This window comes from Sphaerodactylus townsendi, linkage group LG06 (genome assembly GCF_021028975.2).
Source record: "Sphaerodactylus townsendi isolate TG3544 linkage group LG06, MPM_Stown_v2.3, whole genome shotgun sequence".
Lineage (NCBI taxonomy): Eukaryota > Metazoa > Chordata > Lepidosauria > Squamata > Sphaerodactylidae > Sphaerodactylus > Sphaerodactylus townsendi.
This window is the reverse complement of record NC_059430.1, coordinates 104,468,133-104,756,490: the sequence shown is the minus strand read 5'-3', so window position 1 is coordinate 104,756,490 and position 288,358 is coordinate 104,468,133. Positions and strand designations below refer to the sequence as shown.

The 288,358-nt window shown below is 48.0% G+C and overlaps 1 protein-coding gene across 1 annotated transcript; it reads left to right on the top strand.

The window, feature by feature from the left end:
• Window positions 1-49,435: 49,435 nt before the first annotated feature.
• Window positions 49,436-268,170, top strand: AHDC1 (AT-hook DNA binding motif containing 1). Its single transcript, XM_048501279.1, has 6 exons — window positions 49,436-50,094; window positions 217,560-217,728; window positions 239,800-239,837; window positions 248,196-253,241; window positions 257,858-258,556; window positions 266,770-268,170. Exons 1-4 carry the CDS (start codon window positions 49,938-49,940, stop codon window positions 253,196-253,198), a joined length of 5,367 nt encoding a protein of 1,788 aa, XP_048357236.1. The 5' UTR covers window positions 49,436-49,937; the 3' UTR covers window positions 253,199-253,241; window positions 257,858-258,556; window positions 266,770-268,170.
• The last annotated feature ends 20,188 nt before the right edge of the window (window positions 268,171-288,358 follow it).

The window sequence follows — 288,358 nt, the reverse complement described above, 5'->3', positions numbered from 1 at the left end:
CGGTGCAGCAGCTGTGTCCTTGCCACAGCCCCTCCCAGGAATGCCCCGCCCAGGAATGCCCAGCCACGCCCCCGTCGTGCCACACCCAGCCCCATTGGCCACAGTTTGAATCCCATCACCATGAGAACCTGTTACTAAAATTTTTGGATCCCACCACTGGCCCTCAGGCTGCAGTTTCCTTGCCCTAAATTATAATTGCTAAATCACTGTGGGGGGCGTTTTATCTCCACAGTTTCAGCCCTGAAATGAAGCCACACTGGAACAGGGCCAGCAACACAAGCCACTGACCATTTGTGTGCCATTTTGTTGTTGTTGCAGGGAAAGCAGGAAGCCCACGCTCTTAAGGGGAAGAGCCACATGATGTTTGTGCTCCTTCCAAGCACCTTTTGTCGTGGTCTGAGAACTTTTGCCTTTAACCCAGAGGGAGAAATAAATGTGTTCTAATCAGGGGGATCTCAAAGGGACTGTGTGGCTTCTGCTGCCCACTGAGGGCCTGGGCAGAGCTCAGTTCTGCTTCCAACGTGGTGCTGGGCAGCTCATGTGATTCGCTTCTTGAGCCCTTTCTCTTCCTTGCCGACCCACGCTGTACCCTGACAGCGTTGAAACGGTATTTCAGGGGTCCCCGTGTGCGATCACTATTATTCGTGTGTTTTTGCACAACCATGGCAAGGAGGTTGGGGGCAGCAGCAGACCAGGAATGGGGGGGACGGACAGTGTTCCCACGGCATTTGCTGCAGCTGCCTTGTTTTCGTACCCCCAGGTGGCGGCAGACTCAGTTGGGCAAAGTCACGTGCTTCCAGCTGCAGGGTTTCCTGTGAAGGCCTGTAGCCCCTGCCATCTGCCCGCCTGGGAATTGCCCCCCCACCGCCCCGCCGGTCATGCTCTGCCCCACCAACAAGCATCCTCCTTCTGCGCAAATGCTTTGGTTGCACCCCAAACTCTGTCCAGCTGCCGTCATCTTCCGGCTCCAGCCTCTGGAGAAACACAAAGGCGGCTTTGGCCTCCCCCTCAGCCTTGGGGGAGTGGATGGGCACGGATCCAGTGGCAGCTCAGGGCTGCTGTTTGAAGTATCTCACACGCTTAATTGCAGCTGGTGGTTTCCTGCTGTACTGAGGAATGAACAGGCTGGGAGGCCTGGCCCTTCCAGAGGCTGAGGGGGAGGGGGGAGAGGAGGGGAGGCAGTCAAACAGCTGCCCTGTTTTTTCCACGGCTGCGATGGAGTTTGCTTCAGAGAGAGAACCGGCCCTGCAAAGAGTTATAAACCAGAAGCCGGGGGAGATGCAGGCTGTGGCTGGCTGGGAGGGCAGGGAGAAGGGAGTTTATGGCTTTGCAGACCTCCTCGGAGAGGGCAGGGCCGCGAAATGCCGTATGCTGCATTTGTCAAGGGGAAAATATTTAGCCTCCTTTGCAAAGGGATTGCCCCCTTCCTCTTTACGAAGCTGTTCGCTGGCTTGTAGGTCTGAAAAGTGGGGCGTGTTTATTGCCTATGCTCCAGTGCTTTCACAGCCCGACACAGAAGAGATTCAGCAAATGAAGCTTCCTCTGCCATCTGCAAGCTAAGAAAAAGTGTCACCCGCTAAAAATCTGGGGCTGTTGTGGGTTTTTCGGGGGGGTGGGGGTGGGGAGCTGGCTCTGCCCCAACCAAAGAATCATTTCAAACCACTGGCACTTTTAAAAAAACCAGTTTTTAAAATATGTGAGTCAACTCAACTTCGATTAAACCAGGAACATTTGTTTTTAGAGCGGGAACATGTTTCATTATTTAAAAAATCCTTCACAGAGGTGTCCTAAGGATATCAGCCTCCAGGTGGGACCTGCTAGGGATCTCTTGGAATTACAGCTCATCCCCAGACTACAGAAGTCATTTTCCCTGGAGAAAATGGCTGGTTTGGAGGATGGACTCTATGGCCCTGTACCCCGCGGAGGTCCCTGTCCTCCCCGGGCTCCATCATCAAATCTCCAGGATTTGAGCTGGCAGCTCCTTGAACTGGCAACCCTCTCACCTCCACCCACTGGTGGCGAGGGCGGACCTGGGAACCCTGGAAAGAAGGCAGCTGGTGAACTGACATTTGCTGTTCATGGCCATTGATGGGGCCAAGCCAAGTGGCCTGTAAGCTGTTGGTGGACCTACTGGAGCAGCAGTGGCGTACTGGTTAAGAGCAAGTGTACTCTAATCTGGAGGAACAGAGTTTGATTCCCCACTCCGCCGCCTGAGCTGTGGAGGCTTATCTGGGGAATTCAGATTAGCCTGTGCACTCCCAGCACACACCAGCTGGGTGACCTTGGGCTAGTCACAGTTCTTCTGAGCTCTCTCAGCCCCACCTACTTCACAGGGTGTTTGTTGTGAGGGGGGGAAGGGAAAGGAGTTTGTAAGCCCCTTTGAGTCTTCTACAGGAGAGATATAAATCCAAACTCCTCCTCCTCCTCCTCCTCCTCCCTCTCCTTCTCCTCCTCCTTCTCCTTAGGAAATGGCACCGAGGGCAAGCACAACTAACTCCCCCCTCTCCCATCACCAACTCCACATGGTTGTCAGAGGCTGGAATGCCTGTTCAAAGATGAGTTAAGCTCAGTTGTTGGACTGACCCGTCTCTCTACCCAGTTCCAGCTTTATGCTGCTGCTGCTCAGCCCTCCTAGCTCCACCTTCAAAGATAAAGTAGAGCTTGGGAGTGGAGCCAGCAGTATAAAGCTGGAGCCGGGCAGAGTGATTGCTCAGTTCACTGAGCTCAGCCTATCCAGGTCGAGCTTTAAACTGCAGGCTCAAAGCTCAAGCTGGACTAAGCACTGAACAGGGGCACAGGCCCCAAACTCCATGTGGAGTTCAGGGGTGGGCAATCCCAGTTGAGCATTGAACTTGGTCTGGCCAGGTTCAGTGTTCAACTGTGTGCCCTGTCCCCGAACAACACCATGTGGAGTTTGGGGTAGGATACGGTGCAACAGTGGCTGCTCGGAGGGTGCAGGCCTGAGCTGGTGCCCCCTTCAAGAGATGGCACCCAGGGTCCGTGTCCTGTCTTGTCCCACCCTAGCTACGCCTCTGCCCCTCTGGATGCACTAGACAGCTTGTCCACGGACATAAGACGCCTGCTTGCTTGTGGCCACTTCACATCCTTCTGTTCGATCCTTTCTCTGCCTTCATACGCCCTGGCTTGTTTTTCTCCCCCAGTTCCTGTTTCTGCTCCTGGTATCTGGGCGGTGGGAGGGGGGGAGCTCTTCTCTTTGCCTGACAACTGAAGCAGCAATTCTCTGACCTGCTGCTGACACCCCCTGGCACATGACCTGCTTTTAGCCCACTAGAAAGCCCTGACGGTGGCAGGAGGTGATTAAAGGGGATGCTTCCTTTAATCATGAGACACAGGCTCATTGCTTCCTATCCCTCAGTCAGAGGCTGTTTCGGAAGGGTGGGGTGGGGGGGATTGATTTTATGTTAATAAGCAGCCCGGTGACTAGGGCGGTGTGACTGTGAAATCAAAAGGCACTTATCTGCTTTCCAGAAGGGCACTGCAGGGAATATGGCTGCTGCTTTGTTTCTCTCCCAGCATCCCCTGCTCCCCTGGGGCAGCCCTTGCTCTTTTTCTGAAGTATGTGTGTCTCTCTGTTTATGCTTTGGGAGGCATCTCTGGGGGTAGAGGCAGGAAAGATGCTGTGCTCCAATTCTCAGGAATGTATCTGAGCTCTCCACCTGAAAAAGGTCTCTGCTGTTTCTTACCCTAAACTCTGCTGTGGTTCAAATGCTAGGAGCCGCCGCTTGGTCGCTGTTGCAGGCGCCTTTGTGGACAATTGGGAGGGGGGGGAGTTGAGGCCCCACCCTCCACTTTAAGGTTGAATCGGGTGCAGAAGTGAGCACACAGACAAGGCCTGATTTTGTAAGGAATTTCTCCTTCAGTGCTGTGTGGTTTCCAGGCTGTATGGCCGTGTTCTAGTAGCATTCTCTCCTGACGTTTTGCCTGCATCTGTGGCTGGCATCTGTGGCTGTGGCAGATCTCTGAAGACGCCAGCCACAGATGCAGGCGAAACGTCAGGAGAGAATGCTGCTAGAACACGGCCATACAGCCCGGAAACCACACAGCACCCCAGTGATTCTGGCCGTGAAAGCCTTCGACAATACAATTTCTCCTTCCTTTGGCTGTAGTGTTTTGGTACCCGCTGTGTACCCAGGAGATGTCTTGGCAAAGGAGTGGGGGGTGCGGGGTTTCTCAGCCAGTCTCCGAGCCCTGTGTGGTGCAACTAGGACACTGTATTCTTCATTCGGTATTTGACCCACCCTTTTTCCAAGGTGGTCAGGGTAGAGTATGTGGCCTCTTACCTATTTAACTGGGGATGTGAACGTCACAGCGAACACATTCAGTGGGCAAAGATCACTTGTGGACTGAACCTCAGAGCTCCTTGCTGCCATCTAACTGGAGCAGCTGTGGTGTGGTGGCTGTGGTGGCGGTTTCATTTCCTTCTGCCTTGCAAACTGCTTTTGTGCCCACCAGAATTGACACTCCTCTGGGGTGACTAATGGCAAGGTTTGGTTAAGGACCCCCAAAGGCTGTGTGAAAATTCACATGCACACACCCATCAAAAACAATAGCAACAACAACAACTTGTAATGCAGACTTAAAGGAACAGTAAGATTCTTTAAGTCCTGGCTGACTCATTTGTTCACTTCTCATTTCACTGATTAGCTGCTGAACAGCTTGCAACAATATCATGTCGTGGGGAGAGGGAGACTAGGATTTCTGCGCGGGGGGGGGGTGTGCAGATGTGCATGTGTGAAATGTTGTCATTGGCACTGCAGCATTTGAATATGTGGAAAGTAACCAGCTGAAGATGCTTTTTGTTGCTCACAGTCAGCCAAACTGCTCTTGGAAAAGTCATCTCTGCTGATAAGCCATGAGCAGGATGTGGACTGAATTGGAGGGTGTTTGAACATCCCTAAAATTAAGTGCACACAACATTCTATGAAGTGTGTTAGGCTGACAGGCACACACAAAGCTTCCGGGCTGAGGTTTGAATCTCCCTGACCCACATCTAATTACTGCACCACAATATGACATCCTGCTTGATTCTCTCCTGAAGACAGCTGTCCTTTTACTTTGTCAGCGGGGATTCTTTAAATTCTAATTCCAGTGTTATGCCTCATCTATTGCAGCACTTTTATGCCTAGCTTCACCTGTGAGCCAGGTTCAAATCCCCATTCTGCTATGGAAGCTTGCTGGGTGACCTTGAGTCAGACACTCTCTCAGCCTACCCTGTCTCACAAGGCTGTCATTAGAATAGAACGGAACACAGCTGTGTACACCATGACAAGCTTGTTCAAGAACCGGCAGAATGAAAATGGAACAGGTATGCAGAAATAACATGGGAACGTGAGAACCTGGGTTTTGACTTCCTAATGTTTGATCAAAACTCAAAAAACTGTTGTGGGGAGATAGTCTAATTGGCTGCAGCCAGGTGTGTGTGTGTGTGAGAGAGAGTCTTTTCTTTATACTCCTCCTTAAGAGAGATGTAAATTGAAGTGTTGTAGCTACTGTAAGGTAGTGGTTGGAGTATGAACTAGGAGTATGCTTTTTCCAAGTGTCGTTTCCTCTTGTGGCGGTAAAATGAGATGAGAAAGTCATATATAACCACTTTGAGTTCCCCTAAAGGCAGTCAAAAATATACTAGGTTGACTTTTTTTAGCTTAAATTGTGGGACCTTAGCTCAGATCTATAATCAAAGCTTTTCATAGCAGGAATCAACTGGTTGTTGTGGGTTTTCAGGCTGTGTGGCTGTGGTCCGGGAGTTTTTGCTCCTGACATTTCACCTGCATCTATGGCTGACATCTTCAGAGCATGTCACAGTAATATGTCTTTCTCTCCATGACATGGTGTGAAGGGCTTGCATGGTGTGGCATATATTTTGTCCGCATGGAGGTGAGACACATTTACATGTGTCTGGGTACAGTTAATTTACAGTTGCATTGCTGTTGTATTTGCAATTGCATTGCAATCATGTTAACATTTGCAAATGTGCCTTGCAACCACATGAAGTGGATAAAATAGATACCCTGCCATACAATCTCTCCAGACTGAGTCATGGAGAGAAACACACCTTACTGTGACATGCCTCTGAAGATGCCAGCCATAGATGCAGGCAAAATGTTAGGAGCAAAAACTACCAGACCATGGCCAAACTGCTCGAAAACCCACCACAGCCCATAATCTCAGATCGTCAGCATTTCTTGACCCCTACATATGCCTGTCTAAGAATCAGAGGTGAGTGGGCACCCATCCAATCCTGCAAGGTCGTTTGTTTTTAAAGGGACAAGTCCTCTGAGAGCAAGCATTGTGACTCTCATAGAGGCATGAATGAACTGAATGAGTTCTGATCAGGGAAGGGAAGCATACATTGATACCCATTCTGAGCTGAGATTCTCCCTAGCCTTCTCCCAGTGAGATTCTCCCTAGCCTTCTCACAGTGTATTGTAGTGGTTAAGAGAGCCAGAGTGGTGTAGTGGTTAAGAGCAGGTGGTTTCTAATGTGGAACATAAGAACAAGCCAGCTGGATCAGACCAAAGTCCATCTAGTCCAGCTCTCTGCTACTCGCAGTGGCCCACCAGGTGCCTTGGGGAGCTCACATGTAGGATGTGAATGCAATGGCCTTCTGCGGCTGTTGCTCCTGATTACCTGGTCTGTTGAGGCATTTGCAATCTCAGATCAAGGAGGATCAAGATTGGTAGCCATAAATTGACTTCTCCTCCATAAATCTGTCCAAGCCCCTTTTAAAGCTATCCATCCCCCCCCCCCACCCCCCCCCCCCCCCACCCCCCCCCCCCCCCACCCCCCCCCCCCCCCCCCCCCCCCATCACCCACCCCCCCCCCCCCCCCCCCCCCGAAAGCAATGGCCTTCTGCGGCTGTTGCTCCCGAGCACCTGGACTGTTAAGGCATTTGCAATCTCAGATCAAAGAGGATCAAGATTGGTAGCCATAAATTGACTTCTCCTCCATAAATCTGTCCAAGCCCCTTTTAAAGCTATCCAGGTTAGTGGCCATCACCACCTCACTGTGGCAACATATTCAACACACCAATCACACGTTGCGTGAAGAAGTGTTTCCTTTTATTAGTCCTAATTCTTCCCCCCAGCATTTTCAATGTATGCCCCCTGGTTCTAGTATTGTGAGAAAGAGAGAAAAATTTCTCTCTGTCAACATTTTCTACCCCATGCGTAATTTTGTTTGCCGCCTCCTCTCCAAACTAAAGAGTCCCAAATGCTGCAGCCTCTCCTCAAAGGGAAGGTGCTCCAGTCCCTCAATCATCCTTGTTGCCCTTCTCTGCACTTTTTCTATCTCCTCAATATCCTTTTTGAGATGCGGCGACCAGAACTGCAGGCAAACTGGAGAACTGGGTTTGATTCCCCACTGCTCCACCTGAGTGGAGTTTGATTCCCCACTGAGTGGAGTTTGATTCCCCACTGGGTTTGATTCCCCACTCCTCCACCTGAGTGGCAGAGGTTATATGGTGAACCAAATGAGTTTCCGTACTCCAACATTCCTGCTGGGTGACCTTGGGCTAGTCACAATTCTTCGGAACACTCTCAGCCCCACCTGCCTCGCAAGGTGTCTGATGTGGGGAAAGGAAGGGAAAGGAGCGTGTAAGCCACCTTGAGTCTCCTTCCAGGAGAGAAAGGTGGGGTATAAATCCAAGCTCTTCTTCTCCTTGATGTGACATCCATCTTGCTTTGCTTTTCGGTCCTGTGTGCTCGAGCTGTCTGCCCTGTAAATACACCCCATAGTATGTCATCCCTGTCACGTTTCCCCCACCTTGGCTCTTTCTGCCTGCCCTCCTTTGAACTTTCCTCTCCTTTAAAAGCCTGCTGCCGAGGATGCTGTGCACAGAATCCCAGCCATGCTCTGGGCAATGCAGAGGAAAAAGGCACTTGGAAAAAGCAGCCTCCCGTCTGCGGGCGTCTTGCTTGGCATATCCCCAATTAGAATGCCTCCAGCTCCCTTTGCCGCGTAGGCATCACACTGGGAACTCATTTCACCCTTTGCCTTTCACCATCCCCCGGAAATCACTCTCCTCATGACCGCCTCCTAATTAATACTCCCCGTCTCTAGATCTGCCTGCCATTGATGTATCCTTCTCCGGCATCTCTGGTTTGCACAGAGCCACTTTTAAGTTCCAGTCGAGCAACGGCAAGGTGGTGTGGCAACTGCCGAGCACACACCTACACACAACCAGCACGCGGCACACAGCCGCACACTCGCTGCTGCAGGTGTCTGTTGGCTTTTAGATTAGGTATTTTTTCCAGCAAGCTATCACTTGCTGCATTGGACGTAAAGGATCAATGTTCATTTGCGAATATGCCCTCCTGCGAGGCATCAGATCTTGATTTGCCAAACCGGTTTGCGTAGCTGTGGTGACCTGTGGGAAAACGACCCAAAAAATGACCTAATGCAGCGGCCAAAGGGCATGTTACAAATGAGGAAGGTTTTAATTTCTCACCCTGCCCCAGAAATCCTTATTGGGGATGCTTGGACACCTTTCCGTTTCAGCTCACGTCTTGTTCGCCGGCCACAAAGAAAAGCTGGATTTTTGATAACTGTTAGGTCATGAACCCATTTGTGGCTGCTCAGTAGGTTGCTTCAAGGATTCCTTACTAACAGTACAGTGCAATCAGCTTGCACACATGAGCATTCTCACATAGCTCAGTGGAGCTCTATTGCCGCCGCCACCCCACACACAAATGCTATTGCTCCACACAGCAGGCAATTGTTAAAGGCAAATTTACATAAATCAAGCATTGGTATTGCTGTGCTTAAATAAAAATCCTACTATGGTATTTGTCAACATTGCCCTTGGTGATAGTAATGGCTGCCAGTCTGTTCTGGTTGGCGAAGTTTTTGAGCACGCACTGTTTTGCAAAATCCTGGTGCAAACCTGCCAGTCACCCAGGGGGGCTAAATGTCTGACATAGACAGCTGCATATGTATTTTTACTGAAATTCCTGCAACCATAATTGCAGGTGTTGTGCAGAGCTTCTGTTATCTGAGACATTTTTTAAACAAAAGATGGTAGGCATTGAAGCTGGCACTGCCTGCATGCCAAGATCTTTTGGAACATGTCAGGCCCCAGTTGAATCACACATGGGTTTCTTGCCATTAAAGTACACCCTGTGGCAAAACAATGCCTTCCACCTGAACCAACTTAAAAAATCAATTCTTAAGCGTGCGCTCCTTTCACAGGCATCTGCAAAGAACCTAAATCAGCATGCAGGAAAAGACCGATCAATGGCCCATCTAGACCAACTTTTCGGGTAATGGGAATGGCTCTGCAGATAACCACAGGGAAGATCAACCAGCCAGGTAGGAGACACCTGCTGATAAATAATTAGCTGACTTCTGGGCACAATGCAAATTCCTGAGCAAATGGCATTGCTACTGCAAAGTCTGGAGCTGGGACCCCATACGGTGTAGCCCACCACTTAACACAGGGGTCCGCAACCTGTTTGAGCCTGTGGGCTCGTTTGGGAATTCTGACATGGGATGGTGAGTGCAGTAACAAAACAGCGGCCACAAAATGGAGGGATGTAGGGATGAGCCCCGCGAACCCAACAGAGCCTCAGAAAGAGCGCAGGAATGCCTGTGCCATCTGTGCCCTTCTGGGTGCACACGCTCACCTGTCCCCCAAGGCTCCGTGAGTCATGGGTCATGAACTACCTGACTCATGGTCACCAGATGTCCCAGACAAAGGGACAAAGGGGTGCCTGCCCCCAGGTATGGATTAGACCCAGACAGGAACGTTTCCTCCCGCACGTAGGCAACCCCATGAGTCATGTACTGTACAGTATTCTCCCGCTCTCCCGCCTCCCGATACGCCCCCATTGAAACCCTAATAAAAGGTGCCAGGGACCAGACCATGGTAGAGTTGCCAGATCCACGGATCACGCTTCCTGCCGCTGGCTCTCTCCACCGGATGATATCGCTGCGTCTCGCCTCTTCCTTGCGACCCTTGCGGGCCGACTTCAGAGGGCTACATGAGGTGGAGCCAGCCACAGAATCATTGGTCACAGCTTAGCTTCAGTAACACAGTGTAGATTCTTGTGATTTGCTGGCAGCTGCTACCAAAACAACATTTTTATTTATTTATTTATTAAACTTTTATACCGCCCCATCCTCTAGGGGCTCTGGGCGGTGTACAGCATAAAACATGGTAAAACAAGTCACTAAAATCTTTAAAACAGCGGTAACAAACATTAATAGTAATCCATAAAATAGCTTAAAACTCATAAAACAGCAAAAAACCATAATACATAATAAAAGGCGTCCGACCCCAATTTAAAACCTACCCCCATGGGGGGGGGGATGGCAGGACCCCTCAATATGAGGGGACCCTGATGTAACTGCCCTAGGGGCAGGGCAGTAAGGGGGCACCATATCAGCAGCCAGACTCCAAAGGCCGATTGGAACAACACAGTCTTACAGGCCCTGCGGAGCTCACCCAGGTCCCGCAGGGTGACACCTTTGGAAGGGTGTTCCACCAGGCCGGAGCCAGTGCCGTGGAGGTCCTGGCCAGCGTGGAGGCCAGCAGCATCATAGAGGGGCCGGGGGCCACCAGTAGGATTAGCCTCTGCAGAGCGCAGAGAGGCGAGTTGAGACATATGGGGTGTCACGGTCCCGAAGATACGAGGGTCCCAGGCAGCATAAAGCCTTAAAGGTCAAAACCCACACCTTGAAGATGATTCGGAGATTCAACCCGGGAGCCAATGCAGCTGTCGCCAACACAGGCTGGATAATAGCTGTTCTCTGAAGGCGCCTCCTGTGAGCAGGCGTGCTGCCGCATGTTGGAATGGTTGCAACTTCCGAATCAAAGCGCAAAGGAAGGCCGGCGTACTGTGAGAGTTACAATAGTCCAGCCTGGAGGTGACCGTTGCATGGATCACAGTGGCCAGATCATACAGGAGAGGAAAGGAGCCAACACACCTTGGGCCTGGCGAAGATGGAAAAAATGTCACAGTCCGGGTTGTATGGGCCACCTGGGTCTCCATTGAGAGAGGCGAATCCAGGTGGACCCCCCAGACCTCTTGAACAGAGGAGGTCAGCCAATGAGACCCCCCTCCCACACCGGCGGCTGGAAATCCCTAACCTCACCCCCTGCGGTCTAGCCAGAGGATCTCCGTCTTCGATGGATTCAGTTGCAACCTGCTCTGCTGCAACCAGCCAGCTACCGCCTCCAAGCAATGTAGCAGAGCACTTGAGGCTGCAACAGCTCCCCCCTCCATCAACAGAATGAGCTGAGTGTCATCAGCATATTGATGACAGATCAGCCCAAAATACTGCACCAGCTGAGCAGAGGTAATTGCATATAGATGTTAAATAATGGCCCGGGGATAGCAGCGCTCCCTGCGGTACTCCGCACTGAAGCCCGGGCACCTCCGGGAGGCTTCATCGCCGCACCACACTTGCTGACTCCGGTCCCGGAGAAGCGAGGCAATGGACTGAAGGACAGTGCCCGATACCCTGGAAGCGGCCAGAGGCGATTGAGTCAAAAGGTGCGTGATCGACCATATCAAGCGCTAGCGGTAAGATCTAACAAAACCAACGGCGCCGATCCGCCCCAGTCGAGGATTGCATCACGGAGCGATGTCTGTGATGGCGACAAGAGCGGTCTCCGTCCCATGCCCAACACGGAAGCTTGGACTGGAAGGGGTCCAGCCGATGCATCATCCAGGAAACCCTGGAAGCTGCTCCAACACCACTCTCTCAGTGCCCAGAAACGAAAGATTCGAGAGAGGCAGGCGGTGGTGGCCAGATCCACCTGGATCTAACGATGGTCTTTTTTCAAGAGTGGGGCGGACCACTGCCTCCTTCAACCCATCCGGAAAGACCCCTTGCTCAAGGGAGCCATTGATGATGTTCAACAGATGGGGTCGAAGTAACTCCGCCCGACTTAAGCTTTTATAACTCGTGAGGAATACGGATCCAGAAGGACAGGTAGTGGAGTCTAACAGCAGCCCAAGGCCCTGTCAGCAAAAGCTGACAGGAGAGCAGGGAGAACTGGGCCAAACTTGGGCCCGAAGACGGCAAGGGAGCCTCCAGTTCACTAATTGTAGATAACGTGGCGGGAAGGTCCCGGCGAAGCAACGTGACTTTATCTGCAAAAAAGCTCATGAATGCCTTCCACAACCAATCAAATCTCCAATAGTCAATCAGAAGCCTTGCTAGGCAAAAAAACCTGACTGGTCCCACCAACTTCCAAAAAACGATTGACTGATGCAGGAAAAGGTGTCAGTGGGCCAGCGTGGTGTAGTGGTTAAGAGCAGGTGGATTCTAATCTGGAAAACCAGGTTTGATTCCCCGCTTCTCCACCTGAGTGGCAGAGGCTTATCTGGTGAACCAGATACTATATTTCTGCTGGGTGACCTTGGGCTAGTCACAGTTCTTTTGGAACTCTCTCGGTCCCACCTACCTCACAAGGTGTCTGTTGTGCAGAGAGGAAGGGAAGCCATCTTGAGTCTCCTTACAGGAGAGAAAGGTGGGGTATAAATCCAAAGTCGTCTTCTTCTCCTACACGGGGGACCCCTGAGTTAAGACCTTCATCCCAGCCATGTTCTACAGTCACCCACCTGCCCAGGTGAGGCCAGGGGTGGCTTTCTCTGTGATGGTGCCTTGCCTTTGGAATGTGCGTACCTTACTGTTTTTTAGGTGTCAGGATAAAGCATTTCCCTTTACCTGAGCTTTTTGAGCTGGCCAGCTTAGTCTGATGATGTTCTGGTTTTATTGTACTGTTTTAATAACAGCTGTCTCAAACAGATCTATGGTGACATGTACATTTTTTAAACAAATCCATATGCCAGAAGCATCCAGTTGTGAAATTTCATGGTGCTCTTTGGGTTGTTACATATTTTATTAAATTGTTGTCAAGTCACAACCATCTTATGGCAAACCTGAAGGGCTTCAGGGCAGGAGACAAACAGAGGTAGTCACCCATTGCCTGCCTCTGTATAGCAACCCTGGACTCAGAGACTGAGCGAGGGGAAACTGCGCCCCTGCCATGTCCACGCCCGGAATGCCCTTGTCACGCCCCCGTACCGGCACGTGCCCAGGGCGTCCCCCCCCCCATTGTGCTATGCCACTGCCTGGACTTCCTTGGTGGTCTCCCATCCAAGTACTAACCAGGCCTGACCCTGCTTATTCTGAGTTCCAGTGAGATTGGGCTACTCTGGGCCATCCAGGTCAGCGTGGTGTAGTGGTTAAGAGAAGGTGCACTCTAATCTGGGGAACTGTGTTTGATTCCCTGCTTTGCCTCTTGAGCTATGGAGGCTGAACTGGTGAACTAGATTAGCTTGTGCACTCCAACACACACCAGCTGGGTAACCTTGGGCTAGTCACAGTTCTCTAGAGCTCTCTCAGCCCCACCTACCTCACAAGGTGTTTGTTGTGAGGGGGGAAGGGAAAGGAGTAAGCCCCTTTGTGTCTCCTTGCAGGAGAGAAAGGAGGGATATAAATCCAACTCCTCTTCTTCTTCTTCCAATAGGCTGCAAATGATGCCATTTTCAAGCTACTTCAAGCTATGTAAGTGCATAGGGGGGCTGGATGCTACAACTCTTTCCATTTAGAATGGAAACTTGGTCCAGAGCAGGGGTCTGCAACCTGCAGCTCTCCAGATGTTCATGGACTACAAATCCCATGCTGGCAGGGGCTGATGGGAATTGTAGTCCACGAATATCTGGAGAGCTGCAGGTTGCAGACCCCTGGTCCAGAGGAAGCAGTGATACACCTGAGGAAAAAGACTCCTCTTTTGCCAGAAGAGGGTCACAGGAGCTAACTCTTACCCTCACATGCAAACCAGACCCTTGGCCAACCCAACTGGCATTGGCCCTCCAAGGTCTCAGGTTGAGGCTACCTGATGCTTTCTAATCGGAGATACTGGAGACTGAACCTGGAACCTTGTGCATGCAAAGCATTCCTTACCACCGAGCCCTTTACGCACCAACATTCCATAGATGAAAACAGGAACTCCTCGTAAGCTCTGTTCTTCCTCTGCCTAAGTGGATGAATGGAAAATGGTCTGGATGTCCTTTCCCGAGCTTGGCATCACAACCAGCCTTTGTCCCCTGAGATGATGCCCCCTTCCTGCATGCTGCTGTCACGTGACACTTCTGTCAACTCCAGTGCTGCCCTTCCAGGAGCCCATGGGGTGAGCATGCCTAGAGGATACTAGGTGCTGTTAGCCCCTCCCATATAGACTAACTGGAAGTGTGGAGGGGGCAGAACTGGCAGCATTCCAGCTCTGCAGAAAGCTGTCTCCCACCAGACAGCAGAATGCAATCAGCAGCAGCGATACATCCCATCTCCTTTTCCTTCAGCTCAAGGATCAGCTGCAGGGGAGAAGACGCACGCAGGAGAAAAACAATACCCAGAGAGGCTTGCGGCATCAAATCTCTAAGCCAAGAGAGGTCTGAGAGGATGATTTCGACCTTTCCTTCCATGGGGGATTGCCGGGAAAGTAGAGGGCGAAGTGAGAAAAGGCCACATAATTTTGGATGTAGGTTTGCCAACCTCCAGCGGGGGCCTGGGTTTTTTTCTGGCTTTATAACTGATCACCAGTCTACAAAGATCAATTCCCTGCAGGAGACAACAGCTTCAAAGGGGAAATTCAATGTGGCATCAAAGCTAGGATATCCAGCCTTTAGATGGGATCTGGGAACCCCCCAGAATTTCAGCTCATTTCCAGACTTCAGAGATCAGTTTCCCTGGGGGAAAGGATACTTTGGAGGGTGGAATCTAGGGCATTGTACCCCACTGGGGTCTCTGGCCTCCCTAGACTCCTCCCCAAATCTCCAGGAGTTTCCTAAGAAGAAGAAGAGTTTGGATTTATATCCGCCCCACTTATCTCCTGTAAGGAAACTCATACAATCTCCTTTCCCTTCCCCCACCCCACAATAGATGCCCTGTGAGGTGGGTGGGGCTGAGAGAGCTCTGAAGAACTGTGACTAGCCCAAGGTCACCCAGCTGGCATGTGTTGGAGTGCACAAGCTGACAGATAAGTCTGTGTGCCTCAGTTTGATACTTGCCTTTTGTGTATTGCGTTTTTTTGCCTTGGCTGGGCTGTGCGTAATTCGTCAGATAAGTCTCCGCAGCTCAAGTGGCAGAGAGGGGAATCAAACCCGGTTCTCCCGAGTGCACCTGCTCTTAACCACTACGCCACACTGATTGTGGCAACCCTGCCTCTGTAGCCCGCTATGATGACCAAGAGATGTTTGACAACCCTAAATTCACAGCCCAGTCGAATGCTCTCCCCCTGTCCAGGCTTTACATCCATAAGCACAGTCCCCAAATCGAATATCCAGGAATTGCCCAGGCTGGATTTGGTAAAAACTCTGTTTTGGAATGCAAAATCCATTTGCATTTTGTATCCCAGCAAAAGGTGCTTAACACACAACCCTCCCGGGGTATATGACAGTGAAGGAAAACAATATCAGCCTCCATCTGATCGGTGCTTTCACAGACCTTGGCGACTCAACTTGAAGGGTGTTGCAGAACCGGTCTTTTGGAACTATACAATATGGGGGGGGGGGGGCTGTCTCTTGATGAAAGGCTCCGGTTAACCCAGGAGTGACCTCAAGGCTCCTCGGCTTCGCAGCCTTATATACCATGGAAACTGTGAATTATGCCCATGGGCAAGGACAGAGTTGCGCATTGATTTCCTCACACAGGTGCCTGGGAGGCTGCAAACGGATGCATACTCACAGGGCCATCCTTTAGGAAGGCCTCATTATGTCTTGAGGGCTAATACTCGGACTGATATATGCAGTGCAGGTCTATCTGTCTCCCTACATCCAGGATTTATGGGCTGCCTTCCCTGACGTCTCTCTAAAGGCGTTCCAAGCCCTCTATCTTGTACTAAGCAGAGAGTAATTCTAGCTGGATCTGAAGAAGTGATCTGTGACTCACAAAAGCTCACACCTTGCCAGAAAATGTTGTTGGTCTTCAAAATCCTACTGGACTCTTGCTCTTTTCTGCTGCTGCAGACCGATTAACACACCTACCCGTCATGAGCAGAGACTTGACATTTTCTGTGCTGGAGAAGCTGATTGCTGCTTCTCTCATTTTCTCCCACACCTTCCTTTCTCTAAAGATTCTTAGGCTGGAAGGGAATATATATATATATTCCTCAGAGAGCTACAGCTCATTCGAAAGAGATTTTCCAATATCTCACATAGTTGGCGTGTTGGGTGCTACTGAAAGGACTATGTGGAAGCAGTGTGATGTTTGTGGCAAGCAAAGGGTTACACTTATGGCAGCAGGCGTTGAATTTCTGTCTGTGGTGAGCAGGTGAGGCAGGTTTTTTGTATTATTTTCAGAACCTTCAAAACCTACTGCACCAGAGGTGAATTTATTTATGCTTTTCATTTCTCACCAACAGGGTCTCAAAGCAGCTTATGGTGTTCTTCTGTCCTCCATTTTGTCCTCACATATATCCTGTGAGGCCAGTTATGCTGAGAGAGTGTCATTAGCTCAAGGTCACCTAGCAAGCTTCCACTGCAGGGTGGGATTCGAACCTGGGTCTCCCAGATTCTAGTCCAACACTCCAACCAACAACTGCATCACAGTGACCATCAAATATGGAATACAGAAAAATGCCTTTAAATCCAAAGGACCTCACAAAACCCCTGACAAACCATTTTCAAATCCCTTTTTACAAAACAGCTATTATTGAAGAAGAGTTTGGATTTATGCCCTGCTTTTCTCAACTGTAAGGAGTCTCAAGGCATTGTCGAAGGCTTTCACAGCTGGAATCACTGGAGAGTTGTGGGGTTTCTGGGCTATATGGCCGTGTTCCAGTTGCATTTTCTCATGACATTTCGCCTGCATCTGTGTCTGGTATCTTCAGAGGATCTGATGGTAGTAAAGCAAGTGGAGTATATGTACCTGTGGAATGTCCAGGGTGGGAGAAAGACCCATTTACATTGGGTCTCAACCTTTACACTTGTTAACCAATGCAAATGGTTCTTTCTCCCACCCTGGACATTCCACAGGTACATATACTCCACTTGCTTTACTACCATCAGATCCTCCGAAGATGCCAGCCACAGATGCAGGCGAAATGTCATGAGAAAATGCTACTGGAACACGGCCATACAGCCCGGAAACCCCACAACACTCCAGTCTCAAGGCAGCTTACAAATTCCTTTTACCTTTCTCTCCTCACAACAGACATCTTGTGAGGTAGGTGGGACTGAGAGTGTTCTGGGAGAACTGCGGCTAGCCCAAGCCCTAGGCTGCATGTGGAGGAGTGGGGAATTAAATCCACTTATCCAGATTAGAGCCCATCTGCTCTTAACCACTACACCAGACTGGTTCTGAAATCTTTTGGTGACTCAGCCCTTCCATGCATGGGAATGGGCGTTTCTTTAGTGAATCAAAATTGATGTCCTTATAAATGTGAAAAATCAGCCCAAATAGGACAGTTTCTTGTCGTCCTTCCTCTAGGTGGAGAGACTGGTTTGCACCTGTGTAATATTGTTAGGATTTTTAGTACCTTAGGTGGAGAATGACTTTACTGGGCGCTGCTTGCCCTCTTCTCTCCAGTACCATTTCAAGGCAGGAAGCTGCACCCCACCCTTCTCCCCCACATACTGCAGGGGAGGGGAGGGGGAAGGTTCTCCTGCCCCTGATAGGGGGAAGGAAGAAGCAAGTTGCCCATAGGCTGCCCACTGGGAAACCTGCCAGGGCTGGTTGGCGCCCTCCCTCTCTGGTGCCATGAGGGATTACCAAGGGACACCTAGTGGATGGGTTGGCCCTGCAGGGATTCTAGACCCTGACAGTCTCTAGATCAGTGGTTCTCAACCTGGGGGTCGCGACCCCTTTGGGGGTCGAACGACCCTTTCACAGGGGTCGCCTAAGACCATCAGAAAACGGCCTTTTTATATATACCAATTTTATGGTTGGGGGTCACCACAACATGAGGAACTGTATTAAAGGGTCACAGCATTAGGAAGGTTGAGAACCACTGCTCTAGACTTTGGAGGACCAGTTCGGACATAGAACAATTCCATGTGGAATGGCTGCATGGATACAATACTGTGGATTAAAATCAGTACTGGAGCCTGCACACCCCCGGTTAAGAGACACTGCTTCCTTCTGTTAGTTCCTTGGGGGTGTTTCACATTGGGCTAAACAGCACTGAGAGAAGCTTAAGCCCCATACCTGGGAATTAAGATTTCTGGCATCTAGTTCACATGAAGATCACAAAGAGCCTTAATTTGCCTCGGGCAGAGGGGGAGAATAGATTTAACTCTTAAATCTCCACTCAATTTTGCTATTCAAATTTGGCTCTGCTATTAGTACCTTCAATGAGATAAGGTAAGCTTTTAAATGACCCATTTGATATAGTGTCAGTCTGGGCTGTTCAATGGGTGGAAATGGGGGTTAATATGACTGCTTCTCTACAAAGTAAAAACAATTGAAAATCTCTGTCATGACATCATCTGTCTAATCCAGTGAACCTCACCCAAAGTTCTCAGGAGAAGAGCCTGAGGAAGAAGAAGAGAAGAGTTTGGATTTATATCCCCCCTTTCGCTCCTGCAGGAGACTCAAAGGGGCTTACAATCTCCTTGCCCTTCCCCCCTCACAACAAACACCCTGTGAGGTGTGTGGGGCTGAGAGAGCTCCGAAGAACTGTGACTAGCCCAAGGTCACCCAGCTGGCATGTGTGGGAGTGCACAGGCTAATCTGAATTCCCCAGATAAGCCTCCACAGCTCAAGAGGCAGAGCAGGGAATCAAACCCGGTTCCTCCAGATTAGATACACGAGCTCTTAACCTCCTACGCTGACATCGATGACTGAGGAGGACCAAAGGACCAGGGTGGGCCCAGTTTTATAGAAGTACCTGACAGGAACATACCAGCACCTGTTGAGGACATACCAGAAGCTGCACTGCCAGACAATGCAAGGGAAATGTCGCCACCAGCCCTTGAATCAACTGCTAGCCTCCACCAGGCAGGACTCAGACCCAAACTTGGACCTTGAGGATCTTCTCCTGCTCTGCAATAATTGTAGAGCAGAAGGCTCAGGCATGAAGGAGAGGAAGGGTTTGACTTGTTCCACATAACCTCCCTGTAGACCTAGAACAGAATGATCAGGGTAGTATTTCCTCACAGGATCTTGTCCAAAGCTCAACACCTGACATCAGAGGAGCTAATCCTGATTTCCTCCTAACCTATTTAGGCTGAGGCTTGGCACAGCTGCCTTGCTGGATCAACTGTATTCCAGTCGCAGCACTTTTCCTCTAGCTCCTGTCAGTGCTCCTGACCCCAGCCTGAGGGTGCGCCACGACTTGTGGAGATCTAACTGGCCCTGCCTGCCTGCAGATTACATGACAATTCCAGTACACAGAAGTCAGACACATAAGGAAAAGCCTAGTCTTGAATCCTTCTTTTTCATATGCTAGATTTGGGGGGGGGGGGGTGAGGTAGAGAGTTTAGTTCTGTGACTCCTCAACCATGGTCTCAAGAACATAACTAATTTAGTTACCTCAATGCCAAATGGGCCAAAGTGTTGAACTTGTAAAAAATGGACATTTTTCATCCACGCTCATTGGGTAAGAGAATGAGGAGAGCCCTGGTCAATCAGAACAGTGGTCCTTGTAGAGTAGCATCCTGCTTCCTAAAGATGCCCCCCATAAATGACACAAGCATGTCATGGAAGTCAAAGCCTCCACTGTTTGTTGATCTGATGTAGCGGGTATTAAGAGGTATACCAGGGGCATACCTCCCAAGTGGACTTATGGGGTCAAACGTCCCCAGGCTGCGGCCATTTAGTCATGTGAGGGGTGGAAAATTGTCTCCACCCCACATCCCTTACCGCTAGAAAAAAAAGTTGTTTGGTCGTGGTTAGGGAGGGTGGTCGCCCATACAGGGTGGGATGTGTGTGTGCTGAGAACTCAGATTTTGCACTGGGCTACATTTTCCCTGGATACATTTTCCCTACTCTGAGGTACACTGCCTGTGAATGTGGAAGCTTGTAGGTAAGTTGTTGTTAGAAGTTGTCTTTTTCATTTTGCCTAACTCTCTTTTAAAGCCAGCGAAGGTAGATCATCTCTACAGTCTGTTTGACCATGCCTTGGGTTAAACATGCCTTCTGTCAACAGTCCTGAATTCACAACCCACCAGTTTCACTGGATGCCCATGACTTCTAGGATTTGGAAAGACCAAAACTGGATAAAGTATTCCCCACTCTGCTGTGGAAGTTTTGCTGGATGGCCTTGGGCCAGTCACATCTTAACCTACCACACAGGATCAGGGACGGAGTGAGGGGAAAAAGCGCCTGGTGTGTTGGTGCTTCCTCTGCCCCTGCCATGCCCCACAGGGGCGCCCGCCCGGTGCATTGCCCCCCTGTCCCCTTGGAGCTACGCCTCTGCACAAGATTGTTGTGAGGAAAGAGAGAATATGAGCAAGTGCTTTGGATCTGCTTTGGGGAATACGGCCAGGTGTCAATGAAGTAAATGAAATAAATACAGCTTCATTAGAGAGCTACCCAAAAGCATCAAGCTATCTAGTCCCTTTCCTATCCGTCCCTAGTATGGAATTTGTCTTTCACTGCAGCTGCTCACGGAGTTGAATTTTTTATTAAGCTATTTATTCCTAGGAGACCTGCAAACTTTGACACACGCATGATTGCTAGGCAAACATAACTTGATTAATTCAGTTGATTACATTCCATTGATCAAGTTGCCTCAGTGGTAGTTGCTGAAATTCATCTTGAGCAGCTTTGCCCCGGTGCAGTAGTTGTTTGTTGCACAGGACCAGTTTGTTGTGGTCGTTTTGCCCAGTTCGAGAACTACATTTACTCTTTTGATAGCTGAAGCCCATATCACCCCTGAGTCATTAAAGGGACCAACTTGTGTCACAAAGAAGGGTATTGCTTGCAGTTGACTCCCTCTTTGCACCTAAACACTTGAATGACTGCATCAGTAACATGACCAATATCAGCTGGATTGCATTGCCTTCATTTTGCATCCTTACAGTAAAAAGCATCCATTTCAGAAGTGATGATCACAAGGTTAGTAGCATCCATGGGTAGATACGGAAGACATACAGAGATACTAGTAATAAGTCTCAGTTCAAAAGTCTCAGACCCCTGGAATGATGTGCTTTTTAAATTGAGGTGGTGAAATATGAGCTGAGGAGCTGCGAAAAACCATGTAACTGGGTAAGAAAATATAATTGTGCAAGCTCAAACTCACTTGGAGACATTCAAACAGCTCACCAAACAGTCAGCTTCCTGCTCATGACTGGTGAGCAATACAAGGCCGCCACCTGAACTGGCAAGTGTTTGAGCACGCTCACAAACTCAGGATCTCTTTCTTGGTTGGTCACTGGCAGTTCAGATAATCACCCTCAGGTTGAACTGGTCCTCTGGAAATAAAAGACAAAATTGAAAGCGGGTCAGAATTGTGAAAGGTAGGCAGAAGGCCTTTACCTCCACCAGTGAATCTGGAGAACAGTTCAGGAGACCCCAGTCTGAGGCAGGCTTGGTTTAAGCTGTGCAACCTCTTGAATCCAACCTCACTGCAGATTGTGAAACATTAGCAGAAGCATGGTCCTGCTCCATCAAGGTACCAGGTGTGTCTCATGCAAGCAGAGGCCCTATATAGCCTGGTTTTAAGACCTAGTTCATACAGGCCTATGAAATGTTCAACTTGTCACGGCAGGATTACATAGCACTTGTTTCTTGACAACTGAGTGCAAACTGGTCCACGTTGCTTCCACATGGATGCTTTTCTCTGCCTTTAGTTTCAAACTGGAGCACTGTTTTTGACAGCACCAACACGATGTCTTCCTCTTATGTGCACATTTTGAAAGTCCTCTTCACACCAGTGTCATTTTCCTTGCATCAGCCTTTTGCCGGCGTCATTTTCCCTGCTGCACCAGTGGACAGCTTAAAAAAAAAATTAATTGCTATAGCACTATAATATAATGCAGTAACACTATAGCAGTATACCAATTACCTTTTTTTTAAAAAAGGAAAAAGCCCTGTGGAAGGAGGTGGGAAGAATACAGGGCCAATGTTGGCTGAGGGAAGAAAGCACACAGAAAATTTCTATGTGGAATCCCACCTACAAATGCATGAATCTGAATTCACAGCAGCAGCGAACGCAGAACAGAGAATGTTTGCCATGTGGAACTCCATTGACACTGGGTAGACTGAAGGGTCTAGTTGAGATGGTTAACCTGTGGTGACTCAGGTGTGCACGGAAATCACTATTAATGATAAACATGCATATATGAATCAACTCTCAGGTTTGGTGTTGTCCTAGGATCGGTACTGCCCTGGAGCACAAATGCAATGTGAAGGAAGACACAAGTTTCATGGAGGACTGTCAAGACACTGCAAAAAAGTCACCACCTTGTGGAAGTATATTGTGAGGAATCCAGCTTGGAAACAGGATTCCTCTACAAATGATAAACTTTGTGAACCCTGGGAGAAAGGTTCTGTTGCCTCCCAGTAGCAAAACAACCCCCATTTAATCATTTATCTATATATATAAAAAGCTAACAGTGTTTTTGTTACTGCCCTAACGCTGAAATGGCTGGACGGATCGCCCCCAAATTTTCACATGATGTTCCTCCCTGTTGCGGGCAGGTAATCAGACCTTCAAATCGCCAAAAGTCCATACCTGAGCCAGGTAAAACGTCTTTTTCCTGGCGCACCAGGCCATGAAGCTGGCTGTGTTTAACTGTCACCCTTAGAATGTTCGTGCAGCCTGTATGTGGCCTGAGGGCTTGGTATGCCCTTAGAATGTTCACGCAGATGGCCAGAGATGAGCAGTGAAAACAGTAAACAGGTAATATTGGTAGGTAATACGAGTTGAAGGGAAACACATACACATTTTGCTGTGTGAGACATCAGATGGGGTTCCCCCCCTCACACGCAGGTAACTTTCACTCTCTGTGCCTCACCCACTGCTACCACACAACACTCATACTCTCATACACATCCAGCTCATCCTCACACACCTCACTCTCCCCTTCCTAACATCCAACCACCATTTACCCACTTCCTCACCCATATTCGCCTCAGCTCTCTTTGACTAAAAGCGAGCTGAAGTTTGCCTTTTTCTTCTAAGAAAATCCACGGGGTGGGGGAGAACCACCATTACTGGCTCCGCTTCTTTTGCACATGACCCTTTAAGAACCCAGGGAGCTGGCCTCGATCTGAACACCTCACCACCCTGCCTCTGCTGCCTGACTGGGATAACCTCCTTGCCCCAGTTCTGCCTCACCCAAGCCAGGACTGTGCGTGTCAACCAGCCTATGGACAGCGGGATTCGCACTCTGGACAGTTCCAAGGGTACTGGCGGGCCGCAAGCGCGGGTGCGGTTAGCCTGTGCATAGCGGCGGGCCGGCGTACCGGTGAAGCAATGGGCATCATGAAGGCGGCGGCAGGTCACGCCCAGCGCGCCGCGCTGTGGAATGGAAAGGGTTACCTTATACTAAAAAAACAAGACAGCACCATATAACAATGTGAACTGAAAAGGGAAAGAGGGATTCCATTTGACCACCCCAAAAGGCTATGCTGCTGATCATTGAACCTGCATTGACACCTGTGTGGGTTGCGGACTGTGGTGAGAAGGACAATTGCCACAGCAACGCTTGGCCGGGCCCTGTTAGTAATTAAATAAAATAATAAATACAAATTAATAGTAAAAATTAATAATGCAATGATTTGTTTATAAAGGAATGACAAAGGATCGTAAAGGAAGCCATGGCCCTCAGTTTGAAAGACCAGAGCAAGGCTGTTAACAGCCAGTTTATGTATACAGCAACAGAAAACAGGCTGGGGACAGCATCACATGATCAGGCCATGAATTGCAAATAATTGAAATCGTGAATCACAAACCATGAATGAGTGTCCACCGTACACTATTTCCCCCAAAGATACTTTCAAATGTTTTGAAGACAATATTTCAAAAGGTGTTGGGAATAAGTTAAAGTAGTTGAATTGGCTCTGGGTTTTTGGTGTGGCCCTTCCATGGGCTCAGAATGAGCCAGCCAGGAGTCCTCTGATGAGAAACACTGGCAGGACGACACCCACTGTGCTGGAACCCCAGCCAATTGAACCTCAAGCACACCCAGAAGCTTCACAGGATGCAGACAGAGCTGGCCCAAGCAGTGCCGTAGGGTTGGGAACAGGCACCTGGGGCAAAATGGCGCTCCCAACACCCCCCGCCCCCCCAACATGCCTCACTTACCTTTAAAAGTTAAAAGAGCAGCCTGCTCAGGTCTGTGGGGGCTGCTCTGGGCTGGAGGGGGTGGCTGGAGGGGAGGGGTGGGGGAACAATTCTCCACCCGCCAAGCCTGCGCCCAGGGCGTCCCCCCCAGCCCCATGGTAGCTCCACCTATGGGCCTAAGTCAAGAGTTGGAAGTCAGAGTGGTTGCAGAAGCACCTCCAGCCACTGAGGGCCAGCCTAGCAGTCCACCCAGCTCACCTGAGCCTGTGAGGCAGCTGAGGATTCACACCCGGCAGGAACTGCACTTTAAAAGGCCTGTGCTGTGGCTCAGACTTGATCCTGAGCTGACTCACAGCATTCTCTGCACTGCCTTAGGGCTTCCAATGGGAGACTCCTGGCACCAGAGATTCCGCACTTTACTGGAATCGAGCTGAGTTTGAGCGTGGTTCCCTGAAAAGTAGTAGTTCCCAACTGGAGTCGGAAATTTGACCGTTACACAGGGTGAAGCTGGTACAAAACCACGTCAATCCCTGTGGTTGTGTGGAGCACTTAGGTCGAACGCAGCTCGAACTTAGGTCGATAACCCAAGTGCAGAATCGACCTGTGAGTAATGTACGTGCTCAGAACATTATTGGAGCCATAAGCCAGGCAGTGGGTGATGAAACTGTAATTTCAGGAAGCAGATCTGATGGCCTACAAAACAGTTGTGGTGGATCACAGATGTACAAAATCCTTTTGCCAAAGGGGCTTGGACAGATTCATGGAAGGCAAAGTTCTGGCTGTTGGCCATGATGGCAAAATGGAACCTCCGTTTTGGAGGCAGTGTACCTTGGGATACCAGATCCTGAGGATCAACGTCAGAGGATTGCTTTGGACCCCAATGCCCCTTTTTGTGGACTTTATCTGGAATCTGGTTAGCTCCCATGGAAAACTGGACGTTGGACTAAATTATTTTTAATTTCAATATTTATACTCCACTTTTCTCCTGACTAAAATTAGCTGCTAACTAGAGCTGCCAGGCCTTGAGAACAATGCCCTGCCGCTTCAGAAGAGGCTTAATGGAATGTTAATTACCAGGTGGGGTTATTTATTTACTTCCACACTTCATAGCTTCACCATCCATTTTCATCTACTAAGCTTCTGTTACAGGTGCTTAGACAGATTCAAGTCTCTGGCCTTGTTGGAAACCCTACTTACAACAATATTCCCCCCTCTTGCATTTGAGCCTTACAACAACCATGTGAGGTGGATGAGGCTGAGAGAAAATGATCCAAGATCACCCTGCATGCTTCTGTGCCACACTGGGATTCAAAACTTGGGTCTCCTAGATCCTGGTCAAGTGCCACAACCACTGCACTACACTGACCATTGGTCCAGTCCAGCAGAACCCTTCTTATATTCTTTAATTGTGTGGGCTTTTTTAGATGATCTGAGCCAGGAGGAGGAGGAGGAGGGGGAAGAGGAGGGGGAGGAGGAGGGGGAGGAGGAGAAGAAGAAGAGGAGGAGGAGGAGGAGTTTGGATTTATATCCCCCTTTTCTCTCCTGTAAGGAGACTCAAGGGGGCTTACAAACTCCTTTCCCTTCCCCCCTAACAACGAACACCCGAGAGGTGGGTGGAGCTGAGAGAGCTCCAAAGAACTGCGACTAGCCCAAGGTCACCCAGCTGGCATGTGTTGGAGTGCACAAGCTAATCTGGTTCACCAGATAAGCCTCCACAGTTCAAGTGGCAGAGCCAAACCCGGTTCTCCAGATTAGAGTGCACCTGCTTTTAACCACTACACCACGCTGGATACAGATCATCATCTGTCATTTAAAACTACTGTAAGTAAGAGGCACCTGGATACCTAGGATAACCAGTGGTCCACCGAACACAAATGATACTGAAAAAAAGTATGTGGATTGAATTAGTGATGGAAGCAAAGGGCATGAACCTTGTATGAACTTCCTCCAGTCCAGTGATGGGGAATTGCTGCCCCTTGTGACACAAACCCTCCTCAACAAGAGCTCCGCTTCCACCTCAGGTGCTTCCTAACGTGTGATTGCTTGGCTTTGCTAATTAGCTTTCCGATGGGACTCGCTCACAAGAAATATTTTTTCCCAGGATGCTCTTCTGGAAATGTCCTTTAAATCTGGGTGAGAGCCTGCCCTCCAGGCCTAATGAGGGCATTCTGCATGCGGCTTCGGCATGGGATGAATTTTCTTCCTGACTGAGTGAGAGAGGGGGCTCTTATTGAATAAACCCTTTTCTCTATTTCCAAAGCGCTGCAGAGTCCTTTGCAGTTGTGCGCTAGAGGAACAGCCACATGGAATGACTTTTGTGTGCAGGGCTTCTGAAAGACGGCCATGTCAAAAGAGAAGGCGCTGGAGTTCTGTTTGAACTCCCAGTGTGTTTTATTCCCTTTAAATAGCAGATGAGGATATGGGTTGGGGGCTATGGTATTGGGAAAGGTGAAGTTAACTTTTCCTATTTGCACCATTTCCCAGTTGAAAATGCCTTTGTTGGGCTTTGTTAACCATATTTATTTATTTATTAATTTATATCCTGCCCTATTCCAGTAGGGCTCATAGTGATGTTGGTTGGTGAATCGAGCACCATATACCTCTCTGTTATTTTTCTCCTTTCTCCACAAGAGCCAGCTTGGTGTAGTGGTTAAGAGCAGGTGCACTCTAATCTGGAGAACCAGGTTTGATTCCCCGCTCTGCCACTTGAGCTGTGGAAGCTTATCTGGTGAACTAGATTAGCTTGTGCACTTCAACATATGCCAGCTGGGTGACCTTGGGCGAGTCACAGTTCTTCAGTGCTCTCTCAGCCCCACCTACCTTACAGGGTGTTTGTTGTTAGGGGGAAAGGGAAAGGAGTTTGCAAGCCTCTTTGAGTTTCCTTACAGGAGAGAAAGGGGGGATATAAATCCAACTCCTCCTACTCCTCTTCTTCTTCTTCCTCTTTTTCCTCCTCCTTTCCTGATGGAGCAAAACCAGGCAGAGAGCATATTTTATTAGGGGAAAGGTTCAGACGGGAAGAGTTAACCCCCTTAGATGATCAATCTAAACTGGATCATACCTAAAGTGTACCATGGACCACAGTAAGAATCATTCCCATGGCATAAAGGATCTATGGGTCTAACTACAGGCCATCCGTATACTGTATGTTTCCTCAACAGGGCAAATAGCACCCCTTGAGGCTGCTTCAAGTGGGGAAAATAGCACAAAGGGAATTAGAGACTCCCATTCCTCAAATATGAGTTCTAGGCATAGAACTTCCCAAACTTATCTGCCTACCAGGTATGAGGGCAAATCTGGAAGATGTATAACATGCAAGTCGTTTCCCAGACTGAACTTTGGGCAAAGGAGAACTATCACAGGAAAGATGGCAGCAGAGTCCCTTTTTATTCAGGCCAGTGAGCAGTCTTGACTTGGGAGCTGTTGTGGATGGTGGGGTTGCAAGGCCTGTGGGTAGCATTGCTGGGACTTTTGGCCCTCGGGAGGGGAAGCAACGCTATAGGAATTGGCTTTTGTGGGTTTTCCAGGCTGTATGGCTGTGGTCTGGTAGTTTTCTCTCCTAATGTTTTGCCCAGCTGTGAATCCAGTTGAATCCAGTCGTGAAAGCCTGCGACAATGTAATGCAGGAATTCCCTCAGTCTCTATGGTGAAGGAAACACAGCATCCAGGACATTGTCCTCCCTACCCCCTTCCTCCACTGTTGCTCCATTGCTGGATGACAGAGGGTGAAGACAGGATCTTGCCTGACATGGGGATTGTAGGGGTGTCCTGTAACACTACTCATATCATTTGTGGTCCAAAGCCTCCCTTCTTGGGATGGCTAGTTTCTTAACAGTTTCCCATTCATTTATTTTTAGCATTTGTTTATACCTTGGTTACTATTTCGATCCTTTGTTTTTTGCTATTGGTTTGTAGATTCATTGGTGCCAAAGACACTTCACATACAATTTATATGGCAGGTGTGAGCCCCAGCTATGCCAGCAATGATGAGGCACCCTAATGACATTGACAATGGTGAGATGAGCCTTGGAGTAGCAAAGTCCCAGTAATCGAGGAATGAGCTGAGAAGAGGCGTACCAGGGCGAAATGGTGCCCAGGGCAACACTTGCTCCCACCACGCTCCCCCGTACCCCACTTACTTTAGCCACCACCATCAGCGGTCCTGGGCAGCCTGGTGTGGCTGGGCATGCTGGGTCTAGACTGAGGGGTGCCCGATGGGCCGGAGCAGCCGGGCCAGGAGCCTGCCGCAGGCTGCCCTCAACCCGGCTCTGCCAGGCTACTCCTTCAGCTGGTGGACCCTCCACCGGCTGAAGGAGCAGTCTGGCGGGGCGGGGCCAAGGGGTGCCTGGCAGACCCGAGCAGCTAGGCCAGGAGCCTGCTGTGGCCAGGAGCACACAGGGTATCCCCACATGATCCAATGGGGCGCCTGGGGTCAATTGATCCCCCACGTTCCTCTGTCAGATACGCCACTGGCAGCTGAGGTTTGTCAGTACGCACAGTGGTCAACTGAGCCCTGGTAATGGGAATGAGTAAGTGATGATTGCTAATTTCCAGGTGGTTGCTGGAGTCTCCTTCTTTTGCAACTGATCTTCGACAACAGAGATCACCAGGAGAAAATAGCCACTTTGGAAGGTGGACTATATGGTATTATACCCTGATGAAGTCCTTCCTCTCCCCAAACCCCACCCTCCTAATGCTCCACCTCCCAAAGTCTTCAAGTATTTCTCAGCCCTGTGCTTGCAATCCTAAACACCAGTGATGCTGGTAATGATGCAAAGGTGGTGGTGGAAGGGAGGCTCTGTCCAGCCAACAGGCATTGTCCGTGCTGAGCAGCCGCTGCCTCACTACGGCTCAGCTCGCCCTGCCTACCAGGAACTTTTCTGCTAAGTGGAAGTGTTAACCTGGGATACAGGATGCTGGATCACATGTGACTTTTGTCCAATCTGATGTAGGAAGGAAAGGGGCATGAAAGAAAGAGAAGAAGGGGCAGACCAAAGGCGGGTGCTGATTTTTTGTTGTTGATGCCAACAGACCAGCAGAGTCGTAAAGAACACCGTGGACAACTCTGGGGGGCTTCCTTGTGCAAGGTAGCAGTCCTAATGTGGCAGAATGGCAGCTTTGTCTCCGAAGCCAGGAAGTGGCAGAGGTGGGGGGTGGGGAATGAGCTATTTTTGGTCTCCTCTTCTGCTTCCTGGGATTTGTAGCCTGGAGCAGGTCTGAGCCAGAGGGAATGACGTGCTGGGTGTTAGCAAATTGCCCACATTGCTAATGCAGCCTGCGTGTCTGACCTAGACTTCCCAGCTCCCAAGGAGCAGGTGGATGCTCTGGAACAAGGGCCCTGAACCTGATGCAGCACTTTAGCGTGACTTGTTTATTAAGCTTCTGAGAGGGTCACTGTGGGCAAGGCTGGGTAGATTTCTGCCTTCCTGAGCCAGCCAGCGAGGCAGCGTGACAGCAGCTGTATTCAGACAGACTAATGATTTATCTGGCACAGACTGGGAAATGGTTCGAACAGTGTTGATACATTGGGTGTGTGTGTGTGTGCGTGTGCGTGCGTGCACACGTTTTAATGCTTCGCCTCTGAATGAGGACCAGCCAGTTCCTAAGAAGCTCTGCTGTCGTTTCTAAAAGCCCAGAGAGCCAGTTCCTAGTCCTCAGGGTTGCAAGACACATCTCAGGGGACTGAAAGGCAGCCAGCTGTCACTGCAAATTTCACAGAAACCTGTCGTGACTTCCAGCCAAGAAACTCTGGGGACTGTGAAGTTCTGTGAATACCAGGGCCATGAGGAGGAGGCAGACAATGGACAGAGGCATAGCAAGGGGGGAAAGCGCCTGGTGCGCTGGTGCTTCCTCTACCCCTGTCACGGAACGCTTCTGCCCCTGCCTCAGAACGCCCCTGCCTTGCCCCCGGAAAGCCCTTGCCACGCCCGGTGCGTCGCCCCCTGCCCCCGCCCCCTTGGAGCTACACCTCTGACAATGGCAAACCACCTCTGAACATCTCTTGACTTGAAAAACCTACCATGGGTCATTGTAAGTCAGATGTGACTTGATGGCAAAAAAGCAGCCTTTGTATGTGAAGTGGCATTGAGTTCCAGCCCATTTAAGACAACGCGGTGGGGCTTTCAAGGTGAGAGATTAACAGGAATGGTTTGCCACTGTCTTTCTCCACAAGGTGACTCTGGTATTCCTTACTGGTCTCTTAGCAAAGTACTAGCCAGGACCAACCCTGCTTAGCCTCTGAGATATGATGAGATCAGGCTAGCCTGGGCCATCCAGGCCAGGGCTAAGAAGCCCTTTGGTCCCCTTTGGAGCAGCAGTGGCGTAGGAGGTTAAGAGCTCGTGTATCTAATCTGGAGGAACCGGGTTTGATTCCCAGCTCTGCCACCTGAGCTGTGGAGGCTTATCTGGGGAATTCAGATTAGCCTGTACACTCCCACACACGCCAGCTGGGTGACCTTGGGCTAGTCACAGCTTCTCGGAGCTCTCTCAGCCCCACCCACCTCACAGGGTGTTTGTTGTGAGGGGGGGAAGGGCAAGGAGATTGTAAGCCCCTTTGAGTCTCCTGCAGGAGAGAAAGGGGGAATATAAATCCAAACTCCTCCTCCTCCTGCTGCTGCTGCTGCTTTGAGATTTGCACAAGTCTCTTCCACACACAGAGCGGGGCTATGTTTGAGATCTCAGCCCCTCTGGCTTGGCTACCTGCATTTTGCTGAACTGATGTTGACAGGAGGAGACCTGAGACACTTGAGCAGAACTAATGGGCTTTGGGGGTGGCATGATCTTTTCTGACACCTGCTCTCTACTCCCTCTTACAGCAGCACAGGTAAAGCATCCCAAGAGGGCTTCAGCATCTGGGCCTACATACTATGTTCTATATCATTAATGCGAACATGCAATAATGTGCTGTTTGCTTTAGTAGTTGGGGGTGGGGGGAGGGTCCAAGTGAGATTTTCTTCCAGTCTGTCAGAACAGAATCTTTTTTTTTTACTAACAAATGCTTAGTTTGTCTTAGTTCCTGCTTTTCTCCCTGTGGTTGCCAGCTGGCCTGGAGAAAAATGATATGTACCTTTAGTAGAAGCTTAACAAGTGGAAATGGGCAGGGAAAACTTTGAATGGCATGGTTTTTTTCCTTTTAATTTTGCACTTTTTCCCCCATCTATTTGGTTCTGGAAACATTTTCCCATAATTTTTCCTCTTTTGTTTTCCCAAGTACTTTTACTGTGTTTTCCCCCTCCTATTTGTTTCTGAGCCAGCTTCCCTTGAGTGTGCAATCATGTTGAAATGGTTTTTTATTTCTCTACCCCACCAAACATCTGGGCTTTATCTACATCTCCATGTTGTCGACCAACCTCCCCTTCATCCATTTTCTCCTCCTCCCTCCTCTATTTTCGAAAGGATTTCAAAAGCATTTCTCTTTGTTGTATTGAACTAGCGATGTAACATTCAGGCAGAGACACACACAAGCAGGGTGGATTGGATCAACTTTATCACTTTCATTTAGAATTTGCAATGGAATGTTCAGACAGAGATACAGACATGCAGTGCTGATTTTTGTGGGATGTTAGGACATAGACACAAGTCGGGTTGATTGTAATAGTTTTGGCAATTTCATCCTGAATGAGGAATGTCAGAATAAGTCTGCAGTGAGGAGCAGATGAAATTGACACTGGAAGTTGCTTTTTGCAGGAGGAAATTAACAAGGGGCTGTTGACATAATGATGGTGTGTTTCTACAGCCTCTAATTTGGCCTCAAAATGTGGTTTTTTTGTGGGGTGGGGGGGAGTGGACAGGCTGTAGTTCCTTCAGGTAATGTTGCCTGCCCTAGGAGTTGTTTTGGTTTCCATTTCATGTTTGTAGTTCTCAACAGTAGAAGTGGCCTGCCTCACTGGTCTCCCCTTCTGACATCACACTCTTCTCTCACGGCGGATTGTAGCAGCCTGCCCTTTAATTCAAGATCAGCCCCACAGCTACAGCCAATCAGAACATGGGGAAAATGGAAATGTTCGCACATGCATGGAAACGTTTGCATGGAAAATGCAAATAAACCGGGCTCGTGCATAATTAACTGTAGTTCTTCCTCCCTGTCTTAACGGGCAGCCATGCTAAGGGAGAAACCAAGGCCCTTTCCCCACTTACCTTTGACCACCCTACTCTCACCGCGCGTCATCTCTGGCGCGCTCCCGAGCTTCCCCACAACCCCGCGCTCTGCACGCTACTCTCCTCAAGTAGCGCGAGGTCCTGCGGCACTCCCCACTACAGGGGCGGCGACAGCGCAGCCGCCCTGACGCTGCCGCTCTCGCACCCCCTCAGCGCACAGCATCCCTGCCCCTTGTCAAAAGGCGCCGTTTTGAGGAGTGCCAGGGATGCCACACGCTGAGGGGGTGCGAGAGCGGCAGCATCGGAGCGGCTGCGTTGTCGCCGCCCCTGTAGTGGGGACTGCCGTGGGACCTCGCACTACTTGAGGAGAGTAGCGCGCAGCATAAGGTAAGTGGGGAAAGGGCCCAAGATAAGAGTAACCTGGTATGTATGATCCCAGTTGTACCCCAGGGTAATCATGGCATGTGGAAAACGCCCAAAACACAGAATTTGATCACTGGGAAAATCTGTGGTAAGTTTGTGCATGCAGAAAAGGCCTTAGATTTGAAAGCAAAGCAACAATTGTGGGGCTTATGCTTCCTAATCTTTGGGAGACAACCATTAGAACTATTTTTTAAAATGTGATCTGCCATTAATACAAGCCTGCTTTTGCTGAGAAGAAAAGAAGCACATTCCAAATAGGTAGAATTTTGTGTGGGGTGTGTGTAAAGAGCTTGGAAGACTTACATTGCAATCTAAACAGGGTTGCATCTTCTAAGTCCTAGACTTCAGGAGATTTAGAAAGATCTAACAGCACACGATTGAATGCATCTGCTCATAAGTGACACCCAAAGTTGCAGGGAAGTTGAAAATGTGATTCTAAATCTGCCTTCCATGCACAGCCATCGAAATTTGGCAACCAGATAGGGGCGTCTCTAAAACCATGGGGACGTTTTTTGTGCCTTTCACACATTTATGGCAACAGCTCACAAGTGCATTGAGTGGTACATTTGAATTCATTCTTGGACTTCAACACCATGTATAGGGGTTCTGCTCTTGACTAGCAAACTAGGAAATTGAAAACATATTTTTGATTAAGTTTTATCCTCCCCGCCTTTCCCCAAGGCATTCAGGGTACCATATCCAATGTCCATTCCCATTTTATTCTTACAACTTCAGCAGCATGTATAGATTAGCAGAGTAAACTAGGAAATTGAAAACATTTTATTCATTATATTGATTAAGCTTTGTCCTATCGAAGGAATTCACAAGGAATTAACTAAGATCACCCAATGGGGATTTGATTCTGGACCTTCTTGGTCCTTGTCCAACTATTATGACACCCTTGTTCTATGTAAATATGCCTATTTTTCAAAGGTTTACTTTGCAGATTTCAGCATTTCTTGGTACAAAGTTCTGATCTTTGTTTCAAAAGGTACCCTACACACAACCCGCCCTGGAGATACAACCTTAGGTTTAGAAATCCAGATGCCCGGCCACCCTACTGGCAACTTGAATCTGGTGACTGGCATCTGATATTAAGAGTCGAGGTGGCTAAAGGCAGGCTACAGGGCTGAGGTGGAGGAAACTTAGGCATGGGATGTTTGCCCTGGCTTGGATGCTATTTGGAAGCAGGGGTTGAAAGCACCATGGTGCTTTCATGTATGTCCTGGGTTTCCCTGACCTTTCTAGTGATCTTTCTCAAAACCTGCTTTGCTGTGATATTTTGGGAGAGATCATGGGAAAGTTGAGGTGGCATCCATGTGGATGGGAAAGTCTAAACTCACTGTTTTCCTTCCCCCTGGTGCCCTGCAGTGACCACCACCCCCTGCCACCAGAGGGCTTTTTGGTCTTTAAAATCTTTACTTTGCATATAGTTTAATGTTATAACGATCTGTGTACTAGCTCTTTAGAATTCTCAGCATTCGTTAAAATAAAAATGTATCTAGCCTTTTTATTTGCCAAGATACACCTTGCAGCTCTGCAAGGAAAAAAGACTATAGACTTACTGTCGACGAGACACTAGACCAGGGGTGGCCAAGCTATGGCACTCCAGATGTTCATGGACTACAATTCCCATCAGCCCCTACAATTCCCTTCAGCCAATTTGCCATGCTGGCAGGGGCTGATGGGAATTGCAGTCCATGAACTTCTGGAGTGCCATAGGTTGGCCACCCCTGCACTAGACGCTAAGAAGACAAGTTGCCCAGACTGAGGGAAGACAGCAGGTCTTTGAGAACTGATCTCCCTCAGTATCACTTTAGCAGCATTGTCTGGTGAACCAGGTTTGTTTCCCCACTCCTACACATGAAGCCTGCCGGGTGACCTTAGGATAATCACAGTTCTCTCAGAACTCTCCCAGCCCCACCTACCTCACAAGGTGCCTGCTGTGCGGAGAGGGAGAAAAGGAGTTTGTAAGTTGCTTTGAGACTCCTTATGGTTGAGAAAAGTGGGATATAAATCCAAACTCTTCTTCTTTATTTGTCCTCCAACACCATTGGACTTCGCAGACCAAGAGAGTCATGGGCAGTTGTGACACTACCCTCTGGAAGTGTCTGAAGGTCTTTGACTAAATGCCTCAGGAAAATCAGGAGGCTGGTCTTGTGCCCGTAAGCCCTCCATTCAGTGATGGTTTCCTACCACTAGAGGTGCTGTGGACCCTGCCCTGGCTGCCTCTGGGCTGAAATTCTGAGCAGCCATAGCTAGGTGTTGTGGGCTGATCTAGGCAGCTTCTTGATACCACAAGTCTGTGGGTCATCCAATACTCCTGATTAAAAGTTAACCTGTGGTACAGGAGGGCATAACAGTGGTGGGATTCAGTACCACTTTGGCAGAACCGGTTGTTAAAATGGTAAGAACATAAGAACATAAGAACTAGCCTGCTGGATCAGACCAGAGTCCATCTAGTCCAGCATTCTGCTACTCGCAGTGGCCCACCAGGTGCCTTGGGGAGCTCACATGCAGGATGTGAAAGCAATTGCCTTCTGCTTCTGCTGCTGCTCCTGAGCACCTGGTCTGCTAAGGCATTTGCAATCTGAGATCAAGGAGGATCAAGATTGGTAGCCATAGATTGACTTCTCCTCCATAAATCTGTCCAAGCCCTTTTTAAAGCTATCCAGGTTAGTGGCCATCACCACCTCCTGTGGCAGCATATTCCAAACACCAATCACACGTTGCGTGAAGAAGTGTTTCCTTTTATTAGTCCTAATTCTTCCCCCCAGCATTTTCAGTGAATGCCCCCTGGTTCTAGTATTGTGAGAAAGAGAGAAAAATTTCTCTCTGTCAACATTTTCTACCCCATGCATAATTTTATAGACTTCAATCATATCCCCCCTCAGACGTCTCCTCTCCAAACTAAAGAGTCCCAAACGCTGCAGCCTCTCCTCATAAGGAAGCCTCTCCTCATAAGGAAGGTGGTCCTTGTAAACAACCAGTTGTTAAATTATTTGAATCCCATCACTGTACCCACCTACTCAAAAGGGATGCTTTATAGTTCTACTCTATGTCTGGTGGTCAATGTATTATGGAAGTATTTGCTTATGCTATGCTAAATATTGCTTGTGTGCCATTGGCTCTTCATTCCATGTAATTTGCTAGTAAGTAATTTGCTGGTAAACTATGTGGCAAATAAGTTTCTAGAACTTTCAGTTCTTTCAGTTTACGCAATTTCTGGTTCTGCCCCACCGTAAAGTGAAAGACAAACAAATTAAAAAATTAAACTAGTGGAAAGGGAAGAAAAGACTGCATATACAGTGAAACACAGAGGCAGCTTCAAATGCATGTCTTTGCTTTAGCTGTGCCACTGAGTTGCCGCTTAACCAATACCAAAAGGCAAATGTGATGATTATGTTAAAAGCATAAGTAGAATCCAGATGGAAAAAGATCTTGAAAAAGGCCATTTACTGCAGCGAGAAGGGCACAAGCCAGGTGTGGCAGTGACAATCCAAAGTATTTTGCCCCCTCAGAAGACTTGCATTCAGAAGTATACTGCTTCTGAATATGGAAGTTCCATTTAGCCATTATGACTAATCAAACACACCCTCCATGAATTTGTCATCACAGCTTGTGGCAGTGAGTTCCATAAGTTAATAATTCTGTATTGGGGAGGTGGGGTAGAAAGAAAAGGAGCCAACTCCCAATCAATTTCATTGGCATTTATTCTAGGAGCCATCATATTTCTGCTGTTGTGAGAGAGGGAGAAAAGAATATCTTATTCTACAACACTCAAAGTTTTCGTAAGACTTTCTTCTGTGTCTCTATTAGTTCCTCCTGCCCAGTAGTCATTTTTTTCTTACTAAAAAAACCCTCAAATGTTTCAGGCTTTTCTGCAAAGGAAGTTGCTGCAAACCATTGATCATGCTAGTTGCATTTCTCTTTGCCTTTTTGCAGCCATATGATTTCCTTTTTGTGATGGGGAAACCAGAACAATGCACATCTATGGCCATACCACACATTTAAATAATGGAATACAACTTGCTGATTCAGTATTGTGGTGAAGAGAGACTGTCATGGGTGAAGAGAGATTGAGGAGATCCAGCTTTTATGCTGTACAAGTCACTGGCTGACGTTGGGCCAATTAGTCTTTCTCCCTAGCCTACCTCTCAGGGTTATTGTGAGGATAAAACAGGAGAGAAGAAGAGTTTGGATTTATATTCCCCCTTTCTCTCCTGTAAGGAGACTCAAAGGGGCTTACAATCTCCTTTCCCTCCCCCCCCCCCTCCACAACAAACACCCTGTGAGGGGGGTGGGGCTGAGAGAGCTCCAAAGAACTGTGACTAGCCCAAGGTCACCCAGCTGGCATGTGCTGGAGTGCACAAGCTAATCTGGTTCCCCAGATAAGCCTCCACAGCTCAAGTGGCAGAGTGGGGACTCAAACCCGGTTCTCCAGATTAGAGTGCACCTGCTCTCACCACACTGGCCATGTCTGCCGTCCTAATCTCCTTCTAGGAATAAAAATACAGCCAAACATTTTAGAAAATCCCAAGGATGATCTTCCCTTCAAAGGTAGTTTATGTTAGATTGTAAAATGGGAGCCCATGGCACTTATAAATGAAACAATACGTACCAGCACTTTAGTGACTAACGCAATTTATTCCAGCGTAAGCTTTCGCGAGCCAGAGTTCACTTTATCAGTTGCATTAGAGTGTAAATCCATCAGGCCAATTTATATGCACGACGGAAACATGGGATGCGGGAAGAACGTTACAGAGACAGGCCAGTCCAAATCAAGATTCAATCCAAAGAGCAATCAGTTCACTCACAGCAGATGTGAGACACTCCCAAGTATTGTAAAACTGAGGGTAGGATGAAATGAGATCAGTGCAAAGAAGTTGGGGTGGTCTGGCTGAAGAAATTAACATCAATAACAGGGCCTCACTTTAAGTGAGTAGGAAATGAGAGGTCCCTGTTAAAACCTAGCTGAGAGGCTGTGCTAAATATCTTCATTACAAATTAAACAGTAAATTGCATTTCAATACTTTCCTAGATGACAGGGTGGGAGATCCATGAACAGTTGTCCCATTTTTTAATGTCCAAATCAACTGCTGGGGAGGGTGGTATCCATGCTGCAGTTATGGGGTTGGGTGGGGCTGTGAATCTACCTTGCATTATTTCCACAAGTGCCAGCAACTTCCGTCTGCTCGTGGAATGAAGGAAAGCAAACAGATATAATGGGTTGTGGTAGGTCTTCTGAGCTGTGTGGCTGTGGTCTGGAACATATCGTTCCTAACGTTTCGCCTGCATCTGTGACTGGCATCTTCAGAGGTGTATCACAGAGGGAAGTCTGTTGCACACTGTGTCCACTGAAACATTAGGAACAAGATCTACCAGACCACAGCCACACAGCCCGGAAAACCCACAACAACCAGTTGAATCTGGCTGTGAAAGCCTTCAAAGATTAAAGGGGGTTGTTGTTTTTTCTTGTGCGGCAAATAGCAGGTTGGGAGGGAAAGACTGAAACCAACAAAATGGCAGAAGGAAAAGGGGTGTTCCCCCACAACTCAGGGCATTAACTCTCCCTCTCCAGATGGCTGTTTTGAACCTTTTTTTAAAAAGTAGCCCCTCCAAAGATCCCAACACATTTGCAGAATTGCTATGGCTCTTCCCCAGCAGATCTTTAGGATATTCATGGTTATAGGGCTTTGGTGCCATCCCAAGCTATTCAAGAGGGCACGCTGACTCACATTCCTCCTGCTCAACCCACCCGGGGAAATTGACATGCTCTCAAAAACATATGTGGCTAGAGTGGTTGCTGTTCTGCCATTTTATTTTAAATGAAAAAAAGTAAAAAAAGGCATTTGGAAGAGGGGTAGAAGGGTATGAGCCATTTCCCCGCATTAACTCAAAGGGAGTGAATTCCATCCATTCTGGCAAGCCCATTTTATGCTGTTTGGCTTTTGGGACCTTGGAAGGAATTTTGTGCCAAACTATGATATTTTATGACGCTCGCAGACATACACTTCAAACATGACAGACGACCTTGAGAACGATAAGGCTCTCTATGATTAATACCTGACCTTTCTAAACTTGGGATTAAAGTTAATGAAAGTTTTTCACTTACAGCTTCCATCTGACTGAAGGTGCCGTGCCATCTTCCGTCCAGCATTTTCCCCTCTCGAGCAGTGGTCCCCCATCTGTTCTAGTTTCATTTGAACACTGGTTTCTGTTCCAACGTGGTGTAGTAGACCTTGTACATATGGACTCTTTGCTGATGTTTTGTTTCCCAGGTGCAATGATCGGCACCTGAGCTTCCTGGGGAGATCCACTGTTGGTTGTCTTTCTGCAAATTCTCTGTGTTTTCCCAAACCACCTTTACCACCCACAAGAAAGGCAGAAAGGTGCAGCCCTCTTCCATGCCATTTCCCCTTCATGGGCACTATTCAGACCAAACAGAAGAGGCAATGTCACTGTATAGAAGCCATGTGTCACACAACCTAATTTTGAGAGTTAGCTCAGAGCTAGGTTCTGGGACACTCAGGTTCAGATCTTCACTCTTCCGTAAAGCTTGCTTTGCGAACATGAGCCAGTCACCTTCTCTGTGTCCTAGAGTGAACTGAGAGGCTAAAATGACCCCGGAGAAGAGCCCTGCTCAACCCCACCAACAGGGGAGAAAGAACTCCCTGCTGCCCAGGGACATAGCTTTATAAAACTGTGCCCAGAGCTCACCTTGGGTGCCAACCCTATCACAGCTGAACTCCCCAGGTGTTTGGAGCAGGGCCACAACTGGGCTCGCCCTTCCCCCAGTCCCCACATTGAGGCAGGAAGCAGCAAGGGCCCATTTGACCCTGGCCTCAGTGAGGGTTGGGTCCAGCTTTAAACTGCAGAGCTCTGTCCAAACCTCACTGAGTGAGGCCGGGATTGGGACCAGCTTTAAACTGCAGAGCTCTGTCCAAACTTCGCTGAGCTCTAGGGGCTATCCACTCCGTCTTCAGGCTGTTGGCTCCACCCCCACCCCCCACCCCCCGCTCCACCGCTCACTGGCATTCAACGGTGCCCCAGTTCTGAACTTGGGGAGTTTGGGACTAGGGCGCAGTTGCAAGGAGGGACAAGACCCTGCAATGCATCCCCAGGAAGTAGCACCCAGGATGCCAACCTTTCACGTCCCCTAGCTACCCCACTGCTGCTGCCCACTTCGTGTAAAGTGAGGGCCACTGGCTCTCACCTGTATGGTTATCAGCTTTGGATTGGGAAATACCTGGAGATTTTGGAGGTGGAGTCTGGGGAGGGCAGAGTTTAGAGTCAGGGGGGTTCAGCAGGGTATCATACTGTAAAGTCTATCCTCCAAAGAAGCCATTTTCTCTAGGGCAGGGGTGCCCAACTCTGGTGCTTCAGATGCTCATGGAATACAATCCTCCAAAGAAGCCATTTTCTCTAGGGCAGGGGTGCCCAACTCTGGTGCTTCAGATGCTCATGGAATACAATTCCCATCAGCCCCTGCTGGCATGCCAGCAGGGGCTGATGGGAATTGTAGTCCATGAACATCTGAAGCACCAGAGTTGGGCACTTCTGCTCTAGGACCATGGTGGCGAACCTTTGGCACTCCAGATGTTATGGACTACAGTTCCCATCAGCCCCTGCCGATTGGCCATGCTGGCAGGGGCTGATGGGAATTGTAGTCCATAACATCTGGAGTGCCAAAGGTTCGCCATCACTGCTCTAGGAGAACTGAACGAGGAGATCAACTGTAATGGTAGGAGATCTGCAGGTGCCACCTGGAGGTTGGCAAGCTTGCATACCTGCTTGTCTTGCGTGAAGCAAGGGCTGCCAGCTTGGGGCGGTGGCTCCTATCACCGCATGCAGGAGCACCTCATGAGTCACATCTTGCTTGGGGTTTGGTTTATATTTATATTCCTCAGTGGGGGCGGAATGTTTCTCCCCAGTCATTGGTCCACTGGGACTTTCCCCAATAAACTTAATGTCTTACCCACCCCTGTCTGCACACCTAATCTACCTTCTTGGGTTGTTATGAGGATAAAATGGGGAAGGGAGGAACATTCTCACTTCCCTGAACTCCTTGGAAGAAGAGTAGGATCAAAATGTCGTGGATAAGCGTTTTTGTGCGCACGCGAGGAACCCAACAGAATGAAGAAACTATGCAGATTGGTATTGATTTTAATCAGTGTCTAAAAATAGGAATGGGGCTTCAAAACTGACATCATCGGCTAGAGGAGACCAAAAGCCCCTGATCCTCCTATCACTCTGTAGGCACGAAACTAGCTCACTTAGAAGCCCAGAGAAGTAGCTGCATCTAATTTACTTGCTTGTACCACAGGGTTTGTTCCCAGGGTGGATGTGATCCCTGATGTAGCACCTGAGAAGATAGCAGAGCCCTCCTGAGCCCAGCCCCTGCAATCAGTGGGCTTGGAGAGTGAATGTGCATGGGATGAGAGGGGCCCACCCTTGCCCTGCCAGCAGCCCAGGTGAGGCACATGCATTCATTAGAACATACAAGTAGAACCTACACACATATAAACACTTCTGTGGCATTTCTCATTCTGTCATTTCTCCAAGAAGCTAATGGTTCTTTCCTGTGCCATAGAGAGTCAAGGGTGCTTGGCTACAATCTGGGAGGCCTGGGTTCAAATCCCGACCCTGCTATGAAGCTTGCTGGGTGACCTTAGGCTAGTGACTTTCTCTCAGTCTCACCTATATACATCAAATGAATAAAAGAAATAAAAAATAAATTGTAAACATGCACGCATACAATTCAAGGAAACCTAGTCCTAGTTCTTAGGGATGTCATTTTAAGGGCGGGGGGCGGGGGGCGGGGGGTGCTCAGGGGAAAAAAAATCATTGATCGGCTTTAAACACAGTCCTTAGACATAGTCAAGGTTAACCGCCCCCCCCCCCAGCTGTGTGAAGAAACAGCATTTGTTGAAATTATCTTTGTATACTTTTATAATAATGACACAAGTCTTAACATGGGCCAAAATATGCAGTGTTTACAGCAAAGGGGATTTGTGTCTCCAACCTACACATAAGGCCAGACATCATTTTCTGCATGTTTGTACTCAGATGTAACCATTTATAACAGTAGTCACTCGATGTGCCAGAGCTGGGCCGGAAAGGTAGATGCTTCTGTACCATCCCTATCGCTGTATCCCATTAAACCGTTCAAATCTCTCCTCTGCCATGAAAACTGGCTGGGCGACTTTCGGTTGTTGTGATTACTGAAATGAAAGAGAGGAAAGCAACATTGCAAACATTTAGGAGAAAAATGGAGTATAAAAATTTAAACCAGTCTATTTAACCTGGGCTTTGTTCAACAAACTCTGGATAGCCTACAAAATAGAAGTTCAGTCAAGAGAAAGTGTTTCTGCACATAAACCACATGTTTCTGTTTCTTGTGTGTTTTCTGTTCCTAAACTATCGTTTCCACGGCTGGTCAGTTGCAAGAGGTAATGCTATTCAACAAACCGCAGTTTGTGGATTTAGCCATGGCAACCATTTGCACAAACTGTGGTTAACAAACCCTGTTTTGAAACCCTGACTTGGTGAAATGATACCCCCTTGACCAGGAGCCCTACTACCCCAGGGATGTATCATGGTTTGTATCCATATCAGCAAAGATGAGTCACCACTCAAGAGGTACTGTAGTCATGACATTGATTGATTAGCTTCGTTCCAGGGTTAAGTCACTCTGCAGCCTGGCTGGTTGGTCCCTGATTATCTCTCCCTGTTTTCAAACCAGCTTCCCCTGCCAAGATCCTTCACTGATCTTGGTAACTCCTAGCTCACCTTCCGGCAGGGCTAATCCTGGCAGTAGCTAGTCTGCAACCTGCGGCTCTCCAGATGCTCATGGACTACAATTCCCATCAGCCCCTGCCAGCATGGCCCATTTGCCATGGTGGCAGGGGCTGATGGTAATTGTAGTCCATGAACATCTGGAGAGCCGTAGGTTGCAGACTCCTGAGTCCAACCTGCCCTGACCTAGTGGTAATTTGGGCCTCTTGACCAGGAATGCTATTTTCCCCATCCAGGGAGTCCTGTGTCTTTACCTGCTGTAGAGAACTCAAATCTGGCTGGCTACTCTAGCAAGTCCCAGCCAGGTATTCTTGTTTTAGAAGAAGAAGAGTTTGGATTTATATCCCTCCTTTCTCTCCTGTAGGAGACTCAAGGGGGCTTACAAACTCCTTTCCCTTCCCCCCTCACAACAAACACCCTGTGAGGTAGGTGGGGCTGAGAGAGCTCAGAAGAACTGTGACTAGCCCAAGGTCACCCAGCTGGGTGTATGTTGGGAGTGCACAGGCTAATCTGAATTCCTCAGATAAGCCTCCACAGATCAGGCAGCAGAGCGGGGAATCAAACTCAGTTCCTCCAGATTAGAATGCACCTGCTCTTAATCATTACGCCACTGCTGCTCCTTCAGCTGGGCCTTCCTTACCCCTTCAGCTGGGCCCTTTTTATCCTCCTTTTCTCCCAAGAAGACCTTCACCCTTGATTAAGTCTTTTCTCCCTCAGGAATAGATCCTGGTTGTCCTTCTTCCTATCTGCTTCTGCTATGCCCTCACTGCCCCTGTCCCATTACAGCACTGTGGGCATGTTTAGGGCAGTCCCCATGTTCCATACCATCTTCCCTAAGTCTGGGCCCCCGGGAAGTGACAGATGGCAATCAACAAACCTCTTTTGCTGAACTCTATATGTCCAGACAACACAGCTCACCTATGTTTGCGCAAGCCACAGTTTGTAAACCGAGGTTTATAGTGAGGTCTAAATTCAGCTCAGCTTCCCTCCTAGTTCTGCAAGGTCAAGGAGTCTTTGGACTTTCAAATAATAGCTTTCCATGCAGGAACTTTGGAAGGAAGCACCTTGGACACATCTTCTGCACAAAGATTGTCTTGCCTCTGGTGTACAATCAGAATCCCAAGACCAGAAATTGTAGAGCACCCCTGCTTAATGGTCAGAGTTCTGGCCTAGTCTACACAGCAGTTGCTGTTGAACTATGCATCCGGCAGAGTCTCTTCAAGAGAAGCAGAACAGTTGCTTCACAAAATCCTCATGTACTGTCAGACCTTTCCATACAGATATTGATTCCTGTGGATTTAAAAAAAAATTTTTTTGCATTGCAATAAGTCATCTGTAGTCTCTTCAGTACATGCTTCTCTTTTGCTCCATTTTGGGAGGGCGGTGGCTCCATGGTAGACCTTCTGCTTTTCACACAGAGGGCCCCAGGCTCCATCACAGGCTTCTCCACTTAAGGGAGTTCAGGGTCAATTCATACAAAGAAGAAGAAGAAGAGTTTGGATTTATATCCCCCCTTTCTCTCCTTTAGAGACTCAAAGGGGCTTACAATCTCCCTGCCCTTTCCCCCTCACAACAAACACCCTGTGAGGTAGGTGGGGCTGAGAGAGCTCCGAAAAGCTGTGACTAGCCCAAGGTCACCCAGCTGGTGTGAGTGGGAGTTCACAGGCTAATCTGAATTCCCCAGATAAGCCTCCACAGCTCAGGTGGCAGAGCTGGGAATCAAACCCGGTTCCTCCAGATTAGATACACGAGCTCTTAACCTCCTACGCCACTGCTTCTCCCATGCCACTGTTTGCATGGAGGACATGTGCCCCCCTTGGGGACTGTGACTGGAGTTCTGCACTGGAGTTCTGTGACTGGAGTTCTGCACTGGAAACTCAGCTCCTTGGGAGGAGCAATTTGCATCATGATATATGGGGAGAGAGAGGGTTTCAGCCTCCCCCCATGCTGTTTCCCCAGGGTACCCCACATCCCTGGGCGCATGCGATTTAGTCACGTGGGGGAGGGTGCTGGCCAGGTCCCCACACCTGGTGTCTCTTGTGCCGCAGCAACCCAGCTGGTGCCTGGTGGCTCCCGTGCCGGTATGCTGGATGAGTTGGTTGCCACAGCCCCAGCCTTCCTGCAGGCTGGCTTCTGCCTGGGGGTGGCAGGAGGGCAGGAGCTGGCCTATAGGGAGGCTGAGGGGGGTGGAGCTGCCTACCGCAGCCTCCATGCTGGCTGTCGTAAGTGGGGCTCAGGGAGCTGTGGGGGGAGGGGTGTGTGCTAACTAAAGTGGGAGGAGCCGGTCATGCCCCAGGTGCCATTTTCCCTTGGTATGCCTCTGCTGTTTCCCCACCCTGAAACAGTCCCATGGTCCTGCCATTTGCCCCATGGGAAAAAATCTACATGTTCTGTTGAGAAAACTTGTGTTTCCTGAAAATGGCCTGAAGACCCCTTTCCCGCACATGATGGTCCCAATTCAAACTGGTCCGGGAACTGAGATCCCACTGCAAAACTCCTAGAGTACCTGTTGACCGTCCATGTGTCCTCCATGCAAACTTTGTAGTGGGCCCACTATTTAAATAGTACGTGTTGGAAATGACCTGTCGCTGTCATGTGGAATAATGGTCTCACCTAAGGCAACTTCACAGGTGCATCTTTCAGAAGAGGCTATAGCTCAATGGCAGAGCTCCAGCTTTGCACTTAGAGATTCTAGGTTCAGCCCTGAGAATCTCAGCTGCTGCCGGGAGAGACCCTTCTCTGCCCTGGAGAACTGCTGCCTGTCATGTGTATTTCATTTATACCCACATTTCTCCCCAGTAGGTACCCAGCATGGCTTACAGTATTCTTTCCTTCTCCCTTTTATCCTCACAACAACCTTGTGCGGTAGGTTAGACTAAAAACAAATGAGTGGCCCAAAGTCACCCAGTGAACTTCCACAGAAGAACAGGAATTTGAATCAAGCTCTCCTAAATACGAGTCCTTCCCACTCAGTTATTTCCAATGATTTCAGAAGGACTTATTCCCTACTAACTGTAGTTATGACTGTATTTAGCAGTGTCATCCTAAGATGAGTTAAGGCTTGCTGAGTCCAGTTTAGTCCATGGGTTCAGAAGGGTGCTCTGCTTATGATTGCGCTGTAAGTAACATTGGGGAAACCTAAGTATGATACATAATGTTGCCCAGTGGTGGGATCCAAAAATTTTAATAACAGGTTCTGATGGTGGTGGGATTCAAACAGTGGCGCCACTGCACACACGCACCTCCAGTCCCTATTGGACAGGGAGGTTGCTTTAGTAACCCCTTCTCGGCACTCAGAAAAAATTAGTAACCACTTCTAGAGAGGTGGTGAGAACTGGTTGGATCCCACCATGTTGCCACAGAAAGCAGCACAGACTGGTGGTGGGGAGGACTCCATATGGATCATGACTGGGAAAAGTAGGAGATTTTGTCCTTCCTACACTGTACCTGTGATGGAAAAGTGACCAGGGCCACCAGTACTTGGGTAAGTTTAGTTTAGGGTTGTTGTTTTTTTTTGGAAAAACTATTCTCCAGAGTGGTGTAGTGGTTAAGAGCAGGTGGATTCTTATCTGGAGAACCGGATTTGATTCCCCACTCCCCCACCTGAGTGGCAGAGGCTTATCTGGTGAATCAGGTGAGTTTCCACACTCCTATATTCCTGCTGGGTGACCTTGGGTTAGTCGCAGTTCTCTCAGGACTCCCTCAGCCCCACCTACCTCACAAGGTATCTGTTGTGGGGAGAGGAAGGAAAAGAAAGCCACCTTGAGTCTCCTTACAGGAGAGAAAAGAGGGGTATAGTACTCCTCCTCCTCCCATGCTATTGCCTCAATCCAAATTACCTTCTCCAGAAGCTTTTAGTCCTGGTCTTTTTTCACCACTAGAGCTAAGCACTGCTGGACAAGGCTGTTTTGAATGTGGAAACAGGATGGAGAGGGGCTTAAAAAAACACCTGTGTTTTAGGCCCTGATGCATACTACCCTCCCCATCCACTGGTGCTTTGGGCCTCTAACAGGGCGATCCTAAGCAATTATATCTCTCTAAGGTCACTCAAGTAAGTGAACATAGAAAGGTGTAACCATACTGAGGATTGTGCCATATTGAGGACCGTACCATTAATCACTATTTAGAGGTCATCAGTCCATAAGTCTGGGTTCTCTGGAGGATCATAGAGCACCACCTGCTGGGTCATGAGCCTCTCCGGAACCACCACTTTTTGCTGCCTTTTGTTAGCACACGGGCACAGAGTACAAGAGTACCACACCTCTGTCTTCTCTTTGCACACACACACACTGAGAGGAGCAGCAGAACGGTATGAGAGGTCATGCAGTGGTAAGATACATTCTTCCATGCTTCAAATCTTTGGCTTGTTGTTCCTCATTATGGTGCATCTCCTGGTACTCAGCCTGCGTTTCCCATCTTTGGCTCTCACCCTGCACTGCTTATAGATCTGGCCTTATCATTGGTGAAGTCTCTCTTCTTCTCTTTCTGTCACATGACTGATGTCACATGATTGCAACTTCGTAAATCCTAGTTCTGGGCAGATTTGCTGAGGGGCTTATTCAGGGGTCTGCAACCTGCGGCTCTCCAGATGCTCATGGACTACAATTCCCAGCAGATGGGAATTGTAGTCCATGAACATCTGGAGAGCCACAGGTTGCAGACCCCTGATCTAGATGGTGGCTTCACCCATCTTGATTTGGGTTTGACTTTAAAGGTGAGGGGGTTCAACATCTTTCTCAAGGCCTTCTAAGGGAAACAATAAATACTTAGGGACAGGAGTCCAAATTCATGGGGGAGGCTACTTTTGTGTCTTTCTTGATGCATTTGGCACCTTGGCATTCATTTACATTGTAGCCCATTTTGTCCCCTTGCTGGGATTCACAGATGCTTAGAATTTCGCTCTCCTCTTTTCTTCTCACAACAACAACCCTGTGAGGTAGATTAGGCTGGGAGAGTCTGGCTCACCCAAAGAAGCGTGGCCCTATCCCACCACCTTGGCCTTTTTGAGATCTTTTACTATAGGTATTCTGTGCCGCATGTCTCTATTGCTCCTCCTCTGAGATCCCAGAAAGAGAGAGGCAATCTCCAGATATTCTTCTGTCAGGCAGAAAACTTTTGAATGCCAAAGATAACATCACGGGAAGACCTTGGCTGGCTCCACGCTCCGTTGAATCTCCAGGGCAACTTGTTGGCCACTGCGCACAATAAGATGCTGGCCGAGAGGGACCACTGCTGTGACCAGCAAGGCTCTTCTAATGTTCTTATGCTCTGCTTCCCCCCACCCCCACCAGGTTCTACCTCTTGATTTGCCAGGGCCAGCCCTTCAGTCCCCAAGCACCACCTGAACATCTTGGCAGTGTGGGAACTCTACGCTGGGTAACCTCACAGCAGCAGCTAAATTGGATAGATCACTTCCTTGCTGCAAGTGGAAATCTGACACCCTTCAAAAGGCGATAGGAGTAATGACAAATGATAAAGTCCTGATACGTGAACGCATGCCGGAGAAACAGTCTACGCTTTTCACCCCAGCGGAGCTCCAAAGTGGTTCTTTGCTCTCCATTTTTCCTTGTAACAACAGTCCTGTGAGGTAGGCTCAGTTGAGAGACAGTAACTGGCACACTTCCATGGCAGAGTATGGCTCTGAACTTGGATCGTCACCCAATTCTCTAAATCAGTGGTCCCCAACTTTATTTCAGTTGTGTACCCCTTGGCAACCCATTTCCCAAAAATTGTATCCCCACATTAGCAAGCCCATTACATAATTTTTGTGTGTGCCCCCAAGCACTCTGGGACATGCCCCTGGGGGTACGTGTGCTCCAAGTTGGGAACCACTGCTCTAAATGATACACCACACTGCCTTTCTTGAGTGTGTTAGAAAGTGATGTTGCAGAAACATTCCGTCTAGATCATAACATCCACACACTGTTTCACTGTCATCTTTGGTCCAACAGGTTTTGCTTTTTAAAAAAGGAGGGGGGGGGGGGAAACAAGCTACAAAAACCTGCAAAACTTGTTTGTCTCCGGAGTGTGCGCAGCTGGAAGCAATGATGCCTTCCTCTCCTCCCTTTAACTCTAGGAGAGCCGCAGGTTGCAGACCCCTGGTCTATTACCAGCCCTGGCTGTCAGTAAGAAAAGGTCATCTACGGCGGGGCCCTGGTCATCATCTTCAACAGAAGGGGGGCACCGCGCGCGGCGAGACCCTACCTGTCCTCGAACACACCCTGCCCAGTCCAAGTGGCTAGTCCCTGCACTTAGGCACCCCGAACGGCGTAGTTCCGCTTACTACCATTAGAGGGTACTGGTGACACATAAACAGTAACCGGCTTGTTCATGCCAGGGTCGGGTTTTTTTTTTAACATTAAAAAAAACATCTGAGCACATCAAACATTCCCGGCAAAGTATGGTTCGTCCACCTATATCACATGGGCATTGATCTAGTGTGGGCGACCCCGCTCCATACAGAAGGTCAAACGTTCAGCAGGGGCACAGAAAAAAGTTGCATGCAGTTATGCAAAAAAAAAAAAGTGGCAGGCTTTCGTTGTTTTTGAAAGTTGCCGCTTTTTTAAAAAATCGAAAAAGATGCAGGATTTTTTTTTGTTTTGCTTCGCTTCTTTAAAAAAAAGCCGTGCCCTGCGCGATTGGTTCCTGCCTCCTCCAAACACGCGTTGTATGGCTGCTCTTCTCCCTTCCCACCTCCCTCCTCCTAACATGACCCCCCTCCAAGAAACCAACGCAGGGAGCAAACTCCAGGCTCTCTTCTCCATCCCAATGCCAGGCAGGGAGGAAAACCCTCCCGGTACCTCCTTTAAAGTCTAGCCTTCCGTCTTTCCCCCCAAAAAACTACATCCCCCGAGATGCTTTGCGGGTCTCTCCCTGGGGTTCCGGATGCTGGGGCTGCTGCTCGCTTGCTGACAAGGTAAGCAGAGAGCTTGGCGAGGCGAGCGAGCGGGCGCAGCGCTGAAGGAGCTCGGCAGAAGGAAGCCTCCGTGAGCTTTTTTTTCCCCCTTCCCCCTCCTTCTCTTTGCAAGCAAAAGAGAGACGAGGAGGAGGAGGAGGAAGAGGAAGAAGAATAGGGAGGAGGAGGAGGAGGAGGCGGGGGGGCTCCGCGCGAAAGCCCCGCCAAGGCTCTGGCTTGTGTCTTGCCTTTTCCTCCACCCAGCCGCGGCGGAGCGAGCAGAGAGAGAGCCGAGCCGGGGAGCAAATTCTCTCCGCCTTGCAGATTTGCGCCCCCCCTCCCGCCCCCAGCTGCCGGCTGGCTTTTCTTTTGTGTGTTTGCAAGGCAAGGCAAGGCAAGGGGAGCCAGCCAGCCAGCCAGCCGGCGAGGGAGGGAGGGAGGGAGGGGGCGAGGCGAGGAGCCGCGGGGGCGTCATGTCCAGCCGAGTTGCGTGAGGATAATGCGAGCGGGCGAGCCGCGGGGGCGATGAATATGCTTTCGCTGAAGGTTGGCAGTGGCGCCGAAGGGTCGGGCAGCCTCCCCGGCGGCGAGGGGTCCGCACCGCCTCGGGAGGTGGGGAAAAGTCTCCCCCGGAAAGCAGCCGCCGAAGGGATCGGGGCCCAGCAGCAGCAGCAGCAGGCTGGTGAGTGACCGGGGTCCTTTCCCCCCCTTTGCAACCCCCCCTTTTTAAAACGAAAATCGCCCACCCGCTCAGCAGCCCCGCTTGGGTCGGTTCCAGCAGGATGCTACAGAATTTCCTTTTTCGGGGTCTGGCTTTTCCCACCTTTGGGGCGGGGGGTGGGGGGAAGAGGGTGAGGAGGGGAGGATTTCCACCCACCTTAAGAGCTTGCCAAAGTCTCCGCGGGCGACAAAGTCTCAATGGGGTTTTGCCGAGAAAGGGACGGGAAGAAGGGGGGGGGGGGAGGGAGAAGAGATGAATGATTTTTCCCCATTTTTTAAAAAAACCACCCTAGTGTGTAGTTCGTATAAACCAGCCTTTTGTTTCAATCCAGTGTAAGCAAAAAAAAAACAAAAAACAGCCTTGGCAGTTGGACCAAGACAGTTGAGGCACACACACACAAAAAGAGGGGAGAAGAGAATCCGGTTTCCTCCTGTCTCCCTCCCTCCCCTTCCCCAGCGACACCTCTTCAGATCTTTTTAATGCATTTTTTTTCTAAATTGCCTTTACAATGTGCGGCTCAGCAGTCGCCACTTTCTCGCTCTTTCTCCCTCCTCCCCTCCTCTTCTAAGCCTTCCCTCTAAATTGCTGCCGAAATCGCTTTAGGTGTAAACACGAATCTGGATTCACACATGCAGATCGGGGAAGGGGGTGGGGTAGGGGGCGCGGCGCAGGCAGGAGGGCTCTGGCGGGGTGTGGGGATGCTTTTGGAGGAGTAAACGGATCTGTTTACCGGCGGGGGGGGGGGCGGCGGAGAAGAGGGAAGGGAGGGGATGCTTTTTGAAAGGGAAGGAGTTGAGGGTGGGGGGGAGCAGAAGCTCTCCGGCAAACAACCCTTTTATTATTTCAGTATGTGGGGCTGGCAGAGAGTCCCGACTGGGGACGGAAGCGCCCTGCGGAACCCCCCCGCTGGAAAAGGGTGAAGTTCCGTCCTCTCCGCTAGAGTTTTCTCTCCTCTTTCTTCTCTTTCCCCCTCCCCAAATCCTAGATCTCCCGAGGCAAAGCAACATGGGGGGAAGCGGTGAAAGGTAACAGAGGAGACTTCATGCAGAGGAAAGGGAGGGGATCTGGCCAAACCGGTCCAGATTGCAGTAAGGGGGGGGGGGAGAACCCAAGGAGACCTGTGGCACAAAAGCAGGTCTCCTGCAAAATAAAGGTGTGACAGCATCAAGGAGCCTCTTACTCTCCCCTGCCAACAACATAGTGATTGATAGCTGTCAATCAAGTGACTGCCCACCAGGGGGCAGATGGCCTTTTGCTTAAGTCAATGAAGGCTGCTGCCAAAGTTCCTGATCCGGTGATTAAATATCTAACTTTTGTGCTGCGCCTTCAGCCTCAGCGAGGCTGACTTGCCTGGGAAAGCAGGGCTGGCTTCTTGAGTGCGGGGGTTTGTTTGCTTATCACCTTTCCATCCCGCCCTTCCTCGGGGCCTCCGAAATGCAGTGGGGGCCACAGAAGGATTTCCTGTTGCAGAGGAGGAACCCTGAGGCTTTTCAGAAGAATGGCATTTTGTTTGCTTCTCTCTTTCTTACTTAAGGGGCACATTGCATTTTATTTTTAATTGCAACCATCTTGGCGTGGCTTCTCTGTGCTGGTCTCCATTGGGAAATCCTTTTCCAAAGTATGGGGGGAAGAGGAGGGAAATTTTGGCTCAGTTCTGTAGTCCCCTCCTCTGGATTTAGATTCGTGTTTTTGAAAGAAATCTGGGAAAGGGGACAATGTTTAAACAGTCTGGCAAAGAAACAAGTTAGAACTGCAAGTTTGGTTGTCAGGTTGTGCTAGGTGTTTACTGGGCTGAAGTTCTTGAGGATTTACTTGTCCATGTCTGCTGACATCATTTGGTCTCTATGCCTAATAAAGGTTTATCTATCTACTTCATTTGGTCTTTCAAAAGTTTTCCTAGCATAGTAGAACTGCACCTGCGTAACTAACTTGCTGAAGGCTCATCTTGTTTGCAGGCTGGGCTTGGTGGCTTATGGGCATCTCTCCCCAAAGCTGTGGGAGAGCCAGAAGTTAGATTCCTCAGATTCTATATAAGGAAGTAAAACAACCCCAGAGTAACTCGAGTTTGAGGCTGATGTCGATACAGAATTCTCCTTCACAAGCTCTTGGGTGTCTCCTTACCTGTTGATGCCAAAGAACATCCCACTGGGTGGGGCCGTGACTTACTTGCACAGCACCTGGTGTCTCCTGTTGCAAAGATTGCGCGGGGCAAGGGGAAGACCTTGACCCAAGACCTTGCTGAACTCCTGCCAGTCAGATGCACAATGGGTGAGCGACTTGACCCACCGTAAAGCAACCTGGTCTGTTTACCAGGCTGCATGGACGGGAGGAAGATGTGGCGCCCAATTCTGTGCTGGGTCCCCTGTGCCTCTCGGTTTGCATGCTAGGTCCTCTTTGCCCCGGAAGAGGGTCTTGCACAAGTTGAGTATACTTTTGTGTTAGTGAAACTGCCTGCTTTCTTCCTCTCTGTTCCCCGTTTCGCTTTTTTTTGTTTTAAACAGTGGTCCTCTGAAACTAGTTTGAGATACGGAGTGCCCAGAGGCCTGCTCTGAGGGGAAAGGGTCGTGAGGCTCCTGTAGGGGGATGGGTAGAAATGGGAATGGAATGGACACAGGGGAATGGGAGTCTGGCTGAATCGAGGAGGTGGAAACATATGGAAGGCTATGGGCGGCCTTCAGGGACCTGGGGGCGGTCTATTTCTGCTGAGATCCTGAGGAAAGATCTGGGAGAATGGTAAGCATCTATAAATAGTGTGTGTCAGTCGAGTGGAAGCAGAGCCTCTGAAACACTCCTGCTTGAGAGCTCAGGGCCTTGATAAACAGGGCTGTGATAACTGTGGGGAGGGCTGTGTTTGTTAAAGGACTGAGGGACCTGGATCCTGGTAATAGACGGGGGTGGGGGGAGCCAGAGATGAGCTGCTTCCTGTTTGGGGTGTACAATATCCAGGCCTTTTCAAAAAGTATAATTCTCTCCAGTATAATGCTGGAACATCTAGGTCACATTGCCCTGTGGACAAGCTCTGGCAAAAATGCTGTGGAGGAGGAGTACCAAGTGACTTGGGAACCTCAGGCTAAAAGTCACCTCCGAGCTGTCTCTTGATGGGTGATGAGTAACCCCTCTGGGTTTCTTAAGGGAATTTTCAGCACAAGTTAGGTTGGGGGGGTCTGGGCGAGGCTGAATAGCGTGGCTACACCTTGGTCAGATGATGTGGAGCTTCTATCGCAGTAACTTCTGAGACAGCTGTTTTGCATGTCACGTGTCCAGGTGGCCTGGTGACCTTTTAGAACATTGACATCACTAGACATACGATCAACAAAGAGCAACTGGTTGATGTGGTATAGCCAGGGGTACCACATCCGTGAGGGGCTCAGGGGTACCACATCCGCTACCATTCAGAAGGCCACACATTCACTCCCTGCTATCGCCACTAAAAAAGTAGTGGGTGGTATAAAGAACCTCTAGCAATAACCCTGGAGAGCTCCTGCCAGTCAAAGCAGACACGACTGACCTTGATGGACTAATGGCGAGATTCAGCATAAAGCAGCTTGGTGTATTTATGTGCATATTAATGGAGCTCGTTCTGACTCTGGGGCAGAGTGTCTGCTTTGCATGCTGAAGGTCCCCAGTTCATTCCCCTGTGATCATGTGGGAGGTATGAAAGACCTTGACCCGAGACCCTGGAGAGCTGCTGCCAGTCAGAGCAGACAATACCAACTTCAATTCACCAACACCAGGGTGTACTGCCCAGGGGGACACATGGGGTCAAATGTCCCCGGGCTGTGGCCATTTAGTCAAGTCGCCCCCAACCCCTCCTTCTTCCCTCCCGAGTCCATACACTGACTTCACGACCTGGTGCAAGAAAATGTTTGGTCTTGGTGGGGGAGGGCAGCCGCTGATGCAGGGGTGGGGCTGGGGCAGAAAACTCAGATTTTGTACCAGGCTACAGTATCCCTCAATACACTTCTTCCAACAGGCTCATTCAGTTTGAAGCACGGTCAACCCAAAATAATTTGGAGTCTGAGAGAGGAAATTCATAGAGTGTCCTCTTGTCCCCCTCTCAAGGCACTAATGAACATGTGATGCTAGTGAGTTGTGCATAATTTCAGTGATGATTATGGAAGCGACTTTCCCAGAAGATTGTGCCCATGATAGTTTGGATCAGTTGTCGCCTATGCTACCTTCAAGAGCACCCCAAATTGCTGCCTAATTTTCCTTTGTGCCACTGGGAGAAGGGCTTTTTTGGGGGGAAGGGGTAATGCACATAGGTCTAAAAAGGGGGACTTCAAATGGTGGGATAAAGGGTGTTCTGGAATTCTGGAACTTGATGGCGGAACAAGTAATGCATTGATATGTAACCTTATGTGTAAGGCAGGCTTGTGATCTGCTAAACTGGATATAATCAATCCTTCACATCCAATTTGGGACTTTCTAACTCTCCTCCTTTTTATTCATGGGGAACATCCATGGTCAGAAATGTGAAGACAGGGATGGGGCTTGTTGAACGCTTGGCTGGTCTGATGTTACAGGTTTGTGCAGGCTGGAGCAGGGTCTGCCAGGACGATTGATTAACTTTGCATGCTCCTTTGGAAATGCTGTGTGCATCCTTGGAGTTTGCAGGCACCCTCAATGGATGGTTTTTCTCCGGTACCAACAAAGGAGAGGACTAACATTCTGATTATTTCTGCTCCATTTTTCCCCTCAGGAAAAAGGGTTAACCTTTAAATTTGGACAAATCTGTGCATCCATAGAGTTGGAGGATCGTTGAAAAACTTGCCAGGGCTGGCAAAGGGGGTGTTAATGAAATACTAATTTGCATTTTCTCTGAAGCAGCTAATCAACTTATTTCATTCAAAATGTGTTATTTTGTTTTTTGGAAGGAATGGAGCAGTCTTTTCCACAACTGAAGATGTATGGAATATATACCTAATCTTGTTTGTTCTTTCCTGTTGCTGAACGCCTCCTCTTACCGGAAGTGGGGTGTTCCTTAAAGTTCCAAGATCTGACCAGAAACTCTGTCTTTCTGTATTTCGTGCCATGGTTCTTTGAACCCAGGAGGACAGTCTACAGTCTGCTAGCATGTTGTGTGTCTAGTGCAAGTTCTGTTTGCTGTACCGTAGACACAGGGTTGCATGGTCTGAGCTGCATGTGTAAACTTTGGGACTGGTCTACTGTGCATGACCTATGAGTGTACTGAGTGTGCCTCCTGGAGTATTTTTACATGGGAATAAGCGCAAGTGCTTTGCATGGAACTTTATGACTCTAGTTGGCATGCTTTTATGCCAGGAAATGACCACTGCACGCATGTTTACGTGCCACTATGTTTATTTCATTTGGTTGCTAATTTGCAGGAACCATGGATTGGAAAGCACCCCTTCTGTGCCTTGTTCTGGGGCACAACTTTGCGCTCCAGAATCATGGCTAATAATTAGTGGATTTCTTTGGGATGGGCACTATTATTCTTGTATCTGGCATTTGCCCACTATGATGTTTCCTTACATGTACTCCTACTTTACAGTTATAATTTTTTTTAAAAAAACTAAAGCTGCTGTTTCTTTTGCAAATTCTCAGGCAGACAGGATTCTCAGTCCCCAAAGCCCTTTGCCAAAGGGACATGATGGGCAGTGCCTAATTTGGTCTTTCTAACCACTTGGTTTGCACCACAGTGCTTTGGTATTCCACCTCCTCGTTGGAGGTTTGCGTATTGATAGTACTGAGGGCTTGACTTGAGCAAACATGTGCCTTAGTTGCATGTCCCCTTTTGACTCCTGGCAAGGTGGGTGGTACTTGTCCAGATGACAGTCTACAGCAGGTGCCCTCCAGTGCGTCTGTGGTGCCCACTGAGCTTTTCCGAAAGAGGGTGGGGCCATTGTCAGCTGTTGTTACTGGCTGCCCTCATTCAAATGATGGGGTTTTCCACTGGAAGATCAGCACCTAGGTCAATGTGTGGTTCCCCTTTCAAGCCTTTCCTTCTTCCGGGGAGGAAGAAAGTATTTTACTTGGCCCCGCTTCTTCTAGAACCTGTTTCTTGGAGTAGTTCCCACTGCCCTCTCTCAAAATTCCAAGCGTGTGCACAGACTCAAAAAGTTTGGGGTTTAGAACCTGAGGATGCTGAAATAGTTATAGTTGTCTTGATCCTCATGGTTGAGATGTACGGAGTGCTGCTGGTTCCATATGACTGGGAAGACTACACTTGATGTTGCTTTATAGTGAGTCAGAGCACTGGTCTACCAAGGTCAGCGCTGTCTACTCTGATTGGTGGTAACTTTGCAGGGTCTCAGTCAGAGGTATTTCATATCACCTTGTTTTGGGGCACATCTCTTGTGCTCCAGAATCATGGATAATAATTAGTGGAGCAGCAGTGGCATAGGAGGTTAAGAGCTCGTGTATCTAATCTGGAGGAACCGGGTTTGATTCCCAGCTCTGCCACCTGAGCTGTGGAGGCTTATCTGGGGAATTCAGATTAGCCTGTACACTCCCACACACGCCAGCTGGGTGACCTTGGGCTAGTCACAGCTTTTCGGAGCTCTCTCAGCCCCGCCTACCTCACAGGGTGTTTGTTGTGAGGGGGGAAGGGCAAGGAGATTGTAATCCCCTTTGAGTCTCCTGCAGGAGAGAAAGGGGGGATATAAATCCAAACTCTTCTTCTTCTTCTACCTGATCTTTTTTATGGGAGATGCAGCAGATTCATGCCCGGGGCCTTCTGCATGCAGAAGAGATTCTGTACTACTGTGCCACAACCTCACAACTGGCTTCTGGAGGGGTGCCCTAAGGCAAAAGCAACCTATGAAGCTTTTTGGAAAAGTGAGGCTCTGACATCCAGATACATCTTAAGTGAGCATCGGGCAACTTTAGCTGGTGCAACAGAGTTGACCAGAAGTATTCAGCTATGCAGCATGGAAACATGTCACCAGTCTATTCACCAGTCTATTTTAAGTTAGGGCTTGGACCTGGAACCTCTTTTGAAGGCTGAGGTCTGAAGCAGGTGCAATACACACAAAATCTGAGTAGGACCATGGAGCCTTCTGTTATGTACTTTGTGACTGTGGTTGTTTAAGGGTTTATGACGGGAAAGGCCCACCTTTAAGAGATACTGAAGACGGAACCTTAATGGACGCTAAGTACAGGACTTCATGTGCTGTCCTGGGCTGTAGAGGCCTCTTCCCCAAACAGGTATTGCTGTACTACTTTACGATAAAAAAATTCTCCAACACCTGGAATTTGGTTTGAAGAGGAAGGATTTCACGTGTGACTTTGAGGTTTATGATGTCTCAGGAAGGGGAGGTATCGATTTGGGAGGGTACATGCTGGTATGTGCCGTCTGTCCCATCTTTCTCAGCCCAACTGTAGGTACCCTGTCTTGCAAGTTTCGTGGTACTCAGCCACAAAGGGAGAAGATTGCTGCCTCCACTTTGTATCATGTTGTGAGGATGCTTGATAGCCAGTTTTAAAGGTAGCTGAGAGGCTGTTGGATTCCGGAAGCTCGGTTCAGAGTACCCTTCTGCCTTCACCCCAGAATAGTTGTGTCTGAGTTTTGCCCCCTTGGTAACTGCTTCACTACTTGTTTCCTCTCTCACACTGTAATTATTGCAGTAAATAATTGCTGTAATTATGATGCCGTTTTAGAAAGCAGTGTCAAAAATTGCTGCATGTGGGGAAAATTGCTGTTACTTTTTGAAATGCCCTCCTACTTCTATGCTCAGGTGTTTTCAGAAAAAAAAAAGGTTGGGCAGGTGTCAATATCAGGGCTTCTGCAGGCAGAGGGGTTTCTCTCTTTAAGGCTGTAAGCCAGCCAAGATATCCTGAAGGGGATCATTTTGTGACAATGCCAAATTTATCGATAGGCTAGGCAGGCTGAAGCCTAGGGCTTCAAAATCTAAAGGGCTTCTGGCCAAGGTGTATAATATTTTTGACACATGCTCTCTTAATGGACTGTAGTCTCTCAACAACCCTTCAGTAATTTTCCTTGTACTCCGTTGCAAAATAATACCATCTTAAGCCGATATTTCCACACTAGCACTGGTTTCTGTATTGATTTTGTCTTTCCAGGACTTCACTGAAGTGGACCCCAGTTCGTGAGAATGCCCCTTCATGTTTTCTTTCTAATAAAGTTTTTCACAGTATTAAGTTTAACATGTATGCATTGTGTTCAATCACTACGACATTTAACAGTAACATCCTAATGTTCCTCCTTTAGAGGAGGAATTTTTACTTGCAGAACTTAGATACCCGTCATCATCCTTGGTTTTACTCAATTTTGTTTAAAACACTCTAGTCATGAGGTCGGGGGATTGGCAGGGGCTCATAAATAGAATAGCCTAGGGCAGGGGTCCCAACCTACAGCCCTCCAGATGTTCATGGACTATGATTCCCACCAGTTCTACCAATTGGCCATGTTGGCAGGGGCTGATGGAAATCGTAGTCCATGAGCATCTGGAGGGACATAGGTTGGAGACTCCTGGCTTAGGGTCTCTCCATCTAAATCTAGCACTGTTCTGTGATTGTTGTGCATATGGCATAGCCATTTTTTCTCCTTTTGCAACGTTGACTCCCCTTTTTAGACTACCTATCCTGTGTCTGCAGTAAGGGAACCTGGAAGGTGCCAGCACTGTATAAGAATATTCTGACCTGTTGTTCTTAATCGAGGTGGCAAAAAAGAGCTTAAACTCTAGGTTCTGGGATGGACTGTGAGGGGTACACTTTGAAATGGCTTAACCTGTTTATGATGTCAGAATCAGCTGTTCAAAAACCTAGAGTGGTATTTACTTGTCTTTTGTGGTGCTTGGATTTTTCTGCAACAAATAAATCCAGTTTAACCCTGAATTACTGCTAGTGCTTTGTAGGCACTGGCGGGGCCACTTCTAGGAGGAAATGCAATACCAGGGCTTGCAGCAAAAGACTAGGAATCCTTTGGAATGGACAGTGATAAAACCTTCTTATATTCTGAGTACTGTGTACACAGTAACAGTCTCTAGACGTTTTCGGGGAATATGCATCCTCATAATGCTTGGTGTTAGTCCTTTTCCTACAGACAAAATATTTTTCATCTGTTACTTTATTTAAGCTTTGTTTTTTTGAAAAAAGATCTGTGTCCCAGCCTGAAAAGATAGTGAGGGGCTTGCCGAGATACACTAGCATGACTAAGGCTGGGCGGAGATTTGATCCGGGGGCTTGTGCATGGAAGGTCTAGCAGTGAGCATGCCTCAACTTTGAGTGACCAGATGTACCCAAGCCCAAGGTCGCACAACTGGTCCCTCTATTGACTAGCAGCCACTTTTAAAGGTCCATGTCTTTTAAATGAGAGATGCCAGCGATCGGACCCGGGACCACTTGCGTGCCAAATATGTGTCGCGCCACTAAGCTACAGCATCTCCTGGGTGCAAGTAGCTGGACAGCATGAGCGCTTGTCTGCTGTGCTGCCTTTTTAGCCTACATGCTTGCTTGTGAGGAGGTCAAGTAATTTAAGCATGAGCATCACCTTCCCTGGGGAAGGCTGGGTTTTAATGAGGTTGATGGGATGGCTGTAGTCCCATGCAGCAGATTTTCTGTGTGCTCTAGGGAAGCATCTATTTTCTGTACACTTTTGTGTCATGGGGGGCAGGGCAAGGAAAGAATCTTCCACAGGAGGGGGAAGGTCTGCTTGGGTACACCCAGCTTGTGACGAACATACAGCTACACTCTCCTCCCCTCCCCTTCCTAAAAGGGAAATTGGGCAGAACACCCTGGGGATATCTAACTGTTTTCTGTCGCCTCAGTTCTGTTGGTCAGCATATTTACTGTCAAAGGTGATGAAATTCAGCTTTGTGAAGCAAGGCTGCATGTGGCATTGAGAGATCAAGAAAAGAGGATACTGCAGGCTTTTCTTTTTTTAGGACATCTGTTAGGAGCATGTGTAGGTGAGAAGAGAATTGTAAAATCCAGGTGGATGGTGGGATATGAAGAGGGCAGGAAGTCATGACGGGAATAACAGTGTGGAATAACAGTGTCCACAGAAAGTGTCTGTTCCTTAAGGGAGGGGGAATGAGCAAGGCTTTGCTAGCAGTTCCCAGATGGGATACACCGGTTGATTGTTGGAAACTGGTGTTTAGTTGCAAGGTTGCCCTAGAGGGAATGGGAGCAGCAGGTGGGAGGGGGAGTTAAAAACAAGTCAGAATTCCACAGGGGAGTTCCATGGTGAGCTTTGTTCTAGTGCATGTGCAGGGGACCCATGAATGAGCCCGGCTCCATTGGCCTGAAGAGGTTGGATTGCTCGATCCTCCCCAGTGGGTTTGGAGACTGGTGGCTGAATTAGGTCAGACAGTCCCAGGAATTGCATAATGACAGGAGAAGCGTCGTTTTGAGAGCAAGGTGGAACAACTGGAAGTCCTCCCAGGGAAGAGATTTAGAAATGAAGGCGTCCCGGACAGGTTCTTGAAGGAAAACAAAGCCACTGAGGGAGATTTGTGTCTCCAGCTGGAATGCATGGGCAAGGAATTTGGGCACAACTTGATTTTGTTCTCTTTTCCAGGCCAGTTCTCACAAACCCAAAGAGGCAGGCCAGGGAGTAGGGTGGAAAAGTAGTTGGTGTGTACTGTGTGATTTTGGCATGGAAGGAGTGTATATGAACTTTGCCTCTAGGCTTTAAAAGATCAGAATTTGAAGATCGCTCTTGTCAGGTGCCATGGAGAGAGAGAAATGAATGTCATAACACCAAAAACTGATTTTTAGGGTTCTCTAAAATTCAGATTGCCGTTTGAAACAATTGCATTTGAGTTCAGGCAACTGGCCAAATTGGTTTGAAAAGGTGTGCGCGTGTGCATTTATGTGTGGTTTCATTTCAACACTCACGAGGAAGGAAAGAAAGGGTACCATATCTTTGATTTGCAGGTACAGTGGCCAGTGTGTTTGATTTTTGCAGCAAAAATTAGCCATGCAATGCTGAAAATTCTCTGCCCCAGAATGCCACTGAGTGTGTAACTGTTCCTGATCTGTGAAACGTGAAGCCTCAAATACCTGTACTGCGGAGTGGAGTGGAAGGTCGGCCACTTTTTGGGGTACTGCAGCTTTTAATGATTGGACAGTTTTTGGACTGTCTACCAGTTCTTAAAGCTTTTTTTGGTACATGCTTGTTTTTGTTGTTTTCTCTCTCTCCTCCCCTCCCCCCCCCCCCGCCCCTCCATTACCCATGATGTTCTAAAAAGGAGTTTTTTGGAGGGAATAACAGTAGAGATTAAATGAGTGGAACTTTGGCGGGTGGGGAGCACAGAGGGCAGAGGGCACATGCCAAGTGTGGAAAAAGGGTTTATTTATGGTAGCGGCTGAGGGAGGCGGGGAGGGAGGAATTCAGCTGGATTTGTGGAAGGGATGGATGAGCTGACAGGCCGGTGAATGCCTGGAATGAGCTTTGTTGCAAAGGGGCAGAAAAGCCCATTGACTGGGGACGTTCTGTCCCAGACGGCACAGAATATCAGTTGGAACCGGGATACCAGGCGGCATCGGAGGGAAGGGGTTTCTTTGTTGCTGGTTTCTGTATCCTGATAAAGGAGGAGACCCTTAGAGGAAGTGATGCGGGTTACCATAGCGTAGCCGGTAAAGAGTGTCTGCGAGCCTGATGAGAATCCAAATGAACAGGACCCACAGGCCATGCTAGGCATCACGGCCTCTCATGTCAGTTTCTGTGAGATGTGGAACTAATTTCACCTCTAACCCTCTTTCCCTGGCTTCCTTTGAAGTCTTGCCTGATACTCCTTCGTGGGCCCTGTTTTCTTCACAGCTGTTCCGCTGGCTTGGATGGGGATCACTCTGCTCCATTGTGGGGTGGCGCTTAGATATGCAGCGCCCTTTTAGATCTCTGGCTTCTCTCCCCCCCCACCCCGCCTCAGTCTCTCTTATGTTCCTTTTTACATGTGGAGCAGCTTAAAGGGACATGCTACTGTTCAGGAACACACAGCCCCAAAAGCACGTGGCAGTGTAGTAAAATGTTGGGCCTGGCCGTTGCCATAGTAGCCAGGAAGCCTGCAGTAAGCCCTCGGAGGGAGAACTAAGGTTGCCATAATCGGAAGGGGTAAATTATGGAAGGTGCAGCTTTTCACTAAACCAGTGGAGTAAAAATGCAAGGTGGTGGGTAATTGTGAGTATCCAGTAGCAGAATTTTGTGACTCGAATAAGGAACGAGTTGGGGAATGGTTCACTATATTCCAGATGGTTTCGTCCGGCCTTGGTTTTCTTCGGAATGGGCACAGCAAACGATGCCATGTGTTGGAATGCTACAAAACAAAACAGTGTATTTCCCCCCCCCTCCAAGCTAGTGCTCTGCATCCTCCAGAAACTAGGGAGGGACTTTGGAAATTCTTCATCCTCCCTTGGTTCTGTTTTATTTCCTAGGACAGAAGAAGTAATTCACAATGGAGAAAAAAATATATAGGCATGCCTGATCTTGGATGAGCCTTGTGCTTTCTCAGACTGAAAAAAATATGGATGTCTTACAGTACTGTGGAGGAATGACAAGGGAATGAAGGGGTCAAATTCCATATTGGAAGGGGTAGGGTGAGAAGAAGGCAAGGGCAGGCATCAGTGCGTGCCCCCCCCCCCCCAGTTGCTATTTAATGTGCTAGCAAAAAAAAGGAGGCACGGTCCTTCTGCTCACGTTGGCTATTGAAGTGTCACAGCTGCTAGTCGTCCCCCGGGTCACTCTGGAGCCATTGGGCAGCTCGAAGGTAACTGTGTGCGCTGCTGAGTCTGGGAGGAATACAGATTGCCGGGAAGGGGGAGTGGGGGGGGAGGTGTCTGCTTGCCAGGCTGGAGCGCGTGGGGGGGTTGGTGGGGGTGGGGGCGGCGTCCTGAAAATGCCTGACGTGAACTGTAATGGAAGAGGATCCAAGCCGGGAAGGGACCTGCTTAGTGTAACTCAAGCCGCAGTTATCCCTTTGCGCCAGCATGAAGGGGGGAGTGTTACCTAGATCTTTCTGGGCTCCCTGGAGTGCAAGGTATGTGGGTCCACAGGGTCAGTGCGCTGGTGTGCGTCTCAACACATGGATAGCATCCCTGCCTGACTGATCAAAGATAAATTCCACAAACCCTTTCTCCATCCCCCCCCAGTCCTTCCACCAATGTGTAAATCCTCATTGGAGGCCTCCTCTCTTCCTCTCCTCCACCAGGGAGGAGTCAGTTTATGGAGGAGTCATTTGCTGTTCCAGTCACACACCTCCACTCCCCTTCACTGAACAGATGTGGTTCTGTCAGGTTGCCACCATATCTGTTCCTCTGTGCTAAGAATGCCAGCAATTAACCAGAGAAGAAGGAAAAAAATGCACAAAGCTTTCTCTCACGGCTCTCTTTCACCCCCACCCCATACTCTCTGATGTTTCAAACACCGTGATACCCTAAAGGCAGCAGAAACACCTTGCAAGCACACACTAAATATTTGAACATAGCTGGGTGGGTTGGAATTCTTCTGTCCGTTTCTCTCTTCTCAACTCTCCCCCCCCCCCTTTCCCTCCCCGCATTGATTTCCTTCCATCCTCCTCTCTCAAGGGGTGGGGCAGAAGGAAGCTTATGTAAAGCAGGGACAGATGGGGGCAGCCAGCTAGTAAATACTCTCCACAAGTGTGGGATTGTCCCCCCCTCCCTTTCCTCCAAATACCCCAAGGGAAGCACAGATGCAAAGCTCCGAGGAAACGTTCACCTCTCCTCTTGATTCTACAACCAGAAGCCAACAACAAGGCCTCCGGTGATGGGAGGAGAAAAATGCCCTCTCCAAGGCCAGGCAGAAATTACAGGGTTGTTTTAATATGAACCATCCTTTTCATCATTTCCACTCGTCCACTGGCGAGCGTTTTCTCTCTCTATTTGAGCACCCCGGTTGCAGAACGTTTTGGAGGTCAGAATTGGTGGTCACCAATGCCCACCCCAGATACTATTGCAATAACACTGATCTCTGTAAATAAATGTGGCCCCTGGTTACATGATGGCATGCCTCAAAATCCTCCCCAATGCCACTAATCTTATCTGCCCCCCAAAATCTAACAAACAGTCAGATATGCTGCCCCCTTCCCCAAGACCAGACACGGCTTAGTTCCAGGTTTATAGCAATAAGCTTCCCTATCAAATGTTCAGCATCTTTTCAAGATGGCTGTTGTGAGGTGAGGAATGGCATAGGGCAGGGATGTCCAACTCTGGCTCACCAGATGTCCATGGACTACAATTCCCATCAGCCCCTGCCACCATGGCCAATTGGCCTTGCTGGCAGGGACTGATGGGAGTCGTAGTCCTTGAACTTTTGAAGGGCCAGAGTTAGACACCCCTTGCTTAGCCTAACTAATCTCATAGAGTTGTCGTGAGAAGCGAATACGAGACGGGAGTACCTTGTGTGCCCTGAACAACTTGAAGGAAGAGTAAGATAAAAATGTAGTAATCCTCAAAAGTCTACATTCAGTGACAAGAAGAGGAGGAGTTTGTCTTTATAGCCCGCCTTTCTCTCCTGTAAGGAGTCTCAAAGCGGCTTTCAAAGTCTTTCTCTTCCTGCCTTCACAGCAGACATCTTGTTAGGTAGGTGGGGCTGAGAAAGTTCTGAAGAACTGTGACAAAGTCGCCCAGCAGGCTTTATGTGTAGGAGCAGGGAAACAAATCCAGTTCACATGATTAGAGTCTGCTGCTCATGTGGAGGAGTATGGAATCAAACCCAGTTCTCCAGATTAGAGTCCACCGGTCCTGACCACTGCACCACGCTGAAGGGTGTTTCAGGACCTACATTGTATGGATATGAAGCATTCTGAAGCAGCAGATACCCCTTATATGGGGGTGGGGAGGAGTGTGTGTACAGCTGCCTCCAGACACGCTTGTACCAGATGCACTAATGAATGTGTTCATTTTTAAAAAACCCAACCTTGCACACCTGCCCGTCTCTCAGGTTGCCAAGACACGACCCCTAACGTACGTGCTCAGATCTTTTTTCCCCGAATCCACCTGAGCTCAAACGCTTTGTCCTGTGCAGCCGTCTTCTCCCTGACTGCCTCTCTTCCAAAGCCGGGGGGGGGGGGGGGGTTCCCCTCCCCAGCATTCCATGAGAATGAAACATGAGCGCTGGCAGAGACCATGTCTCACTCTTTCTGGCCCATTCTCCAGTTCCTAAACAAAGCTTGCCCTTGCTCTCCTGGGAGCCAAGCCTGAAACAGGAGAGGCTGCGGCCGCCTGGAATGGCGATTGCTCCTTTCGGCTCACCTCGGGTTTCCACTGCAGGAGCCCTTCCCTGGGCTGGGGGTTGGGGCGGAAAGGCAAGGGCTGCAAGATTCTTGTGGCTGCCCTCAAGCGGAGTCCTGTGCCACGCCCCTCAGGTCCCTGGCAAGGTTGATGGGGGGAGTTTTGTGAAAATGCAACAAGGCCTCTGGATATGCTGTGCAGCTGTTGCGTCCTCTAGAGGCCTGGGGTGTGTGTGTGTGTGTGTGTGTGTGTGTGTTAGTATTGCCCCAGCAGGAGTATTATTGCTTTGTACTTCAAGAAGAAGAAAAAAAAATCCCACTGGCCACCTTCCAGGGCATACCAGTTGGTACGGAAAAGCTCCTCCCAGCCAGAGAGAAATTGCTTCATGTTGTTTCATTCAAACTTCTTGGGATTTGTGCTGGATTTGATGAGGCCTCTGTGCCGGTCAAGTGAGGCATGCTGATCCACGTTTAGATTTCCTTGTGAGATTGGAAGTTGCATGGTAGCTTTGGGCGTGCCCTTGCTGACTAAATGCTGGGCACCCTACTGTTGAGATGACAATGCTCGGGGCTGTATGTATTCTGGGATTGCCCTGCGTGAGTGACGCATTGGGCGGAGAACTTGGCATTTTGAACATCTGAGCTTACTACTTCAGTATCTCTCTGAATAAACAGGCTTCTAGCCCTTCTGGTAATGGGCTTGGGAATGTATGCAAAACATCTGAGCAGGAAGCAATGATAGCATAGGACCAGTGATTGGAGAGAGGTGGGTTTGAATCCCCATTTGGACCACTAGGTGATCTTGAGGCCACTGGTTCTCTCCAAGCCAAATGTATCGCATAGGGTTGTTGGGAGAATAAAATGAAGATGGGAGTCACCATGTAAGTTATCCTGGGCTGCTTTGACGGATGGGAAGAGAACTGATTGTGAGGAATAAATTTGGCGGGAATTCTAGTGATCTCAAGAGTGAGTTTAAATGGCTCTTTGTGTCTCCGGGTAGCTAGAGGAAACATTTGGTCAAATCAACAGATTCATGCCGGCACTTTTAAAAAAAATTGCATAATATATTCAGATCCTCTTATTCAGCATTTCTTCCCCCAGAATTTGGGGCTGACTTTCAGCACAGTTCGAGTCCCACGATTCCACACACACATACACTGGTTTGATGTACATATGGCTCAAGACTCCTTTTGTTCAGGGATCTCCTGAACAACAACAACAACTTTCCAGGTGCTGAACGGGAGGGAGGTTTGGGGAGGTAGGATGGTGCTGCCTGCAAACAGCCCAGATAATGCAAGAAGCTGGATAACATGATCCAATTGCTGGTGGCCACATGGAACCAGAGGATCTGATTGGACCCACTTGAGATGTACTTGGACCATTTTTAATACCATGACTCCTCCCTGCCCCTCCTTCTCATAGCAAACTAGTTCTGTCCAGCTTCCTTTGTGGGGAGCTGCATTCTTATTCCCCTCTGCTGCCACCACCTTGGTAGCTCCCGCCCTTGATCTTTGCAAAGTCCAGTTCCCCCTTTCCCTGCCTTCTGTCCCCAGCTGAAACCAGCCCCTTGTGGGAATGTGGTCCCCGACAGGAAAGGTTATTTTAATGGATGCATTACTTTAAATGAGCCTTCTGCCATCTGTTCCACCCACTAATTACCAATGCCAAAACCGAAAAAAAAAAATCACAGCCCGTGCTGGAGAAGGTAAAGATACGAGTGATTTAAATGCATGGATCTATAGCTCTGCAAGCATCTGGGATGGGAAGTGTTTTCTTCCTTTCCTTTCTCCAAATAAAACATGGCTGTTTGGGGGCGGGGGGAGGAGAAGCTGGAGGAGAAGGCCCCTTGTTCTGCAACAGGAGGCTGGGTTCCTGTTGTGAATGGAGGAGGGATTGCTTTGCCCCTTCCTCCTCCAGCTGAAGAAAAGTGCCTTTGCCTCAAGGCTAGATTGGATTTTCAAGCTTTCAAAGTGCAAAGCAATGTTTGCCTCTTCCTTTGTAGGTGCTGGTGCATTGTGGGAATTTTGGGGGTGTGGGGTAAGACTTTAACCATCGGTTCTGTTTTCCATTTCTGGCAGGCCCCATTGTTCTGCTTGCCTGGAAGCACTTTGGTGGCTTTAAAAGCAGCTGATCCCATGTGTAATTGATCCCTGTGGATAACTCTTTTCTGGGTGGAAAAAAACCTTTTTCTGGATGGAAAATGGGGCAGGGGGTGTTGTTTCTAGAGCACTCTGGACAGTCCCTATAAACGGAATGCCCTGCTTTAGCAGATCTTGCTGTTTTGTTTTGAAAGTCTGCCAGATAAACAAGACAGCGGATGGGCACAAAGGGGTTCTTAACTGTTGCTCGTGATAGCTAATGCAACTTCTAATTTTCCCTGCTTTATCTAGCATGCTTTTGTGCCTGCTTTAAGACGAGTAATGGAAGGAGAGTAATGGAAAGACACATTTCTGAGGGAGTACCAAAATGCTCGTCAATCCCTTGCAGAGCAGCAACCTTCAATCCCTGGGTTGCGGAATCCCATCTTTTGGGTTGTGAGCCTCTGCATAGCTGTCACTCCCCCTTCCCCCATGCTTTTTGGAAGAGTCTGCTGTTGCCACACATGTGCACTAAGTAAGGGGTCAGTGTCACTTTGCACATGCGCTCATACTTGGTGCAGCAAGGAAAGTGAGCTCCCTGGGCTGCGGAGGGGATTCCTTCTTAGTACAGGCAGGTCCAAAGATTCCGGCTCCTCCTCTTCCCATCAAATGACTGTGATGTCATCTGACTTCCTGCCATATGCTGACCGTTCATCAGGAGACATAAAGCCACCTGGAGTTAAAAGTGGTCCCTGGTCTGGAAAGTCTGAACGCTTAAAGGTGGACTTCTGTGGGAGGCAGTGCTTTTATTTATTCATTTCATTTCTCCCTCATGGGGACTCAGGCCCTCTCCTGTCTTTTATCCTCACAACCACCTTTTTAGGAAGGCTTGCCTGAGAGTATATGTGACTAGCCAAAGGTCAGCCAGTAAGTCCCCGTGGCAAGAGCGGGAATTTGAACTCGGGCTTCCCAGATGCTAGTCAAAACACTGCGAAGTAAGTTAGATTTTGCTTTGATCTACCCAGCCAGTGACAGCTGTGCATATTTAAAACAGATTATTTATGCTTCAATTGTTGAGAGATCCTGGGATATGCTTGTGCGCTTTGTTAAATTGATAACATGTTGGTTGATGGCAGGGTTTTCTACTGAGGAGAGAAATGGACCTTGCAAAACTGAGTTCCGCCTGCCCTCTGCCCAGTTATAACCAGCCTCCCGAGCTTGCTCCTTTATGGGTTGTAATGACTTGCAGTGCACAGAGCTATGCGCTAGGAAGGCATTGCGTGGTCTATAAAACAGTGGATTAGACAAATTGGTGGCAGTTCCTTGCTTATTTCTCTGGCTTGGTCCTGGGAAGCTACAGAAGCAGTTTGTGACCTGTCTCTTGTGGAGGCAAAGTTGTACTCATCCTTTCTCTGAAATTGGAGTAAACAGAGTTAGGAGCAGACTGCAGATCCCTTTTGTTGGAACAAAGCCTATCAGAATCCCTTCCTGGGTCGGCCAACTTTGATGAGTCTCAGGGTAAAGGCAAGGAGTGTGACACTTCTGTACAGGATCTAGCACATGAGAGGGGGTAATGGCTGAGGGTTTAATGGGCCTGGTCGGGGAGATGGCACGTATAATTGATTGTGTGAAATGATCGGGAAAAGCGCTACCAGGAGCTTGAAGTGGGTTGGCTCAGCCAGGATTTATATTAGAGAAACTGGGAATTCTGTGTCTAGTATCGGTGCCCCAATGACATGAACTAACATGCACCATGACTTATGAGAAATGCCTGTACAGTATCCAGCATGTTGCATGACATATTTTTTTTAAAGTTGAGGGTAGCTGTGGCACAGAATGTGATGTGTTTGATGTAAAGCAGTCGCTCTGTGTTCCATTCAAACATTCAGATTTTTTTGTTTGAGAGAAAAAGCCCCATCCTTTACTTTGGGTGGATCCCAAATGCCTCTTCTTCTATCTTTTAGAAACTTTTGTTTTTTTGTTTGGCTACTCTGGCTGAATCTTCACCAAAACAAGATGGATGTAACGCCAGGAAGGCTTGTGAGATTCGGGACACACCTGATGGGTGAGGTTCCACCTCTGTGCCAAAGGCTGCTTCCAATTAGGGGGAAAAAAGACAACTAAAGATGTGGGGAGGGGGTACATGATAGAGGTTTATAAGATCATGCATGGGCTGGTGAAAGCAGATAGAGCTCATGTTCAGAATTCTTGGGTGGGGAATACCAAGTGAAGTTAATGGGCAGCAGGATCCAAACAAAGGGAAGTATTTCTTGACTCCGTGAGTAATTTGTGGAATGCCCTGCCGGTGGATATACAGATGGCTTTAAAAGGGGGTTAGACAGTTTCATAGAGGAGAGGTTCATCGCTGGGTAATAGACAAGATGATCAAAGGAAGCCTCTGCATCCAGAGACAGTAAATCTCTGGGCACCAGGACTGGGAGGCAACACAAGGGGAAGACCTTGGCCTGTATTCCCTGTACTCTTCCCCTCCAGAATAACTCGCTGGCCACTGAGTGAAACAGGATGCTGGACCGGAAGGACCCCTGGTCTGACCTGGCAGGGCACTCCTTAACATAATGCAGGTGTGTATACCTTGAATTTTAGCTCCACTGTAGGGAGCAGCAGAGACAGCCGTTTTGTGAATCCTTGCTGGTGAAAATGCTGCCTTGCCATTTTGCCAGGGACAAGTAGCAACTACCCCTCGGTGGCCAGGACCAGCAGGTATGGAAATATGATACAGTCCCAACTGTACATATTTTACTAAAAAGAGCCTTGATCACTGTCACAGTAGAGCAGTACCTTGTTTGGCTCTGATTTCTGATGTGGGAGGAGGACCCGTGTGGAATCTGATCTCAGAAAGAGAGCCGCTGTTCTTTTGGCTCCTTGGAAAACCTGAATTTATGTGAGCTGTTGAGTGCTTGGTGGATATCTTTGTTTTTCCAAGTGGTGCATGGTCACGTGCATTAGACGAGAGCAGGGGTCTGCAACCTGCAGCTCTCTAGATGTTCATGGACTACAATTCCCAGCAAGGGCTGATGGAAATTGTAGTCCATGAACAACTGAAGAGCTGCAGGTTGCAGACCCCTGGACTAAAGAGATGCATGTTATTGAGTGGCTGAAACAGCGTTGCATCTTAGCCTCTTAGCCTTTCAGTAACTGCCCTGCAGAGGCGTAGCTAGGCCAGAGTGCGCCCGGTGCACACTCTGGCTTTTTCGCCCCCCCGCCCCCCCACCCCCCCACTTACTTTTAGGAAAGGAGCAGGCCGAAGAAGCCTCCCTGCGTTGGGAAATGCAGTTCCCATCAGGCCCAGGCAACGCAGGCAGGCTTCTTCTCTGGGATGTTCCATTCCTAAAACTAAATGGGGGGGTGCGCTGTGGGTGTGTGTGCTGTGGGGGGGCGGGGGGTGCCGCGGAAGGGGAGAGGGGGGGCCGCGAGGGGGGATTTTTCCACCCCCATGTGACCAGAATCGGTGCACCCGGTGCGTTGCGCACCCCCCAGCCCCCGGTGGCTTCGCCACTGCTGCCCTGTATGTGTCTATACCCTATCCGTCCGAACCAGAGAAAACCATGTGTTTTGTTCAGTAACCCATGCAGTTTGTGTGCTGTTTTGGCTTTATCTTAGTAGGGACTCAAAGGCACTTACAATGTCTTTCTCGCTTCAGTTTTTATCTTTGCAACAACAACCCTGAGAGTTAGGCCACAATCACCTACCAGGCTTCATGTCAGTCTTGGAGTCTGTGCTTGGGCATCTCAGATCTGAGTCCAGCACTCCAGGGCTACACTATGCTGGCTGGCCCTGCTGATAGTTTATCAGTGTGATGCTGCCCATTGTAAGTAGCTGGTCTTTTTCTAGTGCCTCTTACTGTGGGATCTTCTATTGCTTTACAGGCATTAACGAAGAAGGTTCTGTCAACTGATGTACAGGGTACTTATTATTTTTGCAGACAGAGGCAACTGAGATCTAACATTGGTGGCTTTGACAGCTCTTGGACTGCCAGAATCTCGTCTGCCAAATTTTAGCATAACCTGCAGAGTGTTACACCTGTAAGATGTGAGGGGATTTTAACAGGAAAATTAAACCAGGGCTCACTGCAGCACGTTTCTATCGCCAAATGGCTTAAGGTCTTGAATCCAGAAGAGGAGGGTTGATGGGAGGGGGGGCTGCATGCTTCCCCCCTCTCTTTGGGGGCTGCCTGTTCATGCAGCGCTAGGAAAGGAGCCGAGTGCAGAAACCGCTGATCCAGAATTGCTTCTCTTCCTCCCCGCTCTTCTGAAAAATCCTGTGTCTGTTCCCAGTTGCTCTGGCATCCCCGTGTTCGACTGCAGCAGATGTACTGCCACTGCAGGAAGAGGGGAATTAAGTTGGGCTGGAGGAATTTTTTTTTCAAAGATTGCTGCAGGCCTGAGGGTCTTAGACACCCCTGTGGAGATGGGCAGTCATGCAGAATTAATCCTATCTGCATCCTTGCCTAGCTTGGCTTCGGCGGGTACAGATCTTCAGGAGAAGAGATTTGGGGAGGGCGGAGGAGCAGGAAGGGAGGGGGAAACCAGCAGCTCCTTGGTGTGTTTGTGTGAAATGTTATAATAAAAAAACCCCAAAGCTTGCATGTTGCCTCGCTGGGGACTCGCAGGAAAGGAAGCTGGGAGGAGGGAGACGAGCCGGATTCAGCAAAGAAGGCTCTGCTTGCAGTATTGAGCGGGTCCCTGAACGGCGTGTCTTGGGCACGTTCTTGTGCCGGGGGTCATATTTTGCTCTGCTGGAGCAAGGCCTTCTTTTCATTGATGACAAATTGGATTCTGGCCACAGGAGTGTGGGTCTTGGCTCCTTCCTTGTCTTTTGCCTCCTGCTTCCCCCCTCCTTTTCCCTCTCTTCCAACTTTCCCATAACAAGAGGGCCTTCCACCCTTCATAGGGGAGGCTTGCAAGGCAATGCAAGCGTTGGCAGTGGGGAGGGGAGCCGCGCTATCAACACCCCGGGCGCTAGGAAGGCTGGCTTCTCGACGCCTCGGTGGGACCCGAAACATGTGGCAGATCAGCCTCTTCATGCTTTTAATGGGCAACTGAGTGCACCCCATCCCCCCATTCACGTGGTTTGCAAAACCACCACCCTTTGAGAATCTTAAGATGCTGCCTCTGCCCATCACGGTGCCCTCCTTCCCTGCTCGGAGCGCAGGGAGACCGTGAGAAATGCCCGCCTGCCATGTGAAGTTGACGTGCCTGTGAGAGAGGGCAGGAAAGGACAGGGCTTATGCCCCAGCAGCAGGGGAAAGTCTCCCCCCCCTCCACATGTCCTGTGGTGTCATGGCGCTTTAAAGCCAGGCAGGGCTGCCGTCCGTGGAGTGCTCTGCAGCTGTTGCCTGGCCCTCTGCTCTTCTGTTTTATAAATAATGCAGCACAGAGGAGTGTTGGCAGAGAGCTTCACAGACAGTTGGATCGAAGGAGCCTTCAACACATAGCAGCAGGCTGGGTTGGTGGGGGGGGGGGCAGTCAGCAATGTGCGTGGGGGGGAGCGATGCAACTCTAACCTTGTGGTTGCTGAAGGCAGGAAGGTTTCGTGTGGCTTGCTGTGTTGGCAAGAGGGCAGGGAGGGAATGTTGGGTTCCAACAATTATTCTTTGCGTTGGACCCCAGAGGAGCTGCTCTGTGGAGGGGTGGGGGTAGGGTTTGACCTCTTCGTCCTTAGCATTTGGGAAAGTCGGGCAAATTCCCTTCACTTTCACTGTGGTACGCTTCACCAGAGGATCCCAGTGTGCCTTCCAGGCTTCGGTTGATAGCTTTGCTGCCTCGCTGAGGTGACTGTGTGTGGCTTTTTTTGCGAGGGCGGATGGATGCGTGCAGTTAACGGTGAGGGGGTGAGGTTGTTGTTGTCGAAAAGAGAACCTGTCCAAGTTTTCACACCGTCTGTTGCCAAGGTGAAAATTGGAGGCAGGTGTCTTGTCTTAATCATGCGCCTTGACCGCTGGTGAACGCTTTGAGTTCGGAATCGGTCCCAAGAGAGCGGACTCGCAGTCTCCTTCACTTCTGTCACCTGAAAAAAACACTCCTGCTGGAAAGTCGGGAATAGAACCCCTCTACCACATGCGTGTATATGCACCTGTGCCCCACCGTTCCCTGCAACCGGGGCATACATTTTCAGTGTAGACAGGTGGGCTGAGAATGAGAGGGTGTGAATACGGAAACTGGCGAGGGGTGGGGATTTTAAAAATGCTGTATTCTGAAACCACCCCATTGAGTCTCCAAGGTGACACCCACGCATGGCTGGGGCCTTCACCGTCCCCTCTGCTCTCCCAACTCAGCTGGACACTGGTAGATCCAGCTTGTAGAGGTTACCATGGCAACGTGCAGTTGTTAAACTAGCCTGAGTAAACATTAACGGGAAGAGAAACCCCCTGTGAGGTTCAGGGTCAGAGGCCTAGATGCTTGCTAGGCGAGGGGATGCTGGCTCTAGTAACCAAGGCAAGAGAGCAAGGGTCCTTGGCGCTGACTATTCAACACATGCGACCAGTGGGGCGTGAGGCGTTGTCCGTGCCTGTAACTGTGGATCTGGCTTGCCCAGCGTGCTCTGGGGTGGCTTTTTCAAAGTACACGCCCAACTTCTTTCTCGTCCATCAGCAGAGATTGTATCCGGAACCATAAACCCTTTGTTGATTATCCTGATTCTTTGGTAGAGGTTTTTTGTGGGGAGGGGGCACTGGGGTTTTCTGTTACGAGAAACGTGGTTAATTCACAGGGTTTCCAGTTGCAACTTCTGATGAATACACAGTGGAATAATACCGGGAATGGGAGACTCCTGGGTTTTGATTCCTTTTATGAAGCAGGGTTCTACATCCCTTTTTGGAAGGGAAAGCAAGCTGGAAACCCGCAGCCTGTGCTGAGTTCCTTGCCTGGCTAGGCCACAGAGCTAAGAGGATTCGGGCAGCAGGGGCCGTAGACCTGCTTACCCTCTATCTCAGGAACTAGCGGAGTGCATCCCTGGGGGGGTGGAGATTTTGCACAGAGCCAGGAAGTTGCAGAGTCCTCTGTGCGAAGCTGAGGGGTTTTTTTCCAGCTCAGGGCTGCCTGCGGGGGCTGTCAGTCTCATTTGATGGGAGGAAGATGGCTTCGTGGGCAACATGAGAATGTGTGGTGTGCTCTGCAGAAGGGGGGGAGGGGGGAGTCTTACTTCAGAATGATGCGGCTTTCAAAAGCCTTGTGTTGACTGGAAGGCTGTAGGCTGGGGTTACCAACACCCTCCCTTGAAGGGTGATGCTAAATCGCAGCATCTTGGGGAAAGGCTCACCAGCAGGTAGTAGTTGGGTTCTCTTTTCTGGCGCAGAGGCACCATTGTTTTCGGAAGATGCCGGCTGCTGTGTTATTCCAAAGGTTGGCAACCGAGAAGTTGTTGCTTTTAGAAGCGGTTTGCATTAGAGTCACTGACTCCTCCTACTTTTGTGGGGGCAGATGAAATGTTTAGATACCTGTAACCTCCTTTCCCTTTCCCCCAGAGTGGGAGTGAAAGCGGCTTACAAGATCATTCCCCTCTTCCGTTTAATCTCACAACAACTCTGTGGGGTGGCTTAGAGCCACGCTGCGAGCTTCCGTGGCGATGAGGACCAGTCTCCCAGATCTTAGTCCGGTACGTAAACCACTACACAGAACTGGAGGTAGAGGATGGATTCTGCCAACGGTGCTACTTGTGGCATCTGTGGAGGAGTCCAGTATTTCTTCTTTGTCTATTTTTAATTCTATTGTTTTACTTGTGTTTTTATTTTACTTCATTTACTTTCTTCCTAGCTGAGACTCGAAGCAAGCATACCTTGTTCCCCTCCCTCCACTTTATCCTCACAACGGTCCTGTGAGGTAGGCTAGGTTGAGTGTGTTTCCAAGGCTATCTATCAAGTTTCCGTGGCAGAGCAAAGGTTTGAACCTGGGTCTCCCGGATCCTAGTCTGACGCTGTAGCCGTTCCACCGCACTGGCTTCCACCATTTACCTTTCGGTGCATGGTTATGGTGATAGCGGAGGGTTTTATTTGTAAGCCATAGCACTTCTAATTCCTCATTAACCATCCCTCCCCCTATGCAGCTTTGCTCCCGTCAGATTCCCGCAGATTCTCCATGTCTATATAGAACGGCTTTTTCAACCAGATATTAGACGCTACACCAGGACAAAGGGTGAGTGTCTGAGACGAGAGTCTTTTCCTTTTTTTGCTTTCACTCTTGTGGGGCACAGAGGCCTGGAGGAGCCAAACTAAAAATCAGGAGACATCTATCCAGCTGCATCTCTAACCGGTGCAAGTGTGCGGCTTAGATAAACACGGCAGCTTCTGCCAAGCGACTGGTGGCAACGGCAGCTCAGCGTGGGGACTTTGCTGTTGCTGTTCCCTGGATGCAAAGAAAGATCACAGTCCTCAGCCTGCTGCAGTCTGCCTTTTCTTCTTCCATCCTGCCCTCCCGCCTAGCAGACCTAAGATCTGGAACATGTGCCACATAGTTGCTTGGCCCACTTGGTTTTTCTGAGCTCCTTTTGGAACAGCCACAGAGGTCTTGAGCAATGATGTCAGCTGAATTGAAAGGTTTGGGGTGGTTGTGTTTTTTGGTAGCAGGACGCAGGAAGTACATCTGGGCTACAAATGTGAATGAGGGTCAAAATCCGTCGAATTGTTGTCCCTCCCCCAAAGAATCCTGGGAAATGTAGTTTTAGTGTGTGTGAAGTTGCTGAGACTTCTTTTGTTGACCTTGGGCTACTCACGGTTCTTGGGAACTCTCTCAGCTCCGCCTACTTCACAAGGTGTCTGTTGTGGGGAGAGGAAGGGAAAGGAGCTTGTAAGCCACCTTGAGTCTCCTGACAGGAGAGAAAGGTGGGGTATAAATCCAAATTCTTCTTCTTCTTGACGAGTCCTAGTTATTGCACAGAGTTCCAGTGTATGAGATGGCGGGAGGAGGGAGGGAGATGCCAGATCGCTTTGAAACTCTGCCTAGTTTTATTGGGAAGGGGTGTGTATGCATGTTTCTGTCTCCCGAGAGAGCCTGGTTACACACACGTGTCTGCTCTGGAGTGGCTGTCTCCTTGTTAAGAATGCTGCTGCCAGGTTTCCCTCGGATCCTGTGTCTGCCCTGCCTGCCATCTGGGAGGTTGAGCTGTGGCAGGCGTGTTCCAATCTGCATCTTTGCTGACATTCCGAACCCGGACGTCCGGGAGATGGCATCCACCCCTCGCGGCTGGTGTTAGCCATGAGTAAGTGTCCTGGGAATGAGGCAGGGGGGAGTGTTCTGGGGTGGTGTCGGCATGTTTGTGGTGAGGCTGGAGTTTTTCTCGGCCACAGCGGTTGCTCCCTTGCCTCTCTCAGCCTCTCTGCCTTGGCCATCCATGAGTCAAAATGGAGCTTTCCCTCCCTTCTGGCTGTTGTTATCCCATTCCAGGGTGTGGTGACCCAGAGAGCATCAATGGCTCTCTTCCCCTCCATCCCCTGCAGCTGTGAAACTCCCTTTTTGAAAAAAAAAAGTTCAATGCTCCTCTGCACTCCAAAGATGCTTGACTCCCCGCTGTCTGTGGCCGTTCAGCAGGTGGCTTCTTCTCTGCCACACTTCCAGTACAGTGCAGTCCATTTTTCGTGCCTGTGTATTCTCTCACAGCTCGGTGGAGTTCTATTTCCCCTTGTCCTTGCCGCGCAGATGTTCAGGTCGACGGGCCGCCATTCACATGCGCAGTTAAATCTGTTGTGAATCATATAAATCAGTCCTGAATACTGTTTTTCCAATTTTTTTTAAAAATACATTTGACATCCAACGTGGTCCTTAGCAATATTTTTGCACATTCGGGTTTGTGAAAACCCAGCGCAGACCTAATTGCCGGGCTTCGAGTGCTTCGATGCTGATCCAGACATTCTCGGTGGTCAGCTCACGTCTGGACGAACACACAGACGGTATATTCGACTGTTGGGTGCCTTTCGCAGTGAAATTTGTGGCGTCCTTCCTCTTAATGACTGTGGGGCCACGGCACCGGGGTCCGCTTGCACCATGCCTGTCTCGGTGTGTGTCTCCCACTTCGAGAGCCTGTGCGAGTGAAGTTGTCAGCCATGACTCCTGGCAGAATTGGGGATGATGGCTTTGCGGCGCTCCGGCATCCACCGTGGAAAGGGTCCTCTGCCCCTTCATTTGTGCTTGGGGCTTCAGGACGGTAATGGAGCTCATTAGTGGGAGGTTGCAGGTGCCCTGGCCATCCTGCTCATCCCAGAGGGCTATTAATGAGCAGCCGTTAACGAGCAGCTCTGCACTGCACTCTCACTCCTCCTGAGCAAGATTTGAAGACAGGAATCCCAAGGCTGTGTGTGTGGGGAAATGGCAGGATTGTCTTGTGATGGAGGGGAGGAGGGGAAGCATCCGGGAGGGACTTTCTCTCCCCCCCCCCACCTTTCCCTACATTTAATATTTGGTGCTGGTTTGTCTGCGTGGCCTGAACTTTCCGTCCCCTGCCACAGATTGGCAGAGAGAAGTTCTCAGATTTGCTTCCTAGGTTGCTCGGGCCTGTTTTGTGCAAACGCGAGCCTGCCCTGCAGCTGAACAACCCGTGTGTGCTGTGAGGCTTTTTGGGGGCTCTATCAGGTGAGGGAGACTCGTGCCACATGGGAGTGTGCGCGGGCGTGTGCCTAGCACTCAGCAAGGGCTCGGGCAAGGAATGGGGACCACTGCCCCTTTGTCCGCAGTGCCTGCGTGGGGTGGTGGGAACAGGTCTTGTGTGAGATGGCACCCCTTCTCTGGGGCTCTGGCGCCCGCTCTACCTGCTCCTTCCAACTGCTGTGATTTCTGTTGGCCCCAGCGGTTAAATGCTGATTGCTCTTTCAGGCCTTCTGGCCTAGTTGTCTAACAGTCTGAAACCTGCGGGAAGATTGAGTAGAGACTCCCTGCCAGCAGTGCGCCTGCAGCTGGCTGATTTTCTTTCCCTATGCGCTGCCACTCGCACCTGATTAGCTGAGCCCGCTTGCTGCTCCTTTTTTTTGCTTGCATTCTCCTTCCCCCCCCCCCCAAAGAATCGCAGCCCCATCTGCTTTCCCTGCCTCTTTTGGCACTTCCTTCCACCCCGAGACTGAGTTTAGCATTCTTGGGGTGTGCCATTAAATAAATGATTTGTGAGGCAGCCTGATTGAGTGGATCAATCTTGGAGGAGGAAAACAGGACTCTTTGAGCCCTGCTTCTTCTGCGATTTCCTCTGCGCCATCAGAAATGGCGCTCCCGGCCAGATTTGTTCTTGAAATGGCTTAGTTTCCTCTTTTGTCTTCTCCCGCTTTCTTTCAAAACAAGTTTCTAGCCCTCATAGTGGTGGAGATCCCGTTGGAGGCATGTGGGAGAGGCGGAGCTTCAATCCACTCCAGAGAGACGGGGTCACATTTCCCTGCTTTCCGTGTTACTTTGGTAGCCACATCAATTTTCTCTGAAAATTCTAAGTTATCAAGATAGTGATGAAGAGGAGGAGTTTGGATTTATAACACCCCCCCCCCCGCTTTCTCTCCTGTAAGGAGACTCAAAGGGGCTGACAATCTCCTTTCCCTCCCCCCCCCCACAACAAACACCCTGTGAGGTGGGTGGGACTGAGAGAGCTCTGAAGAACTGTGAGTAGCCCAAGGTCACCCAGCTGGCAGGTGTTGGAGTGCACAATCTAATCTAGTTCCACAGATAAGCCTCCTCAGCTCAAGTAGCAGAGCGGGGAATCAAACCAGGTTCTGCAGATTAGAGCACACCTGCTCTTAACTGCTACGCCACTGGTGCCCCTGAGCTCCTCCCCTTCCCTTACATGAAGTTCTGACATAAACATAAACGTTTGTGCAAAGTAAACAAATTTGCACCAATCTAACTGATTTGCTGCAGTTGATCTGTGCATGGGGTTTTGTGTTTATTGATGTGGAACAGGGCGGCTTATGGTGCCGAATATAAACATAGCTCGGCTTTACCATCCTTGGAGTGGGTTGAGGGGTGTGAGAGGGATGGGGTGCTTTTAAATCTGTGTTATCATTTTAAAAAAATATCCTGGTTTAAAATAAAGTGAAATTTGAATTCTTAATGCAAAGATGTTGATGAAGGGTACACTTACAGTCTCTTCAATCCAAATCATGACCGCTTTCAGGCTAAGACTGCCTTCTGCCTAAAACAAACCGTGGGGGAAATAGATCAGAGAAGTTGAGTGTTTATAAATGTCATGGAAACATTTGTTTTGTGAGAGAATGGATTTCCTATGGATGCAGGGACAGCCAAGGCATTCAAGGTGCTCCAATCCAGGTGATACCACCTTGTATCTCCAGGGGGATCACCAGAAGAGTCATCCGGTGGTGATTTTGGCTTCACTTTCTGTGTCTCCCCCCCCCCCCCCATTTCTTGATGTGTTCCGTTCTTCAGTCATTTAATGTTTGGTTCAACCCAGCAAACAGCGTTGGCATTTAATCCTTTGCGATATGCTGTTTTTCCAAGTAACTATTAGCCATTGGTTCTGGAAAGCTCTTAGCCTTCACACCTTGATCCTATGAGTGTTTTTGTTCAGGCATAAGTTTCATTTTGTTCAGTGGGGCTTTAATAAAAGCATGCATGTGGTTGTAGCCTTGACTTTCAAAGAAGTGAATGTTGCCTCTTTCCAGAGAGAGCTGTCTGTGGTCTTTAGGAAAGTCTCCTTTCTCCAGTGCACATGTCCCGTGGGTTACGTGTTCGAAAGATTGTATAAAGTGTCTCAAGTTGTATAAAAGATCTGTTTAGACCAACATTTGTTTTTTTAAACTTCATATCAAATGGTTTGTGTGCATGCTTGCGCGGGCAACATTTGAACATCAAAATCCCAGGGGTCTGCAACCTTGCTTTAAAAGATTTAAATCACGAATTTAATCACCCTCTTACCCACCTCCTCCCATGAATGCAGCCTCAAGAGCATCCGCTACGTCAGCATCAACCTTTTTTGTTTTCACAGAAGGTTGTTGAATCCATTTAGATAGTGATCCATACAGACCCTTTGCTCATTCACTTGGATACTCTCAGCTGAGGCTGGAGAAGTGAGGGGCATGTGGTGAATTAGTCCAGCACAGCTATGACTGCAGTGTGGTCTTTGAGAAGACGAATTGGGGCTGCTTGTTGGGTTTATTTAGATATGTGGAACCAGGGGACTCCTACATGCACGACATGTTTAGCTGTCTGCGTAAAAAAATTTGTAGTCTGTTCGGTGTACAAAAAGCTGCTGTTGTATAGTGATTAGAGCAGCAAATTTCTCACTCTCTGCAAAGGTGGTGCCTACTTTCTCCCCCCCCCCCCCCCAAAAAAAGCATTTTTTCTCTAAAGCAAAGAGCAAGTCTGGCTTTTTTTTGCTTTATTGGAGCAGGAGATACTTCAGAAGAGCCTGATAGGCGTCGTCTTTGCATGCAGGGGAAACGCTGATTCAGAAATAGCTGTCCCATCCAAGGTGATTCTCCCCAACATTCTACCTTGAAACACTTGTTGCTCTCGAAGGTGCTGCAGGACTTGGATCTAACGCCCAACATTTTGTGATTGCCCTCCCTTGGTCACCATTTTATGTTTGGCCAGCTCCATCTGTGGTCATTTTGTGCTGACAGACGACCACTAGGCGTTCTCGTAATTCCAGAAGTACCCATAGGATCAACATATTCGGGGACCTTGGCTTGAATCAAGGAGGCTATGGCTCAAATCCCTTCTCAGTGATGATACACATACTGGATAACCAATGTGTCAGTTCTGTCTACCTCACAGAGCTGTTTTGAGAATACAGTGTAAGAAGGGAAGAAGAAGAAGAGTTTGGATTTACACCCCTCCCCCTTTCTCTCCTGTAAGGAGACTCAAGGTGGCTTACAAACTCCTTTCCCTTCCTCTTCCCTCAACTCAGGTGGGGCTGAGAGAGCTCTGAAGAACTGCGACTAGCCCAAGGTCACACAGCTGGCATGTGTTGGAGTTCACAAGCTAATCTGGTCCACCAGATAAGCCTCCACAGCTCAAGTGGCAGAGCGGGGAATCAAACCTGGTTCTCCAGATTAGAGTGCACCTGCTTGTAACCACAGCACCATGCTGGGAGAACCACATAAGCCTTTTTTATGTTTTTGGAGGACGGGCAGGATAAATATTTAAGGAACAAATGCAGCCAATGTGTGGGTACGACAGCATCTGGATCATGCAGGAACATTCTCAGGTGGGGAGGGGGTTGCATTTTGTCCTGGCTTCCTGCTAAGTTGGCTTCTCCTGTCAGCAACAATCGCAGAGGAATGATTTGAAGACTTTCCTCTGTCTCACTCCAGTAGAGGAACTTCTGGAACTGGCTCCTCCTCCTCCTCTCTCTCTCCCCCCCCCCTCGAATGTCATCAAAGTAGGAGGCATTTTAAGCTGTGGCGAAGTGGAAGGATTTTGTGCATTTTCTCCTCCTCCTCCTCCCCATGTTTCCTGCTGACAACTTTAATGAACAGTGACAAGGCTCACAACTCTCAGCTGGTATCCTTCCACCTAGGACACCCACACAAACACTGGCTATGTTTGAAAGATCTAAACCCGTCAGATACGTGTGGATGGGAGGAGGAGGTTATATTGTGGCAGCAGTGAAAAGGGGGCTCTGACATTGGGAAAACTGGTCCCAGCTCTCCTGTGATGGATTATGAGGAAGTTCTTCTCGAATCTCATCATGCAGCAAGGTGTATTTTGGCTGCAGCAACGTTCAAATGATGCTGGGTAAACCTGGGTTCTGTTACCCGCCTTTGACAGCATAATTTCCTGTTCCGAAGCAAGTTTGACCGTAGATCTCATGTCTGATTTAGGGGCATCTATGTGGCTTGGCATTAAGGGTAAGATAGCTGTAAGCTGCAGGAGCAGGTGTGAAATTTGGAAAGTCATTGCAGGCTGCAAAGCTCCTTAGTGCAAGGCTGGGGGTGGGGGAGGTGACATCCTAGAATTTTTTGCAGTCCTAGAATTTGCAGTGCTAGAATTGACACTGAAAGCAGGGCTCCTGAGCTTAGTGGCAGCGTTTAGGGGTGTAAGGTTTCTGGTGCGTGGGCTTTTCTGTGGGTCTGGGAACCTAGGTGGCTTCAACTGCCTCATTTTGTTCTGGTGTGAAAGGCGGCAGAAGTCAGCAAGAGGCATCTTAAGTTCAGGTGGGTAGCTGAAATGGTGGTGGTGGGGATTATGGTGGCAGATTGAATCCTCTCGTCTAGGGATTCCAAATTGTTCATTTTAACCTTTTGCTTGCTAGGAAGTCCTAGGATGCACTCCCCTATAAACAAGAGGCCATTTGCAGTGTTTTCCGGTGAGTGAAGGGTTAGCGTGCAAGAATCTAGGTCCCCAGGTAGGCTTTTTCTATGTTTCTTTTTCTCCTATTCTCAGATGTTGTGTTTTTTAACATGTTGCAGGTGGGGCACAGAGTGAAGTTTTCATCTGAGGGCCCTGGTGGTTCTCATCAGTCCTGCCTGGGAGGATGTTTATGCTCTTAGTGGGCGCAAGTGTAACAGGTGCAGTTCTGGCTTGCAGGAAGGTTGAGCAAATGCAGACTTAACCAGATTCTGTAAGATCCGCTGAGGCTGGGTTAAAATTGTATGGACTCCAGTTCAGATGGATCTCCAGGTGCGCTGGAGCAGTTCCTCGGCCTGTATATAAAAAAGGGAAACAAGTGTTGCTGAATAGTGTTAATGAGGTGTATGAAATGTTGTATCACATGTTTGCCATCTAAACACCGGTTCAGCTCCATCACTTGGCCATAGAAGCTTTCTTTCTCAGCCTGACTTGGTTCACTGTGTGGTTTTTTATTTTTTTTTAAAGAATGGCATTGTAAGCGGCTTTGGATTCCCACTGGAGAGAAAAGTGGGATATAAACAATTGAGGGGGCTCTTGGCCAGCAAGTTTCACTGTGAGTTGGGGTAGTGGGGAGGGATATCTTGTAGGCCTCTCTTGACTATTCCTTTCCCTCCTGGTTATTCCTGTGCTTCTAGAGAACAGCTCTTGGCGGCCATCTCCTCAGAGAGGGTTCATCGCCAGTGGGAATGGTTGCTACGTGAGGGCAGCCATCTTGTCCAGTGTACGGCTCCCCACTTCTTGAGGCAGGAATGAGCCGCCTCTCGTGGTTCTGGTCCAGAGTTGTAACCGAGCTCACGGGTCTGACAAATCAGGCTCCTGCGCCACTTCAGAAGGCCAGTTGTGCCGCCGCCTCCTTGAAAAGAAGCGATAGTGGCTGGCAGGCAGGTCAGATTGTAGCTCTGGGCAGGCATTTCTGGCGATCAAAGGGGATTTTCTGTGGAATGTCTGTGTCAGCTTAAGCAGCATGTGGGGGAGAGCGAACGTGCTGGAGCAGGCAGTGTGGGTGGGGGAGCAGGGTGAGAGAGCTCTCCTTGCCCTGTCCTCTGGATTCATGGCACTGTCCTGACCTCTGCTGCTGTGACCCTTGTCGGTGGGGGCCTGGGCTTGCCAGGAGAGGGCCTGTGCTCCTCAGGAGCAGGCGGGCGGGCATTGTCCATCTGGTTCTGTGTACACCCAATCTAGTACTGGATAAGGAAATAGCCCCTGAGTGACATTTCTGGTGCCGCTGCGGTTGCTCTGGGATAGAATATCTTCCCATGAAAACAACAGCATTTGTAATGGGTATGACATAAACTATTACCAACTGTTGTTGCTGAGAGTTGTTATTGAGAGTTGCCAGAGGCCCCCCCCCCCCCAGTCAGTGATTGTGCTCCCCCTTCATGTTGCATCAGATTTGGCCCCCAACTTGACTACCCAGCTACCATTTTCTCTTCTATCCCCCATCACTCCGGGCCTCGGAAATTTTATATCCTTCGCTCTTTTCTCTCGGGTGCTGTTTCTATAAGGACTAATAGTCAGGTCTCAAAATGTCTTTTGATTCTGAATACAGTGGAACCTCGGTTTTCGTTGGTAATCTGTCTGAAAAGAATAGATGAAAACCGAAACGGATGAAAACTGAGGCAAACTTTTCCATAGGAATCAATGTAAATCCAATTAATCCATTCTATGCACTCCAAAAAACATACCAAAAACACATTTTTGGTGAATAAACATAGGGTTTAATGCTGAAAACAGTAACAATCAATAACACTAGGACCAGCTTCAGAGCCAGTGGACCAATGTCGCACCAGAAAGCTATCCAAAGAGGTCTGTTTCTGATGCCTCTTTAAGATTTGTCAGAAAAGGGGCAAGACATTGTCATTAAACAAGTTGCAGACACGGCTTGCAACGGGTTTGTCCGGGTGATTTTTCTCCACAACCCCCTGTACCTTACTGCAAATTGATGAAAACAGAGGCAAATCGATGAAAACAGAGACAAATTTTTCACTGAAAAAAATCGATGAAAACCGAAGGCAATGAAAACCGAGGTTCCACTGTATATCTCGACTGTGAGGGTGAAATGTGGGAACCAGTAAGACCAGTGTTTTTCCAGTGGGTGAGCCTTACCCTTTATTTCTCTTCCCATAAGTATATGTGGGAGAGTCATTTCCACTCACAAGGCTTTAACAAATCACTGTAGCCTAATATAATCGAAATACTTTCGGGGTCAAACCTAGGATGTCTGTGGAGCTATCGTTTACTTGGACCTGCTCTGCTTTCCCCATCTGTTGCTGTTGTAACCTGCTTTTCCAATCAAATCAGCTCAGTGCTCTTTTTGTTCTGGCCTTTCATCCAAAGCATATGGTCAGAGCCTTAGATGGTGATAGAGACCGATAAATGCTGATGCGTTACATTTAAAAAAAATTGAATGCAAGTGGACTTCTGATTTGATAAGAAATACTGTTGGAAAACACAAGTGGCTTAGAGGGGGGAAAGTTTAGCAACAGAACTAGTTCATTTATGTGTGTTTTCCAGAAGAAGAGTTGGGTTTATATTCTCCCTTTATCTCCTGTAAGGAGACTCAAAGGGGCTAACAAGCTCCTTTCCCTTCCCCCTTCACAACAAACACCCTGTGAGGTAGGTGGGGCTGAGAGAGCTCCAAAGAACTGTGACTAGCTCAAGGTCACCCAGCTGGCTTGTGTTGGAATGCACAAGCTAATCTCGTTCCCCAGATAAGCCTCCACAGCTCAAGTGGCAGAGTGGGGAATCAAACCCGGTTCTGCAGATTAAAGTGCACCTGCTCTTAACTACTATACCACTACACCGCAGCATCTCCATGTGTGAATTCAAGACCCTCCAAGACTTTTTATCCCTGTTATTTCATACAGCGCACATTAGTGAAATATAAAAAATGGGTAATTAAGATGCAACAGATTTGGGAATGGCAGGGCACACCTTGTTCATGTGTATCGGATTTTTGGTTTGATAATTGATGTTACTGAGGAAACTGACTATTTGGAGCCAAGCAGTGAGTTTTGGACCAGATAAACAAGGTGCTAAGCCCCACTCTGCTGCAAAGCGCATTGCGTAGTCTTGGGCCCGTATCTCTCCACCTCATTTATCTCATAGGGTTGTTGCGAGGAAATAGCAGACAAGGGGAGAACTATGTGGTGCTGCCTTGGAGATTGGAAAGGCGGGGTGGTGGGGATGAAAATGCGATACTCTTTCTCCTTGGCTACTCTAACGACTGTGTTGGAAACTCAATAGGCCCAGCATTGAAAATATCTTTAACAGCCAGGATGTTGGTGTCAACAAAATAGATATCTGTTTACTTGAGGAAGCTGGAAAGGGATCTTCTGTCGCTCCCTGCAATCAAGGCACAGGCCCCTTTCAGTACTTGATACATACCACTCTGGCCTAGCTCTTGCGTGGTTGTAAACCCAGGTCAGGGCTGTACCACTTCAGACTAAAGATGCCAGACTATAGATGCCAAGGCCTGGGTCAAGCAGATGCTGGCAGCATAGGGACATGGGGGCCGCTTGACAAACCTTTCTTCTGGCTTCCTGTGACCCTCTGGTGAAGCAGCCCAACGGGAGCGTTTCTAGTAAGTTTAAGGGCTACTCTTTGAGCACCGGGCTGTCCTTTCATCTCCTCCATTTTGTTTTGAGCTGTGGGAACCTTACTCATACTCTGTTCGCATGGAATTGGTCTCACTAACTAGTCTCACTTCCGCTGTCTCCTGTGCCGACAGGCCAGGTCCTGCTCAAAGAGCCACAGCTAGGTATTCTCAGAGGATGCAGCTCCTGCGAGACATACGCCATCTCTCTATTTCACTGGTCGAGAGAGGCACTTGGGCAAGGACCCACGATGCCCCATAGGGCACTGAAGACTCTTGGAAAGTCCCTTTCCCTTGCTGCCTTGCATCCGGCTTGAGACTCCTCTAATGAGCTGCCTTAGGATCTTCTCAGACTTCTTGGGGTGGGATACACAAAGCAAGGCTGCTATACTGCTTGGGACTGTGGCCCTAGGCACCACGCTCCTGTGGTGGGGACTGTGGTGCAGGGCTTGTGAAAAGGGTGTGTGTTAGCTACGGACCTTTTTTTTTTTTTTTACTTTGTCGTCAAACCTCGCAGGAATAGAAGCCTGGCCGGACCATCATGCACTTCTCTGCTCTCTCTCCGGCTTTCCTCGACTGGCTGGTTCCTGTTGCTGCAAGGAAGTCCTGCCTTTGTCCTCCTTTCTCGCCCTATACCGAGCTGCTGTTTCCTTTCCTCCGTTCCAAGAACCTGAGCTCGGTTGACAAAGGGTTAACAGCCCTCCCTGCCATACACACAGGTGTATCCGGAGGCTGGAGGTGGGGAGAGGGAGGCAGACACTGCTGGGAACAGGGAGCCTTGCGAGGGGTGGTGTGAGGGGTGGTGTGCGTGGGGGAGATTGTGTATCTGCTTTAAAGCTCTGTCTGTGTCCCTGGCACATCATTAGTGAGTCAGAAGCACTGAGGGGAGAGTAACCTGGTAGAGTTGGAATTAACCCCGTGGCGGCTGATGGATTGGGGGGGGGAGGAGAAGGAGGGGGAGGGCGCAGACCTTCCTCCTGCAGGTTTATGGCTGGTTGTCAATGGAAGGGCCTGGGGGTGGTGCAGGGAATGTGGCTTTCTCTTGGGAAGGAGTGTGAAGGAGGCGGAGGGGGGGAGGCTGGTGGACTAAGCTTGCCCTTATCAATCAGACGTACTCTTCCAGATATCCAATCCCGCCTTCTTCTTTTTTTTAACCACCAAATTTAGCTCTCCTGCCAACTATTGATCCCTGTGGCGCTAATGAGCTGCAGCCACATAGCCTGGCTCCAGCGCACGGGTACTGGAGGCATGGTAATGTGGGAGAGGACTCACTGTTAGCTACCTTTTTATAGCCAGCCCTTCTCTGGGCCTTGAGTTGCACGCCGGGAGACAGGTTTACAAGGCTAGGGCAGCAGTTCCGAGCGCTGTCAGCGTCCAGGTATGTGCAGAGCCAGGGGGCGCCTTGTGGGGGAACCCTTTCCAAGGCCAGAGACGGGGCACCAGGAGGGGAGGGTCCCTAACGGCCTTGTCTTTCAGGGCCGCTGCCTGTTCTTGCTGGAACGCAGCACAGCAGTTGCTTAGCACTTCATCCACAGACTCCTGCTTAGTTCCCAGCCGAAGTCCTAATCCGCTGTGACACCGCGACCATCTCGGCAGCAGCTAATTGTGGTGTCCCCAGCAGCGGATTACAGTTTAAAGTTGGGAATAAGCAGCAGGAGCAGCTGAGCTCCTAAGCAACAAATCTCCTGTTTTTCATGCAAGCAATTTCTGTTATTATTAATATAATTAAGACGCCGATGAGAGGGAAAAATTCAACGAGGGCTTGCAGGACGGGCTGAGCTACCTCTTGGGGTCCCCTTTGGAGACCCGATTTGGGGGAGCAAAGAGAAACGAGGCTGGAGGGAGAATTTTTAAGTTGAGGAAGCCAGGAAGGAATCCTCTTGCCCTCCACCCCATTGTTAAAATCCATAAGTTCCAAGCCTTGCTTTTCCTCCAGGTGGGGACCGAAAGCATAACCTTTCCCTTGCATTTTACCCTCAGCAGCCCTTGAGGTTGATTAACCTTGAGGTAGGTTAAGCCAAGAGAGTTTCTGGCCCAAGTTCACCTGGGAAGTTTCTGTGCTGTAGCTGGGGAGGGTGGCGGGCTGGGATCAAACCCATGTCTTCCTGATCTTTGTCCCCTGCTCTAACCATGGGACCCACTGATCAGTGTATGAAGGGTGACTGTGATCATTTGGTTTTCTGAAGGTCTCAGAAGCTGACCCAAGTGAAAACTAAACTGACCAGAACACCAAAGGCTTATGCAATGGGAGGGCTGTAAGAGGAGTTTGGGTTTATACCCTGCATTTCTCAACCCTAAGAAGTCTCAAAGCATCTTACAATCTCCTTCCCCTCCTTTTCCCACAACAGGCACCTTGTGAGGTGGTTGGGGCTGAGAGAGTTCTGAGAGAACTATATTTAGCCCAAGGTCACCCAGCAGGCTTCAGGTGTATGAGTGGGGAACCATCCCTCATTCTCCAGATTAGAGACCACCACTCCTGCGGAGGAGTGAGGAATCAAACATGGTTCTCTAGATTAGAGTCAACGTGGAGGAGTGAGGAATCAAACCCGGTCCTCCAGATTAGAGTCTGCTGGTTTTAACAACTGCACCAAGCTGGCTACAGCATGCTGTAACCATTAGACATCTGCTGCCTCCTTTCCCAGAAAGGGGCACAGAACCCAACTCTCCTGGCTGCCTGTTCATCACTCTTAAACTCTGAAGGCTTTGCTTCACTGTATTTGATAACACGGCTAAGTCACTTTCTGGAACGATCACCTTGCTGTGTGGCTCCAGTCAGCTCCTAATGAAAGGGTCTTTGTATCCAGGGTGGAAGTCTGTCCCCCTCCTCCCTGGCCCATCTTAAACTCCGTCCCCTTCCCAAGTTGTTTCTGTGCCAGAGTCCATCCTTTATGACTGGCTGCTGGGGAGGGGGGGGGGGCAGATCTGGTCAGCGCCCACCTCTCTGCTTCCGGATGGATGTCTAAACAGCTGCGCAATAAGGGAGAGCTCCGTGAAAAACCCTCTGGGGTGCATGCATGCATGACGGTTGTGTGTGCCTTCTCACTCCAGAGACAAAAAAAGGAACTTGTATTTCAAGTGCTTGGGTTTCTTCCTGTATCTGTTTCCTGGGGTTGAAAGAAGGGGAAAGCGATTGGAATCGGTGCAGCATTTGTAAAAATGGTATGAAGAGATTTTGGGGGGAAAGGTTACGGGGCAAGGGGGGTGCTTTTGAGGAAAGTGGCGGCCCCAAGCGTCTGCAGTTGAGGGTCGCCAAGTGTATTCTCGCCTTCCTTGCATATACATAGGGGTATGTTGGTGTGGAAATGCTACTTTGGAATGGCTGTGAAATGCATTTCCAAGGCTTGTAAAAACTATTAAATGGACAAATGCTGAACGAGTTCACCCCTGTCAAATCCAGATCTTTCATTCCTTGTCCTCAGTTCAGGGAAGAAGGTCTTCCTCAATGTTTCTGGTTGTGAACTCCAGCTTGGAAAATTCCTGGGAATCTGGGGGCAGTGCTTGGGGAAGATGGAGCTTGGGGAGGGACCTCCGTGGGAATATGATGCCATAGAGCCCACACTTCAACTGCCGTTTCCTCCGGAGAAATCCGTCTTTGTAATCTGGAGATCCATTGTAATTCTGAGAGGTCTCTGGGCATCGCCTGGAGGTTGGCAACCCTATCAGTGAGATGTAATGCCCATTAGGACAGGGCTTTTTCTGTAGTGGCACCCACCGTGGGAAACTCCCTGCCCGTGGTTATCTGTCCAGCCGCTTCTCCTTCCCACCGGCCTTTTTACAGCAAAGCTTTCTGAGTCAGCTTCTGTGGAAGGAAGGACCGTTCAGCCTCTTTTCATAAACATATGTAGCTGATTGTCGAAGGCTTTCACAGCCAGATTCAACTGGTTCTGGTGGGTTTTCTGGGCTGTATGGCCGTGGTCTGGTGGATCTTGTTCCTAACGTTTTGCCTGCATCTGTGGCTGGCATCTTCAGAGGTGTATCAAAGAGAATCCGTGATACACCTCTGAAGATGCCAGCCACAGATGCAGGCGAAACGTTAGGAACAAGATCCACCAGACCACGGCCATACAGCCTGGAAAACCCACCAGAAACCTATGTAGCTGATGTTTATTGGCTTTAATAGTGTGGTGTTCCCCCCCCCCCCCCGATGATGGCATTATGTTCTACATAATTTGCTTTGGAAATGTTTGGGTTGTGTATTTCTTTAGAGTTCTAAAAATGAAATGTCCATCAGGTTTTCCTTCCTGCACGGCAGCCCATTTTTGGTGCATTGGGTTTATGTTGCATATGGAAATGACTTTGTAATGGGTTTTAAAAAGGGTGGGACTGGGCAAACCTTCTCCCACTTCAGTCCGAATTTCCTACTGAGGCCAGTGAGGTTTGGATTGGATTTGCAAATTTAAATACTTGAGGTAAGACAGGGTCTACTTTCTACTTCCTAGTTCCAGATGCGCAGACATGTTTGGCTCAAGTGAGCTCTAATGCCCAGCAGCTCCTACATTTCTCTCCCCCCACCCAATTCATAAATCCTTTTGCGTCTCTTTTCTCCCTTTCAGCTCAATATAGGTGTTTTTGTTTGTTTATGTGTAATGGAGCTTTGTTGTTTGTACAGAGAAACAAGTCTGCTTACATGGCATATATCCCGTCACACAGCAAGCTTTTCTAGGCATTCTTAAATAAGACAAGTGTTTTCTTTCTTTTCAGGGATGGGGAGTGGGTGCCATGTTTCAGTGGCAAATCCAAAAACAGAACTACTTCTTCCTCTTCCCTTTGGAGCAGTGGGAACGCACATGTGGACATGCCTCGTGTTAATTATTATTCTTTTTAGACTTGTATCCCACTTTGTTTCCATCAGTGTGGGGTGCGGCACAAATGAGAGTTAACCATTTCCCCCTCGTACAACTGCATGACAACCTTTGCTACTGGCCCAGTCATTTGCTGAGCGTAACTAAGCAGGGACTCCAATTTGGGTCTCCCTAGTTTCCCTGCCATGCTGGCAGGGGCTGATGGGAATTGTAGTCCATAACACCTGTAGTGCCAAAGGTTCGCCACCACGGATTTAGGGCCTTGCAGTCCTGTTCTCTTTTCCCATGCTGACCAGAATGGTTGAGTGTGATGGGCAGCTGACCTTGAGGAGAAGAAAGGATTTCAGCTGCTGCTTATCCTGTCATGGTATTGGGGTGGGGAGAGACCAGTTCATCTCTTTACACCAGTCTTAAAGGTTGTACCCCGTTGTATTGTCGACGGCTTTCACAGCCGGAATCAGCTGGCTGTTGTGGGTTTTCCAGACTGTGTTGCTGTAGTCTGGTAATTTTTGCTCCTAATATTTCGCTTGCGTCCATGGCTGGCATCTTTACAGAGAGAACCACATCTTACTATGACGTGCCTCTGAAGAAGTCAGCAATAGATGTGGGTGAAACATTAGGAGCAAAAATATCCAGACCATGACCACACAGCCTGGGAAAACCCACAACAGCCAGTTGTATCCCACTTTTTATAGCAGCCTGTTACAGCCATCCCAGTGGTCTGGAATCGTCACACATAGTTTAAACACTTGCATTTTTAATCCTTTTAAAATGGACAAATGCTAGCTCTACTTTGTATTAGCTGAGGCCCCTGGTCTTTGGTCAAGAGACTTTAAAATGGGGATTTGAGTGTCAGTGAGTCTGCAGCAGAGGGATATTTGCCCAAATCTGGTGCACAGAAGGTTCCTTCAAAAGGGAATTCTCAGTTTATGTTGGTAATTGTTAGGGGGGAAGGACATAGAGAAGAAGACAATCTTTTGGGCATTTGGGGCCCAAGCTACTAGTAATCTCGGATACTGTTCTTGTACATCTTTCCCTTTTGTACTGTGTTTCCTGTTCAAAATCAGTGGCATCTCTCTCTTTCATGTGAGGTAGAAGAAGAAGAGAAGAAGAATTTGGATTTATACCCCAGCTTTCTCTCCTGTAAGGAGACTTAGAGACTTACAAGCTCCTTTCCCTTCCTCTCCCCACAACAGACACTTTGTGAGGTAGGTGGGGCCGAGAGAGTTCTAAAGAACTGTGACTAGCCCAAGATCACCCAGCAGGAATGTAGGAGTGTGGAAACACATCTGGTTCACCAGAAGCCTCCGCCACTCAAGTGGGGAATCAAACGTGGTTCTCCAGATTAGAATCTACCTGCTCTTAACCACTACACCACGCTGGCTCTAGATAGACTGGATTGCAACTGCAAAGCAAGTAGGATGCAACCTGTGTAGCAGGCTGATGAGATCCTGAGCATAGAAGTGTAGGGGTAGGGGAAGAGACCCAGTTTCAAAGGTGCGATGCCGGCCTTCTCTTCCACAATGTGCTTTTCCAAAGAGAAAGTTGCACTTGGGTCCCTGTTAGGTGCCTTTTGAAGGACAGCGATGAATAAGAGTGTCTTTCTGGTGCTCCACTTCTGTTGTTTCATATGTAAAACGAGTGTTTTAGTGTCCACTTATAATGGGTGGATTCACCAAGAGATGGAACGGGCTGCATTTCCCTGTCGCTTGTGGCAAACCCGGGTTTGGTGCTATATAATAGGTTAAACGGGTTAAGCTCACTTGGGGAGGGGTTAATAGTCTCGCCAGCAAGACACTGTTCTAGTGACTGAGACAGCCGCTCAATCCGGGGCAAGGCCATTATTTCTTCAATCTGTATATGCTCTGAAGGGACGCAATCTGCGCTCTGCACATTTTCCTCATTAATGGGCTATAATTTAACACCTCCCATCCTCTGTCCGTTCTCCTAATGCACAAGCCGTTGGCTAAGGTAGAAGGGTCAGTCATATCCCGCTGCCGTCCCCCTCCTTCCTCTCTTTGGGTTCCGTCCTGTCGCTTTACGCCAAGTCCTTGTCCTGATGTTTTATTTTTCTCTGTTCTGGCATATGGCGCTGGGGTTGTCCTCTCCCCGGACAGGAAGACAAATGAATTCCATTACGGGATCGTGATTTTATTCCACGTGTCAGGGAGCCCGAGATTAACTTGCTCACCAATCTGTGACAAAACCTGATACGCGCTCTCTTTGCCGCTACCTTTTTGCTCTCCTTCGCACACCAGCTCCGAGAGGTTTGCACGTCGACCTGGGATTTCTTTGGAAGAGCCAAAGACACCTTGTGTATCCTGCTCTCGAGGCCTTTTGCTAATAAACCTCCTTGTGGTGACATAACTAGTAGTGGGAAGGCCTAGGATGACATGCTAGGCAGATTTATTGAGCCACGTCCAATACAGTTTTCAGTCCTTGGCTTTCTTGACTGTGTGTGCTGCTGCTTTATGGGGAGTGCAAGGTGAAAATTCAGCAGGTAATGTCAGGCATAGGATTTGGCTGCCTGGGAATGTTATCTTTCATTTTTTAAAAATCCAGCAAGTTGGTAGTCCTTAGGGTTGCCAAGTTCTAGTGGTTATGATTGGAAGTGTACCCTGGGAAAAGAGGTGGAGGCGAGTATAATTATCAGTAGTTCTGGAAAGTAATGGGGGTTGCCTTTAGTGTGGGCCATGCATAGGCCCCTTCCGCACATGCAGAATAATGCACTTTCAATCCACTTCCACAATTGTTTGCAGGTGGATTTTGCTATTCCGCACAGTAAAATCCAGCTGCAAAGTGCATTGAAAGTGGATCGAAAGTGCATTATTCTGCATGTGTGGAAGGGGCCTTCTTTCCTTCCACCTCTGCCAGAATAAATTATACACAAGACTGCCAACTACAGGTCCAGAAATTCCTTCAGGTTTTGGGGGTGGAGCCTGGGGAAGGTTGAATTTGGGGAGGAGGCGGACTTTAGTGAGAGTCCATCCTCCAAAGTAGCCATTGTAGGGGAACTGAACTCCGTCACCTAGAGATCAGCTGTAATTTCAGGGGATCTTCAGGCCCTGCCTGGAGATTGGCAACTGTAATGATATAAAATGCATGCTATTCAAATGTGCCAATTGATGCCAGAACAAACATTAAACTCTTTATGCCAGGTTTCACCTGCTTTACAAGGTTTCTGGGGTTTTTTTGTGGGAGGGGGAAGTCGCACAAGATTCTTAGCACGGCCTTCTGTTAGCCATATTCAAGATCTAATTGCAAACAAAAATGGCAGTGTGTTTAAATAGCATCCAGCATGTTTACTTTGTTTTAAAAAAATGCATCATGATGTACGGATTTTGTTGAAATGTTGGAAACTGTCATGAGCCCATATAGGGAGGGGTGATATATAAACTTAATAAATAATAATACTATAATAGCACCAATATTACCAGCTCACAGGAAACACATAGCCTACTCTTTGTGTGTTGAAGAAAGAGGAGGAGGAGTTTGGATTTACACCCCAGCTTTCTCTCCTGTAAGGAGACTCAGGGTGGCTTACAAGCTCTTTTCCCTTCCTCTCCCCACAACAGACACCTTGTGAGGTAGGTGGGGCTGAGAGAGTTCCCAAGAACTGTGACTAGCCCAGGGTCACCCAGGAGGAAAGCATGAGTCCGGAAAAACATCTGGTTCACCAGATAAGTCTCCGCCACTCAGGTCGACCCCGATTCTCCAGATTGGAATGCAACTGTTCTTAACCACTACACCACGCTGGCTATTGGGAGATAACTGGGAAGGTAAAGAGGCAGGGGTGCCTGGGTATCGCACTCTGGTTAGGAACGGTACTATTTCAGATGTCTGGTTAGGAACAGTACTATTTCAGCCTGCAGAATTGGTGAGGAGACTGGAGCTCTTCAAGGGTGCTCCAGAGACACAGCATCAGGTGGTTGGAAACATGCGGGCTCCTTTCCTGGGGCAGGCAGGCACGCACAGAGGAGCACAGCGCACTCCTGAACGCTACAGTGTTGAAATCAAGTTATTTTAAGGTGAATGATGTATGCTAAGGTTTTATATAGGTAATTAATCCGATAAAAGTGTTTTTTTCCTACTTCAGAAAAGCCCGTGGGCTGTAATAAAAACTGGAATCAAGATGGCGAAAGGGAACACAGAGTTGGCGCTCTTTCCCTGGCCACGCCGGCCCTGGCAACCCACAGAAGCGAGGCAGGCCCAGAATGCTTTGCTTGCGCGACATTGTCTTTCTGCAGAGGCTCGATGGCCGAATAGGTTGCCTCCTCCTCCGTCTCCCACCTTCCTGGCGTTGCTCGGAGCCCCGGCCGTGGCCACCCCCATCCTGTGGCTGGGCTCAGCTGCAGGAGATCAAATGTGAAAGCTTCCAGTTTCCTTTCCGGGGAGGGCAACCGAGAGAACAAAATAAAGGAAAGAGGTTCTGGCCTGGCCGCCAGCTAAGGAAAGCAGGAGCAGGGTTGGCTGGCTAGCACAAAATGCCATCTGAGTCTGGCACATGACTCCTCGGTACCTAACAGAACAGCAGCTAGACCTGGGTGTGGGGCGAGGGGGGGGGGGGCAGCGCGGTCTGCCAGGATCTCTTTTGCGGAGCCGAAGAACCTCGGCAAGACTCAGATTAGCTTGGCTGTACATTAGCCCAGAAGTGGAGGGAGGGGTGTTGTGTGTGTTTCTTTTTATGGAGGAGGGAGGGGAAATTGGAGGCATGCGGAGTGCTGAGCCGTGGGTGGATGGCTGCTGCTGACCCTCCTGGGGCGGCCAGCGGCTCGCGCTCCCTCCCTCCCTCTCCCTGCCTCGTGTTGATCCGGGTGCAGGCATCTGGACGCGTTTGCTGGAGGCTCTCGCAGGCTTTTGAATTCCAGTTCTTGGGTCACTCGCCTTCCTTGATGCCCCTGGGATTGGGGAGCAGCGGAGGGGCTCAAACAAGCTGTATCTCAGTGGGGAACCTCAGTCTCAACTTCTGAACTCTGCGAATGTTATGGGTGGGTGTTCCTCCCTCCTCCAACCATACGGCGAAGGAAAGTGGAAAATGTGAGATCAGAAGGATCCTTGGAGGAGCTACTTGGCCCTGTCTTTGCAGGCAAGGGTAGGAGGATTGGGGTTTGAAGCACGGCCCTCTCCCCTCCTTGGCCGCATTATCTTCTGCTTTCTACGCTCCGCCCTGCTGGCATCTGGGTCCTGTCACTCAAAGAGTCTTGTGCTGTAGCCAGGCAAAAGGGGAAATGTACCCCCAGCTTCACATCTTCCCCAGGTTGTGGCTGAGAGGGCAGAGCTGGGGATTTCTAAGGGTCCACATATGCTTTGGAATGGGTTTCTTACCTTTTCTCCATCTTTTATTGACCTGAGTATCAGATTTGATCCTCATGTCTGCTTCCCAAATTAAGTCTTATTATTATTTTTCCTGAGCAGCGTTGTCAAACAGGAAATTGTCACATGACCCTCCCCTTGGTCCAGCTGGGGGTAGAACCCATGAGTTAGTGAAGGCTGTTCAGTGGACTGTTGAAATCTTTCACGGCTTCAGTTAACCATCTGTTGTGTGTTTTCCGGGCTCCGTGGCCGTGGTCTGATAGTTTTTGCTGCTAATGTTTTGCCTGCGTAGACCCCGGCCACATTGTTGAAAGACCCACAGCCGCCAACAGTTTCCTCGACCAGCCCAGAGAACTGGTGGAAAGTACATACTTGACTCGAGGTGCCCCATGCGCAGAAGCATTGCCTGTGAATAAAACAGGCTTTTGACACATGATCTCTGATTATCTCTGCAGCCCAAAGGGCCAGAAACATGTGTTCAAGAGATGCCTTTCAGAACTCTGGCTGTTTCTGCATATGCAGGGGAAAGTCAGCATAGCTGGAGGGGTCTCGCCCACTCCCATCAATAAGCCTCCTAGTCACAATGCTGGGAACGAGAGTTAAGATGTCTGCTTTGGGGTGCCCTATTGCCAAGTAGAAACGCTGGGAGTCTGTTGGCATGCTCCTCGCTGAAAGGAGCTCAGGCCGGCAGGGCTGGGGAGTGACATGTAGCCAGGAGGGGAGGCGCTGGGCACGGCTGTCGAGAAGGATGGGACTGGGTACCATCTGGTTGCAGAGAAGTCCTGCTGAACGGGGAGGACCCGGGCAGATTTACGAGCCGCTGTTGCTGAGGTCATGGTGGGGAGTGGTACACCCTTCCGTTCCTGGACATGTTTGTCAAGATGGGAAAGCGGCGGGGGAGCAGAAACCGGCCGATCTTCTCCAGCGAAACCCCTGGCAGCCAAGTTGGGTGGGCTGCGCTCCTGGGTCGCATCGCCGGCCAGGCTGGAGGGTTAGGAAGAGAATGCGTTTCCTGTGTGGAAAACTGGATCTGCAAACAGTGGCTTGTTTTGGAAAGGCCAGGACTTTCTCTCGTTCCCCGGCCCCTCCCGTCTGAAGATCAAGGACTAGGTGAAGCTCCCCCCCCCCCCACCGTTTTGTTTTCTGGGCCTGCCCAGTGCAAAGGGTCTTGTTTTAATGTGTGGTGGAATGCGCTCTGGAATTCTCCCTGGCAGATCGGAGATGCATCTGTCTGGGAGCACAGCATAATTTGGCGGGGCTGAGAAAGCCATTGATGGCGGAGGGGGGGGGGTTGATTTGTGGAGAAAGCAAAGAGTGATTTGTTTGGGGGGGGGGGGAGCAGATCCAGTCTGGTCAGGAGCAGCCCTTTCCGCTCTTTCCTCTCGCCCCCCTCCCCTCCCCTCCTTGCCAGCACTGTGCACATTAATGCAAACACACAGGCCTGAGAGCTTCATTAGCGGCATGCGGAATGGGGTAATGCATCCGCATCCCATTAGTCTAATGAAAGGAGTGAACAGGCACCTGGAACAAAGATGCTGACTCCTGGCGACTGTCTTGGGGCTGGCGGGCCTCGGGCCGCCCTGGCCCCTGCTCAAGAAGTGGGGCCGCCTAACGTTGCCTGTGGGAGGGGAAGCCGAGTGGGGAGGGCCTCAGCATCCTTGGGAGGGGGAGACCCCAGCAGAAACAGCATCCCTTTGAGCTATTCAGCAACAAAATAAGCCCTGTTCTGTAGGGGATGTGAATGTGCTGGGAGGGGGAGGAATGGGACCAGTTCCCTGGGGAAGAGATCAGGATTGCCAGCTAAAAAAAAAAAAAGCAAAAAAACCTGGGGTTTGTTTTTTTGTTCATCCGTTTCCAGTTTAAAGAACTCCGAAGTTCAGCATTCAGCAGGTTTGGGGGGGTGTTGGTGGTAAATAACCCCCTCCATGGGATGGGTGGAATCTGTTAAGCAGGAGGCCGCAGAAGTGGCGGAGTGCTTTGTGAGCAGACAGTGACACATAAAAGCAGTTCTCTGGCATGCATTTTTAAGGCATACCTGCCTATCTTTGTCCACTGAATGGGAAGCAAATTGTTGCAAACCTTGGCAAGTTTGGAATTATTTTTCTCCCCGATGAAAGGACTCAAAATAGCTCACAACTGCTTTTGTCCTCCATACTCACCTGCACAACACGCCCCCCCCCCCCCCCCCGCCCTGTATATCAGACTGAGAGACCAGGATCGGCACAAGATCATCCAGTAAGCTTCTGTGGTAGAATTTGAACCTTGGTCTTCTGAACCCTACATCGCTCTATCCAGTGGGTTACCAGATCAGGAAACTGGGCCAAGCCAACAATGAGCATTCATCTCCTCAACCAATCAGCCAGTGTGGTGTAGTGGTTAAGAGAGCAGGTGCACTCTAATCTGGAGAACCAGGTTTGATTCCCTCCTCTGCCCCTTGAGTTGTGGAGGCTTATCTGGGGAACTAGATTAGCTTGTGCACTCCAACACATGCCAACTGGGTGACCTTGGGCTAGTCACAGTTCTTTGGAGCTCTCTCAGCCCCAACCACCTCACAGGGTGTTTGTTGTGGGGCAGGGGGGAGGGAAAGGAGCTTGTAAGCCCCTTTGGCTCTCCTTACAGGAGAGAAAGGGGGGGTTTAAATTCAAAACTCTTCTTCTCTTCTTCTTCATCTTGGTTAGGTTTGACGGATTACACTGTGCAATTTATCTTTTGTTTTCCCTACAGTTTCTCCTGAGTCTTCGGTGGGGTGGAGGCTCCCAGAGGACAGAGAGCAGTGGCTCCAGATCTCTTAGCCGTGTTCTCTCTGGAGGGAGTAGAACAAGAGAGTTGACTTGTTACACAGAAACCTTGTTCCCTGGGACCTTTGAGAGGAGAATTATGCCATCAGTGGGTTCCATTAGAAAAGGTGCAATTCTGGGGCTTGGGAAACATGACCTGAAGGCTGGTGGTTATGTGTACGTGTTGCTCCCCAGCCGCTGATGGCAATTTAAGAAGGTTGCTGGGACTTTCCATCTGGAAATGGTTCTTCCATCAGCTGAAAAACATGCAAGCCTGACAAGAACAAGCAGCAGTGGTGTAGTGGTTAAGAGCAGGTGTACTTAATCTGGAGGAACCAGGTTTGATTCCCTGCTCTGTCGCTTGAGCTGTGGAGGCTTATCTGCGGAATTCAAATTAGCCTGTACACTCCCAACACACTCCAGCTGGGTGACCTTGGGCTAGTCATTCTGAGCTCTCTCAGCCCCGCCTACCTCATAGGGCAGGGGTGTCAAACTCGTGGCCCTCCAGATGTTCATGAACTACAATTCCCATCAGTCCCTCCCAACATGAGCATTGGCTATACTGGCAAGGGCTGATGGGAATTGTAGTTCATGAACATCTGGAGGGCCGCAAGTTTGACACCTGTGTCATAGGGTGTTTGTTGTGAAGGGGGAAGGGAAAGGAGTTTGTAAGCCCCTTTGAGTCTCCATACAGGAGAGAAAGTGGGGATATAAATCCAACTCCTCCTCTTCTTCTTCTTCTTCTTCCACCACACCTTTCTTTTGAAATGTTGGTAGTTGCCAACTTATTACCTTGGAGGGTGCTGGGCTAGTACAGTTTTGCGTGAAAACTTGGAGGGTATGTCTGTAGCCATGATGGCCCCAAAGGAGTTTTTTGACCCACCTCCCAGTTTGGTGCTGATGGGAGGCAGGTTTGATAGTATGGTGGTGGCATGTTCCCTACTTGAGTAAACATGAGTCAGTGTGTCTATCCACTGCACCGCTGCTGGGGTGATGTGCATGTGCATTCCCTGAGAGAGCCAGCGTGGTGTAGTGGCTACAAGCAGGTGCACTCTGATCTGGAGAAACTCTGCCACTTGAGCTGTGGAAGCTTATCTGGGGAACTAGATTAGCTTGTGCACTCCAACATATGCCAGCTGGGTGACCTTGGGCTAGTCACAGTTCTTCGAAGCTCTCTCAGTCCCACCTGTGAGGGGGGAGGGAAAGGAGATTGTAAGCCCTTTGAGTCTCCTTACAGGAGTGAAAGTGGGGTATAAACCCAAACTCTTCTCCTTCTCCTTCATTCCAACAGAGCAAGTTCCTCTTTAAAAACAAAACAAAATATTGACCATCCTGTTGCACGACTTGGAACTGGATGGTTGACCAGGGACGTTACCTGGGAAGAGGTGCAGAACTCACCAGATGTTGGCGGTCTGTTCAGAGATGTGCCCCCATGCAACAAAGAGACCATTGTTGCCCAGTTTCAGGAACTGAGCTGTTTCGGATCCTTTACTGCTTCTCAGCCAGTAAAGAAAAGCAGTCAAAACCACTTACCTTTTCCCTGTTGCAGGACTGGTTTTATTACCAGCTCTGCTCTTCCAACTGGCTTAGAATTCTATATAAAAATCCTGGATCAGAGCGGCTCTTGTCTTAGCTGTTCTGCCAGCAAGCTGCCGCCACCAGAGAACCGGAGCAGTCCTGATCCCTCAGTCTAGGCTTGCTAATTGGCTAACCCTAGAAATGGACTAGTTGAGCCAGCGTAGGTTGGCCTCCTTTTGTCTTCAGTAAAGTGGACAGCTCTTGATCAGCCCTTGGCTCTCCTTTTGCTGCCTTTACTAATTTTATTTTTTAAATGGATCCTTGTTAGGGTGCTGTGAGCAGCAGGAGCCAGCAACTCTCTTGGGCCGGAACACGAGTGGTCTCTGTGCATTTGTTTTACATGCAGATTTCCCAGGTAATCCCTGCCATCTCCAGTTAAAGGGATCAGGCAGTAGGGAATGTGAAAAAAACTTTACCTGAGATCTCAGAATGGTGTTGTCAGTCAGAGTAGGCAGTGCTAGTCTTGGAAGACTCACGGTCTGGTTTGGTATAGCTTTGCCTTGTGGGGAGGAGCCCTGGCTCAGTGGTTGAACATTTGCTATGCCTGGCGGAGGCCACAGGTTCAATTCTCAGTGACTCCAGGAAGGAAGTGATGTAAAAGACCCCTGCCCAAGACACTAGCCCCGTGGTGGCGAACCTTTGGACAATTGGCCATGCTGGCATGGGCTGATGGGAATTGTAGTCCATAACATTTGGAGTGCCAAAGGTTCGGCACCACTGCGTGACTAGCCCGAGACACTAGATGGGGCCTGCAACCTGTGGCTCTCCAGATGTTCATGGACTACAAATCCAGCCGCAGGTTGCAGACCCCTGCCAGAAGATAGAAAACGCTGACCTTGATAGACCAAAGTTGTATTTACTGTAAGGCGGCTTCAAGTGTGAATGTCAAGGCATCTTCCCAACTTATAAAGACTTGGCTGCCAATCCCTGAGTTATGGAAACATTACGTATGCCATGTCCTCTCTTATTCCCTGTCCTTGTGTCCTGAGTGTGCAAGCCAAGGGTCTGGATAATGTCACCTAGTTTCCCTGTCCAGACAGAATGCCACAGAGCAGAGTTTGAAAGCATGTGTGGTGGAGTGTTACATTTTGCTGGGTAACTTTGGACAAGTTACTCTGTCTCTTCTTAACCTTAACCCACCTTACAGGGGGGTTGTTAGGATGAAATGGAGGAGGGGGGAGTAGCGTATGCCACACGGGATCCCATTGGGGACAACAGTGAAGTGTAAATTACTAAACGATCAGAATGAAGCAGTGTGAATTAATAAAATAATGCCTCAGACCTGCCAGTTGCCTTAACTTGAATCCTAAATTATAACACACTGTACCAAAATATACTACATTAATAAGAACAACGTTTTATGGCCACTTGAATCATTAATAAAAATTATCAATCATCACGTAAAAACGATCAATTTTAATATGTCTTCTCGGATGTCTTTTTCGTAACCAAATACGCCAAATACATGAAACAGCACTCACGAATACTGAACATAAACATAGAACGAAACAAACCAACAACATCCAATAGGGCTTAGAATCTCAACTCAATATATGCTGGTTGCAGAATTGAGTTTGGCGCAGAATTCGTCTTAAAAGGGTGACCCCCCAACCCGCCCCCCTTTTTTTCAGCAGCCTGGGGTGAAGAGAGGGCTCGCTCGCTGTGCCCCTCCCGTCTCAGCCATGCTTCTGCTGCCCCCAGCTGGCTTGCTCCGTAGCGATGGGGTTCACACAAGGCTGGCAGATCTAACCATCTCTCGGGAAGTTTTTTTCGGGGGGAGGAGTGGGAGGTTTTTGTTTTTTGGTGTGTGTGTGTGTGTGTGGATTTTTCCAATTTTTTTTTGCATTTAAGCGGCAGCCGGTTTTGGAGGAGTTTTTTGCTCGCAAGGTGTCATCGGGGTTCGGTCCTGTGCTTTGCAGGGGGAGATGCCTCCTCCCCTCCCGGGGCCGCTGCTGCAAGGGCTGGAGCCGGATTTGCAGAGCAGGCTGTTGCCGGAACCAATTAGCCTCCAGCCAGCAGGCAGAGTTTCAACCCCTGTTCTTTCCGGCCTGTGTTCGCTCTCTCTCTCTCTCTCTCTCTCTCTCTCTCTCTCTCTGCCCCTTCTGTCTCCCTCCCTCCCTGCTCTTGCTTCTCTTGCTGTCCCCGCCTCCAGATTCTCTCTCTCTCTCTCTCTCTCTCTCTCTCCCCATTCCTTCTCCTTGTCGGAGCTTGTTTTGGGCAATGTGGGGTTGCAGTGAGTCACGCCGCGCGTAGGGGATTTGAAAAGCATTCTCGTGGCGCTGGAGGCGGCACCGTTGGCGCTTGCAGACCGGCTCGGCTGGGGAGGGCTGCTTTTGCACCGATCTGTTGCTCACCCCTCCAGTCTCTGCAAAAATATATATACACAATAATCTTGTAAGGGAAGGGGATCTGGCCACGGGCGCTTGCAAAAAGGGGCTGGCTGGAGAGCGCTGTGTCGGAACGGCCCATTTCTATGCTCACTGCAGCAAGGAGACAAGAAAAGAGCCAGGAGAGACCTATCTCTTTCGAATATATTTCGTCCTGCACTTCCTCCCAGGGGAGGCACTTGTGGTGTGCGCTGCCCATATTTTTCTATACAACAACACTGTGAGGTAGGTTGGGCGGAGAGTGAGTCACCTGGCGCGTTTCCATGGAGAGCGAGGGGTTTTGCATCCCTTGTCCAAGAGACTAGGCTGACACTATCCACTACCCCAGTGGTCCCCAACCGTTTTGCGCCTGTGGGCACATTTTAGATGCTGAGATGGCATGGTGGGCGCAGCGACCAAATGGCTGCTTTAGGCAGTGGAGTTCGTTGCAAAATGATTGCCATGGCTTCAGTGACCCAGCGTAGATCCTTGTGCTGTGGTGGCAGCTGCTGCCAAAACAACATTTTTTTGAAAAAAAAATCTGCACAGCCAATCCGAATGCTTGCTGGGCAAAAGGCCCCACCTGGCCTCACCTCAGGGGCGTAATGCCCAGTGGGACATATGGGATCAAATGTCCCTGGGTTGTGGCCATTTAGTCACGTGGAGGGCGGAAAATCGCCCCCACAGCCCCCCTCCTCCCCCCAGGTCCATACACTGACTTAAAAAAAGTTTGGCTGTGGTGGGGGAGGGTGGCTGCCCATACTGGGGGGAGGGACTCAGATTTTGCACTGGGCTACATTTTCCATAGCCCTGCCCACTTCCCCAAAACAGTTGGTGGACCATGGTTCCCACACCACTGTGTTGAGGACACTTGCATCACAATAAGTTAAGTATCTAAAACCACGCCCACTCACCTCCCTACTTGATGAGCAATGAAAGATTTCTTTCTGGTGGTTGGAGATCGAGGCTTCTGTTTATCTGGGGAAAGACTCATCATCCTGAATTGTGTTCTGTCAGTGATCAGAGCTCAGAGAATGCAGAGGTCATGTTCTCCCCATTTAGTGTGTGTGTGTGAAAGTCTTCTTTGTATTGCTGCAAGAACACCTTTCCTGTTTCAGTGGGAGTTGGCCTTGTGCAGCACTACAAAAGAGTTGTGAAGGCATCAGTCATGCGTCAGAGGAATCTTTGGGCATCTTCAAGGCTAGCGTGATTTTATTCCGCCGCAGATTTCCATGGGAGCTGAGGAGCCACTCCAATCCGCTCAATTGTATGCAGAAACAAAATCTGGTTACTGCCGTGAGACTTTTCTGAAAGAAATTGCTGTAGCAGAACAATACAGCCACCCCAGAACAGGGTTCTCCAACATGGGTTTTCTAGTGCCGTGGTGGCGAACCTATGGCACACCAGATGTTAATGGATTACAATTCCCATCAGCCCCTGCCAGCATGGCCAATTGGGGCTGATGGGAATTGTAGTCCATGAATATCTGGAACGCCATAGGTTTGCCACCACTGTATCTAGTGTCTGTGCCTCCCTTGGGGTCCACTGAGCTCTTCAGAAAGTGGGAGAGGCCATTTTAAGGCAGGGCTCATTATGGACTGCCCTCATTAGCAAGGAGTTTCCTCTGGAGCAGGGGTGTCAAACATGCAGCTTGATGCCAGATCTGACCCATGAGTCAGTCGAGACACCTCCTTCCCCCTCTTGTTCTGACCTGGCAAGGCCGCTGTGGGACTCTCCGGTGCAGGCCTGCACCCACTCCTAAATTGGGTTAGAGAGCCCGATGCAAACTTTCCAGTCCAGGCAGCCGCCCCCATGCTCTCAATCTGACGTAGCAAGCCACCCCTCCCTAAGTGCTGATCTGGGTTGTTGAGTACGCTGGAGGCTCGCAACCGAGGCAGGCACCTCCCCAGTGCCCGGCCTGTCCAATTCACATGATGTCATATCTTATGAGTCTGACAGTCCTGCTCTGGAGGATCAGCACCTGGGCTTTCTATACTAGTCATTGTGTAGTTCTGTTCCCCCTTGAGGTGTGAGGAGGGAGGTATTTCATCTGGCTCCACCTCCTGTGGAAGCCATTTTTGGGGTGAGCCCTTACCGGCCATTCTTCCAAGTTGAAAAATATTCCACATCCCGGCGCCACAAGTTTAGGGGGTTTCAGTAGGTTTGCAGGTAGGGTTTGGAGTTCTTCTGGAATAACAGCTGACATCACACCAAGGCCTCAGCTTTGGGGGAAGGAGGGGGGAGGAGTCTGTGTCCCTGTTGTAGCCACACGCCCATGATATCGTGGACTGATGTCATAATGTCTTTCTCATTAAATTTCTCTGCCACCCGTCTCCTCACAGTCTCGGGGCAGCCTCCAACATATCAAAAGTTCCCATTTAAAAACATAAGTCGTAAAATACAATCAATATACCCAGATGGCGTCTAAAATTATTTTATAGTAAATGTATCATATGTCCTGGTGATAAACTACTGAGGGGAAGGAGAAGAGGGGGGCCGCTTAGATAGTACCACTGTAGCAGCCTCAACCACATGCCTGGTGGAACAGCTCTGCCTTATAGGCCCTGTGGAACTGTGCTGAGGCCCCAAGACCCAGGTCTTATTAGACCGAATGTTCCACCAGGCAGGGCCCAGGGCTGGGATTTCCCTGACCCTGGTAGAGGTCAACTGGACAGCTTTCGGGTCAGGGACCACCAGTAAGTTGTTGTCTGCTGAGTATAGCACCTGTTGGGGGACATAAGGCAGAGGCGGTCCTGCAAATGTGATGGCGCCGGACCATTTGGGACTTTAAAGGTAAGCACCAAAACCTTAAACCTCATTTGGTACTCCACCTGGAGCCAGTGCAACTGGTGGCGCTCTGGTTGTATGTACTCCCGCCATGGGGTCCCTGTACGAACCTGCACTGCCACATTTTGCACCAGTGAGTTTCCATAGCAGACCTGAGGGTAACCCTGCATAAAAGACATTTTTCCTTCAGAACTCATAAGCCTGGATGAATGGTTTGGGTGTGTTTGTGGGTGAAATAAATTGTACCCTGCTGCACTTGAGCCCCTCTCTGCGGCACAAGGTTCTTGTCAGGATAAGAGCAGGGCTAAATATAAGAACATAAATGGAACCAGTCACTTATCTAGTCCAGGGGTCTGCAGTCTGTGGCTCTCCAAATGTTCATGGACTAGGAAATTGTCCATGAACATCTGGAGAGCCACAGGTTGCAGACCCCTGATCTAGTCCAACATACAGTATTGCAAGGTGGAGGGTCAACAGAAGGAAGGTGCTGTCTGTGTTCTCCAGCTACTACTCTTAGCACTGGCATTCAGAGGTTTACTGCTTCTGTATGGGGAGGTTCTCTTCACGCGTCATGGCTTGCAGCCATTGATGGACGTCTCCTCGCGGAATCTTGTCTAACCCAATTCCCCCCATAGCTCCTATTGAGCTTTTCAGCAAGTGGGTGGAGCCTTTGTCAGACTGGGTTTGTTATTGTGTGGAGGATGCGGAAGATCTGTTAAGCAATTTCTTCTTCCATGAGAAAAGAGAAGGGATATATTCCATTTGGCTTCACCTGCTGCAGAAGCCACGTGTGGTTTGGTTCCACCTCCTATGGGAGCTGTTTTTGATGTGGCACTCACCACCCCCTCTTAAATGAGCCCACGGGCTCTCAAAGGTGAAGCTGTCTGTGGTCGTGACTATCCACTGGCAGGTATCTCCCCGTTTTAATTACTCTTTCGAGAAAAGAAGTGTTTCCTTTTGTTTGTCCTGACCCTATTTCTCAACTTCATTGGGTGTCCTGTATCCACTTTCTTTACCCCCATGCCTTCTTTTAGGAACCTCTGTCATGCACAACAGGGCTGTTGTAAGGATAACAGTTTCTTACAAGGTTGTTGTAAGGGTAATAAAGCACTTCTACACAGGCACACAAACTTTTCACTCGGTCGCTGGAGCATGGCTGTCATCCAGCCCCATCTGCTGCTGCTGGGGACTTGAAGGCCGCGTTTAAAAGAAAAAAAAACTTTCCATTTCCCTTGTGGGGTGTGTGGGGATGAGAGAAAGAGGCATGCTGTTGGCTGAAGAAGGCAGCCGCTGAGTCACTGGCAAAACTTCAGATCTCTTGGAACTTCCTTCACGCTAGCGGCGGGGTGCGGGGGTGTTATCGGAGAGGTTGGGGCCGGATGTGTGGTTACCCAGTCTTCAGACTCGGTGGTGCTGGGTCAATGACAACAGCTGATGCTTCGGACCGTGGAAGTTAAAATTTTATTTTCCTTCCCCCTTTTATGAGGAACTTGGGGTGAGGGTTTGCTATGGGATTGCGGGGGGGGGGGGAAGCTCCCCTCCAGCGGTCTTCCTCTCCGCCTCCCTTGCCATGTCTTGAGCAGTGCGGGGGAGACATTTGCTGTGCCGCTGGATCAGGAAGGAGAAAGATTTAGGTCAAGCGCTTGAGTGAGGAGAAACAGCCATCTGTGTGCAGACTGAAGAAGGCCAGACCGCCCAGCACAGAGAGACTGAAATGGCCTGTTCTGTGAGCCCGGGAAGGGGGGAGAGGAAGAAATGGCTTGTGGGGAGGGGGGGGCAGGGAAGGAAGGGAATGCCGGCTCAGAAAATGCATCATGATAGGAACGGACACGTTCCCCCAACACCTGCAGCCTCTTTTCTACCCACCCCCAGAAGGAACCCTGCCACCAAATCCTCTCCCCTCTCTCTCCCTTCCCTCCTGACCCTCCCTCACTGGCGGGGCTGCTGTCAAATGAAGGAGAAATCCGTGTTGGAGCTGCCTAGGCAAAGATCCAAGATCATCCTGACATCTCACAGGAAGGTGTGTGTGTGTGTCTGTGTGTGGTGTGTGGGGGTGGGGAGTGGATAGAATGATGCTCAGCCAGGGACGGAATTAGGCACTTGGAAAGTGGGGGGGGGGGGTTGCTGCTGCAAAAGTTACAGCATGGGCGTGCTCTCTTGCGCTCTCGCCTGTGGCGGATTCATCAGCCGTTCCAGCCAGTGCCCTCTGTGGTGAGAAAGGCACCCCTTGGAAAGCGCACTGCCAAAGAGCACCACTGAGGAGGAGGAGGAGGACGAGAAGAAGAATGAGTGACAGGCCCGGACTGAACCTCCCCGAGGTCAAGGCGGCAGCTGTTGGAACCTTTGCAGTTTATAGCTAAGACGCCCCTTCAAAGCAACAACAACAACAAAAGCCACTGCAGATATAGGCAATTGGCCATTTCCCCCTTGGTGTTTGTGCAAACAGTTTGCTATTTAAAAAGTAAGAAGCAAGTCTCCATAGGTTGTGGCCATGGGTTTATTTTTTACTGTGCCAGTCACTTGGATGACTCTAGTTTGGGAGATTCAAACACAGTAATCCAGGCTTTTTCACAAACCTTGTGCATGTTGATTTTTTTTGGTGCATGGGGGGTGGGGAGATTATGGTTGCCTGTTGTTTGTGCGAGAAAGAAGGGTACATAAGGATCCTCCATGAACGTGCACAAGCAATAACGCGCACAAGTGAGATGAGGAAAGTGGGAGTTGGGAGGTGAAGCATGCAAGCGACTCCTGCAGTGGCCAAAATAGGCTGGGGAAATCATGCCTCTTGCAAGCCATTGCTTTCGCTCTCTGTATTCGGCTCCTCGCTTCCCCATCTCGCAAATGTCACCGCCCTTTCCCCTTTTGCCAAGAGGGGGGTGGCTTTGTCTCCATTTGTCAATGCAGGCTTTTGGGGAGCCGCGACTCCTCAAACCTTTCTCAGGCACAGTCTGGGCTTTCTGTGTCATGCTGTGGCAAATCTTTGAGCCTTTCAGTGTCCCTAAAGCCTCTTTTTTTCAGACTGTTGAGCAACTCAGGAATGCACTAAACAGCAACTTCTGTGCAGATGGCCTTTTCTTAGGACAAAGCACTCTGGTTCCCTTCCCATCTGGAGTGGGCTTGCCCATGTTGGTTTCTCTTCAGAGAAGCAGGCAGCCTTTGAACACAGGAAAACCTGCATTAGTCCTGTAAATTACTCTTCACTGATGATTGTTCAAATCTTCCTTCTGCATGTAATGGGTTTGAGGATCTATGCCATTGGAAGAAAGAAGGAATAATGTTGGTAGATTCACAGTCTCCCATAGGAATTCTGTAGGGGGAATGGGAATCCCACAATTGAGTGTGGTAGACATTGGAGGTACTAGGAGAGTTTGTCGGGGCGTACCGCTCAGGGGGACATATGAGGTCAAATGCCCCCGGGCTGCAGCCATTTAGTCATATGGGGGGGTGCCCTCACACCCCTCCTCCCCCCGGATCCATATACTTACTTCAAGACCTGGTGCAAAAAAAGTTGTTTGGTCGTGGTGGGGGAGGGCAGCCAGCCATATGGGGGGGTAGGGGTGGAAAACTTAGATTTTGCACCAGGCTACATTTTCCCTAGATACGTCTCTGCATCTCTCTAGTAAATGCAGACAACCCATGGGGGAGCATGCTGTTTGCCTGATGGTGTTTCCTGCAGCAATTCAGAATAGCAACAAATGAATAACCCTGGGGCTGAAGCCCTGAATTTTCACATGTATCACAGCATAAAGTTCAGTCTTGCGACAATGACCATATTCAAAGGTGTGCAGAAATATGCACAACAAATGGGAAGCAAATAGTGCATTTTTTAATTGTGCAAATTCAGGTAGTACAGAAAGGTCCCATGTGAGGCTAATTCCACATTAATATGCTCTTCACTTCCCACTTTTCTTTCTGATCCTTCACTGACCCTACATTTTCAGTGTGTGATGTACAGATTCTTGCCTCCTAGTAGGGCACGCTTGGGAGTTTGTATAAGTAAGCACAAATTCCACCCATCTTTATTTGTCATTTATTTAGTATATCCTGCCCTTTAACAGGTAATCAAAAACATAAATTAAAGTGTAATATTTGCAGTTCGGAGTAGATTTATTAGAAAGTGACACGAAAACCTTTTTATAAACTCAGAAAAGCATCCGTCTTCACACAACTCCTGCAGCATATAAGTTTGTCAACTGTGTTGAGTGTACACAGTTTCCAAAAATGCTATTGGTGTGCTCAAAGAAGGGGAAAAGTGGGGGATGGGGGCAGGGAGAGAATGTTGAATATGTGACACCCCACCCCCCCCACCCCGGATCGCAAAGTAGTGGTGTTCTAGAATACCAAGTTTTTAGCTTGTCTGGAAAGAAGCTGGATTAGCAATTGCAGACACTAAAAGAAGTAAAGATTTCTTGCATCAAAATGGGAAATGATGTAAAGATGACAATTTAAAATGAATAGTGGTAATTATTTTCCTGGATAGAAATGATTATAATGTTTGGAGGTTTTTTACTGCATCTATGTGTATTCTGTTGGTAGTAATTTTAATTAAGGCTTTTGGCTCAAACGATAAATAGTGGAGTGAGTGTGTTTATGTGTGGGGGATAAGCTTTTGCAAACATTCAAAAATGAGTGAAGTATCTTAGTTCATCACTGCATAGGTACAATGAACTGAAATTTACCTCGAAATCTTTACATTAGAAAAGGTTTGTAGTGAATGAAGAAAGAACTGAGATGATATTTTATTAGAGTTCTTATTTTATTCCACTTAAAATATGTTTAAAAGCTCTTATTACATGATTAATAATTCATTAAAAACCACTAAAATCAATAAGATCAACAAGATCAAGTCACTGAAGAAGCAGAATTAAAATCAATAGAAGCTGTGTAAAAAGACACAGCTTTGGGGGGTATTAGTCCTTCAAAGGCAAACACTGAGCCCGGGTAATGGATAGTGTTAGACTAGGATCCAGCAAGCCCCAGGTTCCAATCCTTAATTCTGTCATGAACGCTCACTAAGTGACCCTGAGCCTACCACAAACTCTTAGCCTGACCTACCTTACAGGGTGGTTGTGAGAAAACGCAGGAAGTGGAGAATGATGTTCTAAGCCACTGAGTCTCAACTGGGGATAAAAGTGATATATCAATAAATGTAAATATAGGAGTGCATCTAAAACCAAAAAAAAAACCCCAGCAAAGATTGGACAAAAATATATATTTTTAAAATCCTGATCCCTAATATTAAGAGACTAGGTGACAGGGAAATTCATTTTGAAGAAGGCATTCTGCCACTCAGATGCCATTAGAGGAGAGACCCTGTGTGGGTTTGCTACTTCGCTTCAGAAGACCAAAGTGCATACAGAAGCAGACTCCGGATCCTAGCTGCAAAAGAGGATAACAGAGATGGTGCTTCAGAAAAATGAATGTTCCCCACTGTCCTGTTGAGGGGTGAGAAATAACACATTGCAAAACCCGTAATGGTGCCTGGGTCCCTGAGAAGGTGGGAGACGTTTCCCAAGACTGCCATTTTTTTTGGCATCAGGACTTCATTGAGAATATTGGGCAAGTTGTACTTCAAAAAGATTCCATCCCTGCCAACCATGCAAAATGCTCACACAGCTCTTCAAATAAGAGAGTCATGGCCGTGCACGAGAGCATCAGGAAGAGCAAAAACGTTGGCGTCCTTTCCTTGTACAAAAGCTGGCCTTGGATCATGCGAAATGTGACTATCACCTATGTCTCTTTCTTTGTCTCTTTCATTCTGGAAGCGGGGGGGGGGGGGGGGGCAGCGACGGCTGGCTGGTTAAGCTTTCTGTGAGAAAAGTCAGAAGTACATTCAAGTTTTGCCAAACTGGATAAATGTATGTAATGTGGATTTTTGGGATTTTTTTTCTGATGCACCTATGTATCTCATTTATTACATAAAGATTACTTTTTTAAAAAGAGCAAAAATGTTGTTGGCACAGGGGATTCAAAGCATCCCTTCCTTCTGTAAACGCTGGCCTTGAACACTGCTCTAGAGTACCATATTTATGGGAAACTGTAATGCGGAAATGAACAGGTCTCCATCCCTCAAACATTTGTGTTTTTCTGAGGTGACTCCATTACTGTTACGATACCGTGAATGCACGTGTGCGTGAGAGAGGAGTAGCTTCTATCCCCCAAAGCTTTTTCTTACAACCTCTGGAGGGTTTGGGATTTTTTTTTAGAATTTTAACAATTCTGAGGGGGAAAGGAAAAATAGTTTTAATCTCCGTGGTTGCCAACAAAGACTTGAACTTTGGGGTCAGGGCTGTAGATCAGTGGCAGAGCACTTGCTTTGCATGCACAAAATCAGGGTGGACTATATTGGGCAAATGGAATAAAACACTTTTGTAGTAGCCAAGGTCTCATGTTGCCTGCTCTGACCTACACACTCTTTGAAGTGAAATGCAGGAATACCTCTTAGTCTGCAGAGGGCGCCGACACAGTAAAAAAAAACCCTACCTTGTTAATTCCTCAGTGTAAAGGCCTTGAACCCCGCCCTTTTCCACTTTTTTTGGCATCCTTGAAAATTACAAAGCACATGTTTTCCTATTCAATTTCCTATTACCCTTAAAGTCTGAGCACTGTTATTTGCTGAATCAAGCAACACCCGGCTGTCTCCCCCACCCTTGGCTTCATTCCTCGCAGCCTTTCTGTCCTCCCAGTTTTAGATATTTTGGTCGATAATCAGCCTGTTTTCATTTTCTGGCATTAAACTTTCGATTAACGAATCACGAAAAAAATGTTTTCTGGGTTTGTCGAGATTAGGGCTGTAAGCGGCAAGTGCTACGGATAAGCCTGGCTGTAATCCTGGGAACGAAAAACGGTTTGTGGGTTGAGAGTACCTGCTTCTGGCACCGGCACCTGATTCTCTGTGTTCTCTTAGGTTTTGATCTTAGCTGGATTCTTGCTGCCGTGCTGAGACCAGAGCAGGTTAGCGCCCTCCCGTTGTCTGATGTTTTTTGTTTGTGTTGCCACCATAAATAAACCGCCATCATTGAGTGGTACAAAACCCCTTTTAAGCTGACGAAAGGGGCTGCTTCCCTTTTCCTCCTGCCTTTTTAGCCACAGCACACTTAAGCCACAAAGCTATGCTCCGGATGCTTTTATGCCCAAATTTTCCTTTTGTTATTTCCAACGAGCTGCCTGCAGCTTTGCAAAATCTCCACTAGGAGGTATTTTTTAATAAAAAATTTTCCACGCTGCCTCGTCTGCTTTTCCTCCTCCTGTACGCTGTCCCACAAGTGTGAGATTTGTCTGTAGTGAGCTTGAATGACTGATGGGGACTGTTGCTATTTGGACCACCGGTAGAGTTCAAAGGACTGGGTGGTGGCCGCTTAGGTCAACAGGTTTGGAATGGCAGGGGATGGCCAGCATAGTTTTGGTGGGCATAGGTGCAGCTGTCAGAGATGAGAGAGCCGTAGTAAAATGGAGGGTGTATGTTTAGTCGCTTGGAATTTGGGAGAAAAACAGCGGAGGGGAATGGAGACTGTGTCATCAATTTCCTGGGGCTGGCAATAGGGATTCGGCGACTGGATGCTGCTATATCTTTCCTGCCTCAGCAGGTTCCGTTCACTCTTTAAATAATATCTAGTCATACCAGGTGTTTTTTTAATACTAGAAATTAATTTCCGGAGCCGTTTTAATTTTGCAATATTTAATTTGATGCTTACTTTAATTAACTGCTGGGTAAACCTTCTCTCCAGCTACTTTCTGATCTCTGTGGCTGCGGAACTTGAGTCGAAAAGAGAGACTGTAAGAACATAAGAAAGAGCCAGCTGGATCAGACCAGAGTCCATCTAGTCCAGCATTCTGCTACTCGCAGTGGCCCACCAGGTGCCTTTGGGAGCTCACATGCAGGAGGTGAAAGCAATGGCCTTCTGCTGCTTCTGCTGTTCCCAAGCACCTGGTCTGCTAAGGCATTTGCAACCTCAGATCAAGAAGGATCAAGATTGGTAGCCAGAGATCGACTTCTGCATAAATCTGTCCAAGCCCTTTTTAAAGCTATCCAGGTTAGTGGCCATCACCACCTCCTGTGGCAGCATATTCCAAACACCGATCACATGTTACGTGAAGAAATGTTTCTTTTTATTAGTCCTAACCCCCCCCCCCCCACACACACACACCATTTTCAATGTATGCTCCCTGGTTTTAGTGCTGTGAGAGAGAAAAAATTATCTCTATCAACATTTTATACCCCGTGCATAATTTTATAGATCTCAATCATATCCCCCCTCAGACATCTCCTCTCCAAACTAAAGAGTCGCAAACGCTGCAGCCTCTCCTCATAAGGAAGGTGCTCGAGTCACAGTGGGGGTGGATCTAGGACGGCGAAGGTGAGGGACAGATGGAGCTAGGTAGGCCGACAAGGGTTTTCCAATTCCCATGGGCGTTCCTCACCTGCTTGTAGTCTTACCTGTCTGTTCTCTGCTGCACTTAGGTATTGAATACCAGCAGGTAAATCTTTGCATCTGATCATGGAGAGTGGGGTAGGGGAGCATTTTAGTTGCATTGTTCTTCTTGCATGTCTTGCCACCACTGCTGGCTGTAGCACGTTGTAGGCATACTTTATTCCGTAGTGCTGAACAAGTAAAGTTCCCAAGATCAATGTATTGTCGAAGGCTTTCATGGCCGGATTCAACTGGTTGTGGTGGGTTTTCTGGGCTGTGTGGCCGTGGTCTGATGGATCTTGTTCCTGTTGTTTTGCCTGCATCTGTGGCTGGCATCTTCAGAGGTGTATCACCCAGAGAGAAGTCTGTTACACACTGTGTCCGGATCCACTAGACCACAGCCACACAGCTGGGAAAACCCACAACAACCAGTTCCCAATGTCAGTTTTACTTGTACTTTGCGCTGCAGAGTCCAGTGAAATTGTGCTCTGCTTCTGAATTTCTGGGGGAGGGGGAAGAGCTGGCATCCCATGCCAAAGTTGGACGCAGGCTACCCGAATGAAACAGCTGGGCTATTGAAAGTTGAGGTGAGTGGCTTTGCCAGCACCTTGTGTGTCTAGGGGAGATGCCAGGCTTGCTTCGTCTGTTCAAGATAAAGCTTAAGAACAGGCTCCCAACATGGCTGCTCAAGACCAGCTGTCTTTTCCCCCTCTCCTCCAATACCCAGAAGCATTGGGGGGGGGGGAAATGGTGCCCGGGGCAAAAGGCATCCCCCCCATGCCTCATTTACTTGGCTTGGCTGCTGCCGGGCACCCCTTGGCCCCACCCTGCCCAGCTGCTCCTTCATCCGGCAGAGCTTCCGCCCGCCAAAGGAGCAGCTTGGCAGGGCAGGGTCGAGGACTGCCCGGCAGTAGCCCAGCCAGTCTGCTCCTTTGGCCAGTGGGGGTTCTGGCAGCTGAAGGAGCAGCCTGGTGGGGCGGGGCCAAGGGGAGGGGTGTAGGGGCGTGTGCCCGGGGAAATGTGATCCCACATTTCCCTATGAGTGCTCCGCCTCTGCCCATACTGCTTAGGATGCCCGGGAATGATTTCTCTTGAATCTCTCAGAAAGCTCCTCATTACCTTTTTGTGGGCCTGAATGAGTTCCAGGGAAGGAAAGGTGAACTAGAGGCCCCTTCCGCACATGCAGAACAATGCACATTCAATCCGCTTTCACAATTGTTTGAAAATGGATTTTGCTATTCCACACAGTAAAATCCAGCTTCAAAGTGCATTGAAAGTGGATTGAAAGTGCATTATTCTGCATGTTCGGAAGGGGCCAGAGAGGTGAACCAGTATGGGGAGGAGGTTAAAGGCACAGATAAGCATCGGATGGGAGTTGAGGAGCCCAGGCTAATTTAGGAAAGCTCCAAAGTAAATGAGGCAGCCTGTGGCATCCAGGACACAGAAGGCAATGGAGAGGGGTCCCCCCCCCCCCGCATCCTGATCCTCTTCAGAATGCCACAAGAGGTTGCATATTTGAATGCCTTCCTAGGTTATCACAGATGAAAGAGGCCTTCTCCCTTTCCTAACAGGTGAGGGATTGCATTGTGATGATCCTTGTATTTTTTCAATCGTTCCTAGTAGAAAGCTGTTGTGTCTTAGGGATGGTTCCAGTCAAGAGTTTGCTCCTAATGTGTCTCTTTTGCGACCTTTCGTGTTCCGATGTGATGTCTCTTATCTGTATTTGGAACTGACAGTCTTCTGATAGGACTATACCACATGAGTGTGCTTTATTCCAAATCAGACCATGTGATTCTTCTGAATGCTTGGGCTAGTGTGAAATTTCTTGGTCGCTACAAAGCTTTTTGTACTGTAATATTCCATATCAGCCAACATTTTTTTAAAAAATGAGAACTGCTGCCAAAACTCTGCCAGTTTCCTGACGGCCATCAATACTGGTTTTCTTACTCTTCTGCCAGTCGTGGCTTCCATTTTCGGATTAGAATAGAATAGAATCTTTATTGGCCAAGTGTGATTGGACACACAAGGAATTTGTCTCCGGTGCATATGCTCTCAGTGTACAGAAAAGAAAAATACATTGTCAAGAATCATAAGGTACAACACTTAATGATTGTCATATAGGTCTAGTAAGCAATCAGGAAACAATCAGTAGTAATGAAAACATAAAATGTAAAATCATAAAATAAAATAAAATGAAAAGTGTAGGCACTGTGCATGTGTATAAAAATTAGGTATTAGAGGAAAATAGACTGAATGTTCGGTCTGAATTTAGTTCGGGTTATATAGAAGGTAAAGGTAACTTTAAAAAATATTACTCTTGCTTTTCTGTCCAGTGGGGATCCAAGGCAATTTATATCCTTCTCCCCTCTTCCAATTTTGGCTTGCAACAGCAACCCTGTGAGGTAGGCGAGCTGAGTGTGAATCATCCTGAGAGCTCCTGTGGCAGAGTGGGATTCAAATCCAGCTCTCCCAGATTCTAATCCAGTGTTTTAATCCAGTGGTGTCCAACCTTTTTGAGCCTGTAGCCACATTTGGAAATTTTACATGTATGGTGGGCCCAGGAACAAAATGGCTGCTACAAAATGTCTGCCACAGGAGGCGGAGCCAGCCACAAAAGAATTGCCACGCTTTAACTGCAGTGACATAGTTCACATTGTGCTGTGGTGGCAGTTGCTGCCAAAACAACATTTAAAAAAATCTGCACGCCAATCAGAAGCCTAGCTGTGCAAAAGCTCCACCCATTTTCTAAAAACAGTTGGTGGGTGCCATAGAGAGTATTTTTGGGACCCCTCCTCTAACCACTACACCACCTCTAAAAGTATATACTATTAAGGAAGGTCTTCAAGATTTAAATGGATTAATGAATTCTAACCTAACAGCCAGTTTTATTATTTTCCTCCTTTCTTCCAAGGAAGTTCAGTGTCGATGGGGTCCTTCTTCCATGTCACCTTCTCAGCAGTTCTGTGAAGCTGCACCTGAGAGCCATTGATTGGCCTGGCATCAGCTGGTTCATTTCCTGGCAGAAAAGGGATTTGAACCTGTGTCCTGATATGTCTAGCACTCTAGCCATTGCACCATACTGTCATTGATTTTAAGTGTTGCACCTATAAATTAAATTTGCACCTCTGTTTTGCTAGGCTCCTAATGAAGAGGAATGCCAAAGAAAGCGTCGGACATGGAATGATAGCTTTTTTGAAGTTATTGGTGCATCTAAGATATAGATATTACAATTTTGGCTGTGTTCAAATGCACTGAAACAGAACTGATTTAAAAGGCAGGTGATTAGAATATGCTTTTGGTTGACTAATCAGCCCTAATCAAAATGAGTTAATATAGGCATATAAACAGTATATGTGGGGGTGAAGGATATATTTCCTTTCTCCGAGATAACAGTGCTTTGGGGGAGATCTACCTTTCTTAAGCGTTCTTACACTCTCTAAGCAATGGTAGCATTTATTTCCTGGCAAGGATGATGCCCACGTGGGATTTTCCTGTTCTTGTTTTTGCTAACCTTAAATGCAGGAAGACGCATCCCAGGGTGCAAGGAAGGAAAATCCCACAGGTTGTGTGTGATGGACTTCTTCCTCTCTCTGTGCTAGCCACAAATCCCCCACAGTCTACCATGTGGATTAGCACAATGGTTGTTGTGGTTTTGCAGCACTGAGATGTGCAAACCTGGCACATCCCAGCTCACTGGTGGCCCAAGGTAATCCAAAAAGAGTGGAGAAGTCCAGCTGCTTGTACTCTGCAACCTTGGGAGAGCCATCTTGTTCTCCTGTCTTGGCTCTGTCGTGTAGGGAGGAGTGTGTCTGTTTGCGCAGCCTTGAGCTCAGTCGTTGGTGCTGGTCTGGTGGTCTTGAACAGCTTCTGTGCCGCCTGAGAAAGATATATGGAAGAGGAGGGAGGAGGGCGGCTTCATAGGCCCAAAATAGATGGGAGAAGAATGAAGGAGAGAGGAAGAGAATTAAAGGATGGGGTCTGTGTGTGATGTGGGGAGAGGGTAGAAGAGAGCACGTGTAGTGACAGTCTGACCGAGAAAGGGTATCCAGAGGCATTTGAGCTACAGATATTGCAAGGAAATGCAGGGACTTGTGCAGCCCTGTATTTACAGCCCTTTGGCTTGTCAACCAGATTGGCTGCCTTAATGCTGCCCTATTTGGATTCTTTTTCCAGCTATGTCCCTGGGTTATGTTTTTGGTTTTTGCTCTGTTCCCACCCCTGATTCTGGAGCGTTGCCTCAGAAGGTAGGCTCCACCATTGTAGAGAGAAGTCACTGAAGGAAGGGGTGTGTGTTAACCTGATGAACCTCACAACAGAACCCCCGTGGCAATGTTATAAATAAACTAGAATGGCTTGACTTTAAAGCCAAAAGTTTAGACAGTCAGAATGTCTGACTTCTTGAGATCTCGTATACGATTTTAACCATCTGTATCAGACTTTTACTTCTGAAATTATTTGTGCGGGGGATTATTTGGATATTATTTTGCCCATGGGGTTCTGGCTCCTTCTCTACTGCAGTGAGAGTAAGGGTGGTGGGGGAGTGGGGGTGTCAAATAGTTATTCTGGGTAAAATCCTAGGCAAAGTAGCACTTAAACAGGCCCTCAGTCTGTTTCTGTTGTGTCCTTCTCTTCGTCCTTCAAGAAATACACAACAATGTCCTCAGATTTATACACACATCCTGAAAAGGTGTGACGGGTGCAGGGTCAAACAGTGAGTTTCATGGCTGAGTGGGGATTTGAACCTGTGCCTTCCCAGTCCTCGCCCAACACTATATGTACTCAGTGGTGGAATTTAAAAAAATAACAAGTGGTTCAGCACCCCCCTTCCACCACCACCACCCCTTCTGCGCCCCTCACCCGCCACCCCATTTATCTTAATTGGCGGAGGACAGTGGCGGCGGTCTCGGGCAGTCTGCGGTTGCAGCGCTTGCCCGAGCCCCCAGCCTTCATTCAGGAGGGGCCAGGTGGAAGAAGGAGGGACGGGGCTTGGGCAGCCACTGTGGCAGCAGACCGGCTCCTTAACTGGCCTGCTTCTATGATGCTCGTGCAAGCCCTTGGTTTGCAGGCCACACCTGAAGGAGGGTCGGGACGGGGCCTCGGCAGCCACTGCTGCAGCAATCTGGCTCCGTGAATGGCCTGCTGCCATAGTAGAAGAAGAGAAGAGTTTTGGATTTATATCCCCCCTTTTCTCTCCTGTAGGAGACTTAAAGGGGCTTACAATCTCCTTGCCCTTCCCCCCTCACAACAAACACCCTGTGAGGTAGGTGGGGCTGAGAGAGCTCTGAGAAGCTGTGACTAGCCCAGGGTCACCCAGCTGGCATGTGTGGGAGTGTACAGACTAATCTGAATTCCCCAGATAAGCCTCCACAGCTCAGGCGGCAAAGCTGGAAATCAAACCCGGTTCCTCCAGTACACACATGAGCACCCGGCTTTCCTTCAGGCCGCCTCCTGCTCTGAAGGAGGGTCAGGACGGGAGCTTCTCCCTGGGCCAGGGCTTCGTTGTGGAGGTGGGGGAGAGGCAATGGGTGGGATTAACAAATGGTTCGGGGGTGCGGAGGTGGGATTAACAAACGGTTCGGCCGGACCAGCTGAATCCCACCTCTGTATGTACTGCACCATGCTGACTCTCATCTGGAATTTGGGTAATGCTGAGCAAAGAGGAACCCTCATTCCCTTGACGTGCTTTAGCATCCAAGTTGAACCTCATCTCAGAATTGGGAGAGAACTAAGCCACCTGGAAGATCACAGTTATTACTAGATGATGTCTGTCTTTATGCTGGCTGCAGTACCGTGAGCACAACCTGGCTTTACTGCAGGAATGACTTAAGGACAATTTCTAGCTTCTCCAGCACATCAGGAAAAAGGCTAATCTAGAATCCTTGTTGACGACGCCTGGTTTTCTTGAAAATTTGGCCTCACGAGTTTTCTAGGTGTTCTGCTTGGGGAGGGCTGGATGGCTGAATGAGGTCTCCATATTCAAAGGCAGCAGTAGGACAGGACTTTATTTAGCCGTCATGCCCTGCACGAAAGCCTTCCAGAGCCCTCTGTGCCACTCAACTGTGAAGTGATCAGTGTGCCAAACACTGTGTTGTCATTTTGTGTGTGTTTATGTGCTGGCCACCGTAAAAGGGAATCAATAATGAAAGAATAGATGCTTTATGTTTAGTATTTAGTATTCCTTATCTGTACAATGGGTGCATACTTGCCCCTTGCTGAATTCCTTGCCTATGTGGAAGACCTGTGGCTTCTTCTCTTCGGGAGGTTGGTGTTTTCTCCTGTTTCGCTGGCTGGCCTTGAGGATAATCCTGGAGGTTTGTTTGAATGCATGAATGCATAGATGCTGTGCCTGTAAGCTCGCCCAAGTTCTCCCTTGCTCCCTTCCTTTTGTCATTTGAAGTGGCTTTGGGAAGCCTTGAATTGACATCCAGTTTGCCGTGATTGTGGCCTTCAAACACTTGATACCACTGGAGTTAGGGCCTTCTAAATCAGAATTCTGAAGTGAGGTTTGAAGCCCCAGATTTTTTTGCGGGGGAGCTTGACTTAATCTTTGATTTCAGGGTTTTTCCCATACCCAGAAGGTTTCTGTAACAGTTGGTGAATAGAAGGAGGAATGGGTCAAGTGTGCAAGTGCCAAAACAACTCTGTTTTTGTGTCTACTGTGCTTTTAACTGTTTGAAGGTACCTTAGGTTCGCTATCCCCTATTTGTAAAGCATTCTCTCAAACATGTCTGAAACACTTTGTTCTTTAATGATATGCTATGTATGCATAGCTTAATGCATAATCCCATAGATACAGCTTGATTCACCTATCCTGTACTCCATGCTTTTATGCTCATGATGTAGTTTAGGCTGCATGATGGTGTGATCTCTGGTGTCCTTGTATCATCGCTAGATTGTACTGTTTTGATGGCAGCAAACTTGTAAAACATGCCTTTGGGGGGGGGGGGGAATCACAGTTTTCTCTGGGATCTGTCCCAGGTACTAGGTGGTGGTTGTTGTTTTTCTTAATTGAGTGTTGGGAGACATGTGGTGGAGTTTGTGTATGTGCGTGAATGGAGAAGACCTCTAGGATTCAGAGTAATTGTTCAAAATGGCGGGGCAGGAATTGGCCCAGGTGAGTTTTGAGTCCATTATTACCTTCTCGTAGCCACAGAAAGGATATGGGTTCATTGCCACACTGGACGAAGAAGGCGAAGAGGAAGAAAACAGGTTAATCTATAAGGGAAGTCTGTCAATTACCAGAAGTGGTGTGCAACACAAGTATGTCAGAATTCACCTATAATTACTCTGCAGTGAGACAATAAGCTGTAGAGTCTAATTTGCTATCTGGACATTTCCCACTTTTCCATCTTCTAAGGATCTCAGGGTGGCTTATCCCCTTTCTTCTATCCGCGCAACAACCCTACAAGGTAGGTTGGATTAAGAGAGGGAGGGAGCAAGACAGGCTCAAGGTAACTTAGTGAGCTTCATGGAAAGGGAGGTGTTTGAACTTGAGGTTCCCAGATCCTAATTTTATTCTGTAACCACTGCATCACACTGGTTGTCTGTTCAGAAGACTTGGAAGTGCTTGTTCGGTCGATCAAGTCAGTTTCCAGAATATAAATCATCAGTATTTTTAATCATCTGAGAATCCCAACTTTCTATTAACCTCCCTTCAAAAATACTGGCAAATGTGAAGGGCTTCTGGGGGTGGAAAAACATGCACCTGAGCTCCATAGGTGTCAGGTGGTCACTGGTACTGCCTGGTTGTGCTTAATTGTATCATTTTGGTGTGTTGGGGGGCACAAAGCAGTTTAGCAGAGCATCACTGGGATGACAGGTAGGAGGCAGGTGTATCTAGATAAGGGGGAGGGGGGATGACCTTTGCTTGGGTATCTCTGCTGTTGCAAATACTAGAGGACACCCTGTTGGGTCAGGATTGTGGAGGAGTTCTGGCCCGTGTTTATGCAGATGGTTTTGTATGGAGGGTCCTTTATTACAAAAGCCGTAGAAAGGCTTCTGCTGGATTTAACAGAGCAGATGGGGTGGGATGGGGGAGAACAGCTGAAGACCTTGTGGGGGAGGGGAGAAGAATCGGACGTCCTTGGAATAAAGCCGCTACTATAGTGGAATTTGTTGCTCCTTTCCTGGGAAGTCTGAAGATGCTTCAAATGAACAGAGATGTCATTAGAGCAGTCCAATCAGGCCTTGGACCACCTTAGTGGACGAGAAGCAACCAGCCTGTCTTGAAAACATTTGTAAAAACAGGTGGGGAGTTTATGGATCCGAATACTTTGCCCTAATGTGCCAGCTTTCTGCATTCTAAGGGGGAGGGGGGTGGCTTGTGGGGCTCAAACAAATGAATCGTCCTCATCTGTTCTCAGACAGTGTTGAAATAGAGAAGCTTCTGTGAATCTGCTGTTGGTTGTGTGCCTGTTTTTATCCTACCCTTCCTCTGAGGCACAGGTGTCAAACTCGGGGCCCTCCAGACATTATGGACTACAGTTCCCATCATCTCTGATGGGAACTGTAGTCCATAACATCTGGAGGGCCCCGAGTTTGACACCTGTGTAAGTTTATGCATTTTATGCCCACAATAACCCTATGAGTTGGGTCAAGGACCTCAGTGCGGCTTATGGACCTTCTCTCCACAATGCAACCCTGTGAGGTAGACTGAGAGGGAGTGTCTGACCCAGTGTTGCCCAGTAGCTCTGCGGCAGAGCACGGCCCCGAAGGTGGGTCTCCCAGATCCCAATTCAGTACAGTAACCACTACACCACACTGGCATGCAGATAAATGCGGCATTTTCCAATGCAGTGGGGTAGAAAGAGGCAGCATGGTAGCCGCTCTGAAGGCTGAATCTCACTGCAGGCAGAGGTAAGGCAAGACTGGGACGGAGGCAGCCAACCCTTGCTGCATTTCAACAATGATAAAACACACCTAGTTTCATGCCTCCCTTTTGGCCATTGCGGGGTTCTTGTCTTGAAAGTGGGCACGGAAGAGAGCAACGTTAGCAACCGGTATAGTTCATTCCTTCTGTGTAATCATATGGCACACTTTTGGGGCTTTGATCGCTTGAGAAACTTTCTCTGCTCTATTGCCACTTTTAAGAACCCACTTTATGACACATGTACAGATTAGACACTCGTGTAAGTAACCTCCCTGCAATTTTTCCATGAAACCAAGTTCCTAGACAACAGGAGAGTTAGCAGGTGAAACCCAGGGGCCTGCTTTGTGGCTTCCGATTGCCAAAAAGGCACTTTCTTAACCATTCACCACTCCTTATAGATCTTCCTTTGCCATCCTTGGCTGGAATCAAAAATATCTGAGGTGTCCCCCCCCCCCCCCCCCCCGCCAATTCCATCAATATGGCAAGCATTTTTGGAACAAGACGTGACCATCGCTTCTTCTGTTGTCCTAACAATCTTTTTAAATCAATGCTCATTATATGCATAGAATACAAAAATTATAAAAAGTGTAAATCGACAGCATTTGCTTCGATGTGTTGGGCTAAGCAAGCAGTTTATTTGTGCCCACTTTTAGAAGTGACGGCAATGTGTCGCACCCTTGTGTGTGTGTGTACTGGAAGTTCTCCAGCTTCCCGAGCCAGCGTATGCCTCCCTGCTCTCTATTTTATTTACAGAATTTTTTAATCTGCCTTTCTGCCCAGTCGGGGTCACGTTTTAGGCAGTTCCATCGGGGCGCTTTGTATACAAATGTGTTTACAAATATGCCAGTGCAGCTGAAGTTTTGTAATTCATAGAAATGGAAAGATGTACATTATGCAAATGAGAACTGGCGACTCCCATCAAACAAGGGTGGGGGTGGAGGGGAAGAGGTTTAGGAGATAAGCAATGTTCGGTGGGGGGGAGGGAATTGGGGGTGGTGGTGAGGAAATTACAGCTGGGTTGACCCTCCCGTGGAGCTGAGGGACACCACAGCTGCAATTGCATTTCTGCTGACATGGGGTCTGCCAGAATCGTACCATCCATTGTAAGGTAATGGGGAGAGCGGTAGTAGCAGCAGCACAGGCTTGAACTTTGGGATAGAAGAGAATTGGGAGGGGGGGATTCTTCCTTCAAACAATATTGAAAAGCTGCTTTCTGTGTGTGCGCGCGTGGATACAATATGCGTTCTATAGTACCATCAGGCAGGATTCCTGTGGCACCTTAAAGGATAACCGTTTATTCCAGCACAAGCTTTTGATAAGTCAGAGCTTACTTATTTTTATTTATTTATTATTTGGATTTGTAGACCGCCCCATCCCCAAGGGGCTCTGGGCGGTGCACAACAACATCAGCATATATACAATGTCTAACAAAGGATCACAACAGTGACCACATAAACAATTGTTACATTTACTAAAATCCATTAAAATCCATTAAAACAGCAGTCAAAACAATAACAACAGGCGTCTCATAACCCAATTCATTAAAAAGCCTCCCCAACTTCATCAGATGCATGTTATATAGTGCGTCTGCACATAGCACCCCATAACCGTGTTCACTGAGAAATGTGCTGTTCAATCCTATGCACAATTGTCTCCAGTCCTTGCCCATTGATTCAGTGAATTCAGATCAGAGTATCTCTTCACTGGATTGCACAGCCGCACTACTAAACCAAACTGTGCCTTTTGCAAAATCAGTTTGAAGGTGGGAGGTTTCTCCAGGGATGTTCACATGCCTTGAGAATCCAGATTCCAACTTTAGCAAGGGGAAGAGGAAGAGTTTGGATTTATACCCCACCTTTCTCTCCTGTAAGGAGACTCAAGGTGACTTACAAGCTCCTTTCCCTTCCTCTCCCCACAACAGACACCTTGTGAGGTAGGTGGGGCTGAGAGAGTTCTGAATGAACTGTGACTAGCCCAAGGTCACACAGCAGGAATGTAAGAGTACGGTGACACATCTGATCCACCAGGTAATCCTCCGCCACACAGACGATGGAGTGTGGACTCACAACTGGTTCTCCAGATTAGAATCCACCTGTTCTTAACCACTACACCACACTGGCTCCCTGCCGTCTTTCATGATGTTGTAGGCCTCCCTTTATGACATCCAAGCAGGTAAGCCAAGTCTGTATGGCCAGAGGAACTTTCCATTCTCATGGCCAGTGTGCCCACAGCTTTTTAGCCAGTCGACTGTCCTGGGACACACATGTTATTACAAAGCTCCTTGAAGGTGCCGCTTGAACAGAGAGGCTTTCCTGAGGCTTGCATTTGCACCCTTCTGACCTGTATTTTTTTTTTCAAATGAGATGACTTTCTATTGCTTGCTTCTTCCCACAATGCAAGTGCTGTAATCTAACACCTACAGCAGTTGAATTGTGAACCTGTCATCAGTTGACACTAAAGGCTGTCAAGATTACGTGACCTGGAAAATCTTCTTTTTTCCTCCTCCATTTTTGAAATTTTCGTTAACTTCTAGCCTGATGAAGAGTTCTGAGGAGCTCGACAGATCCGTGTCTTTTTGGTTGGCCCGACCCAAAGACGTTGCATTGATTTTGTTTTCCTGTTCTGGATTTTGTGCGGACCAATATGGCTGCTTACAACTTTGTTTTGCATTTTCCAGCAGACTTGGTCTGTTGAAAGAACCTTCCTTCAATCAGGGCCCTTTGCATTTATGTTCTGGTGGCTTAGCTGTGAAGACAGAGTTTGGGGCCTCTTAATATTTTGAAGGCAGCCCCCCACCCCACCCCAAAACGTCTGGAGACACATGAATGTTTTGTTGTGTAATCAAGTCCCACATGGAACATCCAACCTGAGAAAGAGTTCAGTGCAAAACAAAGAGAACACTACTAACACAGGGCATTTCACAGAATGATTATCTCCTCTAGGACCTAGATGGGAGTGTTTGCCTTCTTTTCAGTTTGCACACAGTCTAAAAATACAGACTATTCTGAAAACTCTGCAGTCATCTTGAGGGGACAGAAGGTTCTGGTTTCTTCTCTGCAAGTCGTGCCCAGCGCTATTGAATCTGGAATGCATTATCTTCTGCCTGCTGTTTATCCGGGAAGAGGATCTTTTTGTGTGTGTGTGCAGAAGGTGGGCTTACCCTCGGCAAGGACGGCGGCTACTGGGATGTCGGGTGGCTTCCGCTTGTTTATCCTTGCCTTGGGTCAGCGCATGCAATCCAGCTGTTGACTTGCCGTTCTCCTCCTTTTGTTTGCGGTACACCTTTTGCAGTGCATGCTGGGAAGCCCATCCCCACAGTGCCAGGCAGGCTCTTGAGACAGCAGCGGCTGAATCCTTTTTCCAAAGTAAAGCAATGGAATGTGGAACTGACTGGATACAGAGGGCTGGTGAAATAGGAGGGTGTGTGTGGGGGAGGGGGGGGGATGGTGTGTGTGTGGGTTGTGCTCAAAACATTCCCAGCTGTGCCACACACAAAAAGCCCCTTATGGTCTGTGCTGTCAAGGCAGATCCAAAACAGAATTTGCTGTAGGCGGGCAAGAAGGCTAGCCAACACCTAGGCTGCGTTTTTACCACCGGATTAGAGTTGTGTGCGTATGTGTGTGTTTTGAGGTCTGCAACGTTGCTGTGGGCTTTGCACTTAGCCAGTGGTGCTTTGGTGTTTAAATTAGTACTTTTGCTGTTAGATTATCCTTTTAGAAATGATCCTGCTGTTTCCCTGCTTTGGAGGTTGGTTTTTAAAGCTCGTAGCCCCAGTTCCGAGCATCTTTGGGGACTTAGCATTAAAGAGACTCTTTGGGAATTGTTTTTGTCTTCCCAAATCTACTCAGTTGGCTACTGTTTTTGTTTAACATTAACCATTTTTATTCTGTATTAAAAAAAAAATCCAAGGTGACTTCCAACAATTAAAACCACACCATTAATAATGTAGCAAAATGAAAGCAGCAATATTGGACATAACAATAAAAGCAATGGTGGAAAGTGGGCCAAAAATCCAGCATAAATACCACGGTTTCCAGTCTGCAGCTTATATATTTTTTTAAAAATCAGAAGCAGCAGAATTTCCAGTGAACGTGTGGGAAACAGACCGGACCTTACCAGCTGATGAAAGAATATCTGTGCTGGACAGGTGTGCTTGATGGCAGAAAGGTGCACATGATGGCAGAAAAGTGTCCCCATGACAGTCTACCTCACTGAAGATGGTCCCCTTGATCCAAATCTCAGTTGGCAGGCAATTCATACAGGAACAAGTGGTCTTTAAGATATCCCAAGCACATAGTGGCACAGCTAAGACTATTGGGCTCTGGGGCAAGGCACATTATTGGGCTCTTTGTGTCCTGCCCCCCACTTTTACATTTGTCCAAAGCAAAATGCATTTCCCCCCCCAAAAAAACTTTGCTGTATTTAACTTCAGGCTTGCCAATTCCTTTCCATTCCCCGCTTTGTCTTTTCGTAATGTTTGTTTCTGATCAAACAGTGCTAGGCATTGTAATAATAAAATGGAAAGCTGTAACATTACCTTTACTGCATAATTCACTATATTTTGTATAGAACAAAGCACAAATTACATTTGAGGCTGTTTTGTAACATAACAATTTTTTTTTGCTGTATACTGAACACCAGTGTGGTGTAGTGCTTAAGAGCAATGAATTCTAGTTTGGAGAACCAGATTTGATTCCCCACTCTTCCACATTAGCGGTGGACTCTTATCAGGTGAACTGGATTTGTTTCCCAGTTCCTACACACAAAGCCTACTGGGTGACCTTGGGCTAGTCACAGTTTTCTCTGAACTCTCTGAGCCCCACCTACGTGAGGGGAGGGAAAGGAAAGATGATTATAAGCTGCCTTGAGACTCCTTTAAAGGTAGAGAAAGGCGGGATATAAATCCAAACTCCTCCTCTTCTTCATACACAAAATGGAACAATCAGCTGCACCTTTTTTGAGCAGGCAGTTATTGAGTCCTTCCAGCAACTAAGGTGCCTTTCATTGAGAGTCTTGCGTGAACCTTCGTTGTGTGTGCTGCATAGTTATAGTTTGATCTGAACGCCATTTCTCCAACTTGGGAGGGGGTTACACTAATAATCCCCGCATAGCCTTTGGGAGTGGCAGAGTTCTTGTAGGCCCCTTCCGCACATGCAAAATAATCCACTTTCAATCCACTTTTAATGCACTTTGCAGCTGGATTTTACTGTGCGGAATAGCATCATCCACTTGCCAACAGTTGTGAAAGTGCATTATTCTACATGTGTGGAAGGGGCCGTAGTAGCTACCCCATGTAGGTAGTCTCCAAGAGGGCCCTGAGGCAAGCAGCATACCTTACACTACAGGAACTATGGCCCCTGACCAGAGGTGGGATCCAACCAGTTCTCACCACTTCTGTAGAAGTGGTTACTAATTTTTTCTGAATGTCGAGAAGGGGTTACTAAAGCAACCTCCCTGTCCAATAGGGACTGGAGGTGCATGTGTGCGGCACTGCCACTGTTTGAATCCCACCATTATTAAAATTTTTGGATCGCACCACTGCCCCTGACCATATAAGTCAATGTTGACGCTTTGAATTTCTCTCCTGAAACAAAGTGATAGCAAGTGTAGATTTTGTTTTTAATGCTAGGGAAATATGTGGCTTATCCTAGTTAAGAGTGTGGTCCAACGGCAGCTTCCAGACAGCCTTCAAAGGTTCAAGGGCTAGCAACACTGGGATAATTTTTTTAAGTGGTTGTCTGCACTACTACTTCAGATCCAGAGGAACACCTAAAAGTAATGTAGGGTATACCGCTGTAGGAATCTCTGGAAATTCTATTCTAGAGCTATTCCGTGTCACTTCCAGGGTGTTATCTGGAAGTGATGTAGCAGCACTCCAGCTCTCCATCCTCCCATACCCTGGGAGACCATAAAAGGTACAACTTCTTAATGGTATTCCAAGCAAAGATGTTGTCAGACAATAGGGGCAAGAAAGCTTCTATGATCCCCTGTCACCACTGCAGTCCCCTTTGGAACATGCCTCTCCTCCACTCAGAGGATTCTGAAGATAAATGTTAAAAGGGGGAGGACGAAGAAAAGAAAAAGAGCCGTAGAAGCCAGAAGCACACCAAAAGTTAGTAAAACAAATAAAAGCAAGATTTTGGGGAATACATCAATGTGGTGTAGTATTGAGAGAGACAGAGTAGGATCCGGGAGACCCAAGTTCAGACTGTTACTTTGCCATGGAAGCCTGCTGGCTGACCTTAGCCCAGTCACATGCTTTCAGGCTAGCCTACCTTGCAGGATTGTTGTGAGGAGAAAACGGAGGCAAAGGAGGAAGGGTTGTATACTTCTCTGAGCTTTTCCTGTATAGAAACGTGTCAGTGCGTCAACTACAATGCCAACTGGGGAAGGCAATGGCAAACCACCCCGTAAACACGGTTTGCCTAGTAAATGATGTGATGTGACGTCACCCCATGGGTCAGCAATGGCTCGGTGTTTGCACACCTTCATCCTAAAATGCAAACTATTGTGAAATTATATTCTAATTTTAAAAATGAGTTACTATTTTAGAGTAATTTGGGGTTGGCTGAAGGAAGATCAACTTCAAAGCCTTCTGTGATTTGTCTGCAACATTTACCAGTTGAGGAGCGAAGTTACCAGGCGCAAAGTGGGGTGGCACCTTGTTGACAAAAACAGGAACTGTTTTTTTCACCTCCTTATCTAATTTCCCCTCAGCTGGCACTTCCATATCAATGGGATTACAGTCTGTCTGGAAAGTAGAACTGTAGGAGCCGAGGAATACTTTCGAACACACACAAAAAACCTCCCTCCGCAAGCTGTCTTTGAGGATTGTGACTCTTGTGTGGGAGGGAGAAGACGGGATTACCAGGAAGGCCTGTCTCACTTTTTGGCAGAGGAGGAGTCCTCGGCTTGGTCTGGAATCCAGCAGCAAAGTGGGATGCGGTCTTGTTGCACCAGGAGCCAGGGTGAGGGTCAGGAGCAGTTTCCCCCTGTGCTAAGCAGAAGAAACAGGGAAGCAGAAGAAATGGGTTATTCGAGTGGGGATGTGGCTGCAAAGCAGAGAACGTGCTGAGCTCTGCCGCAGCTTGAGGCCTTTCCTGAGGTGGGTTTCCATCGAGTATTAATAATGGAAGAGCCTCATTGTGGCATCGTGCTTTTCCCAGATCCATGAAGTCTTTACTTCTGTCAGTTGTGTACTGTGAGTTCATGCCAGGTAAACCCACAGCCCTGCACTGCATAAGCAGCAGATAGAGCAGAGGAGGAGGAGTTTGGATTTATATCCTCCCTTTCTCTCCTGCAAGGAGACTCAAAGGGGCTTACAATCTCCTTTCCCTTCCTCTTCCCTCAACGCAGGTGGGGCTGAGAGAGCTCTGAAGAACTGTGACTAGCCCAAGGTCACCCAGCTGGCATGTCTGGGAGTGCATAAGATAAGCCTCCACAGCTCAAGTGGCAGAACAGGGAATCAAACTTGGTTCCGCAGATTAGAGTGCACCTGCTATTAACCACGACACCACGCTGGCAGTTCTGTGGTCTCCTCCCCCAAACCCCACGCTGGTGGCCCTTTTAGCTTCTCTTGACAGCTCCAGAAAGTAGATCTCTGTTGCCTTGAAATGCTCACTTGGAAATAGAGATAACTCTATAGCTGTGGAAGAGATGGTAGAGTCTTTCCCCCTCATCCAGGCTGCCCATCTGTTACCTGAACAAAAATCTAGATCTTAGTACACCGCAAAAGATAATATGTTTTTCTAAGAAGATAGGTCAAAGTGACTCTGACACAGGTACCAAGCCGTGTGCACAAAGACCCAAGTACCAGAATTCAGATCCCAGTGGCTTGTCTGATATGGAAAGGGTTTGCAGTGACTCTAAGCCTAATAGAACCTGATAGATAATTCATGGCAGAGCCAGCCATAGAAGAGAATCCTCCTGTGCAAAACTGGTCTGTTTTGTGTACCGTTGCATGGTCATGGGTAAGGTCGACCTTCTTGAATTCCAGTTGCTTAGAATCCCCTTAGAGTAGAAGTCAGTCATCAGCAACGTCCCCGCTTACGAGGAAGGCTGACCTATAAGTCTAATAAATAAGAGCATTAAAAATCAACTTAAGCAGTTGGGATATTGGTGGCCATCTAACCAGCTCCTCTGCTGTATCTGTGGGGAGCTACATGGCTGAAGATAAAATTGTGGGCGAATTGGTGGAGAAAAGAATATCTGCCAGCATGAGCTACTTCCATGAAGAGTTCGATTTAAATGTTGATTGATTGATTGATTGATTGATTGATTGCCTTTCTGTTTGTAAATATCTGCTAAGCAGCTTGCAGCATAACAGACAACAGCACCAAAGTGCGGCACAGTAAACCATTAGAACAGTATAAAAGGAAACAGATGGGCGTGTGTGTGCGTGTTTGGGGGGGAGGATTTAAAACCCAGCAGCAGTTGAAACATAGTCAAAATAAATGAAGGGTCAAGTGAAGGCATAACACCTGGGTAGCTAAAAATACTATTGCTTAGGGCAGTGATGGCGAACCTATGGCACGGGTGCCAGAGGTGGCACTCAGAGCCCTCTCTGTGGGCACGCATGCACAGAGTTTGTCATGTGGGGGGGGGGGGACTTGCTTCTGAGTAAACCCTCCTAGGGTCATGATTCACCCATTCGAAGCGTTGCACAGTTGCTTCAAAGCAAAGCCGCCGACTTCGGACACACGCTTACTCCCGGAAAGTAATGCGGCCTCGAGCGTTAACTCTGCTTTTCCTAAACTTAAAACCCTCAGTATCTGCGCTTAAATGGTTGGCTCTTCGCCGTGTTGGCACTTTGCAGTAAATAAGTGGGTTTTGGGTTGCAGTTTGGGCACTCGGTCTCGAAAAGGTTCGCCATCACTGGCTTAGGGTCTGGCAAGCCTGTATGGGGTGGGAGCACAGAAATCCACGAGCTGCTGCTGAAACACCTGATCTCTGGACCTTACTGAGCCACCCTCAGTTGCTTCAGTGGAGACCATTTGGAGTGGGTCCTTTAATCTTACTCTGAGGGCCTTTCCGCACATGCAGAGCAATGCACTTTCAATTCACTTTCAGTGCTGTACGGAATAGCAAAACCCACTTGCGAACAAGTGTGAAAGTGGATTGGAAGGGCCTTTTCTGCAAATGTGTGGAAGGGACCTGAGAGACGCTTATGGGAGATCTCGTTCTCTGCTCTTAAAACTCATGATCTCTCCAAGCAGGATGGTGCATTTTTGTGGCTCTGATCTGGCTTTTTCAAAAATTCCCCATTTTTTTTCTCCTCCGCATCAAAAGCTCTTTCTTATCTGGCAGCCTTGCTCTGTTCCAATCCTCCGGGGTACGTTAAAGATCGGGGTATGTTAAAGACCGTGATCTGATGTGGAACACGTGAACAGGACTTGGATTGGAACTTTTGTCTGTTGTGCTGAAGGAGTCACCTCCTGCCTGGTTTCTTGCATAGGGCCTGTTCTCTCTCCCTCCCTGGGTCTCTCTTCCCCCAGCTTTCATTTCTGCAGCTCTGGCATTTCTCCCACAGCCCTCTATGTGTGCCCTTCAGCAAACCTTAAAAACCCCACAGAAGCTTACTGAAAGTTTCCATGTTGAAGTTCTGGATCCAGCCCTTGGATTTCTTTTTCCTAAGTCATTTATTTTATTGATTAAAATACAATAAACTCATGTCAAACAACAAACGTACAAATTATCAAAAGGAAAAGGCTCACGATATAGGCACTCCCAACCGAATGTATGCCCTGAACACATGGGTACAGTCATTTCAGTAATACTTATGATCCATAGAATGACTTCTATTCACAAAATGTTGTTATCTTAGAAAGTAATATCTTATCAATATAAATCTTTTCAATTAATAATCAATTGGAGAGTAATCTGCGTCTGCATCCACATTTCCTTTTAAGTAAGTAATCCATGGCTGCCAGGTTTCTATATACACCCTTGGATTTCCATTGGGACAACCAGTGAATAGAGTATTTTGTGAGTGGCCCAGGATTTGTTGGGTAGCTCATCCCCCACAATGAAGCTTTGATCATTGTCTAATGTGGTCACAACCCAGAGACATGTGCCAAATTAATTCACATCATCCATGGCCAGATAAAGCTGCAACTTCACTGGACGATCTAGTCAAGGAATATATATTTTGACTAGCAAAAGTGTCCTAAGGTCTCCCAGGACACTATGCTACCCTGATTTCTGTTTTTAAAAACTACTTAAAGAATCTGGGTTGAGATTGGGTGAGGTTTTTATTTCATTTGTTTTGTTTTTTACTTTCATGTTTATATGAATATTTTTAAAGGCACATTTTGCTTGTCCCTTTAACTCTGGAATTTGTTTTCTGTGTCGTCATGAAAATGAGGGTACCCCTGTGCATGTACAGAGCACCAGTGCTGTCTACGCTAACCTTGATTAATCTATACCTCAATCAATTTAACATTTAATGGCATATAAATTAATCTATACCTATGGGATTAGGAATGAGTAATTAGTTCTTGTCTTTCTTTTTTTTTAAAAAGGAAGTCCCAATAAAAAAATAAGGGGCTAAGTCTCAGTGGAAACCCCCCCCCCCCCCCCCATCTTTGAGCCCCAATAGATATCTGAATCTCTCTGTTTCTGGACTGGGAGTAGCTTGCTGTCCTTTGGGTACTAGCTGTGGCTGGGAACTGAAATGACCTGTATTTTGAAGAGAGGAAATTGGCTTCCAAAATAATGATTATGCTATTTTATTAAAGGTGCTGTGTTTATCCAACAATGCAGTCTTCACTGCCCACCCCTGGACTTTGGTATAATGGTTGCAGAAATCAGGTCCATGAAAATTCAAAGCTTGAATGTACTGTAGCGGATGGAAGAGTGGAGAGCCAACTGGTATCATGGTTAGAGTGTCAGACTTAACGGGTCTGCAACCTGTGGCTCTCCAGATGTTCATGGACTACAATTCCCATCAGCCCCTTGCCACCATGGCTAATGGGAATTGTAGTCCATGAACATGTGGAGAGCCACAGGTTGCAGACCCTAGAATCGGAGAGAAAAAGACTTAAAATCCCAACCCTGCCATGGAAGCCTGCTGGGTGTCCTTGGGTCAGTTGCACATTCTCAGCCTAACTTACCCTGCAGGGTTGTTGTGAGGATAAAATTGAAGAATATATATTCCTGCTTTGGGTCCCTGTTGGGGAGAAAAGTGCAGTATAAATACAAACAAAATAAATAAAAACAAACAAAAAGTAATAAAATAATTGGTCTTCGAGGGTAGTAGGGAAAACCCCTTTCTTAGCCTTTTGGAGATGTTAAAAGGAGGAGGTTAATTATGGTGATAGTGCTGTTTGAGCATGTGCAGAGTGCCAGTAGTCACAAGTGACTGCTCTATATTTGGGATTAGGAATAAACAGTTCTAGGAGGGCCGAGAGCATGATTTCTGTGCCAGCAATCCTGATGTACTTTGTTAGCATAGCTCACTGTTGGATAAAGGAAGGATGAACTATGTATGGCCTGACCTCCATGTAGGAAAGGCAGAATAAAAAATACATAAAACAAATACCTAATATCCTGGTATGTGTTTTTCAGTCAATGGTGCGGGGGATTGAACCCAGGACTCAATACATGCAACTCATGTGCTATACCACTGGCATACATATTGTGGCGCACAATACTTTTCACTTTGGTTGTGTACCTTCCCCTTTTGCATAGCACAATACTTTTAGGCATGACTCAGCCAAAACAGAGTGTGTTGCACCCATTGATTGTAATTTGGGAGAGCTTTTTCACCCTCTAAATTCGCCCACTGACATCATTTGGAACAGTGAATGTAAACATTTGGACCATGCTGATTTGTTTTTCAACCGAAACCATTCCAAGCCCTGGTCACTGATGATGATCACTGTCAAGCATATAGAACTTCTGGAACAATGTAATGTTTTTATGAATAAAGTGAAACTTGCAGAGTCCCTTCCTGAAGCCCATCATGCCAACAAATGATTTATTTGGGGTTAAAAGAGTGTCTGATTCTGATGTGGGGAACCCAGGTTTGAATTTCCACTCTTCCACAAAAGCTTGCTGGGTGTCCTCGAGCCAGCCACCCTGCCTCTGTCAGCCTAGCCCACTTCACAGGGGGGTGGTTGTGATCATGAAGTGGAGGGAGGGAGAGCAACTGGGTAACCTGCTTTTGCTTTCCTCAGCTGTGGAGAAAAGTGGAGTATACATCTCCTAGTAAATAAATAAATGAAAGTACCAAAGTGAAGTATGATTGCATTAGAAAGTATTTTGAAGTTTATATGTGTTTGGGGTTGGGGTTGGTTTCCAAAAATGTAATGATTTTTTTAAAAAATATGCTTATAAAACTAAGCATGGTTATTTGTGACCTGACCTGGATAGCCCAGGCTAACCCAATCTTGGAAACTAAACAGGGTCGACCAAAGTGACCAACAGGGTCGACCAAGTGACCAAGGAATTCCAGGGTCACTACATAGAAAAATGCTTATGTCTTGCCTTGGAAACACTACTGGTCATATAAGTCACCTGCAACTTATCTACAAAACAATAAAAAATTGCTTACTTGTGCAGGGCATGCTTTCTGTAGTTGTTAATGGGGGGAGCTAATGCCTACCAAGAAGAAGAAGAGGGAGGAGGAGGAGAAAGAGTTGGATTTATATCCCCCACTTTCTCTCCTGTAAGGAGACTCAAAGGGGCTTACAAACTCCTTTCCCTTTCCCCCCAACAACAAGGTAGGTGGGGTTGAGAGTAGGTGGGGTTGTGAGGTAGGTGGGGTTGAGAGAGCTCCAAAGAACTGTGACTAGCCCAAGGTCATCCAGCTATCATGTGTTGGAATGCACAAGCTAATCGAGTTCACCAGATACCCCTCCACAGCTCAAGTGACAGTGCGGGGAATCAAACCCAGTTCTCCAGATTAAAGTTCACCTACTCTTAACCACTATATCACGCTGAGAGTTTCTTCCGAAAGTTGTTCACAGGAGCGACTGAGATTGCACTTGTGGGATAGGGTGCCAACCACCTGGAGAAAAAAAAATTCCCTGTGCCTTTAACAGAGGTTTAAAGTAATGTTGGGTACCTCCATGCCATGAGAAGCATCACCTGCCTATAAATTAAGCCTCTACTCAAGGGGCAGATTTCCCCCCCTCTGGGTGTGTGTATGTGTGTGAAGTCCTGTCAAGTCACAGCCGACTTATGGAGACCCTGTAGGGTTTTCAAGGCAAGAGAGGTTCAGAGGTAGTTTGCCTTTGCCTGCTTCTGCATCAGGGTCAAGGCTGAGAGTGTATCATTGGCCCAAGGTCACCCAGCAAATTTCCATGGCCTGAGTGGGGATTCAAACCTGGGATTCCCCAGGTATGACACCTTAACTACCGCACCACACTGACTCTCATGGGGACTGAAACTGGAAATCAATAATTCTTTGTTTTGAGAAGGAAAGTAGGTTTTATTGAGTTTGTGAATAGGCACATTTCCTGGAGTATGTTTGTACTAAGAGTTCTGTTCATCCACAAAACAAAAGGTACCTTTAATTTTTTTTTATTGCCAAATCCAAATCAGATAACTTATTTTTTCCTAAAATCAGATCCTAAAATCAGATGACTTATTTTTTCCTAAAATGATGATGGTTTGTTTTTGGCTGGAGACAGGTTTGTTTGTTTTTATTGTAAGAATGTTAATAGGTAGCATCTTTTCACCTTTTGGTCTTACCTGTGATTGTTCAGGTTTCGCAGGGCATGCTTTCTTTCAAAAACACATTGAACCTGTTTGACCAAGCAATAGAAAAATAAAAACCTGTGGAAGCTACTGGCTGAAAGTGAAGATGAACACTGGTGGCGTTTGTCTTGTAGCATTCTTGATACCAGACATAGAAGAGAGGGTGTAACACTGTCCATCTCCAACCTGAGAGTAGCCGCCGGACATAAGCGCATTGTTGGATTAGAACAAGGATCCCTCTAGTCTACTGGAATGTAGTCTAGTAGCACCTTAAACACTGACAAGATTTTGGAAGTATAAGTGTTCAGGAGCCAAAACTTTTGTTTCTCTTTAGCTCTCAAAAACGTATCTCTTGAAAAACTTATTGGTCTCGAAGGTGGTATTGGATTAGTAGAATCTAACTCGTGTATTGCAGACCACTTATGGGGTGTGTGTGTTAAGTCGCAGCTGACATGGCAACCCAGTAGGCTTTTCAAGGCAAGAGACTCACAGAGGTGGTTTGCCACTGCCTTCCTCTCATAATTCTGAAACCAGTTCTAGTCTACTGTTTCCAGCAGTGGGCAGCCAAGTGCTTCCAGGACATAAAGACACAAGGTTTTCTTCCCACTGTTTCTTCCCCAGCAACCTTTCTTCAGAGGTACAGTGCTTTCGAACATGGATATTAGCCCATTGCTACACCTAACCTCTGCGAGGGGAATCCCTTTTCAAGCCTCTGTGGCATCAAGCGCCACATCTTTGAATCTTATGTTCTCTGAAGAAGTACCTTTTCGGCCCACGTGTCTGCAGACAGTAATAATTTGAAACCTCCATGTTTTTCGACTCAAAGAGTGTTTTGAAAATACCTTGGTGAAGTTCCATGTCCTGCCCTCTTGCTGGAATGCCGTTGCTCCCGCCTCCTCGACACAAAGGGAAACCAAGGCAGCAGGGCTGTAGTTTTAATTTCACAAGTTGCAAGGTTAGTACCCAGAGGGCTGACTCTTAAAATTGCTTGGTTTTTTGTTTTTTTTAAATTCTGTCTCGTCGTCTGAAGTATACTGGCATTGCAGGTCTGGACACCGAATATAGTAAGCAGAAAGCTTCCGTGCATTACTGGAATGTGGTGTGTGTGTGTGTGTGTGGAGGGGGGTGAATCCTTTCTGAAGCAGCAACACTTAACTGTGAAAAGTATGCAGCCCATTTTTTATACGAGTGAAGACAGTTTGGGTCTCTCTTAAAAGCATCTGAAGTTCCCAAGAGTGCTGGGATGTGGTTAGACTTGGGCCCTCTGGGTTCCTTTGGCTGCCTTGCTTGTTTGCATTTTTACCCCTCGATAGACGAGGGGACTTTGGGAGCCGCTATCTCCTGGAAAATTGGGGAGGGGGGAGAGTGATAGAGTCCCTCGTCCCTCCTCCCTCCTGGCAGAGGTGCTTGGATGCTGATATGCATTTCCAAATTAATGAACGTCTGCAGAGCACTGTGGGATGCCCAGATGAAAGGCAGTAGAGAAGCACAAAGGTATTATTATTGTCACTTACTAATTAAAATGTTCCCCCGCTCCCTCCCCAGCTCTCTCTCTCTCTTTTTTTTTTTGAAGCACTGCAAATCGGTATTGGGTTCTGAAAAGCTGTCGCTTACCCCGTCTCAGCAGGCCGCAGCGATCTTCCAGGGGAGAGAATCTCGCTCAATGTTTTTCCTCACTTTTGCTTTTCTCAGTGGAACAGGGGGTCGGAGTGCCAGAAATTAAGGGTGGGGGGGGGGGGAGGGAGCTGGAAGAGAGCCTCCCTTCAAAAACAACAACAAAAAAAGCCTAACCTTATTTTCCCAGGTCTGATGCCAGTTTCCATGGAAACAACAGCCAGGAGCAGAAATAGAGGGAACCAGAATCCAGAATTGCGAAGCCTGTAGCTCCTGTTAATTTCACTTTTCACTCACCAGATTCCAGTTTCCCCCTTTTCTATTCCCCCTAAGGAAACTGACATCAGATGGGAGAAGCTTTGTTCAAGGCTTCTGGCGCCAGGAGCAAAATTCCCTTGTTTGGATTCTGTGCGTGTGTGTCGGGGGGGACTGGCAAAGAGCTTTCAGCAGACCTCAGCCCAGTCCCCTGCCCCCCTTCCCCCATTTCAACCCCTTGTTTCTGGAAAACGCTCAGGAAACCTTGCTGCCAGCTGGGCGCAAAGCTCCTCCCTTGGCTATTTCAGTTGCTGACTGGCTTCTGAGGGAAGCAAGTGAGTGTCGGGTTCCAAAACTAGCTCCAGATTTGGACCCACCTTGGTTTTCAGGCAGCAGCTGGGCTGTGGTCTTAATGAGCTAACTTCTTCCAGACCGGGTTGCTTGTGAGTCTGTCCTGCCCGGGCACTGCAGGGAGGCCAGGCAGCAGCGCCGGGATCGGAATTTTTTGGCAGCCAATCACAGCAAGGGTGGTGTGGCAGCCATTCCGCCCCCTCCCCAGTTTAGAAGCCAATCGTGTGACACCCTTGCCTTGAGTTTAAGAAGCCCGGCTTTGGGGATTTGATTGGGCAGATCAGATAATTCTCAGACATCCAGCATTTCATTTTATTCTTTTAAAACATTTATGCCAAATAAAGGCTAACTATTATAATTATTTTAAAGCAGCATGTTTACAGAGTTTTCCAATGTTACTTGTATATTGTCTGGGAAGCCACGCAAGAAAAGCCATTTTGTAACTTGCTTTTTTAAAAGCAGCGATCCCACTCAGTTTAAAGAAACCTTGCTTGGTTGTAAGTCGTGAGCAATTTACATCTGTATTAAACGTACCAAAGAATAAACCAGTTCTGAAGGAGAAATTCCACTGTGTTTTTAAGTGGTCCATTTTGTTTTTTTCTAGTATACTTTTATCTTGTTCTTTCTCCAAGAAGCTCTGAGGTCTCCCTTCCTTCATTCTGTCCTTGCAACAACTTTATGGGGTAGGCTAGGCTGAAAGTTATCCAGTGAGCTTCATAGCAGAGTGGGGAATTTGAACGCAGTACCTTCTGTGTATCAAGAAGATGCCCGACCACTGAGTCATGTCGTGATCATTTGAAAGGCTTGAACAAATATTTTAAAGCAGAGAATAGAGCAGAAGGATAGAAATAAACTATCCATTTGAGAGCAGATTAGCTTTAAAGAGAGTGTTGCTGAGATTATACCCACCATTCTCCTCAGAGCACCAAGACCGCCATCGTTTTACCTTAACAACAACTACCCTATGAGGTAGGCTAGGCTAAGAGAAAAAGTGACTGGCCCAGTGTCACCCAGGGATCCAGGATAGAGGGTGAATTTGAACCTGGGTCTCCCAAATCTTGGTCTAACACTCTGGCTGCTGTCTTTTTGTGCTATTCTGAGCTCCTTGGCGGATGAGCAGGATTAAAAAAAATGTGCCAGATTAGCTGGAACTTTCCTATCTCCCTGTGCTCCTTGGCTTGGCTGAATGTTTGTTTCCATGCGCCTTCCTCCTGCGGTCGTTCCACAGGGGTACTTGAGTTAGTCTGTTGCAGCCAGAACAACTAATAATGGAGTCTTGCGGCATCCTTCAGATTTATTATGGCCCCGCCCCTTCATCGGTGCACGTGGCCAGTCCCCAAAACCTTGCATAAAAATAAATCAGTCAAAATCCACCCCCCACCCCCCAACCTCCTGCCAGTTGGTAGCTTCTCACCTGAGACAAGAGAACACGTGATAGTAACTCAACACCCCCACTCCCAGGGTGGCAGGCAGGGAAGAGAACATGAATATGTACTGGTAGTATGTTGTGCCCATGAGTGAAATGTTCACTCATTCATTTTGCTTTCATCTTGTCCCTAGAAAGCCTCAAAACCTAGTATTTTCTGGTCTCAGCTTCCTGTGAGGTTGCAAATACCCAGTTTCAGGGGTATAACCCTTCCTGTTTGTTCTGGATAAAGGGCTGAGTGTGAGGAAAAAGCAGACAGGGCTTCCAAGGGGTCCGTTCCTGGGTGCTTTCCTATCACAATGTCATCCTATCGGAAAGATGTGACTGTGTGAAGCACTTTTATTGCAATATTTGTGCCCCAGCCTTGATGTTTTATAAAATCCCAAAGCCTGGTAAACAATTGGAGTAAACAAGAACTGTAACCTGAATTAAACCAGGGATTCTGTTCCTTTTCACAATGGAACAAACACTTGCAATTACCTTGGCAGAGCTTAAATCGGTGGCTTTTCTTGGAAAAATTTGGTTGGATATTTCAAATGTGCCCAGTTTCCTTTTCATGGCTGTTTAAATTTGACAACTTGCGTTAGCTCACGGTCCCGAATGTTTTCACGCGTGCCCAGTTTCCACACATGCTTAGGTAACACATCATCATGGGTTTTGTAGTTGCGATGGGGTATCAGCATTTTTCCTCTGTGCATCCCGCTGTCCTTTATGATCTTACATAATAAGGCAGGACTTGGTGGGCACAGGCGAATGTTTGATCAGTTTAAAGAGTGAAGTTAGTTTTTTGATCAGCAACTCTAATGCAATTCAGTAGTGGCAGAAGTGCAGTGGTGTGCCTAGATCCGTATGCAGGGCAAACCTGTTTCCTCTGGCTGTAAAATACCTTCACTTGGAGCCATTTTACTTTCCTTAGCCATCAACTTCATTTTTAGGTTGTCTTTTTCCCATTGAGGAACTCAGAGCCATGTACACTGGGGGAGAGAAAGCATCCCCAGAAAATCTCAAGGTACTACACGGCCCCAGAGCTCAGCTTTAACACAGAAGATTCATCACGCCAGTGGTGGGATCCAAAAATTTTAGTCACAGGTTCCCATGGTGGTGGGATTCAAACTGTGGCATAGCGCCAATGGGGCTGGGCGGGAGCCGCGATGGAAGTGGCCGGGCGTTCCGGAGGCGAGGCCCAGCAGCAAGGACGCAGCCACTGCGCTGATCCTTGAAGGCGAGGAAAGCGAATGCATGCGAAGCGCGGAGCTGCCACTGCGCCAGTGCACCTCCTGCTAGACTGCTTCAAGTTCTGCGCGCTACTGCTGAGAGGAGGGGCATAACTAAGGCAAAAATCACGTGGCAAAATTACCAATTAGTAACCCCCTCTCAGCACACACAAATAATTAGTAACCTACTCTTGGGAACCTGTGAGAACCTGCTGGATCCCACCTCTGATCACGACACTCTCAAACCTACCGTGGGATTTTAGTTTGCAACCATAAGGACTAGTGACTGCACTTCTAAAGAAAGGAAGGCGGAATCTTTCACATTCCGCGGAATCTTATCGATTAGCCAGATCCAACGTTGGTAAAGAGTCTGCACATCATGACTCTTATAGCTGCGCAGAAAACAAGCTCTTCTGCTTCTAGATCTGGGATGGTTTGTATGCCAGATTATTGGGGGTGGGGGGTGGGAGACAGCTTGTGAACCAAGGCCTTTAGTGGAGGTTTGTGGTTGTATCCTGCGCCTTTCTTTTTTCCACCCATGTGTGTGTGTTGTGTGTGTGTGTGTGAGAGAGATAGAATATGTAGGCAAGTGGTATCCTGATAGCCTAATGACCGAGCACTGCTGTCCCTCTGCCGCCATCCCTAGACAGGTATTAAGATCGGTTATGGATAGTTCATGCCGCGGGGAGGGGCCAGGGAGAGGAGAGAGATGCTATTAATAATACAGACACATACAGAGGGAAGAAAAGTGCGCACTTGATTCTCATGCTGCTACCAGGAGTTCTGAAGCTGGCGCTGGCTGCCTCTTCCCACACGTGACTGCAACACAGTGGGTAGCTTGACAGCCCAGAGAGACTGGCTTGGGGCCAGGGAGGAAAAAAAAGCCGAAAACACAATGTCTGTGCATATCCTCTCTCTTAAAATAACACTCCCCAACACCGTCTGAGACGAATTAAAATAAGATCAGGAGCGATCTCAAAGAGAGAGAGAGAGAGAGAGAGCGGGAAGGTGGGGAGGAAGGCGGGGAGAGAAATTGGGGAAAGAGCTGGTTTTGCCGATGCAGCTGATTCTAAGGTGCTCCGCTCAATAGAGGGGCTTCTCTCTCTCTCTCACTCTCCCCCCCCCCACCTCAGATATGGCTTGTGGCTCCCTCTCCCCTTTTTTCTTTAATAGGGAGGAAGGGAGGTAGAGAAACCAGACCCCTGTCAGGAAGCGAGGACGAGAAAGCAATCATGACATCGGGTGTGCTCCGATGCCCAACACATGTCTGTCCTTTAGGGGAGACTTGGCGGAGAGTTGTTTGCAAGCCGACTTGCATGATGGAGTGCATTAGGAATTTCCTGCAGCTGAGAACACACCAAATGCCAGAGAGAGAGAGAGACAGAGAGAGCGTGCTTGAGCGAGCCAAGGAGGTTACTGAGAAGGAGAGGAAGGAGAGCAAACTTTAAATTATCCCTCAGGAAAACAGCACAGGTAGCTCCCGGAACTGCAAAATCGTGTGTTTTGGGGGAAGGAATCTCAGGGAGGCGATTAGTGTTCCTTGGACTGTCCTGCTTTTTCACCTTGGCCCCCTTGTTTGATTGAATGTCGAGCTGGGAGTCTCTTTCCTACCATTCCCCCCTCCCCCATTTTCACCCCTTCATGGGATTTTCTTCCAACCATATCCGGGCCTCCCCTTCACTTCCTGCCCAGCCCTGAAAGTGGTTCTGTTGCGAAGGGTGACCCAGAGTTCACAGTCGCTCAGGCTGGCTTCAAACAGGTCGACCAGCATCCTTCTGGAGTCTTTGTTTCGTCCCCCAAAGTGGGAGGAGATCCGTTCACTTCGCAGCCCCCCCCCCCCTTCAGAATAAAACGCTCTCTGGATTTGTTCCGCACGGATTGTGTGCTCCGCCTCCCCCTATGTGCGCACCCTGTTGTGTGGCTCCTTTGCCCCTCTGCGTGACCTTGCCGCCGCTGTCTGTCTGCAGACGAGTCAGCAACGCTCTGGTTTTGTGCGAGTTTTTGATGGCATCTTTCCAGAGGGGTGCCGAGAAGATGATCCCTCTTGCAGATATTCTCTTTCTCATGCGTCCCTTCCAGGAACTCCCTCCTTCCATGGTTTCACCCACGCTAGGCATTTGTAACATGACAGCATACCTGGGAACCATCTGCCAGCAAGATGAACGCCTTGATACTCAGGACTGTTCTTCCTTGTGCAAAATAGGATGTGTTAGATTTTGTTTTTTTTATGTTTCTGATCCTCCTGGTTGTATATATCTCTTGCATATTTTTATCTTGCTCTTTCTTTGAACATCTTGGGGCAGTCTGTATTTTTGCCTCCTTTTCATTTTATCCTCTCAACAACCCTGTGAGGTAGATCAGGGTGAGAGGATGAGGGGCTTAGGGTCACCCAGCTTTGTGGCAGTGCAGGATGGGGGGGGGGGTAAATTTGACATCTCAATGTCTGACATCCTCTAAACATTACGCTCTTTGGGGAGAAACAAAGGCAGGGCTTGAAGTAGAATGCAAAGCTGAAGATTTTTTTTGAGCATGTACGACTTGGTCCTAAGCAGGCCTACTCAGAAGTAAATCCCACATGGTATAGTGGTTAAGAGCAGTGAACTTGAATCTGGTGAACTGGATTAGTTTCCCCGCTCCTCCACACGAAGTCTGCTGGGTGACCTTGGGCTAATCATAGTTCTCCCAGAACTCTCTCAGCCCCACCTACCTCAAAAGGTGTCTGTTGTGGAAAGAGGAATTGAAGGAGTTTGTAAGCCGCTTTGAGATTCCTTATGGCTGAGAGAAACGGGATATAAAACCAACTCTGCAGTGTGGCTTACCAGGAAAGAGTCTTTAGGATTGCAACCTCGAAGACGCTGCTGCTGCGCTATAGATTTTTAGATAGTTTTCAGTGTCTGCAAGGCAGTTAAAGCAGTATGTGCAAGATAAATCTCTGGAAACAACCTAGTAAAACAACACGAAAAATTTAGAATACACTTATGTCACTGCAATGTTCCATACGCATCCTACTCCTTTCATGGCACTGTGAGCCTTCCAGAACATTCAGAGAGGTACAAAAACTCATGCCTGGGCATCCCCGGGCCATTTCAGAAGCCGAAATAAGTCACTGCCTGGGATCCAAAGATAGGGCATCAGCGCCCTTTGGAACACCTTCTCAACAGGAGCAGAACAACTTATGCAAGAGGAAGCAACTGTCTGCTTGATTTGCAGACATTTCTTCAAGCACGTCAAACGTGTGCACGGAAGGGGAGGGGGAGGAGCCATACTGAGGATGGGTGTAGCCCAATCTACCTTGAGTAGAGGAAAAGGCCTTGTACTTTTATAGGGTGGGGGAATCTGAGTGTGAAATTTGGAACAGTCAAAAGATGCTGCATGTAAACATTTAAAAGAACAGGATGCAGGAGACCGACAGTGGCAGAATCCACTTGGATTGGGAGGAAGCATCATCTCTTTTTGCTCCCTTCCACATCGGCCGGTGGCCCCAGTGGCCCCCATCTCCTCCCCGCCCTTGGCTACCATAGCAAAGTTGGTGCCTAGCTCTTTGCGTGACGGGAATCTTCTCCTGCCCTTTGCTTGCTGATCTGTGAGATGGTCCTTTGATCTCAGCACTGGCGAAGCCCTGGCAGGAGAGAGAGAGAGAGAGAGAGAGAGAGAGAGAGAGAGAGAAGAGCTTCGGGTTTTTCCCCCTCTTTAATTGCTGGCTGCCTTCTGCAGCTCTGAAGGGGGGGATAAAGGAAGCGGAGGATAACGAAGAAAAATAATGGGAGGGGGAGGATTTGAAGAGAGGAGGAGGAGGCCCTTTTGCAAACAACGAAGGGTTTTGCAGGCAGTGGGAAGGCGATTTGGACTGTCTGTGATGTTGAGGCTTAATTTTGGATCAAGTCACCCTCCCCCTCTGACAAAGACCCTTTCCTCCCCCTGTCATTGGGGCTGGTTGCTGCTGATCCTTAGCCCAGTTTGAAACCTGGCTTGGCAGGGCCAGTGTCATTCTGGGGTTCTGCCTTGATAGGCTGCTGGTTCAGAGCTTGTGGCCTTTCTCTGAAATTTGGCGATTGCTGCTTTTGGTTCCTGCCTCCGTACTCCTTGAGCTTTGAGCTGAATCAGTTCAGGGTATTACAGAACGGGCATACTGCCCAGGGGGACATATGGGGTCAAATGTCCCCGGGCTGTGGCCACTTAGTCACATGGGGGGTGGAATATTGCTCCCACACCCCTCCTCCTCCCCGGGTCCATACACTGATTTCAAGACCTGGTGCAAAAACAACAACAACAACAACGTTGTTTGGTCGTGGTGGGGGAGGGGGAGGAAAATTCAGATTTTGAACCGGGCTACATTTCCCCTAGATACGCCTCTGCAACCGAATCTGTTAGTGACTCTCTGAGGTCTGGCTTAGCACTACTGTGCAAGATTTCTTTCTGCTGGAGATGCCAATAATTGAACCTGGGCTCAGTCCTCAGAATGCAGTGCAGGTGATCTGCCATTGAGCTGTGCCCTGCCCTTCTCTGTTCCACAGCTGCATTCCCCCCTCTATCCCCACAATGTAGCTTTTGATGCCATTTCTGGTGCTTTTGCTTGTTCAGTCCCTTAGCAAGGTACAAAAGCACCCAGCCCACTGTGTTCTAGTGTCCTGCTGTTGCTGCTAGAACAGGTCTACAATAGCCATTCTTCTGCAAAAAGGAAGGAGTCCCAACTCGATGGTACCTTTGTTCTTGTGATGGGAAGGTCAAAGTAGGATCTGAGTTCAAGTCCCCCTTCTGCCATGAAGCTTCCTAGGTGAACTTGGCCAGTCATAACTCTTTCAGTCTTACCCATTTTATAAGGTTGTTCCAGAGGGTAAAATGGGAGAAGGGAGAAACATGCAGCTACCCTGAACCCCCTTTTGTAAAACGCAATTTAAAAAGTGCTAGATAGAATTATATTATAGAAGTATCCAGATCTGTTCTGGGTGTCGCATATTCATTAAGAGAATAAGCACTTTGGTTTGAACGAAACCTTGCCTATCAAATGGTTGAGTGACCGGACACTTGGACTTGGGGAGCTACCAGTAATATTGGGCTACTCTTGACCTGCCTCATGCAGCTCTTCTAACCTGTCTCTTCCTCAAACCAGAGAGCCAGTGTGGTGTAGTGGTTAAGAGCAGGTGGATTCTATTCTGGAGAACCGGGTTTGATTCCCCACTCCTTCACCTGAGTGGCAGAGGCTTATCTGGTGAACCAGATGTGTTTCCGCACTCCTACATTCCTGCTGGGTGACCTTGGGCTAGTCGCAGTTCTCTCTGAGCTCTCTCAGCCCCACCTACCTCACAAGGTGTCTGTTGTGGGGAGAGGAGGGGAAAGGAGTTTGTAAGCCTCCTTGAGTCTCCTTACAAGAGAGAAAACTGGCGTATAAATCCAAACTCTTCTTCTTCAAACAATATTACTGTGTTGGTTTGAAGGACAATATGTGACTGATGCTGTACTCTCATTGGATTGTCTTGCTTGGAAAAAGGACGCAGGTTTGGGTGTTGGTTTGATAAGGGTGGAAGATAATCCAAGGAAGTCCCCTCCCACCTCAGCCTTGATCCTTGAGGATTTCAGCAAGCTCTTTCGCTTACATCAGCTGAGCATTACCTGAGCCAGGCTGCTTCCTCCCTCTGTCTCCGCATCAGCCGCTCTGCTCGATCCACCTGCATAATCCATAATCCGGGGATGCAGGAAGGATGGAATTTGGTGGATGGAGTTCCAAAGCCATTACGTGTGAAGCGTGAATGCTGTGCACCTGGCTGGCTCCTCCACTTTCATTTGATGGCAGTAGGCAAGGAACAGCACCTGGGCTGTTGGTCGACATGGGCAAAGAAGTTGTTGAGAGGCACCTGTCTGCATTGGATGAATACTCCTCCCTCAGGACAGGTGATGTGCACCCAAGGGTGCTCAAAGAATGTTCAAGAGGGCTTGCGCTTCAAGGCCTCTTGGAGCGCTGAGACGGGCCAAAAGACTTGAGGAAGGTGAACGTTATCCCGATCTTTAAAAACGGAGCAGATTTTGATATTTTGATAATGGCCAAATTAACAGATCTTGTAAACAGACAGTCACAACGAGAGTCTGATGAGAAATAGGAACTGTAGTTCTTATATGAGGCTGCATCAATTATGTAAGAATAATAGCAATAATAAGAATATTAATTTGTTACTGATTAAGATATAAGGAACTGCTTACTAGATACTTATTGATGTTTTGAAACTAGAGGACAGAAGGTAACAGATTTTAAAGCTACGTACATGTTCTCTCTGAATGAAATTAGTGTTGTAATTCTAAGATCCAGTGTATTAGAGTTAATATATATATTGTTTATTGGTAACTGTATTTTCTTTTTTCTCTTTCTATATTTTCCTTTCTGTTTTTAAATTATATTTGAAAAAATTAATAATATTATTTTTAAAAGGAGCAGATTTTAAAGGGGCCAGTTTACAAGCATCTGAAGGACAACTCTATGATCTAGGGAAGTCAACCTGGATTTGCCCCCAACCGGCCTTGCCAGACCAGGGGTGTCCAACTCTGGCGCGTCAGATGTTCATGGACTACAATTCCCAATTGGCCATGCCAGCGGGGGCTGATGGGAATCGTAGTCCATGAACATCTGAAGCGCCAGAGTAGGACACCTCTGTGCCAGACTAACCTCATTTCCTTCTTGGATTGAGTGATGAGCTTACTGGATCATGGGAACATTTCATCTTTGTTTACTTGGATTTCAGTAAAGCTTTTGACAGCGTTCCCTGTGATTTTCTGATGAGTAAACTGGAGCACTGCAGACTAGTTAAGTGGACATGTAGGAGAGCCACACCCAATATTAATGGCATTTCATCTGATTGGAGGGAAGTGTCCATTGGAGTGCCATAGGGCTCGATTCTGGGCCCGGTACTTTTCAATATTTTTATAAATGATCTGGAATGAGAGGGTGGAGAGACTGCTGATTAAATCTGCAGATGACACCGAATTGGGAGGAGTCGTGAATGCCCCAGAAGATTCAGATTCCAGTGAGATCTGAATTCACTGGGAAAGTGGGCAGATGTGAACAAGATCCAATTCAACAAGGAGTTCTATATCTGGGTAACAAAAATGAGAAGCCTGCAGATTGTATGTGGGGTACAGTTTTGACCAGCAGGGTGTGGACTGTAAGCTAATTTATGAGCAATCTGTGTGATTTAGCAGCAAAAAAGGCTAATTCGGTCTTTGTGTGTATCAGAGAGGCATAACATGCAAATCACAAGATGTCACAATCTCGCTGTACACTGCATTGGTCAGACCTTATCTGAAGTACTGTGCAGTTCTGGAGACCTCCTTTCAGAAAAGATGTGAACAGATCGGAGGTGGGGCAGAGAAGGGCGACTATGTTGATCAGAGGTGTGGAGATAAAAAGAAAGGTTGAGGGACTTGGTAATGTTCAGTCTGGGGCCAAGGAGGTTGGGGCGGAGAGGGAAAGATGGCTCTCTTGAAGTATTTGAAGGGCTGTTACTTAGTTGGGAGCAAGGAGCCGTTCCTGTTAGCAGCAGAGGAAAGGATTTGCAATAATGTGTACAAATAACAGGCGGAAAAGTACTGGCTGGATATTAGGAATGTTGTTATTTTACATCGAGTAATTCAGCAGTGGAACTGGTTGCTTAGGGAGGTGGTGAGTTTCTCCTCACTGGCAGTCTTCAAGCAGCAGTTGGACAAACACTTGTCCGGGATGCTTTAGGCCGACCCTGCATTGAGGAGGGGACTGGACTAGATGGCCTGTATGGCCCCTTCCAACTCTATGGTTCTGTAATTCGATGATTCATTCCAGAACGCAAGGAGTATATAAAGCAAATAATTTCTCAGGCTACATTCACTAAAAACAGGCTCCTTGAGAGAACTAGCTCCTGTCGAAGGGGCAGTTTTTGACAGGGCTGCTGTTCTCCCTTCTGCACCTCAAAGCTGTCAAAGGTTCTGGGAAGGTCAACAGTCCTATCCCCCCTACAAAAGAAGGGAGGTTGTCTTGGGTCAGGCATAAGCAGAGTGGCGGGTCAGGTATAAGCCCTAATGCTCCTGACCTCCTAGCAAAGAGAAATATTCTTTGTAGAGGCTATCCACTTTAAAAAGGCATCTCTTCCTGATAAGAATGGCAGTAACATTCTAGGTATCGATTTGGATGGCTTGGCACTGCACCCATCCCAGCTGTGAAACACCAAAGTAGTGTTGTGATTCCTGCATTTACCCACATTGGGATGCTCCAGTTGCCTTCTGCTCTGGTGCCCGTATGAGTGCTGGGAGGCACATAGGTTGCATGTTATATATGGGGAATAACTTCAGTATGGTTACATGGAAAATTCCACAGCAAAAGAAGAGTGATTTCCATAGGTATAATATGCTGGTTGCTGGTTTTGAGGAAAGTGAGATGCCAGCATGGCTAAGCCCTCAGAAAAGGGAATTTTAATTTTGTTCCTCCTGGCAATCAGTTTGCTTCTCTTTCCTCCAGGGTCTGCCGATAAATGTTTCTAAGGTTCCTTTCCCACCATTTCCCTCAAGTCTTCATTCAACCAACTGCTACTATTGCAAGACTTTTTCCTTGTATTCCTTGCTATTTTGGCTTAGTATCTGATCTCTTCCCTCTAGAGATCTTCCTTATTGTAATACTGTAACCTTCCCCAGGGCAGGGACCCTATCATGACTGTGTCTTGTATACCAGTACAGAAAGTGGTGGCATTTAGCAAAGATGTGGGGATTAATAGGGGCTGTCTTGATTTTTGTTCTGTTTTTCTAGCTGAAACATCAGTACGTTTTTATAGTTCATAAAATATATGCTTGTAAAATAGTGGAGAATATTACAGTAATGATGGCCGTGAATGTGTCTTCCTTACAAACTATTTGGACGGTCACTCCCTCCTCCCTGGGAGTTGCAATGCTGTGCGATGGGGCTAGGAATTTTTAGCTAAGACATCTTGGCACTTTACCAAACTACAATTCCCAAGGTTCTTTGGGAAAACCACAGCTGTTAAAGTGATACAAAGCATATTTGGGTACTAGTACATCTTTTTTGTACATGGGGAGTCTGTTCTGTTCCACATACTCTGGTACTATAGTTATACCCTATTGTTTTTAGGCAGAGAAATGTGAGTCCAAATTGCACAGTAAGCCATTCAGCTTATTAGGTGACCTGAAGCAAATGACGCTGTCGCAGCCTGGTCTACCTCATACAGGTGTTGCTAAAGATAAGAGTGATCCTGTAAGCTCTTTGGAGCCATTGTGGCAAACGTACCAATCACCTGCACTGCAAACCTGGTTATAAAAATTGCTAGGTTGTTTTTTTCCATTGATATTTAGTGGCACCCCCCCCCTCCAGCCCTTAATGCCCACCTGGAGTAGAGGGAATCAATCCATGGGGGAGAACTGGAGAAGAGAGAGGGGAGAATCAAACTGGAGAGTGGGATTGATGGAGCATAGGCTCCAAGGGCACCAAATTTATTTTTTATTATTTGATTTAAAAAAACCCACCATGGATGCTTTTTATGGATCCTGCCTTGACCCAGGTGCATGCAGAGATTCTGATCCGACTTTGTTTTCATTTCAGGCTGGTCCGGAGCTTCAGCTGATTTTTTATGAGGGGGGGGTTACCACCCCCCCCGATTTGCACAAATATGCGATCAGCCCCATATCTGCTTGCACCATTCTGGTGGCATTGCTCATTCTTGCGCTCTGCATGGGCGCATGCATGTACCATACACAAAGACAAGTTCCCCATCGTTGGCTGAGGCCTTTGGCCAGCTGGCGAGTGCTTGTGCTCTCCCACCCAAAGTGCTTTGAAGTCTCCCCAACATGCATGTGCTCCCTTCGTGCCTTTGTGCTTCTGCTACTTGGAGCGCATTGAGAAGATGCTGCACAGGAAGACGGAGGCCTTGGAAATGCTTTTCTTCCTAGGAGCGTAATTTTACCATGGTGCCTAAGCAAGGGACAGAAGAAAACTGACCTTTTAACCCTTTTTCCTACCAAGGGATTAGAGCCTGTTTCCTGTTAAATCTCCTCCAGAAACCAGTTCTATCCTGTTTAACAGGGGAAGGCATCTTGGGGTTGTTGGGGGGGGGGGGGTCTGTTATTCAACACACACACCCCTTTTGTTGCCTTTTTCTTTGGTAAATTTCAGTTTGCATTTCCAAATAATAATATTGGGGGAGAGATGGAGGACAGACGATGGGCATATTTTAGGCGGTAGCAGGGGTGTGTGTTTGTGTGTTTTTCCGGCTGTCAGATTGTCATACCTCCAACTGGAGCCCCAAGAAAGGAAAGGGGGCGGCGCAAAGTGGGAAATTGCTAACAGGAAGGAGCCTGAAGGCGTGGAGCGATAAATATTGAAAGAGTGGGATTTAGATCAGCGCACCAACAGCTGCTATGGCGGGAGTGTCACACTATCTCTCCACAGGTTTACTGACCCATTTCCATTCACACAGCTGCCAGTTTCTTAGCAACTGCAGCCTTCCCCCAAGATGGGGCGTAGCACCTTCTCTTAGCAATTGCGGCAACTGTGACAAGGTTAACCCACATCCTAGAAGACCCACGGAAAAATCCCGCCCCCCTCCCCCGGTATGCTCTCTTTTCCACGACTTATTTTTTGCACGTGTGCTGAGACAAAGGTTCCAGTCTGTGCATGCACCCCAGAATGAGGCAGTAGGCTCCGGAGGTGGAATGGAGTGGACCGTGCCACTTCAGATTAATCGAGACAGATTTCGAAGTGCTTTCCTGTCTGTTTTTTTTAAAATGCATACTGCAGAGATCAGCCCTCCCTTTCTGCCTCCTGTGCTGGCTTTCTGTTTGCAGGGAGTTCTTACTGTAGTAGCATATTCTAAAATGTAGTTCACCTGTGGACTTGAGTGGAGGGGCAGCTCTGCCACTTGGCCAACTGTGTAAACAGGAGCACATGGGGAGGGCGGGTTTGTGCTTATACTGGATCATGAGTGGTCCACATAAATCCCCTCCTATCTGTTTTGTGAGCTTGAGCTTTGCACTGCATGGGGGAAGCGGGCTATGGCTATATAATTAGGGTCCCTCCGCTGTCTTGGAGGGCAGGTATGCAATTCCCAGGCGCCATTGCCACAAAGTCCCTGTCCAAAAGCATATCTACAGAAAATGGGGCCCCAGGCAAGCACTGAAATTGTACCCCCCCCCCCATTTTCCTCATCTTGGAACTAGCACTCCAGTGGCCTTTGGGTAAGGCCTTTGCAAAGGCCAGATCTACCCCTTATTTTCACTAGCAGATAATCAGCTCTCCAGAGGGCTGGTCTGCTCGCTGTTAAGAATAATTGGTTGACATTGGTTCTTTTTGGCAGGTACACCAGCCCTCTGAGTGGTGGCGGCTTCCTGCTTTGCAAAGTGGCAGCTTGAGCGCCCCTAGAGACGTAGCGCCCGGGGCTCATGCCCTGGCTTGCCCCACCCTAAATGTGCCCCTGTCCCACGTCTTCTCCAACCCCACCACACTGAAATCAGGTATTCAAAAAGGGCCACAGCAACTTCTCTTCATTACAGGCAGGTTTGTATGGTTGAATGTGGCCCCTCGGATGTTCTGGCCCGAAGCCCTTTAAAGGTCAACCGGTCAGCAAACAAGTTGACCACCAGTGACATAGTTGAAGTAACAAGGGGGACACAACCCCCAAAGCTGGTGGGGCAGTCCTGCAATTTCCAGTACGATCCACTAATGTTCTTGGGCAAGACTGAGAAAGGGAGTGGCTGCTGACGTAAAACAGATGGCCAGAGTGAGCCACATGATGCTAAGAAGAACTTCCAGTTTCTGCTGGAATAGAATACTTAGGGTCGTGAGCAAGGTGTACCTGACCAGTTCTAGGTTTTGATGACAGAGGCACTGCAACTTAGTAGTAAAGCACCTGCTTTGCATGCATAAGGTAGCAGCTTTGATCCCTGGTGATCCCAGTGAAGGAATCCCCCCGTCCAGGTGTGGGAAAGGCCTGAGGTATTGGAAAGGTGCTGCCAGTCACAGCAGACAGTTCTTATCTATGAGTATCAGTGGTCTGATTTGGTATAAAGCAAATCCAGAGGTTCCTTGTTTAACTGCTAAGAGGAAGCCCACGGCCTTCAGTTTGCAAGACCCGAGGAAGGCTGTTAACGATAGGAAGTTTTGGTGGACATTGATTCATAGGGTTGCTATGCTCAGAAACGGGTTGACGGCGCTTGACCCACACACAAGGTCGCTCTGCTTAGAAGTGGCTCTACCCTGTATAGAATTTTGGTGTTTTAAAACCAGCTGCGTCATTGGACAAGATCCACCAGGAACGTTCTCTGCCACAATGCTTGAGTCTCCCATTGGGTGGCGGAACTTCCTGGTGGATTGTCCTATGTTAGTTAGTGTGGAAATCATGGTGGAATTTGTACAGTGAAATGTGGGGATCCGGCTTCTCTTGATTCATTGGATTGGTTCGATTACGGGGACACAAGTCCATTGCCCTGGGGGTTAAAAATGAATAAATCGGTGCTGTACTTAAGTATCTTGGGAAGGGGAAGTCAAACACTGTAACTAGCTTGGTGGACCTGGGAGAAATTTGTCATCCTGAGCATCAGTGGTATAGTGGTTGAAGAGCAGGTGCACTGTAATCTGGAGAACCGGGTTTGATTCCCCACTCTGCCGCTTGAGCTGTGGAGGCTTATCTGGTGAACCAGGTTAGCCTGTGCACTCTAACAAATGCCAGCTGGGTGACCTTGGGCGAGTCACAGCTCTTTGGACTCTCTCAGCCCCACCCACCTCACAAGGTGTTTGTTGTGGGGGGAGCGGGGGAAAGGAGATTGTAAGCTGCTCTGAGTCTCTTTACAGGAGAGAAAGGAGGGTATAAATCCAAACTCTTCTTCTTTGAGTTTAAGGCATGGGCTCACTTCAAGCTTGCTTCTTGGCCTGACAAATTCTTGTGGCTTTGAGGAGGTTTTTTGTGGGGAGGGTAGAAACTAGCTTTTCTTTGATCACCTTACTTTTTTTAATGGCAAAAAGACAATTGGAGAGACAAAGGGCCTGTGAATTAGGATGGGAGGGAACAGCTTGTTCCTTCTTGTCCTTTTCTGGAATGGAAAAAAAACCCTCCAGAAAAACCTTGAAAATATGGTTCGTTGTGAATTTTTCCTCCCCTTTGAGTAGTTAGTTGCGAGTAGTCTTCTACGTAATTATCAAAATAGGTACCTTGCTTTCCGCCAATCTGTCAGAATTCTTTCTAGGAATAGCTGGAGCTTTCTGAAGATCATTAATCTTTGAATATTCATTAAAACATTACACTTTCATATGCTTTCAGAATACCAAGGAGGAAACTTCTGGTTTAAGCTATGGCTTTCTCCAGATTAAAATGCTCAGATGGAGAAACTTTGGGTTTGGTGCGTAGAGTGGAGATACCTCCGGGTGAATCTTATTATTTGTTTATTGAACTACGGGGTGGGAGGGGGCAGGAATCTGTGCCGAGTTCTTCCATTCTCATAAGGATGCAGCTGTGCATCCTTCCATTTTATAAGGATGCAGTTTTGACACATGAGGGCAATGGCTATACCAGGGGTCAGCAATCTTTACCACCCAAAGAGCCATTTGGACCCGTTTTCCACGGCCCCGAAGATCTACCGGCCTGGAGCCTCCAGTTTGGTCCCTCCACTCACCTTTCCTGGAGGGACACGCTCATGCTATCCCCCGACCTCCAGGCCACGCGGAGCTGCATTATAAGGCTGAAAGAGCCGCATGTGGCTCCGGAGCCGCGGGTTGCAGACCCCTGGGCTATACTAAAGCTCAAGCAGGTCACTCTTTCTAAGTGGCTTATGAACTCTGATCCCTGATAGTTGAAAAAGGCTGTTGTGAAAAACCAACGATGGCTGGGACAGTAAAGCGGCCGAGCTACTGTGCTGGTAGTTTCGGGCTAGGAGAGTCAGCATAGAATAGTGGTTGAGTATTTACAAAAGTCGGGTCTTAACAAGTTTAATGAAGATATTCAAACTGAGACCCTCTTGGCTGATAAGAACTCCAATACAACCGACATAGTAGCAAGATATTTGGCAGCTATTTACCTACATCTTATAGGGAAATGTAAAAAAAATTTTAAAAATTATTTTGTGAGTTTTATTTATGTCTGTTTTGCTATGCCAATAAAGGTTTTACTGACTGACTGAACAGTGGTTAAAGCAGAGTGGTTATAAATTACGCAGCAGTGGCGTAGGAGGTTAAGAGCTCGTGTATCTAATCTGGAGGAACCGGGTTTGATTCCCAGCTCTGCCGCCTGAGGTGTGGAGGCTTATCTGGGGAATTCAGATTAACCTGTGCACTCCCACACACGCCAGCTGGGTGACCTTGGGCTAGTCACAGCTCTTCGGAGCTCTCTCAGCCCCACCGACCTCACAGGGTGTTTGTTGTGAGGGGGGAAGGGCAAGGAGATTGTGAGCCCCTTTGAGTCTCCTGTAGGAGAGAAAGGGGGGATATAAATCCAAACTCTTCTTCTTCTTCTTCTAATGTCATTTATTTATATAACTGAGATAGTTGGGACTGACACCTAGGTTCTTTTCAAAACACGCTACAGGTTCTTGTTAACATGGTATTTCATTACCTGGACACCTGGAATTTTGTCCAAGATTATTTGAAATCTGAAGGGGCAAACACAGTGGTGGGATTCAGAATGTTCGCACCACTTCGGCAGAACCGGTTGTTAAAATAGTGCTTGTAAACAACCAGCTGTTAAATTATTTGAATCCCATCACCAGAACCGGTTGTTAAATTATTTGAATCCCACCACTGGGCGAACGGTATGATCTCAGGTGGAATTTACTCCAGTCTGCTGGTGAGTTTAGGCTGGAATAACTTGGCATAAGCTTGCCCTAGAAATATTCTTCCTGTGCAGGAAAGCGTTTTTATTAGCTGAATGTTCAAAAATCACTGTGGTTCATGTGGTTTTAACATCATGTGTCTTTTAAGGAGCAGGCACCCATGTGCAATTAAACTCTATCAGGATAGATGAGAAACCTGTGGCTTTAAAAAAATGATGCTGGAATTATGTAGGGCCTGGATGTTGACTGAAATATGAGCATTAACCAAAGTCATCTGGGCTTACGATCCCTTTCCTTTGTGGTCTTCATTGCCAAATACTTTTGCCCACCGCTGGTCTGGATCATAGAATCATAGAGTTGGAAAAGACCACAAGGGCCATCCAGTCCAATCCCCTGCAATGCAGGAACACACAATCAAAGCGCTCCTGACATATGTTCATCCAGCCTCTGTTCAAAAATCTCCAAAGAAGGAGACTCCAACACTCTCCGAGGCAGTGAATTCCACTGTTGAACAGCCCTGACAGTCAGAAAGTTCTTCCTAATGTTTAGGTGGAATCTCTTTTCCTGCACCTTGAATCCATTACTCTGTGTCCTAGTCTCTGAGGCAGCAGAAAACAAACTTGCTCCCTCTTCGACATGACATCCCTTCAAATATTTAAGCATAGCTATCATGTCCCCCCTTAACCTTCGCTTCTCCAGAGTAAACGTCCCCAGCTCCCTAAGCCTGTCTTCGTATAGCATGGATTCCAGACCTTTTACCATTTTGGTTGCCCTCCTCTGAACACATTCCAGCTTGTCAATATCCTTCTTAAATTGCGGTGTCCAGAACAGTATTCTAGATAAGGTCTGACCAATGCAGAGTAGAGTGATACAATTACTTCCCTCGATCTAGACACTATACTCCTATTGATGCATCCCAGAATGGCATTGGCTTTCCTGGCTGCGATATCATACTGCTGACTCATGTCTAGTTTGTGGTCTACTAAGAGTCCCAGATCCCTTTCACATGGGCTGTTATCAAGCCAGGTGTCACCCATTGGATGAGGCAACCAATTCTCCTTGGGGCTGCTGGTATGCTGGAGGAATGTTCCCTGCTTCCCTGGTGGCACTTTGTCCATTCAGAACATGGCTGTCGTCATGCTTACGCATTTCAAAAAAAGTTCAATAGGTGAGCAGTCCAGAAAGTTTGGGATTGGCTCTTTTGTGCCTCCTATTGAAGGCAATAGTGGGAGGACAGGAGGAGCCCAAAATTCATTGGCGAGTGTGTAGTCTTCAACTGATCTTCAAATGAGAGCGATGCAGTGTATATTTTAGAAGGGCTGGTGGCCACTGTAGCCAAAAGCTTCCAAGGAAAGATGTGAGCGTGCCGTTGCCCATTTTTACTATCCTGTTCTGCTAGGTGTCAAACTCGTGGCCCTCCAAATGTTATGGACTACAGTTCCCATCATCCCCCTGCCAGCATGGTGCTGGCAGGGGATGGTGGGAACTGTAGTCCATAACATCTGGAGGGCTAAGAGTTTGACACCTGTGTCTCTTTGCAGTCAACATCATATCTTTCCTCCGCTTCACATCTGTTTGGGGAGAAGGTCAGATGCCTTCCACTAATGCAAATATCCAAGGGAAGACAAGCTTCCTGCCAACCGTCTCTCCTTCAGCCCTACCAACGGAGCATGGTTGTCATCTCTTAGCCTTGCTCTTGCTACTTCACATTTGGTCACCTTGTTAACTTTTGGGGGGTTGGGGGTGGGTGGGAGGAGATGAAATAGGGCAGATTGCCAGAAGGGGGCTGGGAGGGGGAGTCAGTACCACCCAGCTATCTGGATAAGAGGAGTGAAACAAAAGGCCACCTGGGCAAATGATTGATTAGGTCACATGCCTTCGAAGCCAAGCTCCAAGGAGATCAAGGAGGGGGGGGGCCCTCGAACGAGGTGGGGGTTTTTTTCCATGAGCGATGATGCAGCCTACCCATTAGGCACGGCAGGTATTTCAAGACCTCAGGAGCAGGAGCAAAGAGAAGCTACAAAGATGATTTAGAGGGCTGACTTATTAAGAGTAATTAAAAAGTGTGAGATACGCTTAACTCAGCCAGACAGCCACCTCTAGGGGAGGGGGAGGCGCGACCCATCTGCCACACTAGAAAAGCTTTGGGAGGGTGGGGGGGGAGATGCTGTCTTTTGACCTGGGAAAAGGCGCAGCAGAGGGAGGGGTAGGATCTATGCCTGTGATTCCCCCTTCCTCATTCCCTGGTTGTCAGCAATGAAATTAAAAAAAAAACAGAAGAGCAGGAGGCAGTCCCTGTGTGGGGTCTGGCTCCCTCCCCTCACCCCCGGCTGTAAGGGTTCTGTTCCTTCCCCCTCCCTGCCATAGAAACTGTTGACCATTTTTGCTTGGGTGCTGGGTGGCTTGGTGCATGACTCCAATGCAGTGCAGGCAATGGAGAGACCTGTGGAAGGAAGCCTGGGGGTAGGTCAACCTGTATGGGCCATTGGGCCCAGGTGCAAGAGAAGGTAGTACAAAAGGCACATAGATGTGTGGCCATTTGTCTCTAGTTCTGGCTTCAGTTTGCTGTGATGCTTGGAGGCCTCACATTTCTTCCCCCCATCATTCCTTTTAGCATTGATTCTTGCTCACATCGATGCTAGTTCTGCAGGTTTTTAAACATGTACCAACTCCTATTTTATTTTTCTTTAGTAGGGGGATGTCTGCTTGACTTTCATGCCCTCTCGGCTGGGAAACCTTTCCTCTTCATTTCATATTTACTGGGTGTTTGAGCTTCACAAGCAAGGCTATCCAACCTTTCCAGACCGGGGATGCACTGACCTGCAGACTTGTGGCTGAAAGTCACATGACATCAGAGTCACGTGGCAGGCTGAGATTTATGATCTCACCCGTGTTCAGGCCAGGACTATCGCCAGGAGGCCAGAAGAGCTGGAGGCAGGGGACACTAGCTGAGCACCAAAGGGAGGAACAGACAACCCTAGGGTTGAAAATAAAGAATCTAAGAAGAGCTCTGCTGGATCAGAGCAGTGGCCCATTTAGTCCAGCAAGGGTTTTGCTGCCCTGCACCAGCAAGTGCCAGGAAATGTTTGGGTGTACCTGTCTTGTTTTGGGGGAAGTGATGTCACTTCCGGGTGATGCTCTAGGATTGTCCCCCAACCTTTATAGTAAAAACCATAAATAAGGGAAATTTCTAAAGCATCACTAGTGACCCTCCTCATATTATTATAGCAGGGAATTGTAGGTGGGGGACTGTCCACTGCCAGCAGATAACTGGCAAGATTGAGTGGAGAATCCTACTCTATTCAGGGGTCAAACAGGTTGCCTTAGAGGGCCAATTAACAATGCTCAGAGTCCTAGGCCTTCCTTACAGTGTTGCCTCCTAGCCACTGGATTTCAGAGGAATATAGGGTTGCTAGCTCCCGACTCTGAATTACCTAAAGACTTCAGGGTAGAATTTGGGGAGGGTGGCGTACGGAGTGGGGGAAGGACTTCAGAATGGTGTAATGGCATCGAACCCATCCTTAACGGCGGCTATTTTCTACAGGGAAACTGATCTCTGTAGTTTGGAGAACAGTTTTAATTCTGGAAGATCTCCAGACCCTGGCTGGAGGCTGGCAACCCTAGTCAGAAATAGAGGTCACAGCCATAACGGAATCTGCCCTCTCTACTAGAAGAAGAAGAGTTTGCATTTTTATCTCCCCGCCCCCTCACAACCAACACCCTGTGAGGTAGGTGGGGCTGAGAGAACTCCAAAGAACTGTGACTAGCCCAAGGTCACCCAGCTGGCATGTTTTGGAGTGCACAAACTAATCTAGTTCCCCAGATAAACCTCCACACCTCAAGTGGCAAAGTGGGGAATCAAACCCGGTTCCCCAGATTAGAGTGCACCTGCTCTTAACCACTACACCACTACGGAGTGGCCTCCATCCTGCTGCCCAGCATATATGCAAAGAGGGACAGGAAGCATGGCATCTTTTCTCACTACGCAGCAGGTACTTCCAAAAGGCAGCCATAATTGAAGCTCTTCTGGGGCTCTCGTCTCACCTGAGAGTTCAAGCCCATGGGCTGAGGGACCACTGTTTGCTTTATTGGTAATCCCAGGAAAGGAAAGCAGAAGACCCTTGCTCTGATTAAATCCCGGACAACAAGCTGGGGAGAACTTAGCAGTGGCTGGTCTGCAGCTCTTCCTGTTGCCTAGTGCCGCTTGCCCTGAGCTTTTTCAACTGCGCCTCCAAGAAGCGGGTGGAAAATCAGGTCCAGTTTTAGCATCACTGGTGGAGGCTGGTTCCGTACCATTGCCAGAAGCGTCTGTTTTGGAATTGGACGGCTTGGAAATCGAATTCTGTTGCAAACAGTCCTCCAGCCCGAATCTCCATCACCAGCTTTGCCTTACGGGCGCTTCTCTCTCCCCCACAGAGAGACGCATGAGCTCACGGCGGCCTGCAGATCTCACGCTGCCTGCTTTGCACGTGAGGCAGGAAGCATGAAATGAAGCTGCCTGACGCCTCCCCTGTTTTTCACTTTGACGTTCCAGCCCCCACCTGGCTGTCTTTGGGAGAACCGGGGAGCAGAAGGTGGCCTTTGTATTTTCGAACATCTTTGCTTTTGCTATGTGCTAACTGCAGCATGTCTGGCCCGTGTGCTGGAGCCTGATGCATGAGTGAACGCTTCCCTTGTGTAAGCTGGCTGCAATATTCTTCTGTGCCCATGAGAGGGCAGCACCTCTGCCTACTTTCATCACTTGCTATGCCTCCAACGCTGCTAGGTTATAAGCTCAGGCAGGAAAACAGCGCTCCTCTGTATGCAACGGACCTTAACTTGGACGGAAGCTCCCTTTGTATGTTGTCAGTCCTGATACGCTTCTTTCCCCTTTCCATTTCCTTCACCGTTCTGCTTAGTGCTTCACTCAAGGGTTGTACTACCCTGGACTCTTGAAACCCCAAGTAAGAAATGGTCGCTTGGACAGTAATTCCTCTGCACTGGGTATTTCAGGGAGCTTTTGTTGTTTTTGAGGAAAATTCTGGTGAAACCACAAGGCGGTCACTGTGCCATTCACCTCTCTTCCAGATAGATGCAGGTGTCTGTCAAACCCAGAGGTGACCACTGTAATCCCTGTAAATATCCAGAACTGGGGTGTGAAAACCTGAAAGCTCGCCACTCAGGTGCCTTGCGAGGGCAAGTCCAGCCAAGTTACAGGGACCTCGTTTTTGTTCTGAGGGTTTCTCTGCAAAGCGCTTGTGTCCATCTGTTTTGACAGAGAGCAAAAGCAAGCCTGCTTGACAGAGGAAGGAAAAAGACCACCCAGAGGCTTTTGTGTGAAGGTTTGGCCCAGCTTCCCCAAACCTTCTGAGGGAATCGGTCTTGAGATGGCCCCTGAAACTGTTTTCCAACTGGGATATTCTAGATGAACTAGCTCTTTATAGCCGCTCTGCTTGTTCTGTGTTCCATCACTAATGTGGACCATGAATTTATGGAATGCTGTGATGCCAAGGGAGACCCTCCGTTTATTTAGCCCAGGACTGTTTAGTCTGACGGGCACCAGCTCACCAGGGGTTCTGACTGAGGCCTTTTCAGATGGGGAGAAAATCCTGGGACATTCGGGACAAGGGCAATTCAAACCTGCAGGGAAGTCCTCTTTTCTAAGCAAAAAACAAAACAACAATCCTAGAACCTTCTTGTTCAGTTTGTTCCTTTTCCAAACGTCTTATACATTTGTGTTTCGTGTTTACGTTCCCTCCCTGCCAAAAGCTCAGAGTGGTGCGCGTCATTCTTTTCTCCTCCGTTTTATGCTCACGACAATCCTGCCAAGTAGGTTTGGCTAAGAGTGACTGTTCCAAAGTAACTGAGTGACATCTGTGGCAGAATTGAGAGCTGAATCTGGGTCTCCCAGATCTTAATTGGCACCATGACTGCTGCACCATGCTGGCTCTCCAGAAACATTTGCCTTTAAGTCTCTGCTTAGACTTAAAGGAACCAAAGGCAGCTTTCAACATTGCTTTCTTCCGTTCCATTTGATCCTCACAACAAGAACCCTGTAAGGTAGGATAGACTCAGAGAATCACTGACCAAAGGTCACCTGGTCATCATTTACAGTAGATTTGGATTCAACCCTGGTTCTTCCAGATCCTAGTATGATACACTAACCACTGTGCCATGCTTATTATGTGCTATCTTTAAAGAAAAACACCCTGGACATGCCAACATCTGAGCCAGTGGCCTTGTACATACAGAGCATATATGTTACCACTGAGCTATGACTCCTCTTTAAAGTGACAAGTATTCATGCAATGCATGGTGAGCTGGAAGAGTAGATCATGCTCACCATGATAAGGGCTGTTGAAGTTTTGTTAAAAGAAGCAGCTAAAGGCAGACGATAACTTCTTAATTTTAACTGTCTGTTCGTGGATTCTTCCAATTTTAACTATCTGTTCATGGATTTTAACTGTCTGTTCGTGGATTCTTCCAAGGCCACGTTTTCATGGCTTGCCTGGAGTGGAGAAGCCCCCCTCCAGGCAAGCCGTGAAAATGTGGCCTTGGAAGAATCCACGAACAGGTTTGTGTTCGTTCAGGTCCTCTTAATATCATTTTTCCATGGAAGGCCTGACATTTGGTTGGGAGTCATCAAGTGATGGTAGGGTTGACAGGTGCCCCTCCCTGCCCCCGCCCCCTCCTCCCGGCCAGCAGATGGGTTTGGGGAGTAGGATTGCCAGATCCAGGTGGGGAAACACCTAAGAGATTTGGAGATGGAGCCTGGGGAGGACAGTAGGGGTGCAATCCCATAGACTCCACCCTCCAGAGCATCTATTTTCTCCAGTCTAGAGATGAACTGTAATTCCTAAGTGATTGGAGGTAAAATGTTTTGCATGTACAAAACCGGTTTGAAGTTTCTGGAGCCAGCTCTGAAATGATCCAACAATTTTGATACTCACCTTTTAATATTGCTTTTTCACACTCTGTTCTTGGTGGCTATGTGATGTTCCCATGCAATCAAGTTCCAATGACTTTGGTGCACAGGGATAGTGAAACAGTATTATTGAGTATAAGCATGGTAGTATTTGGGTGCAGAAATGAGTTTACACAGTGGGTGTGGTGCTCTGCGAAATGTTTGCAAGCACTTTTCAGAGTTCCCAAAATTCTCACCCCCCCCCCATCACCTCTCACATTTTTATATTTCTTTTCATAGTATGTTGTTGCTGGATATACAACCCCAACCAGTCAGAGATCACATAGCTAACATGAAGCTGTAATGTAACTAGTCAATTTGCAAAGTGTTACCATCAAGCCAGTTCAGAGCAAGGGCGGGAAGCCTATTGCAGAATAATTATCAGGAAGGGGATCGTGTTTATCTCACTTGGGAGTCCCCCGCCCCCCCAAATCACAGAAAGGGGGGAACATTTGTTGGCAAGGGCAAAAGTGTTTATGAAATACATCTCCACTTTACCATTTCGAGTCAGCTCCACTTGGTACCCCCAGTAACACTAGTCTGCCCCGTCATGATAGTCCCTGGGTTGCCCTAGGGAGATCACTACCTACTAGAATAGCCTGTATTGCAGGTGGTTGATCAGAAAAGTGATCAAACCTGAGAGTATCAAAGCTCCACAAAGGAAGGCTAACAAACCCATCCCAAACCATTTATTCAGAGGCCAGCACAGTATAGTGATCCAGGAACCAGAAAGTTCTTGAATGAAATCTGCTGGAGGGTGGAATGGGAGTTTTGGATAGAAAATGGCCAGGAGGGGCCCAAAGATTTCCCTCCACACATTGCCAGTTTGAAGCAGGCATCCTCACCTGTCTCTGATTTTCTCCTGGAGGCGGAGGCCATCTTGTTGGTTCTTTCATACCCCATTCTCTGGGAGGCAGGATCTAGATTTTTCTTTATCAAATGCACTTCCTGTCTTGTATTTTGATTCCATCTTAGGCCGGTATTTTTCCTGCCTCGCATGGGTGAGCACGGATTGTTCAGAGATTCCTCGGCTTTTCATGCTATTGGCTTCCTTAGTGCGGTTAGAGTGCGGTTAGAGAACAAGGCCTCAGCTCTGCCCCAGAAGCCATTTCTTCTCCATTCCCCTTGTTAGCCTTTGGTAAGTTTTGCAGTGACTTCTGCGCATCCAGAGTTTATCCAATGAAGTCATTCTTAGCTCAGGGAGCCTTTGGATGTGTGTGTGTGTGATATTCTGTGATGGCCTTGGTCAATTTAAATCAGCCCTCCACCAGGCTGGTTCATTATCAGATCTGGAAGCCCACCAGGGCCAAAGGCCCACTAGCCCAAACCGTTTGCTTTCTCTTTTGTTGTTAGGCATCCACCAGGAGAGCAAGAGTGCTGAGCGCAGCAAGGACAGGCAATGACATCGCCGCCTTCCCTTGCAAGGAGATTAATCCGGCCATGGCCCGGTTGGTTCTTTCCCAAGGGGACAAGGGCAGGATTCAATCCCCTTCCCCCTTTGCTTTCTCAGAACAGTGCCATTCTCCAGGGTTTGTGGACTTTGGGGAGAATTCTTGTGTTTCTTCAGAGAGCAAGGAAAGGGGAGGCTGCTCCAAATACACAGAATAAGAATAAAATGGGCAGCAAGGCAGGAGCGGAGCCGAAAGTCTTTCTGCTTTTTCCTGTGTGTTGGTGATGAATATGCCCCTGTACATAATTCTAGGGGTGGGGTTTCTTTTCACTTATATGTGCCAGGTGGGGAGTGCAGGTTTTTAAAATTGTTTCATCAAAATGCCCTAGGTTGTAGGCAGTGGTGGGATTCAGCAGGTTCGCACCACTTCGGCAGAATTGGTTGTTAAAATGGTGCTTGTAAACAACCAGTTGTTAAACTATTTGAATCCCACCACTGGATGTAGGTAAATATCCCCCTCCTGTGTTTCTTACTTCTTTTTATCCTGGTTTGAGTTTTCCTTCTCGCAGATTTGCAGACTTTCTTCCTTCAGCAAACTTTATTGAGCCATGGGACTAAAGACTTTTGTGTGTGTCTAGGATGCCATTTATCTTTAGGCCTACAGAGCCTCACCTTCCCTAGGGTTGAGCCTTTGGTCCAGACACAGTCTTGTCAAAGGTACGGCCTAATGCTTGTCAGAGACTTGGAAGCAGACTGCGTTAAAAGCAATTGCAAAGGAAGTTAATTATCGATGGCTTTGATACGTATGCTGTGCCGAGTCCAGTCCCTTGTATCTGCAGCTAATAAAAGCATTAGGTCTTTGATGTTCTACCGGATGCCCTGGAGAGCAGCTGCCAATCAGAGCAGGCAATACCAACCTTGGTAGACCAAGGGTCTGGCTCATTACAAGGCACCAGGGCAAGAGGCACGCCTCAGCAGAAGAGCTTCTACTTTGTGTGCAGAAGGTCCCAAGTTCAGTTCTTGGCATATCCCATTCAAAAGAGCAGGTTGTAGCTGATGTGAAGACTCCCCCTGCCACAAGAACTTGAAGAGTTTCTGCCAGTCGGAGTAGCCAACACTGCCTTTGGTACAACAAGGTACCGCGTTTCCCCAAAAATAAGACCTACCCTGAAATAAAGCCCTATCATGATTTTTCAGGATTTTTGGAGGAGGCTTGAAATGTAAGCCCTCCTCCAAAAATAAGCCCTACCGATAGTTACAGATTAGGATGGTGTGATCCAGCTGGGTGCTCCCTGCCAATGAGGACGCAGCTTGCATCACACGTGAGGAGGAAGCAACGGGGCTGCTGAGAGCCCGCCTTAATGAGTTGTGAAGATACCGTATTTCGCCGCAAATGAGCCCTACCCCGCAAATAAGCCCTAATGCATCTTTTGGTTGCAAAAATTAATATAAGACCTTGTCTTACTTTCGGGGAAACATGGCAAACCATTCACTTGAGCTCTACTCTGGCTTTCTTAAGCTGAACTGCAGCTTCCTTTTCAAAAAATAAAATAAGAAAAGGAGAGATTGAAAGCAAAACAATGGGAGGAAGGCAGTGGTTCAACGCAGCCGGGTTAAGTCGCAGGCAAGTTCTTCCAACTGTTCAGATGCCAGCAGCTATAGCAGAAGGCCAGTTGGAAGCAATTCTCCCCAAGCCCTTGCTCCAAGATGACCTCAAGAAGGAAATAAAAAAAGAAGTTGCCCACCTACTTAGTGGTGTTCTTTGCTTTGTGGAATGTTTGACCATCATCATACAATGGAGGAGGCCAGTCAGCTGATTAGTGGACAATATTTGACTGGCGTGCCAACTCTAATAACCATCGCCATGTGCAACTTAAGACTGCCGCCGAGACATGCACACCCAAGCCTTCCCAACTGCAGGGGGGTGGGGAAGGAAAGCCGCAAATAAATTGCCTTCCAGGGAAGTAAATCCACTGTTCCTGGTCTCTTCAGGGGGGCGATGATTGATTTATTATTTCTAAACCACCCACAGTAAGACCTGGGAAGCCTAGAAAAACTGGATGCAAAGGGAAGAAGAAGAATTTGGATTTATATCCCGCCTTTCTGTCCTGTAAGGAGACTCAAGGTGTCTGGCAAACTCCTTCCCCTTCCTCTCCCCACAACAGACACCTTGTGAGATAGGTGGGGCTGAGAGAGTTCCAAAGTATGGTGAGTAGTCCAAGGTCACACAGCGGGAATGTAAGAGGGGAGTAATAGTAAAGTTATGTAGGACAGTCAGGTCAAGAATTCTAAATTTAAAGACGAATTGTTCACTTTTCTACTGGAGACATAATATGGGCTGCTCTTTGCTACAGGTTATGATGAAGACGATGAGCTTAAACATCTTTTCTCGCTAATGTTATTAGTTTGGAAAAAAACTTGGTGAAATACAATTAAAAGCTCCACAATAAATTAATCCAAATAAGCAGTCGTCAAAATAACATGCTCTAGAGTTTATAGTACTAAAAACTCGTGCAAATATCAATCCTTACCAAAGATCTATCTTAAATAAAAATGTCCAACGTTATTCACGGGACACAGCTCATAATGGGGAAGGGAGTAGGAAGGCCACATCTGTGTCAGCCTACGTTTGGAATCTGGGCCCTGATCCTGCTTGTGAGCCATGTAAGTTTTCAGGGTTAAAGGAAGGAGCTGTGATTTTTCTGCATCCCATACAAACCAGTGGACTGAAGACATTAAACTAGAATAGTCTGCTAAGCAGCAGCTGCTGGTCCAGTGAATTTCACTTCTGAATGCAGTGGGGAAAATCCATTGCTTGTAGTGGGTGCCATCTAAATAAATGCTTACTACAGTAACCCCCAGGTCTATAATGCTGGTCATACTTGGGCCAAGACCCTTGGTCACTGGAAGAAAGGATTCCCGGCAACATGCACAGATCAGCATCCTGCACAAGAAGAAAACCCCAAAAAGGTCACTGTTCGCAGTAGGCACATTAACATAATTATTCAATATTGAGTTCCATATAACCTTTGCCGGCTGCAGGTTTCAGGGCAGCAAAAACAGGAAGACTGTTTTCAGACTTTGCCCACCGCCTCCTGTTGCCACCCCTGTGATAATGCTCCTGGAGTGCAGGGAATCCCCTGGAGACAGTATGAAAGGGGGTGGGGGGGAGGAATCAGTAAAAATTGCCTTCCTCTTTTCTCTTTGGAAATCCAGAAATGGATTCAATCCTGTGCCTCCGTTCTTGAGCCACAGAGCATAAGAGCTGGCGCCCCTATCACAGGCCAGCTTGCTGTTCTTAAGCAGAAGAAGAGTTGGATTTATATCCTCCCTTTCTCTCCTGTAAGGAGACTCAAAGGGACTTACAAACTCCTTTCCCCACACAACAAATACCCTGTGAGGTGGGTCGGGATGAGAAAGCTCCGAAGAACTGTGACTAGCCCAAGGTCACCCAGCTGGCACAAGCTAATCTTGTTCACCAGATAAGCCTCCGCAGCTCAAGTGGCAGAGCAGGGAATCAAACCCAGTTCTCCAGATTAGAGTGCAGCTGCTCTTAACCACTACACCCTGCTGGCTCCCTGTGCCATGTTGAGGCCTGATTTTTTAAAAATGCCACCGGAGTAGAAGAACTTGCTTACAGAGTTTTGCACAAGATGGCACCCACTACAAGCAATCTTATTCGAACTGGGCTCTCAGCAGCTTTGCGTGCACCATCAGCATATCAGAGATCCATAACCCAGATATATGTTGCGTTTGTGGGCTGCAGCAACCCATTTTAAATTAGGTTCTGGCCACCTTCAAAGTCAACATCAGGCTGGAAATATCATTAGAGGGATCCCCACCTACGTATGAAACCATCTTATGTAAGAAACAGCATGGTGTAGTGGTTAAGAGCAGTGGATTCTAATCTGGAGAACTGGGTTTGATTCCCCACTCCTCCACCTGAGCAGCAGAGACTTATCTAGTGAACCACATGTGTTGCTCCACCCCTATATTCCTGCTGGGTGATCTTGGACTTATAGTCACAGTTCTCTTGGAACTCCCTCAGCCCCACCTGCCTGACAAGATGTCTGTTGTGGGGAGAGGAAGGGAAAGGAGCTTGTAAGCCACCTTGAGTCTCCTTGCAGGAGAGGAAGGTTGGGTATAAATCCAAAGTCGTCTTCTTCTGAGTTGAGTGCTTCATCCATCCAAGCCAGGAGGGTCTTCTGTGACTGCCAGTGGCTCTCCAGGGTCTCAGGCTGAGGTCTTTCACATCACCAGGCCCTTTCAGATGGAGATGCCAGAGACCTCCTGAATGCATCACTGAGCCATGACCCCACCTCTTCCACCTATCTTCACGGCTGAAGCGCTGCCTGACTCACTACAGTGTCGCACTGTTTTGTTCTTTAACCCATGAGGACCCCGATCCCTCCCTTAAGAGCAAGAGTAGAGTGGCCCCCTGTCTGTTCTGAGCTAATGATAATGGTCCATTTTGGAGCAAATGGAGGAAAAGGGTTGCAATTCCTGCACTAAAAGCTGTTTAATGTGGTACGTTCTTCATCCGCACATGTCAGACTTTTTAAGGGGAGGGCTGTGGCTCAGAGGTAGAGCAGCTGCATCGTATGCAGATGGTCTCCAGTTCCATCCTTGGCTTAAAAGGGTTAAGTGGCTTGTGGTCCAAAAAGCTTCTAGCTCAGACCCTGGTGAACTGCTGCCAGCCCCAGTAGACCTTGATTAACAAATGGGACGGCTTCGTAGAAAGCAGCGCCGTGTATTCCTGTTAAGAGGCTGGGCCTCCGCTCTGTGACTGAGCATCTGCTTTGCATTCAGACAGTCCCCGGTTCAATCCCCTATTTCTCCAGTTCCAAGGATCAGGCTGTCGGTGGCTTGAAAGACTTTCACTGAATCACTTGGAGAGCCGCTGCCAGTCAGAATAGACCACACTGGTCTTGATAGGCCAATGGTCCAGCTCCATATAAGGCGGCTTTCTGTGTTGCAAATACACCTAAACATGCAAAGGATGTGTTTTCACTTTGGCATATCGTTACTGGCACCCTTGTCACAGAGTCACGATTGATCCCGGCTTCCCTGCTCAGTATCCAGCCACATCCTGCCCAGGAGTGTTATTGTGTAAAATGTGAAGTGGCTGTGATATTTTTGCTATATTTTTAGTAGTAAGTAGAGGAGGAGCCTCATACGCTTCGTTCAAGGTTGCCAGTGACGATTCCTTGTTCCCAGATCCAGCTCAGCTTAAAATCGCCTCCCCAAACAATGTGTCTGCTGCTCATAATGGATTTAGATTCTTGTGAGCGAGTTTGTGGCTGAAAAGCGAGATAGGAATGCTGGACTCTGCCGCTGTTGATAACGGAGGCTGAGATGGGAGGGGGGCTTATTTATTTACATTTCTACGCCACCCTTTCCTTTGTTGACTCAGGGTGGCTTACAACAGCTAAGACCACAATTAAAACCATACATGTTACCGTTTACACCCCACCAGACATGGAAACCGATAAACCAAGATGGTGCTAATAATTGTGAGCAATTGAAGGGCAGATCTTTTCTGGTGCCACACTTTTGGAACGCTTGGTTGTATGCCGAGCATCCCTGTAACCCTGGTAGATGATTATTTGGCATGGAATATGCCAACCTGACAAAAATATTGGGTTGTACCCATCTTTCTAAAGTGGGGAGGCTAAAACCCCTTCTTTGTGCAGTTGTAACCCCAATTAGACTCTGTGGGCAGTGAGAAACCTGCCAATCTCACCTCTCTGATACTCAAGAGATTGGGGGTGGGGGGTGAGGGGTGAGGGGTGGGGGTAGCACCCCAGACCCGTGTTCTGTGTTGCATAATGTATAAAGAGGCCCTTGTGGCTATGAAGAAAAAATTTGAAATGTACGAACCTTGTCAAAGGCAGGGAATTACTGGCAGTCAAGAGACGAGGTGGCAGTTCTGAATTGCATGCCTTCTTGTGCCTTCTTTATGTTGCGTGACCTCATTGTGGCCCTGCTGTCTGTCTGCCCCCAAATTCCACCCTCCCAATTTTTGCATTTATCCCTTCATTGCTTCCAAGCAAATATGCAACATATTAGTGTGTGAAAATCTTACTTGGAAGTGGATCAAACTGCTGCTAAATGATCTAACTGGTTTTAACGGGCATTGGCTTCCAAACTGGTAGACATGGCAAACTGAGGCTCGTTCATGATGCCCATGACTGCATCTGCTTAGCATGCTCACGTATCCCTTTTTGCGACTCACCCCTCATGTGCAGAGAAGGATAGGAAACTTCCTCGTTGAGCAGCCAGATTTGAGTCCAGTATTTGAACACCTTAGAGGCCAACAAGATTCTTGGGAGTATAAGCTTTTGAGAGGCAGAGCTCCCTTCATCAAATACCTTCATCTAACGAAAGGAGTTTTGACTCTTTTAACAGTTTATACCCTGAAAATCTTGATGGTCCCTAAGACGTTACTGGACTCAAATCTATCTGTTCTACTGCAGACCACTACCTTGTGGAACTATATTCTTTGTTGAGGAAGACTTTGATCATACTTTGGTTTCCCATGATGCCTGAAAGGGGCATCTGGGCACACAGCGTGGTGTAGTTGTTAAGAGCAGTGGACTCTCATTTGGAGAACCGGGTTTGATTCTCCACTCTTCCACATGAGTGTCAGACTCTTATCTGGTGAGTCAGATATGTTTCCCCACTCCTACATTCCTGCTGGGTGACCTTAGGCTAGTTTAAAGAAAGGAAAAGAACCTGTCTGGCTCTAGTATGAACTATACAAATCTATTTTAATGAAAATAATTTAAACATTTATATACCGGAACCACAACTTTTAATCCACAAAAACATACATATTATAAACAACAACAACAAAACAATGAACAATACATACACAGAAGATCCCAAATGAAATAATATCAAGTCTCTGTAATGGAGTAAGAGATCCACTAATGGTATAGAACTGTGGTGGCAAACCTATGGCACTCCAGATGTTCATGGACTACAATTCCCATCAGCCCCTCCCAGCATGGCCAATTGGTAGGGAACCTGCGGCTCTCCAGATGTTCAGGAACTACAATTCCCATCAGCCCCTACCAGCATGGCCAATTGGCCATGCTGGCAGGGGCTGATGGGAATTGTAGTCCATGAACATCTGGAGTGCCATAGGTTCGCCGCCATTGGTGTAGAACAGGGGTAGGGAACCTGCGGCTCTCCAGATGTTCAGGAACTACAATTCCCATCAGCCTCTGTCAGCATGGCCAATTGGCCATGCTGGTAGGGGCTGATGGGAATTGTAGTTCCTGAACATCTGGAGAGCCGCAGGTTCCCTACCCCTGGTGTAGAAGGATACCAATATCTGATGCTTTTAAAACACAACTTCTGTTGATAGGTTTTATGTATATATAGATGAGCAGGATGTTGATAAAATCCTTGGCTGATGGTCAATGGAAGGTGGGAGTATTGACCCAGGGAAAGAACAATACTTTCAACAAATATGCCAGACAGGTTCTTAACCTTAGGCTACCGGTAGTCACAGATTGTTCAGAACCCTCTCAGCCCCACCGCCTCACAAGGTGTCTGTTGTGATGAGAGAAAGAGAAAGGAGCTGCCTTCCGTCTCCTTACAGGAGAGAAAGGTGGGGTATAAATCCAAACTCCTCCTTCTCTTTTTCTTCTTCTTTTCTCTCCCCACCACCCCTTGTGTCCCTGTGCAGACAGGGATAGTTTTCAGGGGCAAGGTGGACCAGTTAGGCAAGGCACCTGCCACTGGAAGTCATACAGGGGGACCTTGAATCAAGATTTCCTGACTTCCAGAAAGCCTTCAGTTGCATTCCACATGCAAGGGAAGTGGGAAGAGAGAAACCTCCTTTGTTGGCCTTCCAGGACCCTTGGTTGGCTCCTATCTGAAATGGGAGACTGAACTGGATGGCTCGCTTGTCTGATCTTGCAGGACTCTTCCTATGTTCTTGTGTCTTAAGCTCTGTTCCACTTGCGTCCAGACCTTGCGCACTGTGGCTTCGCTTAGTGACATTTTGTGGGCTAATACATATCCATGCAATATTTAATATTCAAAGTATTTCATGTTATGTCCCTCTTTGCATTTCATAACCTTTCTCCCCTTCTGTCTCTTTCTCCCCTGCCTGCCTCTCCTTCTCTTTCCTGTAATGTGCCAGCTGACACGTTTCCTTCAGGTCACAAAATAGACTGTAGTCTACCACAATGAACCCATGAGGCTGAATTCTCACCTGCTACCTAAAAACTTTTCCGGTAGCTGCTGCTGTTAATGTGAGGGGGGAAAAATCACTCTCAATACATGAGTTTCGGGTTTCTGCCCTTGAGGAAAACCAGACCGTTTTAGATGTAAGTTTCCTAATAAATGAATGGAGACTTCTTGTCCAGAATTGCACAGGGGTCCCTGTGGTTGAGCGGTGGACCATCTGTTTTTGTGCAAATATCCCAGGTTCCGTCTCCTGCACCTACAGTTAGGCAGGAGGTAATGGGAAAGGCCAGGAACCCTGAAGAGCTGCTGCCAGTCAGAGTAGACGATGCCAACATGGGTCTAATTCAGTAGAAGACAATTTCCTGCGCACAAGCGTTGAGTTCTGCCAAGCCCTTGGTCTCTTTCATGGCCGAGGCACGGTATCTTCTGCAATGGCCTTTGGCCTTCCTCAAACCACTGTGCCGTTTGCTTTGGGGGATTGCTTCCCCTTGATGGGTTGGGCCGGAGTGCAACTCAAACACACCACTGCAAAGAGGAGAAAGGCTCTTTCAGAGCTTTCCTTGACAACCGTGCCTGAAGGGTTAATGGCGGGTTTGCTGTTTTGGCAGACAATTAGTGACATCTCGCTGACAACGCCACACTGAGCTTTATTCCGAGACTTAACAATTGGGATTCTAACTGGAGGAGCCAGCTCCCCTCTCTGGCCTTTGACCTCCAGTTGCCTTGGAAACTGGATCCCGTGTAGGACTCTGATGTCAGGATGGCTCAGTCTGAATTCACAATATCAAAACTCCCTGAAGACAGTTTAGATGGCTTCTCCTCCTTTTTTCCTCCCCACCCACTTCTCTTCCCTCTGGAAAGCAAGAGCCAACTCCTGATTTGCAAGAGCGCCCTCATTCTGAACCCCAAACACACCAGTTCATGCTGATTAGCAGCCAAGGGTCTGACAGATCAGTCCCCACCCCCACCCCCAGACCTAAAGTGTAGTGGGTTTTTGCAATGTTAGAAAGTTGGGGACATGCTTAGATTTCTTCTTTTGGGGAAGAGGGGCTGGAGGTCACTGCAAGATGACGGAGGGGGTGTCTGTGTTGGGAGTTCTGTTTTCCATGTGTGCATTTTGTGTGGGCAGCGCTGCCACTGTTTTGATAGTGCTGCACTGGTCAGAGCCGGGGCTGATCTTATGTCTATTTCTTGGGACACATCGTAGGGCCTGGATTGTCCTCTATTAATTGTTCAGACATGGGTAGTTACTAGAGAGAGAGCAGGCATACATGTGAGTGTGTTCATATCTCTCATGCTGACAGTTTTGTTTGTATGTGACAATATCTAACATCACATCACATTCCCATTTGACACTCAAATGCAACTGTGGATATGTACCAACTAGCTTTTTTGGCCCCCTTGGTCCATTCACCTTTTCACAAAGGTAGCAGATTTTGCCCCTTGATTAGCACATAGGTGGCTGTTGGTTGATTCTGGCTGGTTGTAAAAAAAGGATTAGACAGATTCATGGCAGACAAGACTGTTGGTGGAAACTGGCCACAACAAGACAGATGTTTCAAGACAGACCAAAAAAAGGATTGTTTTGTCAGGTGGGTGCCTAGCTGGTGGAACTTACTGCTTCAAGGTGTGGTATTGACCACTGACTGAGATGCCCATAAATGACGGCTGGACAGATTGATGGCAGAGAGCTCAGTTGGTGGCCACTAGGCATGATAGCCAAAAGGGACCTCCAGATTCAAAGGCAAAATGCTTATCGAATGCAGCAAATCATCTGTCAAGGAAGGAATGTTGATGTGCAGCTGGAGAGCCAGCATGGTGCAGTGGTTAAGAGCAGGTGCACTCTAATCTGGAGAACCGGGTTGGATTCCACAATTAAGCTGTGGAAGCTTATCTGGTGAACCGGATTAGCTTGTGCACTCCCAACATGTGCCAGCTGGTGACCTTGGGCTAGTCACAGTTTTTCGGAGCTCTCTCAGCCCCACTAACCTTGTTGTGTGTGTGGGGAGGGGGGAGGAGATTGTAAGCCCCTTTGAGTCTCCTTACAGGAAAGAAAGGGGGGATATAAATCCAAACTACTACTACTACTACTCCTTGTGGCATCTGATGGCCCACCATTGGAAACAGCATGCTGTACTATTGCTTTGACCCAGTGGGGCTATTCTTTCGTCATCACCAAAAAAAAGGGTATCACATTCCGGGGAGAAGAAAAGAAAACCTCTTATAGTTATACAATTTAGAAAGAGAAAAGATTTTCCCTATTCTATACATAATCAATTCTGTCTTAATTTCATTGCCACCCCAGCTGTGTCCCTTCATTACTAATAAAACCAGAGGAAATCTATATGTTTACTTTAGATTAAAAACATCATCTTTCTACAGGGAACACTGACATTTCTTCCTCTCCCCTACCTTTGTCCCTGTACTAACCCAGTGGGGCTATTCTTATGTCAGGATGAGCCTCTGGGTAAGAGGCAGTGTACCATTTGCTTGTGAAAAATAGAAAGGGTGAGTCACTTCTGGGAGTGTTCCAAAGTCATCGGACTGGTACAAGAAAAGAGCGGTGGTGATTACAATATTGGCAGCCTTGTTGAGTTGTAGCTATAGTGCCGTTTGCTTGCAGGGTCTTGCTCTCGGTAGTCCAATACTTTTAAAGGCTCCAGTGCACCGGATGAGGCTGCAGCCCCTCTGCCTTCCCCAGCAATATCCCAATCCTAGCTGTCTTCTCCAGCCTACATGCCTGCAGAGCTTCAGTGTTGAGGTGGGAGGGGAGGCTATTTGAGGAACAGGGCAGGAGGGCTCAGCTTAGATATAGGCACCATTTATTTATGTCCAACCCCATTACTCCTGCTTTTCTAGTGGATGGCTTACTTTCTAAAATGGCAGAACATCTTTTTTTTAAAATAGCCATTAAAATAACAAAGCAGCCGATAAAGTCCAAGCAGGTAAAAATTACAGAGATCGAGCCATGATTAAAACCAATAAAACATTGGGATCCAGCAATACTAGGCATTTTTTAAAAGTTAGGTGTAGCTCCCAGTCAAGGACCATTTATGAAATGAGGAAATCACCAGGCTCATTGGGTCAGGGAGTTCCAGAGTGAAGGAGCCACTGCTGGAAAGGCCCTACCCCACCATCTCCTCAGCCACACCTCAATTATAGCACATGACGTGCCGAAAGAGCATTGTGACAGTCGAATTTCAGTTACAGGCAGGGTTGTAAGGGTGAAAGGAGTCATTCAGATATGATATGAGGTTCAAAGATCAACTCTGAATTGGGCCAGGGACAGAGGCGTATCTAGGGAGAATAGACCCCGGGGTGAAATCTGTGTCCCCTCCGTGCCCCCGCCCCGGTTCCATTTTCTCTAGATACGCCTCTGTCCCTGGTTGTGGTAGAGCAGGGGAGGAATCACCTTGTGAAGTAGGTGGCGCTGAGAGGGTTCTGAAGAACTGTGACTAGCTCAAGGTCACTCAGCAGGAATGTAGGCGTGTGGAAACACATCTGGTTCACCAGAGAAGCCTCTGCCAGTCAGGTGGAGGAGTGGGGAGTCAAACCCGGTTCTCCAGATTAGAATCTGCCTGCTCTTAACCCCTACACCATGCTGGGTGCAAGGCATTAACTTGGTAACAGGGTATGTCTGAAAACCAGAAATAAGTGGTTCCTGCATCTTGTCAGGACCTAGAAACCTGGTTCCTCTAAAAGAAAAGCAGAACTTCCCCAGAAAATGTTGCCGAGGAATTCCTCCCCCTTTTAAAGAGCCACCGCTGCAACAGCTGAATGGTGGCAGTTTGGGGGAGGCTAAGCATAGCCCAGGAGTGTTCACTCCTGGCCTCTTGCAAGAGTCCAGAAGCAATACTGGGGAGAGGGTGACCCACTGCCAGACTGCCTTTAAAAGACTGTGCTGGGCTACTGAGGAAGCCCCAGACTTACCCACGCTTGGCAGTTCAGAGGGGTAGCTGGCAGGAGGGGGAATGGGGGTGCCCATGAAATCCTTTTCCTCTCTGGCTGGGGCACTCTGCTGGAGTTTGGGATGTGCTGGGAAGAGGACAGAGTCTAGACACAGTGGGGTCAGTACCCCTGCTGGGAGCACCGAAGGGGAAGCAAAAGGCCCACGTGCCAGGGTTTGTTAACTTGAATTTGGTAAGCTAACCAGAGTTGGTTGCAAAAGTTGTGGCTTAGTGTAAGCTTTAAATGCAATCTGCAAGCAGGCAGCAGCCCTGCAACGGCAGCAACTCCGTCCAAAGGTTTTTGTGCCTCAAGACAGCACAGCCCAGGATTTTTGTAGACAGGCCTTTGTCTGGGCTCTGCCACTTGTAACTGCCGTTCTGTCATGCTTTGCCCTGAGCAAGCCTGGCAGGTGGTCGGGACATTTTTTGATAAAGCACAAAGATCCCGTGGGCTGGTTCTGGCTCTCAGCCTAAGCTGCTTTGAAGGGTTGTTGTAAGCATGACGAGAGCACACGCAAACACACCCCATTGCACCCCTGAGCTCCTTGGAGGAAAGAAAGGTGTCCCAGTGCTGCTTCCATGCCTCACACAAGTTGTTGTGTGTTGGAATAATCCAAACGATGTGGACAGTTTGCCATTTCGTTGCTCAGTGTGCGTTAAGGCATGTCGCAACCCTTACTGTTGGTTTTGGCCTGAAGACAGTCCCACCCCTCACCCCCACCCCCTGCATCTTCTGGGTCATGCTGCATTTGGGGCACCTACTGTCACAGCAGTGCTGTGAACCAGTCTTCCAGGACAATGCAGAGACCTTTCTTCTGGCCTCAGCAAGGCTATTCTGGCTGCATCTTTGCAGTGGGGCTTTCTTCCATGTCCTCCCTGCCCCCACTCATGGAGAAACTGGACTCCCTTTCCCACATTCTGCTCCCGGCCATCTTGCCCCCCACGTGTGCAACCTGAGCCCGAAGCATCTGCTAGCCTCTTGCCCACAGCTGACATTCCAGCTTTCCCACCTTCCCCTCCCTCCCCGTCTCTCCCTTTCCTCTCTCATCTGCTCCCTCCTTTCTTACCCCTCCCCCTTCCACGGCTGTCTTCCCCCCACCCCACCCCTCCTTCCAACCTGCTCACCATGGATTTTCTTCAGGGCTTTAAGCCTGATTTGGCTTCCAATTTCCCTTCTGCAGGCCAGGCATCTTCTGTGTGTGTGTGTGTGTTGTGTGTCTGGCTCTCCTCCATCCTCCTGCTCCCTCTTTTTTGAGATTTTTCCGAGATTTGAAACCTGGAGCAGAGGTGATGGGGGGGGGAGGGGTTTTGTGCAAACACTGAGCCCTTGTCCTCCATTTTCAAAGCTGGTTCCTGTCTGCTTTTTGGAAGGAAGGAGAAACGGCCACCCCTCCTTCGGCCAGTTTTCTGCAGAGCATCAATCTTGCTCTTCGTTGCCTCCCGTGGAACAGGCAGTGGAACAAACGGCAAACCCCCTCCCAGCTACCTTTTGCCCTCACGCTTCGACCCGCAGCCTTTTCCTTTGCCTTTTTTTTCATCCCAGGTGAGCTTCTGAAACATCTGCAGCACTGAAGCCCCCACTCCCCCCCATCAGTATCCTCTGTGGACTGGGAGTGGGGTGGGTAGCCAGGGGTGCCAGCTCTTGTGCCACAGGGACAAACATGGCATTCTCCATGGCGATTTGTTGGCATCCGCAGAGCTTTGCTCAGGGGCTTCAGCAGGAACTCGGCAAGCTGTACAGCAGCTTGGAAATTTTTCCACTAGAGTGAAATTCAGAGGGAAGGTGGAAAGTATTTGGCATGAACTTCCCCTCCCTTCTCCTCTCCCGGTGTCCCCCCCCCCCACACACACACACACTTTTGCCTGTGCTAGACAGCTTGCGCTTCTACTCTGCCATGCCAGGCGCTCTTCCTGCAGCAAACGCCACCCTTCTTTGCGTCTTAATCCCCAAACGATAGCACATTCTGCACCCAAATGCTCTTGTTTCTGTCCTGCCCACAGCGGAATCTGCTCTCTAAATCCAGAGTTCATTGGGCTGCGGCCAGCCAAGTCTGCGGTACAGTAAATACTGCTGTTGTATCCTCCAAGGAGCGGTTTCTGGGCTTCAGACAGCTGCTTCAGTTCTAGAAAAGACTCGGGGGCTGAATCTCCCCTCCTCGGAAAAAAAAAGATCTTTAGTAGCTCCACATTGTGACCTTGGAGGCAGTTTCTCCTCGCATGAGACATGCTCAAGTTTTGTCATGCAGTGTGGGTGGGAGTATCTGGCCAGTGGAGTTGCAGTCATGCTTTCTGGCATAACTCCTCCGATTTGGGATGAGGTGACATGGAGGAGGGTGGGGTGGGGGGGCAAAGTTTCTGAAAAAAGGCGGCATGACCCTGGTCCCTTTTACCAACGTCCATTTTGCAGGAGATTTTAGCAATAGGATCAACCCCATTGGGTTTCTATCTGTAGTATGTTTTTTTTATAGTGGAGGCTGTCTTCATTCTGTCTCCCATGTTCCACTTCACAGCCATCTCTGAGATTTCTCTAAGTTGCCCCCTTTTCTAAGGGTCTTTCGTTTGGAGCAGAACTGCAGATCCAGTTTTTGCACAGGAATATATCTCACAAACCTCTCCGGGATTTTTGGCACCCAGAGTTATAAGCAGTTCAGCTGAAGGTCTGGGACTTGCCTACGTGGCCTTCCACTGAGGCCGTAGCTACACCACACTGATTTTATTAGCCATTTCGTCACCCATGGAGCTATAGTTCCTTACGGAGTGTGCAATTTGTAACAGACTTTCTAGTATGTTTCTTTAACTGCAATTTCCAGAGGGTTTTTTTTTTGCAAGAAGATCATTTAACTAGCTTAAGACCCCTGTAAGTTTGTAATTAAAGTAGGATCTGAGCTTTGAGTCCACCGGTGGATTTGAACCTGTTCGGGTCAAGCTGTGTTTCAGGGGCAAAGCATCTGCTTCGCTTACAGACGGTTCTAAAATCCCTAGTATTGCTGGTTTAAAATAGGATTAGGTAATAAGTGGAGGGATAGACTTCTGCCTGGGGCCCCGGAGAGCCTCTTTCAGTCACAGTAGACAATGCCGACCTTGAGAGAGCAAAAGGTGGCGAGGAAAGCACAGTGGCTCAGTGCTAGATGTAGAAGGCCCCAGGTTCAAGTCTCAACATCTCTAGTTAAAACGTCTGGGAGTCGGGCGATATGAGACCGTGGAGAACTTCAGCAAGTCAAGTAGCCAAAGGTTGGCCTTGATGGACAACCAGTCTGACCCAGCATAAGGAAGCTTCATGTGTTTGTCAACCTGAACCTCGCTCCCTGGACCACCCTAAGCCTTTCCAAAACATAGTTTCCTTCTCCTTGTTCATCCTTGCACTTGCTGCAGTTCTGAAATCCCGTTCTTCCATTTCAGCCTCGTTCCCAAGACCAAAGTTGCATTATTGTATTGTTCTTTTGGGATAAGCAAAATCCAGCTCCTTCCCATTGGCCACAGGTTGCAACTATATGGTCTCAGTACAACGGAGCATTTTGATTAGATGTGTGGGAGGGTGTGGTTTGTTTAAATTAATAGGCCATTTTGCAATTAAATAACCGATTGTTCCACAAGGATTTTTGTACAATAAAGTTCCTGGATTTGTATTATGCAATCATTCCTCAAGTGTTTTTTCTCTCAAATATGTGGAGCTGTTTCCACATTTCTTCAGAGATTTTCCTTTGTAATTGTTCCACTGAGAGATAGATGCTAATATATCCGTTGCTGTTATACGCCCCTGACTTTTTGAACTGATCTGTGTCTTCAGAGATCTGTTCCCTTGCCAGTGTCCTCTTGACAGCAGCTAATGTTTCCAATTATGTTGTCACTTGCTTTTGAAAAGGAAAGGCCAACTCTTCACTGGAGATCTGGGGATCAGGTGAACCCATACCCCACACCCAGTTGTGTGGTTTAGCCACAAAAAAATGGCTGTAGCTGGAGAAGGGATGGAGAAGGGATGCTGGGGAGGGAGAAACGTCTCTCCATATCTCATTTTATGGCTGAAAATGCTTCCCCTTCCCTTTGCTTTAAGGCCTAGTCGCACAATCGGATTTTGTGTGCTTATTCTTACTTATTTAATAAAGGGGAAAGTGTTACATTTATGTCATGATAGTGACAGAAGAAGAGTTTAGATTTATATCCCGCTTTTCTGAACCGCAAGGCGTCTCAAAGCGGTTTACAAGCTCCTTTCCCTTCCTCTCCTCACAACAGCCACCTTGTGAGGTAGATGGAGCAGAGAGAGTTCTGAGAGAACTGTGACTAGCCCAAGGTCACCCAGCAGGTTTCATGTGTAGAATCAAGGAAACAAATCCAGTTCACCAAATAAGAGAATGCTGTTCATGTGGGGAGAAAAAGGGGGGAAAGGGAGAGGGAAGGGAGTGAGTTTCAGTGGCAGCGGAGGGGGGAAGGTTGCCCATGTCCTCCCCCCCCCCGCCCATTGCTGCAAAAAGAAAGCCTTTGGTTGGTTTAAAATTAACTTAATTTCAGGCAAGCATCGCTGTGGCTGGGAGAAGACTGGGGGCCGGGACTGGCCAGGATAAGAGCGCCCCCAGTCTTCTCTGGGTTGTAGCGCCACTCACCTAAAAGTAAGTTAATCTTAATCAAAGGCTTTTTGGGCAGTGGGGTGGGGAGGAAGAAACGGGACCATGCCGTCATCCCCATCGCCACAGAACCCCTGGCTGGTTTAAAATTAAGATCAGCTTATTTCCAGGCAGCGAGCCCAGACAAGATCAATCAAGGTATGGGATCTTCCTGCACCCCTTCCAAGAAATGCCCAGGGCGTGAGCCCCTTGCCTCCTGGTTATGCATCTGGTGCCTGACTGAACTGGAGCAGTGGTCATTCGAGTCTAGCAACCTGCTTCGTACCCAGGGCAATCAGTTGCCCCAAAGGGTCATCAGAATGGACAGCTGCTGTCAGTCTGGACCAGGGGTCTGCAACCTGTGCCTCTCCAGATGTTCATGGACTACAAATCCCATCAGCCCCTGCCAGCATGGCCAATTGGCCGTATTGGCCATGAACATTTGGAGAGCCACAGGTTGCAGACCCCTGGTCTGGACAGTACTGATCCTGATGGGCCAGTGATGTGATTCAGTAAAAGGTAGCCTCCTGTGTTTGTGTGTATTTCCACCCGTCCCAGTTTACAAATCAATAAAACATTCCCTCGCACAGTTCCTCAGGGTAATCATCTTTAAAAACCTGAATTACAGCTCTGAAACTGCCAAGCTTGCCTAATATTAGGTTGGTAATGGCTTTCACTCATTGTTGATTTTATGAAACTGAATTGTTAGAAATAAAACACTTTCCCAAGAAAAATGAAGCACTAGAAAAATATCTGCTCCACGTCTCTGATGCCGGTGCCAGTTTCCCTACCGCACACACTGGGTCTTAATGCTACTAGGGGGATACTATTCAGGAGAAAATTAACCCCCACTTTCAACCAACACAATGGTCATGATCCATCTTGGGCGGTGCAGCTGTGTTTACAGCTCACTCATCCATTGAAGGATCTGAGCACAGATTTACCAGCATTATTTGGGGCCGCACCAACTATTCAGTGGGTTTGTTTTTTGGTGGCTTACAAATCAGTGATTTTGACAGGATATTGAACCCCTGCCCCTAGTTGCGCACACTTGCCTGTCTTTTAATACTGCTTGATGCTGTTATTTCTACACTGGCCTCTGTTTCCTCCTTCCTAAATTATTCACATGAGTGATTCTCACCTAATCAAAGATCCTGAAGCGGGCACAGTGATATTATTATTATTATTAATTTGATTTTGTAGGCCGCCTCATCCCCAAAGGGCTCTAGGTGGCTCACAACAATCCCAAAACAACCCCATAATAAATCAGTTAATCCAATAGGATACATAAACCATCTAAAAACAATAATAAATTAAATTAAAATTCAATGCAGCAAATAACTTTAGCACAACAGTACAATGCTTGAATGAATTGGAGGCACCTGATCCAAAAGGCCGGGAGGGGCTGGCAGCGCCGAAAGATGGAAGCAGCAGGCGCTGCCAAAGATGGTAAATGTGGTGGGCTTTACGAGGGGACAGCCAATTACAGCCCTACAGCAGACATCTAATGACTTTATCAATAATTTAGCCAATAAGATTTGGCACTGTGGTGACATCACTGAAACAATGGCGAGCAAGTGAGGGCAATTCAAATAAATAAGTGGATCTTTGGGTCAAGGCAGTGCTGAACAGTTCCTGAAAAAGGAAAGCATCATTTAAAAAAAAAATCACGGTGGAATGCATACCTACAAAATACTCTGTGCAGGATTTGCAAGGCATGTGCCCCATGAAAAGGTATTTCAAGGAGCCTCTGCATACATACACACAGTTTGGGAAACAGTCGGACTTAGATAATAGTGCACATCAGGAGATGCACCGAGAAGTCAGAGACACAAATAAGAGGCTTGTAGATCAAATCAATCCAGAACTCTTCTTGGAAGCTAAAATGGCTAAACTGAGACTATTATACTGTGGTCACCTGTGAGAAGGGTCCCTGGAAAGGATGAATATGCTGGGAGGAGCCAACATGAGATGGACTGACTCAATCAAGGAAGCTCTGAGTTTGCAAGACCTGAGCAAGGCTGTTATCAACAGGACTCATTGTTGAGGTTGTTAATCCGTGGAGTTGCCACAGGCAGCAGCAACTTGGCTGCGCTTACATAGGCACACCGTCTCATAGAAGCTAACAAGTGCGGCTCAAAATGGTTTTGAATCTCTAAGGCGAAAGATCAAAGCCCATGCGAAATGTCCTAATTTATTCTATCTCAGTGCGTTCTTTGAGGAGGGAGAGTTCTAGTACACAATTTCGCTTTTCCAGAGAGAGCGCAGCTCCCATCCCTCCCACGTCTCCTACGGTTGCTTTCTGGTTTCTATGCAGGTTTCCCTCTTAGCTGAAGGCTCTTTTGGAACTTTCTCTTCGAATAGCAGCAGAAGCTTCTTTCGAAAGCCATTCCGCCAACATCCCTCAGCAGCTGCATTCTTCTCAATTAGAAGAGGTAATGGAGCAGTTTATGGGCTTCCATGAAGTGATGGCTGATTGACAGGTTGCATATGATCGGCATAGGGCCTCTGGTAGTGACTTGTTTTTATTTTTTAAAATTCAAATGGCTAGAGAGTTCTTCAGGAAAAAGAGGAAAGGGGGGAAAATCTTGTTTTGATCGATTGACAGGATTGGGTGAGAAGTAATGGACTGAAGGGCAGACTGTGTGTGTGTGTGTGTGTGTGTGTGTGTGTGTGTGTGTGTGTGTGTGTGTGTGTGTGTGTGTGTGTGTGTGTGTTTATAACATGCTTGTGAATGTCTTTGCAAATCAATTATCTGGTCTTCTCAAGGATGATACACATAGACCCACGAGGCTGCCTCAGATTGAATCAGACCACAGACCCATTATGTTCAGTATTGTTGGCTCAGACTGGCAGCAGTTCCCCAGGGTCTCAGGCCGTGGTGGGATTCAGCCGGTTCGCACCACTTCGGCAGAACCGGTCGTTAAAATGGTGCTTGTAAACAATCAGTTGTTAAATTATTTGAATTCCCACCACTGGTCTCAGGTACTGGTCTGTCGCATCCCCTACAACCTGATATTTTTTAAATGGGATATTGAACCTTGGACCTTTTGCATGCTAAACAGATGCGCTCTCACTGAACCACAGTGCTCCGCACAGGTTGAAGGAAGGGGAGCTTTACATGCCACAGTTTCTATTGAAGGCTGGTTGCCTAGGTGGGGACCGTTTGTTCTAGATGGTCACAGCTTGCTTGCTTGCTTGCTTATTTATTTACTTATTTAGATTTGTTTACGCTCCCAAATTCTCCACCAATAGGGACCTGAATAGGCTTCCAACAGTGTTGCTCTCTCCTCTGTGTATCTTCACAAAAGTAACCCTGGGAGTCAGTTGAGGCTAACAGTGCGCAGCTGGCCCTACGTCACCTAGCAAGCTTGCATGGAGAAGTGGGGATTCAAGCTTGGGTCTCCCTGATCCTGCTACAGCACTTCAACCACTACACTATGCTGGCTATCGGGGTAATGGCTCAGGCACCGTGATGGCTTATGACAACTGACCACATGATTCTCATGTTCGCTTTTGAGGGGTTAATATTTATCTACATGATCAATCAATCACTTTTCTGAAACATTTCCACGCTCCAGACAACAGACTAAAACTCAGGCACAGGGTTGCTGGATCCCCCTCCCCACAGCAACTGGAAGTTCATATGTGCTGACGTTACTTCCTGTGCCTACAGGAAGTAACTTCAGTGCCTTGTCAGCAATACCTGGGGTGCTCTGGCATTTGAGCAAAGATTTCCAGTGATGTGCTGACATCACTTCCAAGCAGAGTGACATTAGAGGAAGAGGAGGAGCTTGGATTGATATCCTGCCTTTCTCTATTTGTAAAGAGTCTCAAAGCTGCTTACAAACTGCTTCCCTTCCCCTCCCAACAATTTGGTTTGATTTGTGTTTGGTTCTGTTGTCTCTTGTTGCAGATGTTTATGGCACCATTTGCTCTTCGTGAAAAATGCTGTTGTTTTATTGAGTATGTGTGTTGTTAATGTCATTAATGTCCATAGTTTTATAATATACTTTGTTTTATATGCTGCCTTGGGTTTGTTTTTATGGAGGATCTGCCTAATAGCTGAAATGTAGAAATGCATTTTTTAATATTAAAAAAATGGCCCTGGTAGACGTAGGCCCTTTTCATATGTGCAGCTTTCCACAGATTTTCCCAGTGGTCACACCTTGTGTCTTGGAAATGTTTTCTGTGAAATCATTCCGCACATCTCCATTTCCTCTGTCGTTTTCTCCTTGTCTCTTCAGTTGCATGTATTCCATGTGCTGCTGCTGAAATTGTATTATTCCTAATGGTGGGATGTCGTCCATGACACAGAAGAACAACCCTGCCTCCAATCATTTTCTGCTCCCCCTTGTCCTCCATTTTCGAAAAGAATTTTTAAAAAATCTCTACCACGTTAGCGGTGCAACATGAGGGCACAATCACAAGCCAGGTTGCTTGTATCAGCTTTGTAAATTTAATCCCAAATGAGTGATGTCACGTTAATGCAAAGGCACAGTATGTGTGCAATTAGGAGCAAGTGAAATTGACAGTGGAAGTTCTTTTGCAGAAGGAACTTGACAAGCAACTGCTTCAGGAACGCACCATAGCAACTATGGCAGTCTCTTATCACAAAAACAACTGCTACTGTCAATTTCACTTGCTCCACATTGTATCTTCACTTTAACATGATATCGCTCATTTGAGATGAAATTGACAAAGCTGGTACAACCCGCCTGACTTGTGTGTCTGCCCCTGCATTACCTTGCTAATATGACAGAGAATTCTTTTTTAAATCTTTTCAAAAATAGATGATGAGGGGGAGGTTGGGGGACTACACAAGGCATGGCAGAAGGCCCTGTGTTTGGTGGAATGGAGGAATGAAAACTGTTTCAACATAATCATAATGCTCAAGGAAAGTTGGCTCAGAAAGAGATAGTTTCAGAATCGCAGTAAAAGTGCTCAGGATAACAACGGAGGAAAAATGAAGGGAAAATGTTTCTGGAGCCAAATGGAGGAAAAGAGTGTGGAAGTAATAGGGGAAAAAATCACATTTGGCAGCAAGATACATTACAGACAATTTGTGCCTAAAAGGCCATAATATGGCAGGTTTGACTGTTGAAATCTGAGACTGCCTTTATTGTGGTAGAGCAGGGGCGGAAGCATATTTTTAGAGCCAAAGAGGTGCACAGGTGGGGGATAGTGAATCCTCATACAGCTGCAGAACCTCCCTGCCCCCACAGTCTGACTCTGTGGCAAGCCTTTTTTCCCCACTGAGGGGACACACGCTGCCTCCTAAGATTTTGGGATCTAGGTTCATTTTGAACTCTAAACATTCCCCTCAGTTTCCAGGTGTCCTGCAGGTACTGAGTAGATAGGCTTTGGGATTGTTGCTGTGAGGCAAGTTTTGTGGTGTCTAAGGAGCTTATTAAGATTACTGAGGCTGGATTAATATGTAAACAACTATGAAGGTTTATTTATTTACAGATTGGATTTAAAGGAACTGCCAGCAGCACAGTTCTTCATATAGACAGAGCAGAAACCTGGCTGAGGCACAAAAAAGTGAACAGGTTATGACTTCAAAGAGTCGTTGGACTTTTGAACAATGCTTTCAGGCACTAGCAGACTAACCACTAGGTCAGATCCTCTCTCACACACAGGATTCCTCCCACACCAACCTGCCCTTTCAGCAGGGTCAGAATTATACAAGATCTGCTCATCGCCAGAGACAGGCCTAGCAGTCCAGCCCTCTCCTCTCTCCTGAAGATAGAGCTAAATGTTTCTGCCACACTACCAGGCAGAGCTACCCTTTACTCTGTCTGCTCTTTTTCCTGTGCCAGACCTGAGGTGTCCTTCTCTCCCACTGAGGCCAAGCTCAACTCCCCTTGTCTGCTATGTTCTTTCCAATATCTCCTCCCCCTTCCTGAAGGTTGAATGGATACTGGAGCAGCACTCCTATGCGCTCTTCTGAGTGGGTGATTTTCCCTTTAGGGGCAGGACAGTCTTTAAGAAAGTCTTGAGAAAGGCAGACTATGAATTCTGTAAAATTAATGCAGTTGTCTCCTATGCCGTTCCGACACACCTATGGGTATGGACCCCCACCCCCGGCACAGAATATGGTGACACTGGCGGTCCCAAAAGAGAGAGTAAGTTTATAAGTGGGTCCCACCTGTACCAGGTTGAGAGCAGCCATGGCAAGTATTGCAATACGATCTTGAGCATTTTGGTAAAACCAGTGAGAGTCCTGCCCCAATCCAGATGATTCTGGCATACAGATAAAAGTAACTAGAGCAGGGGTCTGAAACCTGTATCTCCAGATGTTCACAGACTACAATTCCCATCAGCCCTTGCCAGCATCAGCCCATTGACTGATGGGCTTTGTAGTCCATGAACATCTGGAGAGCTACAGGTTGCAGACCCCTGAACTAGAGAATATTCCATCTATTGGCCTCCCCATCTCTTCCCTTCCTCTTTTCTTTCCCTTTCTCCTTTCCTTCCCGCCCTGCATTCCCAATACTGGTGTGAATGGTGGTTTGAAGATGCATGGTTTTAATTTAACTATTATCCCTTAGTGGCGTTTATGATGCCGAGATACAGTGAATTGCTCTCATTTCTGTTTACCATGTTGTACGCTGCCTTGAGCCCCGCATGGGGAAGGTCGGCCTATAAACTGAATACACATAAATAAATAAAGAGGGGGCAGAAGGAGCCATAGTATGGGGAGGTCCAGTAAGAGCTTCTGTTTATTTGGCAGGGCAGTGGGGCGGGGAGGGGGGTCTGTTGGGAGATCTTCCCAGGGCAGAAAGTGATTTCTTCAACTCTCAGGAGGCTGCCGTCAACCAAGGGAGTAAGCTTTAAAAAGTGAACAGTTTGCTGACGTTTTAGTTAACTTGCTCCTGATTAGCATCAAGGTGGTTCCACTAGGAATACAGAATTTGTACATCAAAAACCCAAACTCCGCATTTGGAGAAGCCAAATCGGGCATGTTCATTGGAAGCAGGATGACAAAATGCCGCAACCTGTCATGTTTGTGCTATTGATTTACTCAATAACAGCGCTGTTAATCTCCATTGGCCAGCTGTAATAGCAACAATTTATTTGAACCAAAGCAGCCATCAGTGGGCTCGAGGGCTACACTCCTTCCTCACGGTGAAATCGTGAACGAGAGAGGAGAATGGAGGCCTGTGAGCGAGGAGTACGAGAGCAACTCTGTCCTGTTCTGGACCATGGAAACCCCATTGAAACCCATTTGAATCTTTGGTCTTTCTTGCAGATTCCAGGGTTTTTCTATAAAAGCTCGCAGGAGCTTGATGGCTGTGTTGTCCTAGCTTTTCATAGAAATAATAATGGCAAAGGACCAGTGGTGGGATCCAAATAATTTCACAACTGGTTGTTTACAAGCACCATTTTAACAACCAGTTCTGCTAAAGTGGTGCGAATCGGCTGAATCCCACCACTGCAAAGGACCCTGATTCTGATTGGGGCTACATAGGAAGGAGAGGGGATATAACTCTTGTTCATTACAGCAATTTTTCAAACTGAAATTGACATACACTATCCTTGCAGGAGTCTACTTTTTGCCCTCTGTCTTCCACTTTCCAAAACCAATAACAACACAAAGCCTGCACGAGAATTTTTAGGGGTTTGTGAGCAGAGGAAAGGGTTCAGTTCTCACAAACTAAACCTATGGCTTGGATGCAGCCGGCTTTTTCACTGGTGAAAGGAGGAGGGTCTGTGCTTTGACCACCTCCAAAAAGTTGTGCTGCGGGTGCCCAGGACCAATAGGAACCAAAGCCATATTGGACAGGGAAATGGGGGAATAGAATAAAAAGGGATCCAGCCTGACATTTGCCTGTGCAGGTGTACAGTTATAGTTGTGAACATTTCTGGAAAATGTAGCTTGGTTTCCTCCATGACAGCGCAGTTGTTCTCTGTCTGGTGTTGTCGGTTTCCAGGTTGTATGGCTGTGTTCCGATCTGAAGGTGCCAGCCACAGATGCAGGTGAAACGTCAGGAGAAAATGCTACTGGAACACAGCCATGCAACCCGGAAAACCCACAACACCCTAGTGACTCCGGCCATGAAAGCCTTCGACAGTACATTGCTTTCCGTATGTTTTTGTAGGGAGGGGATTTCTGTCAGACAGTTCTGGCTGCATGTGACAGTCCAACCACAGGTTTATGTACGGCTCAAGAAAAGGTGCAGAAAAGGGGAGCGGGTCTTCTCAGGGGTCTGTCGCATGGGTTATCGTGCACAATATCAAAGGCACTGCTGGGAATCAAACCGACCTGCCTCCCCCTGCCAATTTCCCAGACATGCTACAAGGGCGTGAAAGCAAGAATTGCAGCGCAGGCGCGCGCACACACGCACACGCTTTCTACTCTCCTCCTGGCTGGTGCGGAACTGTCGCCTGTGTGCGTCTAACTGCCATAATCCCTTATGTACAGCGCTCTCCCTGGGTGTTCGCCTCTCCCGCTGCCTCCTCCTCCTCCCCCCCTCCTCCTCTGGTTCCTGTGCATCAACATGTCTCTGTTGGCAGCCTCGTCTCTATCCCTGTAGGCCGCTCTTAGCCTTCTGCATGAATGTCTGGGTCTCCCAGGAAACAGGATCTTCAGCCAGCAGTTTCCGCTCAACTAATGTGCCTCTTGGAGGAGGGGAGGGGGTGAAGCGGAGGAGAAGGGTGGGGAGGGAACAGCCAGCGACTGGGTCATAAATCCATTTCTGCTTGCTGAATTCTACCTTTCTTGTCCAGCCGGTTTCTAAAATTGGCACAGGTCTTGCCACCCCTGTCCTTGCTTGTCCTTCCTGTCTGCTCCCCCCCCCCCACCTCTTCCTGTGGGCTGTTTGCTGGGAAGTTACCAAAGCAGCAGGCGCATTATGAGTGGGGTGGGCAAAATGGGGCTTGAGGTTTCTAGCAGGGCGACGCTTTTAAAAGGATTCTTCTGTTCGGAAAGCCCCAGGCTCCAATTTGTGGAGCACCCCGTTGTCCCTATCGACTAACGGGAGCGTTCTCTAATTCAAACCCTCTCGTGTGGCAAGAGAAGGGGAGAGGATGTTTATTTTGTTTGTACCCCACCTTCTCCCCCAGTGGGGACTCAAAGAAACTTGCATTGTTCTCCGTTTTATCTTCACAACAACCCTTTGAGGTAGGTTTGACTGAGCAAGCTTGGCAGGACAGGAATTAAATCCTGGGTCTCCCAGATCCTATTGCAGTATTGTAACCACTACTCTGACCTTGTTTCTTCTGGAGTAGTGTTAGGGGTCTCGGAAGAGATGGAGGAATGACTTGATGCTGTCGAACAAGGGAAGGGCCTTTTCCCCCCCGGTTTTTCAGAAACCTGCTGCCAAGCCCTCTTGGCAGTGATAACTGTGCTTATATGGACCTTTGTTCTTCCCAGCAGAGCTCGTGTGAGGTGTTAGCCCTAGAAAAGGCAAGGCCTTTTACACAACCCTCATGAAATTTGTTTGTGCAGTAGCTATCTTTGTCAGGTTCAGTAGCAATCTGCTGGGATGTTTGTGAAGGGTCAGCAGAATTCTGCAACTAGTATTCATAAACTGTGTATGTGAACAGTTTATTGCCTCTGCTAGATGTCCAGTACATGGAACTAAAGCTCTGTTCTCCGACCCCTGGAAATCTTCAGTTCTTTCTTACTCCTTCCCCGCCCCACCACCCCACCCCCCAACGCGGCCTCAAGCACTTTCCACCAGCTCTTTTTGCACGCTCCTCAAAACTGTATTAAGGAAACTTGTGTTTGAATCACACATTGCATTCCCCTCTGTGTACCAGCTTTTGCAATATGGCCCACCTGCTCCAGATTTCTCTTGTGCTACCTCCAGAAGGAAGGAAATAGCTGGAGGCTCCATCACGATGAATATTCTTCTTCCTCCTCACAGAACTACAATTCTGTGTCCCTGTGAAAGTATTTGCACAATTTAAGCAGTTGGGGTGGGGGCCTTGGCTCTGTTTGATCCCACAGACTTGAGCTAACAGCATGTCTTTAACTAAAGGGTGTGGCCAGCCAAGAAAACTTTTTTGCCCTAATAGGCCAAGGTCGGTTAGGTCTTCAATCTTTCTTGAAGCAGGATTCACTGAACTGCAGCCACGTGACAGGAAATTGCATTGCATCATAGTCATGTGACTGGAAAGTAGGTGGTGTTGCGGCCTGGGTGAGTGAGGGAAACAACTAGAGACCTCAAACACTAGCTGAGCCATAAGAACTGTAAAGCAGACAGAAACACCCCCGGAGATAAAGTCAGAGAAATCAACTCCACCACTGAAATACGTTCTTTCACTGTCCTGATGCTCCTGCTGATGTTTGCACAAGGAGGAGCAGGGAGTGTGGTAGCCTTGTTCTCTGTGCATGCACAATAGCATCAGGTTCTTCTAAAGCGAAGAAGAATGTGGATTTATATCCCCCCTTTCTCTCCTGCAAGGAGACTCAAAAGGGCTTACACACTCCTTTCCCCTCCCCCCTCACAACAAACACCCTGTGAGATAGGTGGGGCTGAGAGAGCTCAGAAGAACTGTGACTAGCCCAAAGTCACCCAGATATCACATGTTGGAGTGCACAAGCTAATCTAGTTCCCCAGATAAACTTCCATAGATCAAGTGGCAGAGCGGGGAATCAAACCCGGTTCTCCAGATTAGAGTCCACCTGCTCTTAACCCCTGCACCATGCTGACTCCCTAAAGGAGCAGAAAGAGGGTTGTGTCTGGAAGGGCCCACCAGATGGAGTTCAGGTCCCAGTTGAGGGTTGAAGACTCCTGGCTTAAGTGGTTCTCCAACCTATCAGCTGGGACAGGAGTAAGCGACCGCTGTTCTGTGTACCACAAGAGACTGTTTTGCTTGACTCTTGGACCCCTTCTCACCTTCAGGGAGTGAGATAAACCCCAGAGCTGCTGGCCATGCCCATGGTCTCCACCTGCTCCCTGGTGTCTGGCCAGCTCTCCTATCATCGTACCAACATGCTTGTGTGTGGATGTTATGGGAAAGGTTGGACTTAGCATGCCCAAAATCTAACACTACCGGCAATTCAAAATGACAGGCCTGCCCAGCATCTCGCCACAAATGCTAGAAAAACCAGCTCAAAAGATTGCGAGCTGGAAAATCTGCTTCCCCCCCTCCCCACAATCCCTCAATTGAAAAAAAAAAGTTGAAACACTTAGCCCAGGGGTGTCCAACTCTGGCGCTTCAGATATTCATGGACTACAATTCCCATCAGCCCCTGCTGGCATGGCCAATCTGATGGGAATTGAAGTCCATGAACATCTGAAGCGCCAGAGTTGGACCCCTCTGATTTAGCCTGATAAAGAGTTCTAATGATCTGGGCCACTTGTTTTGGGTCGCTTTTGGATGATCCTAATAAAAGGCGTTAACCTGTGTTTTGCTTTTTGTTTCGGATTTTGTACGAGCCATACAGCTCTTTTTCTGCCTCGTCCCTGAACTCGAAGGCCGCTCTTGCCAGCTTTCTCCCTCGTAGGAGCTGGGGCTGACACCGAGTGAGAATGCTTCACGCAGATATGGGAGTCTGCCAGGGCGGGGGGAAGGCTTCGTGAACAGGGCAGTTTGCGCGCCACATCTCCCCCTCTCTCCTCCCCACAGTGGTTTGCCAGGAAAATAATACTGGGAAGATGGGCTTGTTAGCCACATAATCCTTCTCACAGGCCAGGGCTGGCTTTTCTAGCCAACAGGCTCCGTTTGGCAAGCAGAGCGGCCTGAAGAGGGCAGGGGGAGGGAATCTTCGCCATAAACCTACATGAGCTTTTTGGCACCCACACCTGGCACAGAATAAATCACCAAAGCCCAGCAACTGCTCAGTCTCCTCTCCCCCCCCACCCCTTCATTTTCCTCTTGTGCTGCCTCATTCTCCTGATTTGTTCCAAGAGTAGCGACACACACACACACACACCCAAGACGTCCCCTCACTTTCCTGGACAATGGTGAGTCCAGATATATCCCCCGGGAGGCCCCTCTTTCCATTTTCTAGCCTCCTCCCCAAAGCTCCGCTCCACATTCCTTTATCTTCCTCGCTGTCCTTGCCGTCTCTGAACAGCTTCAAGCTGGAAGAGCATTGTGCCTGTTCAGCTCTTCAGACCTTGGGACGGGCATGTTTCCAGCAAGCCCGCCCAACAATCGGCCGTCTGGGGCTGCTGAAATTAACTCTCTGTGTCCTTCAGCCTGGGAGACAGAAACTCACCAACATCTGTACTGGGGCCGGGCGGGCGGGTGGGTGGGCGGGGGCGGGGGGGAATTGGCTGTTTCCTGAGGTGACTTGATCAGGAAAGTACCAGCATGCATCAACCACATTTGGGCAAGGGAGCGGATGGTAGTTTTTAAAAGCATCCATATACAATTTTTTTTTTTTGGCCTCTGGTCTAGTGGGGTTTGACGTGATGCACATACCGGAGGTGAAATTGGATGCATGTTGCATGCCACGAGCAACAGTTTCAACTCTCCGACAGTTTCAACTCTCCGCAGGGACAAAATGCCCTCTTGTCTGATTCTGGCCTTGGATTTTCAAGATTTGGACAGGTGGGGGCAGGCTTGAGGCAACAGAAACTATCCCCCCCCCCCTTCGGAAGTAGCTCCTCTTTACCCTCCTCCAGACACTCCCCACGGCGAACAATGCAGAAGCAGCATCCTTGGCGAGAAGCAGCAGCAGCATTTGTTCTGAGTCCTTTAGTAACTGGGGTGCTTGGGAAAGTAGAAACGCCCCAGGAAAGGCCTGATCCTGCCGTAAAAGGTTGCATAAAAGGCGAGGCTGCAAATCCCCAGCTGTGGCAGCAAGAGCAGTCCTAGACATCAGCGTGGCCCTCTCTGGAGGAAGCCAGAGCGGCCTCTGTTGCAAAGCATGACGGGATTGGGATTTGCTGGGAGAAGCACAACTCTTCCCCCCCCCCCCACAACAGCAGTTGGGGGGGCCACGAAGCTGGCACTGGAAGGCAGCTAAATTTAGCCTGTTTCCCTGCTAGCTGTTTTATGAACTGCAGCTTTTTTGGTTTCAACCGGCCGAGGTGCACTGCTTCTGCCGTCCATCTGTCGGCTGATTCCGCAAGGCGCCTTCCCTCTGTTCCTTTCCCCCTCTCTAGTACCTTCTCAGAAGGTGAACAGGCTGACGGAAATATCTGCATGTATGCGCATGGGAGTGTTTGGGCTGTGAAAGCACTGACCAGACGCCCCCACCCATCGGAGTGTAGTCCTGTAATTAACTGCGGTTTGGTCCAATTGCCTCCTCACTCCTGAGCCCCCAAAGCTGATCTTTGTAAGCATCTCATCTCGTTTATCAGGACGATTCCATTTCTTCTTCCAGCTGATCTCAGATAGGGCTTTAGGAACTTCCCGTCCTAGGACTCGGTATTTTCAGACTTCGGAGCCAAGCGGTGCGGGGGGGGGGGGGGGAGGGGCTTTCTCCTGCTTTGCGAATGTAGTTGCCGGGGGTGGGGGTTATCCAGGAAATATTTGGCCTTAAGGACTTTGAATAGCAGAAGCCAACAGCTGTTGCAAATATCTTGAATCCAGTCAGCAGCGGTCTTTTTCCTCTTTGTTTTTCTTGCTTTCTTTTTATGTGGTGCGGTCCATGTGTGTGGCACTTTACAGAGTTACATGACAAGGAAAAGCAAGTCTCTGGCATGAGTAATGTACAGTTTAATGGCCAAACCATGCATTACCTTGGGGATCCATGAATGGATCTCTCATCGTGTGGATTATAGTAGCATCAGTGGGGGGGACGAGACGATTGGTGCCGTGCTATGGGAAAGGTTTTAAGCCTTTCTTTCAACCAAATCTTTTCAATAGAAACCCTCTCATGATTGCTACTGCATCTGGAAAGGAGAGGGTAAATTCAGTGCTGGTATCCATGTTATATCCCCATTCATGGCCAGACATAAAGGAAGATCGCACGGCAGTGGGGATTTTTGTTGTGGAAATGGTGCTGTTCGTGGCCCTGATCCAAATCTGTTGAGTACAATTATATCCTGTTCTTTCTCCCAGCTCCAAGGACCTCAGAGTGGTAGGCATGGTCTTCCGTGCCCATTTTATCCTCACAACAAAGTAGGTGAGACTGAGAGATCCAGAGTCACCTGGTACTCTTCATGGCAATGTAGGGAATTGGGCCCCATCTCCCAGGTGGGAGTCCAACATTCTCACCACTACACAACAAATTCCCCTGGAGATGTGGCTGCATCTTAAGCATAAGCTACATGCTGGAAGATCCAATCAGAGTGTATCATTTGGCTCTAAATTTCAATAAGGGATGGACAATAGGAAGAAGAATAAGAATTGAGAAAAGCCAAAGAAGAATAGGATGAACATTTTAAATTTAATTTTACTTCATTTATGCCCCACTTCTTTTGCCAATGGGGATCCTGTTCTTCTCTCTCCTCCATTTTATCCACAGAACAGTCCAGCGTGGTAGGTTAGGGGGAGCGTGTGTGACTGCCCTGATGTCACCTGCCAGTCTTTCACGGAAGAATAGAGGTTAGGACCTGGTCTTCCAGGTGCTAGCACAGCGGCTCTGCAGATGTTAGTGGACTACAATTCCCATCAACCCCTGCCACCATGGCCAGAGTCGCAGGTTTCAGACCCCTGTGCTAGACCGACACTATAACCACTATACCGGCCTGGCATACATACTATTGCCTGCTTCATTTCAGTTGCAGAGCAGGCCTAGGAATTCTTCCAACAGCTTGTCTGAAACCAGCTTCAGCAAATCAGCATATCTTGCAACAATGCTCCAGGTCCCATACTGGTCGGGCTCTGTGGTGAAACATTTCTTAGATGTCTCAAACAAACCTGTGAGCGCAAACCTGGTTTATTTGGGGAACATGTACCTCATCCTCCCTCCCTTCTTCTCCTTGCACTTTGTGCCACGGTTCTAGATTTTCTTGCTTTAGAAAATCTACAGTCTGATTCTTGAGACATGTTTAAACCAGGACAAATTTAACACTTGGGGAAGAAGCAAACTCTATTTTGAACACATAAAGCTGCCTTCTTCTGAGTCAGACCCTTGATCTCTCAAGGTCAGTCTTGTCCGCTCTGACTGGCAGTGAACCTCCAGAGTCTCAGGTGAGGAGAAGGTCTTGTGCATCACGGGCTACCTGATCCTTTTACCTGGAGATACCAGGGACCGCAGACCTGTGTAGTGTGCAGTTGTCTGTCTGCAATGAGTTGTTGATTCCTGTGTCTGGGCAGCTTATCTCCATTCCTACCAAGCACTGCTGTGTGTTGTGTTTATAAACGAAGCGAAAAAGACCCTTTTGTCTGCTTTTATACATTGACAGAGCTTTAAGACTGAACTGTGGGCCCACTTTATCCCAGAATGCACTGCAGCAAAACCACAACCCAGAAGTTTTAGGTCTGAGGGTGGCATTGAAATGTTTCCTTTGGCAGCAGTGTTGCCAGAACCTCCCCACCCCCCGTTTTGCTCCACAGGGCATCGCCCACGTTTCATGTCACCCTGCATCCTTCGCCCTGGCCAGTCAAATAGAACAGCGCATGTAGTGGTCTCGGAAAGTCTCCCCAACCAGCTGCCGTCTTAATTTTTTTGCCGGTCCACGGTTCTTGACTAAAAATCCCAGAAAACACTGTATACACAAAGGATCTTCAGAGACAACTGAAAGTTGTAGGCTCTGGCAAAGGAAAACCCAGCGATGTTAAAGGACTCTTGTGGACCCATTAGTGACAATGAATCACTTACCATCTGTTTTGTCTCCTAATTATAAATGCAAAAAGGGGAGTTATTCCGGCAAATTGTAAGAAGTGGAGGAAAACTGTTGGAAGGAGGTGAAGGTCACCATGTGTGGTGGGGAAGGCGTGTCCTGCAGAGGAATGCCTCTAAAGCCTTCCCCTGACAAGCTGGGCCTTATGGACTCGGTTATGGACTGAGAGCCAGCATGGTGTAATGGTTAAGAGCAGGTCGATTCTAATCTGGTGAACTGGGTTTGATTCCCTCCGCCTGAGTGAGTGGCAGAGGCTTATCTGGTGAGCCAGATGTGTTTCCGCACTCCTGCATTCCTGCTGGGTGACCTTAGGCTAGTCACAGTTCTTCGGAACTCTCTCGGCCCCACCTACGTCACAAGGTGTCTGTTGTGGGGAGAGGAAGGGAAAGGAGCTTGGAAACCACCTTGAGTCTCCTTACAGGAGAGGAAGGTAGGATATAAATCCAAAAACGCTCTTCTTATCTCACATATTCAATCACTCAGTTTAAAGAGCTCCTACTAATAAAAGTCTTTGAATTGAATTGAATTGAAAGTGTAAAGAGAATAGACTCTGAATGTAGGATGTCTGAGTGTCTTAAGAGCGAAGAGCGACTGTATACAAATGTGCATTCCTTGATCTGCAGCCACCCCCTTTTTAGCCAAGACGTATTTACGAAGTGAATCAAACTAGGGAGCAGCCAGGTCTTCCTGTATCCTGAGAGACTTGTCTGTGCAGGGCACTGATTGGCTGACCCGTGCAGCAATCGCAAGCCCATTTCCCTTCTGCTGCCCCATCCAGCTGAGCAGAGCTCTGGTTGCTTGTTGCTTGAATCAGTTGCAAAAGTCTGAAAAGAGCCTCAATGGATCGACTGTAAAAAAGGGACAAACAAATGGATTAATCAGCCAAGCGCCTGAACTGGAAAGGTTTTTGAAAGTCAGAAGCCGGAACCCGCACAATGGATTGGGGAGGAGGGAAGTAACACCCACAGTGAAGCTACCTGCAACAGTCAAGTGAGAGAAGCGAAGCTTTGTCATCCTCCCCCAGCCAGACATATACCTGCTCAGGCCCTCCAGGTATTCATGGACTACGATTCCCAGCAGCCCCTGCTAGCATGGCCGATTGGCCCTGCTGGCATGGGCTGATGGGAATCGTAGTCCAGGAACGCCTGGAGGGCCTGAGTTAGACACCTGTGCAGGAAGGTGTATACAAAAGCAGTGGTGGATGTAGGTGTGACAGAAATGGCTTCAGTTCACATTCTTTTCCCTGGAAAAATGTGCCTCAGAGTCATTTCCACTACTCTTGACAGTGTACCTCAATCTTCACCCTTAGGTCTCCCTGCAACCCCAGTTATTGAACAGAGCCCTTTTTGATCACACAATTGTCTTGCATTGCCTTACAGTCAATGACAAGAGCTCCATGTCTAAGTGGTGGCATAAAAAGAACACTAAGCAACGGAGGTACTGAACCCCACTCACCACTCCACAAACAGTACACTACACCTCTACAGTACATACATTGTATGTAGAAGGTCCCATGTTCAATCCCCACCATCTCCAGTTAAAAGGGTCAGACAGTAGGTGATGTGAAATGTCTCAACTTGAGATCCTGGGAATCCACTGCCAATCAGGGGAGACTATACTGTCCATGATGAACCCATGGTCTGACTTAGCAGGAGGCTGTTTCATTGGGGGCAGGGTCCCTGGCTCAGTGGCAGACCACCTGTTTTGCATGCAGAAGGCCCCAGGTTCAGTTCTTATTAAAAGGACATGTGAAAGATGACTCCGGAGAGCTGGTCAGAACCGGCAGCACTGACCTCAACCAAACGATAGCCTGATTCAGTAGAAAGGCAGCTTCATGAGAATACAGAGCAATGAAATAGGCCGAGAGAAGCCGATTGGGAAGAGTGATTGGTCACAGACCACTCTGCCTACAGCATTTCTGTCCCCAGTACATTGGCAAGCATCTGTAAACCCATGCAATAAAAAGTGCTGCAGTAACCCATTTTCCAGAGCCCAGGTGGGTTATGTCTCTCCGTTGCAGCCAAACGGCTAGTTGAGGCCATAATGGCACTATTTTTTGTCCAACTACGAGAACGGAGTAAGACAGAGAGCCAATGAGGGCATATGTCTAGATGGATTGTTGGTGGGCGGGAGAGCAAAGCGCTGGATAGAAAGACCAGGTTGAGCTTCTGGAGTTCAGCTTAGGAAATCTGATTCAAATGGCCAGAGCAATAGGGACCAGATAGCATGCAATGCCATTCACACATTTTACTAGCCTTCCCTTCCTCCATGAAGAGACATTTGTTTATTTATGCCCCCTTTTTCTCCATAGTCACGAAATCATTTCCCCCTCCTCCATTCTATCCTCACAGCAACCACCTGTGAAGTCAGTGAAGCTAAAGTGGAATGACTGGCTCAAAGTCACCCAGAAAGCTTCCATGAATGGGGTGATTCGAATCTGGGTCTTCCAAATCCTAGTCCAGGGGTCTGCAGCCTGCGGCTCTCCAGATGTTCATGGACTACAATCCCCATCATCATGGCTGGCAGGGGCTGATGGGAATTGTAGTCCATGAACATCTGGAGAGCCGCAGGTTGCAGACCCCCACCTAGTCCAACACTGTAAGTGCTACGTCACAGTGCAGTAACAACCAACACACTCAAGTTACGTGCTTAAATCTGGGGGATGTGTTTGGAAACTTCAGTGCAAGCTGTTTCCTGTGAGTGAGGGAAGTGGTTGGGGCTGAGGATCTGGGCCTTCTAAGCATCCTTATTCTTGCTTCCCAAATGACGCTCCAAAACGCTTCTCCTTGCACTTGAGTATCGACAAGGCATGGGAGCCACCTGGGTAGGAACATCCTCTTGCTGCCCAGTCTCCTCTCTGCACAGCTTGTTTTACCCAGATTTCTTGGCCCGGTATCTATTTTGCCTAAACTTTCTGGCTGTCCAGATTCCAGCTTACACTCTGCCGTCTGCTCCATCTTGCTGTCCGTATCCTGTCCTTTGAACCTCTGTAGATGGGGAGATTTTCTTGGCTTTTGACCCTCTGGTGTTTTCTCTCCTTTCTTGGGGTGAGAAAGGGCAAGCAGAAATGCATCCTTTGCCACTCCCCATTTATCTATTCCAGACCTCCCTTCCTGATACACCCACACCCCATTCTGGGACCTGGCATGCTGTTTCAACTCCCCTCGCCATTTGCTGGAACCGTTCATACTGTTTTAGGGCATAATCTCCTCGCTCTGTAGCTGCTATCTTCTTGTGCAGAGGCTTTGCTTTCCTTCCTCTTAAAGAAGCCGCCACCCTCCCTTTGCTTCTTTGCCAGTCCAGAGGAGGGTGGTGGGTGGGAATGCTGACGGAGCAAAGGCAATTCTGATGGATTTTTGTCTTTGATGAAATGGCAAAGTATTGTGTCGGGGCAGGCTAGAATTGCCACAAGGGAGAGTGACTTCAATTTCATTGGACTGAGTTGCCTGGTTCTGAGAGGCACACCCTAAATCAAAACCTATCAGTGCTGAAGGCTCGAATCTGTGCCAGAGCTCAGTCACTCTCCCCTCTTGTCCTCCTTTACATCTATCCAACCACAGCTCAGAAATCCACATCTTGGACGAAGACTTAAGGACAGCGTGGTGTAGTGGCTAAGAGCAGGTGCACTCTAATCTGGAGAACCGGGTTTGATTCCCCGCTCTGCCGCTTGAGCTGTGGAGGCTTATCTGGTGAACGAGATTAGCTTGTCCATCACAAGTGACCTTGGGCTGGTCAGAGTTCTTTGGAGCTCTCTCAGCCCCACCTACCTCACAGGGTGTTTGTTGTGCGGGGGGGGGGGGGGATTGTAAGCCCCTTTGAGTCTCCTTAAGGAGAGAAAGGGGGAATATAAATCCAGACCCTTTTTCTCTTCTTTTCTTCATCATATGAGCAAGTCAAAACAGATCTACTTGAAAGCAAATCCCACTAAGCTCAATAGGGCTTACTTCCATGTCAGCAGGTAAGGATAGAGAACTAAATTATGTATCCACCTGTGATCAGGTAGCCAACTGCCATGGGGGTGGTGGGGGTGGTCATGTTTCTTCAATAGTGTGGAATGTGGGTTTTTTTTAAACCTCCGGGCTACAAATAGCTTCAGCTGCCCATTTCCCCACATTAAGCCTCTGTGGAAGGGGCAGGATTTCTTTTCCCCAGGAGAGCTGGCATTCTTAATCTGGGACGAGTTTAGTGTCACCATCCTCGCTTTGCTTACTATTGCTGAACTTTTTCAAGCTTAATGTTCGCAGTCTTAATGTTCACAGCTAGAAACTTGTTTCATATGAAGCCAAGCCTGGCATTTTTATAATACTGGATTTTGTACCCAATCTGGATGTTTTGTTTTGTTTTCTTTATTTATACCCCACCTGTCTTACCACTGGGACCCAACCAGGGGCGTAGTTTTTAAAAATGCCCTGCACAGGGGCCCCCTCCCTCCCCTTTCCTTGCATGCCACCCATCCCTTCCTCCCCTTGCATGCCACCCCTCCCTCCCTCCCCTTCTTCCCTTTGCATGCCACCCCTTACTCCCTCCCCTCCCTCTCCCTCCGGTAGGGTGGGTGGACCATGTCCAGATGCCGGACCCCCTCCCACTCCCCCAGTCGAACTCCCCACCAGATTCCTTCTACCTGAGCATGCAAGGCAAGGCCAACAAGACAATGCAAGAGGAGACAAGGTCAGGGAAGGAGCGTGCCCCACTCCCAGTTTCTTGCCGGGCCGTCCTCGGCTCACTCAACAAAATATGGTTTTTAAAGGCACCAGAATAGATTTTTTGCAGGGCATTGGGGGTGGGGAGGGAGGGTGGCAGCCAGGGAGCCCCAAGGCACCTGACACCCAGGGCAAGAGCCCCCTGTCGCCCCCTTCACTATACCCCTGAACCCAACATTGTCTTATATCATTCTTTTTTCCCCTCCATTTTATCCTCACAACAACTCTGTGAGGTAGGTTAGTCTGTGAGAGTGTGACTGACCCAAGGTCATTCAGCAAGCTTTCATTGCTGAGTGGGAATTTGAATTTGGGTCTCCTAGATCCCAGACCAGTATTGTATCCACTACACCACACAGTGTGATGGCATGACTATACAATGTATCTAGCCATCACAATTAAAAAAATCCTTCCTGTACTCCAATAAACTCAGGACTGCTTACAATTTCCTCTCCTAATTTCACTCTCATGACAACCCTATCAGGTAGGTGAATCTGAGACGGTGTATTTGGTGCCCCAAAGTTACTCAGCTTACAGGATGGGGGATGTGAACCCTGATCTTTCAAGTGTATAGTGACTGGTGACAGGTTGGTCCCTAGATCAAGTCCGAGCTCAAATGTTGTGGGAAACTTTTTTTATTAAGACCAACCAACTTATCAGTAAACTGTGTGCAGACTTTTAAAGACTCTTTTCATCAGGTAGGAGGTACAAAAAGATTGGGGGAAGGAGATAAGTTCTTTCAAGGCAGGGTGGTGAAGCCTGAAATCTGTAGTTAGTGACAAACTGGATGTGATTTACACTAACTTGGATTGGTGACATCTGATCTCTAAGATCTCTAAGATGCACCAAATTGCTGGGACAGGATAAGGAAAAGGGGAGAGTCAGGGTTGGAGTATTAGGCTAGGTTCTGGGATATCCATGTTGGAATTCCTCACTCTGCCATGGAAACTATCTGGGTGTCTTTGGGCCAGTTGCATCCTCCCAACCTAACCTTCTCCATCAGGATGTTGTGAATGTAAAACAGAGAAGTGGAGAATGATGTCATCAGCCATATGCCAGCGTGGTGTAGTGGTTAAGAGCAGGTGGATTCTAATCTGGAGAGCCGGGTTTGACTTCCCACTCCTCTCCCTGAGTGGCAGAGGCTTATCTGGTGAACCAGATGTGCTTCCGCACTCCTACATTCCTACTGGGTGACCTTGGACTAGTCACAGTTCTTCATAACTCTCTCAGCCCCACCTACCTCACAAGGCTGTTGTGGGAGACAAGGGAAAGGAGTTTGTAAGCCACCTTGAGACTCCTTATAGGAGAGAAAGCTGGGGTATAAATCCAAACTCCTCCTCCTCCTCCACCTCCTCCCCCTCCTCCTCCTCCTCCACCTCCTCCCCCTCCTCCTCCTCCTCCTCCTCCTCCTCCTCTTCTTCTTCTTCTTCTTCTTCTTCTTCTTCTTCTTCTTCTTCTTCTTCACTAGATGCAAGATGTTCACAGAAGGCTCCTTGCACAAAAGTGAAAGCTCAAGTAGAAATGGAGTGGACCCAGAGGATCCAACCCTACGTAACGCAGCAGTTAGTCAAATGTCTGTCCAACACTGAGCAAAACCACACAGGTCCCCAATAAGGCAGAGATCCAAAAATAATTGTGATGATTCTCATTCTAACAAATTCAAGGTGTTGCAGCAGTGCACAGCTGTGGTTTGGCATGAACCACGGTGCCACCCCACGGACTCTTTGCCCACATATGGCTCGGGTTACAGTATGGAAAAAGCCCCTAAGCAGCCTGTGACCTTCATCCCATAACTACTAATATAAGGAGGTCTCTTGATCGCCTTTCCTCAAACCCTCTGCAAGACTGTGCTGTTAATGGAACAACCCCTTTTTAAAGGCAGCAGAGATTCCTGCCTTCCCCCTGTCTCTTGTCCCAAAAGAGGTCCTTGCTTCTCTCTTACACTTAGACCAGGGATGAATCATCCTCCCAGGAGGTCCCCTGCTTGAGTGGTAGGGTGAGGGGGAAGAACAGAGCTGATGGCTCCCCCAGCCCCAGCCCCAGCCCCGTCTGTCATTTGCTGCCTCTGCCGCCGAGCCCGAAACTGTTAAACTAATTAAAGATTTTCAGCGCCGGGATTAATCCTTTGCAGGGTGGTTATTGTGAGCCCAGGTAGTCGATTAGTTCACCAAGCTGAGGATATTGGATTTCTGAAAGGCAAGTCAGCACTCTTTGGGGGCTGTTATCTTTCCAAGGCTCCCAGGGTCAGGAGGCAGTGAGAAGAGGTGACTGCAATCTCTCCCCCTCCCTCCCTCCCTCCCTCCCCCCCAAACTCTTGCATTTGTATGGCTTGACTGTTGCTTCCTGCATTCTACCCATCTTCCTTTGCAGTCTCAGTGACTTCTTTGGCATTGCTGCCCATCTCTCAATTTTAAAGCTTTCCTTTTTGCCCCCCCTTTCCCCATACCTCTTTTCCTCTCCCCTCTGCCCCCCCCCTCCTTATCCAACCATCTTTCCTCCCTTGTGTGGCCTCTGCTGGTGTTTTGTGACAGGAGGGAAATACTCCTGGCTAATACCTCAGGAATGGCAAAGTCCGGAGCGCCTGATGCAAACCATGTGGCTTGTGCCTGCGGCTGAGCAGGGGAGGCGAAAGGGAGTCCAGAGCTGAAGCAGTATCTCTCCGGTGGCCCCTTCTGCACCACAGTGACCCCCTTCCCACTCCCACCTTCCACAAGCCAAGTCTGCAAAGCCTCCATGTGTCGGGCCCTTCAATTGGGCAATGCAGGGGTCTGCTTCCGGCCGTTGCCAGTCCAAGGGATTCGGTCTCCTTCTGCCTCTCAGTCTGGGTACATGTGGTCATAACAGCCTCTCTTTCCAGCTCTTACCCTGCATGGTTTTTGCTTGTTGAGAGCAAAGCTTGCAGGGAGTCTGGCCTTCAACTCTCACACACGGTGATCATTCCCTGAGCCAGGAGAATGAGTCACTGGCTATTGCAGAGGCTTGGCTGTTCCTCTCCCCCCCCCCCCCGCCATCCAGCTTTCCAAAAGGCGAGGGGGGGGGCAGAGCAAGGTGGCCCTGCCTTTATGGAGGCAGATCGAGGGAGTGGCATCTGCGGGCACTTCACCTGCTTAGGCAGTGATGTAGATTTAGGCATTCAGCTCAGCAGGTCCCAAATCAACCAAAACAACCCCAGAAAAGCGGGTATAAGATTATTCTTCCAAATAGCTCATCTGCCTCAGACTAATGATCCATCTACTCCGGAGGTATAAATGGGTGAGGTTCTCCAGAGATCTCTGCGGGAACAGGTGATGTTCAGCTCATTCGTAAATGATCTGGAATTAGAACTCGGGTCTTCCCAATCTGACATTCCGATCTCTGCAAGGTGTTCTCTCAGTTGGCACCGTGCCCTTCATTAAACTGCAAGAATGACCTCTGGATTCTCCAGGGTTTGGCATGATGAGACCTACCGTCGGTGAATGGGTCACAAGCCCCGCCTATAAGTGGAATGGGAATGACTGCCGCATCTGAGTAAGCTGATTAGGGACCTGGGTGGCAGCGTGTATGTGTTTAGATACTAGCTTCTGGGTCTAAAACACTGACAAATGATGTTCTTCCCTCCTCTCTGCATGTCTTCCTGAGTCCAGGGGTCACATCCTTTCTTACAACTTTTGGTCCTCTCTGTTGCAGAACTTCTGCTGCCTCGGGGGCTGGGGGAAGAAGAGGCTTCCTTCTTCCGGGGGGAGGAGGGGTTGTTTGCCAGCTATTAGAGACTGTCTTTTTCAGCATATATGGTTTTAGAATCCAGCAGCACCAGAACTGGAGTTAGACGTTCCGGAGCCAGCCTAGGCTCGTTGCCACAGAACCGAAACTGTGCAAGATTGAGAATCCAGGATGAAACAGCAAATAAGGGGCACAGAAACCGTGGCTGTCTGTAATTGGATGACCTCTGTGTGTGCATGTGGCTTTGTATGCTTCTGAGCAGGTGCTGGCTTAGGTGAGTTTGTGTTTACTGCCCTTAGGTAAGTGAGTGAGAAATTGTGAATGCAGTTGTGAATGCAATTTTCCACGAGAATCCTCCTCTGTATGTACTCCCAGTTTTGTAGTTTCCAGGCAGTATTCAAGGAAAGACCCACATAGAGCACATTGCGGTAATCTAGTCTAGATGTTACCAGGGCATGCATAATAGTGGCAAAATTGTTTCTGCCCAGAAAGGGGCTGCAGCTGGCTCACCTGCAAATGATGGTGAAAGGTGTACAGGGTCACCTGTTTATCCAGGATGCCTGGGTCCATCAGTGCCCCAGGCTACGAACTCGCTCCTTTAGGACGAGTGCATCCAGAACAGGAAACATTCCAATTCCTTGGTCAAACCCTCCCCATGCCAGTAGCACTTCTGCTTTGTTGGGTTAAGTTTTGATTGGTTAGCCCTCATCCAACCAAAAACTTTCTCTGAGTCACGGTTGCCACATCTTTCCTGTGAACTGCTGGAATCCAAGACAGAGCTGAGTGTCACCTGCATATTGGTGAAAATCTACTTTAGATCTCTGGACGACCCCACATAGCAGTTTCATGTGCATGTTAAAATGCATGGGGGACAGAATGGAACCTTGCAGCACTCACAATACTAGAACCAGGGAGCATTCATTGAAAATGCTGGGGGGAAGAATTAGGACTAATAAAAGGAAACACTTCTTCACGCAACGTGTGATTGGTGTTTGGAATATGCTGCCACAGGAGGTGGTGATGGCCACTAACCTGGATAGCTTTAAAGGGTGCTGGGGTTGGACAGATTTATGGAGGAGAAGTCGTGATTTATGGCTACCAATCTTGATCCTCTTTGATCTGAGATTGCAAATGCCTTAGCAGACCAGGTGCTCAGGTGCAACAGCCGCAGAAGGCCATTGCTTTCACATCCTGCACGTGAGCTCCCAAAGGCACCTGGTGGGCCACTGCGAGTAGCAGAGAGCTGGACTAGATGGACTCTGGTCTGATCCAGCAGGCTAGTTCTTATGTTCTTAGAGGCGGAGCAGCATTCCCCCAGTTCCACGCTCTGAAACCTCCCTTTCCTTGGCTACTGAAGTATACTCCTTGGGATTTGCACTGGAATTTGAAAGCCTCAAGTTCAAGTCTCCACTCTGCCATGAACCACACAGGCAGCGGGACATAGCATCAATGTGCTTCCAAGAGGGCTTTCTGGTGGCTTGGGGAGCAAGAAAAAGGTCTGGAAACCCCCTGCCACCAAAAAGTCCAAAAGGCTGGCGTACGTCCAAGGGCCAGGGCACCACACTCCTGGCCCTAAGCCCTGGGCAGGAGCCAACAGACATCATTTCTGCCTCCAGGAATTCCCTGGTCCACCCACCCTCACACTGGAATGCCAGCACAACCCCGCCATAGCCCGGACTTCTGGGTGTTGTGGCAGTGGGGCACATCTGCCACCTCCATCAGGGTGGAGCAAGGCCACCCCACTCCCTCAAGCCCTTTTGCCCCGACCCCCCTTGGATGGGTCTCCAAGTGACCTAACACAGGTTTGTGATAAGAATGAAGTGGAGCTGGTGTTCCTTGCAGAAGGGGCTGAATAAAAACGTACCATCTGGATAGAAAAAATTACTCTTTGTGACATGGTGTGTTGGTAAGGTTGCCAACCTCCAGGTGAGGCCTGGGGATTCTCCAGAATTACAATTCATCTCCAACTACAGAATTCAGTTCCCTGGATGAAATGGGTGCTTCAGGGGGTGGACTTCATAGTGTAATGCTCTGTTGAGGGTCGTCCCCTAACCCTACCCAACCCAGGCTCCGCCCTCCAAATCTCCAGGTATATCCCAACCTGGAGTTGGCAAGCGTATTGTCAGGCTCCAGGCAGAAGATTCGCATTTGAGCACTCAATCTTGATTTTGCTGTCACCCCCTCCTTTGTAAATGCGTATCAAACATGCACGTTGTTTTCCCCCTAAGTGCCGGAACCCCTTGAGGCCATTGAACGTTTTTTACTCTCTTCGCTGTCTTTCTTGCCATGGAAAGGAAGGCTTTGGGGAGTTTTTTTCAGTCTTTCCACATTTCACTTGAATTAAAAGGGAAGTTGGGGAGGGGAGGGGAGGGGAGTGTGGGGCGGAGGGGAGAGGGAGGTTGGGACCCAGAGGCTGTAATGAAACGCCTTCTGTGAGTTGCTTGCCTGCCTCTGTCTGTCTGCCTTCCTGCATCTTCCAGCTCCAGGCACATTAGCCAACCCAGCCAAGACCAGACGGGCCTTTTGAGGGCCTGTTTCCTTGTTCCATTGCCCTCTGGTGTAACTCTACACCCTGCAGCAGCAACTCCACACTCACACCAGGGGAAAGAGGCATGCTTTCCTTTTCCTGCCATCTTGGAAACCATAAGAAAGGAGAGGGAGGTAGACTATAGAGTTGTGCCTGGGCCCAGATTTGTCGATACGTTTCTTTAAATGAATACAGTTTTAACCTTCCTTAGCTCCGCAAAGCTCAAGGTAGCACGTAAGAACCAGTATGGTGTTGTGGTTAAAGGATCAGAGTAAGATCTGGAAAACTCGAGTTTGAAACTCCCACTCTGCCATAGAGACTTGCTGGGTGACCTTGGGCCAGGCACACATTCTCAGCTCAACCTACCTCAAAGGGCTGCTGTTAAGATAAAATAGAAGAGAATAATTTACACCCCCTCCTCTCTCACCCATTCGTTCTAGGATTGCGGTGCGTGTGGGAACATACGTGGGGTGACGATGGTTAAATCGCTATCTGCACATTTATTATGTATTGGACGATTTTAAATTTAAATTATTAACTGGTTACTTGTCATTTTGTAATTGTTTTTAACCATGTGTGTTAGCCACACTCTGGCCTGGGAGGGTGGGATATTGAATCGATAGATGGATGGATGGATGGATGGATGGATGGATGGATGGATGGATGGATGGATGGATGGATGGATGGATGGATGGATGGATGGATGGATGGATGGATGGATGGATGGATGGATGGATGGATGGATGGATGGATGGATTGGATGGATGGATGGATGGATGGATGGATGGATGGATGGATGGATGGATGGATGGATGGATGGATGGATGGATGGATGGATGGATAGATGGATAGATGGCATAAGCCATTTTGAATCCCCACCGGGGAGGAAGGCAGGACATAAATAAAGGAACAGGTGGTTTTTGCCTCTTTGCTTTTTTTCCTCAAAACAATCCTGTCAGGTAGGTTAGACTGAGAGAGAGAATGATTGGCCCAAGGTCACCCAGTGACTCCATAGCTGAGCTGGGGTTTGGCCCCGGGTCTCTTCAGGCCTAGTTCAGCAAGTAGGATTTTGAAGTATGTGTGTGGTAGGGATGTTAGCACAAGTAGGGACTCATAAAATGCAGAATGTGTAAACAGCAAATCGTAGGTGTTAAGACAAAGGAGGGAGCTAGTGTGGTGGTTATAGAGGAGCCCGGGAGGTAGAGTTTCTTCTTCGCAAGCAGAAAGTCGCCGGTTCAGTCCCTGGAATCTCCAGTTGAGATCAGATAGTAGGTGATGATGTGAGGAAGTTCTCCTTGAGACCTTGAAGAGCTTGTGCCAGTCAAAGTAGTCGGTGCTGACCTGGGTGGGCCAGTGGTCTGACTCAGTGTGGGGTAGCACTATGTGTTATATTCCTACCCGCCCCGCGCCCCACCATGACTCTCACTGGGTGATCTAGGGCCGATCACTCCCTCTCAGCCTAACCTGCCTCCACAGGATTGTTGTGAGGGTAAAAAGAGATGGAGAGACTATCTCCCCAAGCTCCTTGGAGAAGGGACAGGGTAAACATGTGATAGAATGTACACAGGATTGAAAAGACCAATCCATGCCAGTTTTGCAAAGTAAGGGCACAGTAACCACACAGGCCAGGGGAGGCTTAAATAGAAACTGAAGAGATGCCAGAGCAAAACTTAAATGTCTCTAATAACGGCAGACTCTTATCTGGTGAACTGGATTTGTTTCCTCACTGTTCCACATGAAGCCTGCTGGGTGACCTTGGGCTAGTCACAGTTCTCTCCCAACTCTCTCAGCCCCACCTACCTCCAAGGTGTCTGTTGTGGGGAAAGAAATGGAAGGGATTTGTAAACCGCTTTGAGACTCCTTATGGATGAGAAAAGTGGGATATAACTCCAAACTCTTCTTCTCTGCCTGCACAGTCACCCTAAGTACTAACATTAGACCGTGGTTGTTTCCTATCCAACAATGGTATTTTGTTTCTCACAGTGGCTGGCCAAGAAGCTTTTGTATATTCATCTATGGAGCACAATGGTATTTGAAGCTATATTTCCCTCTCCAGTGAAGTAGAAAGGAGACATTGGATAAATATGGGGCAGGGGGCTTCCCTGGAACATTATAACACCCGCCCTCCAGCCCCATCTTTATCATACGTGTACTGCTAACGGTTTCCATTTTGTAATACATTTGGGTCAATCTCCAGCAATTGGTATCAAGTTATCCCATCAAATTGTGCCAAGATGTATTTGAGCATCTTTACACTTTACCCTCCTGGCAACTTCCTGCATCTTTGGTGACTGAATTGGCTCATGATCCAATGCTAATTTTATTCTGCAGAATCCAGCATCCCTTTTCGTTAGCCGCTGCTGGAGACTGCAAGATCGTTTCTTTCTCATCTCCTGACTAAATCTTCCAAAAGTCCCCGTCATATAAACATCCAGCTCAGCTGGTAGCAAAATACCTGAAACAGCTTCGATTTCCCCCCGTTTCCGTACCACTAGTCCAAAACAAAACAGGAAGAGCATAACTTAGCCAAAGTGCAATCTTTTAAAAGGCCTAATATTTAATTGATATGTTAAAGTTTCCCACTGATATTTGATGGATTAAGGGGTGCTTAACAGCTGGCTGGATCATTCCTTTAATTTATATCAAAGTATGTGCTGTATTTTGAACTTGGGATCCAATCATACTTTAGCCTGGTGGGTGGCCTTGGCTTGTAAGAGCTCATGTCTGGATGGTAGCTATTCACTCTTCTGGTTTGGCACTGCACAGCACAGTGGGAAACACAGGACATGTCTGGAGCAGGTTACCACTCTTTCCTGATCCCTCCCTCCCAGATCATCGAACACCAAGGTGAACCTGCTAAAGCTGTTGAACACACTGGCTTACTCACAAGATCCACAGTTGTTCTCTTCAGTTGTAGGAATGGAAAGGGGTCAGTCCTGATTATGTGGGGGCTGTATTTGTGCATCGTGCCTAATCTCCAGAAGCAACCCGTGCTAGGAATTAGTTACCCATCTTTAAAGTGGGAACTGGTATGGTCAGTCTTAGAAATGGTTTGTTTCTGTGAGCACATTCCTGGGTGGGGGAACCACTCTCTTCTCCAGACATCAGTGTGGTCATTAGAAGCCTGTTGTGCTAAATGACTCACACACCCCTCAAAGGTAGCCTGAAAACAGTACTCTGTACTTTGTCCTGTTTAGAATGTACACTAAATGTTTTTCCTATGGTGCATTTTTCTGTGGATGAAAAATCCAAAATCAAAACTGTTCACACTAAGGCTTGTCTAGCATAATTTGAAAAATGTGGCCATTTTCTACGGGAAAAAAATTCTTCTGCTTCTATCGCTTTAGGTTTGTAATGAAATGCCAGTTTTCCTTTGCGTATCACTTTGGGGTACTGAGTTTGGGGTACTGAGGTATATTTGTACAATTGCCTGCGTCTTATTTAGTTTCTTGTCGTTGTCTACATTATCATACATTTACTCCAGCTTGGTTCTCAGATCCCTGGCATGGTTGGTTTCCAAAACAAGAGATCTAAAAGTTAGACAATCAGCTTGAGAGGAAATATCTTTTGAAGTGCCAACCAGGCTTAGGAAGGGAATGACTTTTGAGAAGTTAATAGTAATGGATAATAATTCTAAAGGAGGAGCCATGGTGGACTATTGTAGTCCAGCAGCACTATCAAAGATTTACAAAATCACCAGAGATCACTCACAAATACATATATTTGTTATTGTTTCTAACAAGCCTTACTTGGACATCCTACATCTGTCTTTCTGCTGCTTGTAACTTTAAGTATAAATATATCTATATGGGCATGTACTCCTGTTCATCTGATGAAGTGAGCTGTGCCTCATGAAAGCTTATGGCTGGAGTACAATTTATTAGTTTTTAAGGTGCCACTGGTGCCACTTTATCCTGTGGAATTTCCATCTTGCTCTACACGTCACACAGAAATTGGATCCTGCAGTACCCTTAGGTTTTTCTGCTTTATTTCTATTCTTTGGTATTAGCTGGCAGGGTTTAATTATTGCTTGGAGGCTTGACATCAATGTAACATAGTACTTAAGATCTGGGAGACCTAAGTTCAAGTCTCCATTTTCAGTTAACCATGCTGGGTGACTGTTGTGGGTTTTCTGGGCTGTGTGGCTGTGGTCCGGTAGTTTTTGCTCCTGTTTCACTTGCATCTGTGGCTGGCATCTTCAGAGACATGTCACAGCGAGAGGTGTTTCTCTTTGAGGCACATGTAAGGTGTGTTTCTCTCTGTGCCACACCTTACTGTGACGTGCCTCTGAAGATGCCAGCAATAGATAGGAACAAAACATTAGTTATACAAACGATTATAAAAAAGTAAAACAAAAAGTTATAGGCCCAAGAAAAGTGAATATGGAAATATGGGGAAAATGGAGAACTAAAGGGATGCCTGGCATCCTGGACAGTGCTCCAGTGGCAAGCATGGTCGGAAAAGAGGGATGGAAAGCTATAAAGAATTTAAAGGAAAAAGAAATACAGAAAGTGGCTGATTTAGTTCAAGAAGGGGAAGTTATGTCATTGCAAAATGTAATAGAACTGGGAGGGAAAAAGAATTGGCTGGTATTAACAGGGATTTGGGAAAGATTAAAGAAATTCAGAATAAAAGGTGATTGCATAATTACACATTGGCTGAAAATCCATGAATTATTGAAAGATATTGGGATCAGTTTATAAATATATGATTGAAGATAAGGATTTTATGGTGCGAATGTTGAAGCAAAAATGGGAGAAAGAACAACTCTTTGAGGACGAAAAAATAGAAAGAATTATAGATAGCATGAATAAGATAAAGATCGAAAAATATATGGAACTGGAGAGAAAGGTAATACTTAAATGGTACAGAACCCGAACACAGCTAGCCTATATGATTAAGGGACTGTCCTCAAGATGTTGGCATTGTGGAGAACAGGGAGCATACTACATCCACATGTGGATAGAATGTAAAGAGGTTAAAAAGTTTTGGGAAATTTTTTTGAAGTATATAGAAAAATTAGTAAAAGTGAAAATTGATATAAATAATTCTTTACTACTGGTTGGAATAATTGAAGATAAAAAGGTGACTAGAAGTCTCGGACCAATGTATAAAATAATTATTAGAGCCGCACATGCGGTGATTGCATTGGGTTGGAAAGATAATAAGAAATGGACAATCTCAAAGTGGTTGGAATATGCATGGGAACAAATATAGTTAGAAATTTTTGAGATGATCTCAAAAAATATGCTATGGCAAAAAAATTAAGAGATATTATGAAGATATGGACAATGTTCGAGAACTGGATGAGAGAAGCCAGATTTAACGAAGACATTTGGGAGAAAAGAATACGGAGAATGAACTTTCTGCTGTTGCTTGAATAACTGAGAAAGAAGAAGGGGGGAGGGAGAGAGGAAAAAAGGGAAAAATGTATAGTTTGATTAAATATATTGTATGTAACTGTTATATAAATACTCTATACAATAAAACATTTATTTAAAAAAAAGGAACAAAACGTTAGGAGCAAAAACTACCAGACCACAGCCATACAATCCAGAAAACCTACAACAGCCAGTTGATTCCAATTGTGAAAGCCTTTGACTTACTGGGTGATCTTAGGCCATTCCTACACTCTGTTGTGTTAACGTACCTCACTGGGTTGTTGGCGGGAAAAATAGAGGGGCGAGAACCATGTACCGTTAGTTCCTTGGAGGAACAGTAGTGTAAAATTTACTGAAAAAATAATTTGAAGGAAAGGCAATATGTTATTTTTTGTTTAAATAACCAAAAAGTGTATGACAGCAAATAGAAACAGGAAGAAAATTAGGCGGCGGAGGGGCAAACTCTCTTTCTTGTGTGTGCTGGAAAGCTGTCTGCCGTCTGAGATGCAGAGCCTGTTTTTGATCCAAGACAGACAACTTGGAGCTTGGATCACAGAGTGACGGCTTCATGACCTAAAACCTGTAACTTGCAACCAGACTGTCAGTTTAGACCAAATGACAGAGAACAAGGAGATACATGGTGCTTTCTTCTGCTTTTTCTTTTTTAAAAATAGTTTACGTTGTATTTTTTCTTTTTTTTTTTTCAAATAGGAGGCTCTCTCTCTCTCTCTCTCTCTCTCTCTCCCTCTCTCTCTCTCTCTCTCTCTCTCCATTCCTCTGTGTTTTTTTCCCTTTAAATAAACTTTGGTTTGCCACCCCTGCTGCTGCACACATGACCAAGATATACTAAAATTCCAAGCTAGGCTTCCTTCCTGGATTAAATAGGAAAACTAGTGTCAAATGTAAAACGGACTCAATAACCACAGCTTATGTGTTAGGGAAAAGTTTCTGTAGAGCAGCGCTGACGGGTGCAGATTTCAAAGGGTGGAGAGAGAGCTCCCCAAAGATTCGCCCTGTCTCTTGTGACTGAACATGAAACGTGTATCATGGCTGATCAATTGTATGGCTATCTCCATCTCTTCTTCTTGGAATCCCATGGGGTTCCAAGAAGATCTCTCTCCGGGACATTGACCTTTTCTCCTTCTTCATTATTTCCTCACAGCAACTTAGTAGGTTAGGATAAGTGTGTATGACTAGCTCAAGGTCACCCAGCAAACCCCTGTGGCAGAATGGGGGATTTGAACTTGTGTCCCCCATATCCTTATCCAACACTCTAACAAGTACTTCACTGGCTCTGTACCCCGCTTTTCTTCTCAGGGGGAACCCAAAGTGGCTGGCAACGTTCTCCCCTCCTCCATTTTATCCTCAGAACATCTCTCTGAGGCAGGAGAGTGACTGACTCAAGGACACCTGGCAGGCGTCCATGACAGGGTGCGGATTTAGGCCTAGTCTGAGTCTCTAACCACTGTGCAAAGCTGGCTCTTGTTGGTGGCCTTATGTGGACCCTAGACACCCAAACGTGTTATCTTTATCCTCCTTTCAACAACTCTGGGAGGTTGCAGTTTTGACGTTGTCAGCTGTAGGGAAAGTTCATTCCGTTGCTGGCTTCGGCCAGGCCCTGCAGATGCCGTAAGTGGTGAGGGCAGCCTTTTCTGCCCGAGGTGGGCCGGGCCTCATCTCCTACTGTTTGAAGGGGGAGATTGACAGCATGGGACTAGTCTTTTTAAAAGCCCTTTCTGAGTTCATGGCAGTTTTAATTCGGAGGCAGGGTACTTCCTGGTTTCTTATTGTGTCTGTTGTGGTCAAACAATTCAATATGTGGTCATTGCCCAGTCAGATCTCCTGGGTTTTTGTTGTTATTTTATTAATCATCAGTTGCCAGGGAAGAGAGAAAGGTTTAGATTGGGTCACAATGCAGAGGAAGGAGCATTTAGCCCATTTCTTTTATAATATTTCCCTGTAAATATCCCCTTTACCTCCGGGGGTATTGGACTGTATAGGGAAAAGGGCCCAGTTTTGATTGTCATTCTTTCACAACATGACCCATTAACAGCCAGGAGAGGGTCATTTCTGTCTAGAAAATGGTGCTTCAAAGCTAATCTCAAACCCCCAACTGCTTTTTAACATTAAAAGAGATGAAAGACCCGATTGTGGATTTCCCACGGCATGGGTAGTTTGATCCTTACTGTTTTACTCTGGCTCCAGTGAATAAAGTCAGTACTGCAAATGACAGGGATATTCACTTATTTGGATACTTTTACCCCACTTTTATTTCAAGATGTTTTAAGCGACTTAAAACATCATTGTATTCTTTTCTGTTGTATCCTTACAACAACCCTGTGAGGTAAATTAGGCTGAGAATGTGTAACTGGCCCCCGGTCCACACAAGGTTCCACAGCAGACTTGGGGATATGAACCTGTGTCTCCCAGCTGGTAGTCTGATGCTTGAATACACTGCATAGCTGTGTATGCTTGCTTGTGGCTGGGTCTGCGTTCCGAACCCAGAGAGACTGTTCCAACTTGAACAATTTAATATTTATTATTGAATGGAAACTGTGGCCATTTTTAACTTTTTTAAAATTTTTATTACCATGCTTTAAATTAAAATTTGGCAGGGTCTCCAGGGGCCCAGTTGGTCAGCAGATTGTTTTTCGCTTATAGGCTATACATTTTTTTTGTTTCTAGTCTACCTTTTAGGGTGGCTGTGAAACTGAGGAGCCTTATGCTCTGTTGATAACTCGGCACACAAATGCACACCAACGAAAGTGCCCGTTTTCAGGCATGGAAGTGAAGATGTCCATGCATTCACAGTCAGTAGAGCATAGATAACTTCCAGAGCAAGCAAACATCAATGCGAACCAATGCATGTGCACATGGACTGATTGAGACGGCAGGAGGACTAGAGTTTGGCTGGCAGGGTTATGATGAGACAGCCAAAAAGGAGAGGGGGGAGGGAAGGGAAGGGAGGAAGATGAGGAAGGAAAGCCCAGACTGGAGATCCGATGAGTGACAGCCAGGCCTGGTATACAGGAGGAGGCACAGACATTTTGTCTGTTTATCAGAGCTGTGCAGACATTTGACCTCCCCTGCGTAATTCCTCTGGGGTTGGGTGGAGTTCCGTTCTCCAGGAGCCAACCACCTCTGTCTACATCTGTCTAGTCAAAAGCCAATCCCCCCCCCCCCCCCCCCCCCCCCCCCCCCCCCCCCCCCCCCCCCCCCCCCCCCCCCCCCCGGTTTGCGAAAAACTGCTGAGGCAATTTCCTTGCGCAGTAACCCTCGATCCTTGGTCTGGGGTCAAGGAGGCAGAATCCTTACCTGTCACTGCATCCCTGCCATAAAGGCAAGCCAGTTTTGTATCTAGACAAAGGTGAATTCATAAGCTGCTCTCCAAACTTGTCTTGGTATGTTCTGAATAACTCTTTAATGGGGTGCTACAAATGCTTATCTCTCCCCTACCCCTGCCATTGTATGTTATGGCAGCAGTGTGCTAAAAATCTGCAGGGCCCGTGGATGAGAAACCAATTAGGGAAGGGGGGATACTGGCAGTCTATTCCCTAATGAGCTGTCTTATCCCCATTTGGACAGCAAAGCCTGGCCAGGCCCTTGGGAGGCCACTTACTTCAGTGGAATTGCCGCAGTTTTGAACTGCAACAGCCCATTTGTTTGTTTCACTCCTACCCCACTTTACTCCCCAGTGGGGACTTTTTGGGACTGACATTCAGCATTTTACTCTCACAACAACCCTGTAAGGTAGATTAGACTGTACGTAAGAGACTGGCCCAAGGTCACCAAGCAAATTTCTAAGTGGGGATTTGAACTTCTGTCTCCCTCATCTTAGTCCAGCAGTCTAAGTATTACAGCACACTGGCTCTGTCATGATTCTCCCCGTCTTTCCTACTTTCTGTCTGCCTGGTCTGTTTATGTTTCACATTCCCTGTTCTGTGTGTTTCCATTGAACAGATGGGAGCTCCATCACCTGCCAGCCAGTTGGTCTGGAAAATGGGGGCAACCCACCAGCTGAATGGATCTCTCGGACCCAGGGCTCAAGCCTGCGGCAGCCCAACAACGAAGTGGACCTCGGTGACAGGAACTTCAAAGTGACCCTGCATTGCAAGCACATGCGGCCCAGGTAAGCCCAAGCAGGGGCCGGGAGGGGAGAACATGGGGGAGGGATCCCAAGTAGCCATGATTGTTATTTGAGCTGTTGCATGAATGGGCTGCTCTAAAAGGTCATGCTCTATGGGGCCAAATCACTCTCGAATCAAGGTTTCATTCAGCCTAGAGCAGAGCAGTGATGTCATAAGGCTACACCACACAGAAAACTTATCCCACAGGTTAGACCGTTTACTCTTTCTGGTGATGCAACACATGAGCTGAAAACTGGATGTGTTTGGAAGCAGTTGCTTCACTGTGCACCAAACTTGTTCGTTGAGGGGGCTTGCCCAAGTCCGCTGACCCTTGAGACAGGCCAGGTGAGGTGGCTCGGAAGTGGAAGACCTGGAGTTATTATGTGCTCTTCTTCCCATACCGTGCAATCCACATTAGAATTGCTTGGCAGGGCTGCCAGAAGCCAAATCAGATTTCCTCCCAGTCGAAGACTCCCTTTGGACCCTTTCAGAAGAACACATACACGATTGCTGATGAAAACTGGAGCATTGATATTGTTCCCCAGTAATAGCTAGACAAGCTTCCATGATGATCCCTGGAATATTGTTCCTGGAGTTTCCCTGTCTACTCTGTAACCCTTTTTCCTGTGTCTGGGCTGGAAGACAGTTCCCATGTGCCAGTATTTTACATAGTAGATTACCTCTCACAAGGCAAGAATATTGTCTTGTATCTAATTCCCATAGTGGTCTCAGTGTGTAGATCAAAAATCTATGTAGTAAGGCTACCCAGGACTAAGGGAGATGTTTCAGCCAAACTGAAGGAACTTCTACTTTAAAATATTTTAAAAGGACATTTTTAAAAACCTAGAAAACCACAGAAAAAAACAACATTCAGGTGGCATTTGGAGATACTATAGCAATCTATAATGGCACCTGATGATCCATGGCCCTAAGAGGTTGAATTGGGGAAAGGAGAAAGGAGGAAAGAAACATTGGAAATGGGAAGCCAGAAAGGCCTGTGAGGAGACAGCAGGAGTGTCAGCAAGGGGAGGCAGGAGAGGTAAATGGAGGGAAGGGGCCGATGAATGGAGAGTGAATCCCCCTCATTTCTAATTCCTTAGTGGCATCTCATACTTCAGGCACCTGGGCAAATAGACCCTTTGGGTGATTCAGGATAATAATAATACATAGGATTTATGTAGTACTTGCAGCAGTGACAGCCCTTCATATTCTTGGTATTGTTATTCTTTACAGTGGCCTTGTGAGGAAGGCTGATATGATTGTCACCGTATTGGGGGTGGGTTTGGTGATGACTTAGGCTGAGTCAGTGCAGCTTGTCTAAGACTACCTAGTGCATTTGTGGCAGAAATGCCATTTGAACGGGGGTCAGGTTGTTGGCTTAATTTCTTTTAGCCATGATTGTATTCTCTCTCTGTTGAGATCAAAATCCTGTGCTAGGAAAAGCAAGAAGAAGAAGAAGAGTTTACATTTATATTCCCCCTTTCTCTCCTGCAAGGAGACTCAATGGTGTTTACAATCTCCTCTCCCTCTCCGCCCCCCCAAAACAAACACCCTGTGAGGTGGGTGGGGCTGAGAGAGCTCCGAAGAACTGTGACTAGCCCAAGGTCACCCAGCTGGCATGTGTTGGAGTGCACAAGCTAATCTGGTTCACTAGATGAGTCTCCACAGCTCAAGTGGCAGAGCGGGGAATCAAACCCGGTTCTCCAGATTAGAGTACACCTGCTCTTAATCACTATGCCACTGTTGCAAGATTCTATGGTCTGTAGAAATTAGGCACATTAGCATCAGTTGCATGATTAATTCTGCCTCTTGTTGTTGTTTTTCTGGACTGTGTGGCCATAGTCTGGTGGTTTTGGCTCCTAATGTTTTGCCCACAGAGGCATATCATGGTAAGATGTGTTTCTTTCTGTGGCACAGTGTGGAGTGATTGTGTGGTGGGATTTATGTTGTGTGTGGGTGGGTGGGTGGTCCATTTGCATATGTCCAGGCAGAGTTCAATTGCAGTTGCATTTGAACTTGCAGGTGAAATGATAGGAGCAAACACTACCAGACATCAGCCACCCAGTCCGGAGAACCCACAACAGCCGGTTGATTCTGGCCAGATAATACAGTTCTGCTTCTTCTTCTCGTGGTGAGAGAGATGTGCATGGCACCAAATCCCAGAACTCTGAACCCTGGTAATCCTACCTTGTTCCAACCTGACTTGAGTCATAGCCATTTTCACCAAGCGTAATTCTGTGCACCCCAGGATGAATGTCACTTCTTCCACACGTCTTTGTTCCATAATTCTGTGACATTGTGTGTTCCATTCCACTGTCACACAGCCCCAGGATAATCTGCTTCTGTTTGTGTGGGAGTGCACTTACATTTACACCTTATATGCATTGGATGCATGTTGCGCTCTGTATTTCCATAGTGCTATCGCAATGCATTAGAACATCTCCCTCAAAAAAAGATCTGGAATCCACATCCCATGGTGCATACACCTTGGATTAGAAAGGTATATTCTGCAGCATCCCCTGTATTTGAGTCTAACTTGGCCTTTATGGCCCAAAAGTTGTTTGTTTTGAGGAAGCAGATGAAGATTCCAAGCACAGTTTTATATTTCTCATGCATAGTGCAGTTGAGGGGTTTTTCTCTTGCGTAGTGCAGTTGAGGGGTACAAACAACCATTCACGGAGTTCCCTAATGAGCCAGTAGTTCCCTCTTCTCATCTTTAGCCCCATTGGAGAAATCTCCCAAGAGGGCTGTGTTCCACCAACAGTCTCCTTCCTGTCCTTCAGGGGTCTGTAGGTCCTGACTGTTCTGTACTGCTTTCCTGACCCTTTTGACTCCACATCTGGCCCAGAGTTGCCTGGAAACAGCAAAGAAAGGGAGAGAGGGAGGGGTGGAGTGTTCTTACAGGAACTGCTCTCTCTCTCTCTGTGTGTGTGTGTGTGTGTGTGTGTGTGTAAGGGGGGGGGGGTAGAGGGAAAACCAAAAGAAAAGCCAGATCTGTGACACACATTGGAGCCTTTCCTCTTGCTGAACAGTGTCAGAAAGTTCAGAGGCAGAAGGGAGTGATGCCAGAAAAAAAAAAGGGAGCTTGAAGAATCCAAGCCAAAGTCCAGGGCACAATCCCATACAAATCGAGGAGGTGGCCAGAGACTGAGGGGGAGATCCTGAGCAGCGCAGATGGCTTGTGTAGGTGCAACAGGATGGAGCCTGCCAAAGAACTGAGGTCACTTCCTGCTGTGGTTCTCTTCCCAGAGCTGAACGGGCAGGAAGGAAGGAGGTCATGCCATGCATGCAAGGGCCAGCAATGGAAAGCCTGCAGTGCCTCAGCTGTGGAGATAAAATTGAACACATGTAAAATGACATGGGAAAGATCAGGAAGAGGGGGAGATGCTGAGGGTGCAGGTATCCCTGCAAGGGGGCTGAAGCCAGTGGATAAAGTGACAGGAAATGGAATTGGGTGAGGGTCCCATTTCAGAGTGCAGGTGGCGAGCCCGATTTTTGAAGGTGCCCCCAGCTAAAAATCTGCACTAAAGTGGAAGAGGAAATATAGCCTCATTGTTCCAGAGAGAAATGTTTAGCATATCCCTCTTTCTCCTGTTCTAGTCCTAGAGTTATTTGATGTAAAGAAATCTCAAAACCAAAAAACCTTGGAATACGTTTTGGAAAGCCAGACCATGCTGACATGGTAGTGGGTACAGATTTGTGAGTTTCTCCAGCATTCACATACAGTTGTGTATCATTTGGGGTTGGTCTTATCTAATGGTGTCACATGGTTTCGAGGCAGAACTTTGACACGACTACCTGCAGGCTTTAAGGAGGGCAATGGTTTTAGGTGGTGGAGGGCTCAGCTTCATATCCACAGTACAGTGCATTGCGTCCGGACCATCAGCCTCACCTTGGCTACTTCTGCGTGAACCAGATCCTCCATGCTGCACTTACTGCCACCTCAAATGCACAGACGTTTACATTGGCAACAGAGCATCCACTTGAGAGTTTTCTGCACACTTTATGCTATCAGCTACTATTTCTCCTGCATTTCTCCCCACCATACTACCAGAAGGCTTTTTTTTCCCAAATAAATTTATTTCCAACCAAAGATCTCTGACATATACATCAATAATCGAGCTGTTACACAACATAAATATATGACAATTTAACAATCCTTACTAAATATAGGTTATTATATTACAATATTAAAACTTTACAGATTGTTATTAATCGCACAAATATTTACAAAAAAATTCCTATTTACTATATCCACTACTAATCACTATCTATAACGATTCGTAAACCTTCCGTAATACACAAGCAAGACAACTATCAGCAGACTAAGACTTTTTGAGGACTTTTGTTTTTAAAAAGTGGTAAGTGGTCTAGCATTATAGCGCTATAGCAATTACCAGATTTTTTTAATATCCTCCAAAAGCCTCCTGGTGGTATAGCAGAAAAAATGACCACCCGCAGGGTTGAAAGAAGGAAATGGTGCCAATGTGGGCTCATCCAGACAGCATAATAAGGTGCTGCGACTGCATTTGTTCAGAAGAAAAATCATAGTCGAACAAGTTAGAGAGAGAGAGAAAGTGCCTCTTTGCGTGTATACAAAGGATGGAGCAATTGGACAGTGTCCCGTAGATGCTCCAGTCTGGAAATTGGCAGAGAAAAAATTCTGTGTAGAAGTGACCTTTCTCATTGTGCAATTGCAGGCTAGTTTGCTCATGCAGCGGAATGAGTTGGTACAATAGCTGATAAGCAGTGGTGGGATTCAGCCTATTCGCACCAATTCGGTAGAACCAGTTGCTAATTTTTCTTCTAGTTCAGAGAATGGTTGTAATCCCACCACTGAGTCCTTTTGGAACTGGTTGTTAAATTATTTGAATCATACCACTGATGATAAGTCTTCAAACGGTGGGAGATGGATTCCACTTCTGAATGTTCCTTCATGTTTTAAAAAAACTTCTTGGAAGCAGAAAGCTTGCAAGAGGGAAGAAGGTCTATCTCCTCCTCTCTTTTGTCATGCTGATTTTCTGCTAGCAAGAATTTTTGAATGCTCCAAAATATAGTTTGCTTCCTCCTCTATTTGCCAACCAGCCCCGAACCATCTCTCTCACATGTTGTGGCCAAGGATGCAAATCCCAGTACAAAGTTCCTCATTTCCAAATCTTTTCTCAGCTGCATTTCACCTGTGGAACTGTCCCTTCGATGCTTTACTTCAGACATTCTTTAGGATTGGCAGAATTAGTATTAGACATCTTCCATTTTGGGTGCTGTGTGGTTTCCGGGCTGTATGGCCGTGTTCTAGCAGCATTCTCTCCTGACGTTTCGCCTGCATCTGTGGCTGGCATCTTCAGATCCGGATCGTTCAGCCGAGATCTGAAATATAAATGAATGCCAATACAAATCATAGCATCAGAACATTTGCTCATCCCTATCTTCGCAGGAGTTGGAGTGATTTGAAGGGCTGAAATTGGGTTTAGGACCATTTCTGGAGAAAAGATCATGTGACAGTCATTAAGAAAGCCAGCTGCCAACATTAAATTCTCTGACAGTGAGCATGAAATGACCATCCGGCTCATATTTGAGTGCCTCGTATCCGCTTTGTTTCACTGTTACGCCGTTACGAATGTTCTGTTTACGAATGTTCTGTTTTTCTCTCTCCTTGAACCTTTGTTTTGTGTCTGCAACAGGGATTCGGGAAACAAGTGGATGTGTCATATATTGCCAAATATTACAATATGAGTAAAAGCAAAGTTGACAACCAGTTCTACAGCGTGGAAGTGGGTGACTCGACCTTCACAGTTCTCAAGCGCTACCAGAACTTGAAGCCAATTGGCTCTGGGGCTCAGGGAATAGTTTGGTAAGTATTACCAAGCCCTTGTGCATGTGTATGACTGGAGATTCCCTCCACTAAACTTTTAATGGGGCATGCAATTTGCTAGACACGAAACATTGTCCAGTGCTGCAGAAGAAAAAGAATGTGTGTTCTAAGCTCATCAATCCTACCTCTTTGTGAGTCTGCCTACCTCTGTATGTCTACCTATCTCCTGCTCCTGAAGTGCTTTACTGCTGAAAGCAGGAACAGTCCTAACTGAAAGCTGAGGAGAAAGGAAAGTTGTAGACTGTTTGGAGAGCTTTCGATCTTTCCCTTCGTGCAAACCCGCTGACATGGTCTTTCTTCCTAGGAGCAGTATACTCATTTCCCTTGCTTAACAAAGACACGAATCCCTTGGTGACATCAACACCAATTATGCCATTCCTCAACAAGGGCTCAGACCTATTTGCATGTCTAGCAACCAATGTACATAAGGGAAGCTGCAAAGAAGAGCGAAATACAATAGGCATTGATTATTTTCTTGGGGTACAGTGCTTACTTATTGAATTCTTTAGATGATGATGATGATGATGATGATGATGATGATGATGATGATGATGATGATGATGATGATACACATAACAACACAGCACAAGTGTCTGGAATTCATCTCTGAATACCGAGTCCTTCCCAAGGACCTAGGATATTAGAGGTATTTGCGTAGAATATGTGCAGTTCCTAGAAGTGCTGCTTTCTGCAGCATGTGGACTGATGTTCTGTCCAAGTTTAGGCTTTCCAGATGTTTTTCAAGATTTCTTGGGATTCCTCCTAGAGCACCGACTACTAGTGGGATTACTATTGTTCTTTTTTGCCACAATCGTTCAACTTCAATTATTATTATTATTGTAGATTTCACAGCTGCCAGATCTTTAGCTGGTTGTTGGCCTTCATTACAATTCGAGCCTCACCCAGAGGCCTAGGAAGTTGTAATGTATCGGCATAGTGTTTGTGCAGATCCCAGCAGGGCTGCCTTCTGAATTTGACAGATGTTAATTTTGTTTTTTATTATTATTATTATTATTATTATTATTATTATTATTATTATTATTATTATTATTATTATTATTATTATTATTATTATTATTATTATTATTATTATTCCCCCCCCCCCCACCCCCCCCCCCTTCCCCCCCCCCCCCCCCCCCCCCCCCCCCCCCCCCCCCCCCCCCCCCCCCACCCACCCCCCCCCCCCCCCCCCCCCCCCCCCCCCCCCCCCCCCCCCCCCCCCCCCCCCCCCCCCCCCACCCCCCCCCCCCCCCCCCCCCCCCCCCCCCCACCCCCCCCCCCCCCCACCCCCCCCCCCCCCCCCCCCCCCCCCCCCCCACCCCCCCCCCCCCCCACCCCCCCCCCCCCCCACCCCCCCCCCCCCACACCCCCCCCCCCCCCAATCCCCCCCCCCCCCCACCCCCCCCCCCCCCAACCCCCCCCCCCCCCCATCCCCCCTCCCCCCCCCCCCCCCCGCCCCCCCCCCCCCCCGCCCCCCACGCCCCCCCTGCCCCACCATCTGAAGATGCCAGCCACAGATGCAGGCGAAACGTCAGGAGAGAATGCTGCTAGAACACGGCCATACAGCCCGGAAACCACACAGCACCCAAGTGATTCCGGCCGTGAAAGCCTTCAACATCTTCCATTTTGTTTATATTGATTGCTTAAAAACCCCGGGAGATATAGTGGTTGGAGTTAGGATAAGGGAGACCTGGGTTCAGATCTTCACTCTGCCATGGAAGCCTTCGGATAGTATGTCTCTCTCGGCCTAAACTTTGCAGGGTTGTTGTTGTGAGAGCAAAAAAAGGAGGAGGAAAAGGTGATGCTGTAAGCCACTTTGGGTCCCTTCCAGGAGAAAATAAATAAGGTCAGCAGCCAAGCGATCAAATGGGATTGGAGATCTTTGGCCCTTTTTACATCCCAATTTCCTACCCTTCAGATGGACTTTTTTTTGCCAATTCATGTCTTGAAGCAGCAGTGGCATAGTGGTTAAGAGCAGGTGTACTCTAATCTGGAAGGATCTGGTTTAATTCCCCGCTCTGCCACCTGAGCTGTGGAGGCTTATCTGGGGAACTAGATTAGCTTGTGCACTCCAACACACGCCAGCTGGGTAACCTTGGGCTAGTTACAGTTCTTCTGAGCTCTCTCAGCCCCAACCACCTCAGGGTGTTTGTTGTAGGGGGGAAGGGAAAGGATATTGTAAACCCCTTTGAGCAGGGGTCCCCAAACTACGGCCCGGGGGCCAAATGTGGCTCCCCTGAAGGCATTTATCCGGCCCGCCAGGCATGGCGGCAATGGCTCCATTCATGTGCAGTGGGAGCTCGAGGGAGAGGAGGAACCGGCCCCAACGGCTGTTGATTGCAGTTACATGATGGCACCCCCAAATCTCCATGAATTTTCTGACCCAGAGTTGGAAAACCTTACGTATGTAGGCAGCAGCCTATGCTCCGCCCTTCCCTCTCCAGCTACTCCAGCATGTGTGTTGCTCTCAGGCTTTCTGTTCCGCCTCACTCCCATTGGCATCAGCCAGGCTGGCGAATCACTCGCTGGCTGCTAGGGAGGAAAGAACCCAGGAAAATACCTGATCCTAGGTTAGATGGAATGTTTCATTGGGAAAGTTCTGCTTTTTTTTTTAACAGGGAAAGGTATTCCACAGCCTCCCCAACAATATTTGGAGCCCACCCTGTACTTGACATACTTTGGTCACTGTTCTAAAAATAGACCATGACTGAAAGGCTGAAAGGTGAAATCAAACATTTTACAGTCATTTGTGCATAGGAATTTGTTCATAGTTTTTTTTAGTCCGGCCCTCCAACAGTCTGAGGGACAGTGAACTGGCCCCCTGTTTAAAAAGTTTGGGGACCCTTACCTTTGAGTTTCCATGCAGGCGAGAAAGGGGGGACTTCTTCTTCTTCTTCTTCTTCAAACTTCTTCTTCTGCAAACTTCTTCTTCTTCTTCTTCTTCTTCTTCTTCTTCTTCTTCTTCTTCTTCTTCTTCTTCTTCTTCTTCTTCTTCTTCTTCTTGAAGCTCGATTGCAGTGTCGTCAGCTCTGGGAGCATCTTGCAGAGGGGGCAGTTGGTGCTGCGATGTCTGAATTCATGTTGCCATCCTGTTATCACATGCTGATCATGGGTATCTGCATTTGGACTGTGGCAATCAGTGTAGGGATTGACACAGATGCCATTTGGCCTGCTGACATTTGGTGTCTTGATTCAGCACAGTTCCCAGCACACCTGCCTGGAGGTAGCATTCTGCAGTGAGCAAAATCCAAATGTAGAAGGGGCAAGACAACAATTCCTTGCTTGCAAAAAACTAGCATCTTCAGAGGGAAAAATAATTTAGTCAGAGTCCTGATATGATTGTTTTCTTTTTAATTCTATGTGCGAAGAGTTCTTTACAGGCAGAAAGAATTTGCACATGCTGCCTGAAATGGAACAAGCCAAGGAAAAATGTTGACCAAAGGTATCAACTCTTTCTTGACATTCGTACGGGAAAAGTAGCTGATCCAAAACAGTGGTAGGTGTCAGGGAAGGTTACATTAGAAGTGAGCTGTGTCTGAAGTTAAGCATTCACAACATGGCTTCTGTTGCCCCAGCTGTGAAAGATAGCCAGAACTCTGAACTCTATTTGCAAGATAGGAGGCCTTGACTCAGCTTGTAAGAATGAATAAATTTAACACCATATATCTGCGAAAGGGAGGGAAGGCAACATGGTATAGCCCCGTGGTGGCGAACCTTTGGCACTCCAGATGTTACGGACTACAATTCCCATCGGCCCCTGCCAATTGGCCATGCTGGCAGGGGCTGATGGGAATTGTAGTCCATAACATCTGGAGTGCCAAAGGTTCGCCACCACTGGTATAGCCCAATCTCGTCAGATCTTGGAAGCTAAGCAGGTTCAGTACTTGGATAGGAGACAACCAAGGAAGATTCTGCAGAGGAAGGCAATGGCCAAACACTTTTGCTTCTCATTTGCCTTGAGAGCTCCTTGCTGGAGTAGCCTTACATCAGATATAACTTGATGGCATATAACTATATAATGGCAGAAGCAATGTTGCTCCTGTCTTTTCTTCTCCTATAGAGGCTTAAAGCAGCCTCAGGGCAGGGCAAGCCGATTTTTGATGGGAGAAATGAGTCCATCCCCTGCCCCTTTGCCAATGCCACGGCTGTATTCCCCGTGCCTCTCTCGGCATGGGAGCCTTTTAGGCACAAATAAGATGCCTGGCATTTTACAGTGTTGCCTGTAGTTGGCCTAAAAGGCGCAAGAAGGAGGAGGGAGGAGGTGGTGGTGGTGGTGTGAGGTAGGTGGGGCTGAGAGAGCTCAGAAGAGCTGTGACTAGCCCAAGGTCACCCAAATGGGGGAAGGGGGGGGGGTTGGAGTGTGCAGGCTAATCTGAATTCCCCAGATAAGCCTCCACAACTCAGGCGGCAGAGTGGGGAATCAAACCCGGTTCCTCCAGATTAGAGTACACCTGCTGTTAACCACTACGCCACCGGCATGGACTGGGAAGTGTGTTCATTATTACTGTTCCAGGTCAAGTGCCCAGTTTTGAAATTAACATGACGGGTAAGACCGGGGCTCAGCAGTAGAACATCTGCTTTGCCTGCAGGCTCAATCCTAGCCATCTCCAAATAAAGAGGTCACGTGGTGTGGTGGGAAATGCTATCAAGTCACAGCCAACTTATGGCAACCCTGTAGGCTTGTCAAGGCGCAAGAGATGGTTTGCCATTGGCTGCCTCTGTGTAGCAGCCCTGGTCTCCCATTCAAATACTTACGAGGACCAACCCGACTGAGGTTCCAAGATCTGAGGAGACTGGGCTAGCCTGGGCTGTGCAAGTCAGGGGATCAGGTAGCAGGCAATGTGAAGGCCTCTGCCGAAGATCCTGGAGAACCACTTCCATTCAGAGCAGGCAGTATTGATGATGATAGATGAGCCAGGATAAGACACCTTCATGTGCTGCTGTTTTTAAACAAAGGGACTGAAGCTCAGTGGTGGAACATCTGCTTAGTGTGAAGAAAGTTCCTGGTTCAGTCCCCTGCATCTCCAGGTAGAAGGTTCATGTAATGCCTAAAGAGAGCCTCAAGAGATGCTGCCCATCAGAGTAGACAACACCGACTTCGATAGGCCAATATTATAAGGCAGCTTCACGTGTCCTTGAGGAATTGAGGCATTCTGAGATGGGGGTATGCTTGTTCTCTGTTCCAGGTGATCCCAACCATTGTTAGTTGCATCCATGACACCGTCTCATCCCAGGTTCTTCGTCACATTAACACAGGGTGAGGCAACCTTTTTGGCCTCCGTGCTGAAAAAAGCACAAACTCGGCCTATGAAAACATTGGCCTGACAGCTGACCAGAGGGGCAAGAGAGGATTGCACTTGGCCAGACAGATTGGGTTGGGTCCAGTCTGGTGGCAAAGGAAGGGGAAGTCCCCTTTTCCCACCAGTACAGATGCAGCTGGTGATCGAAAGCCACGCAGGCGGGCTCTTGCAGTAAAGAAGGAAATTGGGAGAGGCAGTGCGGAACTCAGCTCACTGGGAGCAAACTGTGTTCTAGAAGTACTGCCAGCACTTTGGAAGCCAACCTCAGATCTGGTTGGTGGCTTCACGGGTTCATGAGATGATGGACATGGAGTTGTGCCTGTCACGCCTCCACCATGCCACCAGTTCCAAGAATGTTGCCATAAGATCAGGGGCTCACCTCAGATACTTTGGCAGAGAACCTGGCCCCCCCACATGACAAGCAAAGCAGTTTGGTCTGCAACTGTTCAATACCCTTCCCAGGGATTACCTATCTTTGTGCAGGCATGTGACATAATTCTGAGGATCACAGATTCACATCTGCCATTCATGGAATTATCTTGAGGACACTTTAAAGCTGCCTTTTACTCAACAGAATCATTGTCCTGTCTGGCACACTCTTGTCTGCTTCAACTGCCAGAAGTTTTTCCAGGTCTTGGGCTGAGAAAGGTCTCTCTCGGCATCTGCTCTTTGAAATCCTGAAGCCAGAGACGGCTTCAAAGGCCACTACTGAGCCACTGGCATTCCTCCTTTCCCTCCAGCCCAGTGCTCTGGCTCCAGCATTGCCCACCCAGATGCCTTTGGGAAGATCCCCAACCAGGAATTATACAGATAACCATCTTTCTGTTATTTCTCCTCCTTGCCTGGTAATCCGAAACATAATACAGGTTCCAATCTCTGCAGTGATAGTTAATGGCCACTGAACAGGGGGGAAAGCGCCCGGTGCACCTGTGCATCCTCTGCCCCTGCCCCGAAATGTCCCCGCCCCCGGAACGCCCTCGCCACACCTCCACAAGGTCGTACATCCGGTGCGTTGCACACACCCCGTCCCCTTGGAGCTACGCCTCTGCCACTGAAAACTCCATCCTCCATTTGTCGAGTCCTTCAAGAAACAAAACCAGAAAACAGCAGCCATCTGTGGGCGGGGGAGTCAAAAGAATAAGTTGCGTTCCCTTTCATCTGTTTTCTGGAAGCCTGCTCTTCAGGGGCATGCTGGAGCCACCAGGTTATGCCCAGGTGTCCGCACGGGACTTGGGTTTCCCTAAGGGACTTCTCTGGGGCAGCACCACACCAAGAAGGCAGTGGTGGTGCTACAGCAGTGAATGGACTTCCCATTCCCAGCCCCAGTCTGGTATCTCACCGCCAGCAAGTTTGAAAGGCTGGAGAAGGTGGCAGGAAAGTGAAAGTCCTGTTGCCCAAACACAGGAAATGATGGTATGGCTGGATTGGTTGCTGGGGTGGGGAATAAACAGGGGCTTCTTGTTGGAAGCCAAAGTTTATTGAAGGGATTTGCAGGTGATGGGGCTGCCAGGATATAAGAAGGACTGGGAAAAGGATGAGTGAACCAGTGTGGTATAGTGGTCAGTGTAGAGCCAGAAGAATATGGTCCAAATTGATGCTGTTGCCATGAAGTTTACTGGATGACCTTAGGTATGGGAACTGTCGTCCATAACATCTGGAGGGCTGCGAGTTTAACCTCCCTGCCTTAGGTGATCACCTTCTGTACTATCCTAGGCCACCCATTTGGAGCCACTTCTCAATCCCTGTTCTCTGTGATCCCATCTATAAAGGTGAGAGAAGTAGCAACCAGTGGGGATAACTCAACTTTGGAATACCCTCCCTCCCTCCAGATGTTCACTTGGTGCCTACCTTGCTCTCTTGTACATGCCAGACCAAAACATGTCTCTTTACTCAGTCTTTTAATTGAGGAACTCCGTATCTTTTAGCCATGTTACGGTCTGTTCCTAGCCTGAAGACTGTTTTGTTAATATCATTTAAGATTGTCTGACCTGGCTTGTTTCCAATGGCTTGTTTGGCTCCGTCCTATCCGAGTCGCCTCAAGTAGGTCTCTGGGGAGATGGCATATCCATTTCCCAAATAAATAAATTGGGCTAGTCACATTCCCGCTCAGCCTCAGCAACACTGCAGGGCTTTTGTGAGGATCAAAATGGACGAGGGGAGAGTCGGGCATCCCACTCTAAGCTGCTTTTGAAGAACGGCAGGAGAAAGAAAATGTTTCTCTGAATCACGGTGCAACTGAAAGGGATGGGTGAGAATGTTGTTTGACTCAAGATCTCCATAAGTAATTAACCAGGGGTCTATCAGGGGAGCCCAAAGAAGAAATTGAATCCCTGGTTCACCAAGCTCATTGGAATTCATCATCCACCCACACTTCTCACACTTGTCGTAGAGAATCTTGCCCCGCCAATAGTCTGCATTCCCAGCTGTGTGCTCAACACCACACCGCAGATGCGGGATGGGCCAAGGTTTAAGCCACGCAAGGCTTTCCTTGGTCTCTTCTCCAGCCAAAATCCCTGAGATTATTTCCTAGAACTGGAGGTGAAAGAAGCTAGTAATGACCAAATGTAGACAAAAGGACATGGCTGTGACCCACGAGCTAGCATGGTGTAGCAGTTAGATTGTTGGAGCAGGGTTCTGTAGACCCAAGTCTGAAATCCCCACCTGCCATAGAAGCTCTCTCAGTGATCTTAGGTGAGCTGCTCGCTCTCAGCCTCACTGACATCATAAAGTGATGGCTGTTAGGATAAAATGGAGGAGGAGAGAACAGCGTTGCAAGTTGCTTCAAGTCCCCTCCAAAATAAATAAAAGTACTGGTGAGCTTATGGTACAGCAATCCATCTAAACAGGTCTACAGCTGGTTGGTGATTGAATGTTGTTCATCTTTAAAACACCACTAGACTTTTGTTTTACTGATATTGGAAGGAGGAGGAGGAGGAGGAGGAGTTTGGATTTATATCTCATTTTTCACTCCTCCTTGAGGAGAATCAGGGTAGCTTACAAGCTCCTTTCTCTTCCTCTCCCCACAACAGACATCTTGTGAGGTAGGTGGGGCTGAGAGAGTTCCAAAGAACTATGACTACCCCAAGATCACCCAGCAGGAATGTAGGTGTGCAGAAACACATCCGGTTCACCAGATAAGCCTCTGCCACTCAGGTGTAGTAGTGGGAATCAAACCCGGTTCTCCAGATTAGAATTCACCTGCTCTTAACCACTACACCATGCTGGCTCACTTTTGGACCAGAAGACACTGAGACTTTGGATGCTTACAGTCCCAGGTAGTTTCCTAATGTATTTGCAGCCTCAAACCTTCCGTGGGCACCTTTGGCCAGAATAAGCCCTATGGTGGTTCTTCAGAGGGGATTTGATTAGATCTGCCCTTGACCTCATCACATGACCCTTCATGTGCTCCCTGCCCTTCATGTGCTCCCTGCCCTCATCTATGGCAAGGCAATTCATGCCTTGCCACTTCTGACCAAGACAAGCTACGTCTGCTTTTGAATGACTGCTGCACTAAAAGAACTGCAGACGTAGCAAAGTTTTTGGCAACAGCTTTATCAACAACTGTGCACTCCTGTTGATCATCTAATCACCTTTTCTGTTGTCGTTATTGTTAGTCTGATTCTTGTTTTATCCTATGCCTAATAAAGATAATGATGATGATCTATAGGTTATGGCTCTGTGGTCACTCTTTCCCTATAGAGGGTCCACCTGATGTGCTGGAATGGTGGACATTGTGCATCTTGTCTTTAACAAATAATGGAAGTGATAAAATGTGCACATCACAAAAGAGCAGTCAAGGATGGACACTGTTAGCTCTGGGATGTGTAAAGGTAAATAAGTTAATATGTTAAATGAAGTTTCTGGAGTCCCATGAGCAGCTTCTGGTCTGATGAGATCTTGACCCATCAGGAGTCTCTGGACTGGAAATGGACCTTGTTGTCCATGAAGGCTCAAATTTTGCTCCTTCAGATTTGAAGGGAAGTGTCTGCTTCCAGAAGAGAAGAAGCAAAATTTTATTTTACAAGGACACCCATGGGGCTGGTTTCTTAGAGTATATACAAACAAAACATGACTTGAGCACTATGTAACCACACTCCCTTTGCAGCCTGTTTAAATAAGCAAATTGCTTCGTGGGTGAATCCATTTCTACCAATTTGCAGCAGAAACCAGGTATGCACAGAACTGATTGGTTGGTGACCATGACATCACAAATTTGCCAGACGCCCCTTATTATTAATTATTAACTATTTATTGTGGATTGCTGCTGCTATAATTTTAAGATTTGTATTTTAACTGGGGTTATTCGATTTGTTTTATTATGGTTGTTCTTGTTTTGTTGTACACCACCCTGAGCCCTTCGGGGGTAGGGCGGTTTATCAAATCAAAATAATAATAATAATAATAATAATAATAATAATAATAATAATAATAATAATAATAATAATATCATCCCCATAAGTTTTGTAACTTTAAAAAAATTGGGTTTGTGTATGCTTTTTAAAGGGAGGGAAGGGAGCATGGTATGGCTCAGGGTGGACACTGAATTAAGTTCAAGGTTCTTGTGTTGACATATAAAGCCCTAAATATTCTGGGACTAGCATACCTGAGGGACTGTCTCAGTATGTCTTCCCAAGGTCACTCTGTTCAGTAAATACAAACCTACTGGTGGTCCCTGACACACACACACACACACACCCCTCCCAGGTCGTGCAGACCTTGACCAGGGCCTTTTCGGCCCTAACTCTGGTGGATGCCTGGTGGAACACCTGATCTAAGGTGATCAGGGCCCTGCAGGACCTTGTGCAATTCCACAGGGCCCATAAGAGGCTAAGCATATGAGGCAGCTACGGTTAACATCTAGTCCTCCCTCCTGTATCAACTCTTGACTATTAATTTGTTAGGGTAATTTATACTGTCCTGTGCCCCTTGTTGCGTGGGTTTAACATCAAAATGACTTTGTAATGACGCCTCCTGAGATAAGATATTTATTGAGATGTCTAACGTTGTTTTAAAATGTTTGAACTGTTTTAATGTTGTTGTATGGCACCCTGAGGCCGAAAGGGGAGGGGTGGGATACCAAACTTGATAAAAACACATACACACATACATATTTATTTATTTATTTGTTTGTTTGTTTGTTTGTTTATTTTATTAATTACATTTATATACCGCCCTCCCCCGAAGGGCTCAGGGTGGTGAACATGAATATACAAATAGAGCACAAATAAAATCAATAAATCTCAATCGTTAAATAAATCATAGTAAATGGCTCTATAGTCTTTGAATCATTAAAACCCCATTAAAAGCAGCGTGTTAATATCAAATACAATATACACATACATACATACATACACACACATACACACATATACATACATATAAATACACATATACACACATACATATATACATATATATACACACACATATATATACACACATATACATATACACACACATACACACACATATATACACACACATACACATATGCATATACACATACATATATACATATATATATATATATACACACAAACACACACCCGTATATATTCGTGTATAAGTCGACCCACATGTAAGTCGAGGCACCTAATTTTACCACAAAAAACTGGGAAAACTTATTGACTCGTGTATAAATCAAGGGTGGGAAATGCAGCAGCTACTGGTAAATTTCAAAAATAAAAATAGACACCAAAAAAATCACATTAATTGAGGCATCAGGAGGTTAAATGTTTTTGAATATTTATTTCAAAGAAAAACTACTGTAGCTCTGTGGTGGTCAAAGATGGTCAACAAGAACAATATGGTCTCAACAATAACTGTTTGTGTTAGCTGTACCAACATTTCAGAGTATCTTTAGGAGACCCTCCTGCTGATACCACCCTGGTTTGGCGAAGTTTGGTTCAGGGGGTCCAAAGTTATGGACCCTCAAAAGGGTAGCCCCATCTACTATTAGCTTCCATTGGAAACAATGGGGGATGGGAGCACCCTGGCTGGTATCAGCAAGAGATTATCCTGATGATATCACCAGGTTTAGTGAAGTTTGGTTGAAGGGTTCCAAAGTTATGGACTCTCAAAATGTAGCCCCATCTACTATTAGCTCTCATTGGAAACAATGGAGGATGGGGGCACCCCCTTTGGGGGTCCATAACTTTGGACTCCTTGAACCAAACTTTACCAAACTTGGCTGGTGTCATCAGGAGTGTCACCTGGTGATACCCTGAAATTTTGGTGCCGCTAGCCTAAAAACTGCGCCCCCTGGTGGCCGACAAAATAAAAACCCTAAAATATTTTTTAAAATACACCTTGTGTATAAGTCGAAGGGGGCTTTTTCAGGACAAAAAATGTGCTGAAAAACTCGACTTATACATGAGTATATACGGTATATAAAAAATAGCCCAATCTCATCAGAAGCTTGGCAGGGTCAGTACTTGGAAGGGAGACCACCAAGGAAGACCTTACAGAGGAAGGCAATGGAAAACCACCTCTGCTTCTCACTTGCCTTGAAAGCCCCTTGCTGGGGTCAGCAACGCACATGCACACACACACGCATTTTTTAAAAAGATGCCAAAAGAACTTTTAATTGCCTAAACACACGAGCAGCTCTTGAAACAAAACGGTACATAGACTGCATGCTTCTAACTGTAGGGGTACTGATGGCTGGTGCTGTGATGTACTTAATGAGCTTTCTACAAAGGAATGGCACAGATTCATTTAATCAGGCATTGAAATCTTTGTTACAGAGGCAGAGAGAAACAAAGGCAAGGGAAAAGTTGAAAGAGGGCTACAAAAATCCATAGACTCCCTCCGCCCTCGAAACACTGGGATTCTTTGTGCACCTGGGGGTCACATTCTATTATTGTTTGTCATTGTTTTTAAATTCATAATCAGTCCTTTCTGTAAACACTTGAGACAACCGTGCTTATGAAAACAAGATTACTATATATAATCGTCATCGGCTGAACAATAAACTTTAATGAATAAAAAGTGTACATTTTTAAACGGGGCTATTAAAATAAATGTTTTATTTGTCTCTGGCCACTTAAATATTTGCCAGCTTTAACAAGTTGATTCCAGAGGATCCTGAGAGGTAAACGTCTGCAAACGTTCCACAGGAAGTGGTGGGGGAGCAAAGAATGGTTTAGTTCTGCCAGAAAATTTCCATGTTCGGGGTTTTTTTTGCCAATTTCCTCTTCCCACAGCAGAGCCCGAACACACACACACACATGGTTGTCCAGGGGGTTTCCTATCCTCCAAGACCAGCATTTCAGGGGGGATTTTGGGCTGCAACAGGAAGGAGAAAACAAGAAATGCCTGCTCCATGTTCAGAAATTCATTCCACCTATGGAAACTTTCCAGTGGACCCAAGCCAACACCTTTCTTGTCTGAAAGATAGAGGGAGGGTCTACTTATGAGGCATCACTCAGGGATGCTTCACAGATTACGTGACAGCCAACAGGTGTTCGTTCGATTAAAAATCTCTGCCCCACTTTCCCATCCAACCACGGAACCCCAAAGAAGCTATAAATCATACCAACAAACCAGCAAGCAGAACATTTAAACTCAAACCAGTCAGAACGAAATAAAGCAGATTTCCCCCATACAAATGACAAAGATGTGCAAGTAAATACAGCCAAGAAGGCATGTCCCAAAGAGAAGGGAAAAAATTAGACACCAGCCAGGCAAAACACACATCCACGCAGCAGCATCTTAATCTGTATTCTAAAAATAAGCAGAGCAGTCGATGAATCAGCGAAAGTTGGGAGCTCCACAGCCTGGTGCCATCGCCAAAAATGGCCTGACCCCCCTCCCAAATACCCCAAGCAGACCAGGTGCTCACCTAAAGAGCCAGGTATATAGAAAGTCTCAGATGGGCAGAAGCAGACCTTTATGTCTGAGATTGTTTAGAAAGTTAAAGGCCAAAACCGGCCTTTGGTCTTGGGATGGAACTCAGAAACGAATTGGCATCTAGTGAAGAATGTATAATAGCAAAGGAGTGTAATCGGGTAAAATGTAAGTGCAAATGTATTGTCGAACACTTTCACAGCTAGATTTACGGCTGTGTGGGTTTTCCGGGCTGTGTGGCTGTGGTCTGGTAGGTCTTGTTCCTAATGTTTCGCCTGCATCTGTTAGACTTCTCTCTGTGATACACCTCTGAAGATGCCAGCCACAGGTGCAGGCAAAACGTTAGGAACAAGACCTACCAGACCACGGCTACACAGAAAACCCACGACAACCAAGTGCAGTGCTTCAATTTTCTGCAAGCAAAATTACAAATGTACCCAGTGCTTGGGAGAGAGCTACAGACTGCGGTACCGTAAGCTACCTTAACTCGTCGATCTTAACTTTTGCCAACTGAGAGGTAGGAAAATGAAAAGTTGAAATTAATAGAAACACTCTCACAATAGGACTACCAACATATTTGGATGCCCAGTTAAACTTTATAACACTGAAAACTTTTGACTCTGATGTGTTTTCATTAAGCTCATTATTGCATATTATTATTCACATTTAAACAAACATATCCTTGAAAATAAGTTGCATATGTCTACAGTATACATAGGAATTATTAGTGTCTAATGTTATTTTTTTGTACATAAAAATGTTAATACTACTAATTTTGAATCAGGGAAACCTTGTCTTAAGAAACATTTAACTCATTTAAAAAAAGGTAACATTTTATGGGCGCGGGGGGGTGTGTATTCCCAATGCTCCCCAAAGTTTCCTTATCTATCCATTGGGGGGGGGGAATGGGGAGGAGACGTCCTGGTGGGGTTTAAAAAGTTTTTCCTGAAGTTTTCAAGATTTTTTCCCACACCTTCACACTTCTTAAGTTGAAACTTGGGGTTCATCCACATATCATTCGCAATGGGGTTGCCTTATATCTGTGGTTTTAAACATTTGTTTTATAAAATCATTCTTACAGGGTTGTTAACATGCCTTGGGGTCTTGAGGTTCTCAGCAAAAAAGCAGGCGTATGATTATTTTAAATAAATAAAAAGTGAACTGAAGAGCCCTATTTAAAGATCCGTTTCCCTGCCGAGTACGCTGTTGCTCAGCCTAGCCGACATCTGCTCACCCATGCATGCTGCACATACTCGGCCTCACATATACTATAGTTGTTTTTCGGTGTCAACTTCAGCCAGTTTATCCAGAACATTCTGGCTGGTCTGAAGGAGGACTCTCCTTGCTGGCCTAGGGCTGCAGCTGGACTCTTTGAAGCCTGACCTCCTTTTGGCCTGTGGAGGAACTCGGCTCCTGTCTCAGCAGGGAACAAACTACCCAAAGGACGCATGAAATGGTATTTGTTCAAGGCTAGCCTGGCCTTTGGCATCTAGGCCACAGTGGCAAATTTTCATTTTTGGCCTTCGCTGGCGTTGCAAACAAGGAAGTGCCATTCTTTCTCTGCGTCTCCCCTTTCATCCATCTTTCCTTCTAAGCCCCGGGCCGAGGGGAGGAGCAGAACCGTGTAACCGATATATTTCAACCTCGGTGCCAGGTGCATGTTTGCTCAGCCGGCTTTTCTGCGAGGAAAGCACTCGGCTGTTGTGCTGAAAAGGGGGTGGGGGGACTGTACAAAGGAGCCTTTTTTTTGTCAGACGAGAGAACCAACACAGCCAGGTTAGAAAGTTTAAGCACAAAGTGGGAATAACTTTGGGGGGGGGGGTAGGTGGGTGGGATACCATTGAACAGGCATGGCGGCTTCGAAGGGGATCTGTAGCTCATCAGGGACACCTAGTGGAAATGTGGTTACAAGATCTTGAAGCCAAAGGTGGCTCGCACCACAGTTACGAGACCCGTTTGCAATTCCTTGTTAACGAATCCGGAATAACAGCCACCCTCTGACTTCATGCAGTCACATTCTGTAATTTCCACTTCATTTACAGAGATAGAGGATAGGAAATGCACATTTTGGTGAACGGGGCATCATTGGGCACGTGGGCACGTTGTGAAGGATTGCTATAGCGCAATGAGAGCAGAGCAGCCGAGGAAGTGCTGATGCTGCCTTTCTGTGCCTTCAGCAGGCCGAGCGTCTGTGCTGACATTATTACCGCAAATGGACAGCCTGTTTTGAAATTTACGTAGCACCGTTTCCATTATCTCCATCTCAAAGCTTCGCTTTACGCCTCCTCCAAAACCCGAGGCAGGATTTTTCTGCACTGAGGTGTCTAGCGGGATGGAAAGAGCAAAGAGGGGGGAGGGGGAGAGGAAGTAGGAAGGGATGGGAAGCAATGCAGACGACTTGCAGGCAAAGGAGGGTCGAGAGCGGGCAAGCGGTGAAACTGGGGATTCTACCACATCAAAGACACCTTTGTGACCGGCTGCTCTTCAGCAGCCACCTGTTCCTTAGGGCCTTGCAGATTTGAAGTGGGAACCTTTGTGGCGTGTGGCTGGCTTTTTCCTAGCACACCTCATGCCCTGTGCGTTGTCAGAAGCAAATAGGAATGTGCACCATCAGCTCCTGAGCATTCCTAGTAGGATGAAGGTCTCTGCCCTCGAAAGGTCTAGTGTAAAAATCAGGCGTCTCGATTTCCTGCCATGATCAGGGCGGCGGCTGAGTCGGAAAACCACTCTTTGAGGTTTGGGTCGAGCACAGCCACCCACGACTTGAGGCCAGCGTCCCAGCTGGGTCTGCGTTGGACCAACCCCAGTTTCCCCCCACCTTGAGCATAGGTTTGTACAATCAAAATTGGAAGCAGCAGAAAACGAAGGAGCACATTAGTATCCCCGGAAAGCTTGTGTGCCCGCTGCACAGATTGACTGCCCTTGAGGCAGAATGGATGAGATTGGCACGTTACTCTTGATAGACTCGGCTGAGCCCTGACAGGAAAGGCTGGCAAAGGGCAAACTCTGCTATCCAGGCTAAACTCTCTCTCTCTCTCTTTCCTTCTCCGCAGAGAACTGAAGTGCAACAGCAGGAGCAGCAAAACAGAAGGTGAGTTGTGGATCCAGGATTTTTTAAAAAAATGTTGCCTACCTTCTCTGATATGGCTGCATCAAGGCCTTTCTGCCAACCAGTTTACTGCTCAATAAATGGGCATTTCTTGTTCGGCTGTTTGCAGTAGTTGCCTTTCAGTGGTGGAAATATCAGTTCCCTGGTGCACAAACACCATGATTTTGTCCCTGAAGAAATCCCAAGTCTTCTTAGTAGCACCCAATTACTGTCAGGATTTTTTTTTTTTGCAATGTGTGATTCATCCATTGTGTCTTCAGTGCAGTCCCTCATGGGACTGTGCAGGCCCATGCGTGCCTGCGCAGAAGCCACTCAATGAACAACCATTAAGAACAAGCGCAACTTTGTTTTATGTGACATAGGCACCTTTTGGGTTGTGGTTGTAGTATTATTAGAGACTGGCTGACTCAACTCCCCGCTACGTGCCTGCCCAATTTGGTGATTCTACCCACTCCTCATTAATTATTTCAAAACCATCTTTTGCAATTTGTGTTTAGCCTGGAGAAGAGGAGGTTAGGGGGTGACGTGGTAGCTATGTTTAAATATTTATTTATTTGTTTGTTTGTTTGTTTGTTTGTTTATTTATTTATTTATACTTTGGGCTTCTAGACCGCCCCATCCCCGAGGGGCTCTGGGCGGTGTACAGCAGATAATAAATACAATTTTAAAACATCATAAATAGGCTAAAACTTATAAAAGCAGCGAAAACTAGCTAAACATTAGCATTTAAATGTAAAATAAATATAGGCATAGGTGTAGGTGGCACCCGGTGCCTAATATTAAATTCTTCCACCCCCCAGGGAGAACGGTAGGTCTAGATAGATGTTATAGGCCCAGATGTAGAGGCCGGCGGAAGGGCCAGTGAAAGGGGCCAGCAGAAGGGGGCCAGCGGAAGGGGGCCAGCGGAAGGGGGCACCATCAGCGGCTGGACTCTCCAAAGGCCCGGCGGAACAGCTTCGTCTTGCAGGCCCTGCGGAACTCACCAAGGTCCCGCAGGGCCCGAACAGCTGGTGGGAGAGCGTTCCACCAGGCCGGGGCCAGGGCTGTAAAGGCCCTGGCCCGTGTGGAGGCCAGCCGCATATTTGAAGGGATGTCATGCTGAAGATGATTTCTGCTGCTCCAGAGACCAGGACAAGGTGTAATATGGATTCAAGGTACAGGAAAAAAGATTCCACATAAACATTATGAAGAACTTGCTGATGGTAAGGGCTGTTCAGCAGTGGAATACAATGCCTCGGAGTGCGGTGGAGTCTCCTTTGGAGGTTTTTAAAGGAAGGCTGGATGGCCATCTGTCAGGAGTGCTTTGATTGTGTATTCCTGCATGGCAGGGGGTTGGACTCGATGGCCCTTGGGGTCTCTTCCAACTCTATGATTCTATGATTCTGCCATACACTGTCCACTTGCAGAAATGCCCACTTAGCCATGGGTCTCAGGCAGTGGTGGGATTCAAATAATTTAACAACTAGTTGTTTACAAGCACCATTTTAACAACCAGTTCTGCCGAAGTGGTGCGAACCTGCTGAATCCCACCACTGGTCTCAGGGTATGGTCACCAGAAGCTGGGATCTATGTTTCTTTGCAGGAAATGGTGGCATATAAATATAACCAATTTTTTTTAAAAAAAATCATTGTATATGAGTAAGGCTACCTCTCCTTGAAATGGACATGTAACTGGTTTTAAAGGGGTAGGGGCAAAGAATGGCAGCTGTGAAAAAAAGGCAAACTCTATGCTGGGGATAATTAGGAAAGGAGTTGATAATAAAACTGCAAAGATTGTCATGCCCTTATATAAAGCAGTGGTGCGACCGCACTTAGAGTACTGTGTTCAGTTCTGGTCGCCACATCTCAAAAAGGATATCGAAGAGATAGAAAAAGTGCAGAGAAGGGCAACGAGGATGATTGAAGGATTGGAGCACCTTCCTTATGAGGAGAGGCTGCAGCGTTTGGGACTCTTTAGTTTGGAGAGGAGACGTCTGAGGGGAGATATGATTGAAGTCTATAAAATTATGCATGGGGTAGAAAATGTTGACAGAGAGAAATTTTTCTCTCTTTCTCACAATACTAGAACTAGGGGGCATTCATTGAAAATGCTGGGGGGAAGAGTTAGGACTAATAAAAGGAAACACTTCTTCACGCAACGTGTGATTGGTGTTTGGCATATGCTGCCACAGGAGGTGGTGATGGCCACTAACCTGGATAGCTTTAAAAAGGGCTTGGACAGATTTATGGAGGAGAAGTCTATCTATGGCTACCAATCTTGATCTGCCTTGATCTTAGATTGCAAATGCCTTAGCAGACCAGGTGCTCAAGAGCAGCAGCAGCAGAAGGCCATTGCTTTCACCTCCTGCATGTGAGCTCCCAAAGTCACCTGGTAGGCCACTGCGATTAGCAGAGTGCTGGACTAGATGGACTCTGGTCTGATCCAGCAGGCTAGTTCTTATGTTCTTAATAGCTCTGAAGCTCTCTGAAGAACGTGAGGGTATCCCTGCTGGGTCAGACTCGTCATCCCTGTTTCCCACAGTGGCCAGTGAAATGCTGAAGGGGCGCCCACAAGCAAACAGCAGCCTTCACCTTTCAACCAAACCCATTTATCTGACAATCTGAGGCACTCTGCTTTATAAACCAGAGGTCCCATTTGGAGCATCACAGATAACAGGGATGACAAACATAAAACATTTTGTCAAAGGCTTTCATGGCCGGAATCACTGGGGGGTTGTGTGATTTCCGGGCTGTATGGCCACGTTCTAGTAGCATTTTCTCCTGATTTTTCACCTTCATCTGTGGCTGGCATCTCTTCAGACCACACAACACCCCATAAAACACTTTAAACAACCAAAGCCTAAGATTCATTTGCCACTTGTATGTTGTGATGAATGTTCGACATGGCAATCCTCAGCAAGAGCTGCAGCCTTCTAAGACAGTTGACTTCAGTGGATTTAGAGTTTGGGGTAGAAGACTGGACCATAAATGTTTCCAAGGCTTGCTTGTGCATCTCAGGGCAACTGTGCCCGCAGAAAGTACATCTCCCAGTGCTGGCATCACTGTTCATGGTCTGTGTGTAAAGCTGACTCCGGAGCACATTAATGTGTTCATTTTACTTGACAAAAAAAAATCCCCAGCAGAGCAGTTAATGTATAAGAATATAGGATGTGAGTCAGAAAGACTGTGAGCTTACAAATGTTTATTTTTAAGAAGTGTTTGCTTTATTAAACAAAGCGTACAACCCTAATGGCTAATAGCCTATTAATATGTCCAGCCCTTTTTTCAGTCCATCTAAGCCAGTGGCCATAAGAACAGCTGGTGGTAAAGTTGTCCAATCTACAGAAAGAAAGAGGAGTTTGGATTTATACCCTACTTTCCTCTCCTGTAGGGAGTCTGAAAGTGGTTTAACAACTCCTGTCCTTTCCTTTCCCCACAACTGGCACCTTGTGAGGTAGGTGGGGCTGCGAGAGTTTCAAAGAACTGTGACTAGCCCAAGGTCACCCAGCAGGCTTCATGTGTAGGAGGAGAGAAACAAACACTGTTCACCAGATAAGAGGAGTGGAGGAGTGGGGAATCAAACCCGGGTCTCTAGATTACAGTCTACCCCATTTAACCACTGCACAAACTTGTCACATGCAGTCAGATTGCAATGCTGCTCGCATGCGGGCGGAGCCAAGCCTTTACTACTGGAGATATGAAACTTGAATCCTCTCTGGCCCCTCCCCAGCCACACACAATAAGGCACAATCCACCAAGAATGTTCCCCTGTGCGAACTCCATTGGATTGGCCAGGGACTGTGGGAGAGCACAGAAGCGTTCCAATTGGATTATGACTCACCAGGCAGATCTGCCTGCCTCCTGCTTTGTGGTCCACCCGTAACCCACCTCATGATGCATCTGCATCATCTTCAGTCACGGCAGGACTCTGGCTGACATTGATAAAGGACGTGGCATGAGTTTTGGAGGCGAGCGGGGGTTCTTTTGGTCTGATTGCAAGGCCACGTCCTTTTCCCAAACGGATCAGCTGCGTCTGTGTCTCCTGGCGTTTCTTGCATGAGCAACATCAAGCGCGATCCCCAGTGCCACGCAATAAAAGGGACTGGAGCTGAAAGCAGCCTTTTCCTCCCCGTGAAGCCAAAGGCAGAGTAAGGACAGTGTGTTGCAAACAAGGGCAAGTCTCCGCATCACACAGACCAACGAGTAATCCTGATGCACGGCCCTTTTATAAAGAATCTGGCAGTATCAGCAGACCTATCAGAATAAAAAGGCTTCCTTGACTGGTTTTGCTCATCTCCCTGCAGTTCCCTCTTTGGGCTGGGTGGTCGTGCCTCAGCTCAGCCTCAGCCTGATACCATTTTGAGGCCTCCACTCACGTTTTGTTTTTTGGCATGTTTTGTGGCATTTTCTGGGCGGGAGCTGGTGCACCCCCTCGGATCCTGACAGAAGAGGCTCCTCTTGGTCGAGCTCTCCTGTCAACATGTCCAGTTGGCCACAGCCTGGGACAGCTGATTTTGGGTGGCAGCTCCAGCATTACATGGAACACCTTCCTCCAAGGAGTGTCCCTTCACAGTTTTGCTTTGCACAAGAAATGCATGGTCATTCTTTTCAGGCAGGCATTTGATAGATGGCATAACATTTTTAAATTGTCTGTTGCACACAGGCCACATATTTTTGATGAGCCATCTGGAGTCGGGGAGGGGAGGAAGGTGATGGAGCCAGTGTGGCATAGTGGTTAAAAGCAGGTGCATTCTAATCTGGAGAACCGGGTTTGATTCCCTGCTCTGCCAGTTGAGCCGTGGAGGCTTATCTGAGGAACCAGATTAGCTTGTGCACTCCAGCACATGCCAGCTGGTTGTTGTGGGCTTTCCGGGCTGTGTGGGGACATGGTCTGGTAGATCTTGTTCCTAACTTTTCACCTGCATCTGTGGCTGGCATCTTGATGCAGATGCAGGCAAAATGTTAGGAACAAGATCTACCAGACCACCGCCACACAGCCCAGAAAGCCCACAGCAACCAGTTGAGTGTGGCTGTGAAAGCCTTCGACAGTACATGCCAGCTGGGTGACCTTTGGCTAGTCACAGTTCTTCGGAGCTCTCAGCCCCACTCAGCTCACAGGGTGTTTGTTGTGGGAGGGGGAGGGAGGGAAAGGAGATTGTAAGTCCCTTTGAGTCTCCTTACAGGTGAGAAAGTGGGGATATAAATCCAAACTCCTCCTCCTCTTCTACAAAAGTGTCCTAATGAATAAATGTTAGGAGATGCGCTTCCTAGTTGGGGTTGCCAGTTCTTGGGCCTGGCTGTTCCCCGGAGAGGGGCTTGGAGGGTGGGCAGAGACTCACTGGAACAGCATCCAGTAAAGCAGTGTTTCTGCCCACATAACTGGAACATCACTGTGTCACCGGATGCTCTAGGATGCTAGTGAATCCCGCAGCATTATGAGGTCACTTCCACTTAGTTAGGTGCCCAGAATTGACAGCGTTGTGTTGCAGGGCACCATACTGGCTCCTGCTTTTTCCCTCTTCTACTTGCTGGAGTGAGGGTGGTCAACAGAGGGCAAGAGTTCTCCCATCCCCAACAGGTAAAGGGCAACCTTATTCTTAGTGCTGGAGACGTGGTGTATGACACCTCTAAAGCCATAGGGGCGGGGGGTTGAGGTGAGGCAGAGAAGTGAGGGGTGGACACCCTTTGCAGACACTGACGCAACCATGCATTCCAGCTACATTTCTGTGTTCCAGTTTACCTTGTTGGTGTGAGACTTCTGTGTTTCCTAGCAAGTATTTTGAATTGTGTCAGGGCTAGGAAAATACCTGAGTGCCGGGCAGAGGTTGGTATACCCTCAGTTCTCTGCAGAACCCCTTTCTTGGGTTGTTAGGGGGTTGTTGCACAAGTTCCTGCTGGGGAAAATGCAGCAACTGAAAAGGCCTCTGGATTGCGACAGCTTATCCTTAAACACCATGGTGTTCCCTGTGTCTGAAGAAGTGAGAGGAAGGAGAGCCCGGCTGTAGTCACTGGGCAAGAGACTGCTGTGATGTTCTCTCCCAGCAAAAACTGAACCAAACAGAGATATATTACCTTGTCTAATATAAAATATATTTTAAAAATAGCCTATTACTTTCCTCAGTGTAGTCTAGTGGTTAAGAGCAGGTGCATTTTAATCTGGAGAACCGGGTTTGATACATCGCTCTGTCACTTGAGCTGTGGAGGCTTATCTGGGGAACCAGATTAGCTTGTGCACTCCAACAGATGCCAGCTGGTTGTTGTGGGCTTTCCGGGCTGTGTGGGGGCATGGTCCGGTAGATCTTGTTCCTAACTTTTCACCTGCATCTGTGGATGGTATCTTGATACAGATGCAGGAAAAACGTTAGGAACAAGATCTACCAGACCACCGCCACACAGCCCAGAAAGCCCACAGCAACCAGTTGAGTCTGGCTGTGAAAGCCTTCGACAATACATGCCAGCTGGGTGACCTTGGGCTAGTCACAGTTCTTCTGAGCTCTCTCAGCCCCACCTACCTCACAGGGTGTTTGTAGTTGGGGGGGAAGTGAAAGGAGTTTGTAAGCCCCTTGCGTCTCGTTAAAGGAGAGAAAGGGGGAATATAAATCCAACTCTTCTTCTTCTCCTTGTATGTATGGAACTACCTGTTACACAAAACATGGGGATGAAACCAAAACCAGCATCTGCCCAGTCTAGTTCATATACATTATTGTAGAAAGGAAGAGCCCGTGAGATGTGAGATGCTGTTCTTGGTACCTTCCCCTCCATAGTTCATAGCAGCTGCTACCCTTGTGCCTTTGTCTGCCTTTGCTGTACTTCAATGGTTGCCATGACTAGGGACAGAGAAGGACAATAGAAGAAGAATTGGTTTTTATATCTTTTTCTCTAAGGCGTCTCAAAGTGGCTTTCCCTCACAACAGGCACTTTGTGAGGTAGGTGGAACAGAGAGAGTTCTGAAAAAACTATGACTGGCCCAAAGTCACCCAACAGGCTTCATGTGGAGGAGTGAGGAATCGAACCTGATTCTCTGGGTTAGAATCCGCCGCTCTTAACCACTACACCACACTGGCTCTCAATCCAGTGATATCACAAGGTGAGATCAGGTTTTTCTACTCATTTCAGGAGAAGGGGGAACTTAGTGCAGTGATGCCATTTTAGGCAGCGGCTCTGCGTTATGTGTAACATGTTATTTTGCTCTAAGGTGTTATCCCAGGGAGTTATCCCAGCTGTAATGCTCAAGGGCCCCCGGAAGTGGGTGCTGCCTTGATATCAGCCCCTCACTTTCTTGCAGTAATTCAAGAAGTAGTTACGTTGGAGAAATCACTGCCAGTGGACATAGTGGTAGTCATGAGCATAGTTTGCTTTAAGGAGGAATTAGATTCATGGAGGAGAGCCAGCATGGTGCAGTGGTTAAGAGCAGGTGGACTCTAATCTGGAGAATCAGGTTCGATTCCCCACTCCTCCACATAAGCGGCAGACTTTAATCTGGTGAATTGGATTTCTTTTCCCACACCTATGTGTGAAGCCTGCTGGGTGATCTTGGGCCAGTCACAGTTCCCTCAGAACTCCTGACCTACCTCACAAGGATTCTGTTGTGGGGAGAGAAAAGGAAAGGGTTTGTAAATCACTTTGGCCGTTTCCGCACGGCCCATTAATGGCGCCCTGGGGACGGGATAAACGCCGTCCCCAGGGAGCCATTCGCACAGGCCTGACTCCGCTCCCTCTCCCCCAGGGCAGCGTCAAGCCGCCCTGAAAAACAACCCTTTAAAGGGTTGTTTTTCCTTCAACAGCGTGTTCCCGGCGGCGCGGTGCGAACAGCACCGCCGGGAACACACTGTTTCCCTTCCCCGTTCCACTCACCATGTCCCCGGCGGCGGCCTGCTGGCTGTCGAAGCCCCGCCCATGCTGTCCTCCAACCCCTGGAGGTCGGAGGGCAGCGTGGGCGGGGCTGCGACGGCCAGCAGGCCGACAACGGGGACACAGTGAGTGGGACGGGGAAGAGGCGGCTCCATGCGGAGCCGCCTGCCGCCTGCCGGCCTGTCTGGAGGCCGCCCGCATGCTTCCATGCGAACGGCCTCCGCCTCCACGGCCGTGCGGAAACGGCCTTTGAGACTCCTTATGGTTGAGACAAGCAAGGTATGAATCCAAACTCTTCTTCAATGAATAGCTGTGGTGAGGAAAGGGACCCTCTACATACAGAGACAGCAGACCTCTTAGTACCAGTGCTAAGATGCAATAGTAGGAGAAGGCCTTGCTTGGCCTCCAAGCCCTGTTCGTTGGCCCTCCAGGGCAACTGTTTTGGCTGCATGAAATGGATTGCTGGGTTGCATACCCTGAAGCTTACCATCTCCTCTTTGTCTCTTCCAGGTCAGAGTTCCATGTATGCTGACACTCACACCAGCAACTGCTCTGCAAAGAGGCACTCGGGTGAAGATGAATTAAGGAGGCGCCTGAAATCTCAGGTCCCGTCCTTAGGAGGTACCATCCACAGCTCTTCTGATTACTCTCAAGAGCCAAAGTTCTACCAGGCAGGGCACCCTGGTCAAAAGGCAGAGAAGGCCCTGGCATTCAGCATGCTCAGCTTCCCAGAGGGTTCTTGCTCATCGTTAGGCCGGGACCACAAATCTGGCTCCTTTCGTCACACTGAGACGGTCGACCGGTACAAGAGCCCCCACGGCCAGAGCAACATCAAGACAGAGGACTTGCTGCCAGCGAATGCTGTGGACTGTCCAGGTGTTGTCCGGGCCCTAGATGAGACAGCCACGCAGGACAGAGCTGCCAAGACCTTCTCCAATGCGACCTTGGCCTCAGGCAGGTGCAACATTGACAGCATCATCTCCCTGCTCAAGAGCAAGTGTGGTAACGGGCGCATCAACCTCTACCCTGTAGTGCAGCTCATTGATATCATGAAGGACATCAACCGTCTCTCCCAGGACCTGAAGAGCTGTGGTGTTCACCTGGACTGCAGCGGCCTGCAGTTTGACAGCCACGAGCTACCCAATGAAGAGGTCCACAATCAGGGACTGCAGTACAGTTTCTACTCCTTGCCCACGCTGGCCAACAGCATCCGTAGTCCCGAGGAGCAAGCAGCACAGGCCTGTACCAAAACTGAGCTGCCCAAGCAAAGTCAACCTGACCTCTATGCAGAACAGGCAGAGGGGGACAAAGAGAGCACCCAGTACTCAGCCTGCCAGAGTAGTCCTGCTTTGAAGGCATCCAGCAGCTTAGATGAAGGCAGCAGCTCGGAATCGGATACCACTGACTATACTGAACTGGCCGACACAGATATTTTGAGTGAGCTGGCTTCTCTGGCTTGCCCAGACCCTCCGCTGCTAGACCATCAGCATCCAGAGTCTCACCCCCAGTTGCTAGAAAGTCAGGAACTAGACGCAGGATCCCAGTTAATTGGTTCGCCATCTCCGGAACACCAGCCCCAACTAGTAGATTCCAAGTCTCTGGAACCCCCTCCGGAGCCTCTGGCTTTACAGACTGTGGATCCACTGCCTGCACCACCTGGGCTGCAGACCCTAGAACCTCTGGAGCTGCAGACTCTAGAACCGTTGTCTGAGTCGCTTTCTCTCCAGTCCTTGGAGCCCCTTTCGGAGCCATTAGGGCTGCAGTCTTTAGGGGCCCTGGATCACCAACTGCTTGACTCCCAAGGCCACCTTCTGGATTCTGAGGCTCAGCTGCTAGATTCCCTTCCCAAATTGTTAGACTCCCAGCCACATTTGGGGACAGACGAGTCCCTGGGAACGCACCCGCTGCAACCCCAGCCCCGTCTCGGAGGTTGCTCTGTGAGAGGAGCGGTAAGGCGAGGGGCAGGACGGGGCAGGGATGATCACAGGAAGTATGCTCTGCGCAGAACAGACAAACCAAAGATTCTGTGCCGCCGGAGGAGGGGAGGCCGGGGTCGGCGGGCAGAGATTGTAGCTGAGACCAGAGTCCTCCCCACAGCTGTACCAGTGGAGGTAGTTGTGGCACAGCCAGATGAGGTGATCGTGCCTGTGGTGGCTGTGCCAGTACAGGAAGAGGTGGATCCCCTCCTCTCCACCTTGGACTTAGAGGACAGTCAGAAGGCCCCTGCCAACCTGCCTGCCCCAAAGCCCAAATGCCGTGGCGTGCGCAGGATGGTGGTAAAGATGGCCAAGATCCCGGTTTCCCTTGGGAGGCGGAACAAGACGACGTACAAAGTGTCCTCTCTGACCAGCAACTTGAATTTGGAAGGCAAAGAGCTGATAACTTGCCACTCGGTTGAGCCCACCCCACTGCTGAAGATGAAAAACAATGGCCGTAATGTCGTCGTGGTCTTCCCTCCTGGTGAGATGCCAATTATCCTGAAACGGAAGCGGGGGAGGCCCCCTAAAAACTTGATGCTGGGGCCCTGCAAACCTAAGGAGCCTGCTCCGGAGGTGAAGAAACGGAGGAGGAGGAAGCAGAAGCTGGCCTCACCACAGCCCTCGTACGTTGCTGACACCAATGACAGCAAAGCAGACTACTCGGATGTCCTGGCCAAGCTGGCCTTTCTGAACCGTCAAAGCCAGTGCTCAGCACGCTGCTCCCCACCGCGCTGCTGGACCCCAAGCGAGCCAGACTCCATCCACCAGGCCCCCGACACCCAAAGCATCTCCCACTTTTTGCACCGGGTCCAGGGTTTCCGACGGCGTGGTGGCAAAGGAGGGGGGTTTGGCCGTGGAGGGGGACACTCTGCCCGCTCATCCCGCTGCTCCTTTAGTGATTTCTTCGAAGGTATCGGCAAGAAAAAGAAGGCGACCCCGGTCGCAGCTATGCACGCTGACCCTGTGCACCCACGGAAGCGAGGCCGACAAGAACAAGACTCCACGGACAAGCCCAAGAGGAAGAGGCGGTCCCGCAAGAACGGGGTGTTGTTTCCGGAGCAGAACCTGGGGCAGAACTTCAACGACGGGGCCTCTGAATGGAGTGGAGACAAGGAGAGCCTGTGGATGCCCCACCACGGACACCTCTCCAGCCAGACCAACAGAAACTGCAGTTTCCAAGATGCTGACTCTCGAACCTTCCATTCCTCCACCATGGAGACCAGTTCTTCCAGCAGGAGTGGATTTTACAGTGGCAGCAACCCGTCGTCGCAATCTGAGTTGAGCCAAGAGAGACACAATCTTTTCACTGGCTACTTCCGCTCCCTGCTCGATTCGGACGATTCCTCCGATCTGCTGGACTTTGCTCTTTCAAATACGCGCTCCGAGTCACGGAAATCCGCCACCACCTACACAGCCCCTCCCAATGCCATAGCTACCCAGAGGGGTATGGCGTCGTACCCAAGCCGAGGAGGCAAAGGGACACCTGCCTCCACCACGACCACTGCGACTACTGAGACGCCCTTCCATACGGTCATGCCCAGCCGGCAGTCGTTCCCTCCCAACAGAGTGGCAGGATACAACATGTCTCAGGCACCTTCAGACTGCCGTGGCACAGATGCCTTCCAGAAGCTGGTACCTCTGTCGGCTGTTTCCAGGTCACCCACGGCTCACTCCTCGGCCGCCTCCACCTATGCACAGTACGGTAGCTACAGCAGCAGCGGCGGAGGGCAGAACGTGACCTCCTCCAGCATATTCCAGCAAGGGAAGCCATACCATGCCACGCAAGACTGCCCCAACAACAAAGACTGTAGCTTCACCTACGGCAGCGGCAACAGCCTGCCGTCGTCACCGAGCAGTGCCCACAGCGTCAGCTATGCTCAGCAGACGTCAGGGCCCAGCTTGCCCTTGAGTAAAGCCTCCTTCTTCAGCAGTTCGGATCCCAGCCAGTTCTCCAGCTCCTCCCACACACCCATGAGGTGTGACAGCCGGGCCAGCACTGTGTCCCCCGGTGGCTACATGGTCCCCAAAGGTTCCGCCTCCTTCCAGCCTTCGCCCGAAAACTGTCGGCAGTTCCCCAGCGCCTCCCAGTGGGCTTTCCGGCAAGGCTACGGCAACCTGGACTGGAGCTCTGACGCCTTCAGCCAGCTCTACAACCCAGGTTTTGACTGCCATATCAACGAACCCAACGTCATTCTGGACATCTCCAACTACACGCCACAGAAAGCCAAGCAGCAAACGGTGTCCGAGACCTTCTCCGAGTCCTCCTCGGACAGCACCCAGTTCAACCAGCCGGCCGGCTACAGAAGGGCTAACAGCGAGGCCTCGTCTAGTGAAGGTCAGTCCAGCCTCTCTAGCCTAGAGAAGCTCATGATGGACTGGAACGATTCCTCTTCCGCCCCAGGTTACAACTGGAACCAGAGTGTCTTGTTCCAGAGTAGCTCCAAGCCGGGACGTGGAAGGCGGAAGAAAGTGGACATATTTGATGCTGCCCATCTTAATTTCACGACGTCGGCATATCCCTCCAAGCGGGGCACGGGGGTTCGGCAGCCCCGGGGCTCTCGGGGAGCATGTGCCTCCAAAAAGGAGAGAGGCACAGGGAAGTCCAAGTTCCCTGCCAAATCCCAGCCGGTGAACCCGCTGTTCCAAGACAGTACTGACCTTGGCCTGGATTATTACAGTGGAGACAGCAGCATGTCCCCCCTGCCCTCTCAATCCCGGGGCTTTGGGCTCAGTGAAAGAGACCCTTGCGACTTCGCAGGGCCTTACTCCATGAATCCCTCCACTCCTTCCGACGGCACTTTTGGCCAAGGGTTCCAGAGCGACTCCCCTGGACTTGGGCAGCCAGACCTGGAAAGCAAACATTTCCCCAGCATCCCTCACCAGCTGGCTGCCCCGCCCCCTCAACAGACTGTGTTTGAAACGGGCTTGCAAAAAGCTTTCTCGCCCAATTGCTCCCCGACTCTGGCCTTTAAAGAGGACTTACGGTCCAGCGACATCCGGAAGCTTCCAGCCTGCGATTCGCTCAAACACAGCATGCAAGGGGCTGGCGGCATGGCCCACTCGGCCGTGCATATGTCTTGCCGGGACCTGCCCATGTCTCAGCCACACTACGACTCCCCCAGTTGCAAAAACCCGGGCTATTGGTACTCCCCCACCTCCAGCACCCGAAGCCCCCCCTACGACAACAAAGTTGGGGTTGGGATGCTCATGGACTTCATGGGGAGGACCCCAGATACTTCCTGCCTCAACCCCCACCTGACTAGCCCCCCCAGCACCAACCCTTCCAAGAACGAGAAGGAACCTATGGACATGGCCAGGGTTCACCACCGAGGGGCCTACATTTGCCCCTTGATGAATGACTTGAATATCTCCCCAGTCCCGAGAGACTCTATGCTGCCGCTGCAGGACAACTACAGGTACCCCAGCTTTGCACCCCAAGGACACCCCATCATGGCTGGAGCCCAGAAGAGTGGGTTTTTGGGTCCAGTGCTAGAGCAGCACCCTGAGGACACGTTCACAGTCACCTCATTGTAGTGTCATCTGAAGTGCCAACCGGACAACGAGGTTTTGTTTCAGGGTAGGTGCTGCAAGAAATGCTGGAAGGGGAGTGGCATGCTTTGGGGGGGGAGGGGCTGTCTTGGGCTTCTTGTGTAATGTGCTACCAGCTAGGAGCTTACCAGGACATTGTAAAATGACTAAACAGGGTGCATTGTGGGAAGAGAATGAGAGGGTAGCGGCCAGCTGTCCTGGGCAGAGGAAAGGTCTTTGAAGAACTTCTGGCGCCTGAATAGCTGATTGGTGGCCTGGCAAGGCTTAGGGGGGAGTTAGGGCTCAGCTACAGTTATGTGCTGGCTGGCTCCTTGTCTCCCTTGGAGAAAGCAGGAGCGGTTGGGGCACGCACAACACGCCAGGCCATCTTTAAAGGAAATGAGGAGTGAGCCTATGAGGACAGCACCCAGCTGGCTTCCACAGGCTGCAGAGGTAGCAGCTGACAGGAGGAAGAGGAACAAGGAGCTGGAAACTCCCTCCTCTCCTAATTCTGAGACCACTGAGCAGCAACCTTTGCCTGCTGACATCATGGGGGTGGAAAAAATGCAAGATCTGCATTGCCTTCAAGAATGGTTGTTGGTTTGCCAGTTTTCCTACATAGGGGGAGTGCATATATGTTGGCTTATAAATGCTACACTGAATGCAGAAGCTTGCATGGGCCAATTTGCACATTATGGAGAACCAGAGGTTAGACCTGGGGTCCCCAGCCTGTGTCCTGTGAAATGTGAGTTCTGTACTCTCCTCGGTTCCTGGTCCTGTGGCGCCCAGTTCAGATGGTTCGTTTGCCCATGTGCAAAGGGGGTGTCTGCTGAAACGGTCCAGGGCGGGGGAGCTGTTTGGTCTCTTGAGAGCCAGCGTGGTGTAGTGGTTAAGAGCGGGTGCACCCTAATCTGAAGAACCGGGTTTGATTCCCCACTCTGCCACTTGAGCTGTGGAGGCTTATCTGGTGAACTAGATTAGCTTGTGCACTCCAACACATGCCAGCTGGGTGACCTTGGGCTAGTCGTGGAGGCCTCTCAGCCCCACCTACCTCACAGGTTGTTTGTTGTGAGGTGGGGAAGGGAAAGGAAAGGAGATTGTAAATCCCTTTGAGTCTCCTTACAGGAGAGAAAGGGGGAATATAAATCCAACTCTTCTTCTCCTTCTTGGGGAAGCCTCCAAGTACACACATAGGTTTTTCAACTGGACTAATAATTCACCACTCTTAAGACCATTCCTGTGTTCTCTGTAATGTGTGAATGAACCCTGTCGAGCAGTAGATATTACCCTATTGGTAATATCTGAGGTATATTTCAATGTGGGAAACAAGCGAACAATGATAGGCAACTGGGCACATCATTTCATCCTCTGTTAATGCCCTTCTTTCCTCCCCAAAGGGAACCAAAAGTTGCTTACATCCAGTGGCGTACCGTCAATGGGGACATGGCGTAACCCATGTCCCCAGGTGCACACCATTCTGTCACATAGGGGTGCCCAGCAGCTTCCCCCATGACAGAATGGTGTGCCAGCGCTGGCTGCTGCCCCCCCCCCCCATCGGAGCCTATGAGCAGACATGGCCTCCAACAGAGGGGGGAGGCAGCAGCTGGATCCAGGCCATGAACCTGCCACAGGCAAGGCCTTGTTTTGCACACCCCCCCCACACCTCTATTGGAGGTGGGGGAGCACAAAAACAAGGCCTTGTCGCCCGGCATGGGTTTATGCCCATATGCCTCTGCTTACACCATCATTCTTCCTTTCCCCCATCTTATTCTCACACCAACCACCCTGTGAGGTAGGTTAAGATGTGAGAGAATGAGAGGCCCAAGGTGACCCAGGAAGCTTCAGTGGCTAAGCAGGGATTTGAATCTGGTCCTCGGTGATTCTGATGTGACGCTAATCACTTTACTACGCTGGCATGGACTTATTTTCAGACACATAAAGGACATAGCTATAGCCAAGTGGCAATCTGGTGACCTGTCCTTTGCATTACCTTGTGAAGCAGCCTTCAAACTGAAGAAAACGAAAGCCAGTAGAGAAGCAACACTCACTGCCTAACCCCAGCCATGGACTGACTGCACACTCAATTGTACACTGCTCCTGAAATAAGGCTAGAGCTCTAGCGAAGCTTGAGAATGCTTTTCAGGCATGCTTGAAGTTCAAACTACACGCGCAGATTATATTGTTAGCAGAACAATCTGGGTCACTCTTAGGGAAAGAAGCAGTTTCATAAATATGTGGGGATATAACCCATTTCAGATTGCATAGGTCATTCCCAGAACCAAGAAACCCGTGAAAGACTCCTGGTCACCACTTTCTTCCTGAAAACTAAGAGCCAATCCTGACTTTTCCCCACCTCTTTGAAGGAGAAGGCACTTTAGAAGATCATCTTCGGGTCTGAAGGGAGCCCCAATTCAGAAACAGCAGCTTCTATCATAGGAGAACGTTTACCTTGGAAACTCCCCACGTTTTGCATTTTGGCAGCCATTTTGTGGTTGGCAATACCCCTCTTAAAGGCAGCCATTTTGGGGTGACATCTGCTGCCTTTTAAAAAAAAAATCCAAATGGGCCCACAGATTCAACAAGGCTGAGGACTGTTGTGTTCAGGATGTAGCGACAGAAGGCATTTTCCCCCTCAAATCTGACTAGATTTACATGAAAGGCCAGATTGCAAACATGTATATCTATCTGCAAGCAGGAGTCAAACACATATATAAACATAAAGGGGGAAAGCTAGATGCTAATCTGTATTTTAGTAAGGCCACCCACCCCTCCAAGATCTTGCAGAACTGAAATTAGCGATTACAGTTTAAAAAAAGGTTAATGCCTTTAGCTGTACAGATGATTTTCTGAGGCTTATGTTGTCCACTGAGCTGGCAAGGGAAAGCAACATGTTTACTTGACGGTGTCTGCAAAGCACTGTAGGGTGAAAATGCGAGCTCTGAATGTCCTTTTCCTGTATTTTGCTCGGCTTTTAAAAAAAGGAATTATAAGGCTACAAGTGAGTAGAGAAGTACTGCATGTGAATTTCAAATAGAGCTTCCCATCCATTAAAGTGTCAGTGACCAACTGCTATATTCCCAGGGGGGCCACTCTATTCTCTGGGAGGCAATCCACAACCCCAAAGCATTTTTTTTTTCAAAGCTCAGCAGTCTAGTTTCTGGCCTGGGTCTCTCAAAGATGGTAAACCTGCATCCGGGCTGTCCTTTTTTCCGACAGCCGATGGGAGCTCACATGATTAACTGTCCCACCGTATAAAAAGAATTCCCTACAACGAGAAATATCCTGCATCTAACATGATAGTTTTATGCACGGTGGGAATTTTGTGCACAGAAACACATTCTGTCATACCGAAGCCCTCTGCTTGCAGACCAAAAAGAGTACAGCAAGAGGCAGTTTTATCGCCAGAGTGAGGTCCAGATTTGGCTTGGACATTAGCTGCAGAACACACCAAAGCAGGAAACGGATGTTGTATAACGATATAATAATGTCATGTGTAGGGTGATGATGTTCCTTTGTGAGGTGCTCCACCCATATTCCACTTCATTGGCTGCCCCTTGCAGGATGAGGTAACTTGCAATGTGAGGTCTCGGTGGCACATTCTGTCTTGCGAGACAAAGAGGGATGCATCAGTCTTTGCCATGTTGTCCAGTGGAGTTCCAGCTAAATGACAAGATCCCACTCTCTCAAACACACTCGCATACACACAAGCACCCAACTTTAAAAACAAGAATGCTTTTCCCTGACAAATTCCGGAAACAAAAGTTGTGGAAAAACTTTTGTTGGAACCAACCAGCAAAAATGTCACAAAACGACGAGCAAGCTTCTCAAATTCCGCCGAACTGGCTGTTGTGAATATTCTGGGCTTCGTGGCCGTGGTCTGGTAGTTTTTGCTTCTAATGTTTTGCCCGCATCTATGGCTGGCATCTTCAGAGGCATGACCTCTCCGTGGCACAGACCACAGACACACAGCCAGTTGATTCCAGCTGTGAAATCCTTTGACAATACATCCTCTAGAACAGTGGTGGTGAACCTTTGGCACTCCAGATGTTATGGACTACAATTCCCATCAGCCCCTACCAGCATGGCCAATTGGCCATGCTGGCGAAACTGATAGAAACAATTCACTTCTGGAGATAAAATTCAGCATGGCCAATTGGCCATGCTGGCGAAACTGATAGAGTAACAGTTCCTGTATCTGAGTATAAGAACCCTATAACTTCTAGAACTTGTCATCAAGCTGACATCAGATGCCACAAAAGGAGTAGGTTGAGCAAAAAGGCGGTTTAGGGTACGATGGAGAAACCGCCGCTGGTCTGCCCTATGTAGAGTCTTAATAGAGGATGTATTCCCAGACCAGGACAGGTACAAAATGTGTTCCCTTGTGAGTGAAACTGTGAGCAACACTTTTCCCATGATTTATATTCAATAGGGATACTGTGGGAGGAGGGTGGAGGGGATATATGTTGGTGCCAGTTTATCATCTTGCTTGTAAATAAAGAGAAACTGGGGGTGACTGAAACAGCAGATACCAATAAGCGGATACATTTGACAAAAAGGTTATCAGCGGTCACTCCAGCTGCATCCAGAATGAATGTTCTGACAAAATGCTTTAACAGAATATTTAGATGTCTATCTTGTTTTTCTCTCTCTCTTTCTCTCTTTCAGAGCTACTTTAGCCAGCACTTTTTCTGGAACACTTTTCAAGTTCTGTATTTAATGGAAATCAAAAAAAACCCTGCTTTTGTTTGTTTGTTTGTTCTTTTGGGGTTTTTTTCTATAAAAGACGGGAAGAGGAGAGAGAGATAAATACCCTTTTTTTAAAAAAATAAAGGAAAATATATTAAAAAAATTAAAAACTCGCTTTCTTTGAGAATGGCATGGAGATGATTCTTTTTAGAACCGGACCATGTCGAGAACCCTCTCCCTACCCCGCAGTCCAGCAGAAAGACAATCGAACAGGAATGGACGCCACCCGGGAGGAGTGTGAGAGCGCACGGGTTGCTCTAACCCACTCCCTCCTTCACGCACAGCATGTGTACAGGACACACACCTGGAAGACAACCGGCAACCAGCAGGGACAGCCTCGGGGAAGGGGGTGTTGTTTTTTGTTTCTTTTTATTGGGGGGGGGGGGAGAAAACCGTCTAATCTGTGAACTCAAAATGAAAACTCAGTGAAGACTGAAGACTCAGCATTTTCCTCCTCATCTCCTCTCTCCCTGCCCAGGTGCGGGTTTCATTTTTCTCCCAATTTGTTTGCTTTTTTTAAAAAAAGAGAAAATATTTTTGTTGCTTAATATCTTTGGAGAGCCCAGAAGATTTTTCAAGTCTGTGAATGGATCTTGATGGAGTCACTGTTACCTCCCAGTAAGTAATGCTTTTCCCCCTCCTTGGCATTTTCCATCCTACCCATTCTTCGGAATTGTGGTTGGGCTTCTGAAAATGCCCCCAAAGGACCTTTCTTCCAGTCTGCTTTCACAGAGGAAAGGCTGGTGATCCACTAGGCCCACCACCATTGGACTGACATGTTGTGAGACATGCTATGTCTGACACGTGACCTCCATGGGGACTTGCAGACCAATGAATTTCCCATGGGAAGCTAATTCTCAATCGCAAGGTACTCCAATTTGAATTGGGAATGTAACACATAAAAAGAAAGTGTTTATGTCCCCCTCTACCATTTTCCCAACTCAGAATAGTCCCGGGGGGAATATTTGTTCCCTTCAGTGACTTTATGTGTCTTTATCAATAGCACATGTAGTCTCCAATGGGCCAAACGCAGAGGCGTAGCTCCAAGGGGACAGGGGGGGTTGCGTGACTGGGCATGCACCCCTGTGGGGGTGTGGTGAGGGCATTCCAGGGGGGGGGGGGGAAGGATGCACCGGTGCATGTCTCACATGCTTTCCCCCCTTGCTACGCCTCTGGCCAAACGGGTAAGAAAAGAAGCTGAAGGGGCAGAGAGAGGCATGCAGCAACCCCTTCTCCCCATGTACCATGATCTCAAATTTAGGGGCTATATTCTTGACATTCAACTGTAAGCCCCCCATTGGCAGTCATGGGTCAAATGCAGTCTGGCCTAAGCCACAGTGATCCACAACCAGCATGCAACTGTGTTGTCATCTGAGTAAAGTAATGTCAGGTAGGTTCTCCCTGACAATGAAGGCGATGTGCTAGAAGGTAGTGGCTCCCACATTTGTGAGTGTGAGAGCCTGGTGATAAACCATGGGGTTGGTAGTGTCCAGTAGTAAAGCTGCACTTCAGATACTATACCGATTTGCAGTTTGAGTGGAAGTGGGCAGAACAAAGATGGGCAAAATCCCCCCTAAGTACTGTGCTGAAAGTTCCACCGCTACCTTTCCCACAAACCACTTGCTTGCCTGTCAACCATCCCACTGGACGATTGTTGAGAGAGGTTTCTCCCACTCTCTCAGCTTGAATTCCTGCCTACTGTGCCACCCTATTTGGCTGTCATGCTGGAGAATCTCTTCAGGTTCCTCCCAGCTAGAAACATCCTTTATAGCCTCTTGGCTTTAAGGACTGCAATATGCTGTATTGGAGCAGCGGCTGGCCTTAAAGCAGCCCGGGAAGCTCTGGCTGGTGCAAAACTCAGCCAGTGCAAAATTTGGTTTCCTGGGGCTTTCCCCCTCCCCCCTCTTTTTTGCAGAACCAGAAAAGTGACGAGAATCTTCAACTTGTCTTGTGCCAGCTTGGTAGAGGTGCACTGGCTTGCCTCTGAGATAGATTGAAGGTCATGGTTTTTCTGTGTTACAGGTGGAGAGCACCTGTGCTCTTGAGGCAAAGGTTAGCAGGGGCACCTTCAACTGCCCTGAAAATTCATCTGCACACATTTTGATTCTCCACTCCTTTGTTCACACAGCCTCCCTTTTTGCCAAGGCTCCTGCCTTGCTCGATGTTTTTAAAACATTTTCCTTGGTGCACCAAGTCCCTTTTGCATACACCTGTGCCTTTAATCCTCTTGATTAGGCCTCTCCATCTCCTGCGCACCTACTGTGCACCAACAGGACGTCACTCCTATTGGAGCACATTTTCCCCAGCTTGCAGGTGTCTGCCTGGATTTTGCCCTCTTTTTCTCCTAAAGCTTCCAGCTTTAATCAGGACGCACTCGGTGCCGCCAGGGCCTCAGTAATTCGACACTAATTATGTGCCAGGTCTGGTATGCGTTCTGTTTTGGAAAGGGGCTTCTCTTTTAACAATCAAGCAATATTGAATTTACATATTGAAACAGCTATGTTAGAGTCCCATTCAGTGTTCATTTAAACCCATTTGATGGGGAGGAAAGGGGCCCAGGTGTCTGCCTTTTAACCCTGTCCTTTAACATTGATACCCTTGGTTGTGGGGAAAGCCCCATAGGGTTGCCATTGAAAAGTTGGCATAGGAGGATGAAAGTTAACAGGCAGAAGATTCAGTTGGTACTAAAGACTGGCCAGTGGTGGTGTAGTAGGTAAGAGCAATGGACTCTAATCTGGAGAACTGGGTTTGATTCTCCACATGAGCAGCAGACTCTTATCCGGTGAACTGGATTTGTTTCCCCAATTCTAGACATGACGCCCACTGGGTGACCTTGGCCTAGTCACAGTTCTCTCAGAATGCTCTCAACCCCATTTACCTCACAAGGTGTCTGTAATGGGGAGAGGAAGGGAAAGGAGTTTGTGAGCCACTTTGAAATTCCTTACTGTTAGGAAAAAGCGGGGTATAAATCCAAATTCTTCCTCTTTTTCAGTGTTCCAAGTACCGACAAAGTGAGCCTCTATACAGAATGCACATGACAGGCCTTGCCTAAATGAATTTAAAGTCTAACATAGGTAACAAAACAATTAAAAACTGCAGAAAGGAAAGGAGTCTCTTACATAATTCCACATACACGTTCCTGTGTGTGTGTGTGTGTGAGAGAGAGAGAGAGAGAGAGAGAGAGAGAGAGAGAGAGAGCCATCAATTCCCTCAGCAAGGGGCTTTCAAGGCAAGTGAGAAGCAGGGGTGGTGTCCGGGGCCAGGTGGGCAGGAGGTACGGATTTGAGCCCTGGTGGTGGCCCCAGGGAGGCAAAAACCCATAGGTGACTTGTCATTATAAAAGGTAACAAGAGCCCTGTTTGTTCAGGTCAGATGCCCATCCAGTTTCACATCCTGTTTCCCACTGTGACCAGCCAGATAGCCACCGTTAATTACCGTGATAGCAGCAGGCATCCACAAAACCATGAGATGGCTCATAAGGGGGAGTAGAAGGATGCACAGGCATGTGGGTCAGCAGGTAGACATCTCAGGAGCCTGGGCCCGCTCTACCCAGGTTCCCCCAAACCTGAAACCAGCCCTGCTCCAAATTCTAGCGTTATGAGGGAGCGAGAAAAACTTCTTTCTCTCAATATCTGTTGATATTTGGAAATCCTTTGTTCCCCATTAGTCTTCTTTTATCCCCCTCCAAACACTTGAGCATACGGAGAATCTCAGCTTCTTTTAAAACTGTGCTTATATCCCTCAAGGCTGTGAAGATTGTTTCGCAGTTGTGTGGGCTGATCAGTCCCTGCTGCAATTGCGGCAGTCAGGAGTGGGAAGCTGAAGATTTCCGGCAGTCAGTCAGCAGAGCTTGGGAGCACACGTAGCCTTGGATCCTATTTCCTGACTTGCAGACGTAGGACAAGAAGTGCAAAATAAATGCATGGAGGCAGACTATGTACAGGTCACCGACTTTTTTAAAAAAGGGTAGGATACTTGAAACCCTGGCTGAAAGCGTAGCTGGTAAAAGAAGGATTTTGGAAGAATAACAGGTGCTGTGGAAGACACCAAGAAAAATCAGGGAGGCACGAAGAGCTTATTTGCAGTTTGGGTATTCGCAGGTTTGATAGTCTGAAACACCCTGCATGTGGAAAAGCAGCACATCTTTCTACCAGATAAGCTAGTTTTCTAAGGAGAGCAGTGCTACTAAGTGGAATGCTGGCTCCACTGTACGTGACTTTAGGATCAGACAGAAAAGAATAGTGGAGATCAGCCAAATAGAACCTCCATATTCAGAGGCACTATACATCTGAGTATCAGTGCATGGAAGGGAGCAACAGTCTGAGACAGCAAAGCCCTGCTTGTGAACCTTTGTGGGCATCTGAATGTTCATTGTAGAGAAACAGGATGAAACTCTGGTATGATTCAGCAGGGCTCTTTTTATACAATTTGGGGCTAGTTTCCTGTATGCAACACATACACAATAGCATTTTTTAAAATTTACTGAGTCACATTGCCTGTGTACAACCATTCAGTAGCCAGGGTGTTAAATCACAGTCCTGGAACGCCTGCTCACATATTGTTATATGAGGGAAGCATTAGCAGAGGTGTAGTCCCCCTCCCCCAAAACTTCTGCTGAGCCAAGGAAGGACGATTGTGTGGTGGCGAAGAATGTGGCAACAGGGTAGTAACCGTGGAAGATACTCTTTCTTCCATTTCCATCAGGAGCTTCCTTCCTTCACACTTAAATTTATTTAGATACCTATACCCACTTTTTCCTCAGTGGGGACCCAAACTAAGTTACAACAGTATTCTTCATTCCTCCATTTTATCCTCTCAGCAATAACCTTGAGATAGTGTTAAGCTGAGAGAAAGGGTAGCTGGTCTGAGGTCACCCAATAAGCTCCCAAGGCAGCGTGGGGATTTGAGCCTGGGTTTCCCAGACTCTGGTCTGATGGTGGCTTGAATTTACCACATGCCTGTTTTTTGCATCAGCCAGTGGAACATACAGAAAACTTTGGCTGTTTGCTTAGCTCCCAACACGGGGCTCCAGCCCTTCCCAGATACCAGAATAATCATAGTAAAAAGTTGTCCAGTTAAGGATGAGGGCCTGATTTAAAACTTCTCACAGACTCAGTCGTGTTTAAAGGCACATGATGTTGGTCCAGTCAATCATTTCAGCAATTGATAGATTGGGAGGGTGTGCCACTCCCATGCTAACATGGCACGTGAATGAACCAGCGCCTGGGAAAGCAGCGCAGAGTATTTGCTGTAGTCAACATCCTCTATAAATCTGGCCAAAGTGCAGAGCCGGTGCTCAGCCAGACCTTAGCTAGGGTAGCCCTGGAAAACTACATTCTCCTGTGTATGTTTCACAAGCATCTGTGTCATTAGCACACCCTGCCTCCTCCTCCTCCTCCGTTCCTGCCTGACGGCAGCCATTTTGTTGGCACTTCTGAGAGACTCTCAACAGTCCATTGGGTGCCTTCTGCTGCTCCTCCGCGCTCACTAAGCTGAGCATGTCTTGCAGTCTCAGTATCTATGACAACTGATCCCTCAGCTCTCCTCATCCTTCGCTTTCCCTAGGATGCCTGTCACTCCGTTTCTTCTGCCTGAGGGCCCCCAGCGTCTTTGGTGTAGGAGGGTTCAGCTCTTCATCCCTCTGCATTTTCATGACTCTGAAGCCTCTCGTGGGTAGTCCTTGGAATGACAAAGCCAGGCCCCTGTGAGGCCAGGCAGGTTTGAGGCGACTTGCATGGAGAGGCCAGGGTATAAAGGTTTGAGTCAGGTCTGATCTCTGAGCCACGTTTATTTAGATATTAATCACTCCCCTCCCCCCAATTTACCTTGACAGCAATCCTCTGAGATAGAATTAGCCTGACATCAAGGCGGTGACTAGCCCAAGGTCACCCAGCAAGTTTCTGTGGTAGAGTGGGGATCTGAACCCTGCCGGCTCTTTAGCCACTATACCACACAGGCTGAAATGTTTCTTGAAGGTCTTTATTTAATCTGTTTGAGTTCTTGTTTTTTAAAATTTTGTTATCCATCATGAGGCTCATCGAGAAAGGCAGGCTATGAATGAAGTAAATAAAATAAAAACAAGGAGGGCTTTTTGGACGGTGACGTAACCACTGAGGAAGTTCAGCTAGTCTTATGCATTCGGAGGCTCCCTGATCAGATTCCATGCAGGCTGATCCTTTTAATCCTTATTGCTACCACTGCATACCCAGACGTACAGGTTCACAAATAAGCCATTCTTTCTAGCAAGGATATTGTACCCTTCAGCCCGGCTGCAGTGCTCTCTGCCCCACCATCCCTGCCTTCGATGCTGCTTTCTTATTTATAATCAGAGATTTGGCCCATGGCGAGGGTCAGGTACACCAGCCCTGTCCAATGACATTATCACTTTCCACAGATTAATGAAGATCCAAGCGTGCCTTGAAGAGACAGCAGATCCTTGCCAAAAGATCCTTGCAGATAACTGTAGTGTGTGAGAGAGGCAAAGCTGTGGGGTGCGCAGATGCTTGGTGGCCATGGTTCAACCTGTAGAAAAGACTTTCCTCTACCCAAGAGCTGTAGTTAGAGAAGAGTTTGGATTTATACCCCACCTTTCTCTCCTGTAAGGAGTCTCAAAGCAGCTTACAAACTCCTCTCTCGACACAAACTCCTTGTGAGGTAGGTGGGGCTGAGAGAGTTCTGCGACTAGCCTACGGTCACCCCAGCAGGTTTCATGTCTAGGAGTGGGGAAACAAATCCAGTTCACCAGATAAGAGCCCGCCACTTATGTGGAGGAGTGGGGAATCAAACCCGGTTCTCCAGAGTCTGCTGCTCTTAACCACTACACCACACTGACTAGTTAGGGAAGACAAGGTTGGACTGAATGAGCAGTATTTAGGGCTTAGCGGCAGAGCACAGCAAATGGTACTGGGTTCAATCACTTTCTCTCATTAAAAGGGTCATCTAAAAGGTGATGTGAAGTACCCCACCCCGTGATGCTGGACAGCTGCTGCCAGTCACCTGGCAAGACTGACCATGCTAGACCAGTAGTGGCAAAGCTATGGCACAGGTGCAGTGGTGGCACTCAGAGCCCTCTCTGTGGGCACGCGCAAACAGAGTCGCCCCCCCCCCTCCACACACACACACATCTAGGCTGGCCTGGGCCACTGGGCTCGATTATTAGCATTAAACCTAAGACCTCATTTTGGGGAAGCAGTGTAGGTAACCCTGTTAAGCACTGTTAAACCCCACTGATTTTCATGCGAAGAACGAAAGCATGATCCTTTACCTGGGAATAAGCTCGGTTGCTGGCAATGGGGCTTGCTTCTTAAACCCTCCTAGGGTTATGATTCACCCATTGGAAGAGTTGCACGGTTGCTTCAAAGCAAAGCCACCGACTGCCACCAAGCTTACTCCCCAGTAACCTTAATGCTCTTAGGAGCCAACCGGTTTTTTCTAAACTAAAACCTCAGTATTCAGGTTAAATTGCGGTGTTGGCACTTTGCGATAAATAAGTGGGTTTTGGGTTGCAATTTGGGCACTTGGTCTTGAAAAGGTTCGCTATCACTGTGCTAGACCAATGGCCGCCTGATTGGGTAGAAGGCAGCTTCATGAATGTATAAGCATATTTATATTATTTATTGAGATTTTTATGTTGCCCTCTACAAAGTTGTGCTGGGCTTTAGGTTAGGACTTGGCTTAGTGGTAGAGCTTTTTGTTTGTGGTGAAGTCACAGTGCTTCCAGCTAATTCAATAGCTTGTTTGTGATGGCGAAAAACTCTTCTGAAGAATCGCTGCCAATTAAAGCAGGCAAGACTGACCTTGACTCAGCCCTGTTCACAGGTTATAGTGAATGGTTCATAAATCAATGTACATGCATTGAGTACCTTTCATGTTCTATTCTAGTAATTTAACAGCGGAAGACAGCCAGAGTGGTGTAATGGTTAAGAGCAGCAGACGCTATAATCTGGTGAACTGGGTTTGTTTCTCCAGCTCTTCCACATGCAGCCTGCTGGGTGACCTTGGCCTAGTCACAGTTCTCTTAGTACCCCCACCTACCTCACAAGGTGTCTGTTGTGGTAAGGAAAGGGGAAGGCAATTGTAAGCCGGTTTGAGAATCCTGAAAGGTAGAGAAAATTGGGGTCTAAAACCCAATTTTGCTTTTTCTTCTAAGTCAATGTACACGCACTGAGTACTTCTGATGTTACATTCAGTGCACGCACTCCTGAATGTGCAATGTCAACCACAATTAGGCCCAAGTACGGATTCTTCGTTTCATTTGTAAAGTGAACACATGTTGGCTTTTCCTTAGAAACAGACGTGTAGATACAGGCAGGATGCGTGTGCTTTCAAAGTAACACAAACAGGACTGAGCAGAGGTGGAGCGCTCACAGGGACATGTGGGGTCACATGTCCCTGGGCGCATGCCAGCTGGTCATGTGGGGGCCCCCACACCCCCTCCTTGGCCTGGCCCCGCCAGGCTGCTCCTTCAGCCAGCAGAGCCTCTGCCCGCCAAAGGAGGGGCGGGGCCAAGGGGTGCCCGGCCAGGTAAGTGGGGTGCAGGGGACTCCAGGAGCAGGTTTTGTGCCAGGCGCCATTCCCCCCCCCCCCCACAACGCCTCTGGGGCTGAGGCAGCTTCCTTTGTTCCACAGAAGGCCAAGTCATCTGTTCAAGCCAGGCGCTTTGCATGCGTGCAGAGGCCCTGTAAAGCAACTTCTTCAGACCTGATATTTTGAACATTGATCTAATTGAGAGTTCCTCCTGGTTCCACTGGCTGGTTGTTCTTGTGGCACGGCTAATTTTTCATGTTCTAAATGCCCCTCTCCTGTTTTGCTTTGCTTTTTTCTTTTCCCAGTTTCCATAACTGACAAGAGGATCCTCCCCAACCATGCTGGCTCTGCTCTTGTAACAAAGGGACAGCCATCCCCAGCTACTCTCTTGACAGTGCGTCTTCGCAGAGGGTGGAGGGGAGTTCCACCAGAAACATCCTTGCCCACGGAAGTTCCAGCAAGAAGAAGGACACTTCCTGTTCCCTAACACCCCACACCCCACCCCGTCTTGTACTCTTCTGTGTTGCTGCCTCTTCCTCTTTCCCCCTCAGTCCTAGATCTGTCACTGAGGTGCTTAGTTCTCTTCTAATGAGAAGCAAGTTGGGCTTGCCGGGGAGGGGGGGGGGGAGCGTGGACGGGAAACAGGGGCTTTTCTTTCTGCACAAAACCAGCAATTGTAAATACTTTTCGAAAATGTAAAAAAATAAAAAAACCAATACAAAAAACGGAAACAAAACGAAAACACACAAAACGTTTTCAAAATCAGAAATTGCGGGGGGGTGGGGCGGAGAATCCAGAGAGAGAATCCAAGCAGGAGAAAAGCTAATTGTGTTGGGTATGCACTGAGAAATCTATTTGCAGATGGTTTGACAAAAAAGTAACAAGAAACCTATTTATTGTATATAATGTTTTATTATAAATCGTGTATTGTATATTGCATCTGTACATCTGCTGTGGTTTTGTGATGTGCAAATTTCAGCATGGGTTTCATTGAGGGTTTTAAGTTGCTTTTTTATTGTTTCGGGGGGTTGGTTTTTGTTTTTTCGGCAGTACACACCCAAAGATCCAAGTTTGTATTAAAAAAAACCCCTAGGAAAAATATTAAAGATAAACCAAGAAGCCCTCTTTTGTTGGGGAGGGGGGGGAGAGGGAGGGGCTCCAAGGCATTTTCTGAGTTTTCATTGGACACTTGTAAACCGAAACAAGTATTTCCTTCCTCCGTGTGTACCCCATTGCGCGGTGCTGAGCTCAGGGTGTGTATGTGTGTGCGTGCGGCTGACCTCTTTTCCACCTCTGCCCACCTCTTTATACCTGCTCCTTCCCAGAAAAACCCTTGTTTCCCATGGATTTGGAGACTTCTGTACAGCTTTGTGGATTGTGCAAAAGAAAAAAAAAGGAAGACACTTGTTACCCACTTCCACCCCCCGCCCCCAGAAGTCCTGTGTTGTCAATTACTGATCTGAACTGTGCAAGTGTTTGCAACTAAATAGACCAGAGACAGAAACACACCTCTGATTTTACCATATAAGCTCCTTGCCTGCTTGAATCTTTCCCCGGGGCCAAGTTGCCTTCATCTGCTCCCCCCCGAAGCCCCCCCTTTTTTGCTTCCCCCCCTTCCTCCCCTGAACCCCAACTGGTCTTTTTGTGTATTTAGGAAGGAATTTTTAATAGACACTTTTTTATATTAAAAGAAACCTATATATTGAGCGCTGCGGCTGGTTTCGTTTGCTTCTGTTGGCAGCGGAATGGATGCCTGGGGTATCTGGGGAGAGTCTGTTGCCAGCACTTGTGGATGCAAGAAGGAGGAGAGGGTTGGAACAAATGCTTCGCTCATGTCCTGAGATGCGTTCAGTTACTCATTTGAGGGTGTGTGGGGGTGGAGGGGGGGTGGAGGCGCAATCAAGGTCAAATCCAGAGACAGTGCATTGGTTGGTAACAAAGGCTGCTGCTTCTGAGGTTTGGCCTGAAGTCAAAGGACATCGGGTAGGAGCAGAGAAGGTTTTGCTCTTTGTGAAGCTGCAAGATCAGGGTTTCCTGCTTGCTGCCCTTTGACTTCAGGCTGTGGCTAGGAAAAGAACTCGCTTGTTTTCCTTGCCTGAGAGCTCCCCAAACCAGAAAAAAAAAACTCGGCGGAACGGCCAAGGTTTCCTCCACCCATGTTTCAAAGCGGAAAATCTTGTCCAGGAACCATCCCCTGCTGCTTGGGGGTTGGGGGTGTCCTAAACTGCTGTGTCACTGGAACTTGACTGGCACTTCAGAATGGTGGACCCCACTCCCCTGGTCCAATATAAGTGTGCTAAACTGAATTTCTAACTCTGGCTTTAGACATTCCTGGAAATTTGGGGTCCATGCCCCGAGAGCAGAGCGTTTGGGATAGGAAGCCAGTCCGGCAGAGTTGTGGTACCATGGAGTCAACCCACCAGAGCAACCATTTCCTCCCGGGAAATTGATTCCGGTGGGCTGGAGTTAAGTTACAATTCCAGGCTCCAACTGGAAGTTGGTAATCCTAGTGCTTTACTGGGAAATACTGGCCCACCTTTCTGGCCTATGCCACTGTCGTGCACAGGTGTATACATTTATGCACTAGGCGGAGAAAGTATCTTGTGGAAGGTTTTTGTCGCTGTCCCATAACATGAGCACTCAAAGACACCCAATGAAATTGATGGGTAATAGGTATAGGACAAATAAAAGGAAGTACTTCTTGACTCAACAGGTAATTAACCTTAGAATTCACTGCTACTGGAGATAGCAATGGCCACAAGCACAGGTAGCGTAAAAAGGGGGTTAGATAGATTCATCAGTAGCTACTAGCCATGGTAACTTCAGGAAACTTCCATGTTCAGTGACAGTAAACCTCTGAACACCAGTGTCAGTAGGCCTTGGCCTCTATGCCCTGTTTATTGGCTGTCCAGGGCAACTGGTTGACCACTATATGGAACATGATGTTGGATCAGATGGAACACTGATCTGATCCAACAGAGATCTTTTTGTGTTCTGAGAGTTGCTGCTGTGCAGATTGTTGGCACAGATTTGCTCTCCCCAAAGCCTGCCCTATATATCAGAGACAGACAGATGGGGTACCACGTGAAGGTACCCAACAGGTGTATGTGACAGAAGAGCTATCTCCATTTCTCCCTTGCAAAAATTGAAAATAGGCTGAACATGTTAGTCCTGAATTCTCAGAGCTTTCTTTATATATGCAATAGATACCATTTCAACTCTCCAGTTGGCCTGGCTCCCATCACATAAGCTGCTTGTCTGCATTTTTTGGTTAAAACAATATTTGAAGAGCCATATTAAGGTTAGACTAATATATGTTCATCCATCATCTTGCCCCACCAAATTGGGGAAGGAAAGTGGCAAAAATCTGCTCTCAAGGGAGATTTGTTGTCAATGTTATCAGCTACTCAACAGAAGAATCCCTGGAAGATCATATCTATTTACAGTACAGTCCTAAGCAGGCCTTTCTAGCCCTAGTGGACTTAGAAAGATGTAACTTTGCTTTGGGATCACACTGGGACTCTAGCAGCCAGTAGCCACCCAAGTACCATTGTAAGGCCTACAAGCAAGGGGATCTCAGACTAAAGCCTGTCCCTCTTTTCCTTCCACAAGCAGTATTCAGAAGTATTCTGCCTGTGATTACCCAGGTTCCATTTAGCCAGGACTAACTAGGCCTCTACTGAGGTGTTCACAATCATAATACAAAATCGTTTTCTCCATTGCTATGTATGAGTGTGAAAGTTGGACAATGAGGAAAGATGACAAGCAGAAAGTAGATTCATTTGAAACATGTTGGAAGAGAGTTTTAGGAACACTATGGACCAGCAAAAAGATGAATAAGCAAGTTCAAGATCAAATCAAAACAGAACTCTCCCCAGAAGCTAAAATGACCAACAGTCTATCATACTTTGGCCACATTATGAGAAGCCGAGTCACTGGAGAAGGCAATAGCGCTAGGAAAAGTCGAAGGCAGCAGGAAATGAGGAAGACCCAACGTGAGATAGATTGACTCAATAAAGGAACCCACGACCTTCAGTTTGCAAGACTTGAGCAAGGCTGTTAATGATAGGGTGTTTTAGAGGTCATTAATTCACAGGGTTGTCATAAGTGACTTGATGGCACAGTACACACACACACACAAATATATGTAGCCACTTTTTGTGCGCACGTTCAGGATATCCTCCAGGGCAGATCACAATCGGATAAAAACCACCATATAAGAAATGGTAGATTGAACTAAAATCTGCATCATATAAAAAAATCAAGCATATCAATTGCACCAACTAGTAGCAAATCTAGCAGGAAACTGTAATCAGAATAATAATCATATGCCAAACACAATAACAGAACTTCCTTTCCCTGACACTGGAAAACCAGAAGGCGTGGACCAGAATAAATTTAGGGACTCCATAATTTTGGTGCTAGTGCTAAGAAAGTCCACTTGCAGCTCAGGGAGCATGTAGCAAATAAGATCTTAAAGAACTGGACCACACTGAGCTTTCCCCAGGACAAAAATATATATAGTGTGTTGGGGGTGTTTTATTTCAGAGTGAATGCAGTGATGAGGTTTCCAGCTCCAGTGCTCTTAAAACAGGCCCAATTTGATTCAAAGCTGATGTATGGACATGCATCAAAGTCTTCCCAGGTATTCTACAGTAGGACAAACACTACAAAATTGGGGGAGGGGGGTTTGCCACACAGTGTGAACACAAGTGGGGATCCCAAGCTGTTTATCAGCAACTGACTTGGCAAGAGGACCATCTTGCCAAATGGCTCCTTTCCAGTGGTGGGATCCAAACATTTTAGTAACAGGTTCCCATGGTGGTGGGATTCAATTGGCGTAGCGCCAATGGGGCTGGGCGGGGCATGATGGGGGCGTGGCTGGGCATGATGGGGGCGGGGCATTCCTGGGCAGGGCTGTGGCAAGGACGCAGCCGCTGCGCCGGTCCTTGGCCGGGAAACGAATGCACGCAGGCACAGGTTGCCACGCACGCCAGTGCACCTCCTGCTAGACTGCTTCAAGTTCTGCACGCTACTGCTGAGAGGAGGGGCGTAACTAAGGCAAAAATCACGTGGCAAAATCACCAATTAGTAACCCCCTCTCGGCACACACAAATAATTAGTAACCTACTCTCGGGAACCTGTGAGAACCTGCTGGATCCCACCTCTGCTCCTTTCACATTCTGCATGGTTGAATCTCGCTAGGTATGATTATCAGGTTTGTCCCCTGAAACTATCTGTGGTTTCTGTATCAGCAGTCTTGAGGCTGCGGTGATATCTTTGCCCTCTTCTGTGAATTTACATAAAGGGAGAAACAGTTTGCACTTTAAAATGGTGAATGCTGCAATCCCACTTTCTAGGGCACGTGTGTCAAACTCAAGGCCCGCGGGCCACATCCGGCCTGGCATACAATTATATCCGGCCCGTGAGATCATTTTATGTATCTTTTTTAACGGCCCGGCAATATGAAGCACCAACAACACACACTTCAAATCCCATAACGCAGCACAGCAGCTGCCTTATAGGCTACCTACATTAGATCAAGCGTCTGTTGATGTATATACAACCTTAATTTCAAATCAAAGCTAGCCCCTAACGATGGCCAAGAGAAAAGTTGATTCTGAAAACAGAGCCTTTCAAAGCCGGTGGAAGAATGAGTGTATGTTTACTGAAATTGCCGGTTCCTTGTTTGGTCCGCGACCTAAAGTGTACTTTGAGTTTTGACCCCTTGTGTGATTGAGTTTGACACCCCTGTTCTAGGGAGTAACTCCCATTGAACTCAATGGGACTGCTGAGTGTATGTGTTCAAGGCTGTGCTGTCTGCAGTCCTGTGTTGCCCTTCCTTGGAGGACAATTCTAATGACCTCACCAGGCAGAACACGAACTGCCAAATGAAAAGCATAGTCTTGTATATACGTCACTTTCATTGTCTTTCCTGAGCTCCGGTCAGTCCCAAAATCTGTTAGTGTTTCCAAAAATTGCTCAATGATTGGCAAGTCTCCTTAGGAAACATCTCAGAGCTGGCAAACATCTAGTGCAAGGCCCTGTAATGCAGGAAACACTGCTAGAGCATCCGCAAAAGAAGGGTTTCCAATCTCTGCTCGAAGACCTTCAGCAAGAAATAGGCCGCTCTCTCACACACCTTGCCCAGGTAATTGGTCCCATTCTCTAGCTTAGAGGTCTGCAACCTGCGGCTCTCCAGATGTTCATGGACTACAATTCCAATCAGCTCCTGCCAGCACGGTCAATTGACCATGCTGGCAGGGGCTGATGGGATTTGTAGTCCATGAACATCTGGAGAGCCGCAGGTTGCAGACCCCTGCTCTAGCTGCTCCCAATATTAAGACATGTCCCTCCCTTTGGGCTCTAATGCCAACAGCAAGGACTAATGCCAACAGCTCATGGATCTATGTGGTGCATTAGTCAAGGCTTTCATGGTTGAATGCATTGGGGAAGTGCTGTGGGGAGCCTCGGGGCTGTATGGTCGGTTGCTACTTTAGAACAAGCGGTCATACAGCACAGAAAACACACAGCACCCCAGCTCATGGATCAATCAGTTGAAAGTCATGTGATCAGTGAAGTCTGTTCATGGACAAGAGTTCTGAAGGAAAAGGCATAAATGTTCTCTCCTGTTATGTGGAGCACACGGCTCAGAAGAGGTATGCCCTTTTGTGAAAGAAAGTAGGAAGAATGCCTCTCCTTGGGACATACCTGCCATCTACGGATTTGTAAGTATGAAATTATTTGTAAAATGACATTTTTAAAAAACAAAATGCTGTTTGGTTGTTGTGGGCTTTGTGATACACCTCTGAACATGCCAGCCACAGATGCAGGCGAAACGTTAGGAACAAGATATACCAGACCATGGCCACACTGCCCGGAAAGCCCACAACAACCAGCTGGCATCTGTTGGCGTGCACAAGCTAATCTGGTTCCCCAGATAAGCCTCCACAGCTCAAGTGACAGAGCGATGAATCAAACCCTGTTCTCCAGATTAGGATGTACCTGCTCTTAAACACTAGACTACGCTGAGGAAATCATATAGAAGACTTTTGTGAGCAATCTATACTTCAGTACTGTTCTAGAACGCGGCAGATAGAAATGTGCCTGGATAAGGGCTGAGAGCAGTGGGAAAGCTCTGCTTTGCTTATAAGAAGTTCAGGTGAAAAACCCACCATCTCCAGTTGAAAGAAGTTGGTCATGCAGAAAACTGCTTCCTGAGAAGCCATGCCAGCATGGCGGAGTGGTTAAGAGTGGTTGACTCTAATCTGGGGAACTTGGTTTGTTTCCCCAATTCCTCCAATAGTGATAGCTCAAGTTGGATGACATTGGGCCAGTGACAGTTCTCTCAGAACTCTCTCGGCCCCACCTACCTCACAAGGTGCCTGTTGTGGGGAAGGTGATGGTAAGCCACTTTGAGACTCTTTAAATGGAGAAAAAAGTGCAGTATGAAAATGAATTCTTCCTCTTCTTCAGAATCGACAGGCCTGACCTAAGGTGTGATTCATTATAACACAAGTGTTGCAGGGAAGTAAACTTCGGGAAAGGGGTACTTCGTACATATCTGGGCCAGCCTCAGGGCTGTAACTGCCTATCTTTACTAGGTGGAACTACAACATTTCCAGGTAAGAACAACTCCTCCTCAGCCAGTTTATATGTAGGGAGAATGGTGACATCACAGGTAGGGAGGATCCAGTCTGAAATACTGCCCATCTCCCAAATCATCCATTACTCTTGCTAGACAAGTTACCATCCTCCCGGGTATAGTCATTAAAGGGATTTTTTTTTTTACAAAAAAGATTCCTATCCAAATAACAAACTGTTCTTAAAATCAATATTGCCATGATACAGATTAAAACTTTTCTTTTAAAAATGGTTTTAGGAGCACCCACAAACTCCAACCAAGCCCTGAGCAGATGTGGGGATGTTTGGTTCTTGTTGCCTCTATTTATGTTTATTCCCTCTATTTATTTATTTACACCATTTGGTCCCTATGCAGACCAAAGTTGTACAGAACATTCCTTCACCGTTTTATTGTTACAATAACCCCGTGAAGAAGGTTAGGCAGAACGTGTGGACTGGCCCCAGATCACCTAGAGCAGGGGCCTAGATGTTCATGGACTGCAAATCCCATCAGCCCCTGCCAGCATGGCCAATTGGCCATGGGATTTGTAGTCCATGAACATCTGGAGAGCTGCAGGTTCAGACCCCCTGAAGAGCTTCCATGGAAAAGTGAGGATTCAAGCTAGTGCTAGTCTAATGCTGGTTTGATGCTAACCACTATACCACACTGCCTCTCTTTTGACTGTCTCTCAATCACAGGCATAGGATAGGCTGCTGAAGTTGTTGATGGACCCTAAAACTTCTTGCTGCTCTGTGGCTGAATGGGATACGTAGGAGGTGATGTCAGTCTCCTCGCCTACTGGTTTGGTTATCACCAAGAAGCTTGGAGGTTCAAGGCGGGGTTTGGATGCAGAATGTAGAAGCAGGCACGGCGAAAAGACCACTGGAGTAACACGTACTTCCTGGTGTCCAGTTTATTTGGGGAATTCACCGATCTCCACCTGACGTACCTACTGGATGCAACAGCCCTTCTCACTTTCCTTCCCTTTGGCTTTGCAACAGCAACGACAACAAAAAAGGCATCTTGTTATAATGTTCGAGGCAGCTAATTGGGGATGCGCGGCATGAATTTAGAAGAAGAGAAGAGTTTGGATTTATACCTTACTTTTCTCTCTTGTAAGGAGTCTCCGAGAGGCATGCAAACTCTTTCCCTTCCTCTCCCCACAGTACATGCTGATTAGAGTCCGCCATTTGCATGGAGGAGAGGGGACTCAATCCCAGTCCATGCTCTTAACCACTACAATATGCTGGTGTAGTACCAAGGCACTGTTGTGCATTGTTGATGCTTGGCATGTAGAAGGTCTCACGTTCAGCCCCTCTCACCTGCAGTTAAAGGCTCAAGTAATATGAAAGAGAGCATGCCAAGTCCCCGCCAGTCTGAGTAGACCATAGTGACTGGGATGGATCAGGGGTCTGATTCAATATAAGGCAGTTTCATGTGTTCTTACGTATACTCATCCTGGTCAACTGGAGAACCAACAGTTGAGTTAAAATTCTGTGCAAATGGGGGTCAGGGCAAGAAGCTACACACCATTCCAAAAGGTGGACTGCAGCACAATTGCCAACAACCTAGAGAAAAATGTCCTGCCTCTTTCACAGAGCCTTACTGGGAAATTATTTACTAGGCAACATTATATACTTCCCTGTCATTTAAACGTTCACCTGCCCCCTTTAAAAAGTGAAGCCTCTCTTAGAGGGGAAGACATTTTTTCCCAGGATGGTTGCAACCCCAGACGCCGGTAATTACTAAACACAGCAGGTGCCCCTAACACGGCACTCCTGCCCTCTCAGATCATGGTTCTTAACCCAGGAGTTCTGGACTTGTTTGGCCCATTTTACCTTCTTTTGGTCATTCTCCCATGCCGAATAGGGAACACAGAGGCGAATTTGTCCGGTTTTAGAGAGAGGTTTGGAGGATTGATGGAAAATGTCCTAGTTTGCAAAGCCAAAGGGAAGGAAAGCAGATGTGCAGTGGACACATGGGAATGGGAGGGGGGGGGCAGCCTGGCCTGTTGATGAGCCTGTTGCCATGGCAAAGATAAGAAGACAGTGATGGATGCTCTCTGCAGGTGACAGCAAGCAGAAGAAGAAAAGGTGGATTGAAGTTGCCAAACAGCTGCCTCTTATACAATGTGGTGGGGTGTGCCTCATCGGTGGAAATTCTGGTTCTGGGAGGCGGCCACTTCTGCTCCCAGCCTAACCTAAAGAGAAATGACAAATTTGGTCGCCACGTCAAGGTCACACACACTCACTTCGGCCCAATCCTGAGTTAATTTACTTGGAACGGATTCCCATTGATCGTTTCCTTTCAAAGAAAGATGCTTAGGAATGGGACACAGGAACCAAGGCTCCAATTACATTTTCCACCATGGAGATTAAGCTTGGTGGCAGAACAAGTAAGGGTGGCTGTCTGGCTGAGCCCCATAGAAGAAGAAGAGTTGGACTTATATCCTCCTTTCTCTCCTGTAGGAGACTCAAAGGGGCTTACAAACTCCTTTCCCCTCCCCGCTCACAACAAAAACCCTGTGAGGTAGGTGGGGCTGAGAGAGCTCAGAAGAACTGTGAGGTCACCCAGCTGGCGTGTGTTGGAGCGTACAGGATAGTCTGAATTCCGCAGATAAGCCTCCACAGCTCAGGCAGCAGAGCGGGAAATCAAACCCGGTTCCTCCAGATTAGAGTACACCTGCTCTTAACCACTACGCCACTGCTGCACACGTGGCTTCTTGGGGCTGGAGCAATGAAGAGGGTGCCAGTGCAGCTCAGCTGCCAGCAGCACAGGACAAGATGGGTGTCACCTGGAGCTGGGCCAGCCAGGTCCAAATGGATCCCTGTGGCACTGCTACTGGGGCTGAGGTCAGACTCGGCTGGTGCAGCAAGAGAAGAGGCAATGGCTGTGACCTGCTTTAGGGCCAGCCTCGAGGATGAGCATGTTAAAAAAATGTATTTGTTTTCCTGATCATGCACTCATTGGCAAGTTGAGATGGGCCTCGATCTTCCTTCAAATGTACTGAGATGGGGTGGGGGGAGGTGGGAAACACTAAGCGGCATTGCTCTGGCACCATGTTACAAGTGGGTTGTGCTGTATCAGCAAGTCAAACTACCGGGAGAATCCGTCACCATGAGAATCCACCACTGACAGACTGGAAGACTAAGCTGGGCAGCATCTCTTCAGCAAGCATTTGCCGTGTTCCTCCCATTGGTGATGTGAATGCAGACTCGTCTGCAGCAGCACTGGAGCATCCGCAAGATCGTTTCCCCCTGCACTGCCTTTGTCCCAGACCCCTGCAGCTGTCTTTTTTCTCCCCCACCCCTATTTGTTGCTGCTCCCGCCATGCTGTCTCAGAATTCCAGATGTGCCCACGGGCTCAGAAGATCGGGGAACCCCCCCCCCCCCTGAAGACATCATGCTCTCTATCCTTGCCAAACTACATTTCCCGGGATTCTCTTGGGAGCAAGAATGGCCATCCATAGAGTCAGGTGATGTTGTCATTTAGTCAGGCCCTTGAGCAAAACAGATGTAGGCTAGACCAAAAGGAGGCCAATGGTTCCTCATTATGCTGACTGGTTATTATACCCATCGGCCACCCTAGTTTTTGAATCTGACCAGCCAATTCAGTAGTTGCTATTATGTGAGGGCCAGAGAGACAGCAAAGCTCTCTTGCTGCAGGAATGTAAAACCCAGGCAGAACGCTATCTGTGTTCCTCTCTAACATAAAGCCCGTTTCACTCCCCCACCCGCCCCACCCCGCATCTAAGCTCAAAAGCGCTTTGTCAGAGTCCCATGGCACAGCCAGCTATTCCCTGACTCAGCATTCCTAATGCAAATAGTCTCGTAATGAGGCAGATGAGACAGCAAATTTGAACCAACTGCCCTGCAAACGTAGTTCATTTCTCTCAACTGCAAAGAAACAAAGAACTGGTATGGCACCCCCCCCCCCGCCCCTCCTATGCAAATACAAAAGGTGAAACCAAGGGCCAGTGGTAAAGCAGCTGCCTTGCATGTGGAAGGCCCCAGATTCCAATCTATGGCATTTTTAGTTAATGGGATCCTTGATCGGATACCCTTGAGAGTGACTGCCAGTCGAAGTGAAAAATACTGGCCGTGATAGGCCACTGGTCAGATTCGACAGGTTGTCTATGTGCGTGTCCCCTCCCCTTTCTGCTACAGATCTACCTTTCAGGCACAAAGAGAAGCCATCTGAGGCCCTCCTGTTCTATGTAAGCACGAACAAACATTGTGCGCTCTGCTTTTCCCATGCTGCCTCTCGCTCCAGGCTGAGGGCACATGAATCACAGTGGGGAAGTCAGTCGTCCCCTGGCGAGCAGGCCTCGCCCTTGGCTGTCCTTCAGCCCCCAACAAAGCAACAGCCCGGTTTCCTTCCCAGTCCTGCAGTGTGGATCCAGCCAGGCATGAGGCCTTTTTGCACCTGGAGGCCCGTCTGTCAGAGGTGGGGTGTGGGGCTTGAACAACAGCCAGGGTGAGGCTGTGTACCACCAGCCCACAAAGGAGAAGAAGAGGCGGCGCTGACTCTGGGCTGCGGACAAGCGGAGAGAGACGGATGAGGGGAAAAGCCAATGCTATAAACACAGCCTGGCTGGAAGTTCCAGGAATCAAAAGGCAAAACCCTGCGGTGTCCTGCAGTGGGAGGGGAAGAAGGCAGCCTTGGGAAGGGGGCGGGAGAGAGAAAGGCTGGCAGGCAGGCAGGCAGTGACGGAGGGAAGCGACAGGCGCTGCAGAGCTACCTGTGGGTGGTGGGAAGAGGTTAGCAATATCCACAGGGTCACGGCTGTTGCTACTAAGTGCTTTTGCAAGGCTGGGGGCTGGGGAGGGAGAAAGGGGGTTGCCATGGAGAGAAAACACATGATGCATACTGATGGACGGGGTGTGTGTGTAAGAGAAGAACAACCACAGCAAACAGGAGAGGCTTGAGAGCCATCTGTACAGTGAAAGCAGAGAACTGGGGGGGAAAGGGGGGGGCTTTGCCGCAAAGCCTCTCTTCCTTCGCTTTTGGGCTAAAACAGCTTCTCCCCCAGTGTCTTACCCCCTTTTTCCTCTTCTTTGCAGTTGCAAGGGGGAAGGCATGAAAAAGACCCAAGTCGACGTTTCCCTCTGCTGAGCTTTTGAGCGCCGGAGGAAGAACAGCCCCCAAATACCCTACCTTCCCTTTTGGCTGTGATCTTGGCCAAATCAAACAATGAGCCTGGAAGCAGATCAGAAAAACTCCAACCACCTGCCAAACCACAGTGACCTTGGAGGGTCTGATTTAAAGGATCCCTGCTCTTATTTTCTCAGCGCTGAGGCAGACAGAAAGAGGAGAGCCAGTGGCTACGGCTCCCTTTTTTATTTATAGGAGTTGCTTGCAAAGGGAGAGAAGGGGGAAGGGATGTGCTACAAAAAAGCAGGAGAGAGAAAGAGGGATCCGGAGAGGAGGTTTTCTTTTTTCTGAATCGGGTTCGGAGTCAGAAGTTTCAGGGTGAGAAGCCAACAGAAACAAAAGCCAAGTTATCCAGGACACTTCCATTTTCTTCTTCTGTTTAGGGTGGTGTGGTATAATGGTTAGAACATTACACTAGGCCCTGGAGTGACAGCATTTGAATCCCTCTGTGGACTATGAGCCTCCGGTCACAGTCTCTCAGTCTCAGCCTAAACTACGCTCACAAGTATTGTCAAAGGCTTTCACAGTCTGAATCAACCGGGTGTTGTGGGTTGTATTGGCAATGGACTGGTAGGTTTTGCTCCACATCTATGGCTGGCATCTTCAGAGGTATGTCACAGTGAGATGTGTTTCTCTCCATGGCACACTTGCACATCTCTCCGTGGCATAGATGCAGGTGAAATGTTAGGAGCAAAAACTACCAGACCACGGCCACAAAGCCTGGAAAACCCACAACAGCCAGTACCCTCACAAAGTTGTTGTGGGGGTTAAGTGGAGGAGGGAGGATGATGCAAAAAGTTGCTTTGACTCCCGATCAGGGAGAAAAGTGGGATATAAATAAAAAATAAGCATAAAATAATAAGCAGAGATAACATGGAACTGATACCCACATGAGTGTCTGGTTCTGGCTCAGGCCCATCACCAGAAATGGAGGAAGGGGGTGAGTGTTGGAGTTGGTCTCACTGCTTTGGAAGCAGATGTGCTTCTTAAGATGCAGGGCAAGGTCTGCAAACTTGCCCAGGTGTGTAGGTTTTCAATGTGGCTGAAATGGGAAGCTCTACAAGGAGTGATTCCACACAGTACATTACCAGCAGGGCTCGACTTGTGTTCGGCCCAGGTAGTCTGCACAGCCACAGATTTCGTCACAAGTCCAACTCTCCTTTGACCCGCCTGAGCCGGATCTTCTCGATCCCTGCTCGGAGAGAGTACTTTTTGGTGAACTCATGTCGATCTCCTCGCTAAAAGGACTGTCAGCTGTACTCCCAACTTCGGGCCTCCTCCAGCCAATTCTGATTGTTCCTGGGTTCGCCCAATCAGGACTTAGTTTCCCTACCGCATAAGAACATAAGAACAAGCCAGCTGGATCTGCATCTTCAAAAGTCCATCTAGTCCGCCTTCTGCTAATTTCCCTCAAGAGGGCTCCATCACCAGGTGCCTTTGGGAGCTCACATGTAGGATGTGTGAACGCAACGGCCTTGGGCGGCTGTTGCTCCCGGATCACCTGGTCTGTGTTAAGGCATTTGCAATCTCAGATCAAGGAGGATCAAGATTGGTAGCCAAGTAAATCGACTTCCTCCTCCATAAATCTGTCCAAGTCCGCTTCTCCCTTAAAGCAAGTTAGGTGGCCATCACCACCTCCAGTAGCAGGCATGCCCCAACACCAAACCACACGCTAGTGAAGTTAGTGTTTCCTTTTATTTGTTCTAATTCTTCCCCAGCATTTTCAATGTATGCCTCCTGGTTCTAGTGATTGCCAGGAGAAAGAGAGAAAATTCTCTCTCGTCCACATTTTCTACCCCCCATGCATACCTTTGTAGACTTCCAATCATATCCCCCCTCAGCCTCTCTCCAAACTAAAGAGTCCCAAACGCTGCAGTTCCTCCTCATAGGAAGGTGCTCCAGTCCCTCAATCATCCTTTTTTGTTGCCCCTTCTCTTAATCTCTTTTTTTTTCTAATCTCCTCAATTATCCTTTTGAGATAAGCGGGCGACTCAGAACTGACACTCCGGCGCGGTCAGCACTTTTTCACTGCTTTATATATAAGGGCATGACAACCTTGCAGTTTTATTATCAATTCTTTTCTAATGATCCCCAGCATAGAGTTTGCCTTTTTTTTTACAGCTGCTTATGCATTGAGTTGACATTCCCATGGGAACTACTTCTCAACTAAGACGCTTCTAAATCCTTTTCCTGGTCTGTGACTGATAGCACTGACCCCTGTGGAAGCAGGTATGTGAAGTTTGGATTGTTTGCCCCTATGTGCATCACCTTTACATTTCCTGCTACATTGAACTGCATTTTGCCATTTCTGAGTTTCTCCACTCACCTAATTTATCAAGGTCTGCTTGGAGTTTCCTTTGTAACTCTTTGTGGTTCTCACAATCTCTACATAATTTGGTATCAACATTCTGTAAACTTGGCCACCACGCTTACTCCACCCCTACTTCCAGGTCATTTATGAATAGGTTAAAGAGCACTGGTCCCAAAACGGATCCTTGGGGACACCCACCCCTACATCTCTCCACACATTGTGAGAACTTCCCCATTTACACTCCACTCTTTGTTTCCTTGTTTCTCAACCAAGTTTTTAATCCATAGAGGACTTCCCCATTCCTTCATTGCTGAGCGTTTTCTAACAGTCTCTGGTGAGTAACTTCTGTCAAAAGCCTTTTTGAAACTAAGTAGACAATGTTCACCTTGTTCACCCCCGTCCACATGCCTGCTTACACCCCTTCACAAAGAACTCTAGTAAGTTTGTAAGATGGTGGATGCTGACTCTTTCTCAGCAGGTCTTGCTTTTCTACATGTTTTATAATTTTATCTTTAATGATAGATTCTACTAATGATTCTACTAATTTTATCTTTAATGATAGATTCTACTAATTTACCAGGAACAGATGTCAAACTGACTGGCCTGTAATTTCCTGGGTCACCCCTAGATCCTTTCTTAAAGATTGGTGTGACATTGGCCATCTTCCAGTCTTCAGGGATGGAGCCTGATTTCAGGGATAAGTTGCATATTAAAGTGAGAAGATCAGCAATTTCATGCTTGAGCTCTTTAAGAACTCTTGGGTGAATGCAATCTGGGCCAGGGGATTTGGTAACATTTAGTTTATCAATGGCTGCCAGAACTTCTTCCTTGTCTACCACTATCTTCACTAGTTCCCTCAGATTCATTCCTAAGAAGCTTCTTGGTTCAGGTGCAGGAATGTTCCTCACCTCTCTTGGGCAGGTAGCACAGGATGCAATGAATTCATACCCAGCTTCTCTGCAATCTCCCCTGCCATCTTTACACACCCTTTGTTCCTTTGTCATCTAACTGGCCTACCGGGGCTTCCTTTGCTGGCTTCCTCGCTTTCTTTTGATGTACTTCCCAGAAGAACTGTTTGTTGCTGGTCTTGATGACCGCTTGTGCCATATGCTCCTCTATAATCCTTTTTTTTGCCTCCCTTACAGCTAACTCTGTTTCTTTGCCACCATTTGTGTTCCCTCCCTCATATTCTCTATCAGTCAAACTGACTTCCATTTTCTAAAAGACATTTTCTTTTTTTCTGATAATTTCAACCTCTCTTGTTAACCATGGTGGCTTTCTTTGACCGGGTGCTGCCTTTTCTAACCTGTGGAAATTACATTCCAGCTATGAGCTTTTTTATTACTGTGCTTTAAATAACCTCCAAGCATCCTGGACAGTTTTGACTCTTCTTGATTTTTTCCCTTTCAGCTTCCTCCTGCGGCTATCCCCCCCCATTCTTTGGAGAAATTCTCCTTCTTGAAGGCTTAACGTAACTACATTAGGTGAAGTTACACTTGTTCACATGCTGAGATACTGAATCTGACAGCATTGTGGTCACTGTTCCCCATCGGCCTCAAACAACACCGGACTTCCTTCGCACCAGGTCCTGGGTCCCACATAGAATTAGATCTAGGGATCACCCTCTCCCCTGGTTGGTTCCACAACCACCTGCTCTAAGCTAATATTAGCCGATTTAGCATGGTATCCAGGAATGCCTCTCCTTACCATGACCTGAACATGCATTTTTCCAGTTTATATGGGGATAGTTAAAATCACCCATTACCACTACATTTTTGTTTTTGTTGGCCTCTCTAATTTCTTTTTTCCATCTCAGAATCCTCTTGCGCACTTTGGTCAGGGGGACGATAATATATTCCTAATATTAAACTGTCCTTCACACCTGGTATTGATATCCACAGTGATTCTGTAGGGGAACCAGCTCCCCTTGCATTGTCTATTTTGTGTGATACTATGCTCTCTTTGATGTAAAGGGCAACTCCACCCCCAATGCGCCCTGTCCTATCCTTCCTATAGAGCCTTAGATTAACCAATCGTGGCGCATTTTCAGCCAGCCAATCATAATCGACCATTCAGAGCATGTGTAGAGCCGGAATTTGCAAGCCCCTTTGAGTCTCCTTACAGGAGAGAACGGGGGTGGGGGTGGGGTGGGGTGGTAGGGTTAAATCCAAACTCTTCTTCTTCCTTTCATCCAAATGTTCTGCAGCAGCCCACCTTGATGGAGACTTTGTGCTTGGTGAAAGATCAGCTCCTGAGAAGCTGGTAGATGCAGTGGATGGGCAGGAATCCGGTGATGTTGGCGCTCAGGTTGCCAGTGACAGCCACGCAGACCGCATGATCAATGACCACCTAGGAAAGATCAGCCCCTTACTCAGATCCTTTTCAAACCAACCATTTTAAAAAAAACAGTTTGGAAGTCAGTGCCATGTAATGTGGCTGTGACCACTACCCACACCAGCTGACCGTTCTCCCAGCCACTGGGGTTTATCATCATAAACTTTCTGCACCACATCACCAACTGCTTTCTGTCCCAGACTGAGCAAGAAAAAGACATGACAGAGCCCTGGCATATCTTTTCCAGCAAGGCAACACATAAAGGACAGAAATGCAGCTGGAAAGGGACCAAGGAAAGGAGAGAGGGGATGTAGAAATAAGGGCATTGACGTAGACGCTGGGGAATCGCTGAAAGGGCCATACAATGGACAAGAGGAACAGAGCAGCTGTGGCTCAGCAACCGGACAATGCGGCAGCAAACCATCGCCACTGTCTCCAGTAGGAGCGCCACAATGGTGGCAAGCAGCTCCACAATGACGGCAAAGAGCTCCTCCAATTCAGGATCCATGATGGTTAACCAGCCAGTTTGTGTGGAAGGACGTAAAGTCGCAACTTCGCGACGGTGTCACAAAGTTCCTCCGACCTTGCGACATGCACGGAAAAAAAAGGAATTTCACGTTTCCCGCCATGGGAAAGGGAACCAATCGAGGCAGTGGGGTGGATGACCCATGGAGTCGACCCTGCCCGCTGAGCTCGGGTAAGGAGAGACAAATTCGGCAATATGCAGATTAACGGCAAATCGAGCTCAGGTGCCAACTTTTTGTGGCAGCCAATAGAATGCTTAAGGGCAGGAAGAGGCGCAGTACAGCTGATCCCTACTCTCTGAGCTCCTCTGGCTAAGGAAGAACGGTAGCCTCGGCTAAGCTAAGCAGAATCCACAGCGCAGCTTCGACTTCCATGAAAAAGAAAAATTCCAGCAGAAGCAAGTCGAGCCCTACAGAATGTACTGTGGGGAATCACCCAAGATGACCACAACTATTGGGTGGTTCTGTGAAGTCAACCTCCCTCCCGCAGCAAATCTGCAGTTTGGAATGAGGTGTGACTTTTTATATATGCAAAGGGTGAATGTATGACATACTACTATTACATACTAGTGTGGTGTAGTGGTTAAGAGCAGTGGACTGTAATCTGGATGGCCAGGTTTAATTCTCCACTCCACATCAGCAGCAGACTCTTATCCAGAGAACTGGATTTGTTTCCCTGCTCCTACACATGAAGCCTGCTGGGTGACCTTGGGCTAGTCACAGTTCTCCCTGAACTTTCTCAGCCCCACCTACCTCACAAGGTGTCTGTTATGGAGAGAGGAAGGGAAGGCGCTCGTAAGCCACTTTCAGACTCCTTAGAGAAAATAAGAGGTGCTTCAGAAGAGGTCAGAGGCTCTTTGTATCTGCTGGAAATGCTCCTTGGTTTGCAGCTTCCCAATTGGCCTCATCACCTTGTGGCAGCCATTTTGGCCTCATTGGTTGTGATTGGCCTCATCACCCTGTGGCAGCCATTTTGAGTGGCCACCCACTTCCCATTCGCAGTATTCCAAAAGTGCCCACATGCTGTTGGAGGCTACTGGGCTGAAGGAAACTTAAAGGCATGCTCCAATTCAGGTAGGCGGACCAAGACTATACCTTTAGAGCCCAGCTCTCTGCAGCACACCTGTGGCTATGATCCCAAATTAGGGAGACTTTGTCATTCACATTATAGGCTAACGTCCTCTTCTGGACTACAGTGCTCTTGATTCTTTACTTTACCAAGTTACAGAAACCATGGAGACTCTCTAATCTGAGAACACAGTGAGTTTCAAGGAGGAAAAATACTGTGCGTCACCAGGAATCCAATCTGAAGGGAATGTACCACAACTCATAAATGCCCTTAATTTCATTTACTGTGTGGATGCAAAAGTAGCCGCAAAAAACAAGGAAATGCAGCTCTGCAGCCTACAACTTTCAGCTTCAGAGTTGTCCAGCAGAAACTGGGGTCAGTTGGCGGTGAGGTGGCAAAATGTAAATCTCAGCTCATGACTAATGGTGGCTGTTGAAAGCTGCATGGTCACCTGTTGAATAAGCAGCTCTCTGCATCTCTATTGTCGACCTCCCCACAGCTTATTCTCTTAGTCAATATGCTGTATCACTTTTCATGACATTTATGTCCCACCATTCCCCTCCAAGGAACTGTTGGGAAATAACCTTATGAGGTAAGGTTAGCTTGCTTACTAAAATTGCCCACAACAGGGGCAACCATCCTGCCACTCTGAAACACAAGCATAGGATATGCTCTAAGCATATTTGGTCACGTCTGCTCAGAGGTCTGAGGAAACTGGCACCTAGAACCAGACATCCAAATCTTGATGTAGCCGTGGTACCACACCGACTGATGCCAGATCTTTTTTCTGTTCAAATGGCACCAGCTTTACAACCCAGAAGATACTATTGCACTTACTTGTGCCACAGTGGCTAGATGTTCCTAAAATGCTGATAGAGTTCCACCTAGTAGCAGAAGTTCTCAAACTTGGGCTTAATTCTTCCCGGGCGGCCAAGGATTCCCTGACCAAAATTCACTCTGCTTCTTCTGACAATCTCCTTATCCAATCTAACCATCATAGCAGTGATTCCCAGCCAGCGTTCCGTGGTACCCTGGGGTACCGTGAGCACATCCCAGGGTACCCTGACAATGCTACTGCCCCCCCCCCCCCATGGAATCAAATGGATTTGAGGGAGGGGGTTTGGGAGCCTCACGGGCTCCCTTTAAACAATGTTGAAAAGCAGCATTGTTTTATTTGCCTAAATTCGGCGTGGATTGGGGGAGATTTAAAGGGAGCTCTTCCTTTTAAATCCCCCCAATCCACGCCAAATTTAGGCAAACAAACAATGCAGCTGTCAATGCTGCTTTCCCTCCCCTTCCCCTGCTTGTCACTACCCCCCACCTTCTTCTCTCAGCGTCCCTGGTTGCCACTCCCCACCTTCCCCTCCCAGTGCCCCTACTTGCCACCCCCCACAACAATCACTCATGTGGTAAAAATGTACAGATCATCATGGATTTTTCCACTTTGTCACCCCAAAAACACCATCACACCACAGCCCGAGACCATAGCTACATGTCTGAACACAACAATCATGCATCCCACACTCTGTGGGTGCAAAAAAAGCAGAGGGAGGTGTGGGATGGGGTGATGCTTGCTGTTATGCCCAGCTGGCTCTGTGGTAGAGATTTCAGTGGGAGGGGCTGTACTGGGGGTCTTGCTCAAGGTAGGGGCATTAAATTTTCCACAGGGCTGCTGGTGAGTCTCCTGAAAGGAACCAGCAAAATTTTTGAAGTTTGCATGGGAGGGGCAAATGCTGAGGGCACCCAATTGAAGGTGACGCTGATGTCCACAGAATGAGTGCCCAGCCATCCAAACTTCATCAAAGTTGACTGGTTCTTTTTAGGAGAATCATAAGCATCCCTGTGGGAAATTTGGTGCCCCTACCCAGAACAAAAACTCCACCAGAGCCCCCAATAAAAACTCCATCACGAAGCCAGCTAGGCATAGCAGCAAGCCCCACTGAGGTCTATGGTGGGGGAAAAACATTTTTTTTCAAACCATAGAACTTGCTGACAGAGCCTGGCAGATTCTTTGCTCTGAAGTTATAACTTCAGAGATGTGATATTATAACACCATCAAGTGATGTTATAACATCATGACGTGATGTAATAACACCATCATATGATGTTATAACATGATGTTATAACATGATGTTATAATCATGATGTTATAATCATGACGTTATAACACAGTGTTTCCCAACCTTTTCGAGGTCAGGGTACCCTTGACCTCACTCTTCATATCTCACGTTACCCCTGCCGCCACCCTCCACCTTCCCCTCCCATTGCCCCTGCTTGCCACACACCCCACCTTCCCCTCCCAGGGTGAAGGGTAGCACTGGGGGGTGGGGGTGGCCGCTGACCTTGTGGCAGGCCCTGCCCCATGGGCCAGCTCCATGTCCTTGCTGGCGCCGGTGGGAGACACCACAAAAATGAAGGGGGGGCGGTAGTGTTGCCGCGGTACCCCAGGGACATGCTCACAGCACCCCAGGGTACCAGGGAACCCTGGTTGAGAATGGCTGTTATAACATCATGACGTGGTGCTATAACAGCTTCATATGATGTTATAACATCATGACGTGATGTTATAACACCATGATGTGATGTTATAACACCATCATATGATGTTATAATATCATGATGTGATGTAATACACAATCATATGATGTTATAACATCATGACGTGATGTTATAACATCATGACATGATGTAATACACAATCATATGATGTTAAAACATCATGTCATGATGTTATAACATGATATGATGGTGTTATAACATCACATCGTGTTCTTATAACATCATATGATGGAGTTATAACATCACGTCATGGTGTTATAACATCACGTCATGATGTTATAACATCACATGATGGCGTTATAACATCCTAACGTGATG

Bases quoted from the DNA above. Each gene is read 5' to 3' on its own strand.
- AHDC1 (XM_048501279.1), top strand. From the start codon at position 49,938: ATGAATATGCTTTCGCTGAAGGTTGGCAGTGGCGCCGAAGGGTCGGGC. The intron at 50,095-217,559 runs GTGAGTGACCGG...TCCATTGAACAG, and splicing joins GCAGCAGCAGCAGCAGGCTG to ATGGGAGCTCCATCACCTGC. The intron at 217,729-239,799 runs GTAAGCCCAAGC...CCTTCTCCGCAG, and splicing joins TGCAAGCACATGCGGCCCAG to AGAACTGAAGTGCAACAGCA.